At 43.3% G+C, this 278,441-nt stretch overlaps 5 protein-coding genes and 1 long non-coding RNA gene across 16 annotated transcripts; 4 read left to right on the plus strand and 2 right to left on the minus strand.

Annotated features, from left to right (window-relative positions):
* The first annotated feature begins 3,304 nt into the window (after positions 1–3,304).
* On the plus strand, positions 3,305–29,713 carry AMN1 (antagonist of mitotic exit network 1 homolog). 3 transcript variants are annotated; one of them, XM_076340641.1, is made up of 8 exons: positions 3,305–3,426; positions 10,327–10,459; positions 14,122–14,266; positions 16,497–16,714; positions 20,389–20,445; positions 23,529–23,640; positions 24,269–24,353; positions 29,104–29,713. In XM_076340641.1, the coding sequence occupies exons 1-7, from the start codon at positions 3,365–3,367 to the stop codon at positions 24,340–24,342; spliced, it is 801 nt and encodes a 266-aa protein (XP_076196756.1). In that variant the 5' UTR covers positions 3,305–3,364; the 3' UTR covers positions 24,343–24,353; positions 29,104–29,713. The 3 variants fall into 3 exon arrangements, with proteins under 3 accessions (XP_076196756.1, XP_076196748.1, XP_076196764.1); XM_076340633.1 differs by lacking the exon at positions 29,104–29,713 and adding an exon at positions 26,598–26,673; XM_076340649.1 differs by lacking the exon at positions 29,104–29,713 and having other exon boundaries at positions 3,318–3,426; positions 24,269–25,147.
* Positions 28,125–35,600, minus strand: ETFBKMT (electron transfer flavoprotein subunit beta lysine methyltransferase). 2 transcript variants are annotated; one of them, XM_076340617.1, is made up of 5 exons: positions 34,750–35,600; positions 32,931–33,382; positions 30,743–30,838; positions 29,707–29,837; positions 28,125–28,981 (listed from the first exon to the last, which is right to left on the minus strand). In XM_076340617.1, exons 2-5 carry the CDS (start codon positions 33,248–33,250, stop codon positions 28,617–28,619), a joined length of 912 nt encoding a protein of 303 aa, XP_076196732.1. In that variant the 5' UTR covers positions 33,251–33,382; positions 34,750–35,600; the 3' UTR covers positions 28,125–28,616. The 2 variants fall into 2 exon arrangements, with proteins under 2 accessions (XP_076196732.1, XP_076196739.1); XM_076340624.1 differs by lacking the exon at positions 30,743–30,838.
* Positions 35,601–47,003: 11,403 nt separating this feature from the next.
* LOC143155783 (uncharacterized) lies at positions 47,004–51,237 on the minus strand. The gene is made up of 3 exons (XR_012994472.1): positions 51,182–51,237; positions 50,176–50,362; positions 47,004–47,734 (listed from the first exon to the last, which is right to left on the minus strand). It is a non-coding gene; the product is annotated as an uncharacterized LOC143155783 (long non-coding RNA).
* A 1,349-nt stretch (positions 51,238–52,586) lies between these two features.
* On the plus strand, positions 52,587–171,338 carry DENND5B (DENN domain containing 5B). Of its 3 annotated transcripts, XM_076340660.1 has the most exons (22): positions 52,587–52,699; positions 100,840–100,905; positions 107,627–107,736; positions 112,940–113,606; positions 126,104–126,291; positions 129,693–130,226; positions 131,638–131,869; positions 133,969–134,119; positions 144,896–144,989; positions 148,303–148,434; positions 149,286–149,438; positions 149,939–150,017; positions 151,248–151,329; positions 156,351–156,479; positions 157,845–157,966; positions 159,765–159,910; positions 161,958–162,076; positions 163,275–163,462; positions 165,142–165,224; positions 165,390–165,516; positions 166,337–166,511; positions 167,371–171,338. In XM_076340660.1, the coding sequence occupies exons 1-22, from the start codon at positions 52,588–52,590 to the stop codon at positions 167,552–167,554; spliced, it is 3,873 nt and encodes a 1,290-aa protein (XP_076196775.1). In that variant the 5' UTR covers position 52,587; the 3' UTR covers positions 167,555–171,338. The 3 variants fall into 3 exon arrangements, with proteins under 3 accessions (XP_076196775.1, XP_076196780.1, XP_076196789.1); XM_076340665.1 differs by lacking the exon at positions 100,840–100,905; XM_076340674.1 differs by lacking the exons at positions 52,587–52,699; positions 100,840–100,905 and adding an exon at positions 78,235–78,258.
* An 18,799-nt stretch (positions 171,339–190,137) lies between these two features.
* SINHCAF (SIN3-HDAC complex associated factor) lies at positions 190,138–209,149 on the plus strand. Its single transcript, XM_076340745.1, has 6 exons — positions 190,138–190,201; positions 200,790–200,937; positions 203,020–203,119; positions 204,095–204,221; positions 205,646–205,796; positions 206,693–209,149. Exons 2-6 carry the CDS (start codon positions 200,810–200,812, stop codon positions 206,853–206,855), a joined length of 669 nt encoding a protein of 222 aa, XP_076196860.1. The 5' UTR covers positions 190,138–190,201; positions 200,790–200,809; the 3' UTR covers positions 206,856–209,149.
* A 24,347-nt stretch (positions 209,150–233,496) lies between these two features.
* On the plus strand, positions 233,497–270,511 carry CAPRIN2 (caprin family member 2). 6 transcript variants are annotated; one of them, XM_076340727.1, is made up of 21 exons: positions 233,640–233,659; positions 234,885–235,147; positions 237,114–237,176; positions 240,938–241,024; positions 242,907–243,145; positions 246,188–246,270; positions 248,250–248,414; positions 248,926–248,969; positions 250,364–251,209; positions 252,470–252,589; positions 256,439–256,570; positions 256,763–256,850; positions 257,566–257,621; positions 258,271–258,372; positions 260,085–260,195; positions 260,833–260,985; positions 263,996–264,179; positions 265,837–266,019; positions 267,214–267,314; positions 268,079–268,145; positions 269,594–270,511. In XM_076340727.1, the coding sequence occupies exons 2-21, from the start codon at positions 234,899–234,901 to the stop codon at positions 270,160–270,162; spliced, it is 3,642 nt and encodes a 1,213-aa protein (XP_076196842.1). In that variant the 5' UTR covers positions 233,640–233,659; positions 234,885–234,898; the 3' UTR covers positions 270,163–270,511. The 6 variants fall into 6 exon arrangements, with proteins under 6 accessions (XP_076196806.1, XP_076196842.1, XP_076196800.1 ...); XM_076340691.1 differs by lacking the exons at positions 233,640–233,659; positions 252,470–252,589 and adding an exon at positions 233,497–233,520 and having other exon boundaries at positions 265,834–266,019; XM_076340685.1 differs by lacking the exon at positions 252,470–252,589 and having other exon boundaries at positions 265,834–266,019.
* Positions 270,512–278,441: the final 7,930 nt, after the last annotated feature.

A 278,441-nucleotide genomic window follows, 5' to 3' on the forward strand; every position in this document is an offset into this window, starting at 1 on the left:
AGGTCCTCCTTTCTACCCTCTTTAAAAATGGGTGCAATGTTTCCCTTTTTCCAGTCACAAGGGACTTCACCTGACTGCCATGACTTTTCAAATATCATGGACAGCAGCTTGGCAACTACAACAGCCAAGTCCTTCAGGACTCTGGGATGCATCTTATCAGGTCCCATAGACTTATGTATGTTCAGGTTCCTCAGGTGGTCATGAACCTGATCATCTCTTACAGTGGGAGGGACTTTGCTCCCCCAGTCCCTGCCTTGCAGTCCTGCCTTTACTGGTTAAGACCTGCATTGAGTAATCCTGGGTCTCTGAAACCAGGGAGGAAGTTTAAAGCAAGGAAGACTTGTTCTTGGTGTAACAGGATAAGGGTAGGGAATGCCCAAACTGGATGTAAATAAGTCCATGTGACCTGGTGGGATGTATCCATGAGTGCTGAGGGAGCTGGCTGATGTCATTGTGAGGCCACTCTTGATTATCTTTGAAAGGCCTTGGTATGCTAGAAGAAGTTCTTGAGAGAAGGCAGCAATGAGGAGGATCCCAGAGAACTACAACCTCACATCCACCCCGGGAAGATAATGGAGGAAATCCTCCTGAAAACCATTGCCAAACACATGAAAGACAAGGTCACTGGGAGTAGTCAGCATGCTTTTATGAAGATGAAATTGTGCTTTGCGAACTTCATAGCCTTCTGTGATGAGATGACTGACTTGGCAGATGAGGGTAGAGCAGTGGAGATGTCTATTTTAATAAGGCTTTTGGCAGTCTCTGGTAATATCATAAATAAGCTGATGAAGTATGGAATCATAGAATCATGAAATAGAATCATAGAATAGTTTGGGTACAAGGGACCTTTAAAGGTCATCTAGGCCAACCCCCCTGCCATGGGCAGGGACATCTTCAACTAGATCAGGTTGCTATCCAGCCCAGTATGGGCTGGATAATTAGATAGTGAGGTAGATTGGAAACAGCCTGAACTTCTGGGTTCAAAGGGTTGTGATCAGCAGCACAAAGACAAGCTGGAGACCAGTCTCTTGTGTTCAATACTAGGGTCATACCACTTAACATCTTCATTAATGACCTTGACAATGGGACAAAGTGCATGCTCACAAGTTTGCAGATGATCCAAAACTGGGAACAGCGGTTGATGTACCCGATGATGTCCCTCTGAACAGAGACAACTGACAGGTGGGAGAAATGGGCAGAGAGGAACTTCATGAAGTTCAGTAAAGGGAAGTGCTGTCCTGCACCTGGGGAGGAATAACCCCATTTACCAGTAAAAGCTGAGGCTTGACTTACTAAAAGCAGCTTTGCAGAGAGTCTATGTTCAAGCACTTCCTGAATCACCGGTTACAGCCTGGTGTTTTATCAGTACTGTTTCTCACCATGTTTAGGCTGATGTGACTGAAGTCCTTTCTGCAGCTGCCTGCAGTCAATCGGTGTAAGAGCAGCATGTGACTGCTCCCTGAGATAGATAGCCTGGTGCCAGTTTCAGTTTGAGATACGGCATGGGTGTGTGAAGTCTGGCAGTTCATGACCTGCTTCAGAAGCAACTCCTGAGGTTAAACAGTTAAAGGCTGTCACTGGGCTAGTAATTATTTCCAGCCCTCAAGCTGAGGAATAGTAAACCTACCCTCGGCACAACCCTAGCCTCATTGCTACCCACTAGCCTTTACCCACTGCCAGACTAGCTGATGGGAGAAGCAAATGTGGTAAACTGAATCTTGTGAAAAACAGCAAGAGAATTGGTTGCTTCTCAGCCACGGGTGTCTGCTGGTTAGGTTCATCATGCAGGCACACAGAATTTGCCAGTACCACACAGACTGCTGCAGCTTTATCATGTCTCCTGACCCCAGGAAAGGGATCTCCGGGGAGGCCTGCTAGCACTCCCTACTCAACCCAGCACCTCCCACCGGCATGGGGGTTTCTGCCTTCCCAATGCTAAAATAAATATTTGTTAATGTGTTTATTTGCAAACATATTTTCTTGGAAAAATGTTTTCCTAAACTGTCAAGAACCCCATGAATGATTTTGATATAATAGAGTAGAAAGCCTGCACGCATGCTCTATGAAACTTCTCCTTCCTGTCACCCTCTTCACAAGCATCGCATTTCCTCTTGTCCACTGCTATGTCATGTCATTCCAGGGAACTAGCCCTCCAAACCACCAGCCACTCGGGGAAACTTGTCTCTCCTGTGTTTTCTTAGGGATAAATAACCCTCCATGGTGGCTGAGGCCAGCCTGCTCCTGTAGCCTCCCTGGTGCTCAGGCTCCTCGAGGGGAAAGCTAAAACCAAGCTCGCTCTGTCAGCTTCATGTGCCTCCTGCTTTTGTTAAAAAATTCACAACTGGCCCGTGCTGACTGAATAGAATTACAAAGGTAAATATTTATTCATGTGCATGAGGTGTCCCAGCCAAACTGGGCACATCGAAGTGATTTTTCTTTAGGGGTTTTATAGCTTACACCATAAGGGTATGATATGAATCATCCAATTACCTACTAATGCATATTTCTAATTATCCAATCATAAAAAAGTATATTTTGTAGGTCTTGCATCATCATCATCCATCAGCATCCTTGTGGTTTATCTGTTAATCCAGATGTTTCAGTTGTTGACCAACAAAGTTATCAGGCATCATCAGCAACCCTGTTTCTCTTAGATACGGATTCTTCAGTTAATTTTGTGAGAACAGAGGTTTCCTTATCTTAGTCGATCACTTGTTCTTTTTAGTAGGGGTAGATGATGGGTCTTGGGTCTGATGATAATGACGCAGCCATTATACACTAATAAAGTTGTTAGCTCCTAAGGACTGTGTGGTCTCAATTTATACCACACTATCCAGGCAGAAATGTAAAAAGACGGGGGGGGGCGGGAGGGCAGCGAGAGAGAGAGAGAGAGAGAAAATGAATTGCAGGTAGAAAGATCTGGCAGACAGCAGGCTCTCGTCTCTGCAGATTAATGGAGATGAGGAAAACTGGTGCTGTGGTATGACTCCACTGATGGCAGCAATGAGGGAAACAGCAGTTAAAACAACTGTGCCCCTTGCCTGAGGGCTCCTAACCTCCCCAGGCTCCTCTGTACTTCGTCCAGGCTTGGGAAGATACTCTGTCCTAAATATTAAGCGCTGGAAGTGGGGAGAGACAGCCCATTTGTGCTACATTTGGGGTTTTTCACAATATTTCAGGCCGCTCCATGAGGCCCTCCTGCCGTTTCCCGCCACAACCCCCGAGGCGATCGCAAGGCGGGCCGGGAGCAGGACTACATCTCCCATCATGCCCGCCGCCCGGGGGGGGGAGCCGCCGCCATTTCGGCACCGTCCCCCGGAGCCGTTGGGTCGGGGTGGCGCCGCGTTCGCTGCTCCCCGCCGCCATGAGCCGCCTCAGCGGCGGTTGGGATGGCGCCGGCGAGGAAGTCCAGCTCCTCCTGGACCTGTGAGTGCCGCCCCGACACCCTCCCTCTGTGCCCGCTGGCCCCCTTTCCCTCCGGGAAGTCCGGTGGGTTCAGGGCCGGCCGGCTGGGTCAGACCGCTGCCCTTACAGGGGGGCCGCGGCCTCGAGTAAACGCAGCGTCACCGAGGCAACCCGCGGGGCACTCCTATGGGGGAGCCCGGAGGACGGATTTAGTCAGGGGACAGGGTTTGGCAGGCCTTTGGCGGGGATGGCAGAGTGAGTGACAGCGTTTGGTAGTGGTGGCAGGGTAGTTGACAGAGTTTGATAGTGGTGGCAGGGTAGGTGACAGGGTTTGGCAGAGTTCAGCAGGAGCTACAGGAGAGGTGACAGGGTTTGGCAGAGGCGACAGGGTTTGATGGGGTGACAGGGTTTGGCAGGTAGACAACAGGATGATCCCCGACAGATCTGGCTGTGGAGGGATCGTTGAGGATCCCTGGCTTCATCTGGCCCCAGTGAATCCATTGAATGGTGTTTTGCTTTGAGTTTTTCATTATGTCAAATTCTTTTGTGTTTAGGAGGGAATTAGAGACAGCATAGGGATAAAATATTTGATTTGGCAGATAAAAAAAATAGCTAACAAACAATACAGTTAGTCTTAGACTTCTATTCGTCTTTTAAAGCACTGAAGATAAGATTATAGTTGCCCTGGTGTAGCCAATAGGTGTTTTATTGTTTCCTATAAAGTACAATAACAGTGAAAACATTTATAATTTAAATGAATTTAAATTACTGCAGATCAGTAATGTACTCTGAGAATATCAACCAGCTTTTTGAAAAGAATGAGATTAACCTTAATAAGCTTTTCTCTCAAGCTAAATTTAAAATTCTGTGGCAAGAGACAGTTAAATGTAACTAGAAGATTTGGCATAGCTCACATCGATTTCCATGTATCTGCATTGGTTTTGGAGTATTTTCTGCAAATTTGAACTAAGTAGTTGGTCTAGATTTGCAGGTCCCTATTCAAGCATGGCTGCATTAGCCATTTAGTATCTTCAAGAGAAAAAAATTAATCTTAAGTTTGTATTAAGATTTTAGATACAACTGTTTTTATGTACTACAGTATATGGTGACAATCTGCCTCCTTCAGGATGAATTGCCAGAAAAGTTCATTTACCCAGTGGACAAAATATAGGGGTCATATGATAAATATGTGTTTAGCATGTAACTGAAGTGTGTGCCCTTGTATGACAAAGGACTGCTTGCCCATTCACATGACTCAATAGGCATCCATCATAGAAGAGGGAACAGCCACATGGTAGGTGCACACATAGCCCCCCAAAAGGCTCAGAAAGTCTCTTTGACTCACCCTAGCCAAAGGTAGGGTGCTGTTTTGCACTGAGGAGGTGCTGGTTCATTTGGGATCTCAGTAAGAAAGGTATGGGCTCTCAAGGCTAGTTAACTGGTTTATTGCATAAAGAATAACAGTAGTAGAAAACGTGATAGCAATCTTACGTCCCTTCTCGTGCTGAGGACCCTGGCTATTGCAGCATGAGGCAAGCCCCTTCACATTGATCAGCGTGTTGCACAGATCCCGTCTGTGGTGAGGTTCACACTCATTGTGGTCTTTAGAGCTTTGACAAGACTTTTAGAAGTAAATAACTATTCTTCATTTCTGCAGTCAAGTAAAGGAACGTTACATGTAGATCTGCTTTTTAATCTCAAGACAAGACAAAGAATGCAGATGGTGTAATCTACTTGTACATGTACTGAGTCACAGCCATGTACAGGCTTCTCTGTTACAGTCAGACAGCCAAGTTCATCCAGCATTCACTGAGGTATGGTGAAAACATTGCATTCTTACACATCTCCAGGGGAACGAGTTAAAGGTGATCATGGTGTGTGCTCAGGTTACGCAGTGGTCACTCATGCTGACATACAGGCCTCTGCAACCAAGGCCTGTGGTTAAACTCTGCCCGGATTCTCCTTGAAATCACTGTCTCCTCGTTACAGTGTCTTCTGCAGTGACTTGCTACAGGTGCCCTTATTATGCTGTGCTAACTTCAGTGGGTTTTTTTAGTGTGCTTCCACACTGGAAGTCTTGCTTCTTTCCTTGCTTAAATCTGTGCTGCCCTTCAGATTTATGGAGCCTTAATATTTTAACTTCTCTGGAGTTTTTAATCAGTATGAGTTTTAATTTGCTGTGATTTGGTGGCATTCTGGTGCCAGACGAGATTCTGCTGAAAAAAAGTTTTCTACAGGGACTCCAGAGCTGTGGCTATACGCTAAATCTAATTTGGCTTAACTCTAGGTTGCTGCTGCCCCTTGCCCTCAGCCACTTGTTTTGGCAGTATTATTTTTGTGACCTCACAGTCTTAGTCACGGGAATTTTCATTCAGATTAGATGCCGAACAGCTCACTGTGCAGCTGTGAATTTCGGAGCCAGCATGAGGAAGGCGCAGTAAAAAGTGGCTGGGGAGACAAGACGGGGTGGAACTAGCCTTTTCAACCTCTGTTTGGACTTTACATTTGGTTAGAGTGGTGTGTAATGACAGCTGGACTGCTAATAGAAATTAATTAGAAGGGTTCTGTCTTGCTAATAACTTTTCTCTTTTTGCAAAGCTAAAACAGTACCCATACGTTTTTTGTTGTGCATGATTAATCTGTTAAAATGATGTTTAAGGCATGCATTACACTACCTTCTTATGTTCTCATGATTAGCCTTAAATCTTAGACCTAGTAATTTCTCTGCTATGTGTACTGTAGCGCTTGATACCATAAACAATTTCTACTTTTGATTGGTTACTAATCTTTTCTACACTACTTTATTAGTACTGCTGCAGCGATTTTCTATATTAATATTACAATATAATTATTATACCAGTAAGATTAATACTTGAAACTAATAATTACACAACTTCTTAACAAATGTGTGTAATTTTAGTGTATTGTTTCTTGTCTTACACCAAGCAGGTGATGGCCATCTATTTATGCCAGGCTGCACTTCAAGCTTCTTACTTATACTAACCCTTAGACTTACTGTTTAACTAGCAGAATTTACAGCAGAAACTAAAAACTGAAACAAATCTATTAGTGTGTGGAGTAGTCCTTTTAATAAAGTAATTATTTTTAAGATCTCCAAACCTAACAGAAAGTGTTTATTAAGGTGTTTCTGCTGCTTGTCTGCCGCTTGTTGGCCTTTGCCCCATGCCCCGAAAGAGAAATTAGCACTCCAAAGGTCACATGCACAAGAGCATCATACTAGAAATATTTAGAAAAATTATTTTTTCTTTTTTTTTTTTTCCAAGTTATATCTTATATTAGCTTCTGTTTCCTGAAGGTATTGTTCCCAGGATGAGAAATGATCAACTTACACATGCACTCCTAGCTGTTGCAGTTTTAAGGCCAGCATATTGAGGTACACCAAATTTGTAGTTGGTTTATATAATTATGCTTGGTTGAAAACTGACAGTGTAGGAGTTGCAGGGCCTGCCAAATAGTGTGGATGCCTGGCAGCAACAACACTTGCTGGAGAGGTGGAGAAAGCAGCTGGGGCAGATAATGGCTTTAGCTCTCATACTTGTAGGAGGCTGCTGTTACAAATCTCTCAGAGCCCTGGCAGGTGTTTTAAGCTGACTTGTTAATGACCAGACATAAGCTCAGAACCAAGAGAGTTTCTTCCATCAAAAAGGAGATTCTTAGAGCAGTACAAATGAAACATCAAATTTAAAGGTGTTTTAATTAAGATTGTCACTACATGATAAAGAAGTGTGCTGCACATGTAGGTCGTCACAAGAGTATGTAGTTAGGAATTGCTTAGGTTTGATTGTTCCATGTGTCGTTGATAGATAGCTCCTGTGTAACAGGTATCGTTAACAGGTGGCCAGCCTATTGCAGACTAATGCATTACCTGACCTGTCAGTGTCTTGGAAAACTAAGGTCTTACAAAGGCATCAGAACATTTGCAGATGGGTACATCTGCATGAACAAAAACTGAGGAGAGAAGTAGAGCATCAGTTTCAAAACAGAGCTTCCTTTCATGGTCTTACTATGAATATAAATTATCCAACCCTAAAGAATGCAGGAAGATGTATCTATTTTGTTATTTGCCATTAAACCTATTTTAGTATCTGTTCTTCTGGTTCATTTCTTCTGATGTGTCCTACTTCTAACATCTGTTCTGCTATTCTATTCCATGTGACATAACTTATGTATAAGCTGCACCTTGATGTAAGTTAGACTATTTGTAGAAAAATTAGTCATAAAGATCTAATCTCTGTTTTATGTATTGGAAATATACACATTTGCCCTGTCCTAAGGCCTTCACCCTGTCATAAAGCTTAAGGTTAAAGATCATAGGCTTTTTCTGTTCTGCACCTCTTGACACATTTGGAACAAATGAGGATGCCATTTGACACTTTGAAGACAACTCTGAACTATAAACAGCTGGTGTAACAAGTCTGATAATGTGGAGCAGGGAAAAAACAATTGGGGGTGTTGCAAGAAGGAATGGTCTTTTATCAGGTCACTACAGGAGTAAAGCACTACTCAGTTTTCCCTGTCCATGAAAAACAGGATTCATGGCTTCTTTCAGTAAGTTAGACTGGGACAAAATCTGTCTGCCAGGTGAATGCATTATACTCTTTACTTACCAATCTTAGTTATTGCTGTGTGTATCCAGATCACATAAAAGTATAGAGGCCAACTACAGTAGAGAGAGTTACTGCACAATTACAGTAGCTGCTCTGAGTTTACTAGTAGGGTGAGTTAATGGAAAAATGTTCATTCTACAAAAGCAAAATGTTTTGTAGGACAGTAATGTTTTCTTTCAAAATTTAGGACAGGATTTAAAAAGAAAAGTTGGCCTAGGGAATCTAATTTAGGTAGCTATGATCAATAGATAATAGAACCTCCAATTCAAAGAACTCCATCACTTATACGGACTCATGTTAGGTTTCTAAGCCAGAGGGGGACAGTGAGGAGTTACCCTTCCTCCCCCATTACAACTCCCTCCATTTTAGTTTTGCTGTAGTGTAATCCTTTTTAAAGTCTTGGCATTTCCTAGATGACAGTGTTACCTTTTCAGTTATCTCTGGATGTTGGTTAGCTTCACTAGTTTATGTTCCTCATTTACCTAGGGACTTCGGTTCTTGATAATAAAATCTCCCTTCAGAGAGTTGCAATTCCTTCCTTAAGGACCAGCAGTTGTCTTCTACCATATTAGCGAGTGGTGATTGCTCTGAAGGTCAGCATGCTCAGGATGCTTAGAAGCTATTCATAAACTCTTCCCGGAGTTGTCTCTGCTGTTTCAGTAAGCCTGTGATTGTAATTTAAAGTTGCAGAGGTTGGGACATTAACATTTTCTGTATCCTACGATACATTAAAATGCCTTAGGAATCTTAAAAAAATAGGATTGCATGATTAGTGTCCCTCTATAGTACTCAATATTGCATAAGTAAATACTCTTCTGTATATTTGACCTTGAAAACCATTATTTCAGGTGTTCCACCTGGGTACTGTTCCACATATGTCTGCATAATACTGATCTCTGTTTTATTTTGCTTAAGTAAAGTTGTTCGTGTTTTCTCCCAAAAAGCTGTGTTGCATCTGGAGTCTCTTAACAACATATTCGTACTGAAATGATCCCTTTTTGTTGCATTCACACAGATAAAGTTCTAGGATCTCAAATCCCGTCTTAAAGCATCACCCACCATTCTCTGATATTAGTAGGCCTATTAATATTTATTTCTGCCTAGTCCTTCCTTTTCAGATGAATGCTTAAGCCCTGTGCGTCTTTGAGATATGTTTGCAATTTCTCATGCAGCAGTATCTCATGATGGAAACTTTAAGTCAAGTTTCAGTATCTGGCAAAGGGAACAGATTGCTCGGAACAGGGAAACAATTTTGACCCTGAATACTAAAGATGTCCAGAGAGCAGGATGTTTATGATGTATAGAAAATACAGCGTATGTTGGCATTATTGTTAGTTCAAAATCTCTAGCCCGGTGTATATGATAATCAGGCTGTTTCCTTCAGGTTGATAAATCATTCTGATGAATAAGCATGCGGGAGGGGTGAGGGGAAGGAGACCTAAAATACTGCTATTAAAAAAAAAAAAAACAATGGCTATACTGAGTCAAACCAATCAATGTTTCTGATTGTGATAGGATTTCAACCAGCTGTGTGAAAACCTTCCTTCTCATCCCAGAGCAGCTTAATTTCTTGAAGAACCACTGCTGATGAGGCTTTTTGAATACCTTGTAAATATCCACATGGGTTCACTTTCCCCTATGTATGATATTCTCCATGTGGCCACTAGTTATCTTGTCTAATCTACTTTGTAGGACCATGAACTTGTTGATCAGTGATTTCCTGGACCCCACTAAGACAGACAAATTTCTGCCTCAGGTGACAATCCTCTGTGATTAGATCTAGTTTTAAGCACAAGGCTAAAAAGGTTGAGCACAGGGTTACGCAGCACAATTCATATTAAAAGAGTACTACAAACTAGACAGTGAACAAAATACTGCATCTGAAAATATCTCCTTAATGTTGAGGTGAAAGAGAGGTGTCCCTTCTCTGGAACTAGCTGTCCCAACTAAAGATTTTACTGTCTACTGAGTGGAGGCTTAGCTGGTGAAAAGGCTTTTCTTAGAGCTCGCAAATGTACTACCAGCAAACTCATTTTGTGAGCTGAGTTGGTGATCGAAGTGAACAAGGCTACAATTTTTGCCTACAGTTGATTGGGGAACACTTGCACAGAAGGATCAGCTGATTGACCCCAAAGGGCAATAACTGAATTGGTGGTAGCATGGAACAGCCGGAACTGATAAGGTTTGAAGGCGGCATAGCTGGATGCAGAAGATGACATCTTGTGGTTTGAATGTTCTAGTTCTAATATGTAATGCCTATTTTTGACTGTACTGTAACTTTCCTTTATTTCAGATGCCTTCAGTGTTTGACAAAGCACCTTTCCAGATATGCTGCAGATATTAAGTCATTGCCACCCAACATAAAGGATAAACTGATTAAATTAATGAGTAGGCAAGGGCAAATAACTGATTCAAATATCAGTGAGGTAAGAACCCATTCAAAACTATTCTGTCTGTGGTAGTTAATACACAAGGATGAACTAAATTAAAACTGTTTACATGAGACAGCAGATAAATTCAGGCCTCCTTACTCTGTCCATGTCTTTACAGGTTTTTTTCTTAAACTTCATAATGTTAATAGTCCTGTATTAGTAGTAATAAGATTATGTTTGTAGTGACAAGAAATTAAAAATGTTCTGCCTTCAGTGATAATTGACTTCTGTGTAATCAGCTGACTTATATTATGCCTTTTCAGAACGGGAAACTGGACTTTATTGCAAACCAGTGTCTGTTCCTGAATGTAGTATGTTTCAAGAAGATAGTGCATAATTTAGTAATGAAAAGATTTCAGGAACTTGTTAGTTTTCTGTTATGTTCTATTGACATTATGCACATGATCTCCATATAATTTATTTAAATCTTGAGTCTTTGAAATTTGATGATGCTAGGGCTAGAAATTGATAGTTCAAATTCCCTCATCTGTTTTGCTCACTGATGTGTGTCAGTGTTTCAAAATGAAACCAGTTAATGACTTTTCTTTAGCTGTAAAGTCAGGGGCACTTCTATCTATCTGCTGTTATCTCGTTTAGCGTCAAAGGGAGGCGTGAGAATTGAGGAAAGCTAAAGGTTGGCCTTGGTGAAACAGAAAATGAATGACTCCCTGTTCATTCCTGCTTTGTCCTGTAACTCGGAAGAGGCAAATAGTATCAGTTTCTCAGAGTCAGAATAGTGAAGCCAAGACTAGAGGCAGAATCAGAAATACTGTGGAAAACTTATGAACAAAAAGTTTTATCTTTAGTATGCACCATTTTTTTATTGTACAAAATAAGTCTCTGAGTAAAAATCAGTGTCTTATTCATTTACCTTATTTTGGACAATTTGAGTTGACAAAATTTGGTTTAGGCTATCTTTTCAGTAAGTAACCCTTTCTAAGCATCCTAAGAGATGTATATAATTAAAACCATAGGATTCTGTGTGTATAAATGCACAAAACCTATTAGGATATCTTTAGTCTGGAAGTAAACTAGAGAGTTTAAGTTACAATCTTTTCCTCTGTCTCTTTGTAAAATTTCATCTGTCTTTGTCTTCATTCAGCAGTTGATCAATGCCTTCTCTTGGAACCTGTTTTCCATCTGATACTGGGATATTCTGTTCTGGTTCTTTTTCTCATGTGTTTTTCCTTTCTCTGTTCCTGCAATTTCCTGCAATTCTATCCTTAGCTGTCATCACTTTTCTTGGCCATGTTGTACCTTAGCTTTCTTTGCTAACAGTTTCCAGGTTTATCTCACTTGCATTTTTAAAAAAATGCTAGCCATCTCTTGGATTCTGAATTCATACTGTTTCTCCATACCATTTTGCTCTTCAGTTTTCCTGTTCTTTCATCTTGCAGATATTCTTGTTGCTTGGCATAGCAAAAATGGCTTCATTGTTTAGCTCTTCTTATTATTTCTTGCTCACATCATATATAACCAAAGTATTCTATGTGTGACACATTTGCAACGTCTCAATTAGTCTTCCATATGGATAAGGAATTTTTTTCTTTGCTATTGCTTCTGTCCTGCCCTTTTATTTCATAGTCTCCACAGTATCGCGGCTAGATCTATTCTCTTGGAATTTTTCAGGCTATGCTATCTCATTTGCTTTTATGCGTGTCCTTCCTTTGGTGTTGTTTAAGCATTTTGCTTAAAGTTAAATTTCTTCCAGTTGAAATTCTGTTAACCTGCACTTATGTATAAACTTCTATTTCATCTCTTACCTCCCTGTTCTTGCCCAGATTTGTGTTATCATGCATTTTTTTTTCCTTACTCTGCTTTTTGCTTGGAGCAGCCTTCCATGACATGCATGCTGAACTCCTTATTCCAACCCACTTTTACCATAAAGATCTGTAAAGCCATTCAGTATGTGTACACAGGATACAAGTCTATACTTTAATCTCCTGTACTCTGCACCCAAACAATCCTTACTCTATCTAAAATTCCATCTTTTTTGAGATAGATTAGATTTTAGTATATGCATTCAGTGAATATGAATCTGAATAACGATAGAAAGCAAACCTCTAAGTAATACCTGAGCGTGTGAAGAATCATGGGCTAGGGAAGCTTAATCCTCTAGCTACTTTAAATAGGCAGTATTCTGATAGTATTGTTGCTTCTCATTTAGACTTCCTTGCATCTAATCGTTCCTTTTCTCACAAGATTTCTCATGTGTCTTCAAAACCAGCAGTTTGCTCACTTCTGTTGTGTCCTAGGCAGTTTGAAATTGTGAAAGAAAGCCGCCAGTCAGGGAAAGCATCTTCCGTAAATGTTGATGGTCACTTTGGCTTTAAGCACGTCATCTCTGGGTTTGGCTGTTTTAGTTCCATAGATATGAATTCAGAAACATGAGTGAAATAAGAGCTGAATGTTATCTTGTGAAAAATACTCACAAGTGTATTGTGGGATATGTTGGTGGTTTTGTGGCATGAAGAGACATATTTGAGGCTTTTAGCATTTGGGGAGAAAAAGCTGTCAAAGCTGTCTGAGGTCTGCCACTCATTTTGCAGAAAGGTTGCAATTATAATCTACTAGAAGTTTTTGCTTTTTTTCAAAAAGCTTATTGGACTTTGTCAGTAAAGATTTTAGCATCTTCCATATTTGCAAAACAGAAAAACAGTATTCCTTGCAATATCTTTATTGTACCTGTTAGAATGGTGAACCTGAGAAAGGAATAGGCCTTTAACAAGCCTGTCAGCTATGCTGTAATCTTTGCTCGTTTATGGAAATTTACCATATGCTTTTATCCTTGTGAGTTAAGGAAGGGAATGACAACCTGAAGGGAGTAATATAAGGTAATGTGAAAACCTGATCTAATGCTTGCCTATTGGTCTGAAGGACTGCTCAGCAAAGGTACAGCTTTTTTGCACAAGCGGGGGCTATAAACGGTATTTATTAAAAAGTAGTGAGAATCCTTGAAAATTAAATTAGAGGTAAGATATATGGCTATTGTTACTAAAATGTGAGGCCTTCCATTGCTTTGGGTCTAAATTTCATAAATGTCTTCTTGGGGAAGATTTCACAAAAACTCCAACCTGTGGTCTTGTTGGGAGTGAAAGATCCTATTTAATGAGGATTTGGTACCTCCTCATGGTATGATAATGAGATTGCTTGTTTATGAGAAAAAGAGTGTGTGTGTAGGTGAGAACAATACTCTGGGGCGAAATATCTTTCAAATACTACCCTTATCTGTTCAGTGGATTTAAGTTTTGATCACAGTCATATTTTTTTACACTTCAGATTTCTGCCATCAAAGTTGTGCTAGTAAGTTTGACGGTATTTTCCTTGGTAAACATATCTGTGCTGGCAGAAGCACTGGTGTTAACAACTGTACCAGCAAAATAGTAATTCCACTGTTTAAATGGTAGTGTTAATGTGCTCCTACTGTAGATGTGATCACAGAAACTGACCGTTCATGCTGTAGGAGATGTACTGCTGCGGCAAATATACCATATTTTCTTTAGAGTTTTTAGTTCCTAGGACTGGTAACCCCATCCTCTAGTGAATATTTTTTTAAAAGTTCTATGTGATGTCTAACACTACAAGTATTTTAGAAAAAAATATGCATGTTCTATGACATAGCAGAGTTTGACTGAAATGGTAGGTTTTCATTACAGGTATTGCACCCTGCTGTGGAGTCTCTAGACCTCCGAGACTGTGATATTTCAGATAATGCATTATTGCAGCTTTATAACTGCAAGCAACTGAAAAAAATCAACTTAAATTCCTGCAAAGAAAACAGACTGGGAATCACTTCAGAAGGTATGTTATCTGTGCGCAGATAACTGGGATCTTATTTCTGTTTTATTTTTCTTGTTAGATTGGAGTAAATTGCAAAAAATATCTAGAGTAAATAAGAATCCCCAATGCCACACCAATACTAATTAAAAGTTACTTCAGTGGTGTAAATTATAGCCTAGAGCACTGATTATCTTATGAAAGAGAGCTATCAGGTTACTCTCATGCTAGGTTTCTGGTAAAACTTTGCTAAACATTTGATCATATTTTTCACTTCATCTTAATTATTCCTTCCTCAAAACTTGTTCCAGAGCCTTACCAGTACCACTGGGGTTGAAGTTTCAGGCTTGTGATTTCCTAAATGACTTTTTTCCCCTTTTTTAATTAAATGTATTTGTTATTAAATAAGCTTAGAGCGTCTTCTCTGACTTAAGTCTTGACTTGCTTTAGGACTTCAGGATTTCAGGTGTTATTTTTAACCTCCAGTTTCAAGTTGTATCAGGAGCTATTAGCTTAAAACTCAGTAAGCTTAATTCTTTTATTTCCCACAAGTTTTGTTTTGTCTTTTGATTACACTTACTCCTTTGCTCCATCATTAACTCATCCTTATTGAAAATTGAGGCAAAATATTAATTTAGTATTGAGCTAATGTATACTGTACTTTAGATCAGTCTTGGTTTGTATTTTCTTACCACTACATAGTGATACACTTATCTTTTTACTTAAGTAATTGGTTAAACTTTTAAAATTTGATTTTATTTATTTTCAATGTCACCTCATTGTTACACTTTTTGACCCTAGTTTGCGATGGTCTTCCTCCATGCCTTCATCTGTCCACTGATTTCTAGTACGGTTCTTAAGGTACCAGCTAAGCCTAGAGCTCTTTATGTATACTTTTCATCTATTTGGATAGAGATTCCTGATTACTTTGCAATTAAAACTGGGAAATCTAGTTCTTTTTTGGCAAGTTCTTAATCCATCCAACTTTACTAACTTTCCTACTTATAAACTGAGCCCTTTTTAAACTGAGAATCGGTTATGAAGCCTTTAATGTAAGCTGGAACAGTTCTTCATCACTCATCTCAATTACATACAGAAAAAAAAGACCCAGAACCACCCCATTTTAAAGCAGTGTTACCTTTTACTAATTCAGTAACAGGTGGGGGTTTGTTTGTTTGGTTTGTTTGGGGGGGGGGGTTGGTTTCTTTTTGGTTTTGGTGTCTTGTTTGGGTTTGTTTGTTTGTTTGTTTTTTAAGAAACCTGCTGGCTACCACATCCAGAAATATCTGAGCCCTGTCATTACCAGGAAACATTTTCTCTGTAGGTTGCATGTGGAACATTTCGTGTCCTTTAATACAATATCCAGTAGTACTTACTTCTCTGTCAAGTTCAACTACCACTACTGTCTCTTCTATGATTCTTTGCAAAGTGGTTCCGACCCAAGCAAGTACTATTTTATCCATGTTTCTTTGAAGTTCTTACATAGTAACATATCCTAATGACATTCAACTTTTTATTTCTATCTATCCAGAAGTGATGTAATTTTCTGTACCGCTGTAATCATCATGTCTCCATCATCCTCCAAATAAATTCCGTTCGCGAATTGCATCTGTAGTTCACGTACTTTTATTTTGACTACCTTCAGACACTTCTGTGCAAATATTTTGGTTACTACTAACTGTCAGGGCTTTGAGGGCACCAACAGACCCTAATGGCCATGGAGGGTCTCACCTGCCATGCCCACCTACACCAGCTGCCCATGGACCTTCAGTCCTGGGCTGAGCTGTGTTGTAGGTGTACCTGGTTCCTGTCCTGCCTCTGAACTATTGTTCTGATTTCTTGAATTGACCTTGGACATGACCTCTTACCTTGCTTTTTGCCTGATATTCACTGCACCGTCAGTGGGACCTAGCACTATCATCAGTCTGCTTTCAAGCTGTTGGCTTTTTTTCATGCACTCACTGAGGTGGTACCTCATGTATATACTATCCCTCAGGTACCCCTCTGCAGTATGGAAGGGAATTCAGCATTTAGAAATTTTTATCAACTCTAGCATTGTTCATTGTAATTTTCCTTTTTCTCATCCTTGAATTAAAAGAAACCAACCACAAAATTATTTCCTTGTAGAGAGTCTTGCTGGCATGGCATGAGATGAAAATTGAACAGCCAATGATCAGGGGACAGCGTATTGGATTCAGCGTGGTGGTTATGTTAAAAAATGAATAATTCTTTAAATTGCTCTGGTTTTTGACAGGTGTCATAGCGCTGGCCTTATCCTGTCCTTACTTGCGTGAAGCGTCTTTTAAAAGGTGCTGCGATATAACTGACAGTGGAGTTCTTGCTCTTGCGCTCAACTGCCAGTTCCTACAAATAGTGAACTTGGGCAGCTGTTCAGGCATCATGGATGCATCTCTGCAGGCACTAGGAGAAAACTGCAAATTTCTTCACAGTGTGGACTTTTCATCTACTCAGGTAACTATGGTGGCAATTGCCTAATTTACTTCTGTTTGTTTATTTTTTAAGATTGTCATGATAAAATTGAAAGGGGATCTTTTTAACTCTACTCTTGAGAACATTTAGGACCACAATTCACTTACAATTTCTTCCTCTCAAGGAAAAGGAAAGATATATTTTTGCATCTTGGTAACCAGATAAATACATATTTTGGTATTACAGCATGTATTGTGGACCAAAGATAAACTTTTATTGGAATCTACCTAGTATTGGAGATTTTTTTTTTCAGTATCTTTATTTAGTGCAATCATTTTTTTCAAGTTGTAAAGTAATACAAAATACTTCATTTAAAGAAAGTAGAATCTTGGACAGATTATTGTCTGCTTTCAGTTAGGACAAACTGACCTGAATAATAATAATATAGGATGTCAAACAATATAAGCCCCTAGTAGAAGTAAACACTCCATAACTAGTTCTAGTTCAAGAGTGACTGCTTTCTGAATGGCTTGTCAGAGTTATGTTATGGAGTCAGCATGGAAAGAACGACATTTAAAATGTCAGAAAGGGCAGGTAAGAGGATTTAACAACAGTATTTAGCATGAGAAGGGGGAAATCAGCTGCAACAGCAATACTGTAACATACTTCGTAATTACAGTAAGATAATGAAGTGGGGGAAAGGATTTTTTGCGGTAAGTGTAGCGTTCAGTTGACTGGGATGGTGAGTGATTACTTCATGTTGAATGTGAGTCAAGCACAGAGCATTCGTAATGAAGTGTCAGATCTGGAAAACACGTAGCAGGCTCTTATTTTAGATGCTATTCTTCTCCTTTCAGTTTTTCCAGAAGTAGGGCATAAAAAGTAATTTAATATTTTCTTTGGTGATTTTTATTATTATCATTTAACTCTGTTTCTTCCAACTTATTTCATTACTTTTTTGTTCCCTTGCCCCTCTCTTCCTTCATGTGAAATAGCTAAGTTTCCCTGTATGTTTTAAATGAGATGGAAGCTTCTTGAGTAACTAAACGTTTCCACATTTTTTTTCCTTTCTGATAATCGTATCATGATAATGCACTAGAATTCTGAATTTCATCTGACTAAAAATAAATGGAAACATATACCAGATATAAATTAAATAAGTTTAAGATGAAGCAGAGAAACTATGGATGGCACATGCCTGTAGAGATTGCAAGGCCTAACCATATTCTTGTGTTTGATTGCCAGAATGCATAGTAAAAATATCAAGTTGGAACTGGCAAAGCTGTGTGTAAAACAGTGAGAACATTAGAAATAAATGAACAGGCAAAGAAGGGCACGGCTCACTTGCAGGAACAAGGAAGTAGATGTGAGCTAGACTACCAAGGGGCCAAATGCCTCAAGGTGATGTAGCCATTTTAAAAATAGGCTTATCTGGTGACTGCAATGATGAAGTACAGTAAGTGGAAGGTATAGAAGTGGTGAAAAATAAAAAGAAATGGGGCAGGTGAGGCAAGGGAAGGATTGGACTATGAAGGAGATGTAGCTCTGTGTCCCCTGTATACACACAGAGTGTGAGTGGAAGCTTGGCCTGAAGAACTCTGCTACACCGGCCCAGGACTGCGTAAGAAATCTATTTATGTTTACTTACCAGTATGCTTATGTTACCATTCTGAGGAGGTAGGTTCTATATATAAACCATGTACTTACTGCTCTACTTCTAGTGTGCCCTAAATCCCAGCAGCGTTAACAGGTAGAAACACAGGCTCAAGAGTCCAAATCCCCGCACTAATTAAACAGTACATTTCCTCTTAAATGTTCATTGACTCGGTGTATGGCAAATAATTGTGGGAAGAATCTTGCCTGACAGGGCTGTGCAAACTGCAGCAGTTTTCTGTGTAGGGTGTGGGACAGTTTAGTTCTCCGCAAAATGTGTTGGCAAAAGCAGGAGTGCTGTGGGTTAGCCATTTTATCTGTCCAGACACTTCTCGTGTAGAACAGAGCTGGGTTGCTAATGTACTTAACTGCTGGTACTGGGCTATGTAAGCCTTTGCTAGAGATGCATACAGAGATCGGTGACAACTGATCTGTACCAAGAAGCTGATGTATTTGTGGCTTGGTACTAACTGCAGGTGGTTTATCCCCAATGTAAGAGTGCATCCCTTGAAGAGGATGGGCAGATGTGGCATTACAGGCAATGCTCATAGGTATTGAATAGAGTAGGAGACAATACTGCAACACTGTAGTAATAGTATAGCAGTGGTTACTGTGAGCTCGTACAGGGAAGTGAGGGGACTTTGTTTTAATACAAAAACTGGACAACTCTCACGCTGTCATAACCTTATACTCACAAGCATCAAGACAATAGCATTCAGATGGTCTCTCCAATGTTCAGACACCAGCCAGGCAGTCTGGTCCAGGTTTGTTTTGATGACATGGAGGCTAAGGGACACAGGCTATCAAATCTTCATCACTTTACTTGGTTGGTCTTAGGTTGGTGACCACGCACTGGTTTTGGATTCCTTTAGGAACTGACAGTGATTACTCTCTCCATTCTGTCCAACTTATTGGAGTTATTGGAATTTATTCATTTACTGCCCTTTGTCTCCTGGTCTGGATGTCTTCAGGAGCTAAATGTGCTGTCACCTTGATGACCTGCTAAGCTAGGTATAGCTTACCTGCCATTCTTACAGGCTTTTATGTGCCTCCATGCTGGGATGTTCCTGTCCATTCTCCATTCACACTGATCTGACCCTTTCTATTACAGTTCTGTACAGTAGACTTGCAATAGAGGGCCAGAAGGCAGTAAGACAATTTATGCAACAGGAATAATCAAATCTTTAAACAGAAATGGAGCTTGTGGTCTCTGGATTCTACCTGTCAAATTTGGCTGAGCCTTACTGTGTATATTTGATGACTACTGTTCCTGCCATCTAATATAAGGTCTATGAAAAAAACTGTGTGACAGATATGATACCCAATCCAGCTTTTGAAGTGGGGAGGATGTTTAATGAATTTGGTTCTCAGAAGCCAACGAATAAATTGGCCTTTCTTGCCTTCTAAGGAAAGGAATGTCTTCTGTCTCTCTCCTCTCTCTTGCAGGTGATCATTGCTTCGTGGCTGTCTGTAGCCAATCACTTTGATAAATCTTTTAGTGCGAGTGTGTGACAGCTGCTGTAAGACTGCTTGTTTGAGGGATTTTTGTCTTATGTAACTGGTTTGCTTCAAGATAAGTAAGACAGCAGATAAGACTGCTATGATTACCTTTTTTTCCCCCCCCCTAACCCAAGAAACCTCCTTCAGGAACATCTTCAGCAGTCCTGAAAACAGGAAAAAAATTGGTCTAGGTAGAGCAGAAGTGCTTTAAACCTTATAAATTAAAAGTGCCATGCTCTGACCATAATAGTGTACCCACTGTTAAACGAGACAAGGAAGCTGCAGAAGTAGCAGTTACACAGTTGGAAACACCCCAATAGAAAGCCAGGCTGGATCACATGGCAGTAAAATGCAACAGTGTTTAATAGACTGAAAAAAACATACTTGGATAATTTTCTCTACAAGCTTAATTGGGAAGAAAATACTGTAATGTCAAGTGTATTCAATGACTGACTGCAGGGAGTAAATAATTCTCTCCCCCCCCCCCCCCCCAATAGCTGTGTTTGGAAAAAATTGAGCTTTAATTCATTGTGTTAATAACAATGTGGTTTTTTTTTCTCTAGGTAACAGATGATGGTGTCACAGCACTAGTGAGTGGAACATGTTCAAAGAATTTAAAGGTAACTTACTTAACCTAATAACAAAGAAATGAACAAAAGCAAATACCTGCATTTTTTAATTATTATTATCAGTATTAATTCCGAGTGATGGTTTTTATTGACTGACTTTTGCCTTTGTTTGTGTACACACTTGCCCTGATTTTGGTTATGAATTGAATATTTTCTGTCTCTCTGTACCAGTGCCCCAGACCGGCTTTTTGAGAACCTCAGTCTCTTCAAAATTAGTTTCCTTCTGTTGAATGTAGTATGCTTATTTTAACTCATGTTGTTTTAGAGAGCTGTATAATAAATGCAAATGAATGCTTAACTTTTTCCCTTGATGTCTTTGGAGTTATTTCTTGATTCTGTTGAATGCTGAGGCAGAGTTTGTAATGTGGATAATTTCATGGATTTAAGAAATCAGTTAGCACCTGTGCATAGGTAAATCTCTAACTCACGAAAGCAACTGTGAAAATGAAGTTGTCTTTGCATAAAGATTCTCTAGGCACTGAGACAGTGATAAAATGATGGAGAAGAGGCATCCTATACCTCTGACCATAAATGATCTTCTACTTTTCTCTATAGTACCTTTCTTATCTGTGTGCATGGTTTTGCTTTCGTAAAGGCTAGTTCTGAATACAAGCTATTCATCTAGAAACTAAGATGGGAAATAAGTTATACTTTTGCTAGTTTATAGTGTTTAATAAAAAAAACAACCCTAAACAACATACCAAATCTGGGTCAACTGACAGTATTAATAAGATGGAAAAAATAGAACTGTTACTGTTTTATTTGGAGGACGAACAGTTAGATTTGGTTTTGGTTTTTTCCAGATGATTTTGTCTATTTTGGACAATCTTTTTAGTCTTGATAGGTCTTGTGGTACAAGATGAAATTATGATTTTTCAGACCATAGCAATGAGACTTTTTTTTTTATATATATATATACTAGAAGTGACTTGAAAATATCTTTGTCTTTTAGCTGGTTACACCTTTAGCTGTAGCAAAACATTGATTCCAGATTTTCTAAACAACCCTGAGACTATGCAGATAGTCTTCAAAAGACACCTCTCATATCCAGTGTACAAATGTAAAGCAATGTTTATCACTGTGATTTGGATTAGGTCATTTGGACTAGGTCACTCTCAAAAGTCTTCAGTACATATGTCTTAAAACACAAATACTGTAGTAAGTTTTCATAAGTTTATTGTAATAAGCTTTGGGTTTGCTGTTGAGTAGAGTGGGGTTCTGTGAAGTTCCTAGAGAGTTTTGAACTATTTTCCAGCAATGTTGGTATAATTACTCTGTCAGTATTATCTTCCCTCTTCTGTATCATTGTCCACAGTTTGCAGAGAACTATATTCTTGTGTGTAAGCCCTTTTTCTTCGAACCATAGAAACACAGTTCCATTTATTCTTAATAAAAATTTCCAGCTTACAAAATGTGGCCTTTGGTGTCTCCTGGTCACATTGCTGTAGTTACTATTTCTTTGAAAGTGCACAGGCTTTTTTTTGTGTGTGCTGCACATGGATGCCTGTGGAAGCTGTACTAGATCAGGAAGAACAAGTTAGGTAGCTTATGTAAGACCTGCTTCATCTGTAAGTGTTCAAGAAAGTAATGTTGAGGTGGTGAGCTTTGATTTCAGAAGAGCTAATTGGAAATTTCAGTCGTGCCAAACTGAATAGTAGTATGGATTTTGCTTGTTCGTTTTCCTGTGCTCAATACTTGTTTCCACTTTCTTAAAAGCCATGTATTTAAGTGCTTTTGCATTTGTTTTTTGGGGTGGTTTGTTTTGGGGGGGGGCAGTCTGTGCAGTTTTAATAAGGCAAAATTTAATGGTTTTTCTGTGGAATGACAATTTTAAAAACAAAAGTTGTGTTCTATCAGTATAAAAAGCTAAAACGGTTTAGGTCTCTTGGTTTACAAGCAGTAAGAAAAAGAAATGTAGAGAATATGGAGTTATTTGCTACAATCTCTTCTTCAGTGTAACTCTCTTCCTTGTCTGTGTCACAATCCTCATACCTCTGTTTCATGTCATCAAAGTGCAAATTTATAGACAGTGATCTAATGTCAGGTACACAGTGAAAAAAGTAGGGTCTTCAAATTCTCAAACTGTAACTAGCAGACAAATTTATAAATCTTTTTACTTCATTCAGAGGCATTCAGATTCCACATTTCATTTACTTATTAAAATGAACTAAAAACTATACATATATCAGCTTTTGTATATCTTGCTTCTGTGAATACAGTTCTTGTTTTCTGTGTCATCATTCTGTACAAAGTTGCATTTATTACAAAAGGTCCCTTTCATTTCTGTGCTCTTTCAAGATCCTTGGAGTTTATCATTTGGAAAGATGCTCTTTCACAATAAAACTGAGGGGTTTTTTATTTTTACCCTAGGATCTCCAAAGCATATTTTCCCAAATCCTATTTTCATTACATTTGATAGTCTCTCTTCTGCATTTCTTCTTATATGTTCTATTTATTGATATGTAAGGCGTTTTAGAGGAAAAAAAAAGTTGGTGGTAATCTGTTAATGTATTCTGAATTTATTCTTTCTCTAGCACATACAACAGGTACTAGTTATACAAATGCACAGAAATGAAGAAGAGAGCAGGCTGTAGTCTAGGCTTGGAAGAAGTTCTTAGACTTCTTTTAGAAACTATGTAGATAGATAGATATTAGGAACTTCAGCAGAGACTCATGAATCCTGCCTGTTTTGGGAAACCCCAGAATTCAGTTTGGGTTCTGTTCTCCTGGACAACAAATTGCTAGGAGAATGTGTGTCATAGGAAAACGGATGGGACTCAAACACCATAGAATCTCATTGAAGAGTTTTCTCAGTTGTCTTGAATGATATATGTGTTTTGGGAAAACCCAGGTTTATGTTTGTAGTTTTGACTCCTCATAGAAAAGCTGTCTTATTTTTCCTGAGGATATTTTCCCAGTCTGTGCAGGACCGCATACGGGGTCAATGTACAGAGGAGTGTAGGTCATTATTTCTTCTGGGTGGGGATCTCTGAAAATGGTTGGGCAAAGGAAAGCTCTGCCTCCAAAACGATGGGTGCTCTGACAGGCTTTTGTTACTACTGTTTTCATAACAGGAGATCCACATGGAACGCTGTGTGAATCTGACCGATGTCGCTGTGGAAGCGGTCCTTACTTGTTGTCCGAAGATACACATTTTTCTGTTCCATGGATGCCCATTGGTGACAGGTACATCAAATCGTGCAGGGAGTAAGAAGAGTAGTTACTTCCTGATAGTATCTTCTTGCTCTCTGGAAAAGCACACTATATATTGTAAATAATCCCAAACAAATAATAACTTAATAGATAAAATAATAATCATACATTGAGATTTTCAAAGCAAGGAGAGAGTTTTGCTTTGAAACATGGCAACCTTCAGAGAGGGATTTTTTTTTCCTTTTTTTTCCCCCCTCAACATGCTGACAAAGACCCAAAGTTGACGGTAAGACTTCAGAAAAATACATTAGCATGTTAAAACCCTACTCTATTCCAAAAGTATGGAACAGCATCCATTCAAGGAACAGTGGAATGGAGTAGGACTGGTCAGCCCGAAAAAAAACCCCAAACTTAAGAGGGGTTATGATCTATCTTGCGTCTTTGAAGTTCGGTTGGTTGGTGATGCTTTACAGTTATGTGATTGGAGAAAGAACCGAGTGGTTTCGAATTACTACAGGTATATCTGAAGTGTGATATTGTAAAAGCAAGATAAGCATAAATGCAGATATATAATTTAATTATTTTGCTGTTTACCTAATTTCTAAACACCACCTATATATATTCTGAATGAATAACAAGAAATTCCTTGGTTCTTTTGCAGATCGTTCCCGAGATGTTTTAGAGCAGCTAGTCATATCAAACAAAATCAAGCAAGTAACATGGACTGTTTACTGATTATTTATTGTGTACGTATGAGTGTAAAGTTTACAGATGGGAGAGCTCTTTCAGAAAACAAGCACCTTGGAAAAATAGCTGGTGACTTTTGTACCACCACATTGCTTCCCTCCTTGTTCCCACCAGAGGTCTCCATCGCCATTCCAGTCCTTGTCTGTGAGTCTGGGCTTCCCCATTGTCTCTACTTAGAGCCCTGTCTCTCTTTGCATCGCTGATCATACTTCGTTAAGAGGAAAGTTAAACTATAATTAATATTACACTGTCATCGCTCAGCCTCCTTGAAGTATCAGATTTGGCTACTACTTACCATCTTATAGCATCTTAGCTACACATACAAACCCAATTTAAGTAAGTCTCTGTTCTGAGGTTGTAGTCTGAGAGTGTAGTTGCAACTAGAAGTACCAACCCCAAACATAGTATTAACACTTGTGCAGAGTGTCTGTGAAGTTGGGACTTTAACCTGACAAAAGTCAACAGACAGAACTGGTGAATGGAGGTGGCATTAGCAGCAATGCAAGTGTATTTTAAGTAGGAACAAACAGTCTCCTTTCACCATGTACTTTTGCTAGGTCTGGAAGAAAAACTGTAGGTAGCTTTTCTTTTGATGTTACCGATACTGCAGGTTTTGTTTTTATTTACCATCAAATACTTGCTGGATTTTTACACATCCAAAAGTACAGTCTGTTAACATGTGAACAAAAACTTGCTTTGAAATTGTTGCGATGATTTAACAAATTTAGAGTAGTACCTATGACCAATAAAAGAATCTTGTATATGGGCAAATACTTATTTGCTCTGGCTTTTACCTATGTTCCTGCATGAAAATTCTTTTAGGGAACAAAATATTGGTCCTCATAAGCGTAGCTGTGAGTGAAATAGAACCAAATTTAGTGTCTGAGTACATGAATCTCAGGACGGTAGAGTTCAGCAGAGTATGTGTTCCGCTGTATGCGGTTTGTTATATCTCCAGTGGCCTCCAGAAGCTGATAATAACAACCATTTATATATTGTTCAATTGTAGTCATATTAAAGAAAAAAAAAATTAGAAGTATACAACAAGTTTATTACATGATGGAGCAGTGGTCTCATCACAATTATAAGTCATGCTCATTGGCTTTCTTGAAACAGCATAACCTCTAGTGGGACTTCTATGATTTTTGCATTAAACTTTTTTAAGTGCTAGCAATTTTAGCGTTATACAAGGCAGATAGCACACTATGTTGATACTCTGCATCTGGAAGTAGCAGGGTTTAGCTAGGGTGGTCTTACATGGAACTGATGACGCTTAGAAACCCATGAGTTTAGGCAACCATAACGAATATGTTTACTTTATAATTTAACACTTGTCATAGCCACACTCATTTTAAGTGTTGCAGAAATAAACCAGTCTTCTACTAATCTATTTAAAGTTCAGGTCAAATTGCATGGAAGATAATAATTTAAGATACGTTGCATCCAGTAATATTAAAGGATATTACGATGTCTGACAATAATCTTTGTTCTTCTGTTGATTATATGGTTTATGGAAGAGCAAGTCCATTTAGAAAACTTGTTCAAGGGTAACTGAAAGCATAATTTTCAAACTCCAGTGCCTAAGTGATGAATGTGTTCCTATGATACTTACAGGTATAACTGCACTAGTACAAAGCATTCCTGCAAACAGGAGAAGTTGGTTTTGCTACATTAGCAACTAGCGTCTGAACGCTGTAATTGCAGCAAATCCTTGGACCAGATAGAGGCCTAAGAACCTAATCTACCACATTTTATTCCCCTTTTTGGCTAAAGAGTAGTTTATTGTTTTGCCCTGTAGAATCCCTGGTATCGATCAGGGTCCATCATTCCTTTGAACTCTCGGACATGAGTTGGCAATAAATTTGTTTTGCACTATTTTTCATATTGATCCATCTAGCTGATTAGGCAGCAGCAATGAGACGCTCAGTAATCATGTCAAATAAGTAAAGCATAAGGATCAGGCTGCTAGCCGTGCTTTTAGGAAGGGTGCCACAAAAGGAGGAAGTAGAATTGTAAGCTAACTCAAGCGGGAAGGGGCCTCAGGAAGTTTCTAGACTTAACTTCCTGCCCAAAGCAGCTCAGAGCTCACACCAGCTTAGTCAGGGCTTTATCCAGCCAAGTCTTGAAAAGCTGAAGACTGAAGAGCCTTCACAACCTTTTGAGGCAACTCGTTCCACTGCTTGACTGTATTCATGGTGGAAAAAAGTTTTCCTTCTATCCTGTTTGACCCTATTTTGTTTCAGCTTACACCCTTTCTCACTGGAAGAGCCTGGCTGTCGTCCTGACAACCTCCTCATAGGTATGGGCAGGCTGCTCCTAGGTCCCTTGAAGCCTTCTCTTCTCCAAGCTGAACAAGCCCAGTTCCATCAGTCTGTTACTGTAAGACATGTAACTATAATGTAGTGTGGTGATGGTCTCCAGACTCTCATATCAAGTGCTACATCCAGAAAGGAAATTATAAATGAAGAGAATGTAAAGCAGCTGAAGGTGGAAGACCACCAAAGTCTGTAACAGCAAAGGACGCTTAAAAAAAATTCTATCTATGGGACAGTGCTACTGCTAACCTCACTGGCAAAGTTGTCCTTTTTCCCCTTGCTAATGTAACCTTGGATTTGTCATGTTGAAGGCAAATGCAGCTTACACTGTGTCCTTAAACGTGCATGTAGATTTACTGTCTTCTGTAGCCGCTTCTAAATGTGTAACTTGGTGGTATATCCTCACCTTGCGTTTAAGAATCTGTATAACACTGCAATGAATTAACACTGTATTTTTAGGTTTGAAAGTTTAATGTAAGTCATGTTAAATCCTTCATTGTCAGAGCTTGAGTCTGCTCTCTTAAGTGTTTATTACTAGCGTAACTCTACTGGAATGCTTTTTGATTCAGGTTAAATCACAGTCATTTTCAACAAATGTTTACAAGCGCTGGGTGAAGAACATCATGTATGCACTTATCATTTCATATTCTGTATTGTTTGGATATTGTTATTGTTGTAAATTGTTGGGCGAGCACCACAGAATATTCACATATTGTTCTGAAGATTAAAGTTTGTAAGTCTTCTGTTTGGATAGTTCTGTAAACTTGTTAAATTATATTTTATGACCATGTACATCTGAATGTACCTCGTACTTCATGAACACTGTGGTTTTCTGAGTGAGTACCACATACTTTTTCGTGTTTATAAGCTTCTACCACATCACCTGGTATTTGGATAGTTGTAGGTGCATTGTGTTCCATTCTGCAGTTTTAGTTCCCCATCACTGCTTGTTCAATAGTTAACTGCTAAAGGTGACAAGTCCTTTGAGACTGCTCTGAAAACATTGGTTTCTTCATCAAATGGCTGTATTTACAGCCTCTGACCTGTGGATCAATTCCCCCCCCCCCCCCCCCCCCCCCGCAGAGGGTTCTCCCTTGACAGATGTAGCTGAAAATGATTCTGGAGCTTGTTGTCCAGCATCCCCTCAAGCGAAGAGAAAAATATTTATATCTGACTTTTATTCCCAGTTTTTATTTAGTTACCTTCTGTTCAGAAGCATGACAGAAGAAAAGATTTCTTCATCTCTCACCAGCTTCCCATGATGACAGATTGCCTTTTTTACCCTTGCCAAGTTAGGGAACGTAGATCATTTGACCCTACTCTCTAGGGGATAAAGTTACCCTATAGCTATTACTATTTAGTCACTTTCCACTTACTAAAAACTTTTACTTTGGCTAGAGTTCAAGAAGCATAGTTTAGATTTGTGTGTAACTCCTAAATAATCACTCCGGCTGCTTCAAGGAAGAGTAAATTTTTATTATAGAGGGGAAGGGGGAGATTCAAATTAGTTACTTTGACATTCAGAAGAGATAGCCAGAAAAAGAGCAAGGCACTTTAAGTTGAGCATAGTATGAGCTAATAATCTAGCGGAGAGTTTTATGAAGGACAGCAATAATTTTCTCTGTAAATAAGCTGCAGAAGTGAAAGCAGTGCAGTAATCTTTCAGCCACCGCCTTCTCCCCACAGCAGTATGCTGGACGTCCAAAACATTTCACAATAGTGTCAGGGAGCAAGACATGAATATACATGAAAAACATCAAGCATGCAAACTCTTGCATGTAACTTGTTTTTGGAAAGCCTCAGTGAGCACTACTGAAATCAGTACAGTGAAGGTACAGTAACCTACTTTGCATCAACAGATATGTTCCGTGTTTAATTCCCATTATCATTTTACATACTTCAAAAAAAAGCCAACCAAGTGAGACAAAATTCATTAGAAAGCCAGCTTCAACAGTTTTCTAAGCTATTTGAGGGCTGATAACTCCAGACGATACTTGATGTTAATCCATTGTTTTCTTGTCTAGTATACTCGGGAAGTGAATATTCTATAACTTTGTGCAACTGACTGTGAATGCTGTGGCTTAAAAACTGATGCCTGCCGGGGTCACCAATCAGCACTTCAGTTTGCTGTATCCTGATGCATTTCCTCAGCCAGTGATGCAGACCGTCAGCAAGCTGTTCATCATAAAACATGTCTCCTAGAACAATGAGGTCCCAGTTGCCGGCCTCTGAATTAATGATGTTCTTAATGGTGATGGGGAAGGGATTCAGGTGGTTCAGTTCACAGTTCAAGATCATTGCCATTCCTGCAACTGAAGAAAAGTCAAACTAAAATGAAAGTTACATTTCAGGATTCTACATTCAGCCCCCTTACAAATTTCCTTGACACATCTTTCAATTGCATCTCTTAAATATTTTTGTTTATCCTATCTAGGGACTTCCACCGTTTTCATTATGGGTCAAAATCTGGCAGAAAGTGATGGAATTTTATCCTCGTTGCACCATGACACAGAGAAGAACTATTCCTGGAATGGATACCAAGGGAAACAAATCACGGAATCAAACCAGAATATCTGACTGCCTTAATCTATGGATATACTTCCTCCTTAACCGATCAGTAATTAAATTACGAATAAATTGAATTCGTAAGTCAATTATGGGAAAACAAAGTCTGGAAGAAGAAGGCAAAATCTAGGCCCCAACATATGGAAGTGCAGGAAAATGCTATGGTCCTACAGAGAAGCCAACTCGCCGCCTGCGCTTGGAGTTCTCTTCCAAACCAGCCGTGACGGTGTATAGGCAACGCTTGATAGAAACTTTGCTGTTTGTTCATTCTAAGGAGCTATGGAGATATTCTCAGTGGAAGAGAGGCTGGTACAACCCAGCTCCTAATACTGGCAAAATCCATTCATCTTTTTAGCATTCTTAGAACTCTGGAACCTGAATTTCTCCCAAACGGAGCAAAGAAGAGTCTGTGTTAAATGTGCTTTAAAAATTAATAAATATCTTTACAGAGATGAAATAAAAAAGGCCTTACTAGGGTCGATGTCATTGGCAAGGACTTGCGATGCACCACTCATCACAGCAGCTATTGCTGTTGCTCCACATCCACTTCCAAGATCCAAAACCGATCGTCCTTTAACAACGTGTGGATTATCTAAAATATACCTGAAAAGAAAAACTGTTAAAGTGATGAACAAGATTATGCAAATTTCTCAGTTTTGCATTACACTGCATAAGAGTTCTTGTCATACATGTAATGAAGCGTGGTATCTTAAAAACACTATTCCACATGTGCAGCTGGTAGCTCCCTATTTGTCTCTGCTGATACAAAAATCAAGAACCATGGTCTTTCTCCCTTACTTCTCCCCCACCTCCCAAACAAAAAGAAATCCAGCCAAGTAGGCAACATTTTATTTCAATCGGCTCCTTCTCTGACAGGTGAGCTTATCTAATAAATGGACACAAACTACAAGGTGACTAAAATGCTTGGCATCAGAAACTGGAAAGTAAGGATTTGTAGAAATTAAAAGCAATCTGACTGAAGAAACATGAAGATGTATCTGCGGTGAATATTGCGCCCGTCAAAAGACAGACAAGGCATACCCATTTCCCTAAAACACTGCTTATGCAACTGCTTGGAAGAAGAGGAATGTCTCCTCTTTCTGTTCCTGAGCCATGCAGACACAGATGCAAATACTTCTAAGTCTGCTTAATGTTGTTCCTGAGTAGCAACAAGAAAATGAGAATAGAGCAGCAGTGAGCAGAAGGAGTATCTTCATCTAGTTGCTGACACCTGCCAAGAGGAATCGGCAAGCAAAAACCTCTAGACTGGAAATGGAGAAGAACTGACAGAAAGCAAGCAGCAGTTATTGTTGAACACTACGACTCATATAGCCATTACTGACAGTGCAGAACTTTAACAATTGCCTTGAAATTCAATCTTCTGCAAGGGGGAAGGCCCTAAGTGACAGGGGGAAGAGCCCTAGGTGACATAAATTACTGCAAATTGCCATAAATTTACTACGAGTTGCCATAACTTCTGTTCAAGTAGAAACAGGAGAGGATTCTACATTTGTGTTGTCTTCTGGCATGGAGGGTGATGGCTGACTCTTGACGCAGGGCTGCTGGTAAGCACAGCTTCTGCAGGTGGGTTCCAATGCAGAGAACTGTAATGGAAACGTTAAGATTGGTGTAAACGGGGAATGGATGGATGGAAATGTCTGGGCCTAGAAGCACCAGCAGGAATGGCAGAAGGAGGCCTAATAAGAGTGTTAATGGCACCTAGATCCCAGCACATCTGTATAGAGATTCCTAGGAGCCCAGACCGGGAGAGCAAAAGACAACCTACGCTCAAACTGAACAGTTCAAGCCATTAAGAGACCACAGCAGGAAGGTCAAGACCAGGACTGAAGATACAAAATACCCAGATCAGGAACCCAGGAGACATGAGGAGGACCTGACATCCCGTGCCTCTTGTCCTGCATTTCACCACAAGGAATCCTACCAGACAGCTTGGACATGCACAGCTTGGTGCTTGTGAGTATGTGGTTATAAATCCAACGACTGAAACTGGCTCAGTTTTAATGAAAATCACCTTCTCCTGTAAGGTCTGGCACCCAGCTTTGTTACACCATTACCATAATGTTGCAGCATTATTTGCTACTTTGAAGATCGACAGATGCTCGCTTTTCTGAGGGCACCCAGGCCGGACATTTGTGCAGAGGCTCAGCAGCTCAGCGGTCTGGCCACACTCCCCCTGCAGCCTTCACTTCTCTGTGGACAGCCCATAGTTTACCAACAGGGTGGAGGACAGGGATGGGACCTCCACAGAAAGTGCTCTGTTTCCCCTTTTGGGGGGGGGGGGGGGGGAATTGTGCTTGGATTTGCAGTGACTTTCCAGCAGTAACTTGTGTAGAGCGTGATCTGGCCTAAAGCTGCAAGTGCCTTGTTCCCAGCTGAGTGGTTCTCAAGTTACCACTAATGATTGTGGTGACTTAGGACAGCTGGAACCAACTGCATCCCCTGGCACGCACACAGTGCATTACGCTGCTGTTGGAGACTGCTGTCTGCCATGCTGGGTTAAGGAGCTATCTTAGGTTACACCAAGAGGAATAGCTTGAAATAGGAGACTCCTGATGTTGTGGAAATGCCAACTGTGAAACGAACACAGTTACGGAAGCAGCATGTTTTCGTGCTCCCTTTTTCTTTTTACTTTTCCAGATTATGCAGCTAATTTCTGATATTCCCAATACATCAAAACAAGTGCATAAACAATAAGTCAATAAAGTGGTGAAATGCCAGATAATTATTATTGCTACCCAAACATCTGGGCATATGAATCGTACAGTAACAAAATGTAGAGATTACCTTACCTAATTTAATTACACAATGTTTAGGAGCACTCTAGTTCATCTACACGGCAGGCTAATCAACTCGCAATTTAACTGTAACTCATCTTTTTCCTAGTCAAAACACCTTCCTATTTATGCTTTCTTGCAGAAAAACAGCAAAGCCCCAATTCAGATCCTTCCCTTTCATCTATGTGGGGAATGTCTGACAGCTTGTTCTTTGCTGTATTAATTTTTTCTGCTGGTCAAGGTGAGAGATTTGCTTTTAGAGAATAAAAGAACTCTAACTAGTTCCTGGGAGTCAGGAACATTAAAGACACTTTGACAGTAAGTGGCCAAAATCAAAATGTGGCTTCTGATGTGACTAAAAGACAGGCACAATAAGGCTTGACAATAAGGCTGCTGAAATCCTAAATGAGGAGAGTGATTCAGGCCAACCAGCACTCCAAGTCCATCAGCATAAACCTATTTTCTCAACAGACCAGACACACATCCACGCTCCTGTCTGTCTCCTACAAAAAAAATCCCCATGTGTTACGACAACATAGCAGTCCTCCTGTTTGGAGCGACAATGAGTAACAGAATTAAACACCTCGCTAAGTTTTGATGGCAACTGCACAGCCCTTCCACAGACCCAAATTCAGCCCCGTCGTCAACACGTGCATCGCCACTGAAGACAACAGATTTCAACTTAAGAGTCGTAAGTTATTCTACGTGCAGCAGGTGCTGAAACTTCACTGCCAACCAGCAGAGATTGTCTCTCTCCTGTGTAAGGAGAGAGGAGTACAGATAATGCGCTCTCATGCAAGGCAAATGCACATCGCTAGGAATCACTACAAGCAGAGCCAGGTCTGACATCCTGGCCCACAGCAGACTGGACTTATCAACTTCGGTGATGCATGCTGCGTACCTGGAGAGGGCTTGGCCTCCTGGCCAGTAAATTGCCCAGAACGGGTCCCCATAAGGCCACAGGTCAGGCTTTTCCCTCCAGAACCTGCAGCGAGGGGTGAGGAGGCGCAGTCGTATCTCTGGCGTGAGGTGCCCGCTGCTGGTGACCTCCGTGTTCTCCTCCAAAAATGCTTTCACCTCGGGGTCCAGAGACTTGCCGGCGCTCCAATGGCAGCAGCGTTTCCAGCGCAGAGAGGGGCCTCCCCTCCTGCTCCTCCAAGCCTTGGCAAAGGTGTTCTGCCTGCCCACAAGGAAGAGCCGCTTCCAGCTGCGGAAGGCCATGTCTCCCCAAGGACAAACCCTCCCCAGGAGAGCTTGGAGCACAGCTTATCTGATGAGCACAGCAGGTGATGAGGCAGAAAGCTTGAAACAAACTCACAGGACGTTGGTTTTCATAGTGATGGATGACAATTCCTGAAAGGAGAACAATGCTATGTAAGTGATGTTTCTTCAGTGGCTTGAAGTCTATGCACCACCAGGGCTTTAGGAAGAGGAGGTCGACGTGCTGTTGTGTGACCATGAATGCGTGCCTTGCACCTGCCCAAAGAGCCTTTGAAGTCTGACAGAAGTGGTATTTAAGGAAGAAGCTATCAAGAGGCCCATTCAGGAGAGTGCTAGAAACATATCCCGTGAGAAACAACCAGTTAGCGGGACAGCTGATAGAGCTAAAAACTAAATGTGCAGCCTTTTAACATCTCCCTCCCTCTGCCTTGAAGATATACACACAGCAAGCTGCTCCCGTTTAAGGTTCTTCCACTGAATCCTAAGAGTTGCAGTAGGGCTCTGGCATTGCAGGTCCTATGGACATAGCAAAGGTTATCAGTAGGTTGCTTGAGAGATGCCATTAATCACAAGTTTTATAATGGTGATGAGTCTTTTATGTGAAAGCATCTTTTTAAAGTCAAGCAATTAAAGGATTTCCTCAAAAGACTTTCCTCTTTCTCCCTCAGATTTGTCAGGCTGCCAGCTCCAAAATGAAAAAAAAAAAAAAAAAAAAAATCCCCAAGAACTGATCTTAATCAGAATACTCCCAGTTTCTTGCACTTCAGTCTGTATTTTAAAGGATCGGTTAGTCTTATGGTGCAACAGTCTCATGTGGATGCTCTCAGCTGTAGAAGAAAGTAGGCCTCCATCACTGTAGCCTACTCCCTGTGAGAAACTATATAAACGTGCTCCAAGCTGTCCAAAGAGAGAGAAACTGCATCCAACACATTAAAAAAACCCTAAGTTTTTAAAAGGTGAGACATTCAGACTAGATGAGCTCACACTCAAAGGCCTTCTGACATCACTCGAGGCCAGTTTTCAGGTCACAAGCAGTGAAGAAAATGAGAATGGAAGATTGGTACATCAGAGTTTAGACTCATTTAAGAATCAGGAGAATGGGGAGTGGAGAGCCACGGCACTCGGCTGAGAGGCAAATGAAGAAGAGCCGCCTCTCAGCACTTCATCACCATACTCTCCTCTTCCACCATCTCTTGCAGACCCTGGATCTTCCTTACGCTGATCCTGCGAGTATCCTCACCAAGCGGTGGCCGGAAGAGAGAGCAACCGTTTTCCTGCCTTCCTGCTCAGGTCTCCTCCTTCATCCATCCTTTACTATTTCCATATCTTTTTTCCTTCCTCACCTTGCTCTCTAATTTCTTTTCAATAGCTTGGACTTTCATGCTTCAGGGCACAGCTTTTGAACCTCCCCCTAAGCTGATGACCAGAGAAGCATTTAAGGCCTGTGCTTCCACAACAGCAAGAGACTGCAAGTACGAACAGACACACGAGAAACTCACTCTCTGTTTTGCGATTGTTTTCTCTCTTCTGCAGCGGTTTTCAAGAAAAGGCAGAACGATGCATGAAGAAAATCAACTTCAGCCCACCCCTGCCAATTTTTCACAACAGAAGAATTGTGGCCAGCTTTGCCATCGAGAGCTGTGCAGGTTGCCCTTAAAAAAACAAGACAAAGGGACAAGAGGAAAAATATGCTAATAAAACAAAGTCTTAACACTTCCTATTTCATGACTTCAGGTTTTCTTTATTTGTCTGTAGGTTTAGTAGAAGTTCATATGTGTTCAGCAGCATTTTTGTTGTGTGCTGGCCTCTGCTTTAGGTACTGGGTTTAGTTTGATCGCTTACTAAAATGTTAAGCTGTGAGCTTCCCTCCGGTAAGACTTTGCTATTTAGGCTGATAGCCTAGTTAAGTCTTTGCTTAAATCATTGGCGAAAGGCTTTGTATCTTTACCACAAATAAATAAAGGTGACTGAACGTTTTGCATTTTTCCACATTTGAGAATGCCATTCGGCAGAGTCCATGTAATTAATGAACGTAATTAACAAATGCCTTCCTCCTCAAAGGCAGAGCTATATAATCCCCATCTGCCTAAGGGAAGCATGAAGTTAACTGAAATCAATCAGAGATATAAATCTTGCCAGCTAATGCTGTATGCTGTTTTTTTCCCCATGAATTGCTGCAAATCAGCAGGGCTGAGATTCAGTAGCGTGTATTTTGCGTTGCCTGTCATGATGGTTACTCTCTTTAAATCAATTGCCTGTAGAGAAATATCTGCCAAGAGCTCTGTGCTCAAAATGCCAAACCGAGCGTAAGCATTTAGCGCAGGAAGGCGTCAGGATATACATCCTCGCGTTTGACACTCCCAGCCTTCCCATCTTATTGGGAATAAAATCAGTGGGTGAGTAGAACTTGCAAAAGGGGACAAAACCAAAACCAAGCAAAATCCACTAAAAAACAAAACAAAAACAAAAACCAATTCCTGTGCGATTTAAGCTTTTTTTTTTTTTTTTTTTTTTTTTTTTTTTTTGAGAGCAGCAGGTGCATAACCACTCCGACCCCCCGTTTCCCACCCGAGGAAGCCAGCCCCTCACCACGGCCAAAGGCTGCCCGCTTCAGCGAGGGAAGCGAATCCCGCGCCGCCACCCAGCCCTGCGGCCACGAGCGACCCGCTCGCCAGCGGGACGCTCGCCGCCTCCATCCAGACACCCCCGGTTTGCCACCCCGGGCTGGGCACCCCTCTGCAAAGCGGCCGCTGGCCTCCGGGGGGACACGGACAGCCCCAGCGGCGCGCCGGGCACGGAGCCGGCTCGCCGGCAAGGGCAGGGGCAAGGGGAAGGCCGGCACCGGGACCACCGCCCCGGCCTGAGCCGTGCCGCGCCGTCCCGCCCCGCGCAGGCCCGGCTGCGCCGAGCCGAGCCGAGCCGACCCGGCCGCCGCTCCGCAGGGCCCGGCCCGGCCCGGCCGGGCCGCCCGCCCCACCCCCGCCCGGCCGCACCCGCACCCGCACCGCCCCCGGCCGGGGCGGGACCGGGGCCGGGGAGCGCCCGGCCGACACCTACCTGCTGCTCCCGGCCGCCGCCGCTCACGCCCCGCCCCGCTGCGCGGGGGCCGGGCCGGGCCGGGCCGAGCCGGGCCGGGCTCCCCGCCCGCCCGCCCTTAAAGCGGCAGCTTCGCGGGGCGTGCGGCCTCGGTCCCGGCTCCGGTACCGGCAGTTTCCCTGGTGCTTGGGGTTGGTTTTTGCCATGCCGCAGCGGTTCGGGGCAGCGGCCTGGGCCTGCCGCTCTCTAAATCCAGATCAGTGATCAGTGTCGTGTGCTTGCTCTGTCCCTGCTTCATTTAAAATACTTTTTAAAAGATTTGCGTCAATGTAAACTGGCTCTGTATTTTAAAACGTTAATAAAAATCCACATGGGAAAAGGAGTGATAACATATCCAAATTCGACAGCAGTGAAAATGAGGGGTTTTTTTTTTTTTTCTTCCTTTGCACATGAGATGAAGGCCACTGTCAACTGTGGTATGGCCTAACCAAGGTTTCCCACTCCCTTTGTAACAGCTACAGCTGTTGATGGTACCGGCCACCGAAAGACGGGCCAGCCAGTGCTCCAGTGCCGGGTCTGTTCCTCGGGCAAGCTGAAGCTCTGTCTTCCCCTCCGCGTGTTTCTCTTCCCCATGTTCCATCCGTCCCGCTAATATTTCTGCTGCTCTAAAGATCCCTTCGCTTCTCTCCACCCCAAACTCTCTCCGGTGTGGACGTGAGAATGGGTCTTCCCTTAAAGCACTATTTTGTTGTCGTTACTCACGAAGGCACAGCTCTGCTGCAGGCGAGCACCTGGCAACCTACAAACAGCGGTGTTTCCTCTGAGGCCACAAAGTGCGTTTTCACCAGGCAGTGACTGCGACCCGCCGGCGGCTGGACAAGGAACCCAACCCTCCTGCGTCTCCCCCCTTCCCCGGCCGGTCGCTGTCCTCCACAGAGGGATCCCCCTCCGGATGGGGGCTCACCTCCCTCCCAGGCAGGCCCAGGGCCAGGGCCAAGCCCCGCCTGAGGGTGCAGCCAGGCCAGGCCGGGGCTGGAGGTGGTTCCTGGATTCCCAGCTGGCTGGTCCGCTGCTGCGACCCCACGGCCGTCCTTCCCGCAGGGGCTGGTTTTGCTGCCTTGATTAGTGGCTCTCCAACAGCTCCCACCAGGTCTCTGCCCCATCTCCAGTCCCATCTGCCAGGATTTAGGGAATACAAGCAGCTTCTGACAGGAGTGACAAACGTGGTTTTCTCTAGCTTCCCTATGGGACAAAGTGTCCCAAGTTTCACACGCTGTGTTTTGAAAAGGCTTTTGTGCATTGCCTGAGGTGATGATCGTAAGTCCTGCAGCACTCAGGGTGCCAGGTTTTTAAAAATAAATCTGGCGATTACACAGCCTAAGCCTGGATCTGCCCAAATCTCTGAGGTTATGAGGCCATCTAGTGATCTGCTGGCTTAGTACAATTAAAATGTGCTCTCCAGGATGTGAAAGCTGCTTATAAAGCAGGACCTTTTCTTTAAACGTGGGTGATCCCCAGTGTTCTGAGAGAAGGTGGCCCCTCCGTGCTGGGCTGCAGAGAGGCCGGGACGGAGGCAATGCACTGGGAGGAGGCCAGGACCCATCCAGAAGCTGGTGTCCACCCACCACATGAAGAAGCCTGAAGTCCACAGACACATTGAGCTATAAAGATACTTGCTTGTCTTTTACTCTTGTAAAGCAGGATTCACTCTCAGTCTTCTTAGAAATTACCCCCCAAATTTATATAAAGGTGTGGGCCTTTGTGGTTTAGGCTCAGGAAGGACATTATTTCTCAGAGCCCTTCGGAGAACCATGAAGTTTCAAAGGTCTTGAGTCTTTCAGCAGCTCTTGCTGATCCTCTCCAAGGAGGGAGACATTGAAAACACTCATAATACCCAAAACCGTGCATAAAACGTGTAATTCAGGACAGAGGTCTTTGTGCCCTCTACTCACCACCATGCTAGGAATAAAGAACTCGGTAATGTAACAGGAGAATCATCAGCTCGGGATGCCATGTGAGATGTGGTAACAGCTTTAAGCATGCTGACAGGTGACGATACACCTCTACCTTGCACATTTTATTTTAGGTCTGAGAAGGTTCTCAAAGAAATCTGACAGAAAAGCTTTTTCACTGCGATCTTCAGTCTCTTTGATTGGGTATTTTAACAAGTTGTCCTGGTTTCGGCAGGGATAGAGTTAATTTCCTTCCTAGTAGCTGGTACAGTGCTGTGTTCTGGATTTAGGATGAGAATAATGTTGATAACACACTGATGTTTTAGTTGTTGCTAAGCAGTGCTTACACTAGTCAAGGACTTTTCAGCTTCCCATGCTCTGCCAGGTGCACAAGAAGCTGGGAGGGGGCACAGCCAGGACAGCTGACCCAAACTGGCCAAAGGGCTATTCCACACCATGTGGCATCATGCTCTGTATATAAACTGAGGGAAAGCTGGCTGGGGGGACCACTGCTCGGGGACTGGCTGGGCATCGTTTGGCGGGTGGTGAGCAATTGCATCGTGCATCACTTGCTTTGTATATTCTATTATTGTTGTTGTTGTTATTATTATTATCTTTATAATTATAATTACTATTTTACTTTATTTTATTTCAAGTATTAAACTGTTTTTATCTCAACCCATGAGTTTTCTCACTTCTACTTTTTTGATTATCTCCCCCATCCGACTCAGGGGGAAGAGTGAGCGAGCAGCTGTGTGGTGCTCAGTTGCTGACTGAGGTTAAACCATGACACGAGTAACTTCTCAGGTCTAGTTTTTCTGAACTCCTGATATATGATATTACTCAATAGCTACATGAACCTCAGTGAAGTCACTGCCGTCTAATACAGACCAACATCATGCTGGGACAGTTAGTTAAAAAAAAATCTTCCCTGCCTGCTCCCAGCTTAGGGATTTCCTAGGTGAAAAAGGAAGGGTGAAGTCCTTGCTTCCCAGTAACGTTGGCTGGGATGTTAAAACCAGAAATCCACTCTTTCTTACTTAACTACAAATATTTAGTTATTGTTGTATAGACTCCTAGCATGACATAAGAAAGCTCTGATACCAGTGATAGCTGCCATCCCTCTTGTGAAAGTCTAGGTAAACCACTTAGACTTTCAGGACATGCTTTGTGCTGATTACTTCTGCAAAGTATCAAAGCCTGTCCCCTGTGAGAAAAAATGTTTAATTTCAAACGGCTTTTTGCTTTAGATGGTGACATCTTGAGAATTTCTGCTGCTCAAATTTATGGTATACTGTGCAGCCAACTACCATAACTGTGCTGGAATTTGCTCTGAGGACAAGGACGTCTTTGATCACAACGTAACATCGATTTGGTGTACCATGGAGGAGTGCAACACTTGCAAAATGCAGTTGTAGAGTAGCACACGAGGGACTCCTGCGTCTCCAAGGGAATTAGCGGATTACTGGCTGATGATACAACTGCCCGAGTCTCTGAGGAAATCTTGTTTGAGCCAATTAACAACAAAGAAATGGAACTGCACAAGGACAGAGAGAAGAGGAAGGCAGAGAGGAGCTACCTTCACATTAGCAAGCCCACGACTCATGAATATTCATAGATAGAAGGGTTAAACTCAAAGGCAGGCAGGCCTGCAGTTCAGCAGCCAGGTGATCACCCCAGTTCATTCCTTCTCTTCTAGCTGTTACAGCTGAAGCTCCAGCCCCAATTTCCAGGCCTCTTTTTTGCAAGGCCAGCTGCCACAATTTGCTGCAACAAAAGGACCTCAAGTGGAAATTCACAGAAGGGAAGATGGATGGATTCAGAGCGCTGTTGGTTTGTAAAAAGCAACTCGACAACTCAATATCAACAGTCAGGGTTTTTGCACATCAGGATCAATTTGTGGTTACCCAGAGGCAGCGGAAGCAAGTCATTATCAAAATGTAGCTGGCGCATTAGCTAGTAGCTGAGGTAAAATTGAATATGAGAGCTCTGGCTAGGTAAGGGAGAGGCAATTCAATTATTCTGTTGTGCCTTCAGCTACGATCCACACCTAATCGTTTCAGAATCACGGTACATCTTTTGCAGTTGTAGAATAGATATCCTAACAAAACGAATCACACATTACCTGTAATATGTCCCGAAAGCATTAGATGTGTGTTTCGTAGGATTACCTTCCCTGCTGCCTTGCCAGCTGCATTAGGTCAGGAGCAGGAAGGCGCAGCAGCTGGCAGAGATGAAGGCATCAAGTACCTTCTGGCAGTGGATGCAAGAAGGAGAATCTGCGAAGTGCAGCTTGGGTATTTTGTTTGGGGGTCTTTTTTTTGGGGGGAGGGGGGGATGAAATGAGGAGAAGCTGTATTAATCTGACCCTTATGCCAATGCAGACTCAGTCTTCCTGACATGAGGAGTCCCTGCGAGAGCCTTGATGGTAAGACCAAGAAGTTGAAAACTATCATCTCTGAGATCGTTCTCGATTTTGTCTTTATCTCTGTGAGTAGTTAAAGTGTGTTGGGCCTCAGCTGGCTGCTCATGTTAATGCACAATCAGACATGGGAGCGTTTTTGTAGCACAGACAAAGCCTGGAAAGGCACACAGAGTCCGATGGTTTGTGCTTCTTTGTGGGTATTGTTTGGATACTTGTTCTGATGTTAAAACTAGAGGATACATATTTTCAAGCCTCGTTTTTGAATGGCTGAAGTCTTCTTGAAATACTGGGGCTTTGACTCTTATATATCTCTTAAAAATAATGATGCTTGGGCCCCTAAGTTTCAGGTCCCAGCAATATTTTGTGACAATCAGCTAGCATGAGTGAAACATCACTGTGGAGGAAAATTAGACAGAAAGCACTCCAGCCTGATGAACATATTTGTAGCTAATGAACATGTCCAGAGACGTGTCCTGTAAAAACAGTGCTCTGGTGGTTTCAGCTGCACGGCAAGAAGATTGCAGCACAGGCAGCAACTAAGAGGAAGCAGCCATCACGTTGGCACAGCCGCTTCTGGTGATACAACTACCTGTATTAGTACACTGAAAGAGGTGGTGGTGGTGGTGGGCACTTTGCAGTGGGCTTTGTTCGTAGCTCCCTTCAGTCTTCCAGAAACTGAACTATCCCTGTTGTACTTTTTGTACTGTTGTGATACTACTGTGATCATCTAGAATAGCTTTCTGGATGCCAGTGTCCTACCTTGGGTGGCCAGGGGTCTGGGGTCACAGCCATCTGCAGGAAGCTTTTTGGTATCCCCAAGGTCTGGGCCAGCTCTGGAGCCAGCCCAAGGTGGGACACAGCTGCAGGGGGAAGAAGGAGGGACTGCAAATAGAGGTGAGCTATGGCTGTGCCTCGTGTCACAGCATTTATTTGGGGTTTCTTCTTGTCGTTTTGTGTTGGTATCTTTTTTTCTGTGTTTCTCTGCAAAGCCCTGAGAGAGGAAGGCAATGGAAGCTGAGTGAAAATGGGCAGCCAGGGAAACAGGCTGTTTATATACTATGAAGCCTCTCCAGAAAATCTGTAGCTGCCTAAATTTTCCTGAATGAAATGAAGACATTTTCCATGTCCTCATCCCTCCTGGCCTCCTGCCGCAGGAAAATCCATCTTGTCTGCCTTCCCCACACGGCTTTGTCCCACATCCCCTCCACATGTGACGTGCCAAGGGTGATACGCAAGTCTCATGACTTCAGTATATTTATTAGACCTTAGGTTTTCCCAGACAGGCAGAAACAATGTCAAACAACAGAGCTAAGCCAACATGTAGTTGAGCATGAGACCACGACCACAGGTTGGGGCCCTAATGCTAGTGATGCTTCCCAGGCTTAGCTCTCTCTGTTGCCAGGTAGGCTGGATTCACTACTGTGTTTAAACCTATGACTAATTACTTCTCTTTTCTCCAGGCAGAGCAATTGCTCCAGCTTGCTCCAGAAATAAAGCCTGAAGCCGTAGTACATTTGGCCATCTGATTTTTAAGGATCATGCTAACAGCCATTGGTGCCAGGGATAAGGTTAGCGAATCAAGTTTTCAAGGAGCTGCATCAGTTCACAGCAGCCGGTTGATTTTGTAATTCAAATTTCCTAGTTTCCCGCTGGTGCTCAGAGCCTGGCACCAGCTGAACTCTTCCTTTCGCCTTCCACATGGTAGTCTGCCAAACATTTGGACTCTTCCAGGGCCCTGGGGACAGAGGAAATGATGGAGATCTGAGACAGACGCAAGACAGACAGGTGGTGTTTACTCTCTAGAGCTCCTGGAGGAAGCTGTTTGCCAGGGACCTGATACAATATGCCTCCTCTTCTGGCTGATGTTTGCTATTGTATCTTGGGAGGGTTTCAGGGTCCTCAAGCAACTTAGTTGTGAGTCAGAGTCATGCTATGTCAGGACCCCTGTTCTTCGCTATTTTGCACTGGTATCCAGAGGACATGGAAAACAAGTGATACCACTGCAAGGATGCCCAGAGGAATGGAAACACAGCTCCCCTGCAACACCAGCCAGCTCCCTCACATGATGAACAAGCTGGAGCTTAAGTTCAATGTGACCAAGGACAGAATAGCTACAATTTAAGCACATGGAGGCATGGGAAGGTCACAAGGGGCTGGAAGAGGACTTGGTCTTTGGACCTCTTACCAATTTTCAGTGGTATCCTACAAAGTGTTTGTTCCACTGGCTTTCCCATCCATGCTTATGCAGCATACCCTCCAAAGGGGTGTTTGGCACACCTCTTCTTTAGGATACAGGCAACTCTGTCACTTTTGTATCAATAGGTTTCAAATACACCCATGACCAGATCCATGGGGTTTGCTTACAGAACTTAAGCTGACATTAGCCCATATATAATGTCTTTGTGCATTTCAAGCTTCTCCAAGCTTGGTGCATTGGCAATACACCGCAACTTCCTTCACCGCAGCAGAGGACACGATGCAGCAACACCCGAATGGCTTCTTGGGAGTGGGCTTGCTTCCAGTCGGACCTGTTACCCACAGGGCTGGGCAGGTTGTATGTGGAGCTGCTTGGATGCCTCCTTGTCGCAACCCCAGGGCTCCTAATAGTGAAGGCAACCCAAGAGCCCCCCAACCCCACCCTGTGTGATCTCGCATCTTTGGTTTTGTCAGTCGAGGCGTCAGGCTTCATCAAGCAGCTGCATCCAGCTCTGAGTGGAAGCAGCAGCATCGCTGTGACCGTGCAGCACAGCTTTTTGGCTGCGGCACCATGAACCGGCTCTGGGGGAACCAGGGCAGGAGCATCTGGAGGCAGGCTAATCCTCAGTCTGAATAAATGTCCCAAGGATAACAGAGCAGACAAGCTCTGCCATCTTCCAAACAAGAAACTAAGCACTTCCACAACTGCAATCAGCACACCTCAGCTGTACGTGCTGGGTGTCAGGGTCCTGAGGGCACTGATGGGCCTTGATGGCCCTGCTCCTCCCTGCCCCGGGGCTCCCCCCACCCTGCCCATGGCCCATTTCAGCCCCTGGGGCTGCCAGTCCCTGCCCCCATGACACTGCAGCAGGGCCCCTCTCCAACTCCCCGCAGTCCTGCTTTGCCCATCCATGGGCCCCACCAAGCCATCCCCCTCCCCACCCCACGGCCATCCTGGGGCCGTGTTCCCAGCCTGGTTCCCCTCACTGGGCCTGATTCTGGCCCCCACCCATGGGCTGCTGTGAGAGTCAGAGCAGTTGGACACACTGACAATGCCTGGCACCAAAAACCATTGCTGCTTTCTTGCCTTCACCCCTGCCCGGTAGTGCTGAGCGCCAGGAAGGCAATGGCTCTGATTTAGCCTGGGAAATACTGTTTACTGGGATTGCTCAGTAGCAGCCCAAGCATTTCCGCCTGGAGGGAGGTGCTGAGCTAGCCCTTTGACACATCAGACAGTGTCAAATGCTCCAAGCCCCAAAGGATGTGCCTGACTGGAACTGCTGGAATTGCCCAGCACGAATCCGGGCTTCAGTAAGTTGTGGCTATTTGTTTGCAAGGAAGTCACCAAGAAACACGATACTCAAGGAGAAGCGAATCACTTTGATCTCTGTCTTTCTGTTCGATGTCAGCTCAGAGCTGATTTCCAGTATTTCTAAGTTAAAGCAGGAGAGCAGTAAGCCAACGCAGAAAAGCTACGATCTAGCTGTCATCAGTAGTAAGTCTCCTAAGCAGCAGGTACTTCAAGGCAATGTGCTGTTATCAGGCATGAAGAACAAGTGGCAGAGAGATATGGCTGAACCTATGGACATAAATGTTTAGACTTCTGCTAAAAACACTACCAGGGATATTGAAGCAGACCCTTGCGTGCTTTGATTAGCAAGAACTGCTTTTAGATTCATAACATAACATAGCTGCAATGATGTGAACACGTATTATAACAGAGCACGCAGCAAAGCAGCAGTCCTTGCTAAATGACAAAACAATTCACAATGCATATTCATCGCAGGAAATACTTTTAATCTGTCCCTGCTCTCAGGTTGTATATTGGCTATGGATTCGGTGGATTTGGATTTCTTTAGCACGCCCTTGGGCTTTCAAGTGTGCTAGGATGCATTGTAATGTAGATGCGGGGTGTCTGGCACTTCTTACTGAACAAGGCTTCAAAGGGAAGTTGGGAAATTGAAATCAGGGAAGTTGAAATCAGTCTCTAATTACATTTGTACAGAGGCCAAAGGCATTTTGACAAAAATCTTACCTGCTGTTCATGGACAGATTTTGTCCAGAGCACATGAAAACGTAGGGTTGGTTCATGCTCCCACTGGTATCGGCAGACACGGGACTGGCCTGATTTTTGGAAACCAAGATAAAGGAAAACAGTATTTGTGACTAGGCTTTGAACACAACGCCATTACTCAGGTATATGTGACAGCTTGAGTGCATCTCCTGTGGAGGCTTTCCCAGTGCCAGAGATCAGCTATCTGGGAGCACAGACCACTGGCACAGCTGTGCCGGAACCCCTGCCACCGCAGACAATATTGCTGTGGGCGTGCGGTCCAAGCAGCTTGCCAGGATCTCCTTCTGCCTTTCCTTGCCACAATATGTACCTATGAAGCTCTAGTGTTTTAAAAAAAAAGGCCACAGCCCTTTCCTGATGCTTTATGTGGGCAGGTATATTATGTTGCAAGACTCCTTTACCTCCTTGGGTCTTTCCCGAGTGGACAGATTGTAAGGTACCAGGATCCTGGAGCACTGAAAACAGAGGAATCAGAGTTTAGAGACAGGGAAACAAAAACCCTCAGCAGGGAGCAAAAATTATTTCAAAATGAAGAACACAGCTTTGCTGTCCACACCGAATACCCACCTCGTCTCAGGACTGGTGTGAAAGGCATCTGTCAGCAGACGGTGGCGTTGGGACACGTGGGCTTGAAGGACTTGGCATCAGGGCTGCTGCCCACACAGAGGTGCATCTGCCTCCCGGTGCGATGCCAGTGGGGCCGGCTTTGGGAACAATACAGCTTTGTGCCTGACAGATGTTCGGGCAGAGGAGAAGCGGCGTTTTCTTTCTTTTCCTGGGGGCAGTTGAAGCACAGGGATTGCACTGACCTGATTTCCAGGAGGCTGGTGCTTCTGCAAGTCAGGCTGTGAGCGATTTGGCCAAAGTCATGCAGCGAGTGCGTGATGCTGTCAGAGATGGATGGAAATCTCTGTGTGGGTGCTTTAGCTTGATGCTTCCAGCACAACACCTCCATTAGTGCATGACATGCTAGTGATTTATCCAAGCAGCGTACTTTGCTGATTAGGTTTTATCTCAGTAGTGGCTGGAACAGTCTGTGCGTCTTCTACAGGCAAAGAGCAGAAGGCGTACCTCACTCTGAGCAAAATACGGTCTTTGACCTCTGGGTCTTGGCACTGAATCATACAAAAGGTAATGGTTGCATACGATCCTACTCCTGACTTCATGGAGGGGGGAAGGAAAGCCCACCTAATCGGTTGCTCAGCAGGAGGAGCTGCATCTCACAAGCTCAGCATAAAATCAAAGACAGAAGTGGAATGAAATGGCAGGAGTCACCACAGATTTTTACCATTCTGTGCCACTGAACACGTGGAGAGGAAAGGGCAGGGTGGCGAAGGACACAAACCTCTGGAAACCGGGCATGGCAACTGCTGGACTTGCCTGGGAGTCGTTTCTGAGGCGGCGTTCAAAGTCCGTGTGCCCTATCTGCCTGGGGTGTCATTGCCACTTCCCCTACGAGATCTGAACCCCTGAGAAGGCTGATTCAGGCTGGGAGGGGAGGTTTGAAGCACGGGAGATGAGGCCAGCCCTGCAGAGGAGGTGCCTCCTCAGCAGAGGGCTGAGCTGCATGCTGTGAAGTCTGGCTTGCAGCACGACGACCACGCGAATGAAGACAGGCAGCATATTTCCATCCTTGCCCGTGTTGTAGGATAAGTTTTCTGATGGCGAACTGGATGCGCTCACCAAGGAAGCAGACAAGGTCACAGATTTTTTTGTGAAGGAAGCAGCAGGAACATAGGCCCTGGGAGTGGGGGAGGGGGAAGAAGGTACAATTGGCTATTAAATCATTTCAGTTGCCTCATGAAACCTCCCCCCCAAGGATCCTCTCTGAAAGCAGATAAGAGTGGAATGTGTCTATATCTGTTTGCAATGCAAGGGCATGCGGATGATGGATGTACATAAAATGAATAAAATGCAATGAGCTACGATAGGGGATTAGAGATTTTAAACCTTTAAATTTTAAATCACAGAAGTTTCAGCGATCCTATGGCAGAGATGCAGGAAGTAGTCATCTTTTACCTTGTTATCTATAATTCTGCTGTATGAATAATAATTACACAATGTGACAGAGGAAAGCCATGTGCTTTTATTCAAGCTTAATCTTTATAGATATGAGGCCAGTATAGAAGATGAGCTATTTGCTTTAATGGTATTATAATTTGATTTAATATTAGAATATGTGCCTACAGTATCTGCTTTCTAAGCAACGATGAATTGCACTGGAGGAAATGTTCTTTGCTTTATGTCTTATGGCTAGTGATCTGGTTTATTTGGTTTAAAACCCTAAGGCAGCCAATACCTTTCCAATGCTTTAAGTAGTCTTCTTGCGTAAGCTCAGAGAATAAAAATTGCTTTCTTTATGAACCTTGCTATAAAATCTTCTGCTGTTGTTGTTTTTCTTCCCACTTCTGCTATATGCTCTTCTCCGCTTTGTGCCAGAATGACTTCAATTTCGGTCTTACAGTCCATCCTTATCCCGTTTCTTCCAGCTGACTATTCACACTTAGCTTCTCATGAGGTAGCTCACAGCACTGTGAACTGCTCACCTGAAAGTCAGCCATAAGTAGAAAACTGTTCTTCTGAGCATTACATTCGTATTGCATCTTAGTTGTTTTCCCTCTCTTCCACGCTACAGGATCTCATGACCACATAGATATCAGAGCAAAACAGGAGAGGCTTTCAGTGGAAAATCAATGTGGCTTGGCAGCTGGTGAAAGATCTTCTATAGGGAACTGTAGACTTGTGTGAAGGAGCTGAGCAATCCATCACCAGCAGCATGATTTCCAATTCATTGAGGAACACTGAAGAAAATAAAAAGTGGAACAAGAGTGTCACAGCAAGGAGAAGGGACGTAACCTTTAAATAGCAGGCTTTTTCCACCTCTCTGAAGCATCAGGCATTGGCTCCTTGCAGAAGTAGGACAAAGAGCTTGACAGGCCTGTAGTCTGATCTTTTATGGCAGATCCTAAGGGCAGGGGGGCTGACACGCTTGTTAGCATTTGACCCAGTTTAAACTAACAGGTTCCGAGAACCAAAGACTCGCTGAGGGGTTAAGGAGAGGGAAAGCTGAACCAACTCGATATTGAGAGAAATATTCACTGCAACTGAAGACACAAGTACCTAAGGAAGAAGAACAAATCCGCCAAGCCAAAAACCTTCCCTTGCTGTGTTGCAACACTGGCAATCCAGCTGGTGATGGGACAAAGCTGCTGCCACGGGAGAGCAGATCAAAGCGAAAGGTCCCAGGCAGATCTGGTCTATGCCAGTAAGTTTTTTGTCCTCGTCCCAGTCTGAAATTCTCAATCCTACCTTATCCCTGTTCCTTGGAGGAACACATAAGAAGCTCCTAGTGCTCTGACACTGCTCTGTGCTCTGCTGTGCCAGAGACAAGCCTTATCTCCCCAGGATTATTGTTAATATGATGTGAATAGAGGACATCCAGCCCATCCATGCCCCTTGTGGGGCTTTAACACCCTTTGTTGGTGAAAGGAAAAAATACTCGTAATCCCACCCAGTTACCTCTGATCATCCCAGATGTGCCTCACGGCACAATCCTATCAGTCGCTGCTTCTTCCCAGGCTGTACAAATGCTTTTCCATGGCATCTGGCTGATTAGTGAGTATGTGTAGCAGTTCATGATGCTTTGGGGCCTCATCTTCATTATCTTCTCACTCTCGCAAGAAGCTCCACAGCCCCTTTGTGGACCTGCCTGTGACCACTGAAATTTAAGCAATCGATGTTGCAAGTAGAGCAGAAGTGTTTGGTCTGTCTCTAAAGCAGGGCAGCCCCTCTAGAGAGGCACTGGTGACCAGTGCAGGGTGGGTTTGGACGGTGAAAAGACAACCAAAATGCCTAGATTCTGGAAAAGAGTAGTGCAAAAAATCTCAGTATGGAGAAAAGGCAATTATGGACATTGAGTGAAACCTCGGTGCTTTCCTGTGCTGTACATCATAAGGTAGCGTGCATCAGGCGGTGGCATGTGATACAGAGAAGTGCCACTGCACTTTGCTCACATACCTGATGTGGGAAGACTTCATGGCACAACAGAGCATGGGGTGGTGTCCTGGTTTTGGCAGGGATAGAGTTAATTTCCTTCCTAGTAGCTGGTACAGTGCTGTGTTTTGGATTTAGGATGAGAACAATGTTGATAACACACTGATGTTTTAGTTGTTGCTAAGCAGTGCTTACACTAGCCAAGGACTTTTCAGCTTCCCATGCTCTACCGACTGAGAAGGCTGGAGGTGCACAAGAAGCTGGGAGGGGGCACAGCCAGGACAGCTGACCCAAACTGGCCAAAGGGACATTCCATACCATGTGGCATCATGCTCAGTACATAAACTGGGGGAAAGTTGGCCAGGGGGGTCCGCTGCTCGGGGACTGGCTGGGCATCTGTCGGTGGGTGGTGAGCAATTGCATCGTGCATCACTTGCTTTGTATATTATTATTATTATTATTATTATTATTATTATATTTCAATTATTAAACTGTTTTTATCTCAACCCATGAGTTTTTCTCACTTGTGCTCTTCCAATTCTCTCCCCCATCCCACCGGAGGCTGGGGGGGCAGTGAGCGAGCGGCTGTGTGGTGCTCAGTTGCCGACTGACTGAGGTTAAACCGCGACAGGTGGGCACAAAGTGCTCCTGGGTGCTGCAAGCCAGCGCAACTCAGCTGGCTCTGCTCTGCTGCGCAGGCTTGCTCCAGCCAAAGGCAAAGGCCTCTGCCGCCTTTTCCTGGGAGCAGTTGTTTATACCCGGATAGAAGAAGGGAGCGGCTTACAGCGGACTTGGTTGTGTTCCTATCCATTTTGTGCTGATATAAATGTAGCTGAAGAGTGAAAGAAGACAAATGAAAAATTAGCTGTAAATGGGTATCCAGTCCACCTCCTGGAGTGGAGGAAAGTATTGCCACTGGGCAGGTAGAAAAGGGTCTTGATGCAACTAAAATCCTGCAGTTGAGCTCTGAAATATTTGTTCATATTATGAAAAAATAATGAAATATTTTTTATTATAATTGATATTGTTGTCCAGTGAGCTACTTTCACTGTTAAAATCTCCTAAAAGTTACTGAATCCTTGGGATGAGAGCCAGGATGGAGGGGAAAAAACATGAGTGTGAAAAAGAGCTACCCAAAGGCAGCATGCAGTGTCTAAAGCTAGACCAGCTTGGAGGGAAAGACTGGAACAACTTAGATGGAGGCATTTAGATGAGAAAAATCCAGGCCCAGGGACATAACATGACTTACCAGAGCCCAGACACACTTGGCACAGCCAAGTCTGCTGGCACTGCAAAGGAGCTGAGTGGCCTCGTTGGGATGACATTTGTGCCCAGAAGATCAGCCGTCTTAGAAGACGAATTCACTGCCCCCATGAAACTCCAACAAGAGCGTCTGTGGGAGCTGTACGTACAGGAGCAGGAGCTCAACCTCGCAGCTGTTGCAGGAAGAGGAGTGAGTTTATTAGATTTTATACCTGCAATCTCATGTGTTGTGCTTTATCCCCTTGTTTAATGCTATATGTATTACTGATTTTATTGAGACTGAAGTGTCTGTGCACTGAACTTTATTCAAGCAAAAAATACTGTCCTGTACAGAAGACAGCTAAACCAAAGCAATCTAGAACCACCTGCTGCCCAAGGGCAAAAGGTCAGGACCGTTGAGTTAAATTTTGGGTTAAGCTTAGAAGCAGTCCTAACTCATACATCCTTTAGAAAGGCTGGTGAAGCCTCTATCTTGGACTGCCTGGAGACACCCATGCCATCGGGCCTCCAAAAGAGAAGCCTACAATAAGAGAACGAGATGGTCCTTCTCCACAGTATGAGCAATTAGTTTTGAATGAGAGTCAGAGGCTGACTTAACTCTTATCATCTGACCTAGAGCTGAATAAGCAAATACATACAAGTTAATAAACAAACCAAACTAAATAAAATAACCTAGCTCTCAGTGCAAAGTCGAGAAAATAACTGGTCTCCTGGCAAATTCCTGCGTGGATCTAGCAAGGTTCAGCTTGTTATACTGAGTGCTGCAACCACCAGAATCAGCGATCGTGATAAGAGGACTCATCTTCTTTTCTCCTGGATACTGGGGATATTGGGAAGTGAGGAAATTGGTTTAGCTCTTGTCTGCTTTCAGTAGAGCACTACAGGAAGCTGAGAATTAAAAGGGCATAAAACTTCTTAATTCAAAGGGAAGAAGAGAGAGAGATGCTGATCTAGGTTGCCTCCAGGTAGGAAGGAACAGTTATTCCACATACCTCCATAAAATGACCCATGCTGGATGAGACATCAAGTTCCTTGCAGGCATTTCCTTATCAAAAGGCGCTTGCTGAATAAGGACAAACGTAAATCATAGAAAGAAAAAATGTGGCTCACACTGCTGAGAGATAACTGAAAGAGGTCATAAGAGTCCACAGTAGGCAACGGATAAGACTGTAATTATTAACACTGCACGGACCAAGACTAGTAAACAGATAAACACAGAAGGACGAAAATGCATATTGAATTCTGCAGACAACCTTCTTAAAATATACAGATGGCAGAATTATCTGACATAAGCAGGGATCTCATCAGTTTGGAGGAGAAGATCTCAAAACTTCAAAAGAATCATCTCTGTCCCTTTAAAAGTAGGTGCCCCTCCCGAACGGATCTGCCAGTACTTTGGCACCGGGTAATAATAACGGGAGGGTTTTTAGAAACGGGGATAAAATAATACTCTTTTCTTCCCGGACGCGGCAAAATGGTTATTAAATCTTAAAAAAAACGGGAATGAAGAAACATTCTAGATTTTGCTTTGAAACAGAGTGCGTGTAGCAAAGAAACAGTTCTCAGTCCTAGAAGTTAACGTGGAACGATTAACATCAATCACGGGGCGGGGATGGAGACCACACAAAAGCCATCCGTCAGCCCCCCTCCCCCTCTGTCAGCAGACCCTCGCTGGGGGGGGGGGGGGGGGGGCGGTTTGCTGTTGCTGTTGTCGTCGTCGTCGTTTCGACCTTCGGGCCGGGAAAAGAAAAAGCCGGTTCCCCCAGGAGGATTCCCGCAGAAAACGCTCAGCGCAGCCCGGCCGCTGGCTGATGCTCGGCCCGTTCTGGCTGTGGCGCTTCGGGCGCTCCCTCCTAGCCGCCCAGTGGCGACATCCCCTTTTTTTTTTTTAACTTAAATAAAAGCCAACCTCCCCTACCCACGCCTTGGGGGTGATGATGGGGTGAGGAAGCTTTAATCACCTATTGTGGCAAAACCGCGTGGCAAAGAAAAGGCGCAAGGCCGCCCGGGGCTCTCCCGCGCCCCTCACACCCGAAACGCCGATAAGGGCCAGAAATGTCCCGCTAAGGCCCCGGAGCGGAGCGGAGCGGGGGGAGGCGCCGCCGCGGCCGCCCAGGGTTTAAATGCCCCGCGGGGGCGGGCCGGCAGCGCGGCGCCGCCCGCCCCGCTCCCCCCGCCCCGCTCAGCTGACAGCGGGGCCGCTCGCTCGCTCGCTCGCTCGCTCGCTCGCTCGCTCGCTCGCTCGCCCGCCCGCCCGTCGGAGCCGCCGCTCGGTGCCCGCCCGCCGCGGCCTGCGCGCCACCGCCGGGGATGGGGGGCGGCGCGCCGTGACCGGCCCGCGGGCGCGCCCCCGCCGCCGCGCAGAGCCGCGCTGCCGCAGGGAGCCGCCGCCGGCGGGATGAGCGGGAGCGGCGCCCCCGGGCCCGGCGCGGCGCCCTGCCGCTTCGCCCACTACTTCGTGCTGTGCGGCATCGACGCGGAGAGCGGGCTGGAGCCCGACGAGCTGGCAGGTGAGCGGCGCCGCCGGGGCCGGGCGCGGCGCGGAGGCCTCGCCCGCATCCGCACCGCTGCGGCTCGCCGCGGCCCGGCGGGCTTTGGGGATCCGCTGCTTCAAAATGTCTGCTCCCCCCGAGGAGGGGGCGAAGGGAGGTGGGGGTCGCCGAGCCGGCGGAAACCGCAGGGAGGGAGCAACTTCGAAGGATAAAGCATCCGCCGGAGAGCTGGTGGAGCATCCCCCGAAGGGCAGCTCCCGCCTGGCGGCGGGGGGCGTTTGTCTGTCGGCCGCCGGGATGCGCCCTCCCTCGCAGGCCGGGCTCCGCCGGCCCGCCGTTGGCCCTGGTCCCTAATGGTGGAGGGGGAAAGGCAGCCCTCGCCCGCCCTCGGCGGGTGGGTGCAGCGGCTCGGCCGCGGCCAGCGGGGTGCAGCTGACGGGAGAAGGGTACGGAGGGTTACGGAATTGAAGGGAGCCGAATGACCGAGCTTTCTCTGGGGGCAGATACATTTTCTTCCCTGTTTGTGCTGGAAGGGAGGGGGGAGAATCTGGGAAGAACTGAATAAATTAATGGAATCGCATCTTTAATTATGTTGCTTTATTCACATCTTATGTCTATTCAGAAATAGTCTTCCTGCATCCTTCCTTCCCCCTCCACCCCCAAAAATGTTACAGAATCAAAGAACAAAATTATTACGATGGGATCTAATGTATTTTCTAAAATATGTATTTTTGGAGGGTTCATGACTGGATTTGAGCTGATTATGTTGGGATAAGGCAGTATTCCTTCCTAAATGTCACTTGTGTTTAAATAAAAGGAACTGTTTAAGTCAGGTTTTACACATGAAATTAGGTCGACTATAAGCTTAATAATGGGCTTAGTTGCATGGAAGCTAAACATTTCCTTACTGAGTTATGAGTTGGAAAGCCCTTAAGTGCATAAATTTGAGCGTTCCTATGCGTTCGCACTGCAGGCAAATGAGCTGTATGTGACTGAAGTTGAAGGCAGCCGTAGCTGTCACGGTGGGCACCTCTGCCTGGTGATGGGATCCTGGCGAGGTCTCCGCTGCTATTGCATCAGGAAGTATGGCACCTTCTGGTTGTGTAAGAGAAAGGCTTGATGATCTACATCACTGATCGACGTACCCTGGTTGAAGTTCATATTTTTGTCACCTGTAAAAGGGGTGGATACACGCACCTGACGTTCCAAGGTGCTTTATCTTAACGCGGTGTACCTACATCTTTTCCCTTCGCAGTGAGCACACGCTGGAGGTAGTCCTAGGATCTCAAAGTTGAAGCATTAGCCAAATGTGCTTTAACCTCTGTTTGCTTTTTCACATGTACTAGTGACCGCAATTGTATGTTTTCAGTTTTGTTGCTTTTAGTAGAAAACTCCTGGCTCGTGAGCCATTTCCCAGCTGATGGCGTACAGGGTTTGATTTGCATAACATGACCTACTGGGTTTTCAGCTACTTAAACTTTGAGTCCTCTCTAACTCTTCTATCTGAAAAGAAACCACTTCTAAAGCAGTGTTGGCTGGCGGGCTGTGCCTTCCCTGAGGAGTACCCAGACTTTCAAACTTGTCTTTTGCTGATTTCTGCTCCGTTTCACAGTGAGATGCGCAGGCGTGTTCTTGGGGAGCGCTGCCCAAGGACAGGCTGAGCGCGGTGGATTTGTGCAGTGTAGTGGCTTGGCTACAGGGCTCAACTTTTATGGCCATTCAGTAGGTTTAGCTGAACTGTTCCAGCAACACTAATCAGATTTCAAAGCTAAAGAAAGTCTTGCTCTTTTCACTATGAAACATTTGTCAGTAAAAGAAAGACTTTTTGGCACATTTAGGATATGCCCATTTATAAAATATAATGCAGCCGTGAATAATTTCAAAGAGAAATTACCACAAGTAGTTGTTTTTAAAGCAAGTGGGACTTCTTTTTTATTTTCTCCTCCCCCCCCCCCCCCCCCAATAGGAAATAACAAGTCGAAATGTCTTTGTAACTGGTTTAAACTAGGCGAGGTCCAGCAGTATGGTTTGAGCATACAAAAATTTTTGGTAATGCCAATTTGAGAGGCATTCTTAATACCTAGGAGGGTTGGGATATGATAGAGGAAGAAGTGGAGTAACAGAAATATGATGGGACTTAATATTGCCACTGAGCGATGTTATATTTTTAGGGACTCGTGACAAGAGCTTTCTGCTATCAGCTGGGAGCTCAGCAGTTGGAAATGTTAGGGAGGAACAGGGAGTGCTGTGAGCCACAAATATAATGCAGCCATGGAAGAATTAACTCTGGTTTTTGATGTGGCTGAGAAAGGCACAGGGCTGTGCCTTCCCTGAGGAGCACCCAGACTTTGTGTAACTTTCTGTTAAAGCCTGGGGAGTATTAATGCCACTGTAGGCAGGCACTGCTGAGCTCCCATCTAGAAGTCTGCGTTACAGGTTTCAAAAACCGAGCTACTGGGATTGAATTCATTACTGTAATAGGTGGGGAGAAGGAACAGAGTTGAAGGAACAGAAAGTCTATTGTATCAGAGGAAACCCACAAATGAAGGCTGTTTCTTTCTTAAAATGCTCTTAAAACATTTTGTAGAAAGAAATGATCCTGTTCTTTCAGTATTGAATTACATAGCTGTGATAGGTGTCCATCTTGCTAGCCTTGTGCTTAAAGAGGTTGTTGAGGTAAGTTACAGCGTCAATGAAAAGTTGCTGTGACTTAAGCCGCCACACAGATCATCCCCAGTTTAGCAAAAAAGTCATTAAGAACCTGCTTATCTCCAAACTTGTGAGTCGCTTGGCAGCTAGCATACACAAAGCGCCTCGCTCAAGCGAGGTCTGACTGAATGGAGCTGCGCTAGGTCTGAGCAGAGGAGCACGAGAGGAGCACGAGGAGGCGAGAGGAGCTCCTCTGCCGCCCGGGAGGCCCCAGGGCCTCTCCTCTGAACGGAGCAGAAGTTACAAAATCCTCGAGGGATTTTTCAGCTTCCAGACGGACTCGCAGGTGATCAGCACAGACACCTCACCGAGGCACTTGGCGTGCTAAGGAGCTGCCGGGTGAGTCGGCTCCGGCATCATCTGGAGCTCCCCGACCTGCACCCTGCCTTCCCTGGGGACAGCCTGGGACCCACCCCCGTGTGAAGGCTTTCCTTGCCTGATGATTTAAGCCCAAAATCTCTTACTGCACAAACACCCTGCAGTAAAAAAAAAAAACAACCCCAAACAAAAAACCCACCAAACAAAACCCCCCCAAAACAACAAAAAAAACCAACACAACAAAAAACCTAATCTAATGCATCAGGCACGAATTGAAATGTTTTGATGATGGTCTCGGAGGCAGGGCGAGGAGCTAGCTACCTTTTTAATTCTTATTGTAGGGTTGTCTGTTCACAAAATGAAATAAAATCAATTTTTTAAAGTTGTATAAAATCTTGACGTGCTTTTAGGGAAGAGTGACTTGCTTTATAGTTCTTGTTCCTGTGGGTGCTCAGTGCTTTAAGTAAATTTGGTAGATGGGAATTTTCCACCATGTAAATGTTGCATTTTGCTTTCTTTTTCTTTTGCACATATGCTATTTTCTGGTACAGATTTTCCTAACTTTTATGGGAAATTGCTCCACAGCTGGCTTTTCAAATGGACTCATTTTGGTTTTTTAAGTGAACTAATTTTGAAAAGTAAAAAGCTGTTTACCTGTTGCTCCACTTGGTAGTGTATCCAGGCATACGGGAAAGTAGCATATGGATTATAATGCTGTCAAAACACTGGTTGCGCTATCACAAAGCTCTCAGTCAAGGATGGAAGAAAAAAAATCTTTCTAGGGACTTGAGGGAGGAAAGGAAGCTATCTAAGGATTTCTTGGCACTTCATAGTTGGAGAGGTCAGAAAAGCAAAGCGGTGTATTTGATGTGAAATATCTTGAAAAGCATGAAAATTTCAGTGTTGGTTTCTGTGCCCTGTTGAACTCCACTAAAATAGAATGAAGTGAGCTTTTTTTCTCATGTTCAGGGCTGATGGAAAATACATTTCAGTTCACTTTCATCTTCATGCCTACTTCTGTCAGGTAAAGCCGTTTTGAGACTATCAGCCTTGGAATTGCATGTGCTTAAATTAAGTCTTTATAGTAAATATTTAACATTACCTTAAACAAAAAGACCTAATTGTTCATTAAATTGTTTCTGTTACATATTTTGTCATACTATATGAACTTTGCAAGTGTGCATGCAAGGCACGAGATTTTTCTGGCCGTAGTGGCTTTTACATTTTGCTTTGAGAGCATATTAAATTTTGTAGTATCTTGTTAGAGTGTCACAAACTACAATTTAGAAAAATCCAGAATACCTCTGACTCAATTAAAAAGAAAATGAAATATCTTTTTATTGGGGAAGTAATTTAGTGCTCCGGAGAAAGGTAGAGAGAGCATTACGGATGGGTGTTTTGTTCTCAAGTGGAAGGACTGGTCTGTGCTCCGTGGAGGATGCTGTTGCCAGAGTGGTTTGGAGGGAGAGAGGATGCAGTAAGCCAGCACGGGAACTGGGGCCTGAAGGACCATGTTGGATGATGCCTTCTGCGTCTCATAATGTGAATATTGGTGGAGCTGTGGTAGCCCTCTTGCTGTGTGAAATGAAAAGTTTTATAGCTTTTTTCCACACAAACCTTAAAATATTACCTCAAGACTATGCTTATAGTGAGGAGATGTTCTAGCTGCTGTTTGGCCACTGCATAAAGATTCACTATCTTACTGTCCTGATTCAATGTATACTTTAAAGCTGTAGAGAGCTTCATTATTCTACTTTTAAGATCAATTTTTTTTCTTCATGACCAGCAAAGCTGAGAGTGCTCATCAGAAACTTTGAGTGTCTTGGGGAAAATAAACACTGCTTCTACCTCATGCTGTTTCCCTATAAATGTCCAGGTATTGGTAATTAATTTCCCCCATCGATGAAACATTACCTCAGTTCATAATGTTGAAGACCAAACAGGACATGTTGCAGTGTGGCTAACTGTGCTTCTTTTCTAGTAGGTTCTTATTTTTAGAAAGCTAAGACTTTTTAGTCCTTGTGTGTGCTTGGCACCTGAGCACTCATGCCTTGCAGAGTCTCTCCGCCACAGCCAGCGCGGTTCTCCATCACGCTTCCTTTGTGCCAGGTCACCCTGCAGTGCCAGAAAATTTGGTGGCATTACTACAGCGATACAACTTCTCGTGTACATGGCTTTTCTGAAAATAAGTAATTGGGTTTTTTCCTAGTTTGCTGGAAATAGACTGAGAAATTTCCCTTGACCAAGGAATATCTAAACAGTTGCGGTTCCTGTTCATGACTTACTCAGTTGCCACAAGTGAAAAGCGGGCTACAGGAGTTTTGCTTTTCATTTTTAAGTACAGCCCAGAGTTGCGCAAAGCATTTTTGGAGGGATTGTCCAGGTTAAGTAACCTGGATGTGGACAAGAGCGGTACGGGTAGAGAAGGTGGCTTGTGCTGTACAAGTTAACAAAACTTAACTTGCTCCTCAGAAGCGGTTGTAGTAGATTGCTTAGGATTTCTGATTGTTATAGGGCTTGCGGGAGGGATAGGACTCAAGCATTTATCCTGCCCCCCTTAAGAAGCGGTGCTCAAAAGCAGCACTAAATCTTCTGAATTTATGGCTGGAATAAGCAAATCTCATGGATGAGAGATTGGATGGAGTAGCTGGTTTATTGAAGTAACTGTTGTTTTTTGTAACTTGTCATAATAAACAAGGAAACACTAGGTATACATTTAGGAAACCTGTTTGATAAAAATCTAAGCTGGGTTTATTTTTTTCATGTGAAAACAAATCATTTGATCTTAGTCTGCAAAAGTAAAGTGTTGTGTTTCTAGTTCAAGGGAATATGGAGATAATCCCTGCTTCCGTGCAACCTCGACTCAGTGCTGAAATAGAAATGTTTCTGCTCTCTTCTACATCTTTAAAGGTGGTGGCATGGATAGTTGCTATAATGGTTTATTCTTAAACATGTATGTTTTGGTTTTTTCTGCTGCTGGGGAAAACCAGAATTGCATTGTAACACCACACAGATTTTTTTTTTTTTTAACAGATTTCTGAATTATACATTAAGGACTTAGCTCCTGTAGGAGGATTTCTGCAGCCAAAGGAAACGGTGTTTTTTATAAAGAATTGTCAATGTTATTGACAAGTATCATCTCCAGTTACAATAACCTTTAATAAGGAGTAACTCTCTTGCTTACTTGGATAACAGACCATTTGTGGAATTGCTAATGGCTGTGACATATTATTATGCTTTAGTAATAGCGCTTTCATACTCTATATATGCCAGAGAGACACTGGATTTAAATGCTCCCCCAACCCCAGTGTGACTATTCTGTTATATATTTGCCTTCATCTAAGTTTTTTATACTGTATTCCTTTGAAAATAAGGTATTGATTGGGTTGGAAAAATATCATTATTCCTATCAATAGCACTGACTCACTAATGCTAAACCAAAGAGAATTTCTTGTACTTTTTTGCCAGATAAGCTGCTGGTTTAATTTCCACTTAGAAAGACTAAACCCTCTTGCAGTCTCATAGGCTGTTTCACTGCCGGTGGCTGTTGCAGTAGCACAGAAGATGACAGTGTGACTGTGTACGTGAGGGATTTTTTCAGTGAAAATCCTAGTAACCGGTCTGTTAATATTGCAGTAGGTAGCCTTTTTCCTTTGCATAGGGTAAACAGCAGTAGTAATCAAAGTGCTGGCAGGCAGAGTGGCTGAGCTGCTGTCCTTTATAAGAATGACCTAAATCCAACCCTAATCTTGTTCCTGCGCATCGGGCTTGAAGTCACTGCTGGCCCCATCCCGACAGTTTAGCGGTGCGGCGGCTGGGGAGAGCTGAGGTCCCTGGGACCGCAGCCGCCTGCCTTGAGGGCTGGCGGAGCCCAGGACCTGCCTTGGGCGAAGAACATGGAAAGGCAAATGTGCAAACGTCCTGCAGAGCATGCTAGTGCCGGATCAGGCCTCGTCACGCTGGCTATTGGTAGGGAGCGTGAGGAGAGATGGTGTTTTTGAGCCTACACTGAAGGTGAAGGTCCCTGTTGCCAGCGGAGAGGCTCCTGTGTCGATGTCCGCTGTGGTCCTCATGGCGCCGAAGGATGGTGGCGTCTGGGGGAAAGTGATACCCACCCTTCTGAAAACAGGAGAGCAGAAACCGTAAAAATGTCAGAATTGCTCAAGGCAGTGCGTGACTGTAGTATTGATTTCTCTGCTCAGCTGTTTGCCCGTGAAGCCTTTCTGTCCTCGCCAGAGCGATTTACCAGCGCTGCAGGAGCTGTGCCAGCGCCCTGACACTGTGCCCACAGCATTCCTATGCCAGCGCGGAGCTCGCTGTAGGAATACCTCCAAAGTGAGCTGCTTCAGGAGAGAGAGGTTGAGGTGCATGCAAGCCAGAAGGACAAGGGTGTCAGGGCTTTCTTGCCTGCCTTCTTTCACCTGCTTGTCATGGACTAATCAAGTGGTACTTAATGCCAGCTCGTCCCTGAAATATGCTGGCAAACATACAGCCTGGAAAGCCTCTGCGTAGACTGACGCTGGATACGTGGCTGGCATGCTGCTCTCCGCTGCAGTTGCTGATCTGCTGCAATGAGGGTTGGAGTCAATGAGAGACGTGAATGAAGTGGGGGAAAAAAAAATAAACAGTGTGTGCACTTTGATCCAGTTAATGCTGTGGTGCTTGGCTGGTGCTATTTGAGATCATGTAGGACCATTTACATAAGTGGGAAGAAGTTTACATGTAGCTTGTGCAGCCATATCGTGTGAGTATGGAGAGCAACTGTAGTGGTCAAAATATAGGAACTTTCATGTAGTTTGTGAGTGCAAATAACCTACAAAATTTTTTTTCATTATCTACCTCTTGACCAATAAGTAGCAAAAAATATGTATGGTAGGAAAAGTTACATTGAGGAAAAACAAATTTGGTCAGGAAACAGTAGCCTTCACTGTGATATTTTGGTCACATTAGCCATATAGATAATCTCAAAAGTAATTCGGGAAGAAATGGGGATGGGTCATCACAATAAAAGACACTTGCTGGGGAGATGACTAATGTGTGACAGACTGCTGAGGTGGCAGATACTGGCATGGCTGGAAGAAGCTTCTGTTACATTACCAGTATGAAAATACAAACATCTCAATTTGTGCTCCTTGCTTGGAGTCAAAGATAGTTTTACTCAGCTGTCTCATCATTAGATCTTAACTGAGAGCTTTCTCATTAGGGTGTCCTAGGCTTGATGAAGGTGCCTGGCTGGAAACACGAAGCCATTTTCCTTCAAGGTGTGGGGTTTTGCTTCTTCCTCCTTCCTCCACCTACCAACCCAATCCATGAAAAATAACGTCAAAACATCCAAACAGATGCTTAAAGGGTGAAATGGAAAGAGTATTCCCTTGCTAATATATAGTCCCTGTAGAGTAAGTAGTCTTGAAGGACTTTGCTAGATCTCGGTGACTTGCTTCAAGTGATAGTACAAAAATTAACTCTTAGTAGAATATAATACGGGGGGGGGGGGAGGGGGGGATGTCTGGTTTTGGTGGATCTGCAAAGAAAACTTTTCAAGGTTGTTCTCCAGTGAGAGAACAATTTAATACAAAAATGTCAGCAGTTCTTGTTTTGTGTTCAGAGGCATTGTTTAAGTATGTCACTCTTGGAGAGTGAGCTTCCCCCACTGCTTTGGAGCACGAACTTGGCTTTGCTTTACCGTCATTTTATTCATCAAATTGCAATAATAATTCTGGGACCTAGTAGCAATGTTTTTTAAAAAACAAGCTTTACATCAAATGGAGTCAAATCGTGCTCCAAAGCTGTGTGAGTGGTAGGTTGCACAGCATGAAAGCTAGAAGAATCCTCTGTCCGCCCCCTTCTTGGTATTCTCTTGTCATGTTAAAGACTGACATGTGGAAGGGTAAGGGGGCTTAATCTGAAACACCATTCTGTGTAAACAATGACAGGATTAAAAATAAAAAGCAAATCTCAACTGTCATGGGTGTGTAGTGGCTGCTGCTTTTCATGGATGACTGAAATTATTTGTATAAATTTGCATTTTCCCCTTAGCATCTCTATAAACCTATGCTCATTTCCATGCATAGCTATTTTCACGTACAAACTGATTGGCATGTGATGGCATGCGATGTAATGCAATGTTACCTGTGTTAGCAGTAACTATAGTTACAAGGAAAAAGCGAGTGTCACCATGGATGCTCCTTACACGGGGCTGCCCAGGTGTAAGAGGTGCTTCGAGTCTCTTGTGACTGAAAGGCAAGAGGGATGAGCTCTTTGTAATGAAATGATGAAACCAAGTGCTCACTTAACTGGTAATTTCTCAATGAAATATTGATCAAATGGGCCAAGCAGTCTGCTTTGGACTGACTGACGTTTGGGATGTAGCTGGAGCCTGCTGGGAGAGGAGGATGCTGCCACGGTCCGAATAGGTATTGCTTTCACTAACTTCAGATGTCTGACGGGTTCTGGAGCCCAGGTTCTCACTGGCCTGGAGACTATCTGGAGGGTCCAAATCCCTGATTTAGGAGCGTACCTCTCCTGCTTTTTCTCCAGGTTGCTGCTGAGATGAATCCGGTCAGATGGTGTAAATACCTTCTGGTGGGCCCTCTGGCCTCCCATGAGATGTTCTGGAAAAAGGAAAGATTTTTAAATTCAAACTGTGAAGTATTCGAGCAAAGAATGCAGTATACAATTGAGTAAATATTTTGGCTTTTCATTGCTGAGGGAGGGGAGGATTTGCTGATTAGTTAGTTATTCACACAATACTATTTTTCCATCAGTATTCCCACTTGGTATTCTTGTTTGCTTTATGCTGTGCAGTACTCTGACATGAATTTAAAATTAAGAACAATTTTATGCTTAAAAACAAAACAACAGCTCTGTTAACATAGACTTTCTCTCGGCTGTGATGCTGGCTGGTGTGAGAGAGATGGAAGGGCTGTTGCACAGTTTCTAGGATGGGACTTCTTGTAATGTAGGTGTTGTGCTTTCTCGTTTTGTTTATTCTTCCAGTATAACAATTTGTAAATACACAGCACCAAGTATTTGGGGTGGAATTCTCACACTTTATTAAAAAAAACCAAACCAAAACCAAACAAAAAAAACCCCAAACAAAAACAACAAGACACCAAAAACACCCAAACCCCTAAAATTTTTGTGTAATCAGATGAAGATGAAATAGCTGGTCATGACTCTCGATGCTTAAAAACTGCCAGGTGCTTTGTAAAACTACTGATGGTGGATGTAGGCGCTGTCACAGAGCTTTGAAGGGTGTATTCTGCTGTACGTTTTGCCTTGTAAGCACTTAAAGAAAGTCAAGGCCAGGAAGAATGGCACTACAGTGTCTCTAATGCACCCCTTTTCGGGTTGTCAACCTTTGTCTCTAATGACTGTTGTTATGAATCTATTAAGGGATAATATTTATCTCTGGAAATCAGGATAGCAGCTAGTCAGCACAGATGAATTAGGTGTTTAGCCTTTTCCCAAGATGATGCTATTCAAGACAGGTTTATCTTAGCATTTGCAGATATCTTGACTCTTTCTGGCTTTAGCGAGTGTGATAGCAGATGTTGTTTGACTCTCTTAATTCAAGCAGGGATGTGTAGTCTAGTGTTTCTTTCTCAAATCGAGAAATGACTAAGAGCTAAAGAATCCCGGTGTAAGGAATGCTATTAAGTAATCATTTTTCCTGTATAAATATGAACATCTGCATAGGGTGAGGCAGCTGTAGCTGTGGTCTGCTGGCGTACTTAGCAAAAGGGGAATGGTGATGGGAGATGTTAAGTTTCACAATAGCAGTTCTGGTTAATAACTTACTATCGTTTCTATGCCTGTGTCTTTGTTTTCTTTCTTTTTGGAGCTGCCCGCAGGGTGGTGAGTTCGGGAGGGAAAGAAAGAGCCCTGTTGAAAAGTGCTCAGTCTAACACACGGTTTAAAAAAACAACAACAAAAAAAACCCCTCTAGCTTAATGTGGGCTGAACTTCCCATGAAAACTCTGCCTTAATGAGCTCAGACCCCTCAGCCCTGCTTTGTCCCAGTCAGCAGGTGAGAAAGAGCTGAGGTCCCCGGTGCGGGTGCCCTGGCTGTGACCCAGGGGCTCGGGGCCCCGATTAGTTCAGCTCTTGTGCTTTCGGCGGGAATAAGAATGAGAAAACATCTTGTCTTGGGGCCTGGATGTATTCATGCTCCTCGCCTGCAGGTCTGTGCTAGCGCTGGAAGAGGTATTTGTCCAGGAGCCAGGGAGAAAAAGCTCAGATTTAGGTCTGTCCCAGAGCTCAGAATGAATTGCTCGGAGCAACTATTGCAGTGGAGTCTCCAAGATATTTGATATTGGTAAAAATTTGATATTTTACTTCCAAGACATTTACTTCCATATTTGATAGTGGTAAAGATCTGAAAACTATTTGCAATTCAAAATCTGTCTTGGGTTTCAGTTACTGGTTAATATTTTGTCAGCACTTCATGGTAGTGACTTCTGTGTCCCAGCATTGCTTGTGGTGCACTGAATAGCTCAAAAGGGAAGCTGACATTAAGCAGGAGACCATCTGTGTTGTTAATAGTGTAGTGTTATCACACTCAAAACTCAGCTTGTGTGATTGATAATGTGATCACACTAGACCTGTTTCCTTTTTTTACAAAGAAAAAGTCAAAAAAACAACCCCCCAAAACAATCTGTATCCTTATCTATCAACTTCTGAGCCTATAGGTCAATTTAATTTTGTCAGAGGTGAAATTGAAAAGATATGGGATTTTTTTTGGTGAAATCCCTGCAGCTAGAGCAGAGGTCCTAATTAACCTTCCAATAATACAAAGGCTGCGGGAAAAGCAGCAGCAGCACTTTATAAAGCAAGAGAGGCCCCTCCACGTGGGTATTCTGGCAGGCTAGTTGGCAGCCACGTAGCTGGGATCCGAGCAGGGCGTGCATTGCCTCCTGCCCATCTGGTGGGTCGGGGAATGAGGGGTAACTCGTGGTGCTGAGGGGGAAGGAGGGAAGATCAGAGCTAACAGGTTTGTGTGAGCAAAAGGAGCTGCAGATGAGAGGACCACGATCTCTGTCCTGGCATCCTGTCACATAACTCCTAGCACTCTTCACCCAGACCTGTGAAACCCTACAGCTGTCTTAATGCCATCTTCCTTAGTCTTTCCTTCTCAGTCTCAAATGAAGAGTATTTGTTAGGGGAGCAATTCTGCTACAGCTCCTACAATGTGATAACAGGTGGTGGGAGCAAAGCTATGTTTGGCAATAAATAGCAATGCAAGGATGGTTGTTTGCTGGTCCAAGTCCTTCCTCAAGCTCAATGAAAGGATGTAGGAGCTTGGCTGTGTTGGTGCTGTTGCATCCAAGAGATGTGTCTGTGGAAAAGCACTTTTTTTTCAAAATGCACTGAATGGGAGATACAGCAGCAGAATGTGCTGGGGAAGGGGGTTCTCTACTTTCTTTTTCATTCTTAATCTTCCCCCTTCCCACAGTTAAAAACACATCAGCTCATTGTCATGCTTTATTGTTTTAAAAAGCTATTCTGACCTTTCTGATAATATTGTTGAGAACCAAGTACTGTATTGTGATGTATTAAAGTGCTGATGATGCATAAGGAGTCATAAAACTGTATTAAATGCATTAAATTTTGAGTAACTCCAGTAAAAGGCACTGCAAGAGATGGCTAATCACTCTACGTTTATGAGTTGTCTTGGAAGTAAATGGCAATATTCAGCTGAATCTGTCCACTGAAACAGCCTAGAATGAAATCTCCTAGAAGGTGATGGCATTGCGTTGCAGTGCAGTGGGAGGCTGGCAATCCAAGCTTGATTAATCTGCTCATACCAAAGTGGCATCGCTCCATGCTTCCAGCAAGCTTGTAATAGATGAGTGCATTAATGAGCCCCTGGGTAACTGAGACTAGGCTCGGGGTCCGGGGGGGGAATCAGAAAGGATAAATGTTGCTGACTCTGTTTCTCTTTCTTATGTTACCTCTACATATTTTTTCCAAGCAGTGCTTAAGTGATCCCATGTTAAAGTGAGCATTTTAAAATGCCTCTCCACGTCACTAACAGTAGCAGAGCTGTTTTGTGTGGCTTTGAGTGGCTGGGTTATTTAAGCCTTTTTGTTTTGTTTCCCTGAACTTTCTCCACCTGAAGAATGTTGTGATCTTCAGATGTGAAAGACTGACTCCTGGTTAGTTGCTGCTAGACTATGCTGAGTCTTACTACGTTAGAGAGATTGAGACCAAACCTCCCTTGGGGGCCGACCAAGTGGTCCACTGAGCCATCTTCTTTTGAGTGGATTAAATTAACTGGTTGGTAAAATTGTGTAGAGGTCTCTGAGGGCTGATAATAATTTGCGGTCCAGAAAGTTTGGAAATTATTCTAGTCTTAAGAGAAACTGTTTCAGGAAGCTACTTAGCTTTTGCAGGGTTGATTGTCTCTTATTTTCGCTTTCTGAGTATGTTTAATAAAAAAGGGATTGCAGCTAAATTTAAGCAAACTCTTGCATTCAGGACTTAAATTTCTGTTTTCCTTTCTTGCAGTGGCTTACTGATAATTGTCTTGCTAATGCATTTAAATTCTACTCCTTAAAAATGTATTATCTGGTTTATTTTGTGGGAGGTCATCGGTTTCACAATATTGTATAAAACTGAAACCAAATCCTCCTGTCTGCAGCTGCAGTGTTAAATAGAGCATCATTGTCATGTGGTGAGCATGGCTGTCAAAACACTTCGGGCAAAGTGAGTAACATGAACAGTTCTTCTATGTTAAATATTTATAGAAGAAAATGCAAACTCAGAAGGCTGCCAGCAGACAGACGTACTGCTTAAATACATTGTTGTGTTGGTGAGGGCATGAATCTTCACACAGTAGCTTTAGGAAGAAGACAGCGAGCTGTTTCTTTTTACGCACAGTCTTGATGGTGTACCTTTTCTACACAGAAATATATATGAAAAGGAACTAGAAGTTTAAAACTTCAGAAGAAAAACAAGAGCTCTAGGCAAGTGATTTGCCAGCCGGCTGCCCCCGAAATGGTCCGTTCTCTTTGCCCACTGGTCTTCTGCTACAACAGTCATAGCAAAAGCTCAGCACAAGCCCTCTCTTGCATGCCTAGCCTCAAGGGCTGGCATGTCTTTATTTCAGGTCCTCTGGTGCAAACAGGTGGTGAACTACAAGCGGCGAGATACTGAGAAGAAAACCATGTAATTAAATCTGGCACTGTAGTATAATAAATCTCTGTTGTATTCTTTAGCTTTCTAGACGCCTTCTGAGCAATGCACAATGGCTGTGATTAATGACTATTGTATTGCCTTAAATAATAAGCTTGAGCCTTCAGAGAGGTGACATAATTTAGCTGTAATGAGCGTCAGCTTTGTGTGTTTGATCTCAATGCTTTGAATTTCAGCGTCGTTGTTGCCATGTCCTTGAGAGATTGTTTTATGCCAAAGAAAACCAGTAAAGAGGGATGGGGGGGCAATTTCTTTGAAAGTGTGAAGAATCCAACCAATCTGGAGGACATTGACTTTTTTGTTGTATCTTGTCTTTAAATATGCAAGATGAAAGCAGTTGGATTGTTCATAAACTGGACCCACTGTTAATGAGAGAGATTTTCTCTTTGACAAAAGTATGCCTTGCTGAGAGGTGTCTGCTGACAGTACCAGTGATGGGTGTTTCCTTTTGTGTGTCAAGATGCACCAAATACCCATAGCGGGGAGAAGGCTTTTCGATCCTTTCCACACCATCGCCCTGTCCGTCACCTCCTCAGCAGGCTTCTCTGTTGTCTTCTCCCTTGACTGAAGGCAGCAGCTCTTTGATATGAGCTCCTACCTCTTCACATTTCTGTTTCGATTGCCTGGGTTCAGCTCACACAGAAGAAACAGGAGAGAAAACATGATATTCTCTTCCTTGCAGCTACCTGTAAAGAGCTTTCCCTGTCTCTGTGCCGTGTATATGCACAGCGCTTCGGCAGAGCTGGGAAGAGAGGGCTGAGAAACTACAAAGCACATCAGACCTAATTATTCAGCTAGCATAAGGGCCTTTCTTTCCTGCTCAGGATATTCGCTCTTGACTGTGCGGGTAGTTTGACTGACATAGTGTGCTGACTTCAAAGCTGTTGCACAGTACCGTGTAAATGCTTCAAACCCAAATCCATCTTCCTTTGGGCAGCCTGGCCCAAACGGGCTGCCCTAACGGCAGGGTTTGGCAGGGCTCGTAAGTGAAGGGTCAACGCAGACTCTCCACCCTGTCATTATTTTTGTGGGGATGGAGGGCAAAGGGATTTAAAATCCCTCACCCTTTCCTATTAAGTCTGACTCATTTTGTCTGGTTTAGCATTGTGGTAGAAAGAAACATAATGGATTTGTTAGGGTCAGTGCTTCACAATGTAACGGTTGACTTTGATGGGCAATAGGGCCTAGTTTGCCACTCCAGACAAAGGATTTGTAGGTCTTGCAGGCTGCCATCTGTTTCTAAAAGCAAGTTTTTGTGGAGAAGGGATGCAGCTTGCATGCTGAAAAAGTTGGGTTTTTTTTTCTTGAGAACTGCTGAGCCTTTGTATTTGAGCTTTTAATTTCAAAACTAAGCGCAGTTTATTAATAGCAGGACTCCCCTTTTGCCCTCCCCCAGGCAAGCTGGACATCCAAATCTCATTAGTGATGGGTTGACGTCTTCTAAAATACTTATATTTTAGAATATACATACTCATCTCCCACGTGTGTTCTATTCTTCTCTCCAGCCCCCACCCAAGCTCTCTGAAATGCAATGTCTGGCTGCATTCAGGTTGTTTGCTTTTATTCTGATACATAAGCATATAAGGCACAGATTGGAGAAGAAATAATGTTCAGCCTTCATTTGATTTTTCACTTGTGCTGAAGTTTTGTCTTGTGCTCTCGTAAAAACAACAGAAAAAACAGTTGATCACACTCCACCCCTATAATCCAGACTGGAAAGTCCTACTTTTCTGCAGTGATTCCACTGCAGAGTCTCTTAAAATGGCCAGCTGACCTGTAAGGCTTAGACATGCTGACAAGTACGATCTGTTTATGTGCCATGTGTTAACCTGACTGTTAATGGATTGTTTCTATGTATAACTACTGCAGGTAGCACAGAGCTGCGCAATCCAGGTCTGGAGGGCAGGAAAACATCCTGCTGCAGGACTTAGCAAAAATAATGAGTAAAGCCTCTGCAGTTTTCTTTCCAGCTGGAGACGAACAGGACTGCCAGCACTGATAAAGAGGTCCTGGCTCGCAGTCCTGTCCTGCCCGTTTACTTAGCTAGTTGCTCTCCTGATACAATGCGGGGGGAGGGAGTTGATCCAGTCCTTCCTAACACTCTTATGGTACATTTTGTTTTGTTATTATGGGAAGTGGTTAGTGTGGCTGCTGTAGCTGTGCAGGTACACATGTGCATCACTGAATATGGGGCTGGAAGTGCAATGCTCCCCTCGTTGTGGCAAGTGAGTTAACATGCCGCCAGTGAATGCCACATTAAAAGCGTGGTGGCAGCCAAAAGAAACTGGCACCTTCCACTTGCCCCCAAACACAAGACCCTGTGTACCGTGCCAGAAACGCCTGCCTCCATAGCCATCCCAGGTGCCTTGGCACCATCCTGCGAGCCAGCGTTTGCCACCGACACTTTTTCTTTGTTTCTGCTGGTTGCCAGCCACTAGCAGAAAGCTGGCAAGCCGTGTGGGGACTCGTGCTCCCATTGCCGGAGTACCGTATTTCTGGCTGTTTCTGGAATTAACCTTTTCTCCATACTCGCTCCCAGCCCTGGTGAGCGGCATGGTGCTGGGGGCTGGCACGGGAGAGGGGGCTGCCGGCTTGCCTGCTCTGCCCTGCCCACCGCTGGGCAGATGGAAACAGAGCCATCCGCAGGTGAGCAGCATGACCGGCTCAGATTCCCTGCCCTGGCTTTCCTCACAGCTCTGCACCTGAGCCAGCACTGCTTGAGCATGGAGGGCTTTTCTTCTGTGCAGGCAGCTGTGGAGAGAGGAAGATTTTTTTGAGCGAATTAAATGAATAAAATGACTGCCTTTGATGTGGTAGCCTGGTTCTGTACCAAGCTTTCTACTGCAGGAAGTGATAGCCTGCCCCTCTGCCAGATTTTCCTCCGAAGTCTGTTAATGGCTCCTGCAGAGCAGCCCCTGACTGCCTGTGGAAACCACGCCAGTGGTGTGGCTTTGCTTTGCCTAGGTCAATTCTTCCACCTCTTCCCAACCCCCACATTTATTCCTCAAGGGTGGGACTCTTCAGGTTTCATCTTGAGAGGTGAAGACAGCATCTATATTCCTTGGAGATCCCATCCTCAAACACGTCAGGAATATTTTTGTCAGAGGTGGTTCTGCAGCTGGTGTGGAGCACCTGTGCTGAGGGAAGGCCGCTTGCAGCAGAAGTCCCTGTCTCGCTTCTGAGGAGCTGAGGTCTTCAAGGTCCAAAGGGTGGCACAACAAGCCTGGAAAACACTCTGGATAAATACCTGAGGCCCAGAGAAGCGGCATTCCTGGTCAGTGAGGGCGTACCCAGCTCTTATATAAAGACCAGAGCTGATACGTAGTAGGCAGTCTGATCACAGGCTGCTTCTACTAATACAGGCTCCTAGGTGCTTTACCTGAGCATTTTGTGGAGTTTAAATATTTTGCCAAGGCAGGGCTTGTCAGCTCCTGCCATGTAATCTAGCCATCTCGGGATAGCTGATGCTGGTGATTTTCTTTGGAGATGTGACGGTTCAGCCATCAAATGTATGCTGCAGGAGTGAGCCCATCCAGCTTCCTCTAAATCCTTTCAAGCAGCAGAAAAACTTTGTGTCTCCTTTTAGGTGCAACAGTGCCACGGTGTTGAGTCCTAACACCTGTATAGGATCCTTGGAAATATGCTTGTCGAAGCCCAACATTTACATGCAGTTAATTTTAAATTACCAAAGCTGAGACTCTCTTGGTTCTCTTCCACTAAAATACAGGGTGACACAACAAGCTTCACAGAAGTGTCATCATTAGTTTAAGAGGAGCAGATTAAAATTGAAGGTGTTTCGTTTAAGAAAAATTTTCATAATGGGATGCAGTAGTCAATGATGCATTAAGTACTTCTAGGTGGTTGTGTTATCACTATTTAAAATGAGTGTTGAGTTTAAGAAGCCAACGTGCTCTTTATGGTCCATTTGTGGTCTCCAGGCTTTTGGGAACGTGTGTGTATACTGCTCCTTGGGAGCTATCAAACTTGCTGCAGTGGTAACTGTACAATCCTCTGTATCTTCTCTTTTTGTGTGGTCTTTGTATCTTCTACACCTTTAAAAAAAAAAAGGGGGGGGGGCAGGGGATAAAATACTTAAGAGCGAGGACAAAAATGGTGGAAACATCATTTGTAGAAACAGCAGTTGATTTAGTGGGTTTAGCCAAAGAAGCTTTGGCTCTATCAGAGGAGAACTTTTCTGCTGTACTTAATTGAATTTGCCAAGCTGGAACAAGCCCTGGCATAGCAGTTTCAACCCCTGCCTTTGCTAGCCAGCAGCATTCAAAGCTGCAGAGAGGTGATGAAAAACGCTGAGCAAATGCTGTGTGAACTGGAGAACCAGCACTGAAATGCCTTCTTGACCTGGTGGTGATGGTGGGTCATTTCCTTCTTCTGAGTCAGTTTGGGACATTTGGGCACGTGTCCAATGCACAAAAATGAATCTCTTACCGCAGGCAGCACGGGTTGCCACCGCAGGGATTTTCTTCCTTGCAGAGGTCTGCGTGCGCGCTCAGCACCGTGCAGGCGGGTGCCTGCACAAGCTGTGCTCTGGAGAATGCATCTGATCTGATCAAGCCTTTATGGAGAAGGAAAACTGAGATTAATTGCGAGCTGCAAGAGGAAGCCAAGAGTTTTCACATCCAAGAGTTTTACGTCCCATTACATAGGAGCGTTATTTGTGTCTGGAAGAATAAGGGTATAGTAGAGGAGTCTAAATCCTAAATTTTAATCCTGACGTGGCATTGATTGTAGGTCCCGAGGAGCTTTATGTTCTGTCTTTCCTGCAGTCTACTGGAAAAAATGTGTTATTTGTGCAAGGCAATGAAAGTGTTGGCTATGAAAGCTGCAGTTATTTACATGTACAGCTGGACGGTTCTGAACCAGTTCAGCAGTGAGTGGTTTCAGCCTGCCTAGTGGGATGGTGGGGGGACTGACATCCTACCAAATTAAATGTTACCCTAATTGGGAAGGGGAGGAGCGGTGTGCAAATGAATGCCTTCCATTTGAGTTCATTTGGAGCCATGGATGTAGGAGCTGCTGTTTTTGTTTGATAAACTTGATAAACCTCATCTGCCGTAACAGTGATTTCAATTGGAGGAAGATAAATTGAGGTGGAGAAGGAAATTGGAGGGCACAGGCTCAAGCCTGAGCAGGAAGGTTGTTTTAATAACCTTGTAAAATGCATGTTGCTTTGGTTTGGGATGAATGCCAACTCCTCAAAGTTTTTAAGGTAAAAAGGCAGAGACCTCTAGTTGTTCAGGTATATTTGAATATAATATTTGAATATACTTGAGATGCCTCTGAGAAGCAAGCCAAATTTCAACCGACAGAGCAAGGCAGAAGACTATGTAACTTCCTTGTGAAAACAGGCAGGCTCTCTGCTGGGTTTCTGTTCTCAGTCCTAGAATGAGAGCTTTCTGTTTGTGCTATCCAAAATACTGATTAGTAAGATGTGTTGACAAAAAGGAGGAATTTCATGCAGCCAGGGGAAGAGTGATGTAGTTATCTGTGGGCATGGGTGTGCCTCTGTGGGTGTGTGAGATTCCTGCCCTGGATTAAGGGAGGTGGTGTGTGCTTCTGTTGGACCCAGAGGAAATTACTTCAAGTGCAATGAATAGTGTTTGGGGGGGGGGTGTGTGTGTGTGTGAAGAATAGGAGGCAATGAACACAAGTCTTTTTCTAACTTAGGGTTATCTTTTAGGTTTGTTTTTTGTTTGGTGCACCACATTAAAATAGCCCAGATACAAAGCTTGAGGTTAAAAAGCACACTAAAACTGGAATACAGACTGCTGTTTGGAAAAGCGAACTTGCAGAAATTCATGGAGGAGAATAAGTCTGTAGCCTAAGAAATAGGCAAAACCAATAAGAGACCTGATAGTTTTTCCAGGTTATAAGGGGAAAAAAGATTATCAAACAGAAGAGTGATGCTGAAAGTCAAATAGTATTACAACACTGTCAAAAATCCTTAAAGATGCACAATGCCTGGGAGTCTGAGGGTGGTGGTAGCTGTTCTTTCTCCACATCAGTGGGGAAGTGTGTGTGTGTGTGTGTGTACAGATGCATGTGCAGATCCTCTCTTCCATCACAGCTGAAGGGACCCCAGATAACCTGGGTTGTTAGAAAATGGAGCTTCTGCAGGCTCACAACTCTTTGTGACCCTCTTCCCCTCACTAGATTAAGAATTCAGCGGAGTTTTCTGATAGGCCTAAATGAGAGACGATGACCTTGATGGCCAACAGGTAGAGCTTCAAGAAGAATCATGGAAATTTAATGGCTTCTTGTGTGTTTTTTCTGCACCAGATCTGAGAATTAAATAACTAACAATCTTTTGCATGGGGTGTCCAGTCAGTGATCTGAGCAAAGAAGCTTACTTCATTTGGTGCCAGGGCCCTTGCAGATGAAGCATGTGCAGTGGCTTTTTTTTATGGTACATGACAACTGATTCTAATGCTTGTTCAAGAGCCTCATTATTCCACAAGTCCTATTATTCCACCAGGAGTGATCCTTTAAATCTCTCTAAACTTTTCACTTATGTTAATGGTAGAAATTTTGACACCTGGTTCCCTCACTCTGTCCCTCAGTTCACTAACAGAAAGTTGTGGAAACATGAAACAAGAAATCAATCTTTTGGGGTTGGTTTTTTTGTGTGTGTGTATGTGTGTATTCATGATAAGTCAAGATAATGTTCTTAACTTCCTTAGGACTCTGAATATAAAATCCATATTTCAAAATCTATGAGGTAAGGTGTAAAAAGACAGAAATGGGAGTGCTTTTGATAAATGTTTCTAAGAGGATTTGTTGAGATAGGTGATGTATAGGGATTACCCCATATATATATATGTGTATATATTTGTACTACAAGATGAACTAATGTTAAACCTCTGACAGACCAAATCACAGTATTTCTTAAATGGGTACAGCATTTACATTTTTCTTGCAATATGGCTCTGATGCAGAGTCATTTACCACGAGTTTATCCAGAAGGCTTGGTTTGTGCTGTGAAAGCACAAGCTCAGTTACATCCACGTTCACCAAAATGTTCGGTGGTCTTAGAAGTGACTAATGGCTGACAGCTGTCTTTTTTTCTTTCCTTTTGAAGCTAGCAGGCAGCATGTCATCAGCCAAGGTGGTGCTTTTCAGGGCTGCTCAATCTTTGTCCCTACAGTGCAGGTACGACATAGTTCTGCAAGGTGATGGGTGGCTTCCGAAATAGGCTGCGAAAGTTGTCCTGCTATTGGAGCAGTGAGTGAGGACTGAGTTAGCCGTTTCGGTGTGGTGGTGATGGTTACTGCAGCACTGGCAAAGCAGTGGCTGGAGGAAGAGTAGAGTTGCAACTGTTCATGACAAATTTTAGGGAGATGTGTGACTTGATTGGGATTGGCCTGTCTGGTGGCACTTAACTGCACAAAAAGACTTAGCTGAACTATCACGCTAAAAATCTCGTGGATGGGAGCATGGAACAGATTTTGACAGTTTTCAAAGACTTAAGTCCATTCACTGATATCTGAAATTCTTTCCTTCAAAAACAATTTTCAAAACAAGTTTTCTTATTCTTCAATCTTTGACTCTTGTATTGGAGTATTAACAAAAAGGAGAGGGATATCTGAGGGTCTGTAAGCTTTTTTTGCAAGAGGGAGTCTGGTGGAAGAGGCCTCATAGGACTTGCTCTGACAGAAGTAGATAACCTTCAGAAGAGTCCTCTGCTCTGCAAGTTTTGTCTTTCTCCACAATACTTAACCTGTCTAGTAGGAAAAAGGTCTTACAACTCTCTTTGCCTTCTGTCTTACCTTGCTACCTCTCCAAAGAAAAGTAGTTTCCTTTTTGAAACATACCAATTTAATGTAAGACAACTAATTGTGGTTGTTGCCGTATGTTGTATTACTGGGTTAAATTTAGTTGGAAGGCTGAATTAAAAACTAGGTTGTCTCATTCAGGCAATCCCACGTGTTGATTAAGTAGCTTGAGCTGCAAATGCTGTTCCGTGCTGCGTATCACTATCTGCCTAGATCGCCAAAGGGTCAATCTAATGCCAAAGAGGATTCAGAGTGCTTCCTATTACCCAGTAATGGTGGATAACTTGTATATGGCAATTCCTGTCCTGGTCAGATGGACTGTCCATCTTGTGTAATAGCTGGAATATGCTGTTGCTATGGAGTATGATTCATTGACAATGTTATAAAATAGCTCTCCCTAGCGGGGCACATCTTCATGGTTACCCTTTGGAAAGGTTGATTTACATACTGAAATAGTAGGGAGCTTGTGTGTGTGCACGTGCATCCTTCTGCTGAGCCCACTGTCCTGTGATGGGTGGACATGGGCAATGGCCAGTCAGCTTTTCATCCTCTACAGATATCAAAGGGAGTTTTTGTTTTGCTGTCTCCTATGTACCCAGAGTTGCTCTCTTCATGAGCATCCCCAGCCTGTGAAATAATTCAGGTGATGCCTGTGTAACTTCGTTCAGTTTGTTTGATGGATGGAATTTGTCCCCATCACTGTATTACATTTCTTTTGCAACTTTTAACCTTATTTTGGAAAGTGGTTTAGTTAGTTGTGGGGGGGAAATCACAGCTTGTTGAGACATAATGATATTTTTGGAAGTGAGAGAGGAGGATGTAGCTATTTGGATTGCTTCCTTGAGGCTGCCAGATTGACTTTCTGAAGACTGTACCAGTGCAGGCAGAACTGGCATTTTTGAAGAATGTGCTTACTGCTCTTTTACACAATATTAGGAAACTCTTCCAGCTCAGGAAGGTGCTGTGCCCCTCCAGTAATCCAAGAAGCTGCAGCAGCAGTGCATGCATTGCCCCTGAAAAGGAGCCAGTGCACCCTGCCATTTTGGAAACCTGTCTCAAATGGTACAGCAGCCTCTCAGTGCATGGTTACTCATGCTCAACAAGCCATGGCCCTTCAAACAGAGGCAAGAATATGAAGAAATAAAATATCAAGCAGACTGAAGTTCAATGTAATCACTGCGTTAATCAAAACTGCCCTGCTATTTAGCACAAAACCAGTTGAAACAAAGTAGTGGACTCATCAGTATGAATTTCATCTATTTGCAAATGATTCCATCAATACTTTGCTCTTTGATGTATTCATTTTATCCAGCTCATTTGTTATGTAGCTATTATTTCTCATGAGCCAGTCTCAGCCCTCCATAGGAGGCAACTTGCTATGGCAAGACTCAGTTTATTAGCGTGTTTGCTCACTGCAGGTCTGCCGATGAAGGTAGTTGTTTATAGGCCTCAAGTTTGGGCTTGCCTATAGAAAATTCCAAGGAGAGCCCCCAGAATCCTTCTAGGAAGAGCAAAAGAGAGCTTCTAGGTCCCATTTTAATTTGTGGTTTTTATGTTGTGGTTGGCTGAGGGTTCAGCAGATCTGCACCTCCGAGCACCTGGGAAGCAGTGGCACAGACTGACAGAAGAGGTTTGGGGGTGCTCCCTTCCAGAGTCCTGCGCTCAGGCTGCATGCTCTTCCCTGCCATTCCCTTCTCCCCCCTCCTTTCTAGGCAGTATCCCTGAGGTCTCCCTCAAGAGGAGTAGAGATACTAAAACCTTGTCTTCTGATGAGAATTGATGCACAGCATCTGTGGGGTTGAGGAAGGAGAAAGTCATCTTGCTAAAACTCTCCTCACAAAGGGAATGTTAAGTACTTTGGCTATTTAAGGAAAGCTTAAGGTCCCGCTATTTATCGTGGTTGCCTACAACAAATCTCTTGTGAAAGAAAAGGGGGGGAAATCTCTTTGAAAATTGTGTGAGCACCTGGCATGGGTAGGACTGGATGCTGTGTGACTTCTGAGTAGCTGCTCCTGGACTAGTTGTCGTTGATGAGAAGATTAAACATCCTTACGGTATAAAACATAAGCTGATGTATCTTTTCAATGTCATCCTGTAGTTCATATTCCAAGGTCCTGCCACAGCTTCAGTTTACAAGGACAAACCTTTTGATTGTATTGCAAGGCCAATAGCAGCTCTAAAGGGCTGTGTGAAGGAGTGCATTCTTCTAGAGCAGAACACAGGTCACTGCTTTGCTGTGTCTTGGAGAACTGCAGTAACTGGCTGAATAAAAAGCTTTTGCAGGTTGCATAAACTATTTGGTACGGCATGGCACAAGGTAATGCAGCACATTGTGAAATGTTAATGTAGAACTTAAAATCTTGCTTTAAAAACTTGTTAAACTTTAATTACAACAAGCATGGTTTAGACAACTCATTAAAATGTTAGAACTTTATGTTCAATGTGTGAGTTCAAGCAGGAGAAGATTGTCTTGAAATATGCATGCAAACAGGATTTCCCCTGCCCTCCTCCTTCAGAATAGTAGGGAGGAAGTATCAGAAAATAAAATATGACATTAGCAGTGCCAGTTACAGGAATCTGCATGGATTTGTCACTAGGTTCCTATCCATAAAACAGCTTGCCTCAGGAAGTAAAAAGCAGTTGTTTGTCACCTTCTTAATAGGGCCCATAAATCTCTCTGACCCACTGAAAGCTGCAGAGCACAAGAGGAACTTTGGTTCTGTAACGCAGTTACAAGGTTCAGCGTGAGATTGAGGAAGTCCCTGTCCACAGTCCCAGGATTTGTCCCTGTATTTTATCCAGCTGAGGATCGGTCAGGTATTTCACCTGACAACATTGAGCTCATCCCAGTCAGATGAGTGGTGTCACCAGGGAACTACGGAGTTACAGTCACCTTACGGGTCTTGTCTCTGGTCGTTTTACAAGCTTCTTGGCTTAGCCAGGCATGACGTTTTTCCTTTACTGAAGTGTTGTCAATGGCATGGCACCATTTGAAGTAATGCACAATCCTTAATGTAGGCTCTGAAGGACTGTATGTAGCGATTGACTTGGCAATGCTTTGGAGCACCCCATTTGCAGCTAGGTGGTCCATGTCTCTGGTATGGAGAACTCTGGCACTGTTGCATACATCTCTAAGAGGGCCTTTTGTTCTTGGTTGCAGCAATTATGGTTCAGTGGTTCTGTAAAACTGGTAGTTCTCTTCATTTGATCCTTTATTTAAAAATAATGACTACATTAAAAAAAAAAAAAAAAGAAAATATCCCTAGCTCATTGCAGGGATGACTCTTCCAGAGCAGTGAAGAGCCTCAGGCTCTTCAGGTGCAGGCTTCTCTCACTGCAGTAGTTGCCTTGGTGTAAATTATAAATGCAGTCATGTCAAATAGCAGCATATTATTGGACTGCCTTGCAGTAGCGTGTGTGTGGGAGAGGGTGGGAGGGAGGGCAGAAATGAGCAGTATCCTCCTAAGAGGAAGTCGTAGGCTACACATTTGGAAAACCCCGCGATTACCCCTTCGTAAGCCACCTTTCGGTAAGGTAGCTATGGGAACCTTCTTTCAAAAAGAGGTAATTAAATATTTTTCATCATCCTACATTTCAGGTTGGGTTTCACGTATTTCATTCTTCCCTTCCTTTCTTCTGTGTCCTAACAGTTTTCTTTTGCAAGTTTGGGGTCTCAAATGCTAGATAGAATGGCTGTCTCTTATTGTCATTTTTTGAATCGGTGCACATGAAAATCTTTCTTTCTTTAAATAAAAATTTCCACTATTCAGAAATGTAAAACTACTTCTGCCTGTGAAACCAGAGACAGTTTCCCAGAACTGTTTAAAGCTGGTGCTGCTTGCTTCCTTTTCCTCATATCCTCCCCATCCTCCAGGTTTCTTTTTAACAGAAGGGACTGAAACCATCTCCAAGGCATCACTAGCCTACCGTGCAATGCACTGGAGCTTGTGGAGACTTTTATATCGTAATTAACTTGCAGATGTTTAACATGAAAATTTTATATGTGATTTTATGTATAATTTTTATATGAATGTAGCATCATTTACCATCTGTAAATAAAACAAGGACAGGGCTTTGCATTAATAATGAGACTTGTTAATCAAAAGAAATGTGAAAATCTGAAACAGAGATGTCCGAGATCCTTTTGTGGCACTCATAGCAAAGTAAATCGACTCAGATGCACAGGTGCTTAGAACAACAAGGACACAGGAAATAGAAAACTTCAATTTCTCTCTTAAAATAAAGCCAAAATTAACTATGCATAGCTTGTGGTGCCTATTTCTAGCCAGTATAAACCTTCTTGGTAGACCACCTGTAGTCTCTTCCTGACAACAGTCCAGCAGTAAAGACTGCTGGCTCTGGGTTAGATGTGAAGAGCTTGGAGTGACATGAGCCCACGTTTTACTTGGTTTCTCTGATGCTACAAAGATCATAATTCTGAAGCTCTGATGGCAGCTCTGAGGCAATTAGAGGTGACCAATGTTATACAGAGCATAAAAGTACTGGGTTTTTTTCATGTTACTTACCACATCAGCTGTACTTCTGCAGGGACCCATGGGGTCCCAAGCACTCCTGAAAACTTGATTACTACAGGCAAAGCAGATAGTGGCCTGTGGGAACAAAGTCTCAGCGTTAGTTAAAAGTGAATGTGTGTAAGACAGACCAGAGAGTGTGTTTGAGCAGTAGCAATAGACAGAAAATCATAAACGGGCCAGTGAAATGGTAATGATTAAAGTTACAAGAAAAAGAGTATGGATCTGTCTGATCCTTGCTAAATTCTTGACAAGTGATGCTAAGGCAGCTTGGAGAACAGAGTATTCATCTCTGCCTGCCTCCTCCCCAGCCGGAGCCTGAGGAGCAGGGACACACATGAGAAATTAAGCAGAAGATTGCAGTCACTTTAAGGAAGGCAAATCCTGTTCCCTAAAATGTATGTAGATGGTTACTTAAGCTTCATTTTATATTCTGCTTCATCTCTGATGTGGCCTTGCAGAGATCCCGTAATTTTTGTAACTGCTTGAAATATTTCAACACTCCTTCTGAATTAAGGCAGCAAACTGTACCGATAAGTACCAAAAGATTATTTACTTTTTCTTTAGATTGTGGACATAGTAATTGCATAAAAGTTACCGTATTCGCTAATTTATAAAAAAGGGACGTTATGCTTTCCTATTATGTACAGACCTGTCCCTTGTAACAAATGCAACATGAACACGTTCCCATCTTTTTTTGCCCAGTTGTTTATTGTAGTACAGTGTTTTAAATAGTTGTTACTGAATAATTGAACATGTCTCCAAATATGCTTTCACATGAGTCTTATTGTTAATGTGCAAAAAGTAACAGACGCTTTAATATTGCGGCTATCTTAATGTTCTTTAGGAGAAAGGTGTAAGTCCATAGGTACAGGGTACCTAGGTACACTTTTCTGATCCGTAATTTTTTATTTTACTTGCTCCTGAGTGCTCCCTTTAACATCCCTAGTCTATTTGGGCTATGTATTTGGTTGGCTTTGTTCCTCTGACTGGATTTCTTTTAAGATAGCTGACTTCTGTTTGTTCATATTTCTTGAAAGAAAGATGATGAGCCAGAACTGAGTCATTTTATACTGTGAAGGATTAAGTAAAATTTGGGGTACTAAATTTACTAGTTTGGGTGAATGTTGCAGTGAAGTTGTCATATTACTGAGGACCGTCACTGTTCATCCAGTCGTCTTGCTGCGGTCCGTTAAACAAAAGGACAGCTACAGGAAACATATGGTTTCAGTTTTAGGGGCACAGTGTGTTAAGCAATTCACAATTTGTGTTCTTAACCTGTTTATTGTGCCTGATTTTTAGTAACCTCCGTCAGTAGGGTTTGTTTGTTCTAGGGTGGCTTGTGTCAGGCTTCCCCCTGCCAATTTATTGGCTGGGCACTGCCTCTGTTTACAACACAGATGTCTGTCTCCTACAATACAGTCATACAGTTCCCATTCAAACTGAGCTTTTTTTAGAGCTGTTCGAATGTTTTTGATATTCAAGCTCACTGCAGTCTCATAACTTAGCTATCAGCTGAAGTGCAGGCTTTTAAATGAGACTCTTCACTGCTGTTCCTATGGTTACACTGGAACAGAAACCTATTTAAGGAGCCAGAAGGGCTCAGAAAATCTTCTAGTAACAGTTGCTATCATTATTGCAACTTTACAATTTCCAATTTATTCTTTCATTTTCTTTGCAATATTTTCTCTTTAAGTGGAAGCGTATCTTTCTGAGGATTAGTGGCTGCTACTATTGGAAAACAGTAGCTAGAAGATGATGGAAACAGACCCCCCTGGAAACAGGTTTTTGTTCTGCTTGCAAGTGGATTTATTCCCCCCCCCCCCCCTTCAACCACAGTTAACTTAAACTGCAAAGCGCTCTTTATGTGCAACTCTAAGAGATAGTCCCTGGGTTAGTTGTAGGTGACTTGCATGCAAACTACAAACCAACGTCAATGTACACCTTCCTATCAGATGGTGGGCGTAATAAGTGGTACGTTAACTGCTATTGTGGGGAAATAATACGTATTTAAAGCAAACAACCAGCAGTTCCTTGAGCGATGGAACAAATAGAGCTCAGGACTCCTGTGGATTTGCCTTGTGCATGATTGATTTTTACCGTCTGAGAACGAGCACGAGCCTTTCCTCGCAGCTGGGGCATTTTGTGGTGTTTCTCTCATGTCGTGTCTCCAGGGGGAAAGCGCACACAGCAGCACTGGTGGGAGCTATGGTGTCCTCTTCCCTCTCTCATCCCCACCCTATGCTCACCTTTGGGTTGGAGCAGAGCGGTCTCCCCACTTACCCAGTTTCACTGTCTACTTTTGCTAGCACAAGAGCATATCAGGTCGTCACTGCAGTCTCTGGGTGCTCATCCCTTGGGCTCCCTGGAGAGGCATGTGGGGAGGTTAGGGCACCGGGCTGCTCTTGCCTCGAGGTTGGAGAGGACACAGCAGGGTCCAGGCGGCTGCTGGAGGGGTGCAAGGGAGAAGACGCTTGGCAGTCAGCGATGGGACTGCCCTGTGTCCCTCTTGACCCTCCCAACGTTAGTGAGAAGCTGGGACAGCCCCTCTCCATCTCTCCAGGGTGGTGCCAAGCAGGTGACCGGCTGCTCCTGCGGCACCTGCCTGCTGTGGGTCTGCCTTGAGCTGCCTGTCTCAGAGAGCCCCTTCCTCTGCCTAACTTTCCTTGGGCAGCAGACTGAGATGTCACTTCTGTTACCTCACTAACGCTGGTGAATGCAGACAGTTTCCACTGGAGAGCAGGGTGAATGGTAGCTGTGGGAAGGCATGTTACCTGCTTGGGAACTGACCTCCTGGGGCTCATTCTGGTTCCTGTTTAAAAGCATTGCCCTTGTGAAAACATCCTCAAGCCCTGTGGCATGAGAGCAGGCTGAAGTCAGCTTTTGTACTGCAAAAAAGCCCAGGGTAATTAGACGTCTATATAAATAACACTTGAGGACACATTAAAACAGAAGAATGTTTATTCTAGCTGCTCTCTGGATACGTGAGTTTGCCTTGCTTTTTAGATTATTGTAAAGGGTGGATAGAAGATCATCATAAAAGAGGAGCAAAGAAAATCGGACCATAATCACATAATGCAAGCTTTCTTTATTTTATAATACTGTTTGCGACTCAAGTAATGTACAATTTGTAAGAGTTGTCAAACCAAAGAAAAAATTAGAGTAAAGAAATACAGAGTTGTAACAGAGATTGTTTGGGAGGGACTGAAGGGAAAGTGGCAGGACTACAAATTGTGAATTAGGGGTCTGCTTCCTGCTCTGAATAACTTCAAGCTGTGTTATATAGCGTGGTGCCTACTGGACCAATCCTTGCTTGTATCTCAGTGGTAAAGTGTCAAGAATACCTGGGGCCAGTGGGGTTAGAAATAGCAACAAGCAATTGGGGTACTGAGAGGGAAAGCAGCAAAGCAACAAACTGTAGCAATATATACCTATTTTTCAATCATGCTTTGTGATAAATTAATTGCTTTTGGTGGTGGACTCTGCCCTTTGAGTCAGCAGCTTGGCTCTGACCTGTGGATGTTACCTGGCACTGGGGTCAGGGCTCCCTGGGGCTTGGGGTGCTCTCAGCCCGTGTCGTGCTGCTGCCAGGGAGCCAGCCTGGCTGTGTCCTGCCACGCACAGCCCAGGAGCGGCCACCTCCTCAGCACCACGCTGTTTTCTCCAGAATATCCAGAGGATAGAGGGTTTGGCATAGTGATGGTGCTCCAGTGCCCTCATTTCTGGGATAGCCACCCTGAAGAAAGGGAGTATCTTGTGTCCATCCCTTGGCCTGAAATCTTCTCTATTGTGAAGCAGCTTGAGGTAAACATAAAAGATGTGATTTATTTAATTAAAAAAAAAAGATTGAAGTGCAGACAACACAGTTGCAAAGCTGAGTTAAACAGGTGAACAGGGATGAAAGGAAAACTAGAGCTATCGTTTCTTGGACTACCTTCTGCCAGCCAAACAGCTGGCTGTCCCTCCCTGCTTTGGAGATCCTCTTATCCCTCTAACCCTGCCTGATCTCCCCAAGAACCAGCCAGCTGTGTGCTGGCCTGGTACCTGGCTAAGCCTTATGTGCTAGAGGGCTGATGGCAAATCACTAGAGTTTTCCATATGAACCTTATAAATGTATATGGGGTGTAACCATGATCAATGCACCTCACATGCTATGAAGTTTCACTTGAGACCAGCAATGACGGTAGTCAGTCACTCGGGGTGATGGTCGGTTTGAAGGTAACTTGTGCAACTTAGTCATAGGGAATAGAGTAGCAAAGTGATTAACAAAGCTCATTTGAGTGCCTGTTCTCTGAGGGATGATGGAATGACGAACGCACTGCTGGACCTGAGACTTCTGCTAAGCTTCATCTGTAATGTTTCAGCGGAGGTGAATTTCCAGCACTGGCGCAGTAAATAACTCTGCCATGGTAAATTTACTGAACCATTTAGTGAGGGTTGCTGACTGCTAAGAGACTGGCCTTTCTCCCCAGTCTGCTACTTTCAGGGAAGTGAAATTATTGTTCCAGAAGCTAGTGGTTTATCGGTGTTCATCTTGAGATGCTTAAAATCTCCTTCAGTCTTTGATATGTTTATCTTTATGTAAACACAGTAAGTCTTGGAGATAAAATGGGGAACTTCAGAAAAGCTGTTAACTGCATGAATAAATTCTGAATTTAAAATTAGTAACACTTCTGTCTTGTGAATACATAGACATGTAAAGTTCATTTTGTACTTCCCCCTCCCCTTCTGTGTCCATCTTTGTCTTTTAACAAAGTTTCTTTTTTTCTTCTCAGCATAATCAGTAAGACTGGCTTTTTCTTTTCCCTGTGTGTAAAACCTGTCTATTGAACGGCTGATGAGGAAAAGGTGTTTAGACTGTGACCTGAGGCTGGTTTCTGCATGGCCAGGTCATTCTGCAGCGAGTTCCCCAAGCGACTTTAAATGCAAAGTTCCTTTGGTCTACATCTAGACACTGAGAACTAGTGGGAAATATCAATTCCTTCTGTTTTCCTACTGGGCAAGATTTAAGTCTAAGACGAGCCAGCGAAGAGTTTAGTGAAATTCCTTCTTTTGGCAGGATTTTGATGGGAGTTGCTTGCGGGGATGATGAAGTAGCAGCTAGTAGCTCTGGGAACCTTGTTGTAATACTGAGAGCCATACTCTGCCCTGCGAAGGGTGACATGCCTTCTTCCTCTGCAGGTACCCAGATAATTGGAAGATATTGTTTATTGCCAAAGATAGCTGCCAAAGTCCTTCAGGCGTGTGTTTTACTTGTTCTTAATAAAGTGGAGAGAGGTGCTACCTTTTCAGTCAAGGTGCTACAGTTGTCCTAGAACTTGGGTGCCATACCTGAGTGGAGAGGAGGGACATCTCTTTCAAAAAGAGTAGGATGCAAGAATTGATTAAGTTTCATGTTTGACTCATTTACAGGAGTCCTGTAGCCACTAATAACCTAGTAAGAAAGGTCAATTGATGCATTTCCTTCTCACTCTTTCAAAGACACCATTTCCCTTCCCCTACCACAGCCCTCCTTTCAGTGGTCTTGAACAGAACAAACTGAAGAGATTAATTTTTTTCTTCCCTTGGTCTTTCTGCTGTTCAAGAACATATGGGACCCAAATCCTGTTAACAGGAAAAAAGATTTTTTTTTTTTTAATGGACTTTATAATTAAGGTGGCATATTGCTCTGTTGGAGTGTTGTAGGTGGCATGTGTAGTAAGCCTAAAATAAGGAGTCTCTTTCTTTAGTTGCCTTTAGTTGCCGGGATCTCCTTTGTTGGCTAGACACATCACTTGGGAGATACCACCCAGAGCCTTCTCCACAGCTGTCTGGGTGCCAGTCCCTGCTCTCACACTGTTATTTAAGGGCTGATTAGGAGGATCCCCATGCACATGAAGCTGGGCAGGGAGCAGACCCCAGGAGTGTTCATGTATTGACTGAAAATCCAGGCCACTGGGTTACACTTGAGATCCTTCTTGCATGTCGTCTTCCAACATATTAGTGGTGCACTTCCTTTGTGTGGAGTAAGCCATTTTTGGTTGATATTGCCTCTTGTGGGAGAGGGAAATTTAGACCCAGTCTCTCCCTATTCCAGCAAGAAAAAAAAACCCCAAACTGCACAAATCTTTCATGCCTGAAGGCAAGTATTCTGCCTCTTACACCATGTTAAAGCAGACCCTTGGTATTCCCTTAGAAAGAAGCTATAGCTGCATTTTGCGAGGACACTATGCTTGTAAAACAAGCTTGCTTTCTGGATCAGGCCATGCAGGGGCTGGAAACCAGGCAAAGTGGTGCCTGAACTGTAGCTGATGCGGGCAGGAGCTGTGTCTCCGGTGGCTGAGGGAAGAAATGTGATGGGAAGGAGCATCCTGCAGAGCTGGAGGTGCCCAAGGAATTTTCAGGCCAAAGGAGGCATTACTTAATGAATACATAAACTCCCAATCAGTGAGCACCCAACCCTGCAAGTGCCAAAAGCCAGATTTTTCATCTATATAGAAGGAAAATCCTGTAGTGCTATATCCACTTTTGGATATGGGTTTAAAGTTTTTCAAAGACCAGAGAGCTCAGCAGTGTTGCTCTTCCATTAAATCCATTTTGTAGGAGCCTGAGTAATACCAGCCTTGCTGACGGTAAGTTTGTGAAAGCAGTTCACATGCAAGTGTTGCCTCTGTGCATGTGCTGCCTCTGGGAAGATGATGGATTCTGTAATTCATGTCAAGAGGTCTGTGCGTCATTCTGCAAACAGAGATGATGCTTCAGATCAAATCAATAGAGTGCTCCTGAGGAGGAAACCGTCCAAACAGGATGCCCTCTGCATTTTAAAAACAAGCATTACAGCTAATACTGCTATACAGGTACTTACTGACAGCGTGCTGATAAGGGCATCTAATTTTAGAAACTTCCGTAGCTTTGCAGATGCTCTTTAGACAATCTCTGAGATTGGTGAGTATCTTTTACATACGGAGAGCTGGAACATAGTAGCGCAAGGTGCTCCCCAAGGAGGGGAACAAGGAAGTGTATGCTTAAGTGATGACAGAAATCTCCCTTCAGACTACACCAGCAAACAAAAGGCCTGCCCTTAACCTCTTGCTATTCAGGCAGCTTCTGCAGCTACACATAATGCAGATTTAGCCAAACCAGACAATGGGTGAATGAGGAAGATATAAGCACCTTGTCAAAAAATAACTTGGTTGCTTACCTTCAGATTTAATTTTTCTCGACTCTTTCTTCTTTCCCATCTCTAAACCAAGAGCACCGATCATCTAAATGAGTCTTTACTTATACTGCTTCTCTCAATCTTGATGCATCTTAATTTTAATTATGTTCTGTGGACTAAACAATATATTGTCAGTCTTAATGGTTTTGCACCTAAAGACCGTCTGTCCTTAAATATATACCAGAATGACTTTAGAAATAATGTTGTTTTCCTTTGGCAGCAGTCTGGAGATGCCTGTGTGCTTGATAAGCTTTATAGTGCTGCCCAGTACCATACTACAAGCATCTTAAGTTAGCTGAATAAATGCAGATTGATTCCAGTCTTTCAACATAGGAGAAAATCAGACCAGGAGGAAAAAGTAGTAATGAGAACAGGGCCTGCCGCTGCCTTAAGGGCATTGGCGGGACGGAGGGCTTATAGAGGCTGGAGGCTTCTCTCTTCCTAGAGCTGGAGGAAAGAGATGGGGAAAAATATGCTCCAAGTAAAGTCTCTCTGGCTCTGAAAAAAAATGAGGGCATTCTGCTTGTAATCTTCTCCCTGCCCGCCCAATCCTTTCTTTTTAAAACTCTAGCTCTTAGCTGGGCTGGGGGGGTGTCACTTTACACAAAGCTTACGCTTCCCCCGTGGCTTATTTGAGCGCAAGCGATGGGGCCTGACCAAGTTGCATCTCGCATCTTCAGAGCCAGGTTGGCATCGCTGGCTTTTAGGATTTGCTCTGTCCTTCTGTCTCACGCTGGGCTAATTTAGCCTCATCTTGGTAAATAAGAAAAAGGTCCTTATTCAACAGATTTGAGCTGGAGTGACTGCAGCTGTCGTCTGGCCTGTGCGCAAACCAATTTTGTTCATTCCCTCGCCTGGCAGGAAGCCTGCACCAGAATTGTGTCGGGACTAATCAGCATTAAACTGATGTCAGGAGGGCTGTGCCAGGCTGCCCTGTAGCAAGGCAAGAGCAACAAGGCTGTTCAGGAGGGATTAGCGTAAGTCCTGCCTGGGATGCGGCAGTGCAAGGAAAGGCACTGAAACTGTATGGAGTATTTTTCTTGGGCCTTCTTGTTGTGAAAGTCCCTAGCCAACTGCCAAAAAAAGTGGCTTCACAGTGAGAAATCGGCATGATTTGCTGTATGTGTCCATAAATATGAAAGCCAGGAGAAGGTGCAGTGTCCATGGAGCTGTAATATCCAGGAGATGCAGGTGGTGCCTTTGAGCATGCTGGGCTTTCCTCTCCTGGAGAGGCAAGGCAGGGGGGAATGAGTAAGTTCAGTGTGTGGTCTCCAGCCAAAAGATGATGCTAGTGATGCTGCTGCTAGTCGTATGTTATACAGTAATAGATGTGTTAGTACTAAACAGTATGAAGGCTCGGAGGTGGAAATATTTCTGAGAAAGACCTGAGGTTTGGCAAGGGATGATTCATAGCTCTAATGCCTCACAGTCTCCGTTTTCCTGCCTGGTATTCATACTGCAGGTTCAAGAGTGCCTCCTGGTTTGCACTGAAAGCATTAAATCAGACAGATCCCAACTTGGGCTTTTTGCTTCAAAGACGTCGAAATGTTGATGTCTGTCTTTGCTCTCCCCGCCTTACAGCTCTTGAATTGTCTTTGCAGTTTCTCATCTTGAAATTTATTTTTGTCTCACTCCTGAGCACCATGATTTAGCTTTGAAGTCAGCCCTGCTTTGGACCAGGTGACCTCCAGAGGTCCTTTCCGACCTGATTATTCTGATCCCCTCAATCTTGATCCCCCTGCTTTCACAGGTGCATGTTTTGGATGATCCTACGCCCAAAATTCTCCAGCTTCCTCTCCAACCTTGTTAGGGGTCCGTCTGTTTGTGTATCTGCTCAGCATTAGTCATCCCTTCTCTGACTGTAGCTGTTACAGTTCATTGTATAACCACATAAAATGGATATGCTCTTGTATTATCCACAGTGGGCGCAGCCATGCTCTAAATGCCTTTTCATCCTCCTCAACCTCTAGGTAGATCTGTGTCTGCCTAAATTTACACATCAAAACTGTTTTCTAGTACAAAGCTAAGCCTAAATGAACTTTTGAACCATGTCCCTGCCACATGTTAAGCATGTTTTCGTTGTTTGGGAAGCTCATTTAGGGGAAGCAAAGCAGACCTTCTGGTCTAAGATGCCACAATTAATTATAAGCTATGCAATGTAAGAAATCCTCCTCCTTGAGGAAAAATCATTAGCAACAAGCCTGTCTGAGATGAGTGAACAGAGACCCAGGAACAGAGCAGCTTTCTGAATGCTCTCATCACTAGAAAAATCCATCATGCGTCGGTGAAGAAGGGACCAAAGTCCCCAGCCTTGCCCTGTGCTTGCTCATACGTGAGATAGCTCTGGTGGGGATCTTGGCGGGACTCCGGCTGCTTTGGGCATGAGGGTGTGACAAGATACAGCGCTGTGTTACCAAAGCTTGTGTAAAGCCTGACCACCCTCTCCGCCGAGGTCTCCTCGCGCGGTGTCTGATGGCGTGGAGCATTTGGTGGGTGTGAGGTTACTGATGAGGCAGAAGAGTATCGTCTACCAGCAGTGCTTTCTGAAACACCGCTTTCCTAAAGGGAGGTGAAATGGTTTGGGGGATACTCTTAAGAGGGAGTAAAAGGTTAAACCGAAACAAACAAAAAAACCCCTAATTTTTTAAAAACTTGGTTTCCAGCTAGGCACTAACAGAAATGGATGGGCTTTCAAAGGAGCCTCCAGTGCACATCCTTGAATAGTCACTGAAATGGTTGGTCCCCACATGTGTGTGTGGAAAATATATATGAACCTCTCCGACTCTGGTATCTCCAATTTTTTTTTTTTTTTTTTTTTTTTTTTTTTTGTGGTGGTGTTTTGGGTTTTTTTTGCCAGTCCTGGGTGAGAGAAACCTGGCTGGTGTGGGAGCTCTGCCCCCACTGCAGGCGGGGAGGGCTGGGGAGAATCTGGTCCCTCATTGCTCTCGCCTCCCGCACTGCAAGGCAAACGGGACTGTTCCATGCAGAGCACGTCTCCTCTCGGGTTTCTCCTTTTCCTTTTTCCTAGTCATATTCTAGCAACATCTTACCTGCCATGTTCATGCTGATGATAGGTCTCATTCTTTCCCTGACAAAAGTGATCGAAAATAGTTGTTTAAAAGAGGGAAGGCCAGTAACAGAAACTAGATTTGCTGTAACCCAAACCCCCTTTTATCTTCTATCCTTAAAGACTGGTATTTTTTCCTAAACAAATTACCACTTTTTCAGACTCTCTATTAGTCTCTGGATCTTCAAAAGCAACTTTCCCAAATGCAGTGTTACACTTGGATTCTGGGAGCCTATTTTTCATATTTAATCATATGCAGTGTGCTCTGCTTGACAGCCAGTAGCTTCAGGCTGTTACTCTGAAATTGCCACCTCTTGCCATTTCTAATGCAAGAGGTTGTTCTTTTTAATTTAAGGCATTTGACAAGTTTGAGCCCCCTCCCTGTGGGAGCGCAGATGGCAGCTAAAGGGATGCTGGAACGATTTCACTCCTACCTTGGTGATGACAAACCAGGTTTCAGGAGAGAGCGGCAAGACTGTCTCTGCAGTTTGAACAGATCCCATGTCCCTGACAGACATGGAAGGGATTTGATGCTCCCTGTGATAGCTAGTGCTGTGGTCTGAGGACCTACGGGCTCACCCATTCTCTACTGCTTGATCGTTATGCCCAGGGCTCCCTTCCTGTCCAGATCTCGTGTTTCTTGATTTCTAATGCTCTTACGCAGCTTGCACATGTAATGTTAAACCAATCTCGTAGTTTTGTGAGGTTCTGGTTTCCCCCCCCAACTCCAAATGTCATGATTGTTTACTAAAAGGGGATTTTTGCATTTGGTGACCTTTTTGAAATTTTGAGAAGATGGGAGAGGAAACAACAGGTAGCATTTTTAAGACAGGAAAAGGTCTACCTTATAGACCAGAGAGGCAGCTTGATGTTCTAGATAGAGTTGAGGCTGTAAAGGAAGCACTAGATGAAACAAGGCTGAAATCCTGTTGAGTCTGTCTGCATCATGTCCCAGCGGGAAACACCCTTTTTCACGGTGCAGGTTACCCTGCAGCAACTCCTGAGCTGGTCCTGGAGGAGCTGGAGCAGCCTGCAGTGCACTGCTGCCTCTTCTGCCTCAGGGCATCCTGTGAGAAGCGCAGAGCGGCTCTGGTTGTCAGGGAATTAATTTTTCATCTTCGAGGAGAAGGGCTCTTCAGGAAAATTCAACCTGCTGCAGCTCCTTTCCCCATCTTAAGGACCATGTGTGGGTTTCAAGTTTTATGAGTACCCTGCTACTTAGGGTTCCTCATGAGATGGGGGAAAAAGCTGCTTAAAATGATATAATATTATAAAAAATACACACATGCATGTTTATGCTTCTTGCTGTAGTACATGACTATTGTATTGCCCAGCTTTCCTGTACTCTTTGTGAGCTAGATGGGCTGGTGCTTAGAAGTTCATTTTGTAGACGTGCAGCTCATTTTTTCAGTTTTTGAGACATTGTGGTTTTTGCTGGACTTTGAATGTATTCCCTTGTTCTGGGTAGTAGTGCCAGCATGTGCGGTCCTCATTCCTCCTGCTCTCCTTCACCTACTATTTCCCACTCTCCTACAGTTTTTGTACAGATGTGATGAACTGGGTGGAAAGACAAATCCAGCTGTGGGGTGGAAAGCAGCGCTTTCCCCTCTGTTCTTCATCCCTCCATCCCTCTCCCAGGTATCCTTCAGCTGGCTGAGCTCACCCATGCGGTTCCCCGTTGGAAATGCCTGAGCTGGTGAACCAAAAGCTTGGATGCAGGGCTGGAAATAAGGAGAGGTGAGAGGAGAAGCCGGGAGCTGCTTGCACTGACCGAAGCATTGCTGCCGCTGCTGGGTGTCTGCGGCTTCACGGAGCACCTGCCCCGTGGGCTGCCAGCCTGTGGCTCGCCAAAGGCCGTGCGGCAGACGAGTAGCAATGACCAAGTTACAACCTGGGAATTGTGTGGGGCTCAGGTGACACAGGCTTGATGTTAAGAAATAATTCATTGCAGCTTTTTTCTAGGGTAGCCACTGAGGTTAAAGCTGCAAAGGAACTTATGCAATTTTCTACACCCCCCCATCCCCCTTTCTGATAATTGCAGGTGTAGATTGTTCTTAGAAGCCACTGCAGAAGGTTTCTGTTGGGTACCTTTGAAAAACTTTGTTATTTTGTGATTGGAAAACACTTCTGCTGTAGCTTGCTTACTGAACTACGATCACATAGGATACGATCTTTCTCAAAAGAGCACAATTTCAAAAATGTTAAGTAAAAGAAAGGTTAAGGAAAGGGAAAAGCTGACCTTCTGTCAGGACAGAACATGTATTGAAATAAGTGCTTTTGCTTCTACAGGTTGACACAAGGTTGTGATTAAATGCATTTTCAAAGCAAAAACTAAAAAGGCTTAGGAAACATAAGTTATTTTAGACAATGTTGATTGCATGGCTTCTTCGACATGCCCTGACAGTTCAGGGAGATGAAGCAATGTTGTCGTTTGCCTAAGAAAGTGCAAACCTCTGTCAGAGAATCCACCTGGGTGACTATTGCAGAGTCATGTGGGTCCGTGTGTGATCATTCGGGTTGGGCGACTGTACTTTGATCTAAACATGAGAAGGAGCTGTACCCATATAGGGCTCGGGTTTTGCTGCCATTAAGTCAGCTGCTCAAGATCTACCCCTGCAGACTGCATCAAAATCCATCATCTCTTTAGACATGGAAGAAGCGATGGAGAGGTGGGAAGGTGATGTGGGATAGTGCTGTTGCAGGATCATTACAAGGGCATCCTCCACCCTTGCTGCAAAGTGGAAAGTGTTGCTGACCTGAATGAAACAGGGCTCAGCGCTAACCTGCTTTGTTGGAAAGCACCAGTATAAGAAAAGGAGCAGGAAAGGTGAGGGAGATACCTGGATAAACACGCCAAAGAGTTCAGGTCTTTGGGATAGGTGGCAAAAGGATGTTTCTTTGGGAAAGGATTAATTTGGGAAGGGGTTAACCAGAAGCACCACCAGAACTGGTACTGCACTAATTTTATAGCGGATTTAAAATACCTGCTTCCTCAGGGTGTTTATAAATTGATACTCTGATGCTATGAAATACAGATTCAGGTTGAAGTTTCGTATTTCTGTATTAAATAAGTCACATTCAGGTTGTTACATTGGTATAAACACAGAATAAACCTTGCTGAATTCAAAGCCTGGGGTGGAGTCCTACTTTAACAAGCAGCCTTCTTCAGAGGCAAAAGGAGTGTATTTTTGAAGCTTTGTTGTTTTGGCTTATAAATAAGCTTAGCTAGAAGTTTTAATGTTGTGTAATTCTTTCATGACCCTTGAATTTGCAGCTGTAGGATGTATGTGAGTGCTCAGATCCCTTTAATCTGGTGTATATACATACTCTTTGATTTCAAAGGGGAATGCTGTTCCCCACATGCATCGCCTGTTCTTCTGACAACTTGGAGACTAGCCCCGTTGGACTGATCCTCTGGATACGTGTGAAGCCCTTGAAATATTCATTATAGTCTGTGGTAGTCTGATATTGGTGAATCATCTTACAGTCCTTTACAAGAAGGTATTTTTTTCAGCCTGATAATAAAACTGCAGGCTTTAGTTAAGCAAATATCCAGTAATAGTTGTGCTCAGCTACCTTCTGCTTAGCTTATTGCTAACAGCTGTGTAACTGCTGAGATCTGCATCATTTATTGTCACAAATATTTATAGTTTGGGTCTTTCCTCTTGTGTGTGCTTCCTATGTAAGTATCAAAAAAAAATTTGTTTCCTTAATGTAAATATTTAATCCAACACACAGAGACCTGTTAAACTTTGGATTGAGGAGGTACCCATCAGGGATGCTCTCGGTGTATTTGCATGTTGCAGAATAAATCACCAGAAACCTGTCAAACCCCAAAGAGATATGCAAATGCCTGCGTCTCTTTAATCTGGCGTGTGTGTATCCTGTCTGATTTGAGATGGGAGTTCTAATCCTGTGGGAGCGATGCAGGAACTCCTGATGCTACGGCAGCGCTGCGAGAAATTACGAGCCAGCTGGTGTCCAGGTTTGAGGACCGTCTCTGTTGTTGCTCAGGCCATTTTGTGAAGCTGGGAAGAGCCCCAGGTGCAGGGGGCAGCTTTTGAATCTGTAACGGAGTGTTCCTGCCAGTCCCCTCTCTTTGGGAGAGAGGGAGCACGCACATATATATGGTTGTGAATACATTATACATGTGCTCTCTCTTACATAGAATAATGCTCTTTAGTTGGTAGGCTTATGTTTTGTAGGGAATGTGAGTGGGGGTACTATTGAAACCCATCGTTAAAGCACCATAAACGATAATCTCCTGTCTTGATTTGAAAGAATAACAACTTCTTTCTCCATGCAAAATGATTATGCTCTTGTTTTCTGTAATTGGGTGCTCAATGTCCCACATTGTCACACCAAGACACCATCGTTTTCAGAGTCGTGTTGCTATACCCATACATTTTGCTAATTCTGTTTCCTTTTGCATGCACTTTCCTCTCTTTATTAGACTTCCCAGACCTTAGTATACTCACAGAGACTGTAGGTACTACAGCGTGTTCAGCTGTGATGCAGCCCGTGCCTAATCCAGCCTTGCTCTGCTCAGTATGAAATACTCCGTTTCTAATGTATGCTGGAACAGTTACGGAGGTCTCCAAAACAGCATGGTATGGCTTGCTCCATTACACGAAGTATTCTATTTAACTCCACAAAATTCCCCTTTATGCGAAAGGAAAATGTAAAATATGATAATAGAACTCCTGTTGGCTTTGCATGAGATGTGTGCAATGACCAAGAAGGCTCTTGTGTCTGGGGTGGCTCTAAATGGTTTGTTCTGGAATTAGCCTCTCTGTAGTCGGTGACAACTCACGCTTATTTAAAAACGAGAGCAGCCATTACGTGCCTTCTACTTATGTATTCTTAATGTGCCAATCAACCTGGGATCCAGGCACTAAAAGATTAGTGGATTAGTGGTAGAGAGGAAACACTTGCTTAAATGCCAGGTAATTTTAGGGTTATTTAGATCTCTGTTCTCTGCTGCTTCCATCTCTACTAGCAGGGCACTAAAATAGCAGGCAAAATATGCACTTGGGGTGAAAGTGGACTTCAATTTCTTACTCACCTTTTTGTGCATGTCTCCAGCTCCTCTTTCAGAGTCCCACCAGCTCTTTTCAACCCTGTTTCAGGCCAGGAAATGTGCCTTGTTCCTTTTTGTGGCTCTCTACGGTCTTTTTATCTTCAGGGTCTAAAAACATCCCAGAAACGTTTATTGTTTTTATATGGGTATCTACTGCTCTGCAGAGGGCTTTTTACTGGAGTGGCAGTGGAAATTTGAGGGGAGAAGGAGTAAGACACTGGTTTTCATTGCTGGGCTTTGGCAAAGGAGATACTTTTAAGATACAGACCCCTTTGCACTGACCCTTTTTGCCTGTTTTGTGGGACTTCACCTGTGTTCTTTAAGAGATCTTGTTGATGACAGTGGAAGGTGTATCCTGGGGTTTAAGGCTGGGTTGTTGGGAGAGCAGGCAACCCCAAAATACACTGGAGATTAAACTTCATAGAAGCCTTGAAGTGGTATTTTTGGGGTGCACAAAGGTTAGGAATGCACCTGCAGAATCGCCTCCATTTTCAGATGTCTGTGGGACAAGGGAAGAAAGGGTCTGAGGTGCAAGGGCATTTGCAAGCTGAAACCAGAGACAATTATTTTTCTGGCCTTCTCAATGGAGATCCACCTTTACAAAGATGCCTTGGCACCTAATAGTCCCCAGGGCGTTAAGGGAAGCCAAAGGATTTCGTTTCTGGGCTCCCCTTTGTAGGGATCTAAACTAAATCTAGAGGCATGGTAGAAACACTGCTGTGCTTTCAGTTTTCCATCTGGAATCTAGTTTGGATGCAGAAATTAGTATTGATCCACGCCTTTGGATTTGAATCCTGACACTTTACTGTGGCGTGGTGATTGAGTCCTGGTTTCAGTTTTCTGTATTTTCAGTAGACTTGGAAACTGGCCACAAAATGGTCAGCAGTGATAAAGCACACATCTGGTTGTTTATGCTTTGTCTGAAATGTATAGAGCTCTGCTGCAATGAAAAAAACTAAAGCTGTATCTAACTAGCCATGGTTTACTTAAAGTTTACTTAAGCGTAGAGAATATTTTTCATGTGGCTTAGATGTGCAATTACTGTGCACTGATAGCTTCTTAATGATCCCTTCTGTAAACTCACTGGCAGCAGCCTGATCTTCAGTTTCTAAATGCAGGTGGTGTTGACAAAGACATGTAGGTTCTTGCAAAGATGTTTGTGGCGGAAGAGGTATTGTAACTGAATAGTTACAAGAACTGATCTTTCTTTCAATATGATGATATTTTTGCCTCTTAACAATGTTCTAACACTTTTAGTTGACAAAATTCTATTGTTGTTTTTTTCAAGAGCTAATCAGAACTGCATCATCCAGCATGTCGTATAAATGTCTTGTTCCTTCAGTGGCAGGTTTGCCCACAGTAGAAGCATTTGCAGCAATATGCTATCTCCAATTATTGTAGTACACCTGGGTTGAAGCATCTGAGAGCAATCTCCAAAATGAAATGGTTTCTCAGGTAGCTCTTAAGTGGAAATATCAGCTCGAAGGGCCAATACGGCTGTGTGGGCAGCGGATCCTCATCTGCCCGCATCTTCATTCCTGCTCACCACTATTTTCCATCTGGGAGCTCTGGTAACTTCAAACCTTGCCTGTGGGTGCTTGTGACTTTTCAGTGTGTGGAAAGTTTTTGTCTTTTCTTTTTCTAAAAGGGTTCAGTTGTTGAAAACTGGCGGAAGACCGGCTCTTGGGAGACTGTCATAAGGACAATTAATTGTTGGCAGAAGCTTAAACAGCAGTTTCTCAAAACCCCCTAAACTAAATCGGTTTGTGCTACACAAGGGAGTGTTTCTACTTCATGCCAATGAAAGAGCTTTCCTGACTACAAGAAGCAAAGTTCTTTCTTTGCTGGACCCCCTTCCCATCAAAACCACATACAACTAAGTTTTCATAAAGCTTAGCAGCTGCAGCTTTGACAGGCAAGCATTGCCTTGCTGTGACCCTTTGCTTGTAAAGGGTTTGCAAAAAAGGTAACTCAGTACAGTGAGGAGCTAATTCTGGGTCCACGCTCTCTAAATCCACCTCTTGCCCCACTGATAAAACCAGTTGTCTAAACCTTGCAGGTGTGGGCCAGCTCTTCAAGGAGTGTGAAAAGGTTGTCCCTGCCCAGGCTGTTTTAAGTTGCCAGCTTGAGTGCCACTGTTGGGTTGTGGATTGTGCTGTTTGAAGAAGAAAAATCTTCAGAAACTGGGAATAGCTTCCTTCTGGAGAGTGCTGATGGATGTAGAAGACAGTTTTGCAGGCTGGGTTCTGTGTGGCCGATAAAAACAACCACGAGTACTTTGTATCCTCTTTGTGGCTCAGCACATCAAGGGACAGCCCTTGGGGACATCAGAAAGCAAGGGCTTCCTTTAAACCAGAAGAGTCTGTTGCCCAGTGTAACAGTGCTACGTCCAGGGAACCGAGGCCTCAAGCTTCTGCAAGTTGAGGGCAAAAAGGAGGCCGCCAAAAAGCAAAATCCTGAATCAGGCGTAGCTGACTATTCGAGCTGCAGGACAGGCATCTTCGTGCTCTGTTTATGTCAAAGTTGATTAGTGCTGAAAATGGTCCAGGCCAAATTAAGCTTCTTTCTTTTCTTGTACTGATTTGCAAACCGAGCTTAATTACAGTGGCAGAAGGTGATATCAGTGAATTTATTCACACTCTGCTGTTGTGTAAACGCAGCTTTGGTGAAACTGCTTCTAGCTTCAAGTAACAAAACACCTGAAACTTGCCATCCTGATGAGTCAAGGGGGACTAATAGCGCTGCATGATATTATGTGCATTGCGGAGTGGTTTAAAAAAATCTGTCTCAATACAGGCCAGTTTAAAAGATAACTGAATGTACTGTAATTATAAAAATAAAGAATGAAAATAAAGCTGCTTGTTCTTGTACTAAAAAAGCCCCAAAGCAAAATTTACTGAAGAATTCCCCTTTCTTTCCTGCATTCTTGCACACAAACCTGAACAGTAGTGGTACAAGGATTTTTAGGATGACACGTTCTGTTTGTTCGTGGGGGGTTTTTTTCTTCCCTTTTCTCATCTCCAGAAATACCAACTGTAATAAAGCAGATCTTAAGACAAGACTTGTGTTACCTCTGTCCGAGGGGAGTAGAGGAGAAAACCTGCTTTAAGATTCATTTGAATTGAAAATGATGTTTGTATGTTTCCAAAACCAGTCTGAGAATGTGGCATCATGTTTTAACACAGAAATCAGGTACATTTGAACTTGATCCTGCCCTTGTAAATGAGTAGAAGGCGCAAGCGTGAAAGGAGTCCTGTGCAAAAGGCATGACTGGATACCTCATTCTGCATTCAGTCCATGGAGGGAGGTGAACATGTGAAACGGGTGTTGCACTGAGTAGGAAACCGTCCAAGCTTCACAGAGGATGTGATGGCACCTAAAAATGCTTTTTCTTCCTTGGTGGTTCAGCCTAAGCCTGCAGGCAGGTGCCTCTTGCTCCAAAGCCAGGGATCCCCTCGCCGTACGGGCTTTGGCATCCTGCTGTGTTTAAGGACCTGAGCTGGTCTCTCACTCTTGCTTGAACATTTTTTTGCTCTGCCATCGTTAATGTTCTTCTGGGAACTGAGAGATGGATTTCAGACCCTTCGGTTTCTTATGGTTGCGTATATTACTCACTTGCTATGTAACTAACTGAAAGGTTAGCAGGCAATTTAAGAATAATGATGTATGAAACTTGAATTTAAATGAACTTTTAATTATTGCTCAAATTGTTTTCTCTATTAGTAAAAATGCTCCTTCTTTCCATATCAAGCATTCAAAATGAACAGCAGATTTGAATATAAAAATGCAGTAAAAAAAGAAAATATGCCACTTGCTGTATATAAATAGGATAGACCAAGGACCTCTGGGGTGTGCTCTCTGCATACTGCCCCGCAGTGGATCAGGAGCCCGGGCGCCCATGCTTGGAAAGGCAGTGTGGCAGCACGACCAGAATGAGTGAATTCCACACACCTTGATTTCTAGAGAAAATAAAGGCCTGAGGTGTAAATAATTCCCTATATCTATAAGTACAGGTCCAGTTTTATACCCGCTCCACTGTTTCCTCCTAATCCGTTCCAGCCTTTGGGGACAGACCCCAAGGTAATCGTGCAGGAGTACTGTGCCACTGGTACCTGTTTATTAAACTCCCACCACCACCACACTGCAAAAAATCACCCAAACTGACATAATTTAATCTATGACTTTTTGGATTTGACAAGATTATGATGCAATTTTGTGCAAAAGGGATGGCGTAATTCATACTTGTTTGCTGGTATAGTGGGGTGTTTGGTCTGTTGGCAGCTGGGACTGGGGCTATTTTAAGAAGCTGACAGTGTTGGTGCTGTATAATGTTACTCTGTAGGCAGAGAGCAAGTATTTTAATCAAGGTCAGAAGGAAGGGATGATGGCAAACTAAACTGCTCGTGTTAGTTTTTAGCCTTTTTCTCTTTATTTAGACTTGTGCAATAACCCTTAGGTGAACAAATCTCCTTTTTAAAAGGATTGTTGAAATACTGAGCCTTTTCTAAGTGTAATTAGTTTGTGGCAATAGTCATATTCCATTACATTGTGTTTGTATAAAGAATTAGGCTGTACAACAGTGTTCGTAGCTCTGTATTTGTATCGCTGGTGTCAATGATCTTCTGCGATTTGACTTCTTCTGCAGGAGTTTACTTAACTTCTGTGACTGTTTAGCCATAGGATTGATGATGATAAACGGTCAAAATACTGAAACGGGTAGCAAAACCACAACCTGTCCTGGCACATCAGGCTATGCATCCCTTCACCAGCTGTTACGTCTTTCCTTTCTGCTTTTCCTATTGCAGAGGTGGTGGCTAAGTCTGTGGAAGCTCGGTGCCAAATTCCCTTTGAATGATAAAGTTGTAAAGGACTTTTGGGGAGAGCTGTGAGGGCAGCCTGGCAGAGGGGCTTGTAAAGGCACTGTGGGTATGGGGTAGTCGCCAGCTTTGGCTCATTGCTGTTAACCAGGAGAGTTTGGAGTCCTGATTGTGGCAGAGATTATGCTTTTCTGGACCAAGTTATTAAATGAATGCTCTGACAATGTGTTGCCAGAAAATCAGTAGGCAATCGTTTGTTTTGTTTCCTTTAATTTAAATATTTATGCTACTTTTTAGTTCAAACAGCTCAAAAGTAGAATGAAATAGCTTAAGACACCTGGAGTGGAAAAACATTGACCTGCAGACTTGAATATGGGTTACCTACAGGTGCCTCCTAAAGAAACGAGAAAATTATCCTAAAATACAAATTCAAATCTAAAAATCTTTATTGAAAGAGCTTCTGTGCCCTCTGCCAAAGGGCTGCCTTCCCAGAAAATACAGCCTTGGCAGAATTATCTGGATCCTCTGAACTGGTGCCTAGATTAACAGCTCAAGTAGGAGGCCATGGTGGAAATACTCTGAATTTACACCTAGAAACTGAATGACCAGAGAGGTCAATGGTATTGCAGCTTTAATATACACTCCGGGTTTATAAAAATAGATTTAACTCGAGGAGGATTGCGTAATGCCTTTGCGTAGCATATGAATGGGACTTTTTTGACGAAGGAATGCCATGGTGTTTGTGAAAACATTTTTGTTTTTCTGCAGGAGATGAGCAAACCAGTTGGAAGACACCCCAGTTAGACATGCCAGCAGGAAGCTCTTCCATTACCAGTGCCTATTGGGGTAGCTGTTACTGGAAGAGATTAAAATTGTTCATCCAAGTTATAAACATAGCTTATTTATTCAAATCTTTGTCTAAAAACACCCTGTTATGATACAGAAATGAGGAGCAGAACTATTGGGTAACTTCAGAAAGTCCTGAAAATGGCATGCAGTACAGCATTGAAGGTGTAACAACATGGCTAACAGTATTATACTAAAGAAAACCTCTTGGGTTTAGTTCAACACCAGTTAAAGAACTGTTGGTTTTCCCCCCTGAGTTTCACAGGCTCTGGAACGGCTCAATATATGAACAAAGCTGTCTTTCATAATAGGGAAGCTGTACAGCAGCATGCTGTTTGAAGTACTGAGAATTTAATCTTGTTACTAATTTTGACAAGTATTTCTACAATGTCTGTCAATGCATTCGACACCTTTATAGTAATACAGTCGTGGAGGGTTTTATTTATCACATGGATTTACCCTTTGACAGTAGTGGGGGGAAAAGAGGTTGCAAGGGGGGAGTGTTTTAATGTCTGCTTCACATTTTTCCCTTCCCCAGTACATTTGTATATCTTTTCATTTTGTTCATACTTGCTTTTTTTATCTCTGTTTGTTATGTTGTGTAGTCTTGTACAAATGGCTAGAAGCAGATCTCCATGGCAAGAGCTCTGATACTGCAGACAAAACCTCAGGTAAAGAGGCATTAAGGACAAAACAATCACCAGGCCCTCTCTCTCTCTTTATTTTCTGTCTTCCAACTCCCCTTGAATCAAATTAAGGGTCAGAGTTTAAAAACAAAACCAAAAATCCTCAACTTTTTCATTCTTTCACCAAATTTAAATCAATAGCTGATAAATTTTAGTCTTTTTCTTGAAGCTCTCTTGGCAGATGTGCTTCCTCTCTCCAACGAAATGCCACTAGTGGTGTCAGGTATATTGGTGGACATACAAATTGCTAGATCTTATTGTGCTTGGTAAAGACTGAACAGTATCTTGCGTGAGGCTGTATTAGAGGATACTTACCAAGAAATCTGACTGGGCTTAGTTAAGTAGATTTGTGGACGAAGGGTACTGAAAGGTCCAGCTCCACCAATTTCTGCTACAGAGACCCAAAGGTTCCTGACACCTCAAGGAAGCATGTTTTGCAGTCTAGATTTAAAGAGCAATATTAGTGAGGTCCACTCAGACACCCCAGAAAAAAGCCAAATCACGTAGATGTATTGATAGGGTACACAACCCACGAGGGCTTCCTGCTTAAATATGATCCATCAATTCCTGTACATGTTGACATGCAAGAGGCAGGTTAGACCCTGTTCACCCCTCCTGCCCGCCAAAAAAGCCACCACCATCTTACAGACAACTCAGACTTTAAAATTTTGGAATGAAAACTGTTTTGTCTGCCTTGTCCCAGTCCTCCCTTTGATATCATTTCCCTCCTCTGCTGTAAGATTATGAGAGCATGTGGTCAGAAATAATGCCTTTGAGTTAATGTCCTTGAACACTGACTAGCCTACCACTGCCGCTTTGGTGTCATGGTGAGGCACAGAAGAAAAGCAGCAGAGCACAATTTCTGCACTACTTAAACTAACCATCTCCTGAACCTGACAATTAACAGCTTAGTTGCTCCCCAGCCAAGCACTATTCCTGTCCTCACGTTGTTTCTCTCACTCGCTCATTGTACATCACTTGCTTCTCGTGCAGGGTCATCCAGTTATCCAATGCTTAACAAAGTTCTGTTTGCAGGGAAAGAACATAGCTGGATGTGCTGAACACTTTTAATTAGAAATAGCTATCAAGGAGGCTGTCACCATGAGGTGCAGTACTGTGCATAGTCATGCTCCCAGTATGTTCCTCTAAAGGAATAAAAGATATTTTTATTTCTGTGGTCACAAGCATTCTTGTCTATGTTCTGGAGCTTGGAAGGAGCGACAGACAGCTCGCGTTCCCTGGACCAGAGGGTGTGGGTGGAGGATGCCTCTGCCTATTTAGTACGTATTTTTGTATGCCTCCGTAGCTGTGATGATTAAAACAGATCTTAAACCTTAAAATCGCTAAATTTTTAAATATGATCACTCATATGAAAGCCATCAGGACTGACAACCTCACAACTGTAGCTGCATTTCCCTAGTAATTTTATCCTTCATCCAAAACACAGAAGATGCTTCTTCTCTAATTTTGAGAAATCTTTTCATTTTGAAATTAAATTAGCATGTTTTTTCTTGATCTAGCACCCATCACTTTACCATTTCCTTTTAATTTGAAACTAAAGGTCCCTTTAAAAAGGAGTGCCTTTAAGGGAAAGTGCAAGTTGTTCAAAAGTTACATAGGATGTAGTATCTGATTGAAATGGAACTTGAATCTGACACATTTTACACAATTTTGAAAAATACTTGAATTTTTTTTTTAAATATCCTGAAAGCAAAAGGAGTCCATTCAAAACCAAATTTTTAATTTGCCTCTGAGAGGCAGCTTACCCTATGAGATGTGCTGTTTGCATGAATCGGTACCACGCATCAAATACGATGTTTCTGTCTGTATTCAGAGCACTGTTATCTGGCCATTAATATTTTAGAATATGGATTCAATTCGCATTTGATACTTGCTTCATTTTTAGTGTGCCTTGCTAATCCTGTTTGGGAAGTTAGCAAGCAAACACTTAAAAGCATATAGTAGATTTAATGAAAATTCACCGTTTGCCTAGAATAACAGCTAAACAAATTTTATCTGCCACGTGTGACTCAGCAGCTCAGAACTACCGACCCTGAGAGTTGGTAGTATCAGGTACCCTTCGGTCCAGATCCCTTCCCTCATGTTTGCCAAGAAGCTTTTGCTTCCTGCGGTTCTCTTCCAGCTGCTTGTCAGCGTGGAGCTGGCTGTCACGGTCCACGTCTCTCATCTCATTTTGGTGAGAGTCGGGGTGTTTCCTGCTAGTTTGGCTAAAGGATGACACTTCACCCTGACATGCGGGCTGCCTTCTGTCGTATCCTTGTACTGTTTCTTTCCTAAATTATGCATCTCCTTTAAAAGCTTACCCTGCCTGGCTTCCCAGGGGCAGCTTTGTGTGGAGGATGCGATGTTATTCCCTTTGATTGATTCACTCCAGTGTGGTTTCTTGGCTCTTTTCTTTTGTCTCATGATCACTGATTGAGAAAATTGTATTTTCTGTGTATGTGTTTTACCTTTAATTTCTATTCTTTTTAAAACCACCATAGTAGTAAAATGAAAACCCTGCAGGGACTCTGCAAAGGTAAGTTATCTGTGCCACTTACTTTCTTGGATAAAATGAATCCATGTTGTCAGCCTACTAGAACATTGTTACGCTGGGTTTGGAAAGCTGGATTTCTTAAAGCAAAACTTGTGCTTCATAAACAAAAGTTTTCACACCTCTCCGACACCTAAATGACTGCACGAGTATTTGCAGCAGCATACAAATTATTGGTCATTTCCAAATGCTGATTGAAACCCTCAGTTTTTCATGATTACAATGGTTTATTGGCAAATACACCTTGTTCCTCTCCACTGGTTCCAGATGCTGCCAGAATATTGCCCATCAAGATCGGGGGGTGGTTTATAGGGAAAACGAGACGAAGGATGTTCAATAACAAGAACAGCAAAAAATCAGGGCCTTCCCCACTCTTATATCCCCAGTGATAGAATTTTTGGTCTGACTTGGAAATAAGTACAGCTTCATCTGGTGGGGTTAGTTAGTAATTGAGCCACCAAACTAGGAGAGGAGGATATTTTCCCATGGAGAAGCCTTCCAGGATTGCTTCCCAAATCTCTCTGAGCAGTCTGATGTGCTTCCAGAGTCTGCCAGTGCCTCTGTAACGCCGAAGGACAGGTTAAAGGCAAGGCAGCACCTGGCACCATGCGGCAGCTGCCCTCTCTGCTCCACCACAAGCTTAGACTGTGCTGCAAAAACAGATAGGTAAAGCTACCACATATGTAACGCTCCACTTCAGGACGCATGTGGAAGTTATTTAGGTGAAAGCCGGGTGGTTTGCTGTCCCACTCAATCTAAGGGCACAGAGCCATGTCCCCTGAAATGCCACATGTCGTAGGTGTGCTACAAGTGGGGCTCACCCGAGCATGTCCAGCACGCAGGGAGCCCGGGTGAAGCCTGCCCCCATTTCTTTGGTGCCTGTAAGTGCGCACAAACGTTAGAAACAGTAAATGACATGATTAATGTGCATTGCTGCTGGACTCCCATTTACAGTTTTGTGCTAATACCAGATGATTAATCGATTTAGTTGTTGACTGTCATCACTGCAGGCTATTTTTCAAGCAAAAGGTGTTTTTAAAACACCCGTACAACGTAGATTGGAAAAGTGGCCCCCAAAAAACCTGCGAGGGGCTCCACTGGTGGGTGAACTGCAGAGGTGATGAGTGCCTCTGAACCACACAAATTACCCAGTTAGCATCAATCAGGTTACGTTAATGTTTTTTGGTTATGAAAAAGGAAACCTTTAAAGAAATTTGGACTCCCGCAATGACTTTCTGTTAGCAGTGGAGAACTTAATGAAGTCATCCAGATGCTCTTCAAACTTTTAGTAGAAGCAACCAAAGAAATTCAGCATCAAATAGCTGCCTTTCTGCTAATTCACTGTTGTAAGGTAAAGTATGTCAGATGTGAAGATTGAAGATCTAAATAGGAAATAACTTCATGCATATTTAGTTGATTATGCAAGCACATTAATTACTGTTTGATACTAAGAATTAAAAATGTTGCCAAGTATGTTTAAGTGCATACCTGGAGAGAGAATTTTTACTGGCTTTGCTTGTTGGGATTTTTATTTTGTGAAACGTCAGAAATCAGTGGATGACACTATATCTTTATTTCAAATGCCTCTTTCAAAGAACTTCTGGGCCAAAATAAGAGGTTATTCTGCTGCCATGTTCTGTAATAGAGTAATGGTCTCTGGTTTTGTGTACTTCAGTCTGAGCTTTGTAACCGAGCATGGAGAGGATCTTCATAGAGCTTGTGCTCTGGACTGCCATAGCAGCTGGTGGCAAGTCTGGTCCAACTTGGCAGATGTGATGAGCTAATCAGCTAAACCCCAACATGTCTCTTAATTTGATCCAGTTTAGCTGATACCTTCAGTTTTCTTTATTTCTGTGATGCATACGCTTTTGCTGGATTTCTGGTTTGCCTTGAGCAATTCCAGAAGCAGGCTGGATTCCCCTGCCAGAGCTCCTCACATCTTACCACTTGCATTTATCCTGCCCCAGGAAATATGGCTGCAGCGTTGCATCATCTTGGACCTTTTCTCCTCTGAAGTACAAAATATCCTTGTAGAAGCTTATTTGCTTTTCTCCTTCCCCCATGGTTATCCACCAAAATCAATGAGACAGACATAATAGTAGAAAATATAATGCTGCAGTGTGTCTAAATAATGTGTTAAAAATGAGCCACTGTATAAAAATACCCGTATCCTTAAAAATCCCAGAGATCTCTTGGGAAGGAAAAGATTTTTAAACCCGTTCTCTGAATGCATTTGAAAGCAAGTGCTGTCAGAAGAGCTGGCTAGCTCTCCTCCACCTGGCTCCCCAGCTCACTCAGCACAGCAGCTCTTGCAACGGGGTGAGGTGCAGTCCCAGCACAGCTGACTCGCGCGTCTCGAGGAATTTCCACCTGCCTACACACATCCTTGTGGAGGGGAGCTCCAGCATAAGCCTCCGCTTCCCCTTCCCAACCAAGTGGGCGGCTGGCATTGGTGTAAGAAATGCCTGACCTTCGCCTCCTCTTCCTCCACCTGCCTCTGTTGTGCAGGTGCCGCTGCGATGGCCCTGGCACTGCAGCCCCTGAGAGACAGTGCGGGTTCTGCCCTCTACGTTGAAGGTGTGTTAAGGGTTTCATACAGCAAATGGTTTTCAACCCTCCTAAAACTTTGCCTGGAAAACTTTTACCTTGTGAATTGCAACTGTGTTTTTCTCCGTTATCTTGTGTTCCCCTCAATTATCTGCAGACCCTAAGTTCTGCCAGGCAAAGGCTGAGAAGCTCTGCCTTCAGGTATCAATTTGTACGGAAATTTCCTTGGATTAATTCACTCTGAGCCAAATGATTGTGTAGACTGTGCTTCTCAAGGAGCAAAGGGCACGTGCCAAATGGCTGTGACCTCAGAAACCTTCAGGTAACTGCCAAATTGTCAATTTTGCAACATCACTCGGAGGCTGCTAGCTGCATGAAGGTTGAATTGTCATATGTAATTCAGCAAGCACAAATCATACCCGCAGTCCATGTTGCCTTCAGAGAGGGGTTAGTGAGGTTAGTGACTTGTAGTTTAACTTTTCTGCAGGAACGGTGGATTGCCTTTAGAGCTTGCCAAGCGATTGAATATTTTTTCATCCAAAATAACCTCTCATTAAAAACATTAATGAAATATTGCCTCTGTCTCTAAGTATAAAGAGAAATAATTTTATTTTTTTTAAAGAAAAGAAATCCAATTCTATTTCAGTAACATACTTTTAAAAGTATCTAGGTAACACTAAGAATTCCCAAAAGGCACCTCTGAGTGCAAAGTAAGGTTTGGCAAAAACATTTAACGTTGTAAACTCAAGGCTTTCATCCCATTCTCGCCTCTCAGGTGAGAAAGGAACTGAACAGGAAAGACCCACTTGTAGTCTTTAAAGCAAGAAGCCTGATATTAGTAACCTGATATCTGAGAAAAGTGTAGTAGATGGTAGTATAATGAATCGTTTTTAAGAACTTTTTATTTTGATTACTGTGTTGCATACTGTAGACTATCCAACGATGGAAACTCCATTAGCAATATTACCGTGAAATACACTATTTGTATGCTGATAACTGGATGCATTTCTGCTTGAAGTCTAATTTCAGTCTTCCTCTTTGCACTTGCTGTATTTTTTGTGTGGAAAAAGTCTGTCCTTGAAATTTGATGTAGAAAAAAATATGTTCAATCTTCACACAGGACTTGTGATATAAAAAAGATCTATAATGAAACCTTGAATAATATATAATAGCTGAGAGGTGCTCAAACTTTTTATTGACCATAAGACAGTTTCTAACAAACTTGAGGGAAAGTGCTCTTTCCACATCTAAGTAAAGCCATCTCTAGATATTCAAGCTATAGGGAAAGATGGAGAATTCAGCTGATTGCAGGGCCTTTTTCCATAAAACTCCAGCAGTAATTTTTCTCTTAATGATATATTTCCATGCGGTAAATACTGAGCCGGAAGCTGTGTTGCAACGGTAGTAAGATTTTGTGAGAAGGAGGGCAAGATCAGACTGAATGTGTACCTTTTCTGTTTCTCTTTTAAAAGTAATACATCTGTTGGGAGTGAAAATGCCCTTCAGATTTCACAAAAAAAACCCAAAGTGAAAGTAAGCTGCCCAGGCCAGCTCTCTCTGAAGCCGCACTTCTGTGACAAGTCATTATTTCTTCATTTGTTGCAGGAGAGAATTTCGACCAGAGTCCCTTAAGAAGAACCTTCAAGTCCAAAGTTTTGGCCCATTATCCTCAGAACATTGAGTGGAACCCCTTCGACCAGGATGCCGTCAACATGGTAGGTAGAGGATCTCTTTTCTCAAGCTGTTTTCTGTCAACTTCCAACTCTCAAGTGGTTCCTGGGTTGTTTACAACCAGCCGATGTGATGTGATGAACAAGGTGCTTCTGCTGGGACTAAGTGCATGCACTAGGCATGCTGGTTGAAAAGCTGTAGAGGAAGAGGTATTGTGAGAATACAGAATACTTTCAGGTGTAACAAAAGTAAAATACTGCATTTCCCTCATTAGTTCTAGTTAAGTGTACTGCATGATGAAACAAGTCTAACCACCAGCTCAGTGACTGGCTGAGAAGGGGTGTAGTCACCCAGGATGCATATCCACAGCTGGGAAGGAGGCAAACTAGGGAATTTTTAAGGTACTAATATCCATGTGAAATTTTTGAGTACAAAAAACCCTGATGCTGCATATAGCAAGGGAGAGAGGAATCTTTACAGAGAAGCTGGAGCTTACCTAAACCACGACTTTTGTTGGGTGGTCACTTCTAATGGCACCTCTGCACTAATGCATCTTCTATACATCTCTTTCCTCTCAGCTAAACTTGGTGTGAGTTTGTCTGTGTGGCTAAGTCCAATGAACAGGAGAGGGAGGAGAAGACAGTTGGGGGCGGTGACAACTAGACGGATGATCCACTGGAAATTTTCCCAAAGAGTTGATATTCAAAGGATGTTTCCAAAATCACCAAAGCACTTGTTAAGAACGTGTCCTGACAAAGACAACAGATTACTGGTATTTGAGCTTCCCAGTACAGAAAATGCTATTTGTTTTATAACTTAAAAGTAAACAGTTGTCGTAATAATAACGTTATTACAATAACATTATTACAATACATATTATGCAATATTACCGATACCAGCTGTTTTCAAAACTCTGTATTGGGTCTAACTCAAAATGGGAAAATTAGGGAACCCTTTCCCCCCAGCCTAGTTTAGATGTGCTTCACATTTGAGGAGGGTAGGACTACATACTAGCTACTTCAAACCAGAACTAACCTCAGTGTATGGTGCGGGTATGAAGTCAAGAGAATCTCCTGGCCCTTACTCTGATGGAGAAACAGGGAACACGTAAAAACCACAATAAAATGGCTTTTGTAAATGCAGTCTGAATTACATTTAGTTCACATTTGAAACTTCTCTGCAATCATGAAGGTGTAGAAATCTTCAAAGTTCATCTCAATTTCCCCTGAATTTTATTTTTTAGCATTATGCCAAATATTTAACATGAAAACCCAGGAGCTGGAAGTAGCAGTGATGCTGAGAGCTGATACTCTCCACTACACGTGCATAGAAAGGCAGAGATGAGCCTACTACCAATATCAGTCACTTTGCCCACTGACAGCTGGGGATTTCTGTCCTCTGCTTCCAAACGTGCATTGATGGAGACAGTGCGGTATTTGGGCAGGTCTCCACATCACTTTGCCTATACAGAAGGCATGAAGGACTCAGAACGATGCTTCATCAGCACAGTTAAGATGGTAATAACTCAACTACCAAGGCTACTTATGCCTTTTAGTTCTGCCTTTGAATTGGGAGTGTTCAGAGGAGAAGTGATGGGGGGTGTGCAGCAGGAATATGGCAGCAAGAGGTAATAGCTGGAACTGCTGCATTATTTGTCTCTCACATTACAGTTGAAAATATCTAGTATTCATGAAGTGCGATCATATTATCAGACAAAAATGGAATACCAAAACCAGCAAGAGACCTATTAAAATAAAATAATTGAACTGAGCTGCATTCAGCTGAAATCAAATAGCTGAAGAGCACATCTTTCATTGGTACTGTGTCTTGGAGGAAAAAAAGCATTTACTAACAGCAGCAGTATTTAATGGTCTTTTAAATCATCTTTTGGAAAACTTCTTTATTGTTTTGATCTGAAACATCATTTAAAGTAATATCCACCTCCACAGAATCCCTTGAGGCAATTATTGGCCTTTCTGATCTTGCCTTGCTGTATTAGTTCTGCCTATGTGTTTGCTTTATGTGAGCTTCCAGAAGCAATTTTCCTCAGAGAAGAAAATGCATAAATCCTTGAAGGTTAACTTGTGAGAACTCTGGCTTTGCTGGATGCCTAAGGAATTTCAATTGCCTTCTGAAACCATCCTGTCGCTTTAAAAATAACCCCCTGAAGTCCCAAGAAACCACTCTGCCTACGGGTCATGTTTTTTCTCCCTTTCAAAGTATATAGAGTTCTCTTTAATAGGGAAGTATTTCTTTCCCCCTCACTGCTTTTGTGATTATCCCTGCCTAATGTCACATACTGTCTTCCATGGCCATTCCGCAAGTAATGTGTTGTACCAAACTGAAGTTCTCAGTAGAGAGGAAAGTGACATTTTTAGGAAATAAACCTCCTGTTTTAGCCCTCTGGTTCATCAGGGTATATAAATCTTTGCCTGTATTTCTGAAGTCCAAGGAAGCATTGTCCGTTTAACGTGTCAAATACTGAAATAAAAGAATTAAAGGTTCCCCAGTGTAATTTGAAGGAGCAGGTTTTAATACAAACAAAAGCATCTTGCTCTCCACCCCCTCACCCACGGTGCAATTTGGGTATGGAGCTTGCTGCCGTGGCATGTTGTGAACTTGAAAAATATACAGGGGCTTAAAAAGTGAAATAAAGGATCTAATGGAGAGGAGGTGAACCGGTGATAATGGGCAGTGGTCTGGAGGGGACCTTTGGTTCAGAAATATCTGCAACTGGTGATGGCTGGGAGGAGGGAGAAGGGAGGGATTACAGTGTGTGTGTGCGTGTGTCCTGCTTCCGTGTTTACGAAAAGGGTATCTCCTACTCATCACTTCTAGAGATGGGGTGTGCATTAGTTGATATCTTTTTGTCTGTCTTTGTGCAACTTCCTTTTGTTTTTACAAACCATGTTGATTATAAGCCTTATTGCAAGTATGAGTTAATTCCACATTTTTCTGCTGATGGATATGTTTAAATATAAATAGGAAAGTGCTCTGAAAGCCAAAAATCCTGTCCTTTGGTCTATAATCTTGGATAGTTTTCTGTGTTTATACAAAGATGCAATAAAGGTGACCGACTGCCTTCTCGCCATTAGTCACCCAGCTTCACCAGCAGGCAAAGCTTTCCACCCCCCTAGCACGTCCCAAGCTGCTCTTCCCCAACACCCTCCTGGGGCTCTCATGTGACAAACACAGATGAGATGGGAAGTGATTAATGTCCGAGGCACTAAGATTAAAGTTTTCATGCATTAACTGCAAATTTGAAGCTTTCTGTATTGCTGGAAAATGAGCACAGGCCCTTCCTTTTGATCTTAGCTTCTTAAGTGACTCTTGGTCATTCCTCCCTGCCTCGGTGCTTTCCCATCTTCTTTCTTTCTCTGCCTTTTCCTGTGTCTTCTCGTAGGTCTAACGACAGCGGCAGTCTCTGTGCTGGGGTTTGCAGCCAGGGTCTTAAAATGTCAATATTCTGCATATGCTGGGCTGTGGCTGAAACTTAATAGATGGGTGTCCCTTTGTGTGTGTATACTCAGTATATAAAGGACGAGGGAATAATAATTAAGACTTGGAGGAAATTTATTTAATACAGCCTTCTGAAACTGTCTCAGCTGGTCTGAATTTCCTTGATATTTATCTGTTCTTGATTGTACTAGTACCTATAATTTGTTTATCCAGGCATTTTTCTGTAAAGTGAAGAAAATATAATCTTTGATAGTGTTGAGATTAAAACCTGTGATTTTGGCCTGATCGGATTTGATAAGGCTATAGCCGCCATTGAATGTCCATTCTAGAAATAAATTTTTATTAAGAAAACCTGCCAAAAAATGAGGTTAAGAGATATTTATTGTGCAGAATAAATTTAAATAAAGTGTGAAACAAGGATTTTTCTACTACTTCTTTGTTGGAGAAGCCTTAACCATGGCACTGCTGTTAAAGCTTCAATAAAAACTATAAACCTTTTGAATGCAAATGAGGCTGCTCTTCAAAAATGGTTCAAGCTGCAATTTCATGGTTTATGTCAGCAAAGCCCATCAATTGAATTAAATTCTTCTACCAACTCCAGGCTACTTATTTCCCTATACGTTACCTTTCAGAGGAATACATAAGAGCTGTCCCAGATAACTTAGGGGCTTGCTAGCATGTTGTGAAATGAGTCTGGACCACTTGCCTAAATCCCAGCTGGGCTGGTAGCAGCTTTATCAGGCTGTCAAACGGTCTCTGCACGGTGCGCTGGTGAAGTTCAGGATAGGATGTGCCTGAAAATATATAATTATTTCTCTTGACTTCTTCCACCATCAGAAGAATTTACTCCTGGTCAAGGTGGGACATTAGGGGATGCACTCAGTCGTGTGTAGGTTCACATCCCTTGGGAAAGTTGGCTTCCAGGGTTGCCTTTTGGAACAGGAGGAGCACTTTGAAGGGTCTTCCTCTCTTCTTTCTTTTTATTTCTTCAGATGGAAGGTACAAAGGAAGCTTTAATTCTTCGTTTATAAACATACTGATTTAGCTAGAACATAAGGAGTTTCATGCTGATGCACATTCAAACAAGTTTTGCTGGATGTTTGTTATTTTGTATTAGATGGCTGATAGAATTCCTGAGGAATGCCTGGAAAAATGCCTCGAGTTATCACTAGGGCCATGTTTCAGAGAAACACCCAGTGCAGTAGAATCACTGTAAAAGATTCCCCCCCACCCCACCCTTCTTCCAATGTAAGCTCTTTTGTAGCACTTAAGGAAGAAAGTAAATGTAATAGCTGTCAGTCAATTGTTTTGCTTTCTTTTAAGAAAATTAGGGAAGATCAAAGAATTTCAAGAAGTCTGTAATTTTAATTCAGTGGTATAAGATGCTCCCTTGGCTCTCTGATTTTAGAGTACTGTGGGAACAATATATGCAAACGAGAACAAAACTGGATGTCTTTATATGATGCTTAAGTAAATGAGACAAAGGCTACTCAGTAGTGAAAATAATTTTACAAAGTAATGAAAGTAAGTCATAATAACTTAATAGGTGGGTGTTTTTGGAGGGTGTTTTCAGAGGGTGTTTTCCTTTCTTCAGTCATGCCTATCTCTTCTTTTAAGTAGCGTGAGTTTTAGGCTGTTTGTTCTTGGGCTACTTTTCAGGGGGATTATGTTTAATGAGAAATGGCTTGTTATGATGTGGTGGGAAAAAAGAATGTGTCTGTAAAGCAAAAGTAACAAAATAAAATTGTAGCTTAGATAACTATATCTGTTTCTTTTCTCTTTTCTTAGCTGTGTATGCCCAAAGGGCTGTCTTTCAGGACGCAGGCAGATAACAGAGATCCGCAGCTCCATTCATTCATCATCACCAGAGAAGATGGCTCTCGTACATACGGGTTTGTGCTCACATTCTACGAGGAGGTCACGAGCAAGCAGATCTGCACAGCCATGCAAACGCTCTACCAGATGCACAATGCAGAGCAATACAGCAGTGTCTGCGCCTCCTCCTCGTGTAGCATGGACTCCCTGGCTAGCAGCATCGATGAGGGCGATGCCACTTCCCTCGCCAAGCTCCAGCGGTACAACTCCTACGATATCAGCAGAGACACGCTGTACGTCTCCAAATGCATATGCCTCATCACCCCTCTGCCCTTCATGCAAGCCTGCAAGAAGTTCCTGATCCAGCTCTATAAGGCAGTGACCTCACAGCAGCCGCCGCCTCTGCCCCTGGAGAGCTACATCCACAACATCCTCTATGAGGTGCCCCTGCCACCCCCGGGGAGGTCGCTGAAGTTTTATGGGGTTTACGAGCCCATCATTTGCCAGAGACCTGGGCCCAACGAGCTGCCACTCTCTGACTACCCGCTGCGGGAGGTTTTCGAGCTGTTGGGCCTGGAGAACCTGGTCCAGGTTTTCACCTGCGTTCTTCTGGAGATGCAGATCCTTCTGTACTCACAAGGTGGGCACTCGTCTGGCGATGCACGTTGGGTCTGTTCCCAGCGGGCAGTTCCTGGGCAGCTGCAGCCATAGGAGCTAATATAAAGCTGTTGATTTTCAGCGGATTTGTGAAATGTGAGAATGTAATGAAAATATGTGAGAGAAATCAGTCTGTCTTAATGAAAGCACTAAATAATTGTTTCTTCCAGGCAGTCTAGATACTGCTTGTTTAATTATGCATTGTTTTTATCACTTGTGACAGCTAGCAATAGAATTCACTTAATTATTATCCTTACATTGCCCTTGATCATGCTGCAAGACAGCATGAAACTAATCCTATTTTCTGCAAAAAAACCAGCAGAAAGTAATACATCTTGCAGAAAACAGTCTTGCTAGCTACTTCTTCAAATTTCAGCAGTGTATTGAAGTTTGGTGAGATTTCCTCCCTCCCATATGATGGATATGTTCTTGTTAAAGCACTGAGAGTTTTTTAGCACTTAGAGGCTGAAGTTTTAATGCTAGGTTGGAACTGAGTAGCATTACAGGGCATCCCTTCGTAGGCCTACTTGAGATATTTGGGAACTTTTTCTGACAAGGATGCTGGTACTTCTTTTTGAGACACTTAAGATTGCAACTGGCAAAGGCTAGCTACATTGGCAGAAGTTGCTTGCACAGAGCCTGTCCACGTCAAAGTATGCCAGCAAGCTTTTGAAAATCTGGCTTGTACCTTTTCTCTTCTGGTTGTATCTTTCTGCAGTAGTGCAATACTCTGCTACAAGTTTTGGGGAATCTTGACTTAGCGCTGGGCATGCTCTGAGGTTTTACAACCCTATTACTCTTTCCTGTATGATGTTGGTTGCTGTGAGTCTGGCCCTGGTGATATTTGGGTACCAAAAGGTATGTGCTGCAACTGTTGCAATGCACCAGAGTGCCCAAACAAGTCAAGTTCAAGTTTCCTGCTGACTTTCAAGGGGTTTCCCAGACTTTTTGGAGGTTCCTCTAAGTCTCACTGCGTGCCTGTCCATATTACTTGGGTTCCCAAATGGCTTCTGTGATGCTGACCCTAAACTAGTAAAATGTGCCTCAGGGAAAAAGTTTGGGGGGGGTGGTTTCATCAGACTAGAATGAACAACTTGAAGCCAGGAGGTACACATACCTTTTAACAAAAAGAAGAAAAGATGCTGAATACCTAGACTTCTCAAGAGATGTGGTTCAAGCAACAGACAGCATGAAATGGAGAGGAGAGAGAGGATGGGACATTGTCTAAAATGAGTATGGGTAACGAACCTTCAGGCTCCAGAAGTGAACGCTTGGGTTTGTCATGTAAAAGAAAAGGTCAGTAAGTGTGTAATAGTAATACTAACGAATAAATGACTGAGAATGGGGGAAAAATGTTCAGGGAGGTGGAAGGAGGGTAGTTCTTCTGCAAATGACTGAATTCAAAGGATTGCTAGTTCTTTGCGGAGCACTTCTCCACATGGACTCCAGGGGTTCGCTTTCAAGAACTGAAAATGAAGGGCTTTATCTGCTCTCGGTTTGAAGTGTGAGCAGAAATCCTGCTGTTAGTTTTGATTAGGCTGCTTTTCCCCTCCCTTCTGCTTCTGTGTGTGTGTGCTTACCCCTTTCTTCCTCAGTTTGAATCGTGCTGCCTTTGCCACTTGACACCAGGGTTCAACATTAAGCAGCAACACCACTGAAATGCCTTCCCATCCCTGCTTGTCATTCCCACCCTGGTCCCTGCTTATGGACCTGCTGAAAACTGAGATTTTTTTTTTACTGTAAGCTAGTAGCATTAGGAAAAATCTGCTTGTCAGATTACATTTTAGTAATATTTTGTGCAGATGGAGAGCAACCTGCATATGCGTTATTTTTGTAATAGTCCTTGAGACAGACAAAATATATCCACTAAATAATTTTGATTCAATTTTCAGTGCCACCAGAAGTCAGATAAACAAGTGTTTTTCTTCCAATTACTGGCTATAATTTAAGGATTTACTTGTTTTGTTTGTTTTCACTGTGGGGTTTGCTTTTTTTTTTTTTAAGAAAATTGAGATAGTGAGAATTAATCCTCTCCATGCTCCAAAATTCAGATTTTTTTTTTTTTTCTCCTCTCTCCTTCTATTATTGGTGAATCCAGGTATGTCCTTGACATGACCTTTACTTCCCTATCTAATATAGACACAACCTGATGGCGCATGGGGAAAAGCATACAGTTGTATTAGGGAAATACTGTGATTATGTAAATAGCATCGTAATGCTGGTTCCCAGAGGTGAGGAATGTGGAGTGGAGGTCAAGTGCAAAGCCTCAGTTTTGGCATATCCTGATAGCTGAGTGCTTGGCTAATTGTGCACTGCAGCTTCTTTTAAATGTCAGTCTTGCGATTCCTGAAAGAGAAAACAAAGCAGCTCTTTTTCCTATTTGAGCTATAGCCAGGCTAGATAACTACTGAAATCTCCTTTCCAAGCTTTGAGATCCATCAGGGAGAAACGCTTTCTTAACTGCAAGCTCTTTCAAGGCAAAAGATGAAAAGAAGTTTTTGGCTTATGTATCACTTGTTCCAAAGTAATGAATGAGAGTGTGATTTTGCAAATTTGTCCTTCCTTCCCTTTCTACTTTAAAGAGGATAGACTCGCTGGACTGTGTTTCCAGTGGCCTGGCCTTGCTGCAAATCTTACCAAACTCAACAAAAGATTAGCAGAAGATGGTCTTGCATCCACAGGGTGCAATTTCAAGCAAGACAGCATTATTCACCCAAAGTCAGAGTTCACTGAAATGCTACAATACTCAAGAAATCAGAGCATTGGACCAAGACCTACTTCAGCTCACCAGACTTCACAGCTCTTCAGTGAGAGAGCTGATAATAACACATGTGGGAAAAGTAAGCTGACTTTTTTGTGATTCTCCTAGCCCTGTTGGAAGGAAGCTTTTCATTCAAGCTTGCCAAAAAAATTGTTCCTCTTTTAAAGAACAAAGACTTATTTTGGAAAGTTGAGTGAAAATACAAATTGTTGCACAACCTGACCGTGCAATGAGCCTGCTGGCTGTCTACTGAGAACCTTAAACTTCTCACTAAACGTCTGTCTGCTAAAGGCAGATTACTTTTTGAGGCCAAGAAAGAGCACGAGGGATATGAAAACTGCAAATACTGGAAACACTGGTCAAACAGCTTTAGTTCCAAACTTTATAGGCAAGAATGGGCAGTGGGCTGCCTGCGGGAAGGATGGTGGTCAAGTGGAGCTGCACCTGGTTACTGACAGAGTTGATGATAGCAGCGAAGGGCTGGCAGGAAGGTAGCACAGAGACTGTATTGGCTTTTCTGGAATGTTTTTTCTCTAGTGAACAAGGAGTTGATGATGAAAAAGTTTATTTTTAACCATGTAGCTGAGACATAATGTTTCCAGCAGCCTGAACAAAGGCATCTAACTAAATGAAGAGGCTAGGGTGTTGGGTGACTTTACCCAGCTTGCCCTGGACGCGTTCCCAGCATGATACGAGAGTGTTGGGCACAGCTCTGTGGTAGACACAGGACCAATTGGTAGCTGTTCGTACCTTGGCTGCTACTGTCAACTTTGGGTAACTAGTTGCTCTGTTCATGGTGTTTTATGGGTGAGTGGTATCCCATCACTTGGGAGAATGAAGGGATTGTAGTGGACTGTAACTTCACTTTGCAGGTGTGGTGGTTAAGCAAGAGGGGTGGAGAGACTGATGTAAAAGAATGATGAGCTCATTTTTTAAGCTCTTTTCATTCCCAAACGTTTTGGACTGCAGGCAACTACTTTAATCCTCAATTTCTCTCAAGTTTACAGTTTAAACTTTAAAGCAGCCTGGTGCTAAGGAGCTATCACCGTGGCTTTGCAAAGCACAGTTTGGGAACTGCTGGTGTGGATAATTATGTCCTTCAGGGGCAAAAGTCACTATGACCAAAGCATTTCAGTCTGAAGATGTGAAACATCTGTGCAGCTTGGGAGCAGCAAAGAGTGCTGTGGAAGCGTTAGGGCAAAGCACGGAACAAGGCGAGGATAGCTGGGTAACTGGCAGAGACCTGTGCTCGCGCCTAGATGGCAAGACCAAAAAGCCAAGTCCTTACTGTTAATGGAGACAGCGTGGACTTCCAGGGAGTTAATCAAAATCTCTGTTGGTGGGTAGATGTAATAGACTGCCTTAAGGGCCAACTTTGGCCTACAAAGGTGATACGGAAAGCTGTACCTGAAAGCACTAGAAGCAGAACTCCTATGGCTTCAGGTTACATCTTCCTGCATATAGAGAATACTTTTAAGTTTAAATAGGGCCAAATTTTAACAATGGGGCTTTGAAATCCAAAGGGAGGGATTAGATATTTTTCCCCACAGTTCTTCAGGGTGCAGTCTTTGGCTTTCAGCCTTATAAACTTCATCCTCTAAAAATCAAAGCTTGGATTATGATGTGTTCCTGTGACTTTCAAAGGAAGGACATAAGAACTACGAGACTCCCAATAAAGCAGAAAAAACTGATATAGAGTCATACTTGTTATCACTAAGCAAGGCACATGGTGTAGCACACATCTAACGTGTAAGCTTGGGGCGTACAGACTTTCATTTATGAAACAGACTTGCTGTTGTAGTTTTATTATAGTTTATTCAATCGTAGAAAGTAATACTCTTGCAAGTGCCCTTTATTTTTTTCAGAGCACAGCTCTCCTGTGCGACCGTGGAGATGTAAGGGTATTGTGAATGTCCAGGCTTCCAGCAGTGTCCAAGTTAATAACACTCTGCAATAGCTGCTACAATTTCCCAAGGATTGGTAACAAAACACCACTGGCGTGGGATGTCTGCTGGAGAGAGACGAATTAAACTGTGGGCTCTGCAGAAACCTCGGCGATCCATTTTGAATGTCTGCCTTTCTAGGGATTTAAACATGAGAGGGAACATGTGGATGAGACAAAGATAAACTTCTTAGAGCTTAGGCTATTTCTACTCATTATAATTTTGAGCATTTCCTCAGTTGTTTTTCAAAGGGCTTGAGTAATTGCTCCTCAAAGATTGAAATATTCTTTGCATTTTTTTTTAATCTTAGAAATTATAATACAAATGGCTATGCATATATATAGTCATCACCTAGAAAAAGGTGGTATCTGAAAGATATTTCTTTTGAAGCCTGTTTTGGGGGAGATATTTTAAAACTAATACATGCATGATCTGTTTGCCTTTTAAAGCATTTTTACACCAAATAGTTACATAGAAAACCTTTGCTCTCCTCTGCTCATTATTTAAATAGTTGCACTCCACACTGGTATTCATCAAAACCAATGGGAAGCTATTGCAGAGATAATGGTGAACAATTTACACGGGGACAAAATGTGTCTATGCTGTGATAGAGACCCGAGTTTAGGGCCTCAACACCACCACAGTCAGAGGAGACTGCAGTGTGTGTTCCCCTGGAAAGGAGACAATTGGATAGAATAATCAAAGAATCAAATAGCCTCTTGGTTTTTAACTTAGGTGGAAAGACAAAACCATTTTTTAATTAAAGGTTGCTCAATTTTGTTAGCTGAAGTCAATACGGCCTGAAAAGTCAAGTTTTTAAAGCAGCTGGAAACAAGGAGAAGGAGCTAGTACAGGTCTGTACCACATCCCCACTCCTGTTTGTACTAATAGTGAAGTGTAGAGGAAGATTTGGCAACTGCTTTTATCACTTCGCGCGCACACATTCCATCCCCTCTCCACTTTTTTGTAGTTGGATCTTACGGTTTTTCCATTATAAAACATCTTTACCTTTTATGAGCAGGGCGAGGAGAAGTTAAATTAGGCCTTTGCATTCCAGCTACGGCAAACGCCAGATAAATAACATGGCAGTCAAAAGTGGTCCTGAGCAAAGTTGTTGCCTGCTAGAGTCTGTGCCCTCCCCACCACCCTGCTGCCCTGGTCCAGAGCTGCTGCCCGCCGGGGAGGCTGCTTTGCCCCAGCAGCCGTGGGGACGAGCAAGGGGCTCCCTGCGTCGTCAGGTGCATCTTCATGTGTCCTACTGCCACCTTGTCAGCCTGTCACAGACTTCTGCCCTGCTCTCGGAGGCTTAACCATGCCGGTAATGGGAGCTAATTCAGGTTTTCCTGTGAGTTAATTCTTAAGGTGGCTTTTAATCATAAACTAATTTATGCTGAACCAGTGATGGCAGGCTGTAACATGGATAAATCGTATAAATGTAAATTTATTGAAGTGGAAGTGATTTTTTTTTTTCCATTAAGTGTTTGCCAACAAGGGAAAATGGGAAGAAATGGCCTCGGTGAATATCGGCCTCGGGATGTTTCCCTTGGGGCAGAGCTGACCCCCAGGCTGAGAGGCTCATTCTTAGTTCAGGCAATTAGATGCAGGCTAGTCTTGATCATCCTGTTTAAGAAAATATGTGTCTTCAGATTTGCATAAATTGCTGCTCTGCTTTTATCTTGTAATTCATGTGCTGTGTCGTTCGCTGGTAAATCCTCTCTTCTGTTGAGGATAAAGGGCGTTGAGATGCCATGGGTCGTTCCCCAGGATGGTCTGCTGGTTATAGCCCTGCAACACCGACCTGTCCAAGTGCCCTGAAGGCAGGACTGGTGCAAGGTGATTTCTGTGGCGAATAAATATTTCCTGAAGCATTTTTGTGCATTTTATCTGAACGTCTCTTGAAAATCACCTGGTCTGGCTTATCAGTCATCGAAGCTGCCAGTATACAAACCAGATGAAAGATGGAAGCTTCCAGGGCGCTTTGAAGTCTGCAAGACTTATATGCATTGCTTCCGTGGAGCTATTGAGATCTGATTTGAAAACCTTTGCTTTCGTAAACAATTTTTGTCTCAGATGTGAATTTCAGATTTCCTTTTTCATCTGCAATATGCTATATATAAACATTACAGACCTGAAGGTACCGAGCCACTAGACAGGTCTCGTAACTGTCGTGCGCCATTCCTGACTCACGCTCAGAGCAAAATATTAATTTCTATTTTCCAGTTTTTCCAATATACCTGGCTCAGCTAATCCACATCTTGTTACAAAAAGTAGCAGCTGAACAGCAGTTGCTTGTAATACTTTAACTGAAGAGGTAGCATGTGGAAAAGCTATTAGTCACAAGAATGTTTTAAAGCTTGTTCAGGTGTTTCCCTCTGAAGAATTAGCTCTTATTCATTAAGATTCATTGATTATTTTATTTTACTTTATTTTATTTTATTTTCTCTGTTGTTGGCTTTGTTTTGTTTAAAACTATTGCTTAGAATGGTTTTCTTCCTTTTGATAAGGTACTCTTTGAGAACATCATCTGATTATCATCTTCCAGGATACATCTTTAAATATGTGGCTTTGCAAAGCTGTGGTTACACTTTATGCATGTTCAAAAAGCAGTAGAGGAAAGGAAGTGATGTCCAGGTAACCCATCTTTTCAAATGCTTCCAAGTGCCTTCAAACTCTATGTAAAATGGGACTTAAAAAGGAAAAGAAAGAGGAAGCATGGTCTATTTTTAAAGCATCATACTGGATTTAGAAGATCCAGGCTGAGACTCCAGCTCTGCGGTAGGCTTTCTACCTTACCTTTGGTAGGTTACTGGAACAGAGAGTTGGGAAACTGCCAAACTGTTGTTTCATCAGGAAGGCTGGGTGTGTTGAAACTGGAATAACACCGTACTGATCACAGCAAGAACACCGTTTCTAGTTTGAATGAGTGTGTGTGTGTCCTCTTACACATGCCTTATACTCAAAAATCCTGTGGTTGGACGTTTGCTGAGAAGGTCCCAGGTGAAATTCTCTCCTTTTTGATTACAACCAAAGATTTGAACCTGTTTTGGAGGTAGCACCTGAATGAGGGAGGTCTTAGCTGTTCTGGGCAGGGGTAACATTGATGTCCCTTTCCCCTCTCAAAGGATCTTGGTTTTGCTTTGCTGCAGCATGGGAAAGATTTTGAGATATCAGACTCCTTTGTAGCAGGAAAAGCAATTTTTATGTTGAGCTTTGTGAATTGCTTAACATCTCAGAGCTTCTATACCCAATCTGTAAAATGAAAGGAGAAGGATTATTTTGGATTTGTTTTTTCAGTCGCTGCCTGTGTTTGGACTTTAAGCTCTTTGGGATAGATACTTCTGCATGCACAGTATCTGTTGTGATACTGTGCTGATTGTTTATTGTCCTGTTATTGTATTATGGAGAATCAACATCAAGACAAATATTTGTCAAATTTTGTCCTCTTTCAGAAAAACATTTATAGTGAGTTGATGTTCAAATGCTGAAACCATTTCCATCTCTAGCGCAAAACAGTGATTCACAATTATACAGGAATCTCTCAGGGTTTGCATTTTAAGCATTACTTTGTACCTTGCGAGCCATGTGAGTATTTCCAGACCTTTTAAAGCGTGGCTGAAACATGGTGCTCGTGCAGCAGAACTGCTGACCCATGGCAGAGCGGGTCCCCGCTGCGGTTACTTGCCCTGCACAGGGAATTGAGATGCAGGGACTTGGCCAAGGGCCCCTGGCAGATGCTGCCAGAACAAGGGGTTGGATCCAGAGTCTTTGAACTTGACTCTGTTGCCCTCTTCTTCACTTAGGGAGAAGGTTAAGTGTGAGAGACAGACCCGTGCCAAATCCAGCTAAGCAGTTGTTAAGAGGCAGCAGTTGCAATAGAAGCAGTAGGGGCCACTTTGCCTTGGGATTATCTTCCCTGAGCAGTTTCTCTTGGAAAATGTCCTGTGTACAAATTAGAGATTTAACTCTGAACGTGAAGAACTTGCTGTAGGGGCTGTGCTCGATGATGTTCCCTGTCCTGGAGAAGGCAGGATAGTTCTCTGTCCCAAGAAGGCAGGGCGAGGGATGCAGGTATAGCTGCCAAGCAAAATAAACACTGTGGTGTAAGCTATTGTCACTTTGGGAGTGGGAAGAAATGAAAACTGAAAGGAAGAGAGGGATATAGCAATGCAAGTAAGAGAGGTAGAGCAATCAGATGGAAAGGAGATCCAGGATAAGAGAAATTTAAAGCTAAAAGCCCATCTACACACTGCAGAGAAACATGTCTGGTGTTTGGGACGTTCAGTAAGTCTCCAGACCTTCTGGGTCCTTTCTCCACTGTCCCGGGCTGCACAGCACAGAGAAGGGGAGGAGGCCCCAAGCTTAGGTCTCTACTGTCCTCTACTTATTTCTGTGCCCAGGGATGATTTTGCACAGATCAAATCTTTGCTCTGGTGGCAGCAGCTGCTGCTGTGGGCCAGCCATGGGCTGCGACCTTGTGCTCATGCATTTAAAGCAGCCAGTATTAGCCTTGTTGGCATCGCAGGGCCTTTCACTGCATCCAGCGTGGCATACACCACATGAGGTGGGTGAGCCCCGAAAGAGGAACGGATTTATTTCACTGATCTCAGGAAATTGCCTTGATTTGAGCCATTCATCACTCTGAGTTTGTGACCTTCTGTGGATATCACCCAGACAGTGTTTTTACTTTTTGTATATTTTCCGGATGTTTCTTGATGTCAGATGGATGGGAAACAGGACTGTTGTGTCCTCGCTCTGCTCAACAAACAGGCCTTTCTCAAAAGACACTTCCTAAACTGGTGAATACTATCTAATCCCCTGTTCTAGCTCTAAAGGTGGGAGTAGGATCAGAGAATAGTTTTTCTACCTGGGCCTCTCATTCATAAAATAACAGGCAAAACATGGCTTGCAGTTGGAGATTGTTATCAAAGTCTAGTAGTGATGGTGGGGTAGGATCTGGAAATGCTGTCCCCCTTGACGCAAGCACACACAGTCTATACAAACCCTGGTTTTTCCATCCACTTCCATTCTTTCCCTCCTTCCTTTTTTTTCTGTTTTGCCGCCCCTTTTTCTCTTTCTGGTTTGGGGAAATGTAGGAGTCCCTTGTTTCCAGGTGGTTCTCAGTAACCACATAAGCTTCCCTCAAATGCTGATAGGTACAAGAATCTCTCCATCAGAAAAGACTTTATGCCTTACAGGATAGGTGTCTAATCTTGTACAGGCTTGAAAGTAAATACATAGTAACTAGAGTTTCTTACTTCATTAAAGAAATATCAAAAGAACCATTTCCAGGTGTTTTATTTTAAATTATTTTTCTGGAGGAACTGGGAACTTCCTCCTCTTCAGTGAAAACTGCTGGGTACAGAATTGTTTTTATCTCTGCTAATTGCTAACAAACATTGCTAAATGGCAACAATTAGCTTAATAATTTGGTCATCACTAGTTTTTTTTAAAAACAGCTTTCCTCATAGTAAGTTGGTTTCAAAACTTGTGCTAGTGACTATGTTAAATATTATCAGTAGCATCAAAGAAGAGTGAGCACACATTTCCAGAGTTGAATGCCCTTGTGCGAAAAGATACTTGCAACTTTGCTGTGAAGACCTGTTATTTCATATGACTATGTAGTTCAGAACAGACTTTGAAATTGTCTCGTGCATACTAAGACATGCTACTTTCTGTATTTTTTTTTAACCTTTAAAGCTTTCAGAGTTATGAAGTGTCATGAGATGCCTAAGCTTCACCAGTAGATGTTGTAAGTTGATTCTGTATAAGTGCTTCTCAACAAGACAGCCAATGAACGTGTATAATTATAGACCATTGCATAGGGAGAGATTCATAATGGCTGATCTGTAGCTAGGAATGGTTTTGAGGTGTAACCTTGAGGCTGACTTGTATGCATGAAAATAATTTTGAAGATTGAGTGACTAGCTATTAGTAAGACAAGATGAAAAATGTTTTTGCCCTGCCAGCTGACCTTCTGCAGATCGAGGCTGGTTTTCCATAGAGGAGTGCTAGCAAGAAGGAGAATGGGTTATGCAATTTGTTGTTTTAATTTGCATATTTATTCAAGTGCATCTTCCCAGTGACCTCCTAATAGCTGAGCAGTGTCAGATGACAGCACTTCTGCTGTTGCTGATGTCTGCCAGGGTATCAGGCTGGCTTGTTCAGGAAACAGGAAGGGCCAGGCTGGGTTCCTATCCAGGCAAAAGCAGTCAGTAGGGCTATAGGGAAAAAAACCTTACCCGACTCAAAACCAGAGTGTTCATACATGTATCTTTGTTTAATTTCATGGAGCGGGGCAGAGGGGCTAGGAGAGATGGGCAACAACCCAAGTGTTACCAAGGATCTGGGTTTGGCCTTGGTGAGAGTGAAAATCTTTTGGTTGCTCAAGCCAAAGCTCACGAGACTTGCCTGGCACTGATGAGAACTGGTTTTGGATGCAGCCATAGAGGGGACATCCCTTCTGCCACTCTTGCTGGTTACTGGCGACATACCCATGCACTGAAGCTGGGGGGAGCAACCCCTTTTGCAGATTGTGCAGAGCAGCTTTCACAAGTGGCGGAGGCCCAGGATGGGAATCGGAACTGACTCCCCCGCTTGTCTGTGCCATGCACCTCATGCAAGTTCAAAGTCACTTACAAACTTGTACTTTGGTGTTTCTGTCTTTAACCGCTACCATTAAATGAGATGTGCTGCTTCTTCATGATAAGTCAAGATTGCTAAGGAGTTGGGGTTTAAGTACTTTCATGTTCTTAGAAATTTGGGGGGAGTTGTTATTAATGCAGAAGCTGCTGTAATATGGAGTAGAAGTAGTCATCTGGTTTCACATTCACCAGCAGCTTACAAGACCCAGGGGTCTTTAACTGTTTCCTGATGGATTGTCTGCAGTTTGAGATTCACTGTAAGGATGACCGTCTCTTTAACACCAACATGTGATTTTTTTTTTTTTTTTTTTTTAAAAACTGCTCTCAAATTTAGATTCCCTCATTTATATTAATAGGTTGTGGTATCGCATCATGCTAGCTGGATAGTTGAGAAATAATTTGCTATCCAAATTCTGAAATATTCCTGCAGCTCAGCTGGATCAAATTAAATTTTAATTTCAAAAATAATGCGCGATGTGTCTACTTGAACCAACACATTGCAAAGCAGTGAACTAGTGGATTAAATACAAATTTGGGAAATTAATGCAATATAAATATGCCAGCTATACAGAATATTTTTGAGAACTAAATTTCTATTAGGCTTCTGTTTGGATTTTACTTAAAAGCAGTGCTTTTAAATACTTAGGGACTGTAAACTTCTGCTGGTATGTGGCCAAGGCGAGTCTTCTGGAAAGTACACTCAGCCTCAGAAGTAGTAGCAAGTGGAGCAGAAGCAGGCAGGCAAGAGCAAGCGAGAAACCACAATGTTTCCTTGAAGTTCACTTCTTTCTCCTCCTTTTCCCTTGTAAAAATACATACTTTTTATAGAATTAGAGTATTATTATCCTGTACTGTAGAGAGAACTTTTAGTATCCTTTTAATAAATGAATTTAATGACAGAATAGATCTAGATAAGATATGAATATTTATGCTCAGCAGTTTCTTCCTGGGGGTAATGAGTTTTGACGCATTAAATAATGTTTAAGGTTTTGAAGTACTATCTTATTTTCAAAAGAACATCTTACCATATAAACATGGTTTCTGACTTGTTTTGTCACTGATGTCCTTGCCAACCAGGTTTCAAAAGCGAAACACAAAGATAATTCAATGTCTGTCTCTCTCTCCCCCTGTCTAGATTATCAGCGTCTGATGACGGTGGCGGAGGGGATCACGACGCTGCTGTTCCCGTTTCAGTGGCAGCACGTGTATGTCCCCATCCTTCCTGCCTCTCTCCTGCATTTTCTGGACGCTCCCGTTCCCTACCTGATGGGGCTGCAGTCCAAGGAGGGAACCGACCGCTCCAAGCTGGAGCTGCCTCAGGAGGTCAGTCTCTGCCTTTGGGGTTGCTATCCTGAAATGCGTTATTAATATTTGTGTGAATCCCTGCTGGAAAATGCCATGCCTGGTGTTAGGAGGCTTCTCAGGCACTGTGAAGACTGTTTGCCAGCAGGAGTGAGGTAGTGGGGAAAGCCTCCACGGTCCTTCTCGGTCTATTTCTGAATTTAATGAGTGCCACTAATTATACTTCTAAATACTTCTGTTTCTTGCTGTGATGCCAAAAGTTCCTCTGCTTTCCCTACACCACACGTTTCACTAGGTTTTGTCACTCCTGTCAGTGTCGCACTCCTATCAATAGAGGGCTAAAGAGCATTTCATTTGGGCATGGTCTTTGTGAAACTGGATCTCGGGTGCGGTTGCTAGATGGTATAAACCTGTCCCTGTCCCCCCGCTGCTGATGAGAAGCGTGCCCCGTCCTGCCAGCCTCGCCCCACCCACGGGTGAGCCCACGTGTTCCTGGTTAGGTCGAGGTCTATTACTAGACCAGCATCCTGGCCTCAAATGAGCCAGATTTGCATTAATACCGTGCCTGTGAACCACTTAGGGGCATACACACACATATGCAATGTTTGTCTTTTGGACTGAAGATCATCTGTTCTCCCATGCAATAGGAAGTGAAAACTTTGCCTGGTCTATCACGTTTTCCGCAGAGAAAAAAAGGAAGGAAAGGTCGTCCTCCTAATCTAGGTGTTAAAATCACTGGTGGTAGAGAGTGAAATGGAGATTTTTCTCCTCAAAATTTGACCAAGATGATTAAAACTGCTTTGCCTTTTAACCTGGTCACTGATCACTCTCCATACTGCAAAGTCTTTGGGATATGGCTAGCCTGTCTGCACTCGAGATGATGACTGGGCCCATCTCTTGAGTATGCCATGCATTTTAATTTGGGTTTCTTCTTAAGATCAGTGGGAACCCTAAGAATAACTGTTTGTATGGCTGTAACATCTCGTGACGGTGGCACCGCTGTGCCCAGCTCCATGCGGGGACCTCTCCTGGGGGTAGAGTCCCTAAGACTTGCGAATAGGTGCTCTTACTGAGAAGGCAGGTGGGAGCAGCAGCAGAGGAGGATATGCAGGAGGGGGAGTTTGTATGTGGAAGCGCAGGGATAAACACAGGGCAAGGATAATACGGTTTTTAATAAAGGTCTATTTTAAGTATTAGGTGGAGGTGACTGATTCTTAGCCTTGGTGGCATATAACAGTGTAAATCAAGTCTTACCTCATGGATACAATGGCCCAATCACGTGAAATTTGCACTGGCGCAGAAACAAAGCTGGTATCTAGCTATGCTTTTCAGTAAAACCATGCTAATATTACATAATTACTGCGATTTTTAAAATTACTAGTCATATGCTTTTAGTTAGCAGATTAAGCTGTCATTTTCCTTAAATTAAAATTTTAATGTGGTGGGCTTACAGTATCGCTGGAATAACAAATTAAATATCGCCAGTGAGGGAAGAGTAATAGTGGGGTGGAAACCCCCCCCTCGTTACAATGCTTAACAAATGAGTGAAAAATACCAGCACAGCATTTATGAACACCACAGGTCCAGTAACTGTGGGAAAGGGAAAGAAAGAAGGGGTATTGAACAGGGAAGGTCTTGAATCTCCAATTCCTCTAGACAATAAAAAATAGAAAATCCTTCAACATGCGAGCAGTGATGAAGCGCTGTTCGCTTTAACATTCCTTTATTGTTCAGGCCAGGGGCTAGCTTTTCAAGCTCTTGATCTAAATATAAACCATTTGTTTGTTAGAGATAAAAATTCTAACGACTGGCCATCATGCTGTCTTAAGGTTACTAATCTCTCTGCATTAACTTTAATCACCAGATGTTTTTGAAGAGAGAAGTGAGACCAATTCCCCAAGGGTTTTCTGAATCCAAATCTCATTTTTCAAATTTTGTACATGATATGCAGAGCTGAAATTAAAAAGCCTTTGAAATGAAATATTGATATATAACAAGACAGTCCCTGAGCTAAAGAACCGTACTGATGCATACCACAACTCTTTAATAGCTGTATAGTTAAGTAAAGCAAATTGTTTTGTATGAAGAAATGCTTTTCTTTGTACAGTCCAAATTTATTACGAAAAAGTGAGCTGAAGGGACACTTCTGCTTTACCAGGGGAATCCTAATACCCTTTAAAGTATCTATGTGAAAGGTGATTGATCTCAAGCATGTCCCTGAAATATCCAATATATTATAAACATGTTTGCTGTGGGATGTATTGTCCTGCTGAAAATTAACCTTTTCAGAAAAGGAGGAAAATAAGTCCTTTCTGTTCACATAATCTGAAGATTAGTCTACGGTGTTTGGTGAGAAGTAAAGAATAGTAAAAGTGCCTTGGAGAAGGCAGAGGAGCTGTGGTAATGGCCAAGTCAGGCTAACAAAGACCTGCTGCTGCCGCGCTGTGGGTTCCTGCATCTCTCGTTCTCCAGCTTTATGCCAGGGTGTAAAACCCTTCAGAGCTCAGCACCTTGGGAATCTGACCTGGTTTAAGATTTTATTCAGCACAGTACACTCAGAGAATTTCAGATGTAAGCCGCAGTTCATAAGATCAATTACTGGTTTTCATTCTGCTATTATTCCTGAGGGTGCATTTGCAATGTAATTAATTTTTATGTAGGGTTCTTCCATCTCTCCATTGACACTTTCCTAGTAAAAGTATCTGCTCCGCTAGATTCATGTCTTCACTTAACTTTAATCTTATGGGCTGAGATCCATCTCCGTTCGTAGCAAAGCTGTCTAAGAGCACTCTGTTTAAATCTTGGGCAGAGATTTTTAATCACCAAGATTAAAAGCCTCCATGGAAAACAGGGGGTAGGGGGGAGTGGAGAAATAGGGCTTGACCTCCAGCGGACAAGCTATACTCAGACATGATCCCAAAGGATTTGCATGGGACCCTCTTTTGTAGCTTTGCTCGTAGCAGTGTCATCTCACTGAACATCTCGTTCTTCGGTAGCACAGCTACAGAGGCTTCTTGCAGTTGGATCCTGGTAAAATAAACGTGCCCTTGAGATGCGATAATTCACACAAATAATATTGACGTGGGCTGAGAAGTGGTGCTGCACGTCCTGCTTGCTGGTGTGTCCTTGGCTGGTCTGGGAGGGTATACCAAATCTGTGTAGTGGGAAGTTTGGGATCTGCAAGTCATGGGGGAACAGCAGAGGGCAGGACGCTTTATTTATTCATTAAATCATTGCCATCCAGTTGGCCCTCAGCTTTACCAAAGTCTGAAATGGCATGGGCTAGGCAACACAGCTAAGGTCTCCTGCATATGTGTGCTCTTACCCTTCTGTCTGGAAGCACCCTGGGAAAATAGGGCTACTTAGCAGAGGAGCAAATTCAGTGCTGAGCATCCGTTTTGAAACTTTTCTTTTTATTTCAGGCAAACTTGTGCTTTGTAGACATTGATAACCATTTCATCGAACTGCCAGAGGAATTCCCCCAGTTCCCCAACAAGCTGGAGTTTATCCAGGAAATCTCTGAGGTTCTCCTGCAGTTTGGGATCCCGCCGGAGGGTAACCTGCACTGCAGCGACAGCGCCACCAAACTCAAGAACCTGGTTCTTAGCGACTTGGTGAACGACAAGAATGGGAACATCCCTGGCAATGCCCTCAACATGTACGAGCTGCTGAAAGGCAACGAGACGATCGCCCGCCTGCAAGCCCTCGCCAAGAGAACGGGTGTGACAATGGAAAAAATGACCATCACAGCTCCCCTCGCGGAGAAGGAGAAGGATGGGAAATTGCCATGTGAGGAGGTGGAGCTGAGGGACTACAAACTGAACGTGCAGCTCCGCGAGGTTTTCGCCAACCGCTTCACGCAGATGTTCTCAGACTACGAGGCTTTCGTCATTCAGGCTGCCCCTGATATGGAGTCGTGGCTGACAAACAGGGAACAAATGCAAAACTTTGACAAAGTAAAGATAGCCGTGTATTAATTTTTCCATCTGAAAGTGCTTTTGGGAGGGAGGGAGAATAGCTATATTGTGTATATATAGCCTAGGTACTCTTTAATCCACCGCTCTTCATCTGCCTCACTGAGAGATTTGTCCGTTTTGATTACACAAGGCCAGATCGCCTGCCAAAGTAAATCGGTGTAGATCCACTGAGCCGGTCAGAGCCGTCCTGGCTTGTATGAACCAAGCTGGCAGGCTTCTGCCCAGCCGATGGGGCTTCTCCTGTGGGTTTGGTGGAAGGGTAGCAATGGAAAGTGACATTTTTCTTTCTTTCTTTTTTGTTTGCTGGAAAGGTGCACACAGGAGACAAAAAACAAACCCAGTCTGTCTTGTTTCCTAATCTCACAGTAGAGCTTTTTGTTAATGGGTAGTGTTGTTCTGTAGAAGGTTATCACATTGTTATGGCAGAAGAGGACTGTTATGGCAGAAGAGTACTGTTATGACTCCATTGTGGTGTGTACACAAGAGTGAAAAGGAAGCCAAGATTAGAAATGGGGAAATAAAGAGTCTGTAGGCTAGCAAAAGGAATGAGAAATGTTGGGAAGCTTGCACAGTTATTTCTGAGTGACTCTGCAAAGTAGATAGCACTCTTAGCCATCAGCTTTTTCAGATACGAGTCCTTCTCTAAGGAGAAGGATAGAAGGGTAAACAGTCAGGAACAGACTAAATACTGATCTGAGTCAGTTTTTGATCAAAAAAATGCTGCCATGCCTTTTATTGGTCTTGTTTGTATTCAGGCATTGAACAGTGCAGCATTCAAAAGGAGGGGGTTGTTGAGGCAATCTCTGCTAGTACTTCTACAATAAAATGGGCTGAGAAGGTTAGGGTTTTCAAAGCTTAGTTAGAGACTTAGGCACACACTCAGTTTTAATTGGAAATTCACGATTAATTGCCCTGCATAACTTCACAAAAGAGCATTAGCTGAAGAGCACTGTACACCCCTTGATAGGTGTGACACCTTAAGTGATCTGGTCCCAAGCAGGGATGCGCAGACCAGAGGTCCCAAGTGGGCACATGTGGTGGTGGTCTGCCGTGGGTTGCACAGGGCTCATTCCTGCAGGTGGTAGCTGCTAGGCTGCTTTGAAAAAGCTGGCAGCACGGGCGCTGCTTCAGTAACTCCATATTCCCTTTACTCTAGCTGTCACGAAGCCTCCCCGACTGCTTATTTCTCACAGTTGTGACCGAAGAGGTGACCCGCGAACCAAACCCCTTTGTAGATGGATTCACACCTCTCTGAGAGGTGTTTCTGTGGTGGGGAAGCCTGGTCCAAGCCTTCCGGTTGGCTGCTGGATTGGTTCTCTGCTACAGGATGGCTTGTCATGTCAACGCCGGACGGGAACGTGGCACTAACAAGAGCTGTTCTGTATTTCAGGCTTCCTTCCTTTCGGACCAACCCGAGCCTTACCTCCCATTCCTTTCACACTTCATCGAAACACAGATGTTTGCAACCTTCATAGACAATAAGATAATCTCCCAGTGGGAAGAGAAGGACCCTTTTCTGCGAGTTTTTGACTCCCGAATTGAGAAAATAAGGCTATATAATGTAAGGGCCCCTGCACTGCGGACATCCAACTATCAGAAATGCAGCACTTTGAAAGAAGCAGGTATGTTCAGACGGGCTAGTAAAATATTCAAAAGTACAATGTCAGCCACAAAGAAATATAGGCCCTCAGTCATATGAGTGTTGCAGCCGATGAGGAAGCCCTAGAGCTACCTGAGGAGGACTCAGCGGTGTCCTTATTTTCCCTAGGCAAAAACTTCAGCATGCTTTTAAACACCAAAAACAGGAGGAGCCTTTGCCTTCCCTTCGAGCTCTCCTAGGCTGGTGCCTTTAATAAACACAAACCAAACCACGGAGCTGGGTTCACCGTTTCTCATTTCAGGCAGCTCCTGTTCTGTTGCCAGGAGAGTTTTCCTTCACCGTGGTGGTGGGACCAGTGCCAGCCACACCAAGGAGCCGAACCCCGGTGTCTGCTCCACTGTTCTCGTCTCCCCCTTTCCGTAAAGAGGCCTTTTTTTGCCTTATGCCATTTGGTTAGAGCAGCGGGGGATGCCGGAGACATGTGGCAATCCTGTGTGGCAATCCTGCTCCAGCAATAGATGCTGAGTGTTAATGAACAGTACGCTGCGTACTGAAGACTTGGATTTTTTTCCATTACAGTCACAGGGTGCATTTTCAAATTATACTTGAGTTTCTTACTGTGCAAGTATTTATTTCATTTCCAAGTAATACAGGGAAATTATACTCTTATTAAATTTGTTGGGACACATATTAATGAGCACAATTCTCATGGGGTTTTTTTGTTTGTTTGTTTAATTCCTTCAGAGTGTTTTACTTGTTACAAATGTGGCAGAAATAGAAATCCTGTGTCTGCTTAACTTTTTCTATCTAAAACCAATTCTAATTTGCAGGTCGACTGTCTATTCAGCGTCTAGTTTTGGTAGATATTGTGGCACCGGAACCGCATTTTCTGTCTTGTGAAAAGCAGCAAACTGATAGTAATACCAACTTTCCTTCATATTTACCATTCACAATATATGTGACCCTAGCACCGATCCAGCACCTGTTTGTTAAACCTACTGTTTTCGGAACCCTTCAAACCCTCTGACCCCACACTACCCAGTCCTTTTCTCCAAAATAAAACCATATGAAGCGATTTTTTTTTTTTTTTTTAAGGGGAAAAAAAGCTGCTGAGTTTCTAATGATAATGTATGTAAATCTTATGACAGTTTCTTTCCCATCACAGTTTTATAAAATAGGAAATGAGTTCTGTGTTGTTCTTGACAGATGAAAATGGATTTAGCTTCCACATTTTGCATATTTATTCACTAGTCGTGATATGCTGAAAAGAACGGGCCTGCCCGTTAATGGATGGGCTATAAAGAGTTGAATATTAAAGTTGCTAAATAAATGCTGATTTCCCCCATACACCTCCTTTCCCCTCTCCTTCACAGTGCATCTGACTCAATGTTGAGAGGGTGACAGATTTTGTTTTCATCCTGCTCGAGGTTCGAGATGAAATCCTCACATACTTGAAGCAAACGACTGAACCGCATTAGTCTCAGCAGAGCCGAGATTCCCAGCGAGCCCTCTCTGGTCTTGCTGTAGCCTCCCCTGTTTCCAAGCATCTGTTCTTCTTGATGCTGTTCAGGCCTTGCTACAGTTAGCTATGCTTTTTGAAGGCCTGTCATCCAGTACTGGCATATCTAATTTCAGGAGGAGGATCTTTATAGGTGCCAGATGTTCACAAAACTCGGGTATCGCCCCCCCATGCATCTGCCCAAGGAGATGTGTCTGGGGCAAAGCGAGGTGCCCGACCCCACGGAGAGTTGCAGCCGGCCTCAGAGGCCTCCATTCTACCAAAGGAGCGTTAAAGCCAAACACTGAATTGCAGGGAAAGATTGCACTGCTCTTGCCAATTCGTAACCCATCTCGTAGGTTCCCATAAAGACCTGCTTGCTTAACGGCTAACTTGCTTGTGCCGATGCTAGTTGTGTTGGGTGAAGAAACTAAAAGCAAAATAACAAAATAACAGCGCAGATGTTTCATGACTTCTGTAAGCGACAGATTTCTGGGTCTAAAGTCACTATTTAACTTCCTAGAGCATTTTCAGGGATCGGAGCATGACCGCTTCTGTTGTTGTAGCACGTGTCTTCAGGCGGTTTGCTAACACGGTTGTTCACCTGTGACTGTAACTTGCAGCCCAGTCCATCGAGCAGCGGCTGATGAAGATCGATCACACAGCCATCCACCCGCACTTACTTGATATGAAGATCGGCCAAGGGAAGTACGAACAAGGATTTTTCCCGAAGTTGCAATCGGACGTCTTGGCAACGGGACCTACCAATAACAAGTAAGGACAGGTTTTATTTTCTGGATTTGAAAGCAGGTTTCTCATATAAAAGATTCACATCATTGGACAGTAGTCCTAATTTTGGACGGCTTCCGGCTAGTTTCATGAACCCTAGCAACTCTTTCCACTTCTGGTTTGTTCGGGCTGTGATTTTGAAGTTACAGCCATAGTTTGGGTTATGTTAAAAAATGTTAGCTCTGGTTTTGGGAAGATTCGTCAGTACTGTTTTCTGTTGAGTGGTAAGTACTGTGTCTTCTCATACATATTTTTAGTTTTATCGTTGTCGTAATAAATTTAAAATTCGTTTCCTCGCTGTTTTGCACTGAATAGGATAATTTGGAAGCCCAAGCCAAAATTCAGGTTCTGAAAGAAATGTTGGTATTGAAGCCTCCACATCATCATCATGCAGAATGAAATTAATGCCCACTCTGTTCCTGTCTCTTCTTTAGTTATTATTACATGCCCCAAAGATTTTCATAGCTCTCTTAGTTTCCACGTTGGAATAACCTGGAAGAATAACTTGGTGAGGGTAGAAAGTATGTGGTTCTGTACCTGGATTACTCTTCTCAGTCTGATAGGGTTCTGTAGTGTCATATGAAGGTAGGGGCGCCTATAGCTGTGGAATCAAGTATGTCATTGTATAGTTACTTTGCCTAGTATAAAATGAGAACCTGGAGCAACGAATACACTTTACATTTATACAGTTATAATGTAAAGTAAGTGTTGTAAGTTACCTTTTTTTTTTGTTCTTCCCTCAAAACCCAGGAAAGAGGGTTTTTTTCTCCCCCTTCAAAAATGGAAGATTTGTACATCAATGATTACTGCTTCATAAAATTATTAGCTCAGGCCCTTGCTTCCAGTTTCTGTGGTAGGTCAAAATGAGAGCAGAGATAAATCCGAGAGCTCCAAAACCTACAATTGTCCAAATGTTAAAGCTAGCTCTTGTTTTAGACAAGTGCATGCACACACACTGCTCTGAGCTCCTGTATGAGGTGCCCACTCAATTCTATTTATACACCTCTTGTGCACCCTAGTGCTAGCTAATCCCTTTTTAATAACCTACTAGGCATAAGACTTGCAAATGATAAAGATACCCTTAAGCATTAAATGTTTAAAGAATTGTAATTCTTTAAAAGAAATTAAAAAAAAAAAAAAAAAAAAAAAAGGAGGAATGCGTATTTCAAAGTTTCTTTGTTTGCAGTCTTCTTGCAAACCCAGACAAAAGTTTACGGGTAATGCTCCCTTGAGGAATTGAGGATTTCTCCATCTTGGGGGACGCCGTGTTTAGCAGTCTGCCTCTTATCCTTACAGTAGGTTTCAGTTTTAAAGTATCAGCAACAGTGTGAGCGTGCCCAGCCTGCTCAAAGTTGCTTGTATCTTCTGGCTCTATTGCAGAATCTTAGTAATCTATGAATAAGCATCAAGTTAAAAATAGTTTTCCTTATGCCTTTTGAGATGCTTCTGTTAGATTGGTACCTATTCTAAAATGTGACTTTAACTCCTTGAGTGATAATTTTGATTTAGATAGCTGGTTTTGGTCTTCAAATTGCAGCATGTTTCAGAATTTGTATGTACCAAAATCCCATTACTTACTGCAAAGCGATGTCAAAGTGACAAACGCTTGGAATTCCTCCAGCTGTATATTGTCAAAAAGGTTTGTAATCGGAAAATCTCAAGACCATCTGTTTCTATCTTTCTGCTTCCTGGCTTTTTATGTGAGCAGCTGAGAGGACTCTCTCTCTCTCTCTCATTTAAGACATGTAATTCTGCTGAATTTACACCCACGTATAAAAAAAGATAGCCTTTTCATGCTCTCTGCAAATACATCCTAATTCTTTTGACCACAAAATCAATTGAAGTATAGCCTTCCATTGATTTGAATTTCCCAGTCTATGCTTCTTGGGGGTGTGTTATACTTGCATACGGGACTGGGCCTTTGCATGTGGGGATGGGGGAAGAGAACATTTCAGCTACATTCCCAGGCACTTCACATGTAGCTATTGCGTGTGGTCATAAAGTTAATGCAAAGGATATCGCTATGTAGATCAGAATTATTTTTGCAGACTTCGGTTCTGCGTAGCAAATTTTGTCCTGAATGTCGTAAGGAAGTGTATTTGCAGGGGGAAAAAAAAATCGTTCCCATGTTACAGTCAATTGTTGTTGGACAGTAGCAAATAAACCAATTCAAAGCTGTTTTAATGAAAATCTGTCCTCACTGGTCAGCAATCAGATTTTTATTGCTTCCCTTTCTGATAAAGTTTCTGATAAACTAACAAATATATAACTACAGCTCAATGTTATCTAGCTATTCCCTTCCTGTAGGGAAGGGCTGTTACACGTATAATATATCTAAATCAGAAATACAATGCAAAGACCAAGCACTTTTAGTTTGTTTAGTCCTTGATCCTGTATGTGATCCCAGAAAACCACGTTGCCTAAACAGGCAGAAATTGTGTTTGGAAGAGGTGGTGTCTGGCTCTTGTTTGCTGGGCACGGAGAGCAGGGCCTTGGGGACAGAGGAGGGGTTGACAGTCATAGTGGATCACTTCCACCTAAACGCAGATGGAAGCAAGTGTTGATCACATTACCATGTGCAAGTGTTAAAACACCGAAGTCTGTCACAGAAGCAAAGTCTAGTAATGTTTCATCTGTCAGCCCGCAGCCGTGCTCGGCAGCGTGCCTTGCCCCACTTCTGTCACTCTGCTGCCTCCTCCCGCCTCCCCTCAAGATGTCCTCTAAAAGACTGGACAAGGGGGTGAACCTGTGCTCCTCTGGCCCCAGCCAGCGTCATGCTGCTTGCTGCTTTCTCTCGTCTGCTTGGTCATTTGTGGGCTGGGAGAGCCTCCTTTTACATTTGCCCTATTCTGGCCAGACTGCAGGTGCGTGCTTGGTGTCATTAGGGCTTGTCTTTACCTCTTCCCTTGTGGTGGTAAGGAAACATTGACTTCTTCAGCTAAGCAAGAACTTCACTGAAAATAACTCCAAACTGCACTTTACTGAAAAGAAATGAAAAGTTTAAAAACAAACAAATGAAAAAACAAACAACAAAAAGTCCAAACAAACAAAAAAGCCCCGCTCCAGCCCCCCACCTCCATAAAACTGGAGAATAGGCTCCCATGTATACAGTTCCCCTAATCATCTTTTTGACCAACGCCGCCAGAACATGGAAAGACATTAACTGCAGAGTATGCAGACCTAAACTTAAGCAAAAGATGATAACTATTGTATCCAAATATTTCTAGAAATTAAAAGAAACATTATTTTTCTGTAAAGAAAAGAGCAATTCATCCTAGCTAACAGCAATTCAAACCAAAACAAAACAAAACAAAAACCCCACCCACTTCTGTCCTCTTTCCCATCAGGCAGCAATGTCCCACTTGAGGGACTCCCTCTGCGCTCATCGCCTTCGATACATCCCCCACATCATGGGAAAACCTTCTGCATCTACAGACAGCAGCTGCAGCTTCCTCTGGGTACAAAAGTGGCCTGTCCACGCTGCTCTAACCTTGTAAAGCAGTGGCTTCTGCAGAAGTCTTCCTAGAAAGCGTCCCAGGAGAAAACAGGCTGCAGGTCCCTTAGGCAGTTTGTCTATTTATCTGGAAATGAGGAGCGGTTTCCGGAGTCTTCCTTTTCTTTTTCAAACCCCAGCACCACATTGTGGTTTCTACATGTTCCCCTCTTCCTTCCCCGCGTGCGTTTTCTGCCAGGCTTTTAAAATTGTAGCTGGGACTCCACTGGCTGATTCATTCGCAGTGATCCAGGAAAGGAATTTGAATGACAAAAAGCCAAGCTACATAAACACTTCATGGTTTTTGATTAGCTAATTGTTAAATTAGGGTGAATATGCTTACAGTGCAAAATTAAAACAATGAAACAAGCTGTGTTTTCAGTCTAATTGGTTACCTTGTAACTTAATTTGTACTAAGAAGCTTGATAAATGAGATTAAATATTGCAGAGGAAAACACTGATTGCACACCAAGCATGGGAATATATTTGCATTCTGGCAATTTGTAGTGAATGCCTGCAAAGAACAACGGAACTGACTTTTTTTTTTTCTTGATTTCTTTTGGTTTTCAAAGGAAGGTTTTGCTTTGTTACACATTTACAAAATGGCTTAAATTATCTTTCTTGCCTTTTTCTTTGTTTAGCCCTGTTTTTCCCCACCTTCTTTATCTGCACCCCGCTTTCCTCCTTGCTTCCTCCCCTGACCAGCCTGTTTCCTCTTTCCTGCCCTGGCCAATTCTCCCTCCTGAGCCCTCTCGCTTGTATCCCGGCTTCCTGTGAGCTTCGTGCTTTTGCCTGTCCTCTGTGTCCTGCCTGACCTGCAGCGATCCTCAAAGGAGGGTGCAGTCCAAGTCTTCAAGCAGAGATCCTGCTATACTCGGCCTCCTAACCTCAGGCTTTAGCTAAGTGATATGTTGTTCTTACCCATAAAGCAGATTTCAAAAGTATTTGTTTGCTTTCTCCAGGCATTTGTTCCTTTGCTGTGTTTTGCTGACCTCACCATTGTGTCAGTATTTATTTGTAAAAATCATGCATTAGGAGTCTACGAAATTGGTTCGTTTTTGTGCTCCAGTTTATGACACAACTTGTGTGGGCGCTGTCCTGTGGCCTCCATCGCTGACCCCCCCTTCAAGTTGTGACCTGCCCAGGGTTTATCTGCCTGGTGCTCTGGTTCTCCTCATTTTTAAATAGGACTACTGTTCGCTTATTCACTAACATTAACATCGTTTAATATTTTTAAAGAAAATACGATATATATATATTGCAAAGTGGTTGCTGAATCTCTAGATGATGGTAAAATTCACTCTTGTTGTAATGAAATTTTTTTTTTTTAACGGGAAATGGTCTGTCTCTTGTACTGAGTGCTTCATATTATGTGTGCTTTTTCTACCTCCCTACATGTTGGGTACTGTTTTAAGGCTGGCTGTCTTTAATGAAGCTTTTTTTTTTCCTAAAAAAATCAAGCCAAGCAATTGCATTTTCAAGTAGTATAAAGTAGCATCTCTGCAGTGCATCTAAATCAGCAAGAGATGAGTCAGCAATGAGCCATCCACACAACACTGATGTTATTTAAACTTTGCAACTAGTAAAAGCTCACCTTTTAAGTATGAAAAATCTGAACAAGCGGTTACTATACATTAGGTAACCTAATATAGCAAACCACTGACAGGTGCAATGAAAATATTAACTATTTGTATTCGAATACATTCATTTTCAAGAATAAAGTGTGACTAAATTTGACAGTCTGTGCTTAAAAATGGTTCTTGAAATAGGAACTGTGTGCTATGGGGACTTGGAACCTGATGGGTGAGCCTCGTGTGTGCTGATCCTCTGCTCAACCGGTGCAAGGCAGTAAAAAGGGCAATGAACTTATTTCAGCTAATATATCATTTTAAAATAGCTATGCAGGATTAAAGTTCACAGGGAAAAATGTGTGTTGAATCCTTGCATCCTCTATTCTGTTTACTCTCCCCAGAAGAATGTTACTGTCTCAAGGAAGTTTGCAACTAAATACCACTTAGGGCAGTGGTTCGTCAGGGCTTCAGGGGTGACGCTGGCAAATTGCTACCGCTGTTCCTTGCAGAGGATGGCGGTTGTGGGTACCACCCTTTTAAATCACTTCTTTTCATATAATCTGACGAGACAGCCTGTCAGTGCAAGACCACTCTCTGCAAGGCATTTTGCTCATTTTTGTCCACCCGATCAGCAGTTTGAAAGCTTTCCCGTTCAGCCCAACAGCAGAGATGGAAAAGGTGCATTAGTCTCTATTTGAGCCTTCATCCTCCTTACCGTGGAGCAGTGTGTGCAGAGCAGATTCACGGTGCAGAACCCCTCCCCTGTCAGCCCATCCATGATCATCACGGTGCAGAACCCCTCCCCTGTCAGCCCATCCATGATCAGGTGGAGCTTGGTTTCACCTTCCTTTCAATTTGTTGGGTCCGACGTGTATTTGACTTGGAATCTCTGTGCAGTCGCACACAAACTACTTCTGAACCCAAGCAGATTACACGTGCAGTCTGTGTGTATTTAATGTGTGCATGCTTCATACATGCTTTAGGGGGATTTGGCGGAGGGTATAGTACAGCTGTGTGCTGATTTGTGCATACAGAAACGCAGTCAGATAACTCCTCTGATGGAAGTGTATAGGTAAAAAGGTTATTGTCATGATTAGCAGACCTAAATAGCAGTCTGCCTCAGGAGATGGTCTATATGAGATTTAGGTTCTGTCCTATAGACAAGTGCATTTTTCTCCTTCCTTCATTCTTTGTTATCACTGTAAATAGATTGTAAATTACGACAGTGATTTTCATGGTGATGGCAGTATTGGTTAAATCAGCCTGTGAATTAAGTTGTCTTGCATTCTTGTTGTCTAGCAGCAGTACTGCAGTATATATCCTGCCCATTACACCCATGTCTGGTTTGGGTAGACATCATTTCTTCATTTCTCTATGGAGCTTTAAAAAGACGGGCGGGGGGGAGGTAGGGGGAGAGAGGGAAATGTACATATGATTGCAGTACCGTATGGCCAGTCCCTGGTGTGAGGCTGCTGTTTTGCTAGATTGGCTTCTGACATCAAAGATAGCTTTGATGATGTCTTACCATTTTTATTACAGAAATTAAGCATCACATGTTAAGTGTCATCTTTTCTAAGTGTCACCTTTACATTTCCTTCAACCTCTGCAAACCTATTCCTATGCTTGTTGGATCTAATTTGATATTAAACAATACTGACTTCACTGTTTTCATGTTAAAAGGATCTTAGTTGGAGGTGTCTTCATTTCATTTCTTTATATTGAACAGAGCACAGTCTTCCCTGGTCCCTCCTCTGAAATGTCACCGCTTTTTTGCAGCCCCTGGAGGTGAAGAGCGTTCATTTTTGGACGTGGGAGTTAGATATGGGCAGACTACCAAAACGAGCCTTTTCTCCCTTCTCCACATAAGCAGCTTGTCCCTGGGCTCTCCGCAATCCAGTGCCCGAGCTGCGTCTGCTTCATCCCCAGAGACTTGGTGCTTGTAGAAGTGCCTCCACTGTGAGGAATAAATGAAGTATGCCAGTAGTCCATGCTCATGGCTCTACAGGCAAAAATAAAGGGGAGAGGGCATTTTTGGGGTCAGGGAGTACTCGGGCAACACCTAGGCTGGGCGGCAGCGCTGTGTGTGCTCCCAGGCGGCTCGGGGCTCGTCCTCCCAAGGCAGGGACCAGCCAGAAGGGCTTCGTCTCCTCTGGCATGCGTTCCACAGGGACAGGGGCAGTAGTGGTTTAGCTGAAAAGCCCACGAGTAAGGGCTGGAAACAAGCAGGCGTTTGCCCTTGTGAGCACAGCTTTCCTCGCTGCTTCAGCAGCACCAGGGCTGAGGTGTGAATAAGGCAGCAGCTGATGGCAGGCCAGGAGAGACACCCGCATGGGATTTCGGCAACCCGAGGGGAGGTGGTGTGGCCACTGGGGAGGACTTTTACCCCCCCCCCCCCTTAGAATCACTTTGAGTGACCAAAGGGAGAGGAGCAGTAATTTAAAATGCAATCTCTGCTGATGAGGCAGCGGGGGGAATGGTTATTGTAATACTGAAGCATTATTTTGGGAAAATTCTATGTGGCCCAGTAAAGAAAAGGCTTTAAAAGATTCAGCTGCTTAATCCTGCTTATCTGCTGTTAGATCCTCACAAAATCTCCTGGAGAGATTCAGAGCAGCATCTGAAGGCACAGACCTCACCCAGCACCCCGGCAGCTCCCTCTTCCCTAGCTTAGAGACTGGGCAGGAGGGATCGTGCAGCTCGCTGCTTTTGTAATTGCTCCAGCTAATGAGCAGCAGTCTTTTTTTCATAAATGGCCAATGGTCTTTACATTTGCATGCTGAAAATGTTCAAATAGTTCTGATTAATAATCTGGAGAATAATCTGTGCCTTCTCCCAGATGGAGTACAGGGCTGGAATTAACTGAAAATGCTTTAACGATGGTGTATTACTTGTAATTATTCTGTGGCTTTTATTCTATTTTCACCTTCAATGAGCCATGTTCCCTCAAAGGACACTTATAGCAATTCTTAAATCTTCCAGTGACTGCAGAAATGCAGGTGGAAAGAGATCAAAGCTTTGTCTAGAATTCAGAAAATATCATATAAATTGGAGCAGAAAAATATGATATGGATAATAGTTGATCTATAACTTAACTTTCCAGTGTATTATTGGCATTCGATCGTGTGAAATCTAAGTGTGGTACTAACTTGCAATAAATGGAAGGTCTCCAGAGCCAGGTAGCGAAAGTCACTTTTACGTCTGCTATCCTCTGTTCAAGGGGGTGTTTTTTCTGCTGCATTTCTATTTGTTGAGATTATTAAAATGTAGGGTTTTATTTCCCCCCTCTCAGTCATCTAATGAGGCATTGGGTGTTGCTCCTGAAAAAAAAAAAAAGGTGACATTAAACTCACGGGCTGTATATTTTTAAGACTTCTGAGGAGGTGCAAAGACACTTATGTCAGTTATGTATTCCTCTGAGAAGGTTCCACTGTTTTCTGTGCAGACACCTATTGGGCTGTTTTGTTTATTTACTAGAGACCTGAGGCTACATTGCTTTAAAAATAAATTTCTTGTCATACAGGATGGTGAGGTGCTGAACCGTAATTACATGCAGTCCCAGATGTTTATTTCTTCCTTTGCACTTGTTTTCTTGACATTATTTGGAAGGTAGGAAGGGACTTTGATTCTGACCATAAAAACTGTAGTTCCTGCGACTCCTTTTTTCGTCCTTTTTACCTGTGCATTTAGCCAAAATTTGATCTTTGGTCACCTCACTGGAGGAATTGGTGGAGATAGTTAGGTATATGTATGCAAAGTCTTTCCCTCTGGAAACAGGAGGGTTTGGTTACCAGGGGTCACATCCCTTCACTTCTCTTGGGTCAGGTTCCCCTCCCTGCACATCCCTGATGGCTTGCTGGACATGTCAGGACCCAAGTCCATCTCTGTGCAAGGGTTTCCTCCTCCAGGCATGCATATGCCTACGTGTCACCAGCTGAAACTCCTTGCCCAAATAGCTCAGATCCCATTTGTATATGCTCCTGTTTGGGGTGCACACAGAAATAGATGGGTTTGGGATCTGGAGACTGCTGGCCTCGCCAATACCACCGGCGTGGAGGGGCTCACCAAACACACGTTTCCGTCTTTGATGTGGGCATCTCTAGGTTTCCTTCTGTATAGATCTATCAAAGGCAGAGAACCCAAATCCCCAGGGGCTTTGCCTGTTGATCATAGCTCCTGTAGAAAAAGCCATCTCACAGCAGTCGTTCTGGCGTGGTGCCCAGCGTGAGCACTTCAGTCTGGAGTAGAGGGGCCAGGATGGAGACAGGTTTTGGAGGGTCCCTCTGACACAAGTACTGACGTTGGGGAGTGTGGGGTGTTGTTTTCTTGGTGTTTTGTGGTGGGTTTTTTTCTTTTTCTTTCTCTTTCTTTTTTTTCTTCCCGATTTAGGTTATCCCTTCAAATTCTGCCAGGCAGTTTCCTCCCATAGGTAGAGCGTTATTCATACATCCCTCCAGGCACCAGAGCTGGAGCGCTGCCTTGGGCAGGCTTTGTGTTCTGCTTTGCCTTGGTTTTGTTCTTTAACTTCTGAGAGAGGGGCAGAACAGATGACTTCGTGAAGCGACTGAAAGGCTGTACACTTAAAGGCTTTTTTTTTTTAACTGTATTTGAAAGATATTTTTAATTTTAATAAACACAACCACAGTAATTAAGTAATATCATTCTGAAGATTTAGCCTTAATGTGCATTAACATACTTGTTTTTAATGCTTGATAGGTTGCTTTATACGGTGTTATTTCAGCTTTCTTTTATAAATAATGTATTAACTTATTTATTCTCTGCACCAGTTGAGCATTTTTGTTTTCAAGGATTTGGCAGAAGGCTATGGTACTATTAGAAACCCTACAATCAGACTAGAAATTCCTCAGGGCAGAGTTATCTTGTTTTGTGTTTTGTTGTAATATCTGGCATAAAAGGAGGTTGGACACTTGAGAGCTTTAAGGTTGCTCAGTTTCAAACCTGGTTACCAAGTGGCTGCTTTCAGGCAACAGCTTCAGATGAGGAAAAAATTCAGCTGGACATATATGAACATGTAGCAAAAAATACAGGCTTTTTGTGGTATTTAAAAACCCGATGCAAAAAAAGAGATGGTGAAGATGATAGCAACATGATTAATCCCAGGAAGTCAATATTGTTTATAACCTTTAAACACAGGTGCACCCAATATCACAGTAGTTACTATCGCAATGACGAGGTTCTCTGAAATAATTCCTGGAAGTACCACAGAAAGTGGAGAAAGGAGAAGTACCACCTCTCACAAAAGAGGAAAATTTTAGAAGTTGTTACTTAAAATACATCATAGTATTTTGTTTGTTCCTACAGACACTATTTTTACCAAACTTCAGCAAATGCAGCAAACAACGGTGTTGTTGGGTAACCAAGTACAACGATTTTCCTGGTGGTGGCATCAATGATCTGCATTTTGGGTAACACAGAAGCTCTCACTGGAGACCCTGGCAGGCAGCGGGCACGTTTCCATCAGGGCTTTCATCCCTTGGGTGCGCGCTGGCCTGTCACCCGCCGGGCGGTTTCCCACGGGGAGGTCAGGCGCCAGCTTGCACCTGCGTCTATTGCAACGTCCAAGTTTGCACTTTCGCTTCTCCCGCTGCAGACCTGTCGGATGTCCTCTGGCTCCCGACCCAGGCTTTCCCTCCCAGTATTTTCCACTCACGTGTATCTTCCCTCTCTCTGACTTGCCAGCCGCTGGGCCAGTCGCAGCACGACCGCGCAGCGGAGGAAAGACCGCCTACGGCAGCACTCGGAGCACATCGGGCTGGACAACGACTTGAGGGAGGTAAGTGGCATTATCTGCGGGCGGCATGAGCTTGTGATCCAGGAGATGCAATTTAGACAAACGATGCATTGTGACTTCGGGCAGTTTTGTTGCTACTGTAAGGTTTGTGTGGGTCTTTGCAGCCATTTCATTTAGACGCTGCTTGTCACAGATGCCTGTATGTGTCGTACAACTTTAAAGCACACAACAGAAATAAAATGCTTTTATTATTTTGGAATAAGATAGCCCCTTTGTCATCAGGAAAACGGCTTATTTGCTGATATAGACCCCAGTCATGTAACCGCACGCAGAGAGCAGAGCCCTGGTGCCTGCCTGGGTGCAGCTGCCGAGCTCTGGCCAGGGTGAAGGTCTCTGCAAAAGTCAAGTCCCTGAATAAATGTCAGCACTGTAGAGGCGAATGAGGCAGGACTTTTTTCTTTTTTAAAGAAATTTTTTTCTCTCTCTCACGTCGATTCCTGACATGAGTAAGCCTATTTGAAAGGTTAAGACTTTGGGGCCTTTTTATGCCTAAAGTTTGGAAACTCCCATGCATCTTGTAAATGTCAGTCACATACATGCATTTCTTTCCCATCTCTTCAGTTTCTTGTCCTCCATTAAATATTTTCTGCCATATTTTTCCATTTATGTCCATGTGCTTCTTTTGTATGTCACTGGCAAAAATAAAACATTCACGCTGTTTTGTGGTAAATCTTGCTGAATAATGTTGGCCGGTGTTGGCATTTGCACTCCGAAAGAACCCGGACGGATGAGTGGACTCTTAAACCGCAGCTTCGAACGGTATTTCATGGAAACACAGCAAAACAGCACTTGTACGTGTTTGTTGCTATTTTTGCTAACGTGGCTTTGCAAGTATATTTTAAAAGTTGCCTAGTGTGTATATCTCAGCAGAGCCTTTTCAGTACTTTGTCATGTGTTTACTTTCTTCTTTTTTTGGCTGTGGATCATATGCATGCTTCTTTTGCTTTGTCTCCTCTTTCTTTCTGGCTATTCTGCCATTGGGGCATCTGCCTCCTCTTAGCCATCGGAGGAGCTTTTGCTTCGTCAGAACTCAATGGCCTTCTGGGAGTGGGATCAGGGACCACCCCCTCCTGCACGGCCTCCTAAAAAATCCTTCTCTGAATGCTGCCTGGTATGTTTTAGTTTTTCTTGTTGAAAGCTGCTTTTGAGATGTTGTTAGCGTGAGGAACCGCTGTCTTCGCTGCCTCTCAAACCTCTCCCTTTCTCGTAGAGTATGAGCACGTCCCCGTAGCACTTGGAAGTGTGGTTATAATCGGAAAAGTAGCTGGAAATCAGCTCTAGGCTTCCATGCCAGCTCCCTGGCAAATGTGACGGCTCCAAGGCTGAAAGATGAGAATTTTGTTTTGCTTCGGTTTTTCCCATGTTGCTTGCGTGGCAGTTCAGCTTAGGGTGTCAAATCCAAAAAGCATTTCTTTCTGACTGCTGGATCGTTGCATCCCAGTGTGGAAGAGGGTGGTGGTGTGTGGATGCTGATGAACAGGCAAAGGGCAATCAGTTGGATGTTTCATCCCACCTTTATTCTTCTCTTGAACTTACAAGAGTTAATAATTTTTTATTTTTTATTTTAGTGTAATAACAAGACATACAATGAATAAAGTAAGGTTATCCATGTTTTGTACTCTTCAGACTATAACCGCACTTTGCATTTTATTTATCCCTTTACATTTAAAAAGAAATATTAGATTCCCTAATTATATACTCCCTGTATTACTTTTTCACTGTTTTCATTGCTAATTTTTGCACTGAGTTAGATGGAAGTCACTTGTGAGATTGCTTGCTGAACAACACGCTTTCATCATCTGTGACTTTTTTTTTTTTTATTCCTACATGTAGTTTTTCAACTATTTTTAAGTCTTTACAGTATTGGTGAAACTGTAATTATTTAGCTGAGCACTTTTGTTGAACACAGCTTTCCATGGCAGAACCCGACGTTCTTGTCTGACTTGTGGGACTGATGTTAAGTGGTTCACATCTGAATTTTGTACTGAAAAAATCCAAATGTGTCAGAAAAACTGTACTCCCCCATTAAAAAAAAAAAAAAAAAAAAGGGCGAGCAATTTCAATTAACTTCAATGTGTTTGGATTTTGCTTTTGCTAAATAAATTATTTTCTCCCCAGATAGAAAGGTCTGAGAATGCAGCAGCCGTAGTGTCCCCTCAGTTCCCCAGAAAACCCAGCCAGCAGCAGTGCTAAGTCACTGGAGGAGCGTGATCTGCTCCTCTCGGGGGAAGAGCAGCCGTTGTCACATACCGTCCACCAAAGAGGCAGCATTAACTGGATAAAAACACACTATGGAAATGGAGCATTCCCACACCAGGCTATGAGTGCTGTGCTTCAAGACTGTTTTGTTTGGCAACATTCTATTATTTTACTCTTTTTAACAAAAACCTTATGAATAATGCTTGAGCAACTTTTTGATAGGCTTCATATTTGCACACCTAAATGTGTCCAACTTCTTAGCTTTGCTCAGCATGCAGCCCTCTCACTGATGTTGGGGGCAGGTGACACTTTGATTGGTTGGGCGTTTTTTGCTTAACAAAAAACCCCAAACAATAAAAGAAGCCTTGAACAGTAAGGCAATGCAGCAGGAAGGTTTAAAAGTCTTTTGCTATAGCTTGGATCCTTTTCTTAAAGAGCATGCCAATTTTTGTCCATACTTCTCAATTACAACCCCACAGTAAAAACAGGATTGATCCTAAATGTCAGTTTTGTTTAAAACGAGCTTCACTTGTAATTAAGAAGTTAATTGAGAATAAAATCAAGTCTGATTTTTTTCCCCACATAAACTATCCACATGAAAAGTAATGGATGAAATCTTTCTCCTTCACTTAAGTGTATTTCTGCTTCTTGTAATTTATTTTCAAAGGATTTTTTTCAATTCCTGTATAGTCTGGTCACAAATTGGACAAATGGGTTTGGGATTTTTTTTGTTTTTTGAAGTGAGAATCAAATAACAATGGAAAGAAACTTACTTGGTATTTTTACTTTCTTGCTGAATGAAGGTATCGCACTTTTATTCACATGCTGTGGCTAACTTCGTGCTAGTGGCTAACAGCACAGTTCACTAGCTAACGTTGACTGTTTTGGTTCCACACGGGAAAATATCTTGTTTTTTCTGTTGTCAAAAGGGAGCATTCCACTTCTCCAGCCCGACACCTAAGCATCAGACAAGTAATGATGTTGTTCCTAGATTAACACTAGCTCATTCCTTTTCACCAGCATTTGCTTGCCTAGGATTAGGATGAGGAGAATCCCTCTGACTTGTAATATCTAAAATTATTCTATTTATTTTTAGAAATACATGCAGGAGGCAAGGAGTTTAGGAAAAAATTTAAGGCAGCCCAAACTCTCAGACCTCTCTCCAGCTGTGATTGCGCAGACCAACTGGAAATTTGTGGAAGGGTTACTGAAGGAATGTCGCATGAAGGTAGGTCCTCCCCTTTCCCACCGCCTGCTCTCCCCTTGCTTACACTGAGCCTAAATAGCGTCTGTAGATGGTGTCCTGAAAGTCCTTCACAGCGGCAACGGCCTTGGTCTGTTGGTGTAGCAGGCTACTGCAGGGTGGATGTCCCTTTAGTGTTACATTTTTCAACTGCTAGAAAAGAAAGAAACGTATTATCGCTCTTCTGTTTATGCAGTCAAAGTTGGTGAAACGACTAAAAAGGACGGGAAGGAGAATCAGCATGATCAGACATCTTAGGGAGGATTTTCTTTAATTGTTTATATGTAAATGTAGCCTAAACATAACGGGCTCGAGACCCACGGTCAAAAAAGGAAGCGTTCAGCATGTGCAACTGTTGTGCATGTTTATGCAGAACAAATGAAGTATAGCAGTTTCTAATATTAAAGAAGCTTTTATAGCCATGGAAGTATAATTTCTTTGTGTCTTTGTGTCGGTTGCAGTTGGTGGTATACTCTATTACCTGAGTTTTAAACTTCAATAGCTGTAACAAGAAGAAAAACAGATACTGAGTAAGACCGAAAATGTATCTAGGTCTGTACTCTGTTTTTGATACCGGTTGGTAATAGATCAACGGTGTAGGAATAGGACAATAGATAAAGCATATAGAAATAGGACAGTATGGAGTAATCATGCAAACTTTTTTTTTAATTATTCTTTTTAATTTACAATCTCTATAAAGAGATTTGAAGTTTCTCTGGTCAGGCTATTAGCGATGGTCTCTAGATTAAGCATGTTTAAGTAAACTCAGCTATAAATTCTGTCCCTTGTTGGATAACATTCTTAGAAACCTTTGGGGATGATTTTTTTTTTTTAAGACTAAACGCATGTTGGTAGAGAAGATGGGCCATGAAGCAGTCGAACTGGGACATGGAGAAGCCAACATAACGGGTCTGGAGGAAAATACATTGATTGCTAGTCTCTGTGATCTGCTAGAAAGAATCTGGAGCCATGGTCTGCAGGTCAAGCAGGTTGGTAACTGGAAACTCGGGACTTTGTGCGTACAGTACTCTAGCAAATACTGAATGCCATCTCTACCCTTTAAGTGGCTACTCAGTGGTACCATTCCAACGTTAAGTGGGAGGTATCTTTGGGATCAGAGTCCCTGGTTCATATCTTCTGAGGTCTTGGGGGTTTTTTGTGGGGTTTGTTTGCTTGTTGGGTTTGTTTTGGGAGGTATCTCTGGAAATTGCAATGATGTTGTCAAATAGGTGTTTGGTTTCTTCTCTTTCGACCTTCAAAACAGAAACCCAGGGAGAGGACAAAGAAACAAGGTGGGTGGTGTGACTGCTAGGTCAGTGGGATGGTCCTCTCCTCTTCCTGAGGTCTCATGGCCCAAGGGAGAAGGATTGACTCTCACCACTGAGCTTTTGGCCCACTGAAATGCCATCCCATTATTTTGCCATGTTCGCTGGCCTCTTTTCTCTTGCTTCATTTATTTAAAGCTGCATACTCCATATTCAATTTTCAGGGGAAATCTGCTTTGTGGTCCCATTTACTTCAGTACCAGGAGAGAGAAGAGAAGCAGGAGCATAGTGCAGAGTCCCCAGGTGAGTACTCGGCAGTTGACTCCATGAAGGGTCCATCACAGCGAAGGAACTCGGGCCTGGGAGGAACAGTGTAACTACACGAAACCCATGCAGGATTTTCGGTGTATTTGCTTGCTAATGTCACACTTACATTTTGAGACTTTTCATAATCATTATGAAGATGCCTTGATGTCTGGACAAAATAGATTGACATTGTTGGAGGCAAATGAACATACTTATTATCCCTGTCTAGAAAATCACTCGATGTCTGTTCGCTACCTTCATTCCCTTTTAATCAGCATTGAGTGAGGTGTGAGAAGCAGTGCTTCCGCAAGAGATGATTTCTGAAGTAGCTGAAGGTGTGGAGCTGTGGCTAAGACAGCTGACATTTTTCTTTCAGTGAGCATAATCTGTCCCTCAAATCCCAATGTGAATAACTTCATCTTCAAGAAATATTTATACTGGTGGACCGTACAATTCAGAAGTTGTGTAATTAATCTCTATCCATCAGTCCAGGTACTCAGTTTATGCTTTGATTTGGCCCTTTACAATCACTAAATTACTTCTGTGTTATGAGAGATTTTCTAATGACCTTGAGATCTACCTGCCCACAGGCTGCTGCTGGGTATCGTAGTAAAAGTCTCTGAACTTTAGTGGGTCATCTTCCAAGGACTCTGCAATCCTCCAAATCCTGCAGATGGGAACTTGTATGATCAGTCCTCAATGACACAATCTATGGACAAACTAGTCTCGCTCACGAAAAGATTTTTTAATAAGCTTCAATGAGTAATGCACTAGGCAACCTGGCTGGCAGGCACAAATTCCTGAGAGCAAAATATGTTACCACAAAGCAGTTTGATCAGAGTAGCAGAGCACAGAAATGCGTGGCATTCTTAGCATCTAATATGCTACTGTAGCTTAGTTTTATCATGTCCTTCTCAGTTGTGAGGTTTCCATAAAAACAAATTTCTAGTAAAACTCATCGCCGTACAGATTTATGTTAATGTATTTCACATACGAAAAAGGAAGCTACATCTCCAAGTTCAGTGCTGGATTAAGGAAGGAATAGATAATGTATTAAGCAATTTTCATTTTGTCTGCTTCTGCATTTCCAGGGTAGAGTTAACGATAGTGCACAGAAACATTGCAGTTACCAACCACTTAAGATTGTTTTCAGCTGTATGTAAAACAAATGCATTGCAGACCATTACTGTAATTTTGTATTAACTTCATATATTTTCTCCACTGTAGTTGCTGTTGGAACAGAAAGACGAAAGTCCGATACAGGAATTACTCTGCCTACTTTGAGGGTTTCCCTGATACAAGATATGAGGTACACAATTTGTTTCCTAAAGCATTAATTGTGGGTTTAATTGTGTAGCATAAGGTAAAGATCTTCACTGGCTTTGGGTTTACAAAGGCTAAGGAGAATTAAACCTTCTCCTTAGCCTGCATTCAAATCTACAAAGTGTTGTCTTTTTGTTTTACAAAACTTTCTTGCATGTTTACTTGATTCATTTTAGCTAAAAGACAATGAAAAACAGACAAATTTTACTGGGGCTTTTGTTTTCCCAGGGGGGTTCTTCTAGCAATAAAGCCAACTTCTACAAATAACAGCAGATATTCTGAATTCCTTGGAACTTTGAGTTTGTTTCTTTCTGTTTGTTTTAAATTACTGACCAAGCAAGTACAGTTGATAGACAAAGCAAAGGGACAAAAAAAAAACCTGCTCGCAATGCCTGAGCAGTATTCTTTCTTTTCAATTAACATTTTATGGCAAATAGTAATAAATGCACAAATTTAGAAATGTAATCAAACCTGGTATTTGGGTGAGTTTAAAATTGGAATGTGAAGTAAGGGCAGGTGCTCTGTAGGAGACCACCGCCTGGCTCTGGAGAGCTTTTTAAGCAGTGTTGGTTGGGAAACGGAAGGATTAGAGAGTAGGAAGAGGTGGAGGCTGATGTGACAGCACCAGGCAGAAGTTCTTCAAGGCATCTCCTTGATCAAGCCACTGCCAGGTCAGGCCACTGTTTTGACACTTCATTTCCCATGGCTAAGGATTGCAGTGGGGTAAAAGTGCCATGAGAAGAGGGGAGGAGTAATGCACTAATGCTCATCTGTAGAGAGCTGCTAGCAATTGCTAGCAATTTAATGTGTGAGACAACACGAGTATTGTTTCTTGTAATACCATGCCCTTCCTCCACATAAAAATATGGCAAAAAATCTTATGGTAAAAATAAGATTAATTGTAGTTAGTTCACAAAAACATGATTACAGTGATGTGATTTTTACCATGTGTGTTATTACAGATATATTTTTCTGATGTGAGATCACTCAGATTAGTCAGACTTTCCTGAAAGCAAACGACTGCACTTCCCACCTGCAGTGTGCAACCTTTTTGTTTGATGCTATGTGTTTTGAGTCTTGTGCTCTGATTTCGAAGAATATGACATGCCACGTAAGGCTAAAACAACATGCAAAAGAGAGATGGAGAATATATACAGTGTAATTAGGAGTATAATGCCAAGAGGTCATTTTGAACGCGTGCCTGTCATTTTAGATCCCTCTCATGGGATGTGGCAGCTATTTACTTAATTCAGTCCTGTGAGGCTGACGGGCGTGTAGGGGGTCGGTCTGAGGAAAGGATGAAGGAGGATCTGGAGCGGAAAGCGTGCTGGGGGGGGGGGGTGGGTGTGCCGACAGAGGAGGCTGTGTGCGCTCACTGCTGCGCGCATGGGTTTCGTCTTCCGCGTACTACCACTTGAGTAATGAAAGCCCAGCACAGATCTGAGCTCTCTTGCTTGAATCACAAGAGTGTTTCCACTGCTTTTCAGAGAAAAAGTACAGAAGCAGAACACTACCTTTTGTAATATCTTGGGTATTCATGATTGTCCACAAACATGTCTGGTCTTAGAAAATGCTGGGCAGATGGTGAGTTGAATTTGTCATCCGTAATCTCGTGGCATACTTTCTCCTGCTTGGAAGAAATGCTGCTTAATATTTGTTTGCACACACAGAAATTTATGGTGAAATTAGAAGGATGGGTAATTGTTAAATTGCCAGGGCTGCAGTGCTGACTGAACTAATGGCTAGAGGATTAAGCATTGCCTTAAGCACGGCTTGTTTTTGATGGCTCATGCAAGGTTATGTAAACAACTTAAAAAGTGGGGCTGAATCACAGTCACGCTCTGAATGTGCGATGAGCCTGTGCTACAGGTAGCGTTGTATGTTCGCTGCCCCCTCACAAAGCTAGGCATCTTAGATGTGGTAAGGAAGATGCTCAAGATGTTTATTTTGGTTCTCTGCACGGAGAGTCTCTGCACAAGTGTGTTTGGGGGTATGCCCTTCAGCCTTGCCACCGGGCAAGGATCTGCAGCATCTCTCCCATCCCTCTTCCAGCTCCCCAGCAGACTCCTGCTGCAGCCTGCCTCCTGCATGGCCTCACCCCTCGGGCACATCGTTGCGCGTCCAGCCGGACTGGTCAGCGCCAAAGCAACTCCCCAAAACCTTTGGTCCAGCTGGGCTCAAGTTTCAGGTCCCCTCCCCTTCGGGCAAGCCCTTCCTTGCTACCAGCGCTTGCTTTCATGCCTGTGTCGTGTCTCCCCTCCTGCAGGGAGCTTGCAGCGGAGGATGCGAGCCCTGGGTGCTGGGCCCACGGCAGTGATGCTTAACCTGCTGCAGGCAAAAGAAGCTGGGTTAGCAAAGGCAGGATGAGCTACTATGGCTTGTTTCTGACTGCGCTGGGATCGGGAGCATTCACACCCATCCTCAGGGGCATGGCGATACTGAGCAGCTGTAACCTCTTCTTGTCAGCACAGCTATTTACAGAGGGTATGTCTCACCATACCCCAGGCTTACATTTGACAGGGAAAATAGATTTTTCTTTATTACTAATGGGATTAAAAGCAAGTCCCAACCTAGGGAGTTGCACTGAAATTGCTGTTCAGTACCCTGACAAGAAGAGTTTGCTGTGTGATGGTGAGCATACAGTGCTTACGCTTAGGTCACCGATAAAAATAGAGCTGTTCTGACTCTCACAACTGAGAGCGAAATAAATTTGAGTTCCTGAATGCTCTGTTCTGTTACACTCTGCTTTTGCTGACAACAAGACTGATTACTGAATCTTTTTAAAGTTTCTGGCAAGCTGCGTGGTTGCAGATCCTTATTTTTCCCAAATGCACAATTAACACCAATCTGGTCTGAACCAGAAACAGGTAATGAAGAGGTACAGAGCATGCATGGAATAAGGCTGAGTCCATCTGTACTTGAATCTTCTCACAGTAAAATAACATATTCTACTCAGTGTTTCATATTAGATGTAATTCAAGCCAGCACTGGGGGGAAGGGGAGGGAGGGAGATGATAGTCTGTGCTTTGATCTTCCCATCTCAAAAGACTTGAAATGTCTGAGGAGAGTGTCTCAACACCATGTAGTGGAGTGTAGTGCGCATCCTGTTTCTCAAGGACTCCGGATCACATGCCCAGCTGTCTGGGCTGGGAGGTCTAATGCTGGCTGTCACACTCTGAGCCAGGAAAGGGCTTTCCAATGCCAAGAGCCAGGCTCTCGGCAGTGATTTAGCTGGTAGGCATCGCTGCTGACAGAGGGAGGCTGCTGAGCTTGCATATAAAGGGCAAGGACTTGTATGTGAGTGTAATGTGCCCTCCTGGGTTTGTTTTACAGCTCACTGAGAGGTAGTACTTCTCGCCTAGTCCGTCAGAGAACTATCCATGTGTCACGTTAGGAAACAGGAGGAAAGTTTCTTTAAAAATAATTTTTTTTCCCCCTTTTTTTTTTTAAAGGGTTTTTGAGTAGCCTAGGTTTTGCCACTGGCAAGCTACCATTACTCCTATTGATTGTTTCTTCCTGATGGTGCTTCAGATATGTCCATACAGCACAGAGCTGCGTGATACAGACCCCTCATCTTGGATTGCAAAGGTAGACCTGTATTTTGTAGGTCAGCCTGGTGGAGAACAGTGCTGCTGAGCTATGTCTGGTATCCACTTCATTTGCGCAGAGTGAACAGGTATTTCTGGACAGTACTAAGTTGTACTTTGCAAATTTGCCCTTAAGAGCCTAGCCTTATTATGTTAGAAGCTCTATAAACAAGAGAGTATTTTTCTCAAATAATGCAGGGTTTAAATATAACGCAAAGCACGTGCTTGGGTATAACAGATGGGGGGAAAGCACGAGACAGCGAGACTATACTAGTTAACGTAAAAAGCATCAGACACAGCATGACTTTGTTGGATTTTCTTTGGAGTAAATATTGCCACATTCCCTAATGCTCATCAATGCATGGAGGGCCTTCAAGGAAGATGCACAGAGTTGGAAAGTAAATCGCAACAGAGATCAGTTCAGACTCAGCTGATGATACTTGGAGCCTGCCACGGAGGTCTGGAGGGCTGAACTGCCTGTGCACTTAACATGCAAGTGATGTGAAAATTAAGAAATTGCAGCCTTTTCTTTCCCTTGCTGGAAACTGTTACTCATTTTTCTTGCTGTTTATTTAATCAAGTGGGGGGTTTTTGGAAGCAGCTTTGCCCTGCCATGGTAGTTCTCTTCCTCTTCTAAAGCTCCCTGTGCTCTAAAATGAGGGTTTCTGACATTCTCCAAACTGAAATGTGGGAAGTTTAAAAAAAAGAAAAGCAAAACCATAGAAGAAAGCCCCTATGGGACAGTTCTGCTTTCCTACAGACCAAGCATGTGGAGGGCTGTTCAGATTATCACTTACACAAGGGCCTCTCATATCCCTGAAAATGTGATTCAGCTTGTGACTGCCTGTCTCTGTTTTTGCCCCAACAATCCCCTCTTTCTCAGATGTCCCATTGCTGCTGCCATCAAGAGGTTTGTTAGAGACTTCAGAGTAGATTGTGGTTTGGAGAAACTCTTAAGATGTGTATTTTCCTCTGCCCTCCCAGACATACCCGTTCGCGTCAGCAGCTTGAGGGAGCGACTGTGATATAACTGGGTCTCGCAAGCTGGCTGCTTTTTTTAAGCGTTAGCAGTGTCCATGAGGACATCTACCTCAGGCAGTGCAGGGATGAGCAGATCTACCCCTGCTCACCTTGGCCAAGCAAATGCCAGGACACAGAGCAGCTGATACAGGCTGTAGTGCGTCCGGGTTGCAGCCTGCCGTGCCCGGGAAGGGCTGCCCCATGTCCCCGGGACAGCCTGGGGCTGCCAGGGGTCTCAGTGCCACAGTGCAGGGCTCTGCTGGGGGTCTCTTTCTCTAGAAATGATGTCAGGAGACGTTTTCCAATTCAGCTGCTGCATCACACTGGATGTTGCCATTTGAAGCATGTAGGATTTTTACAATTCATCAATTATTTTTTTTTTTTTTCCTACCCGTTTCAGGCATGTTCAGAACATGAGTGAGATAAAGACTGATGTGGGGCGAGCCCGAGCCTGGATAAGGCTTTCTCTGGAGAAGAAGCTTTTGTCTCAGCACCTGAAGCAGCTGCTTTCCAACCAGGCACTTGCCAAGTAAGCTGGCTCTTTTTCTCAAAGCTTTGCTTGCATGTCTTCCTCACTGGTGTGTCAAGGTGCTGTGCAGGCTCAGGGCGCAGTGAGGTGCCCTGTTTGGGTACTGTGGTTTCCAGCTCGAAGTGATTGAAGGGCAGAGGGTAGCTGGGGGAGGAGGTACTGCCCGCCCAGCAGCCCAGGAGTCTGCTCATCTGCCTGGAAAAACAAATCACAGTTTTCAGGAAGGAGGCGTTAGGTTTTGATCAGATCAGTGCATCGATCCAAGCCACTTTGCGGCCCTGCAACCACTATTTCTTGTGCAAATGAAGCAGCAGGGGCAGGAATGCCCCTTTTCTCACAGCAGTCCTGCTTAACAGCCAAACGCAGGCCCCCATCCTGAGTGCCGATGGGCTGGGTTAGAGGCCAGCCCTCCCAGCCACTTAGCAGCTCCCCCAGCTTTGCCTCCTTTTGCAAGCACAGGCACTTAAGGATCTGCCTGTGAGATGTTCCCTGACTTCATTTTCTCAAAGCAATGCATTTAGGAAAACAAACCCCGAACCTTATGAAAACATCCTAGCTATTGCATGCAGTTCTTAGCAGAACTGGCTCTGTGATGTTACACGCGTGATTATGCCAGAAGCTACCAAATACTCGAATCTGCTAACGGGAAGAAAGAGGAGTAGCTGGAGACAGTCACCTCTTGGGTGATCAGCTGAAGGTGTGGTGGCAGACCTGTCTTTTCCTGAAGTTTCGTCTACATCTATCTACCTTAGCGGCTTTTTGGGAGTCTGTTGCCTTCAGACTGCAGGCAGTGTCTGTGCAGGCAAGGCAGGCAAGCTCTGTGCTTTCTCAGAGCAGGTCCAGGTTAACTCCTGGTGTGCCTTTGCACTGCTTTGGGCGACTAGTGATGTACACCAGGTTTGCCGAAATGAAAGAGTGGTGGGAGGACCCTGCTGCTGCTTGGTGCCTTCTGTGGTTTGGTGCCTTCTGGTTAGTTTTCTAAGGAAGATTAGGTTATTAGACAAGGGTATTACACAGTGGGAAGAGATGGGGAAGAAGAGGTTGCTGTATGCCGGTTCAGGTCTGCTATTGTGAGCAGTCTTAGTATATAGCTGTGCTTTGCAGCAAAACGAAAACTGATCCTTTAATGAGATGAACTCTGTAGCCTTGCTGTGGTAGCGTGGAGCTGAGAGTGGTCTGTAAAACACGTGTAGCATAGGGGGTAAATGCCTCTTATGGGTTTCTAGCAGCTTGCGTTAGCTGGGGAATCTCACTTTTCATACCTCCCATGAAGATCAACTCTTCATTTGGTGTTTTGAGATTCAAACACCTTTTAAGATACATGGTGCTTTTTCAACAAGAAAACAATGTGTTTGTTTCTACCAGGAAACTTTACAAGCGTTATGCTTTCCTGCGCTGTGAAGAAGAACGGGAACAGTTTCTGTATCACCTGCTCTCACTCAATGCTGTGGATTACTTCTGCTTCACAAGCGTCTTCACCACAATCAGTGAGTTGGGGAATCATTTTTTTTTTCCCCCCCTGAATAAAAATCAGTTGCTGTCATGATTTGTAAGAGACGATGTTGCTGTTGCTGGTGTCTGGGTAGCTGAGCCCTTATCTGTAAACCTTGGTGGTTGCTGCCGGGCTCACGGGTGCTGGGTGTTGCTCTGGGAGACCAGCTGGAGAGCCAAGGTTGCGGGGGAGTGCTCTGGAGAAGAGCATTGCACAAAGGAGAGTAATCAGCAGACAGTGCTGCTGTAGCACCTGCTTTTCCTCGCTGAGTTGTATAGTCTCTTTCATCTTCCCTCCTAGACACATCCTCTGCATCCTAACGCTTCTTTCTGGCCTTCACTAAGTGTGCATCCTAACAGCTCGCTCTCTGCAGACTGAGAAAGAGATGAAGTCTTGGAGGATGAAATACAAGGCACTTTGTGCTCTGCTGTATTTTTTAAATCTCTTTTTGTCTCTCCTTAATTGCCAGAAAGATTCCCTCTCCCTTCCTCTCTTGTAAGAAGGAGAGCAGAGATGGGATCAAAATCTGAAAATGAATCCTTGTCTCTCCAGCACTGGGCAATGTGGAGAAGGCAGGACCCCATGAGATGACATCATTATTTGGATTTACCTTCGCAGCCCTTAGTCTTCATTTTCCTGCCTGTTCAGAGTGAAGTGAAGCAAGTTTTACGTGTCTGTCAAAACAGGCACTCATTCTATTTTTTTGCTCCTCCTAAAGCCATAAATCCCCTTAGAACCAGTACAGTGCAAAGAGATTTATCCATCCTTGATTACCTTATTTCTGCGGGGCATCCAGCTTGACAGCATTCCCCTGTAGGACGAGCACTTAGAATTTGAGGGTATTTTTTTAAGTGCAATGTCATTTCATGGCACACAAAAAGTAAAAAGGCTGGCTTATCTTACCCAGTCAAAAAGGCAGCTTGTGAAACATAAGGAGAGCGAGCCTTGCAGTGCTAGCGTGCGGTATCTGAGTCAAATCCGAATCGGGGTGGGTGGCAGTCCTTGTCTTAAGCACGTATGGGTGGTGCAGATTTAAAAGCAAAATTAATAATAATAATAATAATAATAATATTTAGTGAGGGAATGTCCACAGAGACACATCAGACTTGGGACTTTGGCTATGCCGTTACCAGCCTCGCCAGCACTTCTGACATCCCCTTCTCCCCTGTAACCTCCCGTGCGCCCCCTTCCTCCTTTCAACCTGCCGGGGGCGGCGCTGCCTTGCCGCAGGCGGGGTTTCTCGCTTTCCTCGGCAGCCTCCGGCGCCGTCCTTGCGCTGGCCCGGCTCTGCGGCAGGGCGGCGGACGGTTCTGCCGCGGGGCTGCAGCACCACCGTGCGGCACCGCTGCCCGCCGCGCTGCCCCCCCCCCCCCCCCCGCCGCCCCCCCGCTGCCCGCGGGCCCCTCAGGGCGGGCAGCACCCAGCCCCTCGGCGAACCGAGAGCGGCTGAAGAAGCTGCTGGAGAAGGCTGCTCGCAGTAATGAATGCTGCGGGGTAGGAGCTCCCCAAAAGCTGCGCTGCAGAGCCGCTTCTTCTGGTTTATGGCTGGCTGGAGCGGAGACTGCTGCTCTCACCCTGCGTGAGAGGGGAGTCTCTGCCGCTGCAGCGAGGCGCTCTGCAGGTTTGTCTCACCCTTTGATAGGGAGAACAGAGGAGGAGTTCTCCTCCTTAGGCTGCTGAGACATGGGACAAGAACTTACCCTCAAGGGAGAGGCATCCAGAAACTGTGTTTACTCTGAGGGGGAAAAAAAAAAGTCAAGACTAACTCATTTCCCCCCCCTCCCCGTTCTCAGTGATCCCTTATAGGTCAGTGATAATTCCCATCAAAAAACTAAGCAATGCAATAACCACATCAAACCCATGGATTTGTGTGTCGGGAGAACTAGGAGATACAGGCGTAATGCAGATTCCTAAAAACCACCTAGAAATGACATTTGAGGTGAGTACATGCTCTTTACATTTTACTTTTCAATTCAAAACATGCTTCCAAATAAACATTAATTTGGTGAGGGTTTATTGTCTTAAGATCACAGCATTTCAGATTCTGTCCAGGTGTTCAAGGTCTCTGTACATTCAAAATCGGGGAAATAATGCTGCCTGCCCCTCCTGTGCTAGACGAAAGTTTCCTGTGAGCACGTACCGCTTTTAACCATAGGCTCCATTGCTGTCCCTGTCCCAGCCCAGGGCTCCTCTTTTCTCACCTAGCCAATCTATTTCCACATCTCATTCCCTTCCACATCCCCTTGCCAGCTATCCCAATTTTCTCTTTCAGAGCTCATTTCTGACTCCTCACTTCCCTTCCTAGTTTCTTTTCCCTTCTTTCAATTTGCCTTCCCACTTACCACCACCAGGGTCCCAAATGTCTTCTCCTCTTTCTTTCTTCTGGACAGTCCCAAATTTCTTCTCCTCCCACTCCAGCTCCTTGTCCGACACTGCTTTCCTTCCAACCAGCCAGTCTAACTCCTGTGTTCTTCGACTTCCCAGCTTCATGTGCTACCCCCGGCAAACCGCAGAGCCACCATCGGGCTCTTTTCTCCGTGTTTGCTGTCGTTTTCTCTTTGCGTTTGACTACCCGGCGTTCCCACCCATCAGTTACAGGTTGGCTTGGTGCCACCCCAAAGCAGCTGGTAGCGAAAATTGCAGGGAAAGCCCTGTCAGGCTCCTATAGCTCCAGGCTATACCATACCCAGTAAGGAGTGATTTCGCAGGAAAATCTGCTGCTGAAATTAAAGTTGCATCCATTGACCATATGCAGACTGATCTTCAACAACAATAGTCAGAAAAAACCTCTTGCCAAATATAGGTAGATTTTGACAGAGAGAGGATATTTTCATGATACAATGGCAGCATTTCATTTAGATATTAGTATTTTGTAGAAAAGATCCACAGGCTTCTAACGAGCAAAACAACATATTTAGACATTTCCAAGGACCATACTAACACTGTTCTGGAATACTCCTTTGGCTGAAGCTTTCCTAAAATATCAGCTTGGGTAGCCATTTCCATTTCCACTATGGAAAATGTCAGCCCAAGCTGCTTGTTTGGTAGTATTCATAGAATCATAGAATAGTTTGGGTTGGAAGGGACCTCTAAAGGTCCTCTAGTCCAACCCCCCTGCCCTGGGCATGGACATCTTCAACTAGATCAGGTTGCTCAGAGCCCCGTCCAACCTGACCTTGAATGTTTCCAGGGATGGGGCATCCACCTCCTCTCTGGGCAACCTGTGCCAGTGTTTCACCACCCTCAGCGTAAAAAATTTCTTCCTTATATCTAGCCTAAATCTACCCCCCTTTAGTTTAAAGCCATTCCCCCTTGTCCTGTCGCAACAGGCCCTGCTAAAAAGTTTGCCGCCATTAGAAGCAATGAAAACCAAGGTTTTGCAATGGAAGTGTTTAGGTGACGTTAATAGATGTTGCTGCCAGCCTCACCTACAATTACATATTGCACTGGAATTCACAGTCCCTTTTTTCCCTTGTTCTGTCTCTTTGCGACGTTAAGAGTCTCATGTTAGTGATTTTTGTCTTGCCCAACAATAAGCAAATCAATCTTTGAAAATAATAAAGGATCTAGGGACTGCTTCATAGTGTAGAGTGAGTCAGCTGAAGGTCAGTATGCTCAAAATGCATTTTTTAAAAGCTGTTTGTACTGAAGATCAATTTCTTCTACAAAAGCACACCTTTTTATCACCTTAGATGAGAAATTTTTAATTAACACTTCTCAGAACTATTCAGAGTGAGCGCTCATGACAAAGAATGTCATCTCTTTACATGCTTTTAATAGTTTTATTTCAAGGTATTTCTTTTCTCTTGTGTTAAAATAATTATTCTGCTTTTCAAAACGTTCTGCATGTTTGGTTGAAAATACTTGCTGTATAAATCAAAGGAAACTGAATAAAAACATACATTTGAGACTGTATGTGTGCATGTGGTGGGGGTGTGTGTTGTCTGTTATTTTTTAAATTAAGTAAAAACTGTTATTCATTTCAGTGCCAGAATTTAGGGAAGCTGACGACCGTTCAGATTGGTCATGACAACTCAGGGCTACTAGCCAAGTGGCTGGTTGATTGTGTCATGGTCAGAAATGAAATAACAGGACACACGTACAAGTAAGCAACAAGTTCTAATTTTCTTTGTCTGAAATTCCTACTTGTTAAATCTAGGGAAAGCAAGAAGGCATTCGTCTTCTCTTCAGTTGATGGAGCACCGTGGGCTGATTTGGGTACCCGATAGGGTTGGGTTGGTCTCCCCTACCCCTGGTTCTCTCATTTCAGAAGCCCTAGTTGAAGTCAAATAATCTGATAAATATTAAATGAGACTTGAATGTAGGGTTTTCTTTGCATCTCTCTGAGACAGGACAGACAGTATGGATACTTTTGAAGTGATTCATATGTTTGTGTCTAATAATTAAATCTCTTGATTTAAAGTAGTGTGGTAAAATTGTGCACAAATGAACTCTTTAAACCCCCAAGAGCTGGAATGATAGTTTAGGGCAAATCTCTGGTTTCTTTTTCTTTTAAAAAATATTCAAATGTCTAAGTACTGTAACAAATGTACAGAAACTCAGATTATGAGAAAATAAAAGGTTTTGATGATTTCCTAATCTTCTATGGAGTACATACCTCTTGTGTTGAAATGATCTCCTAACTCATCGTTGGTTTTACGAAACATCTGGCTAAGCAAACTTTTTTTTTCCCTAAATGTGGACTTGGAAAACTATAATTCAGAGAGGTGAGCTCCAGAGCTCAAGGTTGGTTGCAGCGTTTGGGGGAAAGTAGGAGGAAATGGGGTACAGGGACTGGGGGTATGGACAGGTGCATGGATTTCATCAGGACTGTGGATAGGGTCAGAAAGTACAGCAATAAAATGTGAGGTGAGGTTTGAGTATGAGGAGATGTCACAGCTTCAGCTGGGTGGGAACTCTGTGTGAGGATTTAATTGTTAATCATCACAATATTTTTAAAGGCTGAATATCAGTTGTGGTTGCAAGTGAAAAATAACCTGGCAGAAATCAAGATGTGGCCCATGAACTATGTGTATAACGCTTTCTGTTGTCCTGTGCTTTCATGCAAGCTTTGCATATTTTCCTTTTCCTAAGGATGGAGGTGAATGTAGTTTTCTGGTTTGGTCCTATCAGTTGTGGTGCAGGGGATGCTGCCCGCTGAGTTCTCTTTTGTGAAAAGTTTCTGGCTACAGAGTATTCCCTGCCCATTAGCAGTGTTTATGAGTGCTAGCTGTCCCTCTAACTTTGAGATCAAGCTGGACTACCTGTGTGGCTGACCTGTGCTTGTGCTGGCTGCATGGCAGGTTTCCCTGCGGGCGATGGCTGGGAAAGGGCGTTGACGATGGCAGTTTGGAGCGAATACTCATTGGAGAGCTGGTGTCCTCCACGTCTGACGAAGAGCTGGGAAAGCAGTGCCGTACCCCACCCCAGCAGAAATCTCCTACCACGGCTCGACGACTGAGCATCACTTCCCTCACAGGGAAGAACACCAGTAAGTCCTTTCCTTTCTCCCCAGGGCCCTAGAGAAGGGGGCAGCAACCGCTGAGAAATAAAGCTCATGTGAACAGGAGAGCTCATACTGAAGCAAGGCTTAGTGCAGAGGAACAGCTGCGAGCTGATGAGTTTTTCCTGCCCCGGTTTGTGTGTCTGCAGCTTGCTCTGTGACTGTACATGTTGTCTCTTTCAATGTTCCCATTTGACAGTTGAGAGATGATAATCTCCTTCCTTGGAACATGGAGATATGAGATGAGGGAGGAGGAGGCAGCAGAATTTGCAGTAGCTGATGCTGCTCAGCTTCCCGGCTCACTTTGCAGTCAGCGGGAAGACAGTCCTCTCCGAAGGGTAGTTCAGAGCCTGATGTGGATGCTGTGAACTGCCTTCTGGAGGAGCACATCTCCAGAGGGACCCTGCGGGACATCAACTTCACGTCCCTAAAATTAGCTTTTATGAGTAACTGCACCTGGCTACAATAGGGCATGGGACTGTAAGGGCCACATGAGGCATTCTCCGCTAAAGCACACAGATGAGCACAGTGTAGATCCTGTTCATAAATCTGTCCAGCTCCTGTAAAATTAGAGGACATGACTGTTGAAATGTCAAGCAAGGAAAGATTAGCCTCCAAGAGTAATGCCGCATTTAAAAACCACCACAGGACCACTGCAGCTCTTCACATGTGTGAGTCCATGTTAGCTGGAGGAGTGGGCACCAGAACCACTTGCAGAGCATTTCCTTAGGTCTGAGAACACTAAGGCCCAATAATTCATTTGTCTTGTGAGCTACGTGTGGCTCTGTGTTAGACCTGCCAAAGACTGTGGAGGTCATCATGTACTAAAATGACACTGAATTACTCCATGCTTCCAAAACAGTTGTAGGACAAGCTAATAGCAACATACCTATGTCTGAAAAACTAGAAAGGACTCATAGAAGAACCAGGAAAACAGTTGAAGTCTAGAAAACATCTGCTTAAAATGAAGTTTTAAAAGTTCAGTCTGTTTTAATCAGAAAGTGAATGAGGGACTGGATAATTTTCTGCAGATACCTGCATAGGAAGATGAGATGGTAGCAGGTGGAGGCATAGCACGATTCAGTAAGAGAGGCATACAGCTGAATGGCATACAGATTCAGAGCAGAAACATGGCATACGTTTTAACACAGAAGATAACTTACTCTTGGAACCATTAATAAGGAATATTCACTGCCTGTGGCCCCTCACACTGGTACAATGACTAGACATGTGCCTAAAATAGATACTTGTTTTGGCTCAGTAAAACATTGTGGGTTCAAGTCAGGAATTAATGAGTGCTGGGTTTTCTGGCCTCTGTCACGTAGAACTGAGTCAAATGACTGGGCTACAACCTTTCGGCCCATGTCTTTTCGTGTGAGGGTTGCTGTTCTCTGTGTGATAAGCAAGATGTGATTAACTCAAATAAAATATTTATCAAGCCAGATCCATGGGTTGTGCATTTTTAAGTAGGGCGATTTATTTGACTATTCCAGGGTTGCTCGTCAGTTCCTTGTAATTAAGGCTCAGGTTTACCCAAGACAAATGATTGCCTGAACTCTGTTAAAGATACAGAATAATTCCTGCAGTTCAAGCTATGTCATCGTGAGAATTTGATGAATGTTTTAAAGTTGGTATCTTCAGCTAGTATGCTCTCCATCATTTCACAGAGCCTAATGCGGGACAGATCCAAGAGGGAATCGGGGAAGCCGTGAACAATATTGTGAAACACTTTCACAAGCCAGAGAAAGAGGTACTTCCTACTTTTCATTACTTGCCTTGTATCTATAATGCATGCAAATATTTTTATAAACAGAAATGGAACTGAAGTACCAGTAGAGACTGTTAACCTTTAGATTTGAAGCCTCTGGCATACAAACAAGGCAAGCTGTACTTACAGACTCTTACTTTCCCACAGAGAGGAAGCCTTACCATTCTGTTGTGTGGAGAAAACGGTCTGGTCGCAGCACTGGAGCAGGTCTTCCACCATGGATTCAAATCAGCTCGCATTTTTCATAAGAATGTCTTCATCTGGGATTTTATAGGTAAGCTGGTACGTGATTTGGAGGCAGAAGGAGAAGAAAGATTAGGGCAAAATGACTACTCAGACGCAGACCTCGGATTCTCATCAGCTAGGGTGCCATTTGTTCCTGCCTAGCACCTGCTCCAGGTTGCTTAAAGTCAATGAGAAACAAGATGGAAGATGAGAAATACTAAACTCTATATAAAGGCTGAGTGTGAATCTGTGCAGAAATTTAAGAGCACTTCAAATTCTAGTCGTTTATTCATAGATGAACGTTCAAACAGCTGCTTTTCTACCCAGAAAGAAGGTAGGCTGGAGGTTGGGGTAAAGTAGCAATTGATGTTACGGGGAGAGTTGGGAAAGGGCAGGGAGCGAAAGGTTTAGATTTCTAGTTGTTTATGAGAACTCTCCTAATCACTGCACTGGTCTACTGGTGATGTTTATCTGTAGGCCTATGTTGCGGTAACTTAACACGTACTTAGTCCCTTAAAACATGCTCACAAGTTGAGATACTTAGCCTGAGGGTAAGTGCTTACTCAGAAAAGGTGAAAAATCAAAGCTGATGGTATCACTTACAATGAAACCATTGATAGGTACTCTGGTGTGGCTCCTTGATGTTACCTAACTGGTATTAGATGTATTAGACATCAACCAGCCTGCTGACCACTGCTATGTAGCAAAGGTGGAGATCACCACCTACCTATGGTCTTCAGAGTGAGGAATCCATATATAAACAGTGAAATGGCTCTCAGCAGGTTGGTTTTTTAAGGATTCCATTGTGTAATTCTGTGTCACAACGAAGTACTTCTGCTCACTGGGTTCTGATTTTCTCCCTACCACAGAGAAAGCTGTTGCTTATTTTGAAACCAGTGATCAGATTGGAGACAATGAGGAGGCCCTTTTGCTTCAGAGGTCTTCATGCAAAACCTTCTGTCATTATGTGAATGCCATCAATACAGCTCCAAGGAACATTGGAAAGGACGGCAAATTCCAAATTCTGGTTTGCCTGGGGACGAGGTACCTAACTGCTCTTCGTTATGTGTGTCCTCTTGCATTAGACTAGAAGAATATTTTTACACCGTTGTTATTACCTTCAGTTTTCCATTTTAAGACATCTCGTACCTATTATCCTATTTTAGGCAGCTTTAATACTACATGAAAAATTGGAGCAAAGAAGCAGTAATGATACATGGCTAGTGTCTAAACTGCTAAAAATGTTTTGAGCTCTTTTATAACTGTTAGCTTGACAGTCATAGGTATGAAATCTGTCTTTAAATTGTATTTTTGATGAAGTGCTGGCTTTGGGAATGCAGAGTTCCTTTGCAAGAGCTGGTGTATTTCTAAATCCTCATTGAATCACTTTGCCTATGAAAATGGGATGTCTGTTATAATTTTGACAGACCTATTCTAGATGAATCTTTCTTTCCTAATAGGATGCTTTCTGTTTGCACTTGGGGAGGGGCGAAGGGGGGGGCTTAGTTGTATTTTGGAGGGTGGAAGTTGGTATGTCTAGAAATAAGTACCATTTTCATCTTGTCTGTCTGGATACATGGAAAACCAGTTGGAAAACAGTCTATTGGTTTTTCCTGAGTTTTACTTTCCCTGTTCCTGATCTGAAAACATTGCTGAATTCTTCCAAAGTCAATTGTCCAGTTCTGCTGATATCTTTCCATCTTCATTCCTACAGTATGTTCAGTTACCTGTATTTTACTAATAAAATCAAGGGTTATGGTTACACGGGAAACTTTTATGTGCAAAAAATATGCATTGCCTGCAAAAAGAGACTGCGTGGTTTTGGTTGTGTTCTTGGAGAAGAATTTCCGTTTGAGATCTGTTGTACTTGGTGCTAAAATAATTCCTTTCATCCCCTTTGCAGGGACCACTTGCTCTCTCAGTGGATCCCGTTGCTGGCAGAGTGCCCGCCCATTACAAGGATGTATGAGGAGAACGCTCTCCTACGGGACCGCATGACTGTCAACTCCCTTATCCGAGTCCTACAGACACTGCAAGATTTCAACATCATCCTAGAAGGATCGCTCATTAAAGGAGTGGATGTTTAGCATGGCTTTGCTGAGAACTTCATTATTCCTTTCCCAAGCAAGCAAACAACAACTGGAGATCTGTCAGGACTTGAACGCAATGGTAGTGCACCACTGTAAGGCAAAGCTGCCGGTTGACGCGGGAGTGGGAAGCCCAGTTTGTGCCCAATGGGGACTGTCCTCTAAAGCTGCAGAAAGCTGAGATGCAGTATTGTAGTTTATTTGAAACAGAAATTTAGTATAAAATAGAGTATTTTCATGTGTTAGATGTGTGTAAATATGCTATCTTCTTTAAGAAATTATATTACTCTAAGAAATTTTTCTTAGACTGAATGTTCTTGTTCTGACTATGAGTAGCTTAAACCCAGGGGAAGGACTGGGGGGAGGGAAGGACGGAGGTGGGAACGGATGCCGCTGCTTGCTTGCAAGGAAGAAGCCAATCAATGTGTAAATACAGTGCAAACTCAGCAGGGCTTTTTTCAGGTATTGCAAATTAATACAGCAAATATCCTTATGTAGCCATTGTGATTGTCTCACTCTTGGAAATGTTGTAAGCATATGCTGTTTTACCCTACTGTACATGGTCTCTCTTAGTTTTTTGTTTGTTCAAAGACTCAACCCTTTCCATGCACGGAAGTTGTGAGTCGTCATTTTTTTTCTGTAAGGTCTTTTGTGTCACTTCTGTTGATCTCCAAAAGGGGAGACAAGTGTTGAAATGCTTAAACACTGGAGGGGAGGACTGCTGTCAGCCTCAGAGCCTGAGAGTATGAGAGACCTGTTTAAGCGGCGCTGCTGCAGCCTGAGATGGGGAATGATGGCTTGCTTGACTTGCTTGGTGTGTCCCTTGCCTGTCTAGGTGTTCTGATGATTCCCCCTCACCCTCAGCCAGTTTGTGTTGTGGATGACTTTTTTTTTCCCCATGCTGAAGAATTTGGTTCATACCAAATTCTTGCTGTACTTGAGAAGAATCATTGCTGTAGAGCCACAAACACCAATGTTGCTGTGCTACTGAACTGTATCAGCTGGTTTTGAAATGCTGACAGGTTATGAGTCTTCCTTTATCCCACAGAATGAGTGTTCCTAGGAAGTACAGGATCTTTTACTTTTTTTTTCTTCTAAATTATCCAGCTACAAAAAAAAAAAAAAGGAATTAGGCAAAAGGAGGAAAAAAAAGAATCTCACTTTGGTAGTTTGAGGCTCCTCTCCTACACTCTTTCCAGTTAATGGGTTAGTAATACAGCGTGTATATATAGATACAGCTCTTGAAGAGGAACTGGGAGCAACTGAAATCCTGTACGCTAAAAATTTTGCAAGAGATTACATTAAAATCATCTTGTGGATACCATGCAGCAAATACAGAGTGTATTTTCCGTTCTTGTGGATGGGAGTTGGAAGGATCTGAGGCCGTAGTTAGCTTCATCTGGTTTTAGTTTTTGGAGGTTAGTTTAAATATAGGTGTTTGTTTTCACTTGTTTATTCCCTATGATCTTGGCCATTTCGTCAGTGGATTTCTGTGGATGTCTCACTGTCAGCTGTGGCTTGGGAAAGGCCCCTAACTGGTACTGTAAGTGTATTGCCTTGCACTGTGCTCTCAAGTGGCATTAGGAGGGACTCGGGAATGGGGCAGTAGCAGGTCTCGGTATAGTGTGCACGTGGTGGAGGGAAGGATGAGAGCTAAGGGAAAGGAAAGAGGATGAAAATTAGGGTTTGCTTTCTCACCTGCCTTTTGTGAAGCTTCTCTACTTTCCTGTGGTCCTTCTGCTGTCCAGTTCTTATAACAGCACTCACTTTCGTGTCAAGGTTTCACGTCATGTTCCCAGCCCGAAGAAAACTCTTCATGTGACTTTGTTTCATTAGAAGGGAGAGTTCTATGTTATAGAAGGTTTTTTTTTGTTTCTAAGAAAGAAATAAAATAACACTGTCAGGGAGTCGTTGACTTTAATGAGGGTTCCAGCTTTTAAGAACCGTTCTTTCCTCCTGGGCTTGTACTTCCTTAAACTGACTAAACTCATCCCAAGTACTGTAGGCAGCACTGCCGTGTCACTACTGTGGGTGTGAGTAACTAATATAAAGGTTGTGAATGGTGTCATGAGTTAGTAGCCAGAGCCCACAGCTGTGTGACATCTCTCTCACGTTTCCAGAAATGTGAAATTCAGGGTGTTAGGGTTTTCTGCATGGCCAGGCAAGTCTGCTTAAAGTCAGCAAAAGTTGCATGACTACCCTTCAGCAGCAATTGAAAATGCGTCCCTAGTACTTAAGTCTATCAGTAAATTATACATTTAGCACCAGAAACCATGTGGCAGCATTATTTGGTAATGACTGCTTAGGATGTTTTGATTTCTATTACAGCTCAGGCCTTTTATGTCTAATGACTGCTATACATGATTTTTTCACGCCCAACCCAGTCTAAGTGACTTTAATTTTACTGAAATAATAACCTCTTTAGTCCTTGGATTTCTTCACAGCATCATCTGCATTTGCTAGCTGGATACTTCTCAAAAGCATACTGCTGCATACTTCTCCAAAGACTGTTCATGACTTAAGCAGTCGTAACATTCATCCGACGTGACACGGGTTAAGTGCAAGCAGGATAAAGTAGAAATGTGGGAACCTCTGAAGGTCAAGCATAGATGAATAAACCACACACAGAGAAAAGGGCAATAACTACATAAAGTCTTTCTTAAAATAAGTCAAAACCTGAGAAATTTTAAAATTCAAAACAGGGCCTTCCCCCATTTCAAACTACATTAGGGAATCTTTAGCACTTAACTTTAACACAACCTCACGTCAGCTTTTCAGCAAGTGTTGACTTGTTTGGTTTTGTCAGGTTTCACATCATATTAATAATAATACAATAAAAATTATGTATGTCTAATATTTCCTTCTAGGCAATAAAACACCCTAAGATATTTTGAAAGGGGCACAGCTGAGTGCCTCAGATTCCTAGAAGACTAGTTATTTGACAACCTTGGGAGTACGGTTCTTTGTAGTGAATTTTTATTCTACCATGTATGGTTTTTTTTTTAAGTAGACTGCTTTTGTTTATTGGAAGCTGTGAGGTTTTTTTCTGTAAGGTTTACAGAAATCATTCTACCCACTAGAATGGTGAGAAACCCATCAGGATTCTTCTAAGCTAACACAGTTTTTACTTCAGTGTTAAAGCACCTTCTTTGGTTGAGAAAGGGAATCTCAGAAAAGACCAAAGCTCTCTGGTACCTGCTTTTTAAAAAAAAAATTCCTATCCAGATACCCGTCTGCAGATGTCTGAGTTTGCATAGTGCTGTTATACAACATCCAGCATGGTAATTTGAGGGAGTCAAAGAATCAAATGTCTCACTATGTACAAAGTGTGTATTTATAATTCTCTGAAACGAATGAAATTCTACTATTTAGTGAAAAATCTACTCATGTTTATTCCAAGTTGGTTTGTGTAATTAGATATCATTGTTCAAAAATGTCTTTTTAGAGTAGTTGCACAACGGCATATTTGAGAACATTCCTTCTTTCAATCAAATGAAGGTGCGCATCTTAAGGGGAAATATTATATGTTACACTTGAAATGTACAAATGTGCCCTGTATAGCTTAAAATGATCCTTAAATGTCTCCATTAAATATATTTTGTCTTTACATTATTACTAACTGAATAAGAACTGGATTATTTTCAAGACGACATTAGTAAAAGTATTGTTATATCAAGCACTTTAACAGACATACCACAAACTGACATGGGTTTTTCAGGTTTTGAAGTACATTGAAATACAGCTTTTCATGCTATGTCCTTTACAAATAAAACTGTGAGAATAATGGTTGGTGTCACTTTCTCCTTGCAGAGGAACCGAGCGATTCAAGTCTCATGCTGAAGAGCTGATCTGAACCTGGAGGGCATGTTTCGTAAAGGGAACAAGTCGAACAAAATGATTCAGTTGATAGTGACTCCTGCTACTGGGAACTTGCTGGAGCAAAGAGGGGGACGGGGTGTGAGCGTCCACTATCAAAACCTGCCCTTCTGCCTCCCCTGACACAAAAGTCTGACTGTGCCGAGCCTGACCAGCTCTTCATTTTCAAGGCTGAGGTGGAAAGTGTGGCTGACCGAAGGGAAGAAATGGGATTGCAGTGAAGTTTAGCTCTTACCAGGGTGGCATTTGCTAGGCAGCCTGGGTTGCTCTCCCTTAGTATCTGGAGCACGTGGGGAGAGGGGGGGTGGGATCCTGTTGGCAGCAAAATGGGAAGCGTGGGATTAACTGCAGCCGAGGGTCTCTTTCCTCTCTTGACATGGGTTGCTGTGATATTTGGACTCAGGGTTAAAAAGCTGGAATGAAACTCACGCCCTCCAGTCTGTCAGTTAGCATGTCCCATAAGAAGAGGGGTTGACAGAGAAGAGAGAGATGGGTGCCTGCAACAAAAAAAGTGCAAAAGAATGAGTGAAGTGCCCTGCTTGGTAATTAAAAGCTATTCTAAGTTGGACTGGATTTTCAGAAATTCCCCCCACTCTGCCCCTCCCAGCTCTAGCTCTGCTGGAATTGGCAAAAACATGAGAATTTTTGAAAACTGCATAGTTGAAATGCAGTTCCCTGCATGTGCGTGTGCATGGTGTGTGTCAGGTGGGGCATGTCTGTTCATTCATTTTAACCCTTGGTTTTGAAAAGGCAGAGAACCTCAGGAGAGGACTGAAAGTCTCAGAGCCTGGGACCATATATGTGGGAATCCTGAAATACATCATTTGATGATACTGATTTTTATCAACAGTGTAGCAGCGAAATTATAGGATCCCATAAATGTGAATAAAATCCATAGAGCTGCTTGTGGTCAAATTTCAATAGGAGGAGCAGCCGTACTTAATACACCTCCTTACTAAATGTGTTAGGCTTAAGTATGCGAATTAAGAGATAGTGGGATCTGACATCTTAAAGGCAGTAAGTACCTGAAGTAAAGCAGAACTAAACTTGTCCAGATGAGGAAGTGCAAATAACTTCCTCTCTGCTGCGCTGTCATTGATGCAGTCTGGGAACACTGCAATGTTTTCTGCAAAGGGTAAGTAGAAGAAAACTGTCTGAGAAAACTTGCACGGGTAGGAGTTGAAATAGCTCACCGATCTAGTTTGTTCCTTTCCAGCATTTCAGGTAAGCTTGTTGGAGCAAATTGTGCTTAAGAGCGAAGCTGCTTCCCCGTCTGTCGCCCCATCAGCTCAGAGGTTGAGGCTCCTGTCATTGCAGTCAGGGAGCATTTCATTGCCGACATTCCTATTTTCTCTCCTGCTATTCCATCAGACATGTATCATTATAAGCTGGTTTGAGCTCAGCACAGGATGTGAAGGATCCCATCTAAATGGGAAAAGTTCTGTACGGGTCTGCTATCTGGTGGCTGGTTAAGGTAAACCATCTGCTCAAGCCACTGCGGAGCTGATTTGTCAGTGGAAAGCTGTAGTTCTGCAGGAAAGCTTGGCACTTTAATGGGCCCATCTGTATTCCCCGCAGACCTCACAGGGCATCTCAGCTCCTCTGAAAGAACTTCTTCCATCAGAAGAGGATGTGACCAGACAAATTATTTTCTCCTTTAACCAAGCCCACCTTTGTCTCGGGGAGAAGGGGGGGGGGAAGGCACAGCCAAACCCCCCCTAATCCTTACCCACAGCATATTTTTCAAAAGACATTGCTGTAAAGGACTTCATTGCTGTGTGATCTAGTGACAACCTTGTTATCATTCAGTAATTAATTCAGTGACATCCATAAATGTAAAATCATTGCGGTTTATTTCAGAGAGGCTTAAGTATTCATACCAGTTTCTCTAATATGAGTAATAATGTAATCTGTAAGATATTGTTCTTCCTGCTCATAGTGGTTATCCAAGACTTGTGCAAGTCTACTTGTCTTGCACAAGGGGTAAATGTGGAAGATAGCCAACACTTATAATTCTTTCTCTTTGTGGAAAATACCTGTCCTTTATCTGGTACGGACCCCTTAGTTTTATATGACCCTTTCCCTGAATGATCCATTTACTTTTAGACCTGGCCAGAGCAGCAAGTTAAAATGGGTGAATCGGGGAGTGGTCTGTTCACCCAGCCTCGGGTGTTCAAGCCCTGCTGTAGGGTGAAGTGCTAAACAAGTGAACGTGGCGAATGAACAATTGAGTTTTATTTGCAAAGTGCATTTGGCAGGACTGTGCAGCAGATGTAATTCCCGAGGAACTCAAATGCTTATCACAGGGCATCTATTCTCCCAGCGAGAGGCAGGCATGGAGAATGCAAGACACATCCTAATCTTTGCACAGCACATTCGGTGCCAGATTCTCTCCCGCTCCCACGGCCAGCTGATACAAGCCTAAACTAAAATAAAATTAAACTCCTCCCTCAATAGCAGCCAGATGCTGGGTTTGCTGCTCTGCAATCCTTGCATTCTGCTTTCAATGAGAGGTTTTCACAAAGGCTGGTGTTAGCCTAGGGAAGCCATTTTCCTTACCCTGCCTCTGCAGCGAGAAGGAAGAGATGGGCTCCTTCAGTAGGCCTTGCGAGGAGAAACCTCACTTGGCTGCTTTTAATTATGCCTAGAGAAGTCCAGCAGAGGCAGCTTGCGGAGGCTAAGCTAGCATTAATCTTTATGAATGTCCCCCCAGCACTGTCCTCCCATACTGAGTTCATTTCTTCAAAGGCATCCAAGTGATATATTAGCATGTTCTTTACACATCAAAAAATAAAGAGTTTACAAGAGTGAAATCTAAGGGTGATGGACTGAGGTAGTTGTATTTTTTACAGTACATTAATAATTCAGATATGAAGACAAATTCCTTATTTGTCTTACAGAGGCACAGGACAGAGACCAGAAAATGTGGCTTCAATTTCTAGGTCTCCCTGACTTCCACCAAGACGGTTAAGCAATTTGCTTACAGCGTATCCCATTTTGCAGCTAGGGAGCTGAGGTACAGAGTGCTGGGACTTCGCTTCAGCCAGCTGCCTTGCCAATCTAGGCTGTTCAGCCCTGGGGTTAGCAACTGCTCATCCAGCATCCATTGGTGTGTGACCAAGAGCAGCTTTTCAATGCTACTGTGACAGAAGTACCCTGAGGTCTCACCTGTGGTTAATTCCAGTTTAAAGGCATTGGTAAAACCATTGATTTGTGATGTTATGGGCATGTGCAAGTCTGTCTAGCTGTGTATGGTTAGAAAGTTTTGTAATCGTTAGGACAGAGGAACAGGCTTAACTACAATAACTTAACTACAATACAGTGATTATGGTTATCATCTGCAATGTGATTAAGCACTACAGAAATGCATATAAATACTTGCTTGGCTGTTGTGTGAGGATGGCAACCGATGCCCTATCAAAAGGGAGGAAGAGAAAACAGATGTTTTGCAAGAGCAAGTCTCTCTGGCTTTTCATCTGGAGTCCAAAGCTCTTCTAGGAGGTACAGCCATCCATTAACATCAAGGTAATCTTGTCCCCTCTCTGCCCCACAGCCTGTCCCTGCTCATTGCAAGCCCAAATAGATCTTCCCCCATACCAGAAAATGCATGGTGGAAGACACATGAAGTGCTACCAAGAGATTTCCAATAGTATTCAGAAATGGTCAGTACAACCGAGAATCATCTGTGGTGGTGGTGGTGGTTGGTTGTTTTTTTTAAAAAAGGCATGGAATTAATTTCAAATGAACTGGGAAGTCAGCCCAAAGACTGTACTTGAGATAGCTGTGAACTCTCCCATTAAGTCTCCTTAGCCTGTTTCTTCTGCTCAATGCTCTCACCTGAATTAAGTTTACCTGCTTGTACACATGCAGCTTTTGAACTGTCATTACCCCATGAGATAAATAGGATGTGCTCTAAATCGGAGCATGTAATATGAACCCACCAGCTTGGAATTAGTGTGGCTATTGGCTTGCCTGAGATCTAAACCTCTTGCAGATGGTCTGTGGTTCCTGACTATATAAATAGTACGAAGCTGGCTGAAAGTGGGTGTGGTGCTCAGGACATTCCCCCCCCTATAAAATGACTTTCAGAAAAACTGCATTCAGGGAACGTTAAGTGGAAACATTGCCCCACGGCTCTACCCAGCTTTCATGTTCTTAAAGCTGTGGAAAAGGTTTCCATTCATGGTAACAGGAACGCAGGAGAACTAGGAAAAACTTGCGCACCAGAGAAGCTATTTGATTCATCCTCTGCATGGACTTTGTTAGAAGAGAATTTCAGATGTCAGCAGGAATTTGTGCTAGACAGGGGTAGTGTGGGTAGCTGTGATCAGTGAGAAATAGGATAGCTGTTCTGGGCTTAGTCATTTGTGTTTAACTGGCACAATGCTGAGAAGTGAGGAATGAACTAGCTGATCTTCAATTCAAATGTGTGTCCTAGGAAGTGCAAACACAAGTTGATCCACCATGGCTTGCTGAAGTCAGTGGAAGTTCCTAAAACCGATGAGTTTAGACAGGCATTCATGAGCACTGTAGTCTGCTAACCTATTAGTTTGTGCACAGAAGAGAAGCGACTCTCTTTTGGGAAAATAATAAAGTGATTATTGTTGCTGCTTTCATCACACAATGTTTATTAAGCTAGTCCCACTCTTACACATAAGAGTTTGCTTCTAGGTGATCTCAGCATTTTAAGTACAAATGCTTATCTCTGCGAAGGGCCAGGCTTGTGCTAATGAAGATATTCAAAAGCCTTGTGTTCATCTCTTCGGTTAAGATAGGCTGGAAGAGAGTAGTGGCAATACACAGTGTCTGACAAGCAGGAGATTGACCGTGAAGACTGCCAGTGTTAACTCTGGGTAGAGTTGTGAACAGCATGGTTTGTATTATCACTAAGTGGAGGATGTCCTGGATAGATCCCACCCAGCCCGGTATCACAGATTACGTTTGTGGGCAAATCTGAGACCCCATTCTCCATGGTAGAGCAGGACCTAGCAGTACAAGGCAACAGTACAGGCACGCCCCTTTTCTCCCCTCCGCAGCCACTCCAGGCTGTAGTCACCAGAAGCACTTTGCCAGCTAGAGCCTGCATGCATCAGTCTTGCGCTTGCCCTTGGCCCGTAGCTGAATGAAGCTTTCCTTTGACATTGAAAATTAAATCTGTTTGCAATGGGACCAGCTCCTGCAAGTACCCAAAGCATCGGGAAGTTTTCATCCAAAAAACGATGCAGGGCTACTAGCAAGTTTTCCCAAGCACTGCAAGTCCAATGCCTTGTCTGGTTCTATTGCCGTCCAAGCTGGCCACGTTCCTGGCGTTGTCCTAGGCTGAGCTACTGAGCGAGGCCCCTCCTCAAAGAGCTTCCTGGGATGCTGCTCTGTCCCTTGGACTTTGCTCCTTTCAGGTTTCATAAGCAGGGGGATTCTGAGTGACTTTTACTTTTGTGCTTGAGAATAAGGGTTAGGAAGGGTAGGAGAAGGAAGCAGCAGTAAGATGGGGGAGGAAGGAGTCCGTAGTTCATTGAAATGGTTCTCAGCAGGCAGTGTTTCCATACAAGAACCTCCCTGACTCCCCCCCTGCCAAAGTATCGCTTGGGGGAGGATGGCAGGAGGGCTCGCACTCCCCTCGCTCCTCCCAAATCTAAAAGAGACTTTCTGCCTCTGGCTTAGGCAATTAATCAGGTAAGGAAAAACTATTGAGGACTCCAGGCACAATACACACTGTAACATCTTAATCGATTTCTCCCTCCCCCCTCTTTCAAAAAAATATTTGCCTGCAAGGGCCTGTACTATTTTTTCCTTGTTTTAGCTATGTTGGCACAGGAGCCATGGGTAAGGAGCTGGGAGATGATGGTAGCAGCTCTGTTTGTGTCTGTATAATCACTCATGGCTCTCTTACTCAGCTAATTAAAACCAAAACCCCTCTAGCTACCCTGAAAAATGTAAATAACATCTATTAAAACATTGTTCTGTGGTATAACCAGCACCCAAGTTACAGAAAGGCTGTTATGAAACAGGATTTTGCTTGCAAAGAAGTGGATGGCTGCAAATCAAGTGAATACCAGGCTTTCTTCATGAAAGCATTAAGCTGGGGACACACAGAATTGTGTACAATTAAAAATGCATGAAATGCACAAAGACAAACAGCTGGCAGGGGCCAAAGCTGTCTGAACACCTTCGCATTGTGCCTTGCCTGTCTCTAGAGTTAGCACAGATATAAAGGGTGTGGTATATGCAGCGAAACAAGATTTTTCCAAGGGCATTGTGTTCTTAGCACAAGTAGCAAGGAAATAGAAAGACAAAACACATTAAAGCAGGAGAAAAAAGTTTTGATGAGACAGGAGAGTGTTTGTTCTTGAGTCTCCGGCTACATGCACAATGTGTGTTCAACAGCAGATTTGCCATAATGTAAAATAAAGGGACAAAATGTGAATGTGAAGCCAAGAACAAAGTTGAGTCCAATGTAAGGACACACTGCTCCTGTGTATTCACATTTATATCAAAACCCAAACATGTTTTGTACAAGCAGAAAACGAACCCTTAGTGCAAAAACAAGCAAGTAAAACTTCTTGGTTGTTCCCCGCACCTGATAAAGACATTACAGAACAGGCCTGATTTAATTCTTCTCCAGCTGTGGCAATGCCAGACTGGCTTGAAAGGATTTGATCCAACTTCTGAGCACTCTAATCTGAGTCTATCAAACCTTTAAAAGTGACTTTAAAGATAACTAAATGAAGAACTCTGGAATTATATGAGCGTATAAAGCCAAGCGCATGTTCTAGCCTTGCTGAGCTGAACAGCGTGGGCTGGAGTGTGGCAATCCTAAACCCCCATTCCTTAAACGGAAATCATGGAGACATTTAGAGAGGTGGTTCTGCTTTTACGCAAATCTGAACAGATAAGCATGGCTCACCAACAAAGTTACATATTAACATGTTGCCTTATTCTTGCTGGTTTCTTAGGTTTGCAGTTTTTAACTTTGACTCAGCATGGGCAATGCCAAACTCTCAGCCCTAAAACATGCTCAAATATGTATTTCAGTATTTGCAACCAATCTAGCTGTGCCAGAAAAGATCAACTCTTCTGCTCTTTAGCTCTGTGTAGGAAGTGAGGACTGGCTGTCCTGTACCACCCAGAGAATCCGCTGGAGCTAAAGCATCCTGTGTTTGCAGGTGGAGCCATCCTGGCTGACCCTGGCAGCTGCCCTGAGGAGGAATCTGACCAGAGCTGCCACGCTGAGGAAGGGGCACAAAAGAAGCAGAATGGCCAAGCAGTTATTGAAGGTGTAAAATAAAATAAAAAACAAGTTGGGCAAAAAAAAAAGCAGGAGGATAGCACAGGATCAAAATAAATAGTAAGAGAAGGAGAGCTGAGGAAGGCAGGGCTAGAGAGGACCGCGCAGGCTCAGGGGGCAGCAACTCTGGGCCTGTGAGCAAAGCCGCAAATGGAGCACAAAGAATTCTCCTCGGCTGCCGCCTTGTGAGGCCTTGTGTGTTCCACCAGCCCACCTCAGCCAGCAGCCCCAGGAAGCCAGCGGACACCTGCGGGGATTCTAGAGGGCCATGACAGGGACTATGTGAATGCCAGGGAGAAAGCACAGCCATAACCTCTTCAAGGCAGCAAAGGGGCCACAGCCTTGATGAACCATGAGCCCCTGGAGAGAGGAGCTGGGGGTGGCCGGGCCCTGCACCAGCCTGAAGAAACCACCGACTAAGGCTGCCAGCAAACTGCCCTGTCAAGCTGAAACAAAACCTTTCCCATTTGATAAAAAGTCCTGCCATCTCACGTTATAGTGGGATAGGTGAACCGTGCTGCGAACCTCACGGCACGGCCTGGAGATCAACATGGTTGCCAGCCCTGGGGCGGCCTGTGTGGCAGCGTGGATGAGGCTGGGGCTTGTGGAGGGCCGAGGCTTGCAGGTAGACAGTCAGTGCTCTCCCATGATGTTTTTAAGGTGAAAAAGGCAAAGGGGCAACGAAGCGGTGCCTCGAGAGCAGGCAAAACGCTGGTGCTCGCTCCCTGCTGCTGTGCTGGAGCATGAGTCAGAGACCTTGGTGAAGGCAGGTGCGGCTGGAGGAGAAGCCAGAGGCCTGGCCATGGGGAAGAAGGGTCTGTCACGGCACCCCCGGTGCTGCTCATTGTGCAGCAGTACTGCCGAGAGCTGCAACAGTGCGGCAGAGACCACAACAGCATGTCAACAGAGGTGGCGGTGGCCCCGACGAGGAGGAGGAGAGCTGGAGTGAGGACATACCTTTATATTTCTTTCCTAACGGCTGAGCAGTGGAACAGCATGCAAGTGAAACCTTTGAAATGCAAAGATAAAACCAGACTTAAAAGTCCGCCTAGACGATAGGTGACTAAGCAGGAATCTCATGCATGTCAGCTCAATAACATAGTCCAGATCTGTTCTCTGCTGAAAGGCCAGTGTCAAAACCCTTCAGTATAGACAGCTCATGTAGGTTCTTTCTTTTAAATGGTAGGCACGTTATCAGTGAGGGATGTGCTGCTCTGACACCTACTACCAGCTGGGAGGTGAGAGAAGACTGGCAGCCCTCCAGTTGTGGGCTTTTTGGGTTAGGCTTCTGTTACTGTCCTCATAGGTTGATTCACCTTCATATCATTTATTTTGAATAGGAACCGTTTATCCACCTGAAGCACTGAAGTCTCCAAACCGGCAGCAGACAGCTAGCATCAGCCTCTGTGGCATTAAAAAACATTAAGCCTACATGCTTATTTAAGAGGCAATTTCTGCTATGTTTTGAACCATCTTGCAGGATTTGTGCAGGCAGGTAAATGTGAGCCTATATACTCCTATGGTTGGCAAGCTTTTGGAAACAAAAAAATCATAAAGGGTTTGGAAAAGTTAAACAGGAGAACAGATGTTTTAAAACTTATTTTCTTTGAATCGTCTAGGAGTTCATCTCATTGTATGACCTCAGTTTAAGTTACTTGTCCCAAAGTATCAGATCCACAGGCACAAATACCCTACTGAGTCACTATCTTTGCCATCTTGCAAGCAGACCAGGACCAAAGATACCATTGTACTCCTTTGTCAAATCAAGAATCACAGTTTCCGTCTTGTTTTAGTGTTAAAAGAAGATTCTATCTCTGCGTCTAGTGAAAAACTTTGGTCCAAGATGTTGCTTTTTGGTCTGAATCCAGCCTTGTCTAGTGCTCAGAATTTGCACTACAACTGAGTCCATACAGAGTAAACTGCTCATGGAGCTACAAGTTGCACAGTCCAGAAGCAGTATCAGGTAGTAGTTATCAATTAGTTTTACTCTTTCTATCACTCTTGCTTTCTGTAGCACCCTGGGCATCCTGTGTTGGTGAACAATAGGAGACGTAAAAGCTGGCAAGTGTTTTATGCCCTTCTTACTAAGCTACATCCGATACAATCTAGACCAGGGCATTTTCATCTAGTCAGAGCTGTCTTCAGTTCCTTAACAGAGAATAACTGGAGTGTGCTTAGCTTGCTCTGCACTAGAACCGATCTGCACACATATAGGTACTGCTTTCTTCCATCTTCAAAAGCTAATCCCTGTTGACTTTAGCCACTCTAAACGTGGTCGTTCTGGTCAGAGACACCTCACAACCTGAGAACGAGGGATGGTCTCTGTGCCAGCCCCAGATTTCTGATAAGAGACCAGGGGTTTTTTGCTGGACACAGTGATGCAGTTTACTTCCACAGGACAGGAGATTCTCAGCTCTGCTTCAGACACCAGGTGTGGTCGTATAGCTCTTTTGACAACTGTGTGGAATGGATGCTGTCACTTGCTTGACGAATACTTTAGAAAGTGTTTTGTTGTAAGATCATTTTTTGGTACACATACTATGCAATTGGTTAGATGCGAGTACTATTTCTAAGTTCCTGTGACTGGTGTCACTATGGGCATTATCACTCCTACCTGAGAGAAACAGTTTTCCAGCAACAGGTTATTGACTGATCTCAGAGAAGTTGGGTACTCCCATTTCCTTTATGGAGAGGGAAACGCCTGCTTTCTTAGGACCATACATAGAATATAGGTGAGTTTTAGAAGCCCTCAGTGCCAACAGAGAACTAGCAGTGAAGGGAACATGTCATGCTTCTTCAAGAGGTTTATGGATGTTTTCAAGTCTAAAGCAGCTGTTACCCCACCATGTCAGACTAACCACTTAGTAGGGCTTCCACATTGATGGTAACAAATTGCACTCCAGCAACTCAGTCTAAATTTCTATGAGGAATGTAGTTAAGATGCTGTAGCCGGCTACTCTCAGTGTTTTCGCAAGGACCCTATATGAATTTCACACAGGCAGATGACATTTTCTGGTCCTGTCTACTTACCATGACAGACTTGGAGAATGGAAAATGAATAACTGCTATCATAACAGCTACCCTATAAAGGGACCTGGCTCATTTAGAGTATGGCTTGCCTGAAATATGACTGGATGTACCTGTTGGAGGGGAGTCTGTGTCCTTCTCTATGCATTTAAAGCATTAAAAACACGTGGAGCAGGAAACAGTGATAATGTTGGATTACATAAACCTAGCAGGGAGGTGCACTGTTGCAGAGCAGAAGCTGGCCAGCATGAAGACACACCAAAATATCTGGAAGGCAAAAAGTTGTGGAGGCATCGCTGAGTCCTGCTGCCCCCCCAGAAGGTGGGATGGGGGTAAAAGTCAGCACGGGAGCATCACAGCCTTAAGGCAAGGGGCAGTGAGAGCCTGGGACCATGAGCATGGGAAGGGACTGTCATGGCACAGAGATTACAAAGCAATACGGTATTTACCAGAGCTAAATAGTCTGCTGCTAAGGACAGGGGGACCTATGCAGCAGGCTTGAAGGAAAGCGGACTATGGCACTGACCTGTTTCAGAGTCAGTCCCCAGGAAGCTGAGTCTCTGGCATGCTGTGCCTGCATGAGGTTCACACCTGACATCCCAGTCTGTCTAGGGATAGACAGAAAGGTGCCGCTGATTTGAAGTGGACTCGAGTTTAGCAATTGGTATCTGTCCCCCCAAGCCTCCCAGCACACCCTCAAATTGTTGTTTCCAGTGCCCCAGTCAGCATCTACGTGCTGACTCGGTGTAAGGAGCATGCTGGGAGCCCATTTGCCACAGTGTATAAAAGAGGCTTTAAAGGGCTGCTGCTGCCTTAAAGAATGGCACATACAAAACCCCTCCTGTTTTGCAGGCCTCCTATGAATGGCTACTTATTCTAATTTACAGCAGGATGTGTTTTATAAGAGGGTAAACTTGGCCTGACTATTTAAGTGAGAAGCATTTGAACGCTTACACGCGCACACACACACAACTGGGAAAGACCTGGACCTTCACAGCACACACACATCTCTGCTTGATGGGCACCAACATCCTTGCACCTGAGGGTTGCCGTCGAGCCACTCCTCCTGCCTTCTTTGTGTGTCTAAATGTGTTGGGCCTCTCTGTTCTGAAATAGCTTGAGGATCTAGAAGTAGAGGAAACACCAGGCCAGTCAGACCTGCAGTCTTGGGTCTGTCTGGGACCATGGCTTGTACTAGATGTCACAGAGAAAAGCGCCTGAAACCTCGAACTGTTCTGCTCGCCATCAAGCAGTTAGCAATTGGCCTAAGCGGGAAGGATTTAGCCCTTGCTCAAACTTTTCTTTTTTTTATTACATGGTGTGAATTAGATGTTCCTGATTCCCCAATCAACTCTGAGTGCAAGTACTCAGCCCCAGCATTCACAGGGCTCAAGAGGTCGATTTCATAGCTATACAGTTTTCCCACTTCTCTCCTACAGATAACGCAAATCAACCAGTAAATATTGCTCTTGTTTTTGAAATGTTGTGTTAAGACTGGTTCAGCCACTGCTAAGGGTAGTTGTCCTGACAAGAAGAGTCAGTCAGTTCAGCTATGGATAGAGATTTGTTTTGACAGCATGCTGAAAATAGCGTCTCAGAAACCACACTGCTAGCTGCTTTTAGGAAGGCCAGGTTTTGAAGTGCCTCTGACCAGTCAGCTCGCTACTCTGTAAATAGCAATCACTTTGTTTAGCTGTTTTTTGAAAAGTGCCCATGCCTGAAGGACAATGCCATCCCAGGGCACCTCTTTATGACCTGGCCATCCCTGCAGGTTGCTCTCGTTCAGCTTCCCCAGGAGTCCCTGGGGCTCATAAGAGGAGCAGGAACTCACTTGGGGATGCCATCACCCAAGGAGCCACCCCACATGTGCTCAGCCGCCTTCCCTTGTGAGGCTGGGCTTCCCGCGTGCTTCAGGTCACTGCTGCTTGGCTGGGGCCCCAGCCTGCTCAGGTGACCTCGGTCCCAGCTGCAGCATGTCCCCTCCCACAGCACCTAATCAGCCTTAACACCTCCCACATAAGCCCAGTCACCCCAGTCCAGGCCAGAGGGGAAGAGAAAAGTCTAACTGTGGCTCTAATCATTCTTTAAAGAAGTTTCTTTGGAAGCTGAAAGGTACATGGTGTGGAAGTCCTACACCCTCCTGTTTCAAAAACTGTCCTTTCCTTGCTGAGAGACTTCATGCATCTTTCCTGGAGATGTAGATAAGTTGCAAAATACCTCCTCTGGCCCTGCAGGGCCAGTACTCTCTTGCATCCCTTCTCTCCCATACCCACGTGGCACTGGTGCTAGCTTCCTTGGTGGTCTCCGTATCATGGGGTTAGTGGTGACAGAGGAACTTTCTGCTGGTCCTGAGATGTCTATCAGATCACTCTGTGCCTACATAGCACAAGGGCTCATGCTGCACATGAGGTCTGTGGCTCAGGCTCTGCCACTTCTGCCCTGGAGGCAGCATCTGGGTCCCTTGACTTCTCTGCATGCTGTAATTTGCAATACGGACAGGTGGTCAGACCTGAGGGAAGTCACTAAGGTCAGATGTGTGTCCTGGTTTGGGTTTATTTAAATCTCTTTCATCACCCTGTAGAACTAATTCCTGACCATGAACATCCATTATGGGACCTGATTTGCTTTTGGGGATCCCCATGATCAACATCTGCTCAAATTTTGCCTGAAGCTTGCACATCCTGCTCCTGCCCTTCCCTTATCTACACGGTTCTGTGAGTGAAAACTTCCTCCTGGAAAGTCACCTTTCCTTATCTTTTCATTTTCAGAATGGGATGCATCTGCCCTGAGGAGGGGGAATGTATCCTACAGCCTCCCCACTGCCTCCTCCCTTCATGCTGCTTTCTCCCTGCCTGCCCTTTTCCTCTATCTGCCCTTGGCTTGTTTTTTAGAGGATGTTAAGTGTCAAATTTGGTTGATTTGTTGCAGTCCAATTAGCTGATTCAATCCAATTAAGCTATCTGAAGTTATCTGTGTAATGTGGTGGTTTTGTTAGCTAACTCCATTCCCTCTTACCCTTGCAAAAATTTTTGCCTCCAGCTCCTCCCTCCAGATCTCGGTGGTAGATTTCCACTTGGTTCTTGGCTGTTTGTTCAAAGCTCGTGATCAGGACTCCAGGTTCTACAGATTTCCTTCAGGGACCATCTCCTCCCACCGCCTCCTTCCCCTGGTTAGCCAAGTCTGCCCACAGCTCTTCTTCCTCGCCAGAAGACTTGGAAGCACTGTGTCTGTCTTTGGCAGCTTGGCAATAAGGTCAGCAAGACGCTATCCCCTCATGAGACTAGTCACTTGTACTTGAGCTCAGTGAGGTATCGCTATCTTCTGCCTTGCTTTGGCTGAGTAAAAAATCTGCCCACAGAGAAACGTGTTTTCTCCATAGTTTCTGTGGCTCCCTGCAGTCGAAGTCTTAAATCTGAAACTCTCTCACCTCCTCAAAGTGCCTTTTTCCTTTCCTAGGGCTATCTCAGTGTTAGGTTGATCTCATTCTTCAGCTAGCTCCTCCTTGATCCGGGAACATTCTTTATTTCCCCCCCCCCCCCCCGAAAAGGGAACCTATGGACCTTTGTTCTGTCTGCTGGTACTGTAGATTAAAAAGCAGTGTCACTGAGAACAGACCTATAGGCTAGAAAATCTCCAAGGAAAGGGTGGTGATGGGTGAAGACTTTACCCTGGAAAGATAACGCCTCAGGCTGCTTGTTTTTACTTAGCAGAGTTCTGGGTATGAGCCTGGAGCACCTACACCTGTAAGAAAATCCCTCCTGGCAGCTCCCCTAGGAGTCCTGTTGCCCCCCACGCTAACCATGCTGGCTGTTCCCCAGCAGAGGATTTCAGGCATCAGGATATGACCTCATTCCCAAGACACAACAAAAATCAATTAACTTCCTTAGGTCTTTCAGTTCCCAGGCATCCCTATTTACCTGTTTGATTCCTGTTGAGAAAGAGGTCAAGAGAAAAAGCCTGTCACACTGACGCGTTGCTTTCTAGCCACCATGGATGCTCTCCCAACTCGCTGCCCTTGCTTTTCTCTCTTTCCCAGCCAGCTATGTCGGTGTTCAGGGCCATGCAGTGGCAAACAGGGTTAAGGACACGGATGCGCTTGGTCAGGAGTCTTAGGTTCAGTAGGAAGCTTCAAAGAGCAAATTCTGTCCCCTAAATGATCCCATGTGAGACCAGGCCTACAGAACGCTGTCCAAAGCAGTTCGTAACTTTCTCTTCCCTAAAGATTACTCTGAAATTGTCAATACAAAATGTGGAACTTCTCCCCAGGCTGTTGAGAAAGATGAGGGTCTCGGTTCAGAGGAGAGATCTCTCTTGGGTTTCCAAATATTTGGTCTCCGCTTTCAGAACTGACCCAAATGACAGGATGAGGGGGGATAACTTTCTTGACAGGAAACAGCCTGGCAGGCAGAGAGGGCTGATCTTCTTAATAGCGTCTTCAAATCGCCTTAATATAAATCCTCATAGAATAGTCTTACTGGCTTTAATAGGGATGAAAGCAATAGTGCTGCAGAGAAATAAGTAGCACTTGAGAAGCTGCACTAAAGGTGTGTAAGCATTAATAGAAAATGATAATTTTGCTATAGAATTTGAGCAATCCTTAAGAGGAAGATAATTCTCTTAAATTCTTCAGGCATTTGAAATATCAATTAAAAACTCTCCAGAAAGGTTATTATTCCCTGTTAAGCCCTGATGGCTTTCTTACTTAGGCTGGGCTATAAATTATCTGCCTTGCCCCTAGGAGTAAACCAGTTTGGAGTCCTGTCTCGCTGGGCCACATAACTTGAGTACTTCATTCTGGCAGCATGAATATCATAATATCTATTTTTATTATCATCAAACTTTGCTGTCACTGTTTATTTGTAGCCATCTGTCATTTGGCCTAAACCATAAAACAGAGGGGAAAAATCACATTTCTTTATAAACCTGTTTGCTTTAAACTACAGTTCGTGAGCATTTGCACCTTCAAAAAATTAGTATGCTGTTACTCATATGGACAACGGGTGCAAGCAGGGGCTAAAGAAGTGATCTGTTGATATCATCTCCCTCTGAAATTGTACTCCTTGGCAAAATCTTATTTTACAACTTTACTTTACAACTGTAAGTCAATCAACACTTTTTTTTTCCTGAAAGAACTCCTGGTAATTATTTCAAAACCGTTTGACCAGGCATTTAGCCAATAAAGCAAACTTTCGAGTTACTCAAGTTGTAAAAAAACATTTTACAGTGAAATCTCAAAGCAGGAACAGCTGCCTGGGTTTGGTTTTGACAGCTGCTCTTTACCTAACAACAAGTAGCCTATTTGTGTTTACTTATTCATTAATATTGAAAAATAACACAATAGGATCACATGTCTTAGCTGGCAAATGCCCTACTTTTCCTCCGTGTTAGCGCCTCTGCCTCAGCATTCATGATACGTGTATGTTTTATGTTTAAAAACCCCTTGTGGTTAGCTTTATTATTACACCATTGACATAATTTAGCTTCCCAGATAAAACAATTTAAGATACCACCCAGGAAAGGTACCGGTTTAACTGGAACGCAGCAACGGTTCCATTAGTTTTCCAGAGCCCGCATGCATTCTTAAAGTAAATGTTTTTTAGAACTGACCTGGATGAGAACAAATCCCCTGGTCTAAAGCTCGTATTCCAGGTCACCTGTGATCTCCATGAAAACCCATATTCCTCCTTTATACCAACTTCTGAGTGGAAAGGAAGATGCTTAATTTTTTAGAACAGAGCCATGTCAAATGAGGCTTTACCTGTAGCGCATGCATTGTTTCAGATGTCTGCGCTTTCCAAATTAAACTCCTTAGGCTTGTTCCAAGTTTGGGGCTATTTTTCGTCACCCTCTTTCCACACAGTGAGGTCAGACAAGGTGCCCCTCTGGTGTGGGGAGCAGAAGTGGCTTGCTCAAGGGGAAGGGGCTAGAGGAACCTTGATGAAAGCTCGTTACTTATTTTATTTATTTGCAAGCTGGCTATTGGTCAAAAATGAAAACTCAAACCGCTGTTGAGTTATAGGGTAGCCCTGAAATGTCATCAGCAAACGCTTCAAGGAAACCGGAGACGTTTCAGAAATGAAGGTTTTGACCACGTTTTTCATTTATGCCTTGCTGTTTGGACTTCTGTGGACAGAAGTTGTTTGCCTCTGAGAGGGCAGGAACGGCCGAGCTGTTCACGAGCCGGAGCAGTACGGTGTCTGGAAACTCAAATCCTCCCCAGGTCACAGCATCAACCGTTTTCGTTATGAGTTCGTGAGTTAGAAGCCTATGTTCTCCACTGAGCTTTGGGACCTGCATGAGATTTGGAGCGTAAGGGCATAAAGCTGTGAAATAAATACCCGAGCAGTCGCTCTGACCCTGGTTGCGTGCAATCGAAGCCTACCCTGAGCCGTTCCGTTAATGTTCAGCATGGTGGGAAGGGAGGGCAGCAGTTGATAGGCGCCAAGAGATCGGTCTTGTTCAACTGGGCGCCGAGAGGCAGCACGCTGCTTGATACCTATGGGGATTCTCCTTGAAAATGCCATTTCAGTCACATTTGGGGGTTTAAATACTGTACTAGATGGCACTGGACTAAAATAAATGTCACTGAGGGGCCTTGAGGAGTGTGGAGAAGAAAAAATGGGAAAATAATGGGAGAAAATCTGGGAGAATCACTCCCTCAAACCAAAAAGAGGCAGATAAAACCAGGCACATGTTACATGCAAACAAAAGTTGCCGAAAGAGCTGGTAGAGTTCCCTAGACTGGTTAAAACCAGTAAAATACATACATGTATTTTTAGAAATTATTCGGCATTAGCTACGCTCCTGTCTCACAGGTTGAATGTGGTTTGATTTAGCTGTGTCTGGGAGGAAGCGCCGGTAACAAAGGCAGCACGCTCTCATCATTCAAAAAAAAACCCACAAAAAACCCGCCCCACAGATAAAGCTGGAGACTTCCTCGTGAGAAACCCTCCTGCGCTTCGTGCCCAGGTTGACTGGCTTTGCAGCGCCGAGGGAGGAGGTGGTGTAGAATTACCAGGGATTTACAAGCAAGCGGAGGTGATGCGAGGTGCTCGGGCTAAGGTAGGGAAAAGCAGACTGTCCTGCTCTCATGGAAATCCCCCAAGGTTAGCTAGCGCTGCTGCTGGAAGGGGAAGGGTCATTTCAGCAAGCGTTCTCGGCGAGCGGCTAAATCTGCGCCTAAATTAGGATTAGACTGGAAAGGTCACTACCAAGGTAAAATCACTCGTTACAGAAATACTCATCCCCATTGTTTTAATATTTTCGAGTATTAAACGGCAACAACTGCACGCTGCGCCTGAGCCGCTGTCGATCCCGTGGGAAACTTTTTATCTTCTGAAACAGTTCGAAGGAAGGCATTCAGCAGTCGGGCTTACGCTCAAACCGGGCGTAAGCCCGGGAGGGGAGTAGCTTGCGGTTTTATCCCAGTTGTAGGCTGTAATGGTGCTAAGTCAGAGCTGCCCAAGCGTTACCGTGCATGTCACATGCTAATCCTTCTGACAGGGTCAGTTTTTAAAGGAAATCTGTTTCAACATAACCCACCAGCTGTTGCGTGAAGCAGCTCTTCCTAAATTGCACAAAGAGCGTGAACCAAAGGTTGCGGGGATGCGAGTTTTTAAATCGCCCCTTCTGACGCAGCAGGAAAAATTACGTGAGGCGCTGATGGTTTTCAAACCACGTTAAAATGAACCCTGCACGGAAAAAAACAACCCGAGACCGACAAAAAACTTTCCCCCTTACTCCCGGGGGCCGCGACCCTCCGCCCGCGGCGGTGCAAACCCGGCTGCGCTTCGCACGGGGAGGCGCCGGTTACCGCCGTGGGCTGGCGAACCGCGGCAGCGCCGTTGAAAACGGCGGGGCCGCGTTGCGCCACGCTCGGAGGAGCGGTGCCTTCGCAGCGCTGAGTTTTGTTTTGTTTTTTGTGCTTTGTGTTTTGTTTGTTTTGTTTTGTTTTGTTTCGCGGGTTGTAGGGCGCTTGACGCCATGGAGACGCGGGAGGCGAGCGCGATAACCCCGCCCCCGCGCGGCGCGGCGCGGCGCCGCCGGGCAGGCAGGTGCCCGGGACGGGCCCGCGGGGGCCGGTGCTGGGGCCGGGGCCCGCCCACCGCCGGCCGGGGGCGGGGCGGGGGAGCGGGCCGCGTGCGTGAAGTCATCTCCACCGTCACAATGGGCAACACCTCCCTCCTCCCAGGCTTCCCGCGCGGCCTTTCTCCCTTAAAAGGACAATGGGGCGCGCAAAGCGAGAGCGCTTGATTGAGGAGAATGGGGCCGTGGGAACGGCGCATGCGCAGAGCGGCGGGCGCCGAGGGGAGGAGTGAAGGGGGGGGGTGCGGGCTCGCGCGCCCGCTCGGGCTGGCCGGCAGAGCGCGGAGAGAGACGGGGAGGGCGCGCAGCGGCGGGGCTTCGCCGCGCACCGCACGGCACGGCGCGGCACGTTTGTTGGTGGGCGCAGTAGAGCGGTGAGTGGTTTCTTTTTCTTTCTGCTTAGGAGGAGGAAAGAAAAGTCCGGCCGAGAAGGAATGGGAGCTTTAAAGCGGTTTTTTTTTTTGTTTGTGTGTGTGTGTGTGTGTGTGTGTGTGTGTTGTTGGGGTTTGGGGTTTTTCTTTTTTTCAGCAGCCGGTGGTCTCTGTTAAGTACAAGTTAACCCCGGAGCCTGTCTGCAGTTCTGCCGCGGCGAAAAGACTTTGCCGCCTGAAACAGTTTGACACGCATGGCTCCTGTGCGCGGCGTTTTCCCCCTTTTCTTCAATTAGTGGAGTTTAAAGGAGGTGCCGGCGGGGAGAAACGCCTCCCGCATTGTTGCAGACCCATCCCGAGAACTCTGACTCCCCCCCCCCCCCCCCCCCCCCCAAAGTACGATTAAAGCCCCAAGTCTCAAGGAGGAAACGCGGCCGGGTTCCCGACGGTTTAACTCCAAAAGTGGTCCCCGGTTGCGGAGCGGGTTCGGGAAACCGGGCCGCCTGGCGATGCGGGGCTGCACGGCGCCCTTCCCGGGCCGCGGCTACCCAGCCTCGCCACGCGGGCTGCGAGGCACCGCCGGCCCCGCCGGGAAGGGCGGCGCGGCCCCGCCGGCCGTGCCTCTCGCCGGTGCGGAGCGGGTGGCGCAGGTGCGGCCCCGCACCGCACACCTGTAGCGCCGGCGCGCACAAGTTGGCGCCAGCGGGGTGGCGGGGGGCACGGTGGTGGCCGCGGGGTTTCACGGGGGGAGAGGGAGCCGTTGTTTTTATTCCTAGTTATCGCTGGTATTTGCGGAGGGGTCGGGGTCTGTGCGCGCCCCGAGAGGGGGGAAGCGTGCGGCTGTGGGCTGGCGCGACACGTGCTGCCGGTCGCACGGGTCGCGGCGCGGAGCCTTCCCCGCCTCGGCGGGCGCCCTGCCACCGGCCCGGTGCGCGGCATTGCCGGCGTGGGGGACGGTGCGGCGGGCGGCGATGGCGTCCTGCCGCTTTCGCAGCACGGCGCGAGTGAAAGTCGCTCCCGTCCCCGTCAGCGTCTGCCCGCGCCCGGCGCCAACAAGTTACAACTCCCGGCTTCCGCGGGGTTTGCGCGGCGGGGCGGCCGGCGTGCCCCCGGCGCGGCACGTAGGCAGCGCCCGGCTGCAGGGAAAACAAAGGGCTCGCATGTGCTGCGGGCGCCGCGGCTCCCCGGCGCGCCGGGGGAAAGCGCTCGTCCGCGCGGGGGAAGGGGCGTCAGCCCCGGGGTGGGGGGGTGGGGGTGTCGGTGGGGTAAAGCACGTCCCGCGGGGGACGGTGTTTTTTGGCGGCTGGCTGCCGGTTTGGAGGACTTTGGAGGGGTGGCGAAACTTTGGGTGCCCACGCGCTCCCCTAGGTACCGCGCTGCGCGCACGGCGCTGGGGTGCCAGGGCGGGCGGGCAGGTGAGCCCCGCCGGCCGCCCCGGGGCTGCCGCAGGGTCGGGGGTCCGGGGGGGGTCCGCGTCGCTCCCGCCGCGGCGTGCCCGCGTTGCTGGGAGGTCTGCGACGGCCCTTTGAAGTGCAACTGTTGCCATGTTTGAATTACGTCAGGGCCGAGCCATGAGGAACCAGCGCGGGGCGGCGGGGGGACGGGACGGGGCGGCGGGAGGCGGCCGTCACCCTGCCGGGGCAGAGGTCGGGGTGCCCGGCGGGGCTGTTGCGGCTCGACCCCCTCTTCCCGCCGCTCCCCCCCCACCGCCCCCCCGCGCCGGATGGGGCGGCTGCACCGAGACCGCGTGGTGGGGCGGCGTTTGCAGCGCGGGGGCCGCCTCGCAGCGCCCACCTCCGCGCTCGGGGCTTTCCTCCCCGGCGCGCCGCCTTCCCCTTCCTGTGCTGTTTTAATTTATTTTTAATTTTATTCGTCTCTCGGCAAGTTGAACACTTGGCAGCCCCGGGGGGGGGAGGGGGATCCGGGGCCTCCCGCGTGCGTGCACTCCCGCGGCTCCACCTGACCGGCGGGGCCGCCCGCGAAAGTAGGTCGTCCGCCCCGGGGGGGGGGGGGGGGTGTCTTTGTTCCCGGCGCTGCCGCGCCTCCGCCCGCCGCGGCCCCCAGCCGCCGAGCGAGCCCGCCGGCCGTAACGGGCGGGAGCGGGGCGCCCCGCCGTGCCCGGGGCCGGCGCTTCCCCCGCGCCACGCGGTGCTCGGCGGAAAGCGGCCGCAGCGGCGGAAAGCCTCCTCCCGGCCTCCCGCACGGCGCCCGTCCCGGGGGCTGCGGGAGCGGCGCGACCAGACTCTACCTTTTCGGGCATCTTTTATCACTATTTTTTTTTTTTTAAACTTGGCAGTTTTGCGCTAGGGAAATGCTCCCAGTCGCGCTCCCCCTTTCATGAGATAAAAGTTGCCGTCTCCTCTCATACACCCGTCTCCGGATGCGTGTAGCTAAAGGGATTTAAAGGGACCTGCCAAACCTGTTGTTTACTCGGCTGTGCCCCAGCGCAGCGGGCAGGGCTGAATCCCGGCGCTCCCCCAGCTCCACCGGCGGCTCTCTCCTGGCGGGAACGGCCTTGTCCCCGTCAGTCTGCTGACGGGCAGTCTTTTGGACCCAAATCATTCAATAATCATTACAATTGCAAAAAAGTTTGGAGCTGTGCCCCGGCGCTGTAGTTCTGAAGGCAGCTGGCGCAGGATGCTGCCCCTCAACCTGCTGCTGTGTGCCTAAAGCACGTGTCTCTTGGCTGGGCTGAAGGCAGGGCCCCTCGTGGGTGGGGAGAGGAGAGGAGGAGGCCCAGTGTCCTGAATTGGGCCCAGAACTTCAACAGCATCGCATTTGTGGTGGAGGCCGAGTAACATACTTGAGCACAACCTAACTGTAATGCTCTCTTTTTCATTTTGAATTTTAATTCGGCGCTGGTGGAAGGTGGTAGGCTGGCAGCCATGGAGACATCTGTTTAACCCTTTTACAAGGCAAGCCAGGAGGGTGATGGTTCCTCGGCAAACCCCTTGACTGCTGTGTGCTTGTTTCCAAAGGTGAGACTGTTTCTGTCAGCCGCGTGCAGGGCATGTGCAGTGGAAACTCCCTTCTCCCCAGTCTGCACATAGCCAGATTCACAGTGTGGTTTACAGCTTTTTTAAATAAAGAGAGAAAGATTGCATGAACTCTGCAGTGTAGGGGCAGACAGTGAACTGGAGACCTTTCTGCTGACACCAGCGTACACTGAACTCCTTTGGCCCCCAGGTAAATTCTAGGTTTCTTGGGATCTGTCATCCATGGTAAAGAATCGGCAGGTAACAAGTCACGGGATTTTCAAACACACCCACAGGCATGCAGCATCTAGCTCCCACTGAAGGTAGGTGGGATTGAGTGCCAGAGCCTCTGGGAAAAATTCCTCCTTGCTTCTCCCCCAGCCCGGAGATTCTCAAAGATGAGCTAATTGCCTACATTTGCAGTCTTTCCTTTAAAAAGAAAACATCACTGACTTCTCAGTAGAAGAAGATGTTAAAAGAGCCGATACATTCACACAGGTTAAAAATAAACAACATTAAAACTGTGACGGTTTGTTGTCTTACTCATGCTGAACAGCTCTTTCTGTGTCACCAAACTCTGCTTTGCATTGATTCTTAACACCTGATGCTTTGTACCTCTTTCATAATGAGATGAACGATGTGCACAGTCCTACTTGACAATGAACTTCTCCTTCAGACTTGCACCCCTCGTAGCACTTGCTTTTTAACAGAAAGAAGCAGCTAGTGAGCTGGGACTTGAAAACTGAGTGGTTAAGCAGAATGCATGGGCGGGACTCCATTTCGTGACTCAAGCCTTTGCATTTTTGTAGAACGTGCTCAGTCCAAAGTCCAAGTGAAATGACCAGTAATATTACTTAAGGACATGGAAATGTATGCTTTTTAATGAAGTCATTTCAGCTATTCTGCCAAATAATTACTACTACTTCTGTTCAAGTCCCCATCCAGGTATGTTACCCTCTTTTTAAAAAAAAAAACAAACAAACAAAAAAACCCAAAAAAAACCCCACCAAACTGTTCAGTGTCTCATGATTTTGAGTGCCTGTGATGCTTTTTCAATAGCAGGTGGTTGCAAACAGCATCATAACAGCTGCAGTGACTGTACTCAGATAAGCATCGCAGACTGAACTCCAGCACTTGCTTGAGAACATCCCAAGTTTTCCTTGCAGGGCTCCTGATCAGGCTGAGCGTGGTGTTAGTTACGCAATAGGAGTTTCGGGGGGAGGGGGGGGTGTGGGGGGAAGTCCTCTTTCAAGGTGGAATGTCTGCAGGTGGGACAGGTTTGGGATTTTTTTTTTTCTCCCCCCTATGCAAATCTTGCTGATTACTGTTTTCATGCTTTGGCCTATCCCTTCTGGAGCACTAACCGCATGGCAGTTTAGAGGAACGCCCAAGTGGCTTAGCCTTTCACTTCTCTTGTCTGAATGGGTTAGGTACTTATTTCCCACTGAAGATCAGCAGGTAAGTAGGCTCCTTTGTGACTTGGCTGCTTCTGAAAACTTCGCTCGGAACAGCTTGTGACCCAGCCAGGATGAGCTGTGGAGGCTCAAACATAGGAAAGAAATGTCCAGTTTGACTTTTGATACGTGCTTGGTAGTTGCTCCCAGTTGCATCTGGTGTGCTAAGATTTCACTGCAGCACTGAGTGCACAACAGTAGCTGTGGATGACAACCAGCAAAAGAGTTACTTATTCTGGCAGAAGAAAGGTTCCTGAAGATGTAGTTTTGACCTTTTACTGGTTTTGCTCAGCTCATCAAGTGAAAACTCAACAGCGTGCTGTTTCCTTCAGATGTGGCTGGGCTGTAGTGGCCAAATACAGCTTTCCTCCAAGTAAAGTTGTTTTGGGTGGAGAGAGGAAGGGAAGTGGAAGGAAAAATCTGAGGATATAGGGGACCAGAAGAGTATACAGTACACACAATTCTAAGGTTATGGTTGTTGGAAATTAGGCACTGTTTTGAGCTATCAGGACAGATGACAGTATGAAAAATGTTTTTGCAAATACTGAAGTTGCATTTTCAGATGACTCCAATTAGCTTGGTCTCTTACTTCCTTGGACCATTCTGGCTTTGGGCATGTTAAAATACGGTTTTCTGGAGTCCAATTTTAACTTCTATTCCAAAGTTTCTTTTTGCAGCGTGTACACTCAGGGGGGAGGTATGTTTACACTGAGTCTCTGATATAGATCAGCTCCTCTGTTGACGTACAATTCTCTGTCCTACAGTTGATTTTTCAGTAGAGGTATTGCAGTTTATTTCAGCAGAGGGACAGGCCCAAGAATTTATTAGCGAGACAAGCAACTCTGCTTCTGGCGCCATAGACAGCTCTGGAAGCATTTTTCGTGTGTGTGCATGTGCCTGGGTGTATGCACTTGCAGATGTAAAAGCCAGAGCACGTATATTCTGTCTATATTAAGGCATTTGTTTCTTTTCCTTTAAAAGAAAAAAAACTGTACCATTTTGGCTATGTTTCTTAGTTCCAATGAAATGCTGTAGAGATGAGCATTGTGAGATTTCTACTGACAGGAACCGGCTGCATCAACATGTGTAGGCTAGATCGTACTTTTCTGTAGCCCAACTTCAGGGAGGCTGTGCCAAGGCTGTTTTGTACACAGAAGGGGAAATGAAATTATTTGCAGGGGTTCGCCTCCTCTCTGACAATGTACTGGCAGTTTTGTAGTTGCACAAAGGGTGAATGCTCCAGGGTCAGAGCGAGGAGATGGGAAGAGAGGAAGGTATTGAGTAGTTGGACTGGCATCCCTCTGCTCTCCCATAACCCCAGGGAATGTTTCTCTTTCAGCTTTGCAAGAAGCAGGTGAGCATGTTCCTTCCAACTGGCCTGATAATTGTGTTACAAAGGGAGACATGCATGCCTTCTAGGAATTCCTTCCTTTCTATTATAAAAGGTTTTCATTCTTCTTGGGTGATCAGAAAGAATGCAGAAGGAATCTGGAAAAGCAAATGAAAGTGGCTCAGCTTTTCTTATTCTAAAATCTAAAAGAGTTCAGAAGTTCTTCCCGAACTTGAAAACTTAATGAACACCTGAAGCAATACCTCCTTTTAATTTAGATCATCAAATTAAATTGTGCGAAGAAAACTAAGCACCGAATTCTAGTCCTGACAGGTAACGAAAGCATGAAACCACTTTCACACATGTATGATGCATGCTGCTTTGTACCAGCCTTTCACAAATGTAATAAGCAGGTTGTGTTTTTTTTAATTTCCTACCTACTTTACTGTTCTCTGCTTGACTCCAAATTTTTTTGCAAGACAAGTCTCTGGTTTTGATGCTCATTTTCCAAAAGTGAGAGGGCAGAGGGATGGAGCGAATTTGTTCCTGCAGTCTTTTCTGAGTCCATTCAAGTTGCTAAAGCAGTTATTTAAAGCAGAACTTGGGGGAATAGCAACTTCTCCTTTTGCAGGGAGACCAGGGAGGAGGAGGACCACTTTTCCCCTGACTTGGGGGAACATTGCTCCCCTACTAGTGCAGGTAAATCTCCATTTCTGCAGAATGACAAATACGCTCTACTGGGATTTCTGATTCTTTGCTGGTGAGCTGTCCCTTTCACTTCTGTGCAACTGCTGATTTAAAAGATGTCATATATTTCAATAACATGCTTAAATTTTGCAAAATTATCTTGTGTAATGCTTTTTAACTTCTGTGGAGCTACAGTCCTACTTGCCATCTTTTTATCTGTCCCAAATTTCACGGGGTTAAACTCCCACAGCTAAGATTCAGGCATTAGGCTAGCTGGCAGTCTAACTCCCTGGCTCTAATTTGAGATCTAAATTGCAAAGCTCTCAAGTTAAACCTTTTAAAGTGCCCAGTTGTATGTACTTCTAAGTACACTTAAGTCTATAGAAATGTAGTGTCAACTCCAGTACTAGACACACAACTATGGTTTAGAATGGAAGCTGAGACAGAGAGCTTTAAGTTTAGCAGTGCTGATAAGTACTTCTAGACTCAAATGCTTCTACATTAGCTATTAAGCTCTCCAGCTGACAGAATATTTAGTGTATAATGGTCAAATGGCAACTGTTCAGGATTAAATGTGTAACTGGACTGACGCCTTCCATTTATAACTGCACTTCGATGCAGTTGTCAGAGAAATCTGTTTTACTTGTGGTTTTGCTACAGGCTCTTCCCCATTCAGGCATGATATATGGTAATACTGTTGCTGACCATTCATCAAGTGGGAAACAGATGGCACTAGTTTCCCTTCTATTGAAAGATTGTGTTGAAAGGCTGCTCCTGTGAGAATGGCAGCAACGATGCAAACCAAAATATTTTCAGAATATACGTGTCTGATGCCAGCCTTTGCCAGAACGTTAATTGTAAAACATGCATCTTGTTCTGCTGTGGTATAAATACCAGCTGGTGGCAGAGATCATCTCATCAGTGTCTGGATTCCTGGGAGAAACTGGGTTAGAAAGTAAATCAAATTGTTGAGATCAGTTCTGTGTCTTGCCCTGTAACAGTCAAGATGTTCTTGCTGCTTAAGTTTTGTGTCTGCAGTTAGTCTTTGACTTTCTAAAGAAAAGCACCAGGCCACAGACTTAACGTTGGGGAAGCCAAGCAAAATCTAAAATCACTGTTTGGTAGTTGAAAATTCCCAGGTGAACATGCTGTTGGATCTCCAGAGGCTTGTTAAACACAGTGTCCTCAAGAGACTGTCTGTTGAAGGACCGCATTGGATGCTAAGAAACGAAATACATACTCTTAAGTGTTTGCCTTGACACTCTGTTAAACAAACAAACATTTGTCTTGACAGTCCAGGGATACTAACTCGATTTGGCTGTGCATTCAAGTTCATTTGCTAAGTGTCCCTGAAAACATATCTAAGCGGAAGCAGAGAGTAGTTCTGAGTCTAACCATCCCTCAGCAAACCCATTCAGCAGGTCACTAGTTGGATACCTTCTTTTACTTACTACAGCTGCTCCTGGCCTTCAGGCCAATGCTGTTCTAGTAGAGGGAGCAATGAGTCTCCTAAGCAGCCTGGCAGCATTTGGGGTGACTTTGCTGGATATTTGCACAAATCATCCTTGCGAGAACCCAGCCCTAGGTGAGCTCCTTGGGCTGTAAATGTGCACGAAGAAGAAAGGAATACAGCACTTCAAGCCTGTGGTAAACAGCATGAGTTGGGACAGGAGGGAAGGAAAGACCTATCCCCTCCATCTTTCTCTTAACAAGTCCCTTGCCGTCAATAGGCTCTGCAAGGGGTTTGGTCAAGACAAGCTTTTTGGAGAGTTGACTTGTGTCTTTCTACATGTTTGTGCAGTAGTAATTGCAAGGAGACACAACCTCAGTGGGCACCAAGTGGTCTTGTATTATAATATGCTAGACTGAAATGTAAACATGCACACTTTCAGCTGGATATGGGTTCCTTAATGGATTTTGTGTAAGAGTGTTAACCAACAATATTAGATAAAATTTTTGCTTTTCTGTTGTTCTCAGGAGCCTGGGAACCTTGCGTGGAACCTTGTGTGTTTATTTTGTGGTGCTGCCATGCTCTGATCTTCCCCTCTGGGGTGGGGAGTTGTATTTTTACCTCTGTGTGGAGGACTGTGACTAGGACTGGGTGGCTCACTAGCTTTTGCTGTGGTCCTGCAAAAATGCACGGGATCTTTTTCCCTTGCACGCAATCTCTGTCCGTCAGTAAGGTAAGCATGATGCTAGGTATGCTCGTTTTGTGGAAGCACGTTTTCGACCTCACCTGAAGCTGCTTTTCAAATTATTTTATTGCTGTAATGATGTGGCAAGTCTTGGCCCTGTAGACTGAAGATTTCAGGTTAATTTTCTCTGTCCCTCTGGAGGATATTAGAATTATGTCCCTTACCTTCCTGCAGGTGGAAGATTTGGGGACAGATCCGTATGCCACATACATTCACCAGTAACCCAAGTTGTGTTTCTGGGACTTGGGAGTTCCCTCTCACCGGACTTGCCCACAAGTGATGGAGATGCTGCTCTCCTGAAAGTCCTGCCTGAGCTACTGGGTCTTTCAGTAGTATTTGTGGGGAGGAGAGGTAGTTTTCTGTTAGCTTCTACAAGAATGTAATGACTTGGCCCTTTGTTGAGGGAAGAGGGGGAGATCTTATTTGTTATTTGCATGGCTCTGTCTAATTTTAATTTTTTAAAAGCAGAAGTTCTCAGCAGTGGGAACCTGTTCTCATGGAGCTTTCTGCAGCTGGTGGCCTGTCCCCTCTCTGAGCAGTTAGTGTGTGATAAGCAGCAGAGGTGGCTGCTTGCTCCCTGCAGCAGGTGATGGAGGCAAACCTTGCACCGTGGTCTGGTTAAAAGAGAACCTCTTGGAACGGTCCCCACCTGCGTTATAAGACAGATGCTGTGCGGCCTGTGAGGACTTGCTGTGTGTCCAGGGCCAGTGCCAGGAAAGCACTGGCTTTGCTCAGTTGTTGGTTTGGTTTTTTGAAGTGCTGTGGGAGCTCTGTTTGCTCTGACAGCTTCTCATGCCGTGTCAGACTGTGCCTAACAGGAGTCTGCACTGGGGAGTAACTGGTGCTTGGGGAGAACTGATTTGGTGGTGGGGACATGTGTTGAAGGGGTCTTCATCATGGTGTTTGCAGTAAATCCACTTGTAACTAACTTTAAAAGTTTCTGCCTGGAAAACACCTCCACTGTATGTTACCTGCTCTGATAGCAAATCCCAGCTCAGGTGTACTGAAAAGGATAGGCAGAACTCTAAGGGCATCATGGCTTTTGGCTTTCTGAGCTGGTGCTGAGTTTGCAGAGCTGGTGGTTAAGAAGAAACAACTTCCCTGTAAATGGACTACCTTTTGCTCCGGCGTCGTTGGCGGTGGCTGGGATGTGTGGTAGGCGCATGCTGAAACGTGCCCCAGGGTCCTGCTCCCCGGCCCTTTTCTAGCTGGGTTTCCTTCCCATGGAAAGCAGGGCGGGGAAGGCAGGAGGGCGAGAACTGAGCCTGTGCTGACACGGAGCTGGGATGTGGCTGGGATGCTCACCCAGGCCTGAGAGTCAAGAAGCGCTCCTGGGTCCCGCAGTGCAGGCATGGCCATTGAGGGCTGGGTGGGACTCCACCCTGCTGTTTTTAGAGCAGCTTTTCAGGTATGTCTGCCCTACAGCCTAGAGGTATGACTGCAGCTCATTTAAAATGACTCCTACTCACTTTCAACAAAGTTTGACAGGGATGTTTCCAACAACCACCGGTGATGATGACAAAGTAGTTCCAGTGACCCAGGGTTCAGCTGCCAACTCCTTATCCAGGGGCTCGGGCAGGTTCACACAGCCTGTCCTGCAGCCTGTTTTGCCGCATACATAGGGCTTTCATTAGCCAAGTCAGCTGCATTCACACCTCTGGTTTGTGCTGTTGTAGATGTGCCCTTAGAGTAGAGTTGTGCAGTAAATGAGCTTGTCATGAGTCCTGCTGGGTATTGCTTAATATTCCAGCTGTTGTTAATTATTTTTTTAATAAGTGTATTCTAGGTGCATCTGCTCTTCTGGGGCAACGCAGGATAGAGCTATGGCCTAATCTAGCAGTTTCCCATCCTGAATTACAATTTCCTTTTGGTTTGCCCAGTGAATTGCCCAGGTTTTTCTTTCAGTATCTAACAGTGATAAGTAACACCAGTTCCTGTTTGTTTTCACAGGCTACAGCTGGGAGGAAAAGATGTTTGGCTTTCACAAACCGAAGATGTATCGGAGTATAGAGGGCTGCTGTATTTGCAGAGCTAAGTCTTCCAGTTCTCGTTTCACTGACAGCAAACGTTATGAAAAGGATTTCCAGAATTGTTTTGGGTAAGATTCTCTCTTTAGTCAACATCATGGTTAGTTGTGGTGTTGATCTCAGGGCCACGAACCTGATGTGCTGTCCCTTTTGCTCTGAGAGAATGAAAGATTAGGTTAGCAGAGGTGGGTGGTGGGGGAAGGCTGGCTTCAGCTTCCTCACAACTTTCCCGGCCAGGCCAGGAGAGGCTGGATCCTCTGCTGCTGTGTACAGTACCATTTGGTTGTCAGTCTGCTGTTGCTGCCAATGGAGAGCTGCTGTAGTTCGTAACAGTGAAGGGTCAGGCTCGTGCCTCTCGCACCTCACAGCACATGCAGGGATTTAGAGCCCTCTCAGACTGTGCGTTTTGCACATGTTCCTTAGAGGTGTAAATGCCCACACAAGCTGGTAAACAGCACAGCTCCATGGAGGTTTTCTGTGGCTCTGAAGATTCAAGAATGTTAACCAAAACTTGATGGGTAAATACTTCGTAGTTCTAGCAGGGTTTATGCACAGTACCTTGTTTCAGGTATTGGTGCCTTTGTTCAAACAGGGCGTATCAAGATGTTATTAAAACTTCTCATTGGAAACCCATTCTGATGGAAAGTGAGCATTGAGTAATTAGCTTTCCAATTAGGTAATGTTGCACGTAATGTTACTTGAAAGCATTGGTAAGCAAAACTACAAATACCAGTGATTTCTTGTACCAGCTGCTGTAACCTTTTAACTTTTTTGAAATACTTCCTAAGGACTTTGAAATTCTGTCTAAATTTGTGTCCCTGAATTGTCAGCAAAGCAAATTCTTCTGTGATAGCTTGTAATTATTTTTTACTTTGTTTATTCTGATTTTTTTTTTTCTGAGGCAATAAGAATTTCTCCTGTTTATGCTGTGGTTTTCCATGAAATTATTTCCCCTGGAAAAAAGTCTGTTGTCAATAGATACTTTCTGCTTTTTCTTTCCAGTCTTGTTGGATTACCTCTCATCAAAACCTTAGGCCTGAGTGGAAATTTCATGTATCATATTAAAAACTATATATACATATCAGTATTGCTGCTCTTGTCTCAAGTGCTTAACTTCATATGTGTAAATCTTTGCAATCTTTCAAAATATTTCCTTCTCCTCTTTTCTAGAAACACTCCTTTCAAGTGTTGAAAGGACAAAAACAAAGCTTTATAGTGCTTTGTATTTACCATGGATTTTTGTACATAAATCTGGTGCTGACAAATTTCCTTGTCATGTTTCTTGGCTACTGTCCTTGGCAGTGGAAAGACTGTGTGAAGGCCCGTTGCTTTTTTTTTTTTTTTAACTACAGTAAAGAAGCTTGCAGTATACCAGGGCCTTTGGTCTTGTGCTATCTGAAATATTTTTGCCAAGGTAAAAATGCAGTCTTAACACTGAGCAAACAATGGCTTATCTGAGCCTGCCCCATTCATCTATAAATGCTTCAAAGTCTTCCTATTTAAATAGCTGAAAAATTCTACAGTTTAGCCCCTTTATATTTCTTTTAGCGCGGATTAGCAGTAGAGATGATTTCTGAAGAAAGCTCGTTAAAGGGAGCGAGTATTGCTGTCATTCCAGTGAATGCTGTTTCTGAAACCTTATCCTACGCTTATGCAGGAGTGTGTTAGGTGGTATTTGTTGCTCATCCTTGAAGCTCTGTGAGAAAGTTAAGAGCTGAGTAAGTTTTTGTCGGATCTCTGAGGTCTGTTCCCAAATGTACATTCAAGGAATATGATTATTCTTCCTCCCTCCCTCTCCAACCAAACCAACGAAACCCACTGGAACTGTGTGTTGTTTTTTCTGGTGGTTTTGTTTTTGTTTGTTTTTTTTAAAAACAAAACCAACTGAAGGTGATGGGACTTGTTGGTTTTAGTGCCTCACTGGAGGCAGATTACACCACCTTTTATTTCTATATGGAAGAGTGCTTTCTGAAAATGAGACCTGGTCTTTAAATGGCAATGTTTGAGCACCCCAGATGAATTATAATACCTGAAAAACAGAACTTGAGAACCCTTCTTTTCTGTCAATTTTTATGCTTCTTGCTGTTATCAAGTGTGTGGGGGGGTGCTTTTATTAACTGTTGTCAAGTGATTTTTGCTTTTGTTTTTACCAGACTCCACGAGGCCCGCTCAGGAGATATTTGCAATGCCTGTGTCCTTTTGGTGAAAAGATGGAAAAAGTTGCCAGCAGGATCCAAAAAAAACTGGAATCATGTTAGTAATTTATTTCTCTTCTACCCCAAAACTAACTCGTCTCTGCCTTAGTCCATCCTGCTAGAGAGGGGAGGTGCTGGCAAGGATTTGGGATTTGCTATTTCCCCCACACTCTCCCTTCCCACCCTCAGCATCTCTAAATCCTTCCTGGAGTATTTCCTGTTACATGGCTCTTATCTGTCTTCATTTGGCGTACATGCAAATGGTGATTATGCAAGCCCGGGATGGAGCCGCGGACTAACTTACCTTGTAATTCCTTGTTTTCACAAGCTTATAACTTTGTCCAAAAGTCTCTTATGACACTCAAAACATTTCAAATTTGGCCTCTATCCAAAATTGGTCGCTTTTTTTTTAGTGTTTTTTTTAATAGTTTGAACAAGTAAAGCGACTTGCTCAAGCAACACGTAAATCAATGTCGTTTAGTCAGATAATTACAATGACTAATATCTCGCAGCTATTCCCACTGATATATTCTGTTTTGATACATCTAATTCGGTTTTTGGGCCTAGGGCTGGGAAGATGATCAGGATTCTTTGCGTATGTTATAATCTTTATTCAGGAAGCCTTGATGGTAATGGGAGCCAGGCCTATGCTTATTACTACCGCTGGCTTTATTCAGAAGTTAAATTGATGACTTTTTTAAAAAACTCCAGGGCAAATGCTTGGCAGACACTCTTAACTGAACCTGTATTGACTTAAACAACTGTTGTCTACTAAACTGAATTTGTCAAAAATAGGAAGAAGGCAAAAGTTGAACTGAAGGTGCTTTTTAAACTAGTTTGCTGCATTTTCCTACTGACTCAGCCTCTTACAAACCCGATTTAAATGAAACGTAAGAGTGTTGGTGCACAGAACTGCCTTGGTTTAACTAAATTGGTTTTGAACACCTTCAGCTAAGTCAGTACAGGTACCTTGACTAGGGCAGTATCTGGGCATGATGCAGAAGTATTATGCGTGCGTTTTTCTGTGTTCTAGGTGGTAGATGCCAGGGCTGGACCCAGTCTTAAAACAACATTGAAACCAAAGAAAATGAAAACCCTGTCTGGAAGCAGAATAAAGAGCAATCAAATCAGCAAACTGCAAAAGGAATTCAAGCGGCACAGTAAGTGGATCCAAAGAGATTTTGGCAATAAACTTTGGCTTCCCCTAATGTAGCTTACCGTTAGCTGGCCAAGCTGAATCACCATCTAGATTCAGTTGTGCGCTCACACATTTGGGCACTCCCTGTTTTCCCAGCCTCTCATCCTCCGAGGGCTTGGGGAGGGGGTGGAATGAGGAGGAAGAGCTTGTGTGCAGGGTGGGCTGCGAGACAGACGTGGGGAAGCAGCGAGGGGGAGTGGGGAGCCTGGCTTGAAAGTGTAGGCAATTGTAGCTTATGTCCCACACTTAAACGACATGTCTCTAGAAAGAACTTCTTGGGCAAGACCCTCATTGAAACTGAAGTTGGAAGAGGTTTCCCCTTGCTCTCAGTAATGCGCTATGGCCATTTTCAGCTCTTTTCCCAAGAAGCACTGTTCTGTTGATACCACTATCAGTCGTCTTCTTCCATACATGTTTCCAACCCAGGCTTTCTATTTAGCCTAGATTTCTTTTTTCCCCCCTTTAAATTCCTACCATGTTTCCTCTGTATAGTTTCCTTACACCTTCCTCTGCTGGTCTCAGTGATTTCTTTCCACTAGCGCTTAGACTCTTCGAATAGATTTGGATTCATAGCTTTCCAACAAAGCCATCTGCCAGTTATGCTCTAAATGGATGTCGGTACTTTAGGTTTTTCCTCTAAATCAAACCTTCCAGCTCCTTAACTGTTGCTGACTTGGTTTTCTCTCTCTTTCAATTACCCTACCTGGCTTGAAGGAAAAGCTCTCCAAAGAATCAGTAGAGGCCCTGACCCAAAGAGCTTGTAGCTCCTCATTCAATGTAGTATAGTTAATCTAATTGTGTTACTGTAGGTGCTAGAGATGATAACTAAAAGGTAGGCTAGTAGACCCTCTGTTAAGGTGTGTGTCTGCACTGGGTACATAGTTCATAGTCTCGATCCCGCAAAAGCTCAATACTACCTAGCCCATTGCACTAATGAGAAGAGCTTTGCAAGACTTTAACTGAATGGGTAAGAAAGGAGATTTACAGTGAGGGAGAAAGTACTAGATCTGAAGCACAGATCCCCATCGTCCTCAAGGATCTTCCAGTGATTCCAGAGTGGGACTAGGATCTTGTCCAAAGCGTGGCCTGCACAGGCTATGTTTTGAGAGCCAGGAACTGAAGCCTGATCCTGAACCTCTTTCCAGTCCCTCCTGTACAAGGAACCCCCTCCAGTTCCGAGGACTGTCTCCCAAATGCTGACAGATAGTCTCTCTATTGAAATCAGCAGGGGCAAGTGAACAATGGGTTGTCGTCGTTAAGTTTTTCTTGTTAATGAAAAAAATCTGTCTCTCTGTTCCCAATCCGCATGTGACCTTTTACAAGTCAGGAAGAGGGTAAGTCGTTGGATGCATGTCCCGATTCGTGCATTTATTCTTTCCCCTACAGATTCCGATGCCCACAGCACCACTTCGAGTGCCTCCCCAGCTCAGTCGCCCTGTTACAGTAACCAGTCTGACGACGGTTCTGACACAGAGATGAGCGCTGGGACCAGCAGAACACCAGTTTTCTCCTTTTTAGATCTCACGTATTGGAAAAGGTAAAAAGCAACAGAACGTGCACTCTGTGCAGATAGCAATTCACTTCAGGTACACAGTGCTTGATTCTGCTTCTTCAGGAATTTGCTGCTGCTGAACTTAATTTGTTGTAAGGATATAACTTAAGTCACAGAGTATTATACACTATCTGTCTGTCTTTGGAAAAAATGCCATGTGTTTAAGACATTTTCCCCTATCTCCTTCCAGTTCCCTAAATACTAATACAGTTGCTGGAAAATATTTTTACGTTTTTTGGAGTAACAGATAATATTCCTGACTGTTATTATCTTGTCTTAAAACTGTGCTCTGTAGACATGATGTGTTACCAAGTACAACAGTGCTCTCAGCTTGCCAGCAAAACATCGCATTTGATTTGGTTGACCTGTGATGGTAGTCATTTAAAAAAAAAAAAAAAAAATCTGGAGTGGGAGGAAAACCACAAGATTTTCTGGGAGCTGACGAGCTTGTTATCTTTTATTGCCTGTTGTGACACAGTAATCCCTTGTTTAGCTAATTGCTCTATTGCAGTTGTTGTGACTTTGCTGCCTCCTCTTAAATAGTGTTTGCAAGTGCATTGTAGGCAAGGTTAGTTCAGCCCAGATAGTTGTGTATCTGAAACTTCTCTGGGAAGCAAAATGGGAGACCTAGTTTTGTATAGACATGGGTTTGTTGGGGTTTTTTTTTCCTTCTTTTTTTTTTTTTTTTTCCCCCCAAAGCGGTGTTGTGGATTTAGACACAGACTTGTTTTCTCTTTCTGAGCAGCCTTTTCCCTCGTATCCTCTGAGCTGGAGGCTCAGAAAAGCAGTGTCTTGGGTCCAGCTGATTTTTTGCATTTCTGTAAATTCTGTATATTCTAAACACACAAACTATCTGTCTCTCTCCCTGCCTTTTCTTCCAGGCAAAAGGTCTGCTGTGGAATTATTTACAAAGGGCGTTTTGGGGAAGTCCTCATAGACACTCATCTCTTCAAACCTTGCTGTAGCAATAAAAAGTCTGCCACTGAAAAGCCAGAACAAGAAGGACCACAATCTCCAGCAATCTCCACCCAAGAGGAGTGGTGACTTCCTTGGATAGCTGCAGAAGGTTTTTCAGATCCTCTCATTCTCTGGAAAAATACTAGAAAAGTGACTGTTCACTTTGGACACCTGCTATGCTGCCAAAAGACTATTCCCTGGAACTGTTTTGGGTTTTACTGCTACAATTCCACAAACTCTGAAGCCAGTTTGTATCCTTTCAGAAAGACTGTACATAATATTTAAGATGCTATGGAACACTTAGCAAAGCTGAATGCTGCTGCAAGGTTGTCTAATCTTCCCTCCCCCTTTCCCCCCCACTCGCTTCACAAGTGAATATGAGGATGGGGTTTTGTATATTAAAGTATATGTAGTTCATGTTTCCGTATTGAAAGAAGCAGTGGTTGTAAGGCTTTTTTTTTTTTTTAAAGTTGGTTGGTAACCTCCCTTAAATCCCCAAGAAAATATTTCATTCTTAGACATGTATGAGTCAATAAGATGAACTAATACATAGAAATGTTATAAGTCACCTCTCTAGTTATATAAATATATATTTTTTAAAGGTGTGGAGATCTCACCCTATACTACTGACGTAACAAAGACAAATATTTCATCCCTCCGATGTGACACAGACTGGTAAACTGCGGACATCTCTACTCCAAGTGGTAGTTATCCGAGAAGGCCCCCAACATAAAGTGCTCTTCAGAAGGGGTGGGAGAGCTCTCCTCCTTAGCTAAGGAGGAAGATTTACCTAAGAATTGAACATAGCGAAATGGGAGGCTACTTCCTTTGAACCCAGCAGCAGACACCCTGGGCTTCATGTAGTAACTGACTGGTGATTAGAGATGGACCAAGAAAACATCTTGATGCCCAAGTTAGGTGTAGATGATGGCCAAAACTGAGTAATTGCCATCTGTTGGCCCAGTGCAGCTGAAATGTGACCACAGGCCAGGCTTCCTGCTGGTTTTGGACCTGACACAGAACCAAACCCCTCGCTAAGCAAATCAGGCTTTGGTCCAGGGACATGATCTGATCGCAGCCTGGGGTCTGGGTTCACGATTGCTGTTTTGGAACCCTTCCCCTGCAGTGCTTCTCTGTGTTTGGGTTTTGGTTTTTGGTTTGTTCGTTTAAACAACTACCAGATCAATGCTTTTGTGAATACTGAATATGAAAATTTCTGTTAAGAATGGTGCTGTACTGAATCGAGGCAGCTCTGTTTGCGTACGCGATCAAAAGATAGTATTTCTTACATGGATTCCCAGACAAACTTGCATGCAAAACCATTGTGACACTCCTTCAAACTCCACTTTGCCTGTAGGGTGGAAGCAGCTTCCTGGAAGAGTGTGCTGCAGTTTTAGCTCCCAATTGCTTCATGTTCCTTTTATGAAGGTTTAACTTGTGTAAGTTGGGAATTCTGCTTTTTTTTGTTTGTTTCTGGTTTTGGGGGGAGGGGGGATTTTTCTTACTATTACTCTTTTGGGATAATCTATAATGAATTGCTACAAGCTTTCCTTTTTGTGAGAGTCATTGGCATAATACTGTGGTGGGTAGGGCTTAGGACTGGATTTCCTTGTAATCTCACTTTCTGAAATGGGAATGCTTAGCAAATGAAAATATAGATAGGGAAAGATATGCAGGTTTTAAGAGGAGCCTCTACCCTCAAAGCTTTTTTTTTTCCCCCTTTTTTTTTCCTCTCCTTCTGTTGGGTAAGCCAACCTCTGGAGAGAAAGAACATCAGAGGAAACAGGGCTTTGACTTACCACAGCCTTACAGCTTAGAGCTTTCATTGGTCTTACTTTGCTTTTCCTAAACTCTCTGAGATTCTGAAGGGAGGACAAAGCTGCCTACCTTGCTTTCATCTGCAACCAAATAGAATCATAGAATCATTTAGGCTAGAAAAGACCTTTAAGATCGAGTCCAACCGTAGATATAATGGATACTTGCTTGTATAGCGGCTTAACTAGGTTGGTCACGTCTAATGAAGGTTTGAGCAAGAGTCCTAGCTGTTTTTGCAGACACCTGCTTTCATTTGAATTTGTGTTTTCAGCATCGGTAATTCTGTACACCTAAGGCTGCAGTATAGGTGGTAGGATGTGCTCTGATACGGATCATCTCTTCTGTATTTATTTATTTATTGCTAGATTTCAACCGCCAACTGCTTCCCCTACTCCCTCCCACCTCTTCCATTCCCGGTAGTAATGCAAAATGAACTGTATGTAGTCATGCACTTTGTATTAATGTATTAGAAATCTATGGAACCTGTTTTGTACTTTTATACTGTTCAGACACTTGTAATCCAAACTTTTTTTTACTAGGGTAATGAATAAATTTAGACTTATTTAGAAAATAAACAACTTCTCCTCTGCTTATTTCAGCTCTGTTCCGTTAATTAGACTTAGTGTTTGAACCAGTCCAGGCAACCCATGTTTCTATTTGAACAAGACTTCAAGACTTTTTTTTGGGGGGGTGAGATAATTCTCTTCCTATTTAATTTGGAAAGGAGAGCGGAGCAAGGGAAAGGAGGTGGTGGTTATTGTGATAGACAGCTGTCTCGGGGCAGAATCGCAGAGCTTTCCCTTGGCACTGCGTGTGTCAGGCACTCCTTTACTGGGAATGGGTGGTGCTGACATTTGGTGTTCCCGGGGGGCTTGCTCTCAGTCTAGCTCACCGGCGTTCAGCAGAAGCCAGCTGAAGCGACAGTGTTAAAGGGTTGGTGCTGACAGCATGTGGAAACATCCCTTTCCAGATCCAGCGGAGTCGGTGGAAGAGACTAGTGCTCCTCTACTGAAGCTGGAGCGTTTCTTCCCACGGCAGGCGTAGTCAGCTGGATAAGCTCCAGCAGACTGGTGGGAGCAAGGTCTCTGGCAGGAGATGGCAGTGAGTTTAGAAGAAGATGAGGCTGTTCCCTGATAATGGGGAAACATTGCAACCTTAAGCATGATGGCTTGTTGTGAGAGAGTATTTTGGACTTCAGTGGAGACACTGATTTATTCCTGCTGATATGCTGGCTACTTTCTTATAAATTGAGCACGATGGTATCCAGCGATTCATGTAGAAATAATTTCAGTGAAAGCTCTGCATAGCCTGCAAGACCACGCGATTTTACTACAATAGCATCTATTTTGGACATATTTACATTATCTGCTGTAGATGCCTAAACATGCCTTGGGCATGATTCGGTTCACCTGAAATAAAAAGCTCTACATAAAGTCACTGAAGAGAAGCAGGTGCACCAAAAGGTGGTTTAGAGCAGGTAAACTTAGTATGTATCCCACTCTTGGCAACTTCCACCCTTTTTCAAATAATGAATTCCTTTTCCTTCTCTCTTTTACACTGTTGCTGCACACCGGTGACTACAGGTACTGTCTGGGTGCAGAGAACATCAGTGTTGATGGACAGAGGGCTTTTTTTCGTGGGGCAGATAACCTAACGGAGGGCTACAGCTGCAGAGGAGGAAGCTCCTGTGGGAACACTGGGGAGGCAGGACTTGCCATCTTCAGAGCAATGTGAAATGAAATCGGGAGGCAAAATCCTGGGTAAAGCCCTCCTGTGCTTCACCTGAATCAGCTGTCCCAATGACAAGCGTGACATCTGCTAAAATACCTTACAGTACAAGCATTGTAAAGATGCTTTGCGGAGGATTGTGTTATACTCAAAAGATGAGAAGAACGAGGCACGTGACGAGAAGGTGTCCTAAGCCTTCAGTTCTGGGCATGGGAAAGGACCGTTCATGCCTCAGCCTTTGCCCTCACTGTTGGCTGTAGACTTCACCACAGATGCTGTTTCAAGCGGTCTCAGCCTCAGTGAGAACCTGGCCCCAGGTCTCTGCTGAAGCCAAACACAGTAGTGGCAGAGCTGGAAATGGGCTGGGAAATGTGCTTGTCATGGGTGAGACTTCTTAGAAAGAGATGTGGGAATCGGGCACTTTGGGGACTGCGAAGAGGTGTGGTGCAGGTGGCTTTTATTGCTGACCTGATGATACCGGGGAGAACGTGGACGTTTATGTAAAAGCCTCAGTACCCAAGGGCCCTGCAGGAGACGTAGGTGCACGCACATGCTGCCAAACAGCTGACCCCTCGGGAGAAAGGAGCTCCCAACTTGCTGGTGCGGTTATGTCCTTTTCGTGCCACAAACAATCTTCCCCCGGCAAAGCCCGCAGTGCCGCCAGCTTTCACGCCGTCGTAGGTTTTGTTGAGACTGTACACCTGCGTGCCCGGCAGCCGCCTCACCCGGGCCTTGCTACTACGCCAAGTACATGACCGCTGGGAGGTTGAGCTGGCCTGGCCGCTGGGGTGGTAAAGCGGCCCCTCCGGTACCCGCCGCTGGGGAGGGGGCTGCGGGGTTTCGCAGCCGCTGGGGAGGGGGCTGCGGGGTTTTGCAGCCGCTGGATGTTTTGCTTGTTCGGGACAGCCGGCGGGGGCCCGCCGCTGTGAGGGGGCGCGGGGCAGCGGCTCGCCCCGCCAGGGGCCGCCGCGGCGGCGGGGCGAAGCCGCGCCCGGCCCGGCCCGGCCCGGCCCCTCCCGGCGGCCGCGAGGTGGCGCCGGCCCCGGGGCTCGGGCCCGGGCCCGGGCCGGCCGGGGGGCGTTGGGGCGTTGAGTGAGAGGCGGGAACCGGCGGTTTCAGGCCTCGGCAGGCGGGCCTCTGCCATGAGGCTCAACCAGGCTGTGCGAGCTGCTGCCGCCGGCAGCGCCGATACGGGTTTTACAGGCAGCGTCCCTTTCCCGGATGGCAGTCACGGCGTCTTGCGGGAGTACCCGGCTCAACCCAGGGGATCGAGCTTTTCTTCGCCCTCGCTCAGTCATGGTCCCTTTGCTCATCGGGCGCCGGCAAAAGCTGAGTCACCCAGTAGTACTGGGCTCTCCATACTGCACCGAGACGGCCTGCCAGCTCTGCTCTCAAGCCACAAAAAATGAGCCACAAAAAACCTCCTCTTGCTCCTTTTCCTTGCTCCTGCGCACAGGCAGGAGCCAGTGCTCCTCTCTACTGCGGCAGGAGCGCATGAGGCTGGTTCTTTAATTGCTTTTCATCTCAGCGAGGAGTTAGTGGACAAATAAGAAAAAAATGTTTTTACCTGGGAAAACCTAATGGCTGGGCTTGTAACCGGCTAACAAATCGTACCCCTGGGGGGCTCTGACCACCTGGTGGTGGTTTGAAGCCAACCAGGCAAATCAGCTGGCAGATGGGGCTGGAAGTTGCAGAAAGCTGAGCTTGGCTGTTCGTAGCTCTTCCTTGCTGACCAGGTTAAGAAAAGCTATGCGAGAGTGCATCCTGGAAAGGCTGTGCGCCAACCCTGAAGAAGAGAAATGGGGAAACGGAGGCCGAACATCATGTAGGTACAGGCAGCTCTTATTTTGCTGGGATCAGCGTGCCTCAGCAAGGCATTTAATTTGTCTCAGTCATCTCTTGCCTGTGAAGAATAGCTGCTTGGTGTGCTTAAACAGGGGAGTTTGGGGAGAGTACCACACGTGAGGAGGGGTGGCCAGACAGAGCTCTGGGGACACAAGGAGCGAGGGCAAGAGGCCAAGGAAGAGGCAGCGTTGGAGCCTCTTTGGCCACAGGGAGTTTCAGAGTACTTGTATAACCAAGAGGACCAGCCTGGCTCGGAAAGGCTCTGCTGTGGCCGTAGGTAATACTGTCACAGTTACACGTACACCTGTGACAGCTATTAAGAAGCTCTGACAGCAGCTTCAGGGCTATGGGAGATGCTTCTTTGTTGCCTCAGAGATTTTACCTGGCATCTGCAGAATAAAGCGACTGTTCAGGTTCTAGTTTCATTATTTGTTTGTATTCTGTTTTAATGACGGTCAGTTATTCCTTATGTGGGTTTTATTGTGAGCATCACCATGGCTCCAAGGCTCTTGAGAAGAGGTGAAGAGGGAGCAGAAAGCATTACGAGCCCAGATAGTGCTCAGCACAGATCAAGGGCTGATCCCAGTTAGCCAACATGATTTTGGACACCACAAGATGCTGACTGTTCAGTTGGGCTCAGTGTTGTATCCTCTGACTAATTGACATGCAGGTTTTTGGAGTAGCGGTAAGCAGGTCAGAGAGCCACCATGCCTTCTCGAGCATGCTCCTGCTGGCCTGGTCTTGTCTCTGTCCTTCAGCCCGCTCCTACATCTTAAGAACTAGAACACGGGGGGGGGGGGGGCAGGAAAGGAGCAGTGCTCCCACTCTGTTGAAAAGATTGTGAAAAGCTTGTGTGGCAGGGAAGGAAGTGGCTGGAATTTTCTCTGGATGACTTCAGCTGGCCTATGTGGTGGATATGGAGCAGCTTCTCCTCACCCCCTCTCCATCTCTCCCTGCCACCTTCCCAGAGTTGCCTGCCACTTCTAGAGGGCAGCTTAAGGCAAAATGAAATAAGCTTAAAAACACTTTAAGGTGAGGGGGTTAGTGTTTTGTATGGAAATGGGGATGCCTGTCATTAAATGCCTTCCTGAAGGAAGGGGTGTTAAATGATAGGTTGTTTCTCCACTGTGGAGAGGGAAAGTAAAATTCCAGACTTCACACCTTTGCAGACCCTTTGCTTGGGTACCACTTGTTGTCCTTTAAATGACCACTTAGGAACCAAGAAAAGCAAACCAGCTGAAACTCTCCAAGCACCATTCCCCGTGCCCTCCCCGCCCTGCTAGGCACAAGGACTCCCTCTCCTTTGGATCTAAATTCTCCTTCCATTTTTGTTCCCCCAGTCATCTGTGTGATTGCTCTTGCGTTGGCGCCCTTGCCAGGCTGTTACCCTTTCCAGGGCACAAGTTGGGCAGCCTCTTCCTTCCCCTGGACGCGGTTCCCTGATTGTCACCTGCCCAGAGGTAAGCTGTTGAAAAGGCTGGTGCCACTGTAGCACTCTTGGTCCCCTAACTACAATCTAGCTTTTAATGTGTATGAGATCATAGATAAAAGACAGAAATACGCAGATTTTTATTCATTTTCTTGAAATTGGAGGGACCAGAGGCACCATTATAAGATGATTAAAAATCCATTATTTTTGAGAGTCACCATCCAAAATTCCTGTACTGTAGCAAACCTTCTCCCCTGGCATCTTTACATCTAACTAGGAGGGAGGTCAAAAGTAAGAACACAGAAGCATTAGTAGTATTATAGCAGTGCCTGGTAACAACACTTTCATTAAGGACCTCTCGCAAGTTTTCACATGAACTCTTATTTTCAGATTGTAAAACTCAGCCATAAAGTTCACCTCCTTGCTGACACCAGGCACTTAAGGTTTAAGACTATCAGCACTTCAGTCAATCAAATTTCCGGTTAAAGCAAAGTCCTAAAAATCCTCCTACATATTCTAATTTGAATTTGCTTTTTTTACAGTCTCTGCACTTTAAAGTATGGAGTGGCTGAGTGAAATTATTTATAATGTGCACACTATAGGTTTCCAAATTAAATGCAAATGAACAACTAGTATATTTGATTTGGTACCTTAACTTTTTTTTGCCTTAAAGCAGGTCTAATCCTGATGGGTGCTGAGGACCCATCAGAAGCCCAGCTTCTTGTTTTGAAGATGATAGGAAAGCCTTTTTAGTAGGGGAAAAGGGTGGAGATGGGACAGAGAGCTGTACAGGGCTAGCACAAAAACATCATTGAGCAGCCGTGAAACAAAAAGTTCACTAACAAAAAATGGGATGATGTTTGCAGCTAGGTGAAAATGCATTGCCAAGCCGGGGTTTGCACAGATGTTCATAGCTAGAGATAAACCCTTCCTGGCAAATTTTTCTATTTGCCTCCCTCAAAAGCTCATATAGTGAAGTATTTGCAGTATCCCAAGAGAACAAGGATTATGATGAGCATATTTAGTCGCGCTGCAAAGAAACTGAGGATGAAATTAATTTGTCTAAAGGCAGAGCTCTGCAACACGCATGTTTCCTTGTAACACTAGACTTTGTTTATAGCTATCTCAGTTTAGACACTGTTATCTGAAGGAGGCAATTCTAGGAAATACTCCAAAAATCCCATCTCGGCAACGTTTTGAGGATGTTCAGAAATCCACCCCTTGGGTACATTTTCAAAAGCATCTGTATGGCATCAATCAGGGCCATCCTGAAAACACCCCATGCCCGCTCCCTCAGCAAAAAAATACCTTGAAAGCGCCTAAATTGGTGGAGTTGGCTAGAGGACCCCCTTTATGCTCATTTCAACATGCTCTCAGGGTCCCACCTCGTGGAGGCATAGGAAATGCCCAATATGAGGACCAGGAAGGGAATGCCCAGGCCATGGGGAGTCCAGTTTGAAAACTGCGAAGGGGTCATTGCCTTGGGAAGCTCTAGCAAGTCCTTGCGAAAATCCTGGATATCATTTTTAAATGACTGAGCAGCACCCGACTGGGATTCTTTTGGATGTGCACAAGGTTCCCAAACAGAGGCCACCCTGATGTCCCTCTCCAGCGTGAGATCTCTTTCAAAATCATTTCAGTGGTCTGATGGACAGACATTTATATACATCACTTATAATTCTTTCTGTGGTAGTTTGAAAATGTTTCAGTGTCCAAAAGTGAGGCTTTATTGAAAACAGTCAAGAAATAACTCTTCACTTTATAACTTCCTCTTGGATCCAACCACAAAACTGGCTTGAATGACAAAATACAAACCCCGCAACCTTCCTTCCTGGCTCTCAGTCACTTGTGAGAAACCAAAAACCTCCCAACGACGTTCATTTCTGAAACAGAAAGGAATCTTTTTTTAATGGAAATGCCACTCTTATTAAGCTGGATAGCATTTACCATTTTTTTAATGACAAATGAAGTAAAACTGTAGGATGTAGAGTAATTTGAAAACCTATAAATTGGAAGAGGACATAAAAAGCCATAATTGCAGTTTTCACTGCTCTGGGGTGTATTCCTCAGGCACCACAAGGGTTTGAGAAATAGCACAGGGGACAGGTTTAAAAGAGATGGTGCTATGCTGGGGGGAGGTTGGAAAGATGGTTATGGAATGTTGTCTGAATAAAAAAGGATCCCTTTAAAAAATTGCCATCAACACTGATCACGTGTCCCAGTCCCTTCTTTGCCACCTCTTCTTTTGTGGTCTGGTCCTCTGACCCTGAGGACCAGAGCTCTGAGTTGGTTTCCTTTGGGCTGGGCTGGTGCCCGCCTGTGCACACCCCGAGACTGGCAGCTTCAGGTGGGGTGGGAAGGGCAGCTATCACCCTGGGCCCGGGCAGTGCTGCCCAGAGGCAGCACACAGGACCTCTGCCTATGGTCACAAGGGTCTCTGTACGGGTACTTGAACACCGTGTGCAGTTTTGAACCCTCCAATATGAGAAAAACATGAATAAACCGGAGCGAATCCAGCAGAGGGATAACAAGATGGTCAAGGGGCTTGAGCACTTTCCTTGTGAGGAAAGACTGGGGAAACTAGACTTGTTTAGCCTGGAGAAGACAAGGGTTAGGGGAGACCTAACAGCAGCCTTCCCAAGGTTAGCAAGAAGATGGAGCCAGGCTCTTCCCTGTGGTGCGTGATGGGAGGATAAAAAACAAGAGGCATAAACTGAAACAAGCTGGGAATAAGACGAAACTGTTTCACCATAAGGACAGGTAGGCAGTCTCCACCTCTGGAGATTTTCAAGACAAGACTGGACGAAGCTTTGAATAACCTGGTTTGACCTCATAACTGACCCTGGACTGGAGATCACCTGAGATGTCTTCCAACCTGAATTATCCTGTGATCTAAACCCAGTCAGAGGAATCACAACCCAAATGTGCTTCTGCTGAATTGAAAGGTAGCGTGGGTAATTGTTAAGGTGTAGAGGTTTATATTGCCAGTATTTAAAGTTATGGGATTATTTCAGCCTGGTGGACAAAATCAGCCAGGTTTTAGTCCTAAGAGTTCACTAGCATATGATGAAAAGGAAGAGAGAGAAAAAAGAAAGACCGGTTAAGTAACTCTATGGAGGTACCTGACTTTTCAGCTGTTCTGGCTAGTTTACAGAATTTAGGGTGTATGTTACCTGTGCATTGATCTTGAGGAACCTTACACTGCCAAAGTGATACAAAGCACCCTTACTATTCCCAGGGGTAGATTCTTTATTGCTAGAAAATAATAATTACAGAAAAACTCAAAACAGTAATTCACCCTGAAGCAGAGCACGGTTTAACACACTCTCCTCCAATGCTTCCAGAGTGCAGAGATAGAAGCACCACAGGGGCTGCAACGCTCCCAAACGGTACACATGCTAGTAAATGTGCTCCCCCAGCAGGCAGCTAGCAAACCGTCAAGCCCCAGAATATGATACAGATTCAAAATACAGAAGTGATGGGCTTGGTTGTCAGCCAGTGTAAATTAGTGTCATTGTCTCATCCAAGCCAGGTGGCACCAGTTGAAGATTTGGCCCACTAAAAGTAGTTGGAGACCATAAGAGGTGCAGAGGAATTATTGCTAGTAGGGTCATTTAGCAGGGAAAGAAGCTCAGTGGGTGATGCTCATGTCTGTCTGCCCTCATTGCGGCTGGAGCGCTCTGTCGTGATGTGAGAGCCGTAGCTATGCCCATGGTAATACTGGCCCCCGGTGCTTTTGTTCTCACTATGGCAGCCCTGCAAGGTTGTGAGAGCAGCGTTCCACTTGGCTGTCCTCCACAGCAAAATAGGCCACAGTCCCAGTGCCGCTGCAAGCTGGTACACGCGGCGGGCAATTTTCTTAGAAGCTGGGCTAGAGATGCTAGAGGTGCTAGACATGCTTCCCTGCTGCCAGGTCAGTTCCCAAGTATTTAAACTGTGAAACAGCATGATGCCCTAGTTATCGGCAATGCTGCAAATCATGAGCGTTTCACCTTCTGACATCTAGGAAGTAGTTGCTCCCTGGTGACTCTGCCTGATCTGGCATAGTTTGACCCTTGATATTTGTCTCCAGGAGATGGTCTTTGGGCTCCCCTTCTGCCTGAAAGGGAGCTGACCAGGGACCACGACCTCTTCCCCACCTTCTGCAACAGTGAGAGAAACAGATCTTATACCCACCTACAGTCTTTTTTCAACTCTGCTTTAGGGAGAGCACACATCGGGTCATAAATCAGTAGGTGGGCTTTGCTGCTAGATCAAGAGGCTCTGGCATTCTTCATTGCCCCTAAGCCGCTGGTATACCTTCCATGATTTTTATCTTCAAGAAGTGAAAGTGTAGGACATGCAGGAGGCATGCATGGCATCTATCGCTTCCAGAGTCCACTAAGTATCAAGGGCCAAATCCTGCTCAAGGACGCAGGCCATTTCAACTGAGTCAAAAGACCCCTTTCTTTCATCTGAGAACAGATGCAAGTTAAATGGCTGTGAATTTTACAGCTGATTCTCAGACACAACATAACTAGGAGCAACAAATATTGTTCCATTCCAATGAGATTTCACAGCTGTGTGCTGCTACTTGTTAACATTGCCTTAATTAGGCCATGGCATTCCACAGCAGTAAGTTGGTAGTGAAGCCAAGTTTTGACCTAGTATGAGGAGGTCTTCCACATGCTTGAGAAACCGTACCAAGTAATTGGACAAATGCAGTGGATCGAATCCAGGTGAAGCGTCACAGATCAGCCATTAATGTCTCCTCGCAAGGATTGCTTTCATGGCAAGGCCACCTTCTAAGGAATCGGAGAGCGAACCACAGCCAGAATCCTTTACAGAAAGCCTACCACCTTGTAATGGTGGCACAGGGCAAGTTCACAAGGAGCTGATTACATCCATGTAAATCATTAACGGTGAATGCAGCCTCCTTTTTATGTCTGATTTATCAAAATCCCTGCGGTCCGATCCTTTCACATCCCTGGGGGTCAGGGGACTCTGTGCCAAAGAACCACGCTGGGGGACTCGGCAGGGGTTGCAATGCAGTGCTGGACAGGATGGCCGCTATGCAGCTGGGAAGTGTATCAGTGTGATGGGGTATACCCGCGGGAGCGTGCTGCATGTGCACGCGCTTCAGTGTGCCTGGGGCGCAGCAGGGCCGTATGTGCCCCGAGTGCCACGCAGCCAGTCCACGGGCTCCTGCTGAAGCAGCCGTAGGGACAGAAATGTGGGAGGAGGAAACAAGATGGGCAATTGCTCCTGAAGCTGCTGTAGCACAGAGACTACTGGAGTTAACGTGCTATTTTACATCCTGAAGGGGCAGCAGATTTATTTTTCTCCTTTACGCTGGATTGAAATAAATCGGGAATATAGGAACCCCTTTGCTCCTTTTGCTGTTATTTTTAATCTTCAAAAGTTACAGAGCTTCTAGAAATTTGAAAATAGTCATTAACAAAGTTCAAGGTACCCTAGAAGGAAAACCTGAGTAAAATCTAATCGTGTTATATACTCGCTCCCCTAAGTAACATCACCTTCTTAGTCTGATCCACACCCCGCCCCTTTCTCTCTCTCTCTCTCTAATCTTTTTCAGTCTTGTTGTTCCTCTGTCTCTTTTAATGTTTCTGTCATTTCTGTCTAGCCTGTTGGACACGCTTTTGAATTCTGAGTGATAACTAATCATACTGGTTTTGTTGCTGACTCTGCACCTTTGGGAGTAGACGGGAGTCCTGATACAAGTTGAACGTTTAGGACAAAGATTAAATGGAAAATGGGAACAGGCAGTATCCAAATGGTTTTCAATACAGGAAGACTGAGCAAATGTGAAGAAATGGAAAAGAGTACGTTTTCTAAGTGAAGGAAAAGATGATTTTTCTAAGTGTAAGCAGTGGCACTAGTACAATGCAGGTTCCTATTGCAGGTGAGGAAAAATGTGCCTTTTAGGAAAGGTCTAAGAGAAAATGGAGAAAAGTGGGAGCGTGGAATAAAAGAAGAGCTGAGAAATATCGGGACCTGAACAGATTTTCAGTGGTGTTAGCATACAGTAACCATCTGTTGTTGCTTTTGCTTCTGGAAGGCCTCCGTCAGCAGGCAGGAAGCAGGAGCTTCGCCTCATCTGCATTACCAGCTTTCCATGTGAGACAGGCTGTTTGCTAGGCAGGCACTTTCTCCTCTTTTGAAGGCGGGTGAGTGAAGAGCCCACCCCCTCTGCATCACCTCTCATCGTTTATGCAAGCTAACCCTCGGCTATTGTTTGTGCCTGTGTGACTAGTGCTCTGCGCAACACGGTGTACGGCTCCGAGATTTAGATGGGAAGCTTGTGAGCTGCAGACGGCTGCTCGGTGACAGCGTGGGGCTGAGGAGAAGGCACGCAGCCAAGCAGAGTAACAGCGCGGAGATAGCTGGCTTCCCACATGTCCTCCCTTGAGCAAAATCTCCATCCGCAGTGACCTGCGTAGATTCCTCAGACCCCTTTTTGCCTGCAGGGAAAACAGAAAAGAAACTACCACTAAATAGGGAAGATTTAATGTCCGTGCAGGAAAGTGTAATTCAGACTTTTGTAGGCTTTGAGGGGCAAGGGAGAAATTATGGAGGTGAAATTTCTGCTGTGGAGCTTGGAAGATGATTTTGGTAGTCTGTTAGGTAGTTAGATTAGATTTGATTTTCTAATATAAAATCAGGAAAGTCAAGTCTCTCCTTCTCATGTTAGTTCTTTATTGTTTCCTACATCGCTTGCATTAGGTTAAAAGCAGCAATGTCTGCAAGCTGTGAACCATGAGGTAGATTTCTCTTAATTTTCTAACTTGGAGACTATGTACCTATGAGTTGGCCAAAATAAAAGGGCAGTGTTTATATGAGGGATTATGCTTTCTGGCTGCCTGTGGCTGCAGGGGAACCCACTCCATGATCCAGGACGGGTCCCTTCCCAGCTCTATATTCTGTAATGAGAATGGAGATGGGATTTTAAACTGTGTAAATTATTGCCTGCCTCCTTGTTCAGAGTGGTTTGGCCAGTTACTGCCAAGTTATTGGCCAAACCTAGTGAGAAGAGAGTTCAAAAATTATGCTGTCACCTCTGCTCTTGTCTAAAGTGGAACAAAGTGAAAATTGCTTCTTTCTGCTTCACTTTTTTCTCTCATTTTATAGTCTTTGAAGATGAGTAGCTATCTGAAAAGTTAAGAAAGACCAAGAATCTGATTTCTGTTTACACTCAGGTCACAATACTCTGTACTGACAGCATAAACGGCCTTTAAAGTGGCTGTAAATGTACACGTAAAAGTTGCAGCTAGTAAATCAGTATTTATGTGCACAGTGCCCACTGTTGCAATGCAGCAACAGCGTTTAAGTTATACGCATATGTGCACAGGATGGGGAGTTTACCCAGGGCCCTTGCTAACTTCAAAGCTGCTCCCCCCGCCTTCAAACTGTCTTTCTCTTCTCTTTCCTCATTAGTTCCTTTGCCCTTGATTGCATCTATGTCCGAGAGCATGAGTTATTCAAGGGCTAGGATAATATATCTAAAAATACAATAGAGTTACAACAATATCACATTCCCCACTGAAAGGACATTCTTAATCTGTTACAAGAATGAGTTATTTCAGTTTGTCTTAACCACTTCCATAACATACATGGAAACAAAGCCCACCGAAACACAGAAAGCGGGTACTCGGTGGGTTGTACGCTATAACTATGTATTTTTATTTTACAACTTTGTCGGGGCTTAGATGCGTGTGCATTGGCGAACAGATAAATGGTTTGAGATGTTACTGTCTAGGAAGTCACTCCAAGCTTGTTACAAGCTGTTTGTCGTGGTTTATCTGCCGGAGGTGTGAGGCTACTGAGGGAGAGGGCTGTGGGAGGGGAAACCCGGCAATGGCAGCGCACGCAGAAGGTCCCGTTCCAGTTCTGGCTTGGTAGTCACAGGACTGACGCTGTACTGTCACTTCTACTCCGTCTTTTCCAGTGTTTTTCTTGTTACAAGTGACTTTAAAGCTACCAAATTTAGGATTTGAATCTGGAAACACACCATAGCCCCCGTGTGTAACCATTTGGGGGATGGATCAGGCCACATTATCCAGTTCTAAATATCTGCAGAGTTAGCGCTGTCGATCACAGAGCTTTAAAATATTTATGGAAATGTCTTAAAATCAACATAAGTAAAATGGCTCCTCAGTAAGGGCTATTGGCGCTTAGTGTGAGATTAAATAGTAAAGGAATATCCAATACTCGAGATCTTCTGGAACCTGTGGAATGTCTACCTAATTTGAAAATTTGTTTTTATTTTAGGTTTTCTAAAAACTTGGGGGTTTTTTAAATAAAAAAATCCCCAAACAAACATATAAATTAACTGTGGATATTAGCTGACCACTACAGCATACTTTCAGCCATAGCCCTTTTAAATACATCAGTTGTTTTGAGCAACTCAACACAAGGGAAAATGAGATTTCTGTTTTTAGGACTGTCTTTCTGTCATCTGTTGTAAGCTGTAAATTCATTTAAATTTTCAAATTAGTTGAAAACTTATGCCCAACAGAATAAATAAAACATTTGTCTTTAAAAAAAACCCACATTCATCATCACTTCTACCCGACTTAGTATCTAGATAGCAATAAAAATAAAAAATGATTCAGTCTTCAGTACATTCATTTAATAATTATAATCATTCACTGGGCTAAAAGTATTCAAAGGAAATTAAATGTGCAAGTAACAGGCCTCATGACTATGCAACAAATTAGGAAATTTTCAAATCACGGTTTTAAAGCATGTGTGTTAGTTCACTGTTCTCTATCATCTATTTAGAAATCACTGTCACAACTCTCTTATTAACGTATGAGGTAGAAAATAAATGTATAATAATTTCAATCAACTTCATAATTTTTTAAGACATTGCTTTTAAACTCTCCATTATCATATGCAAAATGGCAAAGTCAGTTCCACTTAATTTATTTCATATGTTATTCCAACAGCATCACAAATAGTTCATTGTTACATAGCTCTCCAAATAATGAGTTCAAGACATCCTTTCCTTCGCAACACTTCATCTGCATGCTACACACTTCATATTGTGTAATTGTCTGAGGAAGAAGGGAAGCAGGTAGCCCGAGGCTATTAAAAAGAAGAAGCGTCAATGAAAAAATGTTGGACACAGGTGTTACCCCCTAAGGACAACGGAATATTTGGAGGATGAATAGAAAAGGAAACAAGATGAAACTAATCAGCAGACGATAAAAAAAAAACAGTTTAACTTCCCTCCCTCATCAGGATGCTACCCGTCACCACAAGCGTTCTCTCCCAGGCTGGGAAACTTCCTGACAGCCATGAGATTCCCATAAAAGGTGCTGGATAAAATTAACTGAGCTCTGTGTGTGGAACGCTGCACTTACAGGATTTGCTGGAACAACGATTAACGTGAGCCTAACAAACCACTTATTAGCTAACCAGTATACTTTTAAAAAGCCTAAAGAAACTAAAAATTCACAGAAAAGGTGTCTAAAATTAAATTGGAGTTAATTGAATTTCCTGTGCACTTGAGTACGTGCTTTGCTGGACTGGCAACATAGTAATCACGTAAAATGCAATTACTCAGAAATACCCCTGTTTCTTCTCGATCTACCAAACGTGAATAGCCCCCCCCCCCCCCCAGACGCACATCTTCCTCTTCTGACAATTGCAATGTGAAAGAACAGCAACTTCTTCTTCCTCTGTATATTTGGAGGGGCAGGCTGTTTGGAAGGCTCAGAAGGCATCTGGCCAATTTGTTAAAATTCAATCTGCTACTTTATGTAATTTTTTTATCCTTGACACCGATTTTCAAGGGAAATTCCCCTGTAAAGTTCTATTCAGCTGCACCTGCAGGCTCGAATGGTGTTCCTAACTGCAACAGTAACATCAGCTAAACACGAAAAAAACCAGTTAGAAATGTTTTGTAGTCCATTAAACTGCTATATTTTTTCTACCTGAAGTCTGTATATAGAATTTCAGAGTAAATAATCATATCTTGATTAGCTGTGAGAAAGGCCATTTGCTGCGAGGGGGCACGGGGGAGGAAGCTTCATAAAAATATTTTCTTTAAGTTGCACTGGAAATTTAGGCAACTAATTTAGGTTCGACCCTGAGGGTCATTCATAATTGTCGGGGTTTGGCATGTTGTGTTTTCTCTGCTACATCCCACCATGTAAAGCAAAGAGCAGAAGAGGAGCTGAGCAGTATGATATTGCCCTATGTGGAGCCCTTTTATATGTGGGGATGTGCCAGGTCTGTGAATCCCCTGTGTCATTTGAAAAAAACCCCACAGCTATTGAGTAAGAGAGACTGAGACTCAGCCTGTGAGCCACTGAAGTAAGACAAATAAATAAAATAAAGAACAGTTATAAATTATATTGGCATTTCATATGGCCATCATATCTGAGTGTCATCTTTATAAAATCAAGGTGAGTAATGCAGTTTCTAATGGATTTTTAAGATTCTCCGAGTTTTTACTGTACGTTTCTCTACTCTGTTTCTCTGCAGAGAGCAGAAATATCCAGCTAACTGCAGTCAGCCACTGTTTTAGGGACCTTTCTGTAATGGTGTAACATACTTGAACTACACAGCAAAAGAAACTTTTGACAGGACCAAACTAAAATGCAGAGCTGAAACTAGTAAACCTTTGGCAGTGTGAAACTAACAGCAGCATCATGGGTAGGCATTACGGCAAGGTAAGGGGGAATGTGGAGGGTTTTAATTTAAAATCTCTGTCATAAAATATATCCAAACATTTTTTTTGTGAGCACATAAGTAAAATTTAGGCCTGCTCTCAATACACAAGAAGCTCAGTGGGAGTGAGGGGCAAAATACTGACCTCTAAGAAGCCCATGGCAGTATTTCCAATGGCTTCAATGAAGGCTGGATGCTGTCTTGCAGGACTACTGATGTGCATAACGATAAACCCATGAACAAATATTTACAGACACAGGGGCTTTTGGTTTTATTTTCAGAGTGGTTGGGCATTTTTGGTTACCACGGACGCCAGAGGGAGCTGTAGGTGGCTCAGCATTTCTGGAAGTGGAGGCTTTTAGCTACGGAGTTGTCTGCTTGGTCTAGGGCTACCAGGAGTCCTACCTACCCCGGGGACTTGAAGGGTGTTAAGCCAGACTGGCTCCTGGTTCCGTATGTGAGCTCTGACCCACTCACCAGTCACACAGCCTGCGCTGGGGTGCGCCCAGCCTCGGCCCTGGTGCGTGCAGCTGGCTGTCTTGGGAAGGTGACTCAAGTGCAAAACAGGCCAGCGTGCATCAGCTCACGTCCCTACATGTAAGACTGAATAATTCAAGTGGTTCCAAAGGACTCTGAGGCCTGGGAAGTGTGGCCACGATCCAGGCATCCAGCGTGGCCCAGGATTTTTTGCTCTTGTTGACGTGCTGGAGGCAAGGACAACGTGGCCATAACCTAGGCGTGTAAGACAGGGCAGCATTCAAAAGGGAAGGTTTTTTTCAATTTGTGTTAACAGTCCTGTGTATCGTGCTGTTGACCCTTGAGTCAATCTAGGTCATTTTAGTATGTGAAATGAATGCATATTTATTTATCACTGAAACATGAAGATAACCACATCTGTTCATGCTGCCTTTCAGCCTTACTGTAAGAGAAGACTTCAAGGTTGTGCTTTGTTGTGGGTTTTATCGTTTTCCTTCCAAGCTGTAGGATGGTCACTAAATATCTCTCTCTCTCCCAGGCTCACCCCTGGCTTTTTGTTTTAGTATCAGCAGCGGTAGTGGTGCAGGAGTATAATACTGGTCTGCTTTTCTGAGGATCTGAAAACACTGCTGCCATTAACTTGACTGGAGGCTGAAGGCTCTGATTATTTCACAGGATTTTGTCTTCAGTTGTGCTAGTGTACAGTTGATTGAGAAACAGGAAAATTTAAACTATTCTGCTATATGCTGGCAAGCTTCAGAGCTGGTTCTGGTATTTTTTTTACCAGAAAACATTCCTCATATTCCATTGGCTCTAGGAGGTATAAAGTGGTATGCTTTTGACAACATTATTCATTGCTTTTTTGTAACTACATTTCTGCATGTTCAAAGTGCTGCAGAAACACTAGTTTTTTGTTTTCCTTTTTTTTTAACCAGGATCTCTGAATTGAGCAGTATTCATAACCTTTAAAACATAATAATACACATGTATCTGAATTATAGGAGTAATACAGAGAGTAAACAATTATTCATAAACACTTTAAGTAAAGTTCTTTCATGTCACTTTTCCATTAGCATACAAATACTATGCTGGAAAGCTGCCAAGATTTTTATCTCAAGGAAGCACTTACTGCTTGGCTTTAAGAAGATGAACAGTCCCATTAAGATCACAATTCTAGTGAGCAGGAAAAACAGCAAATGCAAAAAAATCCCCATGCTTTTCAATATGAATTTTTAATAAAAATGAAATTTGCAGAGCACATTGTCTTAATGAAGTCCTTGGGATTAGTCAAATGCTCAAAGTTAAGCATGGGCTTATGCACATGTTTAATTACGGTCCTGAAAAAAATAGTAATTTGCAGGCTCAACTGCAGTTTATACTCCCTGTGGCTCCGGGCTGCCATGTTCCGACACTTGTGTGAACGGCTGCAGTCATATCAACACGGCCAACATAAAAATGCAAAGTGCTTAATCAAATCGTTCCAAGTGAAAGCTTGCTTCTTGTGGCAAAACCTAGTAAGTTAAGAGAAAAACAGATTCGTTTCTATGCAGACATTTTAAGAGGGAGCATTTAAACTACTGTTCATAACAAATATTGAGAGTAAATGAAAACGGGAGTTAGGTGAGGCAGGTGATTAAAACCATGACCAATATTTAATTCATTTTAATAGCATAAAAAATATCAAGACCCAAGTTGTCAGGATCCCCGGAGAAATGCATCCTGCTAGCTGTCTGAGTTTCATTAAATTGTTGGGGTTGTTTCAGCCCTATTAGAAATTGTTAACAGTCTTCCTATTTCTGATAAAAATCGACTGCTTTTTTTTTAAAGATCTTGGTAGATTTATGAGCAATTTATTTGCTGGTGAGTCAACAAAAATCATGGTTGCAATAGAAATATAAGATCTTTTTAGAATACAAATTAATAAACAGGCTGGATTTTATTAAAAGGTAGGAAAATGAAGGACTACGATCAAAATTGTTTTTCATACCTTGACTTCTATGAGGAATCATCGTAGGTCTACAAGAAAGAGAGGCCCTATTCTATAAATATTTACACTTCTGTTTATTTGCATTCATCTGATCAGTATTGTTTTATTTTGTGGGAAAATGTGCAACATAAAATTAAGCACACACATGTACATTTTTAGAAAACACCTCTCCATTTTATTAAAGCCATCAGAGAGATGTTTTGGGTCTCTGTTTTATTTTTTCTCCTATCATTTCTTACTTACCATGCATTTTAAACTTCTGTTAACATCCTCCCCAAATAAATACTGTATTCTTTCATGTAAATTGTAAGTTTTTACAGGAACATAGAGTCATGAAATAAGCTAACTGGTAAGAAAAATCTCTACACTCTTCAAGCTCGTTCACTAACCATTTTGCGTGTTTTTTCCCTCTGACTGAATCTCATAATAGCACTTTGTGAAGTTGCCAAATTTTGCCCCTCTTTTTATTCAATTACATACAGGTGCGTAACATTTTGCATATGAAATTGCTCAGAACTTGCAGAAGAAAAAAAATGAAGCCACAGAAATGGAGTCCCGAGTTCAGGTCACAGACAGATTTCAGGAATGTCAATTTGTCTGCCACTCATCCTTTCTTTGTAATGAGGAAAAGTCAGAAAGTGGGGCCTAATTTTTTCTTTCCTCACAACATACTGGGTAATGATGCAGAGAAAGGTACCAGATTGCAGAGATAGTCTGCGATGGTCTGAAATCAGACTTTAAAATTAAGTTTAATTGAGTCCCAGAATGCAGCTGTGACATAGTAAGATTCAAAGGGAAACACAAGCAAAAATATTTTCTACAGGTGTACCTGAGAAGCCTGAGATCAAAGGTGTTTAGGTGGCAATAAGAAGAAAATAAATCTGTCATTAGTATTTCCCTGGGAATAACACAAATCCATTAGCTTCTCTGGAGGATTTAGGGTTATTGGTCGTAGGACGAAAAGCATGAAAGCTTCTAAGCTGTCCAAATCATTACTATCTAAACCATACCTAAGATGACCAACTGGATAAAGAAAACAACCAAGTCAGGCTGTTATATTTTTAAGACCTATTTGACTTAAACTTTTTTGAGCCATGCACCCATGGTCATAACGGTACAGCCAGCCAGAGATTCATGCTTGCAAGATGCCAGGAGATCCTCTGCTACACAGCAACTCGAGCCATTAGCGATTAAGGATCCTGCAGCTGAGTCGCTGGACAAGCAAGCAAATCAAATTCTGTAAGAAGAAAATGTGTTCTCATAAGAACTCATAAATCTGAAAAAGAAGGATCCCAGATGTTTGAGAAAAGTTTTAAAAAACAACTGGGAAGCTACTTTAACGGAGATGAAAACCATAGCAAAAAAGTGCTCTAACAGAGAAATACAACATAACAGAAAAGTATTTTCATGGGGGCCTGCAGCATCGAAGGCCTCTTCAGAGCTGTGATGGAAGGACAGGGTCACTGAGCAATTTATAGCTACTTCTTGGTATGCAAAGAAGCACTGGACTATCTGGGCGCTGCCAGAGGAGCAGATGAAGGCAGCACACCTAGCTCACAGTATCATGTAGTTAAGCCCTGTGCAGAACGGTGAGCATGTGCAGCTCTACAGTTCCTATGCGTAACAAACTCTTCCCATCACAGAACTCTACCTTTAGGAAAAAACGTTTTTCCACAGACTACCAAAACTAAATAATAAAGGTCTGGTTTGGAAACAGAGTTGGTTTTGAATGGCGAAATACACCAAGCAGCTTTTTATCAGCGTTCCTCTGAATGGTGGAGGTGGGATTATCCCCTTTTTCTACAGGCAAAAGTTAAGACACTGAGAAATTGTCACAGATGCTACTAACTTTGAGTGCGTAATTTGAGACACTTAATGCCTCATTCTCCAGAATACTTTGTATGCAAAGGACTGTATTACACTCAAAGCATCCCCCCTGTTTATGTTAGTTGCAGCTGTGAATGCTCTGTGTCTACAAGCAGATCTTAAGCCTTCTAGAAAATGTAGATCATATCCATGTAAAGTTCTTCAGAAGTTTGTAGCAGAGATAGGGATTAATTTAGCTTAAAGGTCAGTGTTCACTTGCATTACCCATAAAAACATCTTTTCCTGCGCTTATTTTGCTCATTCACTGTAAGTCTTCTAAATCCTGCAAAAACTAGGTATGAGTCCTGAACTCATCAACTGTTTTAATGCACAATCCAGTTTTGTTCTAGGGGTTTCATGGAGAAAATAACACTCTAAATGTGTTAATTTATCAATTTATCAATTTATCAAAATGCCAACAAACACAAAATGAACTGAATTAATATTGGTTTTAAAGGAAAATTTACTTCTACTCTTTTCTAACTTTCCCGTGCCTAATTTTACAAGCTTACTAATATTTTAACATCGGATTTCCAAAGTTTCCCCAATAGTCTATCACTCAGACTAGTCTTCTGTCCCATATATTATCTTCCTGCCTTTTATCTCCTCTGCATCTGAGTTAAGCACCTTCTTGCCCATGTGCCCAGCAGCAGAAACACAGAAAACATAGGAGTGTGATTCCCGTCCTGAAAATGACGGCAGTCCTCACAGCAGAGCGCAGCAGCCATTCAAAGCCGTACAGCCTGCATGTTCTCTGCACATAAACTCTGGAGAGAGTTTAGCTGCCAAAAAAACCTAACAAGCACAGGTGTGAGTTGCAACTTCCAAGGCTTATGAGTAGGCAAACTTTTTTCCTGGGGTCAATGAAAGAAATGCTTCTGACACAAATAACAAATCCACTTTTACATGCCACTCGCTGTTGCAAAGCATTTATGGGCAAATGTTCCCTTTAATCTCACCCTTGGAAATTAGTGGATTTCTTTTGAAATTTTCACTCATGCACATAAAAAAAAGAATTCCCATATGAATGCCTGCTCTGCAATATTTCCCCTTTTGCAGCTGAGGTTTGATGAGGTCCTAAGCAAGGACAGCGAAACTAACAGAAGCAGGTGTTGCTACTTGCACTGCTTGGACCACAACATCTTTCTCCTCAGCTGGCCCCTCTTATTACTAAGGTTACCCAGTACTTCCCCATTTATTTTTTAGTTTGCTTTTGCTTTGACAGCTTTTTCAGTTCCAGATGAAATCTTCTATTCTAGGTGTCTGCCTCAAACCGAGTTGAGACCCACTGGGTTAGCCATCTTCAAGAATAGGACTGAAAAACCAAGCATTTCACGGGGTCCTTTCTGCGCTTTCACTGAAATTCCAGAAACCCGCAGCCTGGGAACAGGAATTTCAACTTTGCTGTCAAGGCGTGGCTTTTGTGCAATATGCTTATACGCAGGCAGTCGGCACATACTCCACAGAGAGCTCTTTCAGCTGAACTTGTAAATTCTCCAAAGAGGCTTCTGCCAGGGAGCATACCTCTGTTCCCTCGCAGATCTTATAGGTGTTAATATGGGCTTTAATTAAGCATACTCTGGCCTGGAGCTACATAGGTGAAATTTGACTAAGCTTGTAATGGCTCTCCCAGGCACAGTAACTATTTCTGCCTACTTTCATGGCTCCCTTTCCTCTTTCCCTTGAAAATTATGGAAGAATAAAATGTCTGATGAAAATGCATAAAGCGAGGAGAAAAAAAAACCAAAATGAGGGGAATGGAAAGGAGTCAATAGAATCAAGAATTCTGGCGAGGTGAGGACTGAGCGAGGACATTAAAACTGGCTGGGAATTGGAAAGGGTGCCTGGCACTGGTTGCACAAGAAGAGCAGCAACGTAAACCAGTTTGCTAGGCAGGATTGAACATGGAGAAAAGTTTCTATGCAAGGAAACTGAAACTAGAATCCTGTAAAGAAAACACAGAAGACGAGGAGCTGGACTGTAAAGGGAGAACTGTATCTTTAAGAAGCATTTGCAAAAGTTAGTTAGAAATCGTTGTGGTGTGCAGCAGCTTGTGTAAGGCAATGCTGGACACCGAGCGAAGCACCCTTTCACCAGGCTCCTTGGCTTTGACTTCTGAACAGCAGAACAGGTAGCCACAGGGTGTATATGAAAAAACTCCTTGCAGCATAGCATAGCCTTGCAGCAACGTATTTCCCAAGATCCTCCAGGTTCTTCCAATAAATTGGGTGCAATTCTGACAGATTTATTCTTCTTTGTGAAATCTACTTTATTCGTCCATTGCTGGTTCCAGAATTCTTCAGCCTTCCTTTCTGAGAGATGTTCCATGACTGAAGCAGGCTTCTCTAGTCCATCACTGTATAATCTTTGCAGCACATTTACTGTACGTCTTTCTCTCCCAAAGTTAACAAGCAGCCGATCTTATTCTACACATCCATTTACTTTCTGGTGTTTCACAATACAATAATAAAAGGGATGGCAGGGGCTGAAAGTGGGAACCTGGTCTCAGTCTTCACCACAGCCAGCTGGGGGTTGGCCCGCTGTAGCTGGAGGGAGGCAGGCTGACACTGGATGCCACTGGGATTAGGAAGGCTTTTGGTAGGCTGGATGAAGAGTCAGGTGCGGAAAACTGGAAGTGGTTGGGCAAAGGGTTAGAACTGTGTGCAAAGGAGATGCTGCTTCTCAGAGGAGCCTGTGACTCGGACAGCATGCAGACCTGGGCAGAAAGACCAAGCCTGGAGTTCAGGAGTGGAAATAGGAATGCAAGAAAAATAAGAGTGAGATAAACCGCTTGGACTGGGAAAAATAAGGGCAGTCCCAGTTGGCAGGGATAAACAGAATCAGTCCAACGTGAAAAGATGAACAGCATGTTTTTCTTCAGCCATTAGAGTGCAATCCCCTTCTGATCCTGGAGTAAAGCACACAGACCCTTGGGTTAGGAATACTGAGTCTAGGACTCCGTGGCTGTGATCGATGTGTGGCTAGAATGTGATAAGCTATGACCATCTACTTAAAGATGATCTCACAATGGATCTGCAAAATGGCATTAAACTAATTAATTTAGGCTGCTCTTAATCCTGGCATTTCCTAACTTTGGTGTGCTTGACCTTGCCACATTAATAACGCTCTTTAAAGTACTCTAGAGACTACACATATATACTACAATTGTATATAGCATCAGTCTCAAATAGTTATTCTGTATTTGTTTTAAAATGAAGTTCAAATATCCTTTGATTTTAAATAGGGATCTGGCTTGTATGAATGTTCCTTTCTTTTTTTTCCTCTTTCATACCACAATTTCCTAATTGTAAAAGTGCACTATAAAGTTGATTGCCAGCCGTAATTATGATTTATAGAATAGTCCCATGTGTCGGCACATTAATTATGACTTATTATTAATATATGCATTAATTGATCATTATTTTATAATTACTTTGCAAGATTCTAGCCCATCAGTGCCAGCTTTGATCAAAACCACACAAGGAACAGAAATCTACTAGAAGGACTTTCAGTGTACGTTGCTGATCCTGGACACAAGCTGTGTCTTATTCACTAGCATTTCTTCTCGGTCATGAAAACTAGCCTCACAAAGTGACCTTATTCTAGGAGCAAAGGCTTTAAGAAAAATAAAGTATTTTGAGACTTGTTATTAAACCAGGAGAAGTGGCATTGTGGATGCTACAGATGGTTCCATATGGCTGCTTCTGCAATACTCTGAATTCTCCTTATTGTTTGAATCACTTATAATTTGCTTGGTTTTACTTTTAAATCCAATCTTGCTTTTGTATGGGCCTGTCCTCTCCAGTTCTCTCATCCATCCTGTGTGCTACATGAGCACCTTTTGTGTTCTGCAAAACCTCTCTTCACAATCCTTCCTTACCGACTCATTTTTGCCTCTTTCAAAATGTCTCTATTTTTGTAACTTTCACAACTTTCAGAACCTCTCCAAACTTGCCGTATTATTTATTGCTTTTTGAGGTAATGGCCACAAAAAGAGAAACACGGAAAATGTAATTGTAGCTTAGTCCTCCAGTCTTTGGAAGGTCTGTTTTCTTTAGTCTTCCAACCTTTGATACCTTGTGCAGTGCTGATGGCATTGTTAGAGGTTAACGGAAGTTTGTTTGCAATTATTTTGTCTGTGTTCAATGGATGTGCGTGCTTTCACCAGCTATCAAGTGTTTACATGATTGGGTTGCATTTATAGAGGACATACACATCTTTTGTTACATAAGATGACCCACAGTCCTGTACGCCTCCTCAAGGGACTCTGTACTGGCCTGGAGAAACCCTTCTGCTGGTTTAAACAGGCACAGACTAACACTTCTTACTGTCCCACGGCCACTCAACCCTCGCTAGTGAAAGGGTGCGACTGGGCCCCACCTTGTGAATAGGTGGAGGTGGGGATCCCCTTGCACCGGGGTGACGAGACCCTTTTCTCAGGGCTGCCTGGAAAGAGAAGCCAGGCTGTCCCAGGCCAACTGTTTTAAGAGGCCACTGTGATACACGCGACTAGACAGTGGGTCATAGCTTCCCCGGGGACCCGTGCGAATCTCTCCCTTACGAACAGAGCAAGGTACGGGGTGGCGTCACGCCATACATCCCTTCCCTATGAAGCTGGCGGCAGGCCATACTCTCCCAGGACACCCTGTTCCCCACCCCCCGCCAGGGCCTCGCTCGGGTCCCCTGTCCCCGCAAAGCTCCGGAGGAGCACCACGCCTTGCCCGGGAGCTTGACGCCTCAGCCCCTAAACCCGCAGACCCCCCGATCCAAGGGCGTCTCCCGGGTGGGGCACCCTGACCTTCACAGGGAGACGCCCCGCCCCTTCGCACACGCTGACGGGTAACGGCTCTCCGCCCCGAGTAACGGTCCCCACCCCGCCCCGCGTCACGTGAGGCGCGGCGGCGCAGAGCGGGAAGGCAGACGGGCAGGTGAGGCGGCGCCGGCGATTGGGAGGCGGGCGGTGACCTCCGCGGCGGGCCCCGCCCCGCCCCGCCCCGCCCTTCCGCGGCTGCTATATCAGGCGGGGGGCGGGCGGCGGGGCGGGCCTGAGCGTGTGCGGGCACCGAGGTGAGCGGGGAGGCGGGAGCGAGGCGGTGCGGGGCCGGCCCGGCCCGGCTGCGGCCCCCGCAGCGGCAGCGTGAGCAGGCGCAGGAAGCGGCAGAGGAGGAGGAGGTGAATCCCTGGGATGGCGACGCTGCTTTCTTCTCCCTCCTCCTCCGCCGTGCTCACGGAGCGGTGGCGAGGCTTGCGGGGCGAGGGGCCGGCGGCGGCGTCCTCACCGGGACGTGTTTCCTCGCCGTCCCTGGCAAGGGCGCGATGAGGGCCTGACCCCGGGCTCCGGCCTCGGAGCCGGCGGGGTGCGGAGGCACCTCCCTGCCCACTGGCGGGGGCCGCGGCGGGGGCTGAGCGGGCGTCCCGGGGAAATGCAGGTTTTCTCCTCCTCGGCCCCTCACCTCCCTCGCCGTGGGCGGCTGGTGCCCGCTGGGGTCGTGTGCTGCAGGCCTCCCTGGCGGGCAGGGAGGCAGAAATGTGGTGTCATTGCTTACCAGGAGCAGGTGTAAGTAGTTGAAGATGAGGGTGGCGGAGCATCTCTTACAGAAATTCTCTGTTCAAGGTTAAAGCCCAGCCCCTCCCATCAAAGCTGGTGTCTTGCCATCGCACAAGCACATCTTTTGGATGGGTGTAGGCAGAGACCAGTTCCTCATGCAGAATGATGCTGTTGTAACTGAGTGTGCTGCTTGCTTTATTAAGCACATTTTTTTTGTCTTCACTTTTTCAATTGAAATCTTTAAATTCTCAGTTGGATTGCTGCAAAGGTCATGAAGGGGCAAGACTGATTTAATGGGGGTGAGATGAAGAAGGGCTTCAGGCATGCCACTTCTGAATCTTCATTCAGGCTGCAGCCTGGATGCGAGGCTGGCGGCGTGATTTGCAATTGCTTGCTTGCAGTTTTTTCCCTTGTGGGTGATGCGTGCAGGAAACCCGCCTAGTTTTACATGGACACTATATTGGGTTTCTGGAATCATCCCCTGTGCTGTCTGATTCTGCCTATGTAAAGGCTTTCTGGTGTCTGGATGGGTGGGGAGACTTGAACAATACAAAGTTTGCCTTGCTTTGAAATTCCTGCTACAGATATTTTGAAAGGGGGAGGGAGAAGAGTGAAAGATTGTGATGAATTCTTACTGAGGCTCAATTTTGTGGCCACATTTTCTGAATGTGTGATAAGAGAAGATGTAACTTAAAAAACAAAAGGGGGGTGAGAGGGAGCTAAATAAAACGATTTTCTTTGCAGCTCCATCTATTTCAATGGTGCAGCTTTCCCAAGCCCCTTTCCGTTGCCCATCATCACCTTCAGGCTGGTCAGAGGAGGGGGAGGATAAGAGTATGAAGGCGGCCAAGCAGCAGGTGAACCCGTCTGGGGAGAGCCAGCCTCCCTCCAGCCCCCTGCAGTCTGCGCTGAACTCGGCAGCCTCTCCTTCCCAGGCATATGAGACTTACATTGATAATGGGCTTATCTGCCTCAAACACAAGATCAGGAACATTGAGAAAAAGAAGGTAACTTGTTTTTCTTCGGTATGGTGCATATTTAAATTGCTAATTGTGAAACTCGGTGCCTGTTTTAGAATAGCTGGAATAAGGTTGTGTGTGTATACAGAGAGTAATCATGGATTTTTTTTTAAATAACCTGAAAAAGGACCTAAATGGGGATCTGCTAGTGGTTTTTACTATCATTTATAACCCCTGTATTGTAAAGAATGGTGTTCTTTACTCTTACTGTTCTGAAATGGGCTACTTGTATTTGATGTTGTTTCAGGGAATTGGGAATGCAGCTAACTATAAACCTGTCCTCAGCTGCTGGCTTTACAGTGCATGTTCAATTGTTAGCAAAAGTAATTGAATGTTGATCAAAACTGGGGAATGCTTCTCTAATAGACTGAATCAGTTCAGAACTAACTTGGAACTGATTTGGAGATGGTTTATAGTCTTGCAGAAATCTTCATATTTCTATTGATTACATGCATTTAATTTTAGGATGTAGAGATGTATGTAAAATTGAAAATTAGGAACAGTGTTTCCCCTGACTCATGGAAATGGCAAATTGTATTAAATACATACTGCACTTCACTTTGCATAAATCTTTGACTTCTGTATTTTAAATATAGACAAATGTTACTCACTAGAAAGCTTTTAAATGGAAAGCGTCCAAAGCCTGCTCTCTTGCTTTGAACTGTGCTTTTCGGGGGGGGTGGGGATGGACAGAATAGTCTTAATAAGAATAAGAACTGAGATAATACACCTAAAATATTGTGGCTGTAGCTGGTCAGGCTTTTGCATTCTAAGACTTTTCAGTTGATCGGCAGGTGACTGAAGGCTATGTGCATGATTTTAATTGGGAAAACGCTATTGTCTGTAAGGTAAAAGAAATAATGGTGCTGTTGCATTTGGTACTAGGTTGGGATTACAAGTAAAGCAAATGTATGAATATGTTGTGCTTCTCTAAATGTCTGAAAAGCTTTGTGTTATGTGTTAGGGTGAGAAGAGGGAGTAGATCAGACTTCTGGCCACGTGGCTAGGGGACTTGATCCACCTGCAGGAGATGCAGTATTACTGCTGTCTCATGTCATGCATCATGCTGTAATTTTGAATAATGTCAGATAAGCATGGTTTCCTTGTGTGATTAACCAACTTTGTGTTGTATTCTAATTCTGTCTAAAGAAGCTTATTGTTGTGGATTTCTCAAGTATCTCATTCTTTCACATGAATGACAATATGGCCTCACCAGCAAATCAAAGTGTGACTTACTAGAATGAGTAGAAAGTATTTCTAGTCCTAGGCTCCTACAGGTACTGTGTCAGTAAACCCTATGTGGGTAGATACATGAATGAAATAGTATTCAACTTCATGGCAGTGAACTCCCCTTTCTTTTTCCTGTGTGTATAAAGAAGCTTGTAATACCTAATAGTTTAATATAGCTTACATCAGCTTTTAAAGACTGTTTTGGTATATCAGAAATAAATCTTATTTCTTTCCTAAAGACACTAGTCCACTTTCTTCGGAAATAGTGCTATAAAATGTTGATGACATAACTGAAGATTTTGAAAGACATGCTCTGGAAAATTAAGTAGGATTATTCAAGGGTATGATAACTAAATTCCAGTATTGACTTGGAAAAGCTAAAAAAGCCTAATTTAAAATGAGGACACAGGATGTGTTTGGAGCCTCTTAAAGATCTAGGGTCAAGCATTAGTATTTCTTAAATGAAGCAAAGGTAGCAAAGTAAGAAATGAAAGATCAAAGATAAGAAAGGGAGGTAGGCAGTCCTGGAGGCTGTCATTGCCAAATCAAAGGCATAGCAAAACTTTCTATGTTGCTTTCTCCTGAAAAGAGAGGAAGTAAATTCCTACTCTCTTGCAGTATGTGGGTAACTTAAATACAGAAAGAATATGTAACTTCACTTGCACCCCATATTCCACATTAGACAGAAATCAATATAAAAAATTTACTTTGGATTTTCCTACAGCTCAAACTAGAAGACTACAAAGATCGCCTGAAGAAGGGAGAAGCCCTCAATCAAGACCAGTTGGTAAGTTTGCTTTATGCAGGAGTAGGTGGCCTCAATCTTCAAACATGTCAGAAAGGATAGGTTGTTGAAGGAGGTGGTGGTGCAGGTTTACAGAAGTAATGCCTGCAGGCTTGTGTTAGTATTTTTTCACAAAACCAAATGGACAAATTATTGGTAATTAAGCTGAATGGTGAGCCCACAAGCTTAAGTCTCCTACTTTAACCTTCATGTTGTGTACTGTAGTAATAGAAGGTCCTTGTTTATCTTTGCTCTGTAGACTTTCAGCTGCAGTGCTCCTGCACCTTTATTTCTCAATGAAGTGTCTGTATGCAGCTTACCTACAAGGCATTGCAGTGTTCAAACACAAACCTCAAGACTTCTGGGGTAGCTAATTAATCCTCATGACTTCTTTGTTAACAGGTGTTACTTAAAATTGCCTGTGGGCTGCATGGTGCTGTTGGTTACAAGTAGCTGTTAAGGTATAACTGACAAACAGTCCCTGTTGGTACCGAGGAAGATACTGGTTTAACTTGCATGGGATCTAAAGGCTTCCCTAATACAAGAGTCTAGCTATGAGTTACTGACTTAGTTCGAATGCTCTCCTGTCCTTCTACTGCTATTAGATGGCTGGGAGTTGCCAGCACTCTCAAATGCTGTTAGAACAATGTCTATTTTGTACCTAAGGTTGCTAGAGTTTGGAATGCCAGGATGCAAGATCACTACTCAACAAATGTGATTTACTTTGTGGAGTTAGCTTAAACTGCCTGATGTTAAAACGGTGGTTCTGGCTTTTTTCTGTCTTGGACTAGAATGGATTCTAGAACTGAAACCAGGTTTCTATAACATGAAAGCTATTGCTTCTTAAGCATGTCTGAGTAGCAGTGTCACATAATCCAAAGGGTTTATTGCTCTAGTCATCTAGGAGTCACATTTTTAAAATGTACTTCACATACACATTAAAAAACAATTGTGTGATAAAGGGCACTGACACTTCTATGGTAGTGCTGATCCTGCTGATGAACCAGTTGGAAAAATACTTCATTGTCTGTTAGCTTTATCACAGTGCAGCAGTATCAGAACACAAATACTATTTCCTTGCTCTGAATCGTTTGTAAATGGGAACTAGCCATAAATGGGATAAGAGGGGAAATGATAACTTGCTACTTAAAAATAGAGTAGACCTGTTGGAGTGAATGATTATTCAGCACTTAACTACAAAATCTGATGGAGTCTCTTGCCATCTCAAGTGCAGAAGTAAATGAATTAAATCTGATGGCTTGAAGTAGGATGATCTTTTAGTTCCTCAACTCAATCTGGAATTGGGTGGGCAAGAGCCTTTTGTGTTTAGATCATAGGTGTTAAACACAATCTGTTTTCTTCTGTTAGTAACAGAAGAACTATTGAAGTTCTATTGAGACTATTGAACAGTATTCTGTGTAAGTTTGATTAGTCTTGAATGTGTTTTAAAGCTACTTCTGAATTTGACTCTTTATCTTTGGTATACACCCTGGACTGTGAAAAGCTGTTAGGTGAAAGTGAAATTAAGAGGTGGGGAACTAGAGGTGAAGGATTCTGTAGATGTTTTTCTTGCAAATGCATCCAGCAGCACTAACTTTGGAAAATGTATATGCAACTAACTTGGTTACTGGCTTTCAGTATTCCCAGCTGAGCTTAACTTTTTAAGTATAAGTATTTTTATCCTGGTTTCTGGGATATCTCAGGCTTCTAAAATGGGGAATTAGATTCAGTCTGGCTAGTGAACTGGCCAGTGGTAGTCAAACTGTTCAGATGACTGTTGTAGAAGCATGTATCAATTCAGTATTTAACAAATAGTCTAGTCAAGACCCCTGTTTCAGTGGTTAAGATAGAGAAATACTGCATTTGTACCTTTCAGATGCAAATTCCCAATGTATATATGAATGCTGGGACCTGGTGATCGAAGCTAGAGCAGAGCTTAATAGTTTGGACACTTGTCTAAAGAGACCTAACTGCCTATGATAGAGTGGAGCTCTAATGTAACTTGATGTCTTCTATATTTTTCATTGTTTCTCACACAGAGGAAGAAGTGCACATCTGGTGATGAACTTGTTTTGCAAGCAATTTGGATTAAACTGTAATTACTTACGGTGCATGCCTGCCAGAGCTACTGTGTGTGCTAGCCATACTTTAGGAAATGTTTGCTTCAAAAATGAGGAGCTTCCAGCAAGTTAAATGCTCTCACTGGCAATGTTGTGCTCTTTTGCAAGCTGAGCAGACTTTCTTCAGTACTGTTACTCCAATGTGCTGCTAATGAATGTTAGTAACAGGTGTGACAAAAGAAAGCTATTGCTTTCCTTCAGGCTGAGTTATAGCTTGTCATCAGAGCAGTGGCAGCTGTTCTTGATGTTTTCAGGTAGGGAGTTTTACTCTGGGATTTGCATGGTTAAAAGCACGATTACTGCAATCTGTCTAGTAAGTTGTTGGTGTTAAATTGTGAGTCTCGCTCAAATGTCAGATGTGTGGGCATTAGGGTCTTAGAAGTCATTCTCCCAAGTGCTAAGTGAACTTGCTAATTAGTTCTTAAAAGTTGCTTGATAAATTGTGTGAGGACAACTTAAACTACCGGATGAGTGCTTTACAGTAACTCATGCACTTCTTTGTGATGAGTAGCATTTAGGCCTAGGCATGTCTAGTATACTACAAATAAGTGAATACAAGTAACTGAACAATCAAACTGATTGTACAAATGGATGTGTAACTTGCTTTCCAGTTGCTTAGGAACACATATGGAATTTGCACATGCCCCAAATCTTATTGGGACAGTAGATTAAGCTTTTGTCACTGCACTGGTGAAACACTTAACACTAACACTGCTTTGAAAGAGCTTTATATTAGACTGACAGGCCCATTCTGGAAAAACTTATCATATCATGTCATGAGCATAAACCAGACTGAGTGTAAAGCACATGTGAACAACTGAAATTAAACTTAACTTGTTACTTCTCAGGCATGCCTTATGGTATGAGGATATGGGCAGCATGTCTGAACTACAGCATTTTGCTATCTTCAGAGCTGTCAAGGAGACTTATAAAAATGCACTGACTCCTTAGTGGGGAAGAACTTGTAAAAAATAGGGTATATCAAAATGCAATTATCTACTTTAAGTAGTCTTTTTGAAGACTGGCTATAAAATATTGGTTAAAGTCATTAGTGAAGACAGGAATACTTCTTTATTTGTGGAAACTAAATTTGAAAGACTTTTCTGAAAGTATGACTTGGCTTCTGTATTGTTTTCGTTCTGAAGTTTGTACAAATTATCTGTAAAGGCATTCAGCTAAGCATCAGGGTAAAAGATCTGCGTTGAACTTGTCTGTCTCCTGTATTCCTTCCAGGCTTTCATATCATTATGTGATTTTAAATAGCTGTTTACCTCTGATTGCTGAGACCTTCTGGGAACAAAAGGAACAATGAAATAACTAGTATCCAGGCTTTCCTGTTTCAACATTAGTATACCAAGTATTGCACAAGATGTTGCCTGGAAAGTCTAATACAGACAAACTTGTAGGATACCTGTGTGGTGGTGTGAGCTGGCTTTGTACTGCATCTCAGACAGTCATGGATGAATGATATTTATGACTGAATTTAAAGTACCAGTTACAGACATAATATCTTTAAAAAAAATACAATTTCGGAGAAGCACACACTAAATGGATAGTTCTCAATGAGAAGTTAAGTACAAGGGGCTTGAGATGCAACCAGTAGTCTTAAGCATGAAAAATACATTTTTATCTCTTCCTTTGTAGGAGGCAGTAGAGAAATATGATGAAGTAGTACACAACTTGGAATTTGCCAAGGAACTTCAGAAGACTTTTTCAGGACTTAGCCAAGATGTAAGTATAAAATGCTCTTCCCTGTATTGTCAGGAGGTAACTGCAAAGTTTGTGCTACTCTTCTAATGGCTACACTTATGTGCCAATATGCAGAATACTAGGAGGCTTCTATCTTGGAGCTTGGGGGAACAATGTGCTTAAACTGTCTGGAGTAGTGAGTAGAGCAAAGTAAATGTTGACAATTTTGTGTACCACTGACCTCCACAATATAGTTATTCACTGTGTACCCTTGTAAGAACTTGTGCTTAAGTAAACTGAGTCATTGGAAGTCAGCCATGTTTGAGATGCCTCCTGTTTACTTAGGATGAATGTTTTGATGTTTCCAGTGAGGGAAAGTGCTGGGGTTAAATTGCTTTGGTCTCAGTGAGAAGTACAGGTCTCAGTAAAATTTTACTGAAGCTTGTGGAGTTTGCCACTTCTGCTGTAGTTGCCTCTAATTATGGCAAGTCACAGATTTAGTGCTTTATTTAGGTCTTTATTCAGGGTTTAAAGCACTACATACATTATTTTTATGTAAGCAAGTGTTTTATCTTTGGAGAAACTGGTCTCTTGACTCAAGCAAATACTATCCTTATGAAAAGATTTGATCCAAGGCAGTGCTGGGGATGCTAAACATGATTAGTCACTGCTCTGGCATTGTTTCTTTGCCACTTACAGAATGCTGAAGGACTGGTAAAATGGCTTGCCTGTGTTGACTGAGACCCAAACAATTTTGGTAGAAAGGCTTTTCTGGTATGTGTAGTAATTCCAGCTAGTGCAGTACATCTCGAAGCACTATGTGAGCAGAGATTTAAGAGCCTTTTCAGCAGTGTTGCTGCTTTGGGTTCCCTCAGTCATTGTATGTTGAACATATAAACTACTGTGCTGAATGTCAAAACTTGGATTGCTTTCTACTGCTTTCCTCTGTGTAGCTGCCTATAAAATATCAAAAATGAAGGACTGTGACCCAGTGTATCTTTCTGTAGGTGTTTTTAGTAATCCAGCATTAACTTCTACCAGTTCATGTTTGTTCTTGAATTTATGCTATATTTAAAGGCTAACCCACGTTGTTTTTTTTCCTTGGCTCTACTTCTACCAGTATGGATTCTACAGCCAATACCCATTACTGGAACGTTAGGGGCCATTCTGGCAACAACATATATATCCTTTACAGTGTGTTCTAGAAAACTAAATTTTCATAGATCTTGCAAAGAAACTTAAGATACCCCATACTGAGGTGTTTTAAATTCTGCAGTTACTTGGATAGCTTTTGCTGCAAAAATCTATTAGTACATGATAAGAAATTTCTCCTCAAATGCATGAGGGCTGTGTATGTTCTGTGACTTTTGTTGTTGCTTATTCAATGAGTGCTTCAGTCTTCTGCCAACAGAAGTAAGAGTAACTGCAGGATTCTGCTGTATCATTTAAATTGGAGTATTCAAAAGTGAAAAGGCAGTTGTCTCACTAGGAGAAATTTGAGACAACTTCTGCCTCACTAACTTCATGTGATAATGTTAAAGGTCAGCTAGGCTTGGATTTGTGCATTGGCATAAATTCTATTGATTCCTTATATTCAGTTGTGAAAGCTGTTATAATAAAGCAACTAGCAGGCATAATCAGGATCTAAATATCATAGAGGTGTATCACAAGTGAAGCTACCAGTATCCAGTTTGACTAAAAGCTAGATATGTAGAGAATTAGTAGATAAATAGGGAGCTCTTCCAGAGAAGGAGCTTACAAGATCTTGGGTATCTGAAGAGAGAATTAGGAGCTTGTTATCTAACTAAAATTAATATTACTTTGATCAGTGTAGGATGATCAGTACTAGAACTTGATGTGTGTTATCCTAGAATCCTGTTACTGAACCACTGTGTTTAACTGTTGAATTCATGTATTGAAATAGCTGCTGAAAGCACAGAAGAAGGCTCAGCGAAGAGAGAGTCTATTGAAGCTTGAAGCAGAGAAGAAAAAACTACGTACAATACTTCAAGTCCAGTATGTGCTGCAGAACTTCACTCAAGAGCATGTTCAGAAAGATTTCAAAGGTGGTGTGAATGGTGCAATATACTTGCCTTCTAAAGAACTAGACTACCTCATAAGATTTGCAAAACTGACATGTCCAGAAAGAAATGAGAACTTGAGGTAAGTTCAAGATCTTTGTCTAATTGGTATGCTTCATTCATTAAAGTAAATGTCCTCTGTTTGACACTGCCATGTCTTGAAATACTATGTTTTGGGACACTAATTAAAATTCTATTCAGTACGCTTGCTTTAGTCTGAGACTAGGAATGTAGCAGATTTAACCCACCCTGACTATTAAAGGAAAGCTGCAGTAATTACAGCCTCAGTTGTGCAAGTTACACACAAGCCCTGCCATCTTATGTCTTCCTGTGGGGTTGAGGGGAGATAATCCAATACCATCATAAGCAGGGAGGCTGGTGGTATGCTGCTTCCCTGAGATCTCACTGTTCATGAAAGAAGTGTGGTAAACACAGGAGAACTGTTCTGTATTCCATTCACATGATGATCCAGATGTGCTTCTTTATTCCAAAGGGATGTAAGGTGTAGTCCTGAGGCTCTCTTGCTATTGGCTTCAAAGTATTTTTAAAAATTTGACTGAAGGTTTTTATACCTCTGTGCTAAACATCATACATTTTAAGGTAACAAGTTGTCAACAGATGTAATGTATGTAAGTACTCAGGGTACTCGGCCCCCTGAGCTGGAAGACAGGGATGGCGAGCAGGATAAACCCCCCATAATCCAAGAGGAAGCAGTCAATGACCTGCTATGCCACCTGGACGCTCACAAGTCTATGGGGCTGGATGGGATCCACCCGAGAGTACTGAGGGAGCTGGCGGAGGTGCTCGCCAAGCTGCTTTCCATCATTTATCAGCGGTCCTGGTTGATGGGGGAGGTCCCGGATGACTGGAGGCTTGCCAATGTGACACCCATCTACAAGAAGGGCCGGAAGGAGGATCTGGGGAACTACAGGCCTGTCAGCCTGACCTCGGTGCTGGGGAAGATTATGGAGCGGTTCATCTTGAGGGCGCTCACAAGGCATGAGCGGGACAACCAGGGGATCAGGCCCAGCCAGCACGGATTCATGAAAGGCAGGTCCTGCCTGACCAACCTAATCTCCTTCTATGACCAGGTGACCCGCCTAGTGGATGAGGGAAAGGCTGTGGATGTGGTCTACCTGGACTTCAGTAAGGCCTTTGACACCGTCTCCCACAGCATTCTCTTAGAGAAGCTGGTGGCTCATGGCTTAGACAGGTGTACTCTGCGCTGGGTCAAAAACTGGCTGGACGGCTGGGCCCAGAGAGTTGTGGTGAATGGAGTCAAATCCAGTTGGCGGCCGGTCACGAGCGGTGTTCCCCAGGGCTCAGTACTGGGGCCGGTCTTGTTTAATATCTTTATCGATGATCTGGATGAGGGGATCGAGTGCACCCTCAGTAAGTTTGCAGACGACACCAAGTTGGGTGGGAGTGTTGATCTGCTCGAGGGTAGGAAGGCTCTGCAGAGGGACCTGGCCAGGCTGGATCGATGGGCCCAGACCAATTGTATGAGGTTCAACAAGGCCAAGTGCCGGGTCCTGCACTTCGGCCACAACAACCCCATGCAGTGCTACAGGCTTGGGGAAGAGTGGCTGGAAAGCTGCCTGTTGGAAAAGGACCTGGGAGTGTTGGTCGACAGCTGGCTGAACATGAGCCAGCAGTGTGCCCAGGCGGCCAAGAAGGCCAATGGCATCCTGGCCTGTATCAGAAATAGTGTGGCCAGCAGGAGTAGGGAAGTGATCGTGCCCCTGTACTCGGCCCTGGTGAGGCCGCACCTTGAATACTGTGTTCAGTTTTGGGCCCCTCACTACAAGAAGGACATTGAGGTGCTGGAGCGTGTGTGTGCAGAGAAGGGCAACGAGGCTGGTGAGGGGTCTGGAGAACAAGTCTTATGAGGAGCGGCTGAGGGAACTGGGACTGTTCAGCCTGGAGAAAAGGAGGCTGAGGGGAGACCTCATCGCTCTCCACAACTACCTGAAAGGAGGTTGTAGCAAGGTGGGTGTCGGTCTCTTCTCCCAAGTAACAAGTGATAGGACAAGAGGAAATGGCCTCAAGTTGCGGCAGAGGAGGTTTAGATTGGATGTGAGGAAAAATGTCTTTACTGAAAGAGTGGTGAAACATTGGAACAGGCTGCCCAGGGAAGTGGTTGAGTCCCCATCCCTGGAGGTATTTAAAAGACGAGTAGATGAGGCGCTTAGGGACATGGTTTAGTGGGCATGGTGGTGTTGGGTTGACGGTTGGACTTGATGATCTTAGAGGTCTTTTCCAACCTCAATGATTCTATGATTCTACTAACTTGGCATCATGCTTGTACTATGATGGTTTATGTTTAGCATGACACCCTGTCTGTTTTAAGATAGTGTAGTAAGAATTGTGTTTAAATATGGAAAAAGTAGCTATTAGGTGGTAAGTTGAAACACTTTATGGATGATAAGAGTAAGTATTTCCATATTCAGACATGACTTAAGTTCCTAAAACTTCTAATGACTTGTCATATGCTAAACTTGCCTAATCTTTGCTCTTAAGTTATCTTCTAAAGAACAGCTGCTCATAAAAAGCCACACAATAAGAGTCTCTCATTCCAGTGAAATAACTTTATTTCTAGCTTATAATTCTCATATTATGCTTCCACAAGAAGCATAATCCTTTCTTTTGGGATACTAAATTTCATCATGGTGGACTTCAAAATCTGTTGTCTGGAGTGGGTGGGGTGGAGCATGGACCTATGTCAAAGTTTCCTGATAACTAGCAGAGTGGCAGGAGCTGTTGATGGTTGCCCCTGCACATGTGCATCCAATAAACAAGGTGATCAGCTGATTAACAGCAATTGTTTCCCTTTCTGGGAATCCTGGCTTGGAATGAAGTCCAGCCATATGGTTGTGTGGGTAGTGCTAGGCTCTTTAATCTGTCTTAATTACCAACAAAAGAACTTACATTTGCTAGATTAAATCATGTACAAACAGATACAGATGAATCAGTAGTGGATAATGGGCTTAGGATTCACTCTATGTATACAGGCTTAATTTGGAAGGCTAAACATTAGTCAGTGTCTTAAAATGAGGGGTATTGGTATACTACAAGACTTGATCTTGGCTGTGATTCTACCTGGTAAAACTGTCATTTGTTTTAGTGTGGAAGACCAGATGGAACAATCATCTCTCTACTTCTGGGACCTCCTAGAAGGAAGTGAGAAACCTGTGGTTGGAACAACATGTGAGTGTCTCAGCTAGAGAAATAACTTAGAGATCTGAAATTTGTGTGCTATTTAAACATCTTAAAACAAATAAATATACATGGAAGGCTACTAAATTAAGCACTTTCAAGTGCTGTGTGTTAATGTAGTTATCCAAGGATGAACTGCTGTTTGTTCTAAGTTCTGTTTTTTAAGTATGGATCAAAACAATCCAGTAAACCTTTCCCTGGAAAAAGCAAGCATGTTCTTCTACCAATGTACTAGTACCTTTTTGAGGAATAATGATGGTAAAAATTCCAAAGGTGATGCATGAATACCTTACGGAACCAGCAGTGGGAAGCTTTTTGGATAGTTATGTGCAAATGGGTTAAGATTGGAACACTGTTCCCAGCCATGAAATGCTTAGTTGAGTATACTGATGTGTATTACAAAGCTTCAGTGGCCCCAGGCTGAAGGTCCCAAGGGATTGAAGATTCTCTCCTCTTGTAGGAATTCCAGGCTTGTACCCATTGTCTGACTACAGTGCAGGATACCACACTGAGGAAGGATAGTCATTAATGGAACTTGCTGTGATCTCTAATCATGCACAGTGCAGTCTTGCTTTGTCCTCATTTTTCAAGTACACCAAAATCTGTGTGACTCTACGTATTTTCTTCCATCTGTGGCTTTTAAGTTTCAGAAACCCTAGTTGTAAGCTAACATACACTTTCTATGTTCCTATTTAGAACTTGCTTGTGAGGAAACTGTCCTTGCTTGAGTTGTAGTGTCTTTCCTATTGCAAACAGACCTTGCTTGTCCCATTTACTCCAGTCTTGTAATGGCTGTGTGGCAGTAATCTTGTATTTGTCATTGACAACAATGTTGTTGAAACTGTTAGATGAGAGCACTAATGTACCCTATCTAATTTCTGCATACAGATTGTTGAACTGACAACTAAGTGTTAACTGTTTTCATATAGTTCTGAAGAAAGTGCAAGCTGGCCTTGTAGAGCTACAAGCTGGTAACTTTAGCCTTGTATCTGTTGATAAGAACTGATGGTTGCCTAGTTATCTCAGACTCTGAATTTTTGTAGCTTTTTGACTATCATCTAAATTTTTGTGACTATTTTGTCAGTATCTCTATTCCTTTAGTGTCAGTCTTCCATCCTTTTGTGTGCAAGCTGAACTTCAGATAAAGCTGTTACGACTTATTAGCATTCATTGCCTTGGAAGGCATTTTTTTATATCCATATTAAATTCTAGCTACTATTCTTGTTTATATGGTTGTTGCTGGTAGGAGTGATCTTTCACTGAATGTTCTTCCTGTTCTCAAGGCTGCCCTGTCTCTAGCTCTTCTGAAACAACTTCTAGTGTCACTGCTACTTCTGAGGTCTTACTCTCTACTCTAAGCTGCTGTCTTTTTTGCATAAAGGGAACTGGACAGTGCTCATCAGAAAGAGTACACAGTTAAGTTTTTCTTTGACCATGTCACCTTTGACTTTTTCCAAAACTTCAGCGGATTAAGTTCAGTCTGGAACAATTTCTTGCTTTCTTCCCCCTGCTTGTTTTTGCAGTTCTTAACTTTTCCTTCTGAAACTTACCATCTTACACTGGGAAGAGGGTATTGTAGGGCAGTTCCATAGTGAGTTTGTTTAGCTTTACCTATGCTACAGTCTGCACAATGTGCTTTTAGTATCAATGCTGGCTAGTTTATAATGGTAAACAAATCCCTTTCTAAGCATATGGGAGACCAGGTGGCTGAGTGTTTACCTTGTGTGCATTTAAACACAAGCTGCAATCCAATACCTCTGGATTGCAAAGATGTTTTCAGCTGTAAAGTATAAAGCAGTTTAACAAATACTGTACCAAAACATTTTATTGCTGTAATTCAGTTAAGATGTGTGAACTTGGAGAAGTTGCAATTTATATAAAGGGAGGAAGTAAGGAGTCTTGATCTGTAATCTGAATACTCCTTAATTTCAAATTTTCATATCTTAATTTCATGGATTTTTACTCTTCAGATAAACACATGAAGGACCTGTTATCCAAACTTCTAGACTCTGGCTACTTTGAAAGTATTCCAACTCCTCGCACCACCATGCCAGTAAAAGAATTGGAAGAAGAAGTAAATAGAAAATCTGAGAGAACAAGACAGATGTCAAAAGGAGAGTCTGTCAAAGAACCAGGTGGAATATTACAGGGTTCAATTTCTGTAGTATAATGTTGGGATAAGCTTGAACTGAACATTGACTTTGCATAGCCTGATGCTAAATCTAATCCTGTGCTGTAGCTTACTTGCAATGTAGTAACTGAAATGGAACCTGCAAGGCTTGCAGCCCTATTCTGGCTAATATTGTAGAAAAAAATCTAATTCATAGTAATAGGATGTTTTGCCTTCTGAGCAAGCCTCTGTGTTGAAGATGCGAGAATTGTCTGGTGTAGGGGATGTTACATATTACAATAACCAAATTGTAGGTACTACAAAATGTTTCTTGCTTAACTCCAAACTTCTGTAAATGTAAAACTGAAACAGAAAGTAAAAGCTTGTCTAAAAATCACATGTTGAAGGACAAGCTGAGCTTTCAGAATATCTGGTTTAGCAATTGCCACTACTATTTAAAAAGAATTAAAGACTTGCTACTGTTTGGTCTGCCTTTCTGTTTGATCAGTTGAAACAAATTAACATCCTTTCTCTAGAATCCATTATGGAGCTTATGAAGTCTGAAATACAGCCACAGGAGGTAAGATGCTCCACTGCTAACTGCTTTCCTTTAGTATTGTAATTTATCAGAAACATAAATGCACTTCTGCAGCCCTTTTTTAAACTTAAAAAGGGAGCCTGAACAGCAACTTAGGTGTTGCTTTATGTAGGAAGCATTAAAGACTTGGCTGCATTTCTATTTCTAACCCCAAATTCACGGCTTCTCTGGGGTATTTTGGGATAAATGGGGTGGGTTTCCATGAAGCAGTATAGTACTTTATAAAGTAGTAACTCTGGCACTTTCCTGAACAAACCAAAGCATCAGCCTTTAGAGTGGAGAAACACTGATCTTGTGTACTACGGGATAGAGAAAATACACATCTACTAAAGCTGTCTCTGAAAGCTAAGCTTATTGCAGTAGACTTGATATTGGTGGGGTTGAGAATGATGTAGGTCTTGCTCTGATTTGTCAGAAAAGTAGGGATCCCAAGACAGACTTGTGTGCATGGGGGTGTGTAGACCTGTTTCAACAGCACTTAAGACTCCTGAGTTAAGTACTCAAGCTTCAACTAGCAATAGCATAAAAACCATTAGACTTCGTTCAAAATGTGGGGAGGGGTGTCCTTTTGTAATTGGAAATACTGGTTCTTTAAACGCTGAATCCCTATTTCCCAGGTATCCCACTAGAGGGTGTACTCTAGAACAAGTTTTTGTAACCTACTGGTAACACTGTTACCTGACTCTAAAGCTTTTTTTGGTGACTTGTCAGGAAAAAAAATCTCAGCCTTGTACATTTTTTTGCTTAGTATATTTACTTCCTGTTTATGACAAAGTAGTAACTCAGGAAAACTTTAGGGCATCTTCATTGAACTCTCAGACTTATTGACAGTAAACACAGCCTGGAGTTGAAGCCCAGTGGTACTAAATCTGAGAATCTGACTTTTTAGTATTTAAACTCCATTAAGAATCATGGTTATACTTGGTTATTGGAATTCCAAAGGGTCAAAGATTTGGGGGAGATGGTGCTGCTACACTTGGCAGAATATCTACTAATATAGTACCCCACAGCATTTTAGATGCTTAGGAGGAGAGCTAACTTTATAAAAATCACAGCTGAACTTGATATTGTCACTGCCTAGGAACATCAGTTAGCATTGAGGGTAAGGGTAATAGATTCATTCAGCTCAAGTATGTTTTGCTTGTGCTGTTCAGGACTGTTTCATGCTTCTCTGTGGCATGCCAAGCAAAGCTAGTCTGCAGTGTTGTAGGATAAAGCCATGGCTGTCCACATAGTTTCTATGGCTAGTGCTTAAACTGTCTAGGCTCTGCTTTTAGTCAGAAATTTTCGTTAGCTGGGTGACCTAACTTAACTGACCTGAACTGTAGTAGCGAAATGTTTTCTTGGGAGCCATTAAGTTTCTCTGGTCTATATAGTTTCTCAACAGGCGTTATTTGCCTGAAGCAGAATACTCTGTCAAGAAGAAGCCAGAAGAGCCCAAATCTTGGGAAGCTGAGTGTGCTAGAAAGCAAGAACCTCCAAAGTCCTGGGAAATGCTTGTTGATATTGAAGAGCATGAACAGAAGCAGAAACAAGAGACCTTAAAGCCTTGGGAAGCTCGTGTTAGGCAGCAAGAACCAAAAAGACCAGATTCTCCAAAGCCTTGGGAAGTTCATGCTAAAGAAGAGGAACAGAAGCGTGAGTCTACAAAGCCCTGGGAGACCCGTGTTGAAGAGGAAGAACAGAAGAAGCAAGAAGCTCCAAAGGCCTGGGTAGCACGTGTCCGAGAAGAGCAGGAGTCCCCCAAACCTTGGGTAGCAAAGGTTAGGGAAGAGCAGGACCAGAAGAAACAGGAATCACCTAAGCCATGGGTAGCAAAAGTTAGGGAAGAGCAGGACCAGAAAAAGCAGGAGTGCCCAAAACCTTGGGTAACAAAAGTTAAGGAAGAACCAGAGCAAAAGCAGGAATCTCCAAAACCTTGGGTAACCCAAACTAGGGAGCAACCAGAACAAAAGAAGCCAGAGCCTGTGAAATCATGGGAAATGCCTGTTAGGGAAGAGCCAGAGCAAAAGAAGCAAGAGCCTGTGAAGGCTTGGGCTGCACATGTTAGGGAGGAGCCAGAACAAAAGAAGCAGGAGACTCGAGAGGCTTGGGAGAAAGCTGACAGGCAGCAGCAAGTGTCGTCACAGCAGTTACAGAACCCTCCGAAGTCCTGGGGAGCTGCAAGTGTTGGGCCAAAGGAGCAGATGGGGCCAAAGAAGTTTGATATGGAACCCAAAGAAGTGAGTTGGCATATGTAGTATTACCTGTCATAAGCTTTTCACACTAGTGTATTGGACTAAAGCTACCTATTAGCAGAGGCTTTATAAGGTGCACTTTGTAGGCCTGTATTTAGATTCCTATTTCATTCTTTCTTGGGGGAAATAATTCTGGCAATTAAACTTTATATATGAATAGCAAGATGCTCTGCTTTGCTTTACATCAACACAGTATTGCTGTGTTTGAGCCTTGAATCACTGCTTTATGTGTAAGACAGAAGAATTAACTTAGTTCATCCCCAGCTATTGGCTCTGTCCACTGTTACCAGTACAAAGCAGGTATGACTCATCCAGGGATCAAATACTTTGTCTGTGGCTGCATGCAAATAGCACTTCAGTCATTTTTTAGGCTTTTGATTAAAATAGCTGCTGATTCAGGAGAGATCTGACATCTAGATCAAGCAATACCAACTGTACAGGGGCTTAAATATGTATTTCCAGATGAATGCATAAGCCATACTGCTGTCCTGGAGAGTCTAACAATAGCATAGTTTGTTTTAGAAATGTAAAATAAAAGTTATTGCAGGGCTTACACCTGAGCAGGCTGCTAGCCTCTGGTTACATTACCTTCTTTCTCACCTATGCTTGGGTAGTAATGATTCTGATACTGTGAAACTAGGTAAGATGGTAGGCAAAGCAGAGTTCAGTTATGTCATTAAGAGCAGTATTTTAATTTAGAGTTAGACTTCAGGAAGAAAATATGGGGAATTGAGCAATCTTCTTGTACACAATCTTGTTAGCACTACTACCTTGTTTCTGCAAGAAAGCAGAAGTCAATTCATTCCATATTATTCATAGCAAATGATTAAGCTTAAATCTTGTCAGTAAACTTGGCATAACAGAAAAATTTTTGTGCCTAGAGGCGGGAGCGCAAACAGAAGTTTGAACATGAAATTAAAAGAGTAGGTAACATGCAGCACTGGGTAACAAAATGGGATTAAGGTGTTTCAACTTGACTCATCTTTACACTCAAGCTGGGTAGAATCTTGTGTCCACTGGTGGTGGTGGTACAGGTACAAAACCTGGTTGCCTCACGCTAAGTAGCTCTGAGCACAAGTAGGTGTTGTGCACTCAGCTATGCATAGTATTACTGTAACTGAAACTATCATATATGGGAATAGTCTCAAGCACTTTAAGATGCCTTGGAATTTCTGGTGTTAGATTAACTTAAAGTTTAAATGCAAGATGCTTCCTAATGAGATGGGGCTCTTATTTTTTGTATAGGATGGAAAGATGGATGGCTTAAGTGGTGGACAAAACTCTGATGCAGTAAGGAAAAAGGAGGGTCTCCAGTCAGTTGGAGGAACTTGCAAACTGTCTAGGAATCTTCAGAGTAATGTGCAGGTGTGCAAGTCAGCCAAATTAAGCTAAATTGAATGTTGCTTAAAGCTGGATTACTGAATTAAGTAAACAAAGCATATTTTTATTCAAACTTTGATTTACATAGCCAGCTGGTGTTTCACTATAGTCTATATTTTTGCTTAGTAGCTATTGACAAACCCTAATATCAAAAGTATATTGAATGAGTAAAAAATAGTGTACTGTCAACCTAGCTAGTTTCCATAACTTTTTAAAAAATAAATGTCTTCATTTGATTTGAGGTGCATATAAAGAACAATTAAAATAATATTTTAAACTTTTTGGATAATGAAACTTGTCTTGCCTTTGCTTATATGAAGAAAGAAGAGGCAATGCAGTGCTATAGCTGGATCCATTTCACTCCCATGGAGAACCTATAAATGACCTTGTGCAGGGATCTAGGCATGGTAGATAAAAGGCCTATGTCACTGCTGCTTTCTGGAGCTGAAATTAACCTTTCTTTACTCCCTGAAATAACTGTTAGAGCTCCGAGATATCTTTTAATAAACTGCTCAGTTTCAAGATCTTAAAATATGCTTATTTAACTTAATGTACTATAAGGTGCAATACCTAAGAAGTTGGGCCTAAGGCAGCAGAGTGACCTGATGTGCAAGCCTGTTAAAACTGTTACTCTATTTAAGTGTTTGTGCATCCTGTGGACCAGCAAACTTGGTTAGAGCTGAATTTGTGGCCTGCTATTTGAAAGCAAAACAGTTTGGCTTTTGCTGTCATCCAGTGCCATTTAATTCATACCTGCTGTGAATGTTGTTCTGAGTAGAAAGCAAATGTTAATTGTATATCTACATGGCACAGCTGTTGTGATTACAGCTTAGATATCACCATTCCAGCTCATTTAGTACTCCACAGGTCCTGTATCATAGGATGGAGTTTTGCTAGTATGAGGTGGTTGAAATGTATGTTAGTGTTATAAGTAGACCTTCAGTCTCTAAAAAAAAAAATCAAACTTTAACAGGAGTAACTATTATTTTGGCACTTTGACTAGTAAAATTCCAAAGTGGTCGGTGTGCCTCTACATTGGTTTACTTGCAATGGTTTAACAGGTCCTAAAACAAATTCTAGGTTTTTCAACTCCATTTTTAGTCAGTTCTCTGGATGTATGTTGAAACAGTTTTTGCAAATGTGTAAGTAGTGTTGAAGTTGGTTTCAGAAACATTATTATAACAAGTTAGACCCTAAACTTATCAGTGCTGTGTAAAACTAACCTGAATGTTGCTTGAACCACTAGTGTTAAGTGATCTCAGCCTGCATAAGTTTGGTGTGAGCTGGCCTAACAGGTTACTAAACTCAGAATCTGCTACCAGCTTGTAATGACTTCCAGAAACAGCATCTAACTGTAGGCTAGAAAGAAAACTTGATTTAAAACTATCTTAAGGATGTCAAGTACCTGCTCTTTTTCAAAGCATCTCTTTTATAAAGGCATAAGACCTTTAATACTTTAACTTTCTGATGCTGTTTCATGTATGCTCTGTATTGCACTTGAATATTTTAGTTTGGAACACCTAAGTACCAGCAAAACAGCAAATCAATATGAAGTAACATTGCTATAGCTACTTCTGGCTGGTGTATGTTAATGTATGCAGGAACCAGAAAATAACTTCTACAGAATGGAGAGTCTCAATGTTTCAATCCTGGCTTAAAGCCCTAATGTATCTGTAACCCTGTATGCTTGCTCTTCTAGTTGAAGAATGCTACCAGCATAATGCACAGAGTATGAGCTGAGGAAGGAGATCAAGACTAACAAATTGTAAAAGCATACAGAAGATTGTATGATCTTTGTAACCACAAGTGAAACACTGCAGTCTCTTCTGCTTCCATGCTCTTGAGGCTGTCTTTACTTGTTTGTGTTTAATGTACAAGTCTAACTTGCATAGCTAGTGGACAATCTTAATAGCTTCAGACACTGCCAGACTTGACCTGGTTAGGTGACTTAAAGGTGGAAAGCTGTTATCCATTTGTGAACATACAGAACTGGTTTGGTAGTATACTTGTGCCTCAGTAAACTGTAGTGAGGAGGAAGAGGGTAATAGAAGCATTAATCAGTTTGACCCATAATGAATTCACCATGACAGCAAGTGTTTTAAGATTAAGTCTACTTGTAAGTGAGGGCTAATAAAGTGATGGACAGGAAGATTCAGATTCCTAGTAACTTAATCTATAACTTGCTGAGATTTAACTTTATTCAACTGTATTTCTTGTCCTGCGCTTAGATCCTTAATAGCTTTAGTTTCTCTTCGTTATTGGAAACTACAGCAATATAAACTTGCATAGTCAGTAGTTAAAGGTAGTGCTTGTGCATCAGAAATTCTAATTAAGATAGAGTAGTACAAAGGTGCACCCTTCTAGCTCTAGAATAAAGTAAAACTTCTCACAGCTCAACAAGTAGCAGTTGTGTGGGCCACATAGGTATTAGAAATTGAGTCCTCCAGAGTTAATGATGTGCTGCATGTACATGGATTATGTACATTGTGAAGCTCACTAAACCCTGCAAGCTTCTTCCCTGTGCATGCTATTGGAATTTCTGCAAGTGCTAGTGATTAGTTTCAGATAACTGTTGAAGAGGAGATAAAAGAGTATTTGGTCTTGTTGTCCTAAAACTGGACAAAGAGCACTTCATCAATTTGTTTTGAATTTAGTGTGACAATTAAATGTTGTGACACATATACCCTTCTGGCCTATAGTCTTCTAATGACTTAGTACACATACTCAACTATACTGCTATATGGTGTATTAAAGTAGTAACCTCCTATTAGAAAGATAAATGTTTGTACTGTAGGAAAGTAAAGGCTTTCATGTGTTCCTGTGTGTCTCAACATTTGGGCCAGTTGAAATAATGCAACTACTTAATGTCTTCAGATTTGCCTCCCTCTAGCTGCATAGACAAGCATAAGAACAGCAAAGCTTTAGAGAATCACTAAAAATTATGGTTTTAAAATACTTATAACAAGCCTACCTCTTCCCCAAGCTGCTTTCAAAAGACATGTTAGACTATCTAGACAGTCTAATATTATTGTCACTCTGTAAATAACAGGGCTTCTGCTATTTAAGGAGTTTACTATCATGATTTTTCTAATACCTTAGACTTGCCTATTCTCTGATAAGCCATTTCCCTCTTTTAAAAGTGAAATGAGAACCAGTTGTGATGAACTGTTAAGGGACCATTTGAAACAATCAAGGAGTAGTAAGGCCCTGCAGAAGTCCTTATTTAGCTACAAAGTTAGGCTCCCATGTGGGAGCACAGGTGTATTTTTCATGCCAAACTTTGAAAGGTTTAATGTAATACTTTCTGCAGGAGCTGGTGCATTGAGAGTATCTGGCTAGTTAGTGGAAACACTTTGGTCTAATACTGAGTAATGTGCTTGCGATGTATCTCTTAGGTGCAGTTTCTTCAGAATGTCTGGAAATCCATCCTAATAAAAGATTTGTACTTACTGACATGGACTTCACTGGGAGGAAGTATGTTTTAAACCTTGAGTGATACAGCTTTGATTAAGTTTGTTCTGGCCTTCAACTTAAATATGTGGATTTCCTTGGATGGAGGTGCCTAATTTTGTGCTAAATGCAGGCAACTTATTGTCTTCAGTTTCTTACAGTAAAATGTGCAGAATGAAGTGAATTAATTCTGTGGCTTAAGTAGTTGTGGCAACAGTAAGCTGATCTTTTTAATGAAGTGAAAGTTTGATTCAGGAGACATCAATAACAGCACAGAATTCCTTGGCCTGTGGTGTCTGACACCTACAGGTTGCTCTGGAAATATATTGAATAAGGCAGCTTGTCTTGCTTCTGGTATTAGATGTAATATCTTTTCTTTATTAGGTGCCTAAACCTGTACATCAGCCAGCTGCAGAATTTTGCTCTACTTCAACTCTTCCAAAAGATCCAGTGTTGAGAAGGGAAAAACTTCAGGATCTGATGACTCAGATACAAGGGACTTACAACTTCATGCAAGTATGTTTTTCTCTGCTGTTGTAGCACAAAGCTCCAATTCCTACTGAGTTAGGGAAAACAGTGCTGACAATGTGTGTTTGCACTGAATGAATGAATCTAGCTCTAATTAGCTAACAGCAACTTGTCAAATGAGAATGTTTCATTTGTATCTAGAGTTTAACTTTTTTCTCCCAACCGATGATCTTTCAAAAGGAGTCCATTCTGGATTTTGATAAAGCTTCACCAAGTGCCATTGGTTCATCCCAACCACCTTCAGTTACTCCAGCAAGTAGTCCTGTAGGTAGGTAATACTGTAAGTGTAAATCAAATGTAAGCTTTTGCAAACACTAACAGGGTTTGCTTGAGCTGTATATCAGTAGACATGGTGAAGACAGCTTGTCTAATTATAAAGAATACCAATGCCTGATTAAAAAAAAAGGCATCTTGAGCCACTTACCTGCTTATTTGTTGCTGGAGGTGGCTTAAGTTGGTGCATCTGCCTGGAAATGGAATGCTTGTGTAATCACTGGCTGGCATGTGCATCTGAACCTAGCTGCAGAACTGACATGCTGTATCTGTGTAACAAACTTGTCTAGATGTGGTGTATATAGACAAAGCTGTGAATGAGCTCAGGATAAAGAGCAGTTATCTAGCTAAGTTTAGAAAATTGGAACTTTCTACAATGGACCATGTTAAATAATTGTTTGGGTGGCTCTTGGGCTGTAAAACACAGTTATCCAGTTTATTAAATATTGTTTCTTTTAATCTGGAAAGTGGGTATCTCTATTGTGGTAGAAATATTTCTATCATTGACATTACCTGTCCTTTTTTACAAAGAAGTGAAGTTTTCAATTGGGTGTAGCTTACTGATGCTAAGTAAATGTTTGCAGTGCATACACTAAAAATAGTGTGCATCTTCATACACCGAATGTTTTCAAAAAGTAGAACTGCACACTGAAACTATATGTAGTGTTTGAATTTAAAAGTAAATGTTGCTTAACACATTTTTTTTACAGCTTCAAAAGAACAGAAACTGCCAAGTCAGAGTGATTTTCTTCAACAGCCCCTTCAAGTAAGTTGAAGTTGGGACTGCCCTGAAGAGGCAGAGCCTGTAGCTAAGGAATGATACAGAGGTTATTCACTAGAATAGACTTAGTACTTTAATTGTTTTTTTTCTTCTTGTCAGCAGTTTTGTAACAAATTTCATATAACTTAGTAGCTTGCAAGTCTAAGATCATTCAAATGCTGATAAAGCTGGCTGCTCTTCTGCTTGAAAAGCAGTGACAAATGTTTGAAATTTCTTAAAGTAAAACAGTATGTTGAAGACATGCTGTGGTAGTTTGAATATTTAACCCATAGATTCAAGTCATAGCTAATAGTTGTGTGCAGGAGAACATGCTGCTGCTTTCCTAGATAGTGCATGTCTTCATCTTTGAGATCCTCACTTATGCCAAAGATACAGTATTTCAAGCTTTGGCAGCCATGGTTAAGTGAACCTTAAATTCACTTACTGTGCTTGCATGTCTTGCTACTTTGGCTTTTAAGTAGGTTTCTTTGCCACTAACAAGAATTCTGAAGAAACTTAGGCTAACTGGTCAAAGCACTTCAGCTCCTGCCTCATTCTGAGGTTTACGTGGAAATACCCAGAGTGTTATTTTCAGTGAAACCAAACATTTAAGATAATTTTTCAAAACCTTATCTCATTTTTTTCTTCTTGCAAGGCTGCTGCTTCGTCTGTGACACTGCATGGTTCAAATACTTCCCTAGCATCTGCTGAGCAGACTCTTTCTGGCTCTGAAACTGAAGACTTGGTGACACCACAGGTAATAGACCCTGGGGCTCACTGGCATTCAAAGATCTGTGTGGTAGCCAGCCCTAACAGAAAGCTGTGGTGGGGCCTCTCCTGAATAACTATTCTTGAACAACATACAGGGACAGAATGCAAGTAACAGCAATAGTATAGCCTACAATCTGGAATACTTAAAGATGGTTAGAAGAGTCTTCCTAATGCTGCATGAATGCAAAGTGAACAGTCTGCCCCTTGAAATGGGAAGGGTGTGGGATGAAAAATGCGGGCTAGAAAGTGTGGTGCATATTTTTGTGGGAACATACCAGCAAATACAAATATTTGCTTTGGTTAGTGTAGAATACTACCTCTAATGACAACATAGAGGATGCATAAATTGGGATGGATATTGTCATGAAATAGCAGACTTCTGTGTAAGCTGAAGACTGAGATGTGTTCTCTCAAGCACTAACTGAAGAAATACTGGGAATCTGACTTCCTGATGTTCAGCCAAGACCTCAGACTTTACTTTCTTAGCTGTATTTATGTGCACTTGAAGATTTAACTAGCATTCAAATATTGTTCAGAGCTGAAAATAGCATTTAAATTTTTATAGATCACTGTCTTAAAGATCTCTTGCTAAGTGTTGCTGTGTTCAGGAACACAGCTGGGTCTTACCTGTTGGACTCTAATACAGTGTATGTAGATTATAATGGGGAAATGTTCATGCTTTAAGTGGGTTTTTTTGCTGATGTACATGCTATCAGTATACTGTGCATGTAGCATTTACTCTATTCCTTAATATACTGTATAGTTGAATATAACAGTCTTGACAGGGATGTAGTCTTGCTGCCTCTTGAATCAGCAGTTTTGGCCTGGTTCTTGATACCTCCTCTCACTTCTACAGCATTGTAAGAATTCTTGTGCTGACAAGGATTAAATAATTTTGCTGTTCAATATGTATCCAGGAGACTTGTGCTGTGCTATAATGTAGAACATCTGCTTTAGTGGAATGTTCTGAGTTTTTTGCAAACTTACTGTTTGGAATTAGGGTTGCTTGTGTCCAGCATATCTCTAGTCCCTTAGGCTTGAAGTGTGGTCTGTCTTTTCCAGTCCTGCTTCTCATGGAAAGCAGTAGATAAGCTTTGTTTGGTCCCAGCACAACTGGGGAATACACTCCCTGGTGACAGTGCACTCTTGTGGTATGCAAGTGCAGTTCTGTCTGCACCAATGATGGTATATATGGTGAGAATGGGACTGGTAGTCTTTAGCCCTAGGCTGTGTATCTAAGTTTAAGAAACTTAGCATTACAAATGTGAGCTAACTTTTTTGCAAAAGCAAAACAAAGTTTGACTCTGAAGCCTTGTTTGGCAGAGCTTACCAGAAGTTTAACATCAGAGATGTCTTTCCATTTAATTCAATGAGACAGGTGTGTGTCACAGACTTCATTGTAAAAAAAAAAAAACCTGCTTGAAGCAATCTACAGTTCTTAATTATCTGACTTTGCAGGGCTAGTTGTACAACTTCTTGTGTAAGAAGGGTACTCTAAGTCTGAATCTCTAAAGCTAATTACTTGAAGCTTTTGGTTAAGATGACTATTTAGTACGCTTACTTTGGACTTAATGCATGTCATGGTTTTCCAAAATCTACTTGTTTCAGCTTATGCACTGGTCTTTCATAGCTCTACCAGAAATTTGTGCTTTCTGCAATACTTCTTGTAATAGCAGGTGCATGTATGGCTTCTTCTAGGCATCAGCATCGCTTTCTCAAGAGACTGAGAAATATACTTCCCAGCCACTGTATCAGACAAGTTCACGTATTTCTGAGCCACTGATACCTAAAAAGATAGAAATTACCCAGGTGAGCTATCACAAATACAGGTAAGGTAAGTATATTGGTTGCTGAAATGTCTAGAGCCTTACATTCCTTTTGACTTCTGATTCCTGTAAATAGCGGTGCTCTAAATCAACACTTCACTTTGCTGTCTGCACAGATGAGACTTAATGCTGGTTAATGCTTTGTCTGGACAACTCAGCATTGTTTCTAATCTGAAACATAATCAATTAAGTTTGGAGGGAAAAAATCAAACCCCCTAAGCTTCCTGAGTTCCTCTGGAAAAGAGAAGTCACTTTTAATATCAGCCAGAGAATCATCTTCCAATAAATGGAACAGAAGGCATTCTATGTTTCCTTAGTGGTGGGGAAAAAATACCTAATGTCTCTTTATTGTGAAATTATTACAATGAGTGGTATGTATAGTACCTCATAGGCACATTTCACTTAATCAGCAGAGACTGCAATAGAAGTACTGTTTGCTGAGGATGCACAGCAAGATTTGAAATTGTAAGCAAAAGCTATTTGGTAGCTCTACTATGTCCAAATGTCATCCTGTAGAAACTGCTGACTTCTGTCAGTCTAGGCTTTAGAACAAATTAACTGCTTCTGTTACTGCCTGATAACTATCAAGTGACCTTTCATTACATTTGTTCTTCCCTCAGGCAACTATTCCCCTCCCAAGTGAGCCACAGTCACCATTGCCTACTTCAAGCACCTCCATGTCGCCAGTACCACCAGCGCAAAGCTTTCAGTCTCCTCCAGCAAGTAGCAGTTCTGTCACAATAACAGCAGCTCCCTTTCAGGCTATGCAGACTGTAAGTATGCAACCTGAGGCCACAGAAGAATAATTGACAATAATGCTAATAACTTTAGTCCTAATACTGGGGAACTGGCTCCTCTTGATATAGTACAGAACTTGATAGATCGTTTTGAAGTTTTAATGTTAAACCTAGATTAGAACTCTGCTTCTCCAATGCCTTCAGAACTTAAAACAGATCATCTAAGAACAGAGATCCTGGTTTTGCTCTGTATAGTCCCAAAATCTAATACTGGGATATCTTAGTAGCCTCAAGGAACTAAGAGGGAGAAGTCAGACCTGAAATCAACAGATTTATAGCTGTGCCCCAAGGTAAAGTTGACTGTACTTAAACTGTTCTTCTGCATAAATTTCAAATAAAGACTGCAGAGGAGAGAGGGAATCCTGAAGTATATAGCTGTTAGGACTAAAAGCTTTCTGAAGCCTGAACCTGTCTTGCTGCTTTTTAAACTGTTTGCTTTAGTGGGGTAAAACTCAGTCCATTGGAATCATGGAAAATGTGTCCTTTATAAAGACTGGTGTAGCTCATTATCCTATCTCACTAACAAGTACTCAATAGAGGTGCCTAGGGAATAGTCCACACAGACTGAGTGGTGTTTCTTGCAAATAGATACTATTTTTTCAGGCCATACATCATTACTAATGTTCTCTAACATTACTAATATTGCTACTCTCTGGTAATTTGTGGTGCAAGCTTAGAGGGATGCAGAGGAAGGGTCTCCATTTGGTTATTAATGTTCCCTTCCCTGTACTTGGTCTTATTTACTCCTCTGATACCTTCTTCAGAAGATGCTAGAAACCTTCATTTAATGTTCTTGCTGAAAAGCAAGCTTAGAAAGAGGTCATTGAGATTCTCCAAAGGCATTGTCCATTTCAACAAATGTACTAGTGCAGTTCCACAACTTGCTGGACAATCTGCATCTTGCAGTATTGAGACAAATGTTAGTAGTATTTGGCAGAAGGTAGCTAATAGCCTTTCAAAGCATGGGAATTAATGACTAAAACATCTGTGACATCCTGGTGTGGTCTGTAGTAAATCACTACCATGATTTTTTTCCTCCTTGGTTTTCTGTATTTCTAGAAGAGGTTCAAGTAGAACCTTCCTCAGAGGTACAGAATTTTTATATATGCTATAAATAAGGCAAGTGGTGGAATGGAGGTGGTTCTTTCTAAGCCAGATCTATTTAAATTATGCTAAGTGGCTAGGTGCTGATTTTTCATGAAAGTGGAGAAATAGCAGCATGCTATGATCAAGGAATCCAGAGTCTTTCTGGGGATGCAGTCTATAAGATGAGCATCTGTAATGACATAAATATGGAGTCTTGGTCTCAGTCATTCTGATTGTATCTGAACCTAGTGTCTGTGTTCAGAGTGCTTTTGATCATAAAGGTACCACTGAAAGTTCACTTGAATTAATGCTGTGGTGTTTTCAGAGATGTTAAATGTTTGAGATTTCTCTTGACATTTTTTTGGGTCAAACTGGCAAACATCTGTCACTCACTAGGATGTTAATGCCTCTGGTAGTGGTAGCAGTCTTTAACTTTGTAGTGCAGGGTTTTCTTCTTCCCTACACTGCTTAGATTCTCATTGCTGCCAGGAAAACACAGCCATTGAATTTCAGTAGATAGCCAGGAGTCAGATGGTTCCTTGCCAAACAGTGGTAGTACAGTGACAGTAATGGAAGCATCTGATTACATGTCCTCAGATGTCTGAACATCTATTGCTGCTATTGTACTTATGGAAGCTTAAAGGCAGATCCTATCTGTAGCCCTAGTCCTTTACTAGAATTCCACCTGTAAACCTCACTGTAGGAAAAAGTAGACCACTTGCTACAAATACTCCAGGATGTTGACAGCCTAACTGCACAACATCCTCAAATTTCTTTTAGAAAGAGGATTGCTTTGGAGCACTTTGATCGCTTCATCTGGTAAAGTAAAAAAAAAAGAATTTGTATTGTTTTATAATGGTTCAAAATTTATACTCAACACTTCAGTATCATGAGGGATTTCTGTGCTGGCTCCCTCTTAGAGGCAATACTTGGTTTCTTGACCCTTGGAAAAGTGTTCATTTCCCATTTTAATTATAGAGGCTTCTGCAAATGACAAGAATTGTCAAGCTGTGAAGCTGTTCCTTGCATCTAGCTGTAGTTTTGCCCTGGTCTGTCTTCAGACAGTTTATAGTCTTGGAAAATGATCAGATACACCTCTAGACTCGGTATCAGTACTGCTGACAGCTCTTCATGTGAAATTTAGATCCTTCTACTCAAAATACACTTCTTTTCCTATTTGATCTTGATACTAGTTGTCACTTTTGGTAGTGTCAATTCCGGCAATTTGGGGTTATTGGCTATAAAGCAGTACAGTCACTGGAGTGACTGAACTCTGGTTGATTAGATTTAACAGTAATATCTGTGCACCACCCTACTGCCCAGGCTGTAACATTAAAATTTGAATTACAAGACTGTTACTTAGGTTACATGTTCAGTCTGAGGGAACTTAAAACGAGTAGGAAAGTTGAGGCTTAATCTACCAAAGGGGTGAAGGCTGTCTAATATACACTCAACTGCCATATTAGTGTTGCATCAGGTTCCAAGACATGTATAAAGAACCAAATTCTTCCCAAATGTGAATATCTCATCTTGGTATAGGCTGTCCCAGCTTCAGGTCAAAAGCTGTAGAACAGGTAGTCTGTGAATTTAACAGTGGATTTCCCATAGAAGGAAAATAGCATATTGTATGGTAGCTGTTCTGTTAATCAAATGTGGTAGCTATGGTCAATCAAGCATGTTTCTTGCATAGCAGCTACATAAACAGGAGTAAGTTCTGTAAGTCTACTGAGAGGGAAAAGGATGGGTTGAAGTACAATGTTCTTGAACACCAACTGTTTCTTCGAAATAATCTAGAAACTGATCTAGGCATATGGATTTAAACCATGGCATAGCAGGGTGGTGGCATTAGGCAGTGACTCTAGCTGGTAGTGTTAAGCACTTGTCTTGAAATATGTTGTAGGTATTTAAAGTGAATGCACCACTGCCTCCGCGTAAAGACCAGGAAATTAAAGAGGAGTCTTCATATTCAGCAGGATATAACCAGAGTTTCTCTACAGCAAGTACACAGACTCCTCCTCAATGCCAATTGCAGTCTTCTCATGTTGCAGAACAAACCTCTCTTTCACAAGAATCTCTGTCTTCAGGTGAGAACTGTACTTGTATCTGTATTTCAAGTCTTTAAAGATCTTCAGGTTGTAGTAGTATTTTAATTCATTAACATGTGCTGTGAGTTCTTTTGACTCAGTGAAATTCTTAAGCACTGTTAATAGCACCCGTTAACATTAGGTTTACATACCATACCATCAAATAGATTAGAGTTGATGTAACCCTAACTTCAAAACTGCTAGCAGGATGAAAGGCTGCTTCAAACTAGTTTCTATGCTAGTTGCATGGACAGTGTCACTTATATGCCTGAATCTCCCAGTAGGTGGAAATTCAAGTATGCAGTGATACTTGTCAAACAATTGTTTGCTTGGAGCTGAAGCAATGATGAAATACTCTTATTTGGAACCATTAATTGGTCTCTGGTAATAGACACTAGTGCTGTCTAGTGCTGGGAGTTGCTGAAAGCTAAATAAGAAAGTCGGGATGAGTTTTCAGTCTGACTTGAGGAATACTAAACTTCTGATAAGAGGGGTCTTGAGCTGCCTTATTTAGCTCAACTGACCTGCTTGACATTCAGCTACTGTACCAGGTGAATTTGTATAGCTGATACTAAATTTGAAGTGAAACTAGCCCCTAAATATGCCTGAAACAGGTTCCAGGATGAAAGGAAGCTGACAATTAGGGATGTGGATTTATAAGACTACCTAATCAAGTGACTCAAGGTAATTTAAAACTACTGTGTTTCTGCCAGGGGAATCTTGATAGGAATTATACTAGAAATAGACTGATACTGTGTGAAGTCAGTGAGACATATGAAGATTAAGAGCTCCAAAGAACAATATAAGCAGCAGTCAGGAAAGCATGGTTAGCTTGAATGCTTCTTCTCATCACTGAGACTACAGGTGATCAGCCTTCTATACAGTTTTTTGATGGAACATCATGATTTTTTGATTAATCTTGTGCAGTGGTTCTGCACAGACTTTGGAAAGGGGTTTAGACTGTCACTCTTGGATCAGTTTTAAGCTTTTCAGATTGATATAAAGCATGGTCCTGTGGAAACACATTCATGGTTATGATGTCTGTATCCTGTATCTAAAGCTAACCACTCAACCACCCTGTGAGTGAAAAGTATTCTTGAATACCTGTTGCTTGGGGTTGAACTGCCTAATAACATGTGGTAGGAATGTCTGAAGAGAATGAACCCAAATATCTAGCTTTCCACAGTTGTCTTATTGCTATGTAGATAAGACTGAGTTTCTCTTGTCACTTTGAAGGATGTCAACACTGAGGTGACCTAGTTTATCAGATAGACCACTGAGGTCTTGCTAGTAGAACAGTATTGGTTCTAAGTGAAAATTCTTAATCAGGTGTTACTTGATTTTATTCTAGCTTGGTTATTTTCTTGATGCTGCTAGCAAGCTTATTCTGACCTAGGCAACTGAATCTTGTTGAATGCATTAGAGGCTTACACTGACAGCCTGGGCTGTCTACAGTATACTTTTAACAAGCATTACACTCTACAGACCAAAGGGGAGGATCCCCACTTACTTGGAGTAATGAAGTGGCACAAGAACAGGATATTCAGAGCAGCTTAATCAGTCTCTGAACTTCCTAATGCTGCCCTTGCTTCTAGGTGTGGTAACTTATTACAGTTATAAAAGCTTTGAATTAATCTGTGCCTTCTGTTTTAAGCAGTGAATTATCAACCTGATGGAGCTGTTCCTGTTAGCAATGGTAGCCTTGCCTTTTATCCAGCACAGACTAATGTTATTCCCAGACCGCCTCAGCCTTACCTTAACAGTCGTGGGTCTGTCAGAGGATCTGCTAGAGGTGGAAGGTCACTGGCTAATTCGTATCGTTCCCCTGGTGGGTACAAAGGTATGTATGTACTACCACCTTAAAAAATAAAAAATCTAATATAGTAACACTAGAACATGATTTAACACAACATGGTATTAAATTAAAACAACTTTAAGAGCAATGTGCAGAGAATGGGGTTTTCCTTTGTAGAATTTAAGCAAGTTCATTCTGACTCTTACTTGTAGTCCCTGTACTTTGGGTGTCAGGTGAACTGGCAGAGCAATTTCATAGCATTTTGAATTATGAAAGCAGAAACTTTCACTAATATGTTAAAGTATGTAATTGTATAGACTTTTCTGCTTGCTATTTCATATACCCTTCTGAACTTTTTACCCCCTTTATTCTTTCTCTTGGCATCTGTCTTGCTAACATTCTGGGCAGGTATTTTCTCTTCAGATGTCACTTGCAGTATTTGCCCAAAACAAGATACCCTTTGCTAAGCACTGCTGGCTTTAATATTACCAGCAGAAACTGGGATGGGGGGAGAGGTTCCTGGTAGTTGAGAGCCCTTCTGGATTAATAACAAACCAAAGGGTTTTAAGAGAAGGATTGCTTGGTCTCTGCAAATCAGTTGCTATTCTGCTGCTAGCTGAAGTACTATAGAAAGTTTCAGCTGACTCTCAGCAGACACCAACTTAGGCCACAGCTATCAACCACCTTATTTCATTTTGAAGTGGAAGGGCACTTAGTCTGTCATTGAAGTTGTTTCAGTTATTGGGCTGAGACTGCTCAATACCTTGTAGGAACATGTACCAGAAAACGAGTTATGTAGTTCTACCTTACCTGCAGTTAGGTGTTTGGTAGTTAGTCTAATAGCTAAAGATGCTAAATATTATAGTAGTTAAATGTAACAGTCATAGCTAAGCATCTGTAGTAGCAAAAGAAAGCATTTCTTAATTCTGCTAAATCCTGTCTCTGGATCTAGCAAATTTTTCAGCTGTTCTGTGAAGTCCCATTAACATCAAACAGGCAATTGTTAAGGTCTGATGTTAATACTTCTAAACATGTAATTTTGATACATACATTGGGTAGTTCAGAGTAGCTAATGAAATGCATTCTTTACAGGAGTAGTGAGACTCTGAAAGAAGGAATAGATGTGTAATTCATAATGTAATACAATGGTAATTGCCAAAAGGGAGCTCGTCATATTCTGGACTTGTACTTGTAAACCAAACCATGAATAATATTGAATAATCAACCTTATTTGAACAGGTTTTGATGCTTACAGAGGCTCACCTTCAATAACTAATGGCAGCTATGGCCAGCTGCAGTTCCCTGGTAGAGATTATGCTGGAATGCCATATTCTCAGAGGGTAAGCATTGACTTTTGTTTCCAGTAGCCTTCTTGAGCACTGTATGGGAGATAAGTCTTCTAATACTGTAGCTTTTCATTATCCTAACAGGTGCGGTATTCTTTAGAAGCTAGAGTTTAGTTTTGTTTCCTAGATGAAACTCTTTTTTTTTTTTTGGAACAGCAGACAGCAGTTGAAATAGGAAGTCAGTTCAGACAGATAACAAGTCTGTATGACAGGTTGATTTTAGTCTGAAGGGAATCTCCAAAATGCAAACAGATGGCAAATAAGATGTGGCATAATGAGTCTGTTTTACCATGGGTTTTAAAGTTAGTCCTCAATGCCTCTGTAGTATAAAATAACACTCTTAAATGGATTACTGAGAATGTGGTTAGGAAAAAAAACCACCAATGTTTAAGAAAGCAAAGGTTCCTGGTGGGAGGAGGGTCTTTAGCTTTGAAATGAAATATATTCATCTGTACAGACTCAGACTTGTAACAGACCTGAGATTTAAGGTAATGCTTAATGAACTGAACTGAATGTATAGTTCAGAAGCTAACTTGCTAGAACTGGCATTGAAATAGCTCTTTAATTTTATACAAGCTATTGTAAAAGTAAATTTTCCATAAATAAGGCTGTTTATCTACATCTTAATTCTGAACTCCATCATTGTTTATTCTAGAACTTGAATTAATTGTGCAAAAGAAAAAAATACTCTATTTGGTAGTCCCACTTGCTTTCAGATTTGCCTATAGCAATCTTACTAATACTTCTGTTCTTTTTAGGATGTGAATTACCAGCAGTGCTATAAACGAGGTGGGATAACTAGTGGTCCTCGAGCAAATTCAAGAGGTAAGGTTAACATCAGGTCCTCAGTGGAACATGTATGTGCTTGGGCATAGCAGATGCTGAAGTGGAGTGTTACCATGAATAGTGAGGAAAAAGTGTACTATCACTGATAAAACAGATCAAGCTTGGTATAAATTAACTAAGGTAGATGAAAGCTGAAATACTGTTCTTAGACCACCAGCATTGCATAGAAGCAGACTTAATGTCACCTCTCAATTTGGTGTCTTCACATGTCAAAGTTCTGGCACAATGGTACCTTACTGAACTTTCTTCCCAAATAAACGGACCAGGAAATAAACACAGGGTGGTTCCCATGTTGCATTTGGCTTCATCCCTTAATTGTATGGTCTCCTCTGATTCTGGGTGAGCTATCAGATCCCAGAAACTTTAACTTTTTCTACGAATAGAAGTTTGGGAATACAGGTTTACTCTGTACTTCCATGCTGGAATACAAAACCTAAAGAAATATATAAAACTAGCTGTTTCAATCCAAGCATGAATAGCATGTATTTTGAAAAGTAAACAAGATGATTTAATCCTGGAAAAAGCTGGACTTAAATGCTATAGGTGAAAAGAAAGATAAATAGTAACTATAGATCACTTCTTTGAAGAATAAAGGGAAATTATGGTGTATCATGGAAACTCAAGATAAAGCAGGTCATCTCTCAGTCAGGCAGGACTTACAGAATATACTTCAGAAGAGAATTAAAAGAAATGTGAGATTGTGGTGAGTTAACAGTAGATGTCAGTAAGATATCAGTAGCAACTTCACTTTGATATCTTAAGGTGTTCCTTTCCAGTGGAATTAACAGTGGCTTGAAACTTGGGGGTGACTGCTTTAAATTTCTTAGATCTATCAATGTTTTCATTCTAGACCCTTTTAACTTGAAGCTGTTTATCTTCTCAAATATCCATTTTGGGGAGCGGGATGCAGAAAGCTTAAAAGCAATCCTAGTTCTTCAAACTTAAAATATTCTAGCATCATAAGTTGATATGACCTACTAAGAATGCAGCTCCAGAAGAACAGTACTGAGGTAACTTGAAGTGCAAATTCAGGTCTTGAAGGTGACTAAATGACTACTTGGCTTTTAGTAATCCTGCCAATTTTTTTCAGAGATTATATTTTATCTCCCCTCAGAAGCTAGCATATGCTTTTTATGGTAATATATGTATGTGGCAAATACTAAAGCTAAAACTATTCCAAGCTAGTGCCCTCTCCTACTTGAAGTATGAAAAAATTAAATTATGGTCCATCCTGCTGACTGCTGTGAGTGATGAATTTAAACCAGCTTCAAAGTTCTGTTCTCACTGGGGTCCTTTGTCTTTCAGCTACAGGAAGTTGTCAAAGCTGTTGCAAAGCTTATACACTTGCTGCTTAAGATCATGCCTGCAGGTTTAAGGGTCTCCTTCTGTTATAATACTTATTTATCATTGCTGATGATCTTTAACAGCAGGGTGGAGTGATTCCTCTCAGGTGAGCAGTCCAGAACGAGACAATGAAACCTTTAACAGTGGGGACTCTGGACAGGGAGACTCCCGCAGCATCACCCCTGTTGATATGCCAGTGACGAGCCAAGCTGCCACCATATTACCAGTGCATGTCTACCCCCTCCCGCAGCAGATGAGAGTTGCCTTCTCTGCCGCTAGAACATCTAACTTGGCTCCTGGAACTCTAGACCAGCCAATTGTGTTTGATCTGTTGCTGAACAACCTTGGAGAAACTTTTGATATCCAGCTTGGTAGGTTCAACTGTCCAGTGAATGGTACATATGTCTTCATCTTCCACATGCTGAAACTGGCTGTAAATGTTCCCCTGTATGTGAATCTCATGAAGAATGAAGAGGTCCTAGTGTCAGCATATGCAAATGATGGGGCTCCTGATCACGAAACAGCTAGTAACCATGCAGTCCTGCAGCTGTTCCAGGGAGATCAGATCTGGCTGCGTCTACATCGGGGAGCCATCTATGGAAGTAGCTGGAAATACTCCACCTTTTCGGGATACCTCCTTTATCAGGACTAAAATCCAGTGCGATGTTTACAAAAGAGCTGCTCCAAACACCTTGGTGGAGGGGGGTGGGACTAGCTTTGCACTTACTACTGACTTTATAGAAGATATGTGGTTCCATTATTGGGGGAAATGATGGTCCTGTTGTGCAAGGTGAAATCATGGAATTGGGGTACTGAATCAGCACTAATTTGGCACTTTATCAGTTGTGATGTAGCCTTGCTAGTAAAGCTGTGAATGTATATTGTTTGCACTTACCCTAAACTGTATTAATGTCCAGCTTACTACACTATTGATTGCCTCAAGTATGGGCTATTCACAATGCCTTGTTGTGCCTCAATAAAACAAGTTAATATGCATTTTAGTATTAATCTTGCCAGTGGTCTTTATTTTTAAAATATATCAAACTGAGCTTTATTCCTGATGTGGGGGTGTACATGTGTGCTATTACATAGAACTGATCTTCAACAATTCAGAGTAAACTGTATTGTTTAAAAGGGGTTCTTGCTTGATGCCATTCTCAAGAGTGTTCCCTTGATCAAAATGAATTCAAGATTTAGTTACATACCTGCTTCCTTTTTAACCAACAGGTCATGAAATTAGAAGTGAAAAGCTATGTACTTCATTAGGACTACTTATTATAAATGCATATCCTGTCAAAATCTAGCTTTGTCACACCACCTGTCCTTCAGTAGTGATGTACTTGGAATTCTTAAACCTCAAAACAGTCACTGAAGGGCTGGCTCACACTGTTTGTTACTCAGCTGCGATATATTTTAAAGTTAAAATTGACCCTTGTGAAGTACAAACATGTACAGCTTCACTCCCCCAGGAGACTTAAACTTGACATTACAATCTGATTCATCTCCTCCTTTCAGGGAACTGCTGAGGAACTTCGTATCTGTAGTTGAAGCCTGCTGCTTGCATTTTAAATCAAACCTGAATACGAATGCTAGGAAGCATTTATGAAACTCTTTTCTTACAGCTATAGGGCTGTGTGACCAGTCTTCAGCAATCTCCTCTGGCCTGAGAACTGAAAAGCCATGATGTATGTCCTTGTTTAAGCTGCAGCATGTCAAATACTATAAAGCATTTCAATGTTTAAAATGGAAGTATGAACCTGTAAGAAGACTGTAGGTCACTGGCTCTTTCTACTTCTAAAAGCTTCAATGGTTTGTATCTGAGTGTACTAAAGTAGCTAGTGCAAAAGCCTGACTGGTATATCTAAGGAAGAACTAGAACTATGCAAAGTAAAAGCAGTTCAGCTATCTGCTTATCTAAATGAAAGTTAAAAAACCTAAATGGAATATCCTTTAGACCTGATAGCTGCTGTTTCTTGGTAACTGGTTTCACAACTTCCAACTTTAAACAGTTCTCCCCTGCTACCATGCAGATGCCAAAACAAGTTGTCTGGCATGACTTCATAAAGTTACTGCCATAAAGACCTTGGTTTTATTCCATACAGATTTTTAGAGGGTGATCATGCTTCAAGTCTTGGTTTAATTCCTTTGGCAAGTTCTGAGATGAGAAATTGGGGATAAAGCTTTAGGGAACCTAGTTTTTACCACTATGGACAAAAATATCAAGCCTTAACTATTGAATACTAAGCCTGTATTTTTAGACATGCTAATTCTGACTTTAGCCAATAAAAAGGCTTATTTCTAGAATGCTCTCAGAGGCTAAGTGGTAGGAGTTTAACTAGTGCTTTTTTGCTCAAACTGTTAAGTGTCCTTGTGTATTAATATGGGAATATAGTAGATAGGCCTAAGTGCTAGGATAATTTTCAGCTTGCAATCGCTTTGCAGCTGTGGCCAAACAGACTTCACTGCTTTTTGAGCAGACCTGCAACTCTGGACTTTTAGACATCTAGAGTGCTGACCCAGTCACTCCTCTCCTGTGCTGCCTGCATAGGGACTAGGAAATAAATGAGCCCTGTCCTGCGTATAGCAGCAGGGTATCCCTTGTGCTTCAGACTACCTTAGTGCAGGCTTCTTCATTTAGCATGCAGCTTATCCCACTTGGTTTTGTTATATGTACTTGTATGATGGATTTCTTAGTTTTAAGAACAAGTTACCAGTACTTCTAAGCATTGCTAATAAGCTTGGCCGTTGGCAACCTCAGACGTGATTACTGCAAAAACATGAAGCACATGCTGCTTTCTAATGCTCCAGTTCAATCAAGTCTGGACAGCTACTTGGTAGACCCATTTGTTTGAGCCTTACCTTATTTCTTACTGGCAGATCTAGCAAAGCTTTTCTGTATTTCTAGCTCGTGTATATTTAAGATATCTGAAGTAAGCATCTCAATTTCAGAGCTGGTTGTCCATCTGTATAAGATGGATTTGAATATTCCTAACTAAAGGAGTACACGCTGTCACAGCAAGAAGTGAGAAGATATGATGAAACATGAAATCTAATCATTACACCACTCCTTGATAGTAAACTTGACCGTAAATCTCATAATGGATGGCTTTAAAAGATTTAATGCTTCTGTAAGCTTTATCAACTTGAATTAGAATCACCTCTATGGTACTAGCTACTTTAAAATAAAATGTCTGGTTTTCTCCCAATATGTTATTAAAAAAATATACAACTCGGACAATTCTCTTCCATACAGTAACTGAACATATGATCAATTTTATCCTATAAGCATTCTCATGTAGTACCTCCTTAGCTAGAACTATTGGCTTTCACTGTATTTCTAGTTGGAGCCGTGAACCCAGCTCTACCTAACCTCTGTTACAAAAAGGAGTAAAAGTGCAATTGAACAGGTACTGTCATAAAGTTTTCAGACTAGATGTGACTCAAAAGGTTAGTACTGAACCTCCAATGCTAAGGCTACATTTTTAAAAAAATACTGCAAAAGACCAAGCAAAACACCTGCTTTCTAAACCAATAGCTGGCCAAAATCCACTGGTAGAAAATTGCCTTCTAATCTTCAAAATACCTAGAAATAGGACTTCACATGATTTCCTATAATGATAAACACTACTAGGATATTGATATCTCAATCCTCGTTCTTTACGGTTCTAGATTAATACTTGTTTTGAAAGCTTCTCAAAGTACTTCAGGGTATTTCAGTGCATTATTTACCAACTGACAGTTTTAGTCTATCTCAGTATATCCAGACTAGGGGCCTAGATCCACATTCTACTTCTGGGTGAAGCATTTAACAGGTGAGTTTCACAGCTTGAAAATATTTGAGGTAAGACCAGTATAGACTTCACGTAAATACTGTCTGCCAATACTTTTTGTCTCTGTAGTTGTTAAATGAAGTTGCTTGAGTTGTTGCAAGTAGCATGCATTCACCGTATAGAGATGATAATCAGGTCTAATTAATACATACAAAGGAGCATCATAGTTCTGCTAACTTCCTATTGCTGTCTTTTACTATGCGAATCGGATACCACCTAAATTCTCTCCAGTTTAGTTATCTTGTGCAGCCTGCTGAAGAGAAACTATAAGGAACTAACACTAGGTTTTGAGCTGGAGTGAGTGAATTTCCATGTTTCCTTCTCTGAGTTCAGTGAAATACTGGAATGACCCTGAAATAGGAGGGTGTACTGGTTTTGGCTGGGATAGAGTTAATTTTTGTCAGAGTAGCTGCTATGGTGCTATGTTTTAGATTTGTGACCAAAATACTGTTGATAACACAGGGATGCTTTAGTTATTGCTGAGCAGTGCTTACACAGAGTCAAGGCGTTTTCTGCTTCTCGTGCTGCCCCACCAGCGAGTAGGCTGGGGGTGCGCAAGAAGTTGGGAGGGGACGCGGCTGGGACAGCTGGCCCAAACCGGCCAAAGGGATATTCCACACCATATAACGTCGTGCTCAGCATACAAAGCTGGGGGAAGAAGGAGGAAGGGCGGGACGTTTGGAGTGATGGCGTTTGTCTTCCCAAGTAACCATTACGCATGATGGAGCCCTGCTTTCCTGGAGATGGCTGAACACCTGCCTGCCGATGGGAAGGAGTGAATGAATTCCTTGTTTTGCTTTGCTTGTGCGTGTGTGGCTTTTTCTTTACCTATTAAACTGTCTTTGTCTCAACCCACGAGTTTTCTCACTTTTACCCTTCCGATTCTCTCCCCCATCCCACCGGGGGAGGGAGGTGGGGAGGGGAGTGAGTGAGCGAGTGGCTGTGTGGGACTGAGCTGGATACTGAGGTTAAACCACGACAGAGGGTTTCTTAAAGTTTTCAAGGTACTAAAGTCACTTTTGTGTTTTTTCCAGGTTATGGAAGGGAGAGGAGACCATGAATGATCTACCAGAATTGTCACGGCTAACTTCCTGCAGCTAAGGACACCTCCATCCCGCAGGCTACAGTGGTGGTGCAGAGAATGTCACTGCTCTATTGCACTGATTCAGTTTACGTACCTTTTCCTCCCTGACTGCTGTAAATTATCTACGGCTGCTCCGACAAAACAGTCAGTGGGGGAGACGGCTTTGAGATTTTAACTCTGATCAAAGTCTTGTATCTGGAGGCCCGGCAAACATTTGTCTGCTGCAGATCATCCTTGCTAGCTCTTTATCAAATCTATACATGACTTTTGAGAAAATTAAGTTTGAGTGTCTTGTGGAGGATATGAAAAGTCTGTTGTGTATTCTAATTGGAGATGCACCGTACCATAACCAGATAAAAATGAATTAACTCTGCTTATGCACTTGTTCGCAAGTCTCTGATCAACTTAATTTTGTGTCTTGTCTCCCAACTATAAACAATTCTATTAAGAATGAAAAAGCTTATAAATGTGTATCTGCTGACTGAACATTTCCAGGTGGCGTTGTACTTGAAAAAAAAATACTGTGAAGTACTAATTTCACTGGACAGTATTAGTTCATACAGCTTTTGGACGGTTTGGGTCTTAGGTGAGTAAGGGCTGTGGTTGATTTGGAATGAAGGCTTTGATCTCAGTACAGATCCACTCACTTTGTCATTAGTTTACTACAATGAAGTAAACCCTATATTGAAAACAGTGGATTATTTTTAGCTTGTAGCACATCACACAAAGGATCGTTGTCATCTTTCTCATGAGTATCACTTATTAACTACAACTTACAGCCAGATGCTATCCTAAAGGAACTTGGCTGGCGGGATAATGTAGCAGTTGTTCTATGCCAGTGGGAAGTATGTTATACATAGCATTCAGCTAAAACACTACCTGCATTTCAAAACAACCAAAAGTCAAAAGACTAATTCTAAGTAACCTGCGATATGTGATACTTTTCTAGGTTTTTTCCATCTCCCAAAGTTCTTTAACTTCATCAAGTTATCTTGATAGCAACTCCGTCAGGAACTTGGTCTGATTTTCCTTGAGGTCAAACTTACGTTGCTTTAAAAATCCTTGGTTTCAGCAACTGAGTTTCAAAATATGATTGCTTGTTCTAAATCCTTCATAAAACTGTTGTTATAGTGCACCTGGAGAGTTTTGGAGCTTTAAAAAAAAATAAATCTTTGCTTTCCCTTATCTCCCCACCTCCCTTTTATTCTCATCCTTTTTTTCTGTACTTGCATGCTGGTGCAACTTGGATTTCATTTACTTGCTTTTAGTTTCTTTGTATATCACTTGTCCCTTTCACATTGGGTCTTCTCTCAGCAGCAGTGTTAGATAGCTGCCAAGAAAATCTCAGAATTTTACCTCAGATTCTTTCTTTTGCAGAGTAGCAAATCAGATTTAGGACCCCCCCCCATTCTAATTCAGTTCCAGATCCATTATTTTGAAGTAGATGAAGCCTGAAATATTAACAGAGTCTTTGCTCTAACAAAAAGGCATAGAAGTTCTTGCTTAAAAGTAGTTACTTTCATCCTGACTTTTTTGAAGTTACATAAAAATATTTCAATTAATGACTAAACTTATTTTTAGAATAACATAGCCACTGGTATCTGTGGAGGTTTATGTTTTACAGAAAGAAGTATCAGGCATACATAAAACCCAGCACATAGGTAGACTAAAATGCTTGCAACAATACTATCCACAACTGAATCACTGCTGACATATTACAAAGGAAATAACCATTGTTGAACTGGATGTTACCTGATTTAGAGACTTGCTGGCATTGCCTCATTGATGGCTGTGCGCTGCACAAAAACCAGGTCTTAAAAGCAAAATCTTAGGTGTAAAATCTTTTCCACCTTTTTTGTAGTGAATGTTGTGTGTTAAAAGTGCCGTTGTAAATACAAGTGGTAAGTGCAATAAAATTATGAAAAACATTTTAGGAAGATGTTAAAATAGCCTTTAAGCATATTTTGTTCTTTATTGATGTGTTTTACATCACCAGCTCCGCAAGACTAATGTCCTTCAATGAATAAATTTCGTAACTTTTAAGTTCTACCACAGATGAATACACAGAAACTGAATAAAGCAGACTGCTTTTAAACTGTCCATAACATGCTAATTTTGGAGAAGGAAGTAGAGATATAACACTACAAATCCTTTAAAGTAATTTGGTTTTAGTATGATACGTGATCCAAGATCTTTAAAATGGGCAGTTTTCATTAGATTAGTCTTATTTACTATCTTAACCAAAATGGGAAAATGACAAATCGTTAACAATATATACTTTTCACATTCACATTGTTTTTGTTTATATTTTATGATTACTGAACATACTCTCGCCTGCTTCTAAGAAGAAATGAAAAGGTGAATGAAAGTACCTACAATTTCTTGCTAGATGCTGTAGAGCTGCATTACTGGAGAAGAGAAAGGCAGTTCTTGAGTGATAATGATCAGGTGTTGTCACCACTTCAAAAAGTGATGAAAACCACAAGAGAGCGCACAATCTCCAAATGCTAGGTAGGTGTAATTCATTCTTACAGCTAGATTCTTTTTTAATTACAGGCAAACTTATTAAGGGACCATTTTTTTGCATGAAATCATTATAGTATTACCTGCTTTAACATTTTCCTTGTAAACAGTTTAGGAACTTAAGTTACTTAGTGGCAGTAAAGATGATGTGGCAAGCATTACCATGTAGTCCCCTTGGTTAGAGAAGGGTATCCCTACCGTAAATGGCACTCCTGTGCACTCAGCACTGTTAAGAAGAGTATTCTTCAGTATAGGTCAGGTAATATGTAAGCTGAGGGAAGTACTGCTGTTTTCTTAATTGAGGAGCAGTAATGAGAAATGACATTTTATACTCTAATTACAATGAACAAATGACATACTGTCCAATTGTATTCGTAAGGCATCTATATAATGGGATGATCTTGTAATTGCCCTTGTGTTTGACTCTTCCAAAACACAGCAAATAGTCTTTCTGTTCTTTCTACCAGTTAATAACACATCTCTGGTTTGTAAATGTTATGTAAAACATCACCTACAGAAATAACCGAAGGATTTGGCTCACTAAGATCATATTGGTCATGAGGTTTTTCTGGCGTGCTGTTGGTCTGTGAACTGCACCTTTGATAGTCATCTTACACCTGCACGAATGTTTAAATCTTCCTCAGGTTCACCTGCATGTTCTAGGATTTAAGGGGGAAAATAGGAGGACAGAGGTGGAGAATCACAGTGGGGCAAATGCTTGCAGTTAGAACTGTTGTTTGTATATTCCCGACAACCTGAGTGGTAAGCACCTTCCACCCACTTTCACACACAAACACCATTAAGATAAGCAAACCATTTTCAGGGTCTACTAATCTATATAACGATGAGGACAGGTATCACAAAGCAATGTGCTCAGAAGCATAGCAGGAATTATGGCGCGTGTTCCAACTGCACATTTTAAGAAGCTCCTCACAGCAAATTTCTGTCTTCCTGCATGTATGTTGTGAGTCTTTCTTGTCCAGCTGCACATACCTCATGGACCTGGAAAACTGTGTGAACGATGTCAGTTCTCCACCACAGAATTGACCTCACCACCGTTCAGTCTTGGCGTTCTCACTTTAATTCTTGGGCAAGTAACTCACATGGTAGCAAATACAGAACAATCAAGCCTGGTACACAAGCTGGAAAACTACTAGAAAAAGGAGTAAACTATTAAGAAGGAAAACTAGGATTTTTTTTTTTTTTTAAGTGTAGTGGAAGTATGTGCTGGCAAAGATGGATGGCGCAGAGGGTCTGGAAGCATCCCGTGGGCTGGGCAACCAAACGTCTGCGGGACTGGTGTGCCTTAGCCAGCACTGCCACTCATTGCAAGGTACCAAAAGAGGCCACCAAGCAGCGATGGACAGAGGCACCTCAACACAACTGCAGTAGAGGCAGCTGTACGCTGGCAACAGCGCTGGGCCCCAGCGTCCCCTGGCCTAGCTGTCCCTAACCCAGCCATCCCCTCGATGCCGCGGCTGCCCGGGCCCGCTC

Source organism: Aptenodytes patagonicus, chromosome 1 (assembly GCF_965638725.1).
Source record: "Aptenodytes patagonicus chromosome 1, bAptPat1.pri.cur, whole genome shotgun sequence".
Classification (NCBI taxonomy): Eukaryota; Metazoa; Chordata; class Aves; order Sphenisciformes; family Spheniscidae; genus Aptenodytes; species Aptenodytes patagonicus.

Coding starts and splice junctions, on each gene's coding strand:
- AMN1 (XM_076340641.1), top strand. CDS start 3,365: ATGAGCCGCCTCAGCGGCGGTTGGGATGGCGCCGGCGAGGAAGTCCAG. Junction 10,460..14,121: donor CTGATTCAAATATCAGTGAG/GTAAGAACCCAT, acceptor TTTTCATTACAG/GTATTGCACCCTGCTGTGGA. Junction 23,641..24,268: donor TGGATGCCCATTGGTGACAG/GTACATCAAATC, acceptor GTTCTTTTGCAG/ATCGTTCCCGAGATGTTTTA.
- ETFBKMT (XM_076340617.1), bottom strand. CDS start 33,250: ATGGCCTTCCGCAGCTGGAAGCGGCTCTTCCTTGTGGGCAGGCAGAAC. Junction 30,839..32,930: donor GGAGGCCAAGCCCTCTCCAG/GTACGCAGCATG, acceptor TTTCCATTACAG/TTCTCTGCATTGGAACCCAC. Junction 29,838..30,742: donor TGCCAGAAGACAACACAAAT/GTAGAATCCTCT, acceptor TTTTCTTTTCAG/GTATATTTTAGATAATCCAC.
- DENND5B (XM_076340660.1), top strand. CDS start 52,588: ATGAGCGGGAGCGGCGCCCCCGGGCCCGGCGCGGCGCCCTGCCGCTTC. Junction 52,700..100,839: donor GGAGCCCGACGAGCTGGCAG/GTGAGCGGCGCC, acceptor TATGTTGTGTAG/TCTTGTACAAATGGCTAGAA. Junction 159,911..161,957: donor ACCTAGAAATGACATTTGAG/GTGAGTACATGC, acceptor TATTCATTTCAG/TGCCAGAATTTAGGGAAGCT.
- SINHCAF (XM_076340745.1), top strand. CDS start 200,810: ATGTTTGGCTTTCACAAACCGAAGATGTATCGGAGTATAGAGGGCTGC. Junction 203,120..204,094: donor CCAAAAAAAACTGGAATCAT/GTTAGTAATTTA, acceptor TCTGTGTTCTAG/GTGGTAGATGCCAGGGCTGG. Junction 205,797..206,692: donor GATCTCACGTATTGGAAAAG/GTAAAAAGCAAC, acceptor CTTTTCTTCCAG/GCAAAAGGTCTGCTGTGGAA.
- CAPRIN2 (XM_076340727.1), top strand. CDS start 234,899: ATGGTGCAGCTTTCCCAAGCCCCTTTCCGTTGCCCATCATCACCTTCA. Junction 260,196..260,832: donor AAAAGATAGAAATTACCCAG/GTGAGCTATCAC, acceptor TTCTTCCCTCAG/GCAACTATTCCCCTCCCAAG. Junction 267,315..268,078: donor GAATGCCATATTCTCAGAGG/GTAAGCATTGAC, acceptor TGTTCTTTTTAG/GATGTGAATTACCAGCAGTG.